The sequence below is a fragment of the Corvus kubaryi genome, unplaced genomic scaffold (genome assembly GCF_017639235.1).
Source record: "Corvus kubaryi isolate FWS band 111438036 unplaced genomic scaffold, C.kubaryi_AGA036_p1.0 37398, whole genome shotgun sequence".
Classification (NCBI taxonomy): Eukaryota; Metazoa; Chordata; class Aves; order Passeriformes; family Corvidae; genus Corvus; species Corvus kubaryi.
Genome location: NW_024581137.1, coordinates 26,403,670 through 26,669,019, shown reverse-complemented (window position 1 = coordinate 26,669,019; position 265,350 = coordinate 26,403,670). Strand labels below are relative to the sequence as shown.

The 265,350-nt window shown below is 40.1% G+C and overlaps 3 protein-coding genes and 2 long non-coding RNA genes across 13 annotated transcripts; 2 read left to right on the top strand and 3 right to left on the bottom strand.

Moving 5' to 3' along the window:
* The first annotated feature begins 45,797 nt into the window (after positions 1–45,797).
* LOC121671943 lies at positions 45,798–56,701 on the top strand. Its single transcript, XR_006018679.1, has 2 exons — positions 45,798–46,124; positions 55,654–56,701. It is a non-coding gene; the product is annotated as an uncharacterized LOC121671943 (long non-coding RNA).
* An 11,542-nt stretch (positions 56,702–68,243) lies between these two features.
* On the top strand, positions 68,244–127,112 carry PALS2 (protein associated with LIN7 2, MAGUK family member). 2 transcript variants are annotated; one of them, XM_042044378.1, is made up of 12 exons: positions 68,244–68,386; positions 95,998–96,116; positions 100,967–101,119; positions 108,607–108,759; positions 109,275–109,502; positions 110,654–110,785; positions 112,736–112,835; positions 113,372–113,440; positions 114,494–114,655; positions 117,225–117,427; positions 117,844–117,972; positions 120,275–127,112. In XM_042044378.1, the coding sequence occupies exons 2-12, from the start codon at positions 96,000–96,002 to the stop codon at positions 120,449–120,451; spliced, it is 1,623 nt and encodes a 540-aa protein (XP_041900312.1). In that variant the 5' UTR covers positions 68,244–68,386; positions 95,998–95,999; the 3' UTR covers positions 120,452–127,112. The 2 variants fall into 2 exon arrangements, with proteins under 2 accessions (XP_041900312.1, XP_041900313.1); XM_042044379.1 differs by having other exon boundaries at positions 95,995–96,116.
* Positions 111,715–112,739, bottom strand: LOC121671995. The gene is made up of 2 exons (XR_006018711.1): positions 112,634–112,739; positions 111,715–111,885 (listed from the first exon to the last, which is right to left on the bottom strand). It is a non-coding gene; the product is annotated as an uncharacterized LOC121671995 (long non-coding RNA).
* Positions 127,113–128,688: 1,576 nt separating the features above from the next.
* On the bottom strand, positions 128,689–154,716 carry GSDME (gasdermin E). 4 transcript variants are annotated; one of them, XM_042044382.1, is made up of 12 exons: positions 154,355–154,460; positions 152,688–152,796; positions 151,788–151,889; positions 150,252–150,482; positions 148,930–149,122; positions 141,146–141,317; positions 140,058–140,178; positions 135,073–135,261; positions 133,307–133,434; positions 133,004–133,190; positions 131,567–131,640; positions 128,689–130,350 (listed from the first exon to the last, which is right to left on the bottom strand). In XM_042044382.1, exons 4-12 carry the CDS (start codon positions 150,460–150,462, stop codon positions 130,120–130,122), a joined length of 1,506 nt encoding a protein of 501 aa, XP_041900316.1. In that variant the 5' UTR covers positions 150,463–150,482; positions 151,788–151,889; positions 152,688–152,796; positions 154,355–154,460; the 3' UTR covers positions 128,689–130,119. The 4 variants fall into 4 exon arrangements, with proteins under 4 accessions (XP_041900316.1, XP_041900315.1, XP_041900314.1 ...); XM_042044381.1 differs by lacking the exons at positions 151,788–151,889; positions 154,355–154,460 and adding an exon at positions 154,699–154,716; XM_042044380.1 differs by lacking the exon at positions 151,788–151,889.
* Positions 154,717–164,275: 9,559 nt separating this feature from the next.
* OSBPL3 (oxysterol binding protein like 3) lies at positions 164,276–250,195 on the bottom strand. Of its 5 annotated transcripts, none has more exons than XM_042043114.1 (24): positions 249,969–250,195; positions 231,252–231,371; positions 209,444–209,686; positions 203,177–203,296; positions 202,912–202,965; positions 202,582–202,695; positions 201,650–201,820; positions 198,170–198,296; positions 197,232–197,335; positions 196,995–197,087; positions 196,246–196,402; positions 193,724–193,854; positions 190,883–190,990; positions 187,952–188,086; positions 187,163–187,256; positions 183,941–184,191; positions 181,966–182,103; positions 179,174–179,237; positions 176,095–176,173; positions 173,864–174,008; positions 172,399–172,543; positions 171,585–171,711; positions 170,920–171,042; positions 164,276–169,725 (listed from the first exon to the last, which is right to left on the bottom strand). In XM_042043114.1, exons 3-24 carry the CDS (start codon positions 209,534–209,536, stop codon positions 169,629–169,631), a joined length of 2,670 nt encoding a protein of 889 aa, XP_041899048.1. In that variant the 5' UTR covers positions 209,537–209,686; positions 231,252–231,371; positions 249,969–250,195; the 3' UTR covers positions 164,276–169,628. The 5 variants fall into 5 exon arrangements, with proteins under 5 accessions (XP_041899048.1, XP_041899050.1, XP_041899049.1 ...); XM_042043116.1 differs by having other exon boundaries at positions 203,177–203,293; XM_042043115.1 differs by lacking the exon at positions 249,969–250,195 and adding an exon at positions 249,497–249,637.
* Between the last annotated feature and the right edge of the window lie 15,155 nt (positions 250,196–265,350).

Below are 265,350 nucleotides of genomic sequence, written 5' to 3'. Positions count from 1 at the left end.
CTCTGTTCTTAAAGATTTCCATAGAAAAAAGGGTTTTTTCCCCCCTATTTTCTTCTGCTACACTTCTGATTCTATTGTCAGTAGAATGTTCTTAGGATTCTTCAGCCTTCAAGGACACAATTTCTTTTGCAATGGCCTTTATGAAAGTAACTTCACAGCTCAGCCAGTTTTAAGGGTTAAATTCTTTTCAAGCAATGATGAACAGAATTTCTTTCAAGATGTCTTATAATAGCCAAATCACTTCAAAGAACTCATCATGGCACTACAGAAGTCAGAGTTACTGGATGTCTTTCAGTACATGCTATGGAAATGCTCATCCTCTGATGAAAGCCAGAACTAACTTTAAAGTCAGGACAGAAACCTAGAGCTATCCTTGATCCTGTAGTGCAGCCTGTTTTCTTCCCACAGCTGTGGGTAACAGTGGGAGATATGAAGTCTCTATGAAAGAGACCACAGTTATGTTTAGCCACCTGTGGTCTCTGTTCCTGGCAATTATAGCTATTAATCTGAGTATGACACCAAATATTTGGATGCCTCTAGGGAATGGATTTTTCTCTTCTTACAGTGCCACCAGATTTGTGCTAGGGTGTCTGAACACAATCAAGGCCACATTGATCAATCTTGTTCCCACTGACACTAGCAAGGACACAGCATGGGTAGGGTTCCCTTCCCAAACCTTCTACCAGATTTCCCTGCAGGCTCTGTTTCTGCTGCCAGGACCTTGAGCACCTCTGTTTCTCTGCAGGGACCTCTGTGTCAGGTTTCAATGGCTGGGATTGGTGGGGCAATCCTACTCAGGCCTGGAAGGATGGAAATGCACAAAACACCTGAATCTGAAGGCATTACTGGTTTTTTTGACATCTTCTTCCCAAGCACCAAGAGAAATTTAGAATCACACGTGTGTGTTGTGGTGAAGAGTCTAGAGGGTAAGTCAAGTAAAGAGCAGCTGAGGAAACTGTGGGTATTCAGCCTGGCGAAAAGGAGGCTCAGGGGTGACCTTATCCTCTCTACAACTGCCTGAAAGGAGGCTGTAGTGAGGTGGGGATCAGCCTGTTCTCCCAGGCAACCACTGACAGAATAAGAGGACATGGCCTCCAGGGGTGCCACGGGAGAGACAGGGTGGATATCAGGAAGAATTTCTTAATGGAAAGGGGTGTTAAACACTGGAATGGACTGCCCAAGGAGGTGGTGGAGTCACCATCCCTGGAAGTGTTCAAGAAATGACTTGGATGTGGCATTTATTGCCAAGTCTAGTTGAGAAGATCGCGATTGGTCAAAGGTTGGACTCGATGATCTTGGAGGCCCTTTCCAACCTGACTGATTCTGTGATTCTGTGAAATACTGTGAAATACTGTAGATACGTCCTCATTTTCAGTCTATGGAGTCAAACAGAGCAGCACGCAGGAGAGATACCACTTAAGGAAGACTTCTATCTCATCATCCTCATTTGCTGGCACCCCAAAGAGAAAAAGCAGAAACTATGAATTTTCTCCTTAATCTCACTCTCCTCCTACATGCATCCCCCTTGAGAGAAGTACATTCACTTCCATTCAGAAAGATGCTCCATCATTTCATAGAGCTGGATTTTAGTCCCCATTGCCAGAGGCTGGCTGAATTAGTCTTTCTGTCTTTCCTGCCCTGAAATCAATCTATCATCTGCTCTATTTAGTCTCAACAATTTCTCTCAGGTGAGCCTGGTTTGGCAGAAAGGGAACTCTGTGCAGGTCTTGACTACAATAAAACTCAGCTTCTTGCACCTCAGAGAAAAAGAGTGAAGTTTTATGACAGTGGTTATTTTTGATGTCAGAACAGAATGAAAGGTAGTAATGCCTAGTGGACTTAGAACCATGAATCTTTTTACTGGCTCAGCTCAGAATGGACATTATCTCTTTTTTCTTGACCATTCAGGGAAATTTTTATCTCTTGGCCTTCAAAATGCCTACTACCATTTACCTATCTAGATATCTTATCAGAAATAATCTTAATTTCAAAGTGGTCTATCAATTTTCTCTCTTTTGGACTCTGCTCTGACTCTTCTCAGAAGTGCACAGGGATAGGACAGGAGGACAGGGACACATGGTTGCAGCAAGAAATTCTTCCTTGGGATAATAGGAAGAAAATATTTTCTCATGAAGATAGGCAAACTCTGGAACAAGGTACCCAAAGAGACTGTGAAATCTCCACTCCTGGAGATATTGAGTGTGACTGGACAAGGTTTTGAGCAGCCTCATCTAAGATGTTCTTGCTTCAAGAGGAGGGTTAATCCAATGACCTATGGAAATCCCTTTCAAAAGAAATAATTTGTTTATGACTCATATCCTCCTTATCCGCTCCTGAGATCACTGAGAGAACATTGGTGCCTCCCTTCCATGAGCCAGGTATGCAGGTCTTTGTTGCATGTTGGCCTCTTAGCCAGCACTAAAACAAAGTCCTTTCTCTGTCTGTGAAAAACCAAAGTGAGCACCTATATGGCAACCCACTCCTGATGACCTTAAGTCTCGTTAACTGCTAAATTATCTGGAGGAGGCTATCAACAGCATTCTGCTAAATCGGTTACATCTTACCTAGTAGCTGATTAATTGGTGTAAAAAGTACATGGCAATTGCCTAAAAAATTAAGAAGTATTCATGGAAAGTCACATCGCTCTAAGGAGATGTACCTTCCCATTTGTGTCCACAAACATCTATACTGTCAATTGTCTGAAAAATGCCACCAGGAATGCCATGAAGGCTCTATTACAGAGAAATAGTATCAGTATCTGAACTTACAAAATATTGCTGATTCTTCCTCATCCACCTGAGGTGTTTCAAAGTGACAAATCTTTTCCCTCTTTGTCATTTAATCCCATATTTCAAGAAGTGATAACAAACCAATTGCATTCAGCAGTATTACTGTGTTCTTAAGCAAGTGGAGTATTTACCACTGCGTTAAATCTAAGGCAAAATTATCAATCTTTTCCAGTTACCCACCACCAAAACACCATGTACTGTATTGTTCAATTTCTTTCCAAAAGCTAGAATCACTACAGCCTTGAAAGCATATTAGAATTTTTCTTTGTGACAGAAATATGATCTGTACTCTGCTCTCTTTAAGTTCTTATTGGTACTTCCTTGGGAGATGGGATTTGAAACAAAATTAGATTGTGAGACACTGCAAGATTGTACAAAAGCACTTTTCTTAAAAAAAAAAAAAGATGATTTTAACTTTTCTCCGTGGACAGCTAAAAAACATAACAGCCTAGTTTTGTGGGTTTTATTGTGCTCCTCTATTTTTTTTCCGGTGGGTACATTGGAAAAAACCCACACCACATTTCCAAATCATTATTTTCAGAGTTGCATATTGCTAGCAATGAAACAGTCAGTGCTAACTCCGCCAGCGTCTTCCCGACAATAAATGCCAGTTTGAAATGATCATGTCAGCTAGAGAGGTTGGAATAGGTGCTTTGTTTCAGTTGCCTTTCTCCCTGAATGCTGTTTTATGCATATAGATAAAATGTGCTTAGACTTTGCCTGATATGGCACTTTCTCTACAGGGTGAAGCATAATCTTCCATCCCTTCCCAGGGTGTCAGATGGCACCAAGCAAGGTAAAATAAGAGCCCTACTTTTTGCTGTACCTTTTGGGGGGCAGAGGGCATTGTCAAAAGGAGTTGCAGGCTTCAAAATTAATTTGCTATTTCATCTCAACACCCAGGCAGCCCCAGTGCCCTTGTACCGTTGAAACTATGAAAACACTCAGTCTGGAATTTGAATGGCCACAAGGCAACAGGTAACAAAAGAAATTAGTTTTTCCTGAGTGAATATAGCCTACATTTTAATACGCGGCATCAAATCTTAAAGTATTCTGCTGAATCAGTCACGTGCTATGAGGCAATACCGCATAGAGAAGAAGAGGAAAATCCATTTAGAAAGCACATAATGAGGTAAGATTGCTGGTGGTGTACATTGCTGAGGAACAGAAAATTGTCGAGCCATAAAACATTCATGAGAAACACGAATGATAAGGTTCTTGTTCAAAACAATAAAATCAGTGTTTCTATCCTGAACTCTATTTTTGGAAGTTGTTCCTTATTCCTGAAAAATTGCTTTGTGCTGGAAGGTAGAAATAAAGATGGTAATCCTGGAGAAATGTTGTCTTACTCTTCTGGGTTTGGTTCCTATCGGAGAAAGGTAGGAATTTGTTAGTAGAAAATCCATCTGGCCAAATAATAAGTGCTCAATTTCTGATTATATTTTGCACACGACCCAATCATCTACCAGCAGGAGATTGTGTTTAGGAAGAAATACGTTTAAGAGTATCACCCATCATGATACAATGGTCAATGTCAGTCTCCATCATGGAATCACCGTCCCTGAAAGTGTTCAAAAAATGAGTAGTGGCACTTGGCAATATGGTTTAGTGAGCATGGTGGTGTTTGGCTGGAGGCTGGACTTGATTATCTTGGAGATCTTTTCCAACCTTAATGATTCTATGACTCTTCTCTGTGGCTCCAGCTTTAGAAACCAGAGGCTGTTGGGGCCCTCCCCCCCCGCTGTGGGGTCCTGGGAGAGGGGCCCTGGGGGGAAGACACAGGGTTTCCCTGCCCCTGGTCAGCCTCGTTCCCCATTGGTTGTTTTGTGTTCCCCTGCGCAGGCAAGGACCCTTGGGTCCCGTGATTGCCTCAGTTCCTCGGCAGACCTTCAGCCATGCGGCTGGGGAAATAAATATCTCTCTGAAACATCTATCAAGAATTGGTCCATATATATTTCTTTTCCATGGGCCTCCTTGTTTGATACGCATGTTACAGTATCCTCACTGTAACAAAATGGTAGAGAATGCGAGCAGAACAATCCCTGATCCCTAAGCGACTGATTTGTGAGTAAACTCTAGAAAATCTGGATTTCTCTTCTTGTTTTTGTTTTGCTATTCCATCTCTATACTATGGAGGAACCGTGGAAAGACTCCTGGCTCTCAGAGCCTCATATGGACATTTATCTTAAACTTGAAAAGATTCTTGAACAACCATTTGTAAATTTTAGCTTAATTCAAGCTCAAAAAGAACTGAAACACTTCTTGGCATGGTTGCTTAAGAACTTTTTCTATGTTTCTTGGGATCTGATTCTTACCAAAGACTTTTGGAAGACCGTTTGGACTCAGTTAATTTCTGAGTCAAAATATATGCCAATGGAAGAATACTTTCGTGAATATAATTTGATTACCGAGACTGTTGAGCAATGTCAGCTGTGTCTTGGTGAAGGAAAGCATGCCTCAGAGTCTGTGCGACTCAGACCATGTGGACTGAGCCCTCTCCGAGCAGCAGCGAGGCAGTTCCCACGCGTGGGCAGAGCGGCGCGAGCTGCAGTGTCGGTGGCAGAGCGAGGCACGGTGGGAGCGGGGTGGCGTGGTGGGAGCAGGGCGACCCGGCAGTGCCCGCCCGGCCCCGCGCAGCGCGTGGTGGAGAGAGCCCCGTGAACACCCGACCAAGAGGGCAGGCATGCGGACAGCGGCTGGCAACGGTGCCAGTGGAGCAGAGCCACGCCCAGCCAAAATGCGTGCTGGAGCAGGGCGTGGGGGGGCCACTGCTCAGGGGCCCAGCTGAGACATGGGTGCAGTGCCTGGCAGCGGCAGCGCAGCTGAGAGCAGAGGCAGCAGAGCACAGATAGCTGAGCGGCACGGCATGGCCCGGCCCAGCCCACGCGGCCCTGAATGTGACCCCAGGAAGAGCACGCAGGCACAAGCAGCTCCAACAATTCCAACACGGGAGCGTGCAAAAGGGAAAGAGAAAGCAAAAACAGTGAGACAGAAAACAGCAGCCACTCAAAAAAAGGAAAAGACCACCGTAGCTAAGGTTTTAGGAATAGTAAAATGGTATAATGTTAAACAAAATTATGGTTTAATAATGAGATGTGACAACCAGCAAGACATATTCGTTCATAGAACTGCTATTAAAAAGAATAACCCTGAAAAATGCATCCCAAGCTTGGGAGATGGAGAGGTGGTGGAATTCAAAATTGTGCAAGGTAGAAAAGGGTTGCAGGCAGCAGAGTTCACTGGGCCTGATGGTGTTTCTGTAAAAGGCAGTATATATGCTAAAAATCATAGCCATGTTACACAATATCTCCATTATAAGCCCCCCCTACAGTCTCCCTTTCCTAATCCCACTTTCCCCTTTTACCCTATACCCAATGTGAACCCTTTCCTAAGTTTACCCCATCCCCAGTTTATTCCTAATCCGTTTTTCACCCCATGGCTTCCCTATACAATTCCCTTTCCCTACAACTCCTCTCTGATGCCGAGGGGGGGATGAAAAGGGGGAGGGAAGAAATTAAACCCTCTCCTGCCTCAGTTTCCCCACAAAGCATGCCTGGAGAGTCCTGTCTCCCTTCTGTCAGCCTTAAGATGTTCTGGAGAATCTGTTTGGACATTTAAAGACTCAGGAGGGTGGCTTGTTTTGTTTTGAAACTGTTCTTGTTATGTTTATCCAGTTGTTTTCAATGTTAAGTTTTAAATCTCTTTTTGTAAAAAATAAACGGGTGAAATGTTGGGGCCCTCCCCCCTGCCATGTAGCCCTGGGAGAGGGGCCCTGGGGGGGAGACACAGGGTTTCCCAGCCCCTGGTCAGCCTTGTTCCCCATTGGTTGTTTTGTGTTCCCCTGCACAGGCAAGGACCCTCGGGTCCCGAGATTGCCTCAGTTCCTCGGCAGAGCTCCGTCCATGTGGCTGGGAAAAATAAAATCTCTCTGAAACATCTATCAAGAATCGATCCATATATATTTCTTTCCCACGGACCTCATTGTTTGATACGCGTGTTGCAGTGTCCTCACTGTAACAAGAGGCCATTTGAGTCTCAACAGCACCTGGCTTGATCCACCCTGCACCTGGGGTTTGGACATCAATGGCACTTCATGGCAATCACTAGCTGGGAGGATGTTGATGGCACTCTGTGGAGGGTGTTGGGGAAAGCCAGGTGGAAGGAGATGACTCTGCAGTCTGGTGGACAGAGTCTGCAGAGCCTCCATCAGTTCTGAAAATGAGGAAAAGCTACTCAAGGTCATTTAGGACCAGACTTTTCTCCTTAAATCATTTAGGCATCTTAATGTGGGAAATTAAGCTCAAACACCCTCATGATAAGCTCTCCAGATGCCTGTCTGCAACATTAGTTTGTGAAGCACCTGCAAAATCAGGCCCCTTGGCAGACCTGAACAAAGCCTAAGCAAGTTTCTGATTTAGGACATGAATGTTGTGACAGGAGCCAGGTGCATCTGGAGCACGTGCTCGTCTCTGAGACAGCACCTCCACTGGGATCAGAAAATATTTGGCCTTACTGAGAAGTGTGTGGCCTGGCCCCCAAAATTTCCTTCTACTTTTTGAATTGCAGAAAATTGTGTTGCTAACAAAAAGAAGCTTGAGAGCATGTGTCAGCCCCATCCTGATGGCAAGGAGCTGACAGAGCAGCCGTGAGAGAAAAAGGTGTTTCACAGAGTTGATGCAGCTGAAAATCTGAGGGTAAGTCTGATGCAGATGCCATTTCTGAGCCTGTCCCAGCGGCAGCATTGAAGAAATCTGTGTACATCCTTTACCTTGGCAGGTCACTTCCATTTATTCTCATAAAAGTCTATTGTGCAGATATTAATATCTGCAGCTCTCCTTAATTTCTGCTGTCATGATGCGCTTTTATTACATTAGAGTGACCTGAAACTGTGTCCTAGTCTCATAGATCCTATTTTCACAGCTTGCACTGTGGGTTTAATTTCACAGTTTTTAGTTTCCCAGCTTAAAAATATGAACAACTTATGGAGCAAAATTAACAGTTTATTAGAAATATCACTCACTGCAAAAGTCTTAAGGGCAATTCACAGCTCTATAAAAGGTCGTGGTATAAATAATTGCTTGATGAATATGGACCATGTCTCTTTGTCATTAAACACCAGCAGAGAGCTAATGCACTTTAATAGTCCTGCTAACTGCTATGACAGGCATAGAAATCACAACCAAATGCAACAATTATGCTGAACAATTGCTTCTTACTCTTTTTTATTTACACAAAAGGTAGAATAATGACATATGCTGTTGTCTTCACACATCAGTAGTGGTCACGACTTTTACTCCTATAAAACACAGTAACTAGTAGCTTAAATATTGCAATGCTGTTGCACTGTTTACCAAACAAAATTTCCCATTAATTCCACTCTTTTACATGTGGAAAGGCTGCACTCACAGTGCATAACAGTGAAAACTGTTACTCCCCATCTTGTTTGTAGAGAACATGTTCAAGGTCTCTGGTGTAATCACTGTATTAACTCGGCCCTTGTGATCCACACTCATCTGTGTAGTTCTCCATTTAGGACTGGAAGATACAGATTTAAGTCTCATTCAAAACAAAGAAGTTTTTAGTAAGGTTTCTCTAATAAATGCAATTACTTCTTAATTGCATTTATTAATTTTAATTTTAATTAAGGTCTTACTGTGTTCAGTTGTGACTGAACATAATTACAGCATACCTAGTCCTGCTAGTGAGGATGAGGCCACAGTCTATTGTGTTTGGGAATAGATGCAGAAAGATAAAGGACACTGATAGAGATGGATTCCCCCTACAGAAATGTCTGGCTCTGTTCCAGAAGAATTCTTGTTTTACTTGGTTAAAGAGGCTAGAAGATACTCCATTCCTCCTCATTTCCCTCAGAGCATCTGTCCCAAAGACCAGGGATAATTAATCTTCCTCCTCCCAGCTGCCCTTGGAGAGGCTTTTCTACACACCAGGGACTCCTTTAGGTATGCTCTAAGCACTCGTGAACGCCATCACCTTCTACCCTACCCATCCTGGAAGGCCCCTATGAAGTCCCATTCAGTACTCTCCACAAGAAGGTCCCTAGTAAATGATTCTGTTTTACTTGGTTGAGTTGCTTTATATTAAAAACTTCCCACAGATAAGCTGGGTATTTCAGCTGACCTGAATCACAAACTAATCTATTTGTGTAAGAAATTATTTAGGCCAAGAGAAATTAGGTGGTGCTGTGGCTCAGCCGACAGGAAATAGGATGTGGTCATTTCATCAGCCACAGTCAGCTCCTCAGACTACTTTTGGCACCTAAATGTGATGGTGAATTCAACCCCAAGGTATTAGGAGGACGCATGTGTATAAAATCCATTAGAAAAATTAAATTTTTATTCAGGTCAGGATCTGACGTGTGCCTGAAACCACATACTGATTGAGACAAATATAATTGCTTATTAATTGATCTCTGTCCATCCAGGGCGGTAAGTAGTCCAGCGCTACCATGAGCATGTGGCCTTGTAATTAAGTGCTGTGTCATGATGAGCATGCACAAGAGCATTTTGAAATGAAGTAACATAGGCAAACCCTTGGTTTTGGAATTTATTGAACTTTGCAATGTTGGTAGAGTTGGTCAATGCAGTTTCTTAGTTACTGTGAGGCAAATGTCTTATGTGAATATTTCAAAGTAAATCAATTTAATAAAGAAACTACTGATTAGAAATAGGAACAGTATTGTCAGGGAGTTGATCTTTGTTCTGATGAGATGGGATCACATTATGGATCTGAAATAACATCAGGTAGAACCTATTCTGTTTTCAGAGGAAAGGCAGCACCTATGGTGTTGTGATAAATAATTACACACGAGAAATTATGACTTGGTTGCAGCATCTGGTTGCCCCAGTTTTTTGTTCAAACAGGATGAGTGGTTTAAGGGAAAGAGACACTTATGCTTTTAATGAAAGGATTTGTTTGACATTTCTTTTCCCTGGACCTACCTGGGAAGTGACACTTGCACAGTGAGAAATGAGCAGCTTCCCAAGAGGAGAGGAAGGTTATGCTTCTCCAGCAGGTTTAGAAGTTCCTGCCATTCCAGTTACTTCCCTATTTCTCCTTGACAACAAAAGTTCACTGAGTTGACAGGATATTTAAAAAAAATACGCTACCTGCAGCTTACCCTTATGCTGTGGTCAGCAGGGACTTGCAAAAGGGCCATTGATAAACCCTGCACGAAGAGATTGCTTCCTGCAAACGTTTCATGTTTCTGATTTTAGTTTATTTATTGCTTTTTCCTATCAGCTCCCTGGAGTCTTGGACAGCTCAGAAATACCAGGCTGGCATTTCTAACCTTGACTATTCAGTCTTAACTGAAAGTTTACAAAAATCTAGTTGCTTACCTACACAAGCAGTGGAATTACACAGCTGCCAGGGATGGCATATGGGCATTGGACCACCCAAATATATTCCTTGACAAAAGATCCTTAAAATAGGAAAGTCTCCAGATGTTGCTGTCTTTGGTTGAGTGTAACAGAGAAAAGAAGAAACCCCAGGCTGTGCCAAAATCAGTCAAAAATATTAGGCCAAGTCATGGCAGAATTGCTAGTATAAACACAATATAAATACTAGGACAGACATACATTAAATTCTGATACGTGTTTGTCCCCAAATAGGTCTAGAAAGAACTTTTTACAAAATGCTATCTAAACTGTCCCAGGATGCTCAACAGAGGCAATTGAACAAGCATGTCTTAAACCAAAACTTGTCAAATGAAGAGCAAGTTTTTAATGTAGTATGGAGCAAAAGCATGGCTACACCATACTTTTGCTTCCCCATCCCTGGAAGTGTTCCAGGCCAGCTTGGACAGGGCTCTGAGCGACCTGGTCTAGTGAAAGGCATCCTTGTCCATGGCAGAGGTGTTGGAACAAGATGAACTTTAAGGTCTCTTCCAACCCAAAACTTCCTATGATTCTATGATATGGCACAACAGCAAGTGGCAGGGTAATGGGGAGACATGTAAGGAACACACTATTGCCAGGGCTGGAGGACTGTTCTCAACTTCCAGATATAATACTTTGGGATACTGGATCTTTTTTTTTTTTTTAAATATACTTGTAGTGATGTGAGCAGAACAATGTCTCTTACCTTGAACTTGTGAGGGATATGTTTTGTAGAAAGGTTGCAAAACACTTCTTACCTGTGCCAAACATTTTTCATTGAAAACTTTCATACCACCAGTCAAAAGTCTTAGAAAGCTGAGTTTATGACATTTCCTTAAGAGCAGGAGAACATTCCCTTGCCCCAGGCACTGTGACCTAGACTGTTTTTATTCTTAATAGATGAATGTCCAGATCCTCCTTCAAAACCTTTAACTACCGCCTACATCCTCATTAAGCAATCTGTTCCAGACTTTGCTTGCCTTACTGTTTTTGTTGGTATCTAGTCTAGATTCCTTTTATTTCAACTCATCATTGCTTGTCTTTCTCAGGATGGGCATGGAAAAAGTTTACCTACACTTTTTTTTTGTCTTTTATACAAGTGAGAGCTGGTGTCATTTCCTTTCACCTTTCCTTCTCTGGACTAAACAGCGCCATTTTCTTCAATCTCTTCTCACAGCATAGGTCCTGCCTTCTAGACTTCTTTTCATTCTCTCCATTATCCTTTGGCCTCTCCCTACTTGGCGAGTGTTTTTCACAGCTAGTGCTAACAAAAGCCAGACCCTTATTACTACCAAGTACAGACAGAAATTTCTTCTTCTGACTCAGAAACAGAAGCCTAGCTCAGGTACACCAGGTTTGCCTGGTTTGCAACTGTGTGATACTTTTGACTCATGATTAGTTTGTGATTCACTGTAAAGCTTGGTGTTTTTCTGCATTATGGCTGTGTAGCCAGACATTTTGCATCCTGAATTTGGAGAAATAAATGTAGAACTTTTTGTGTCCTTACTGAATCTTTGCCTATTACTTTCAGTTCCTAATTTATCAAGAATGTTTTAAATTCTGATTCTGTGCTCCTTCATGCTTGTAGCCTTTCCAGCACTGGTGTTGCTTGAAAATTTAATAAAGCATACTTGTTAATTTATCATCTAAGTCATTAATGAAAATATTGAATAATACTGGATGGGGGACAGATCTTTGGGGGATCTTTCTTGATACATCTTTCTGTGTTGATTGTGAACTATGGGTAGCTATTACCTAAGTATGGATTCCCCAGCCAGTTATATACCACTGATAACACCTCCAGCTAGTGTACATTTCCCTCACTTGTTTATGAGTGTGTTGTACAGGCCAGTGAAGAGAGGGTAGTGACAGTGAAGGTGTTAAAGCAATGGCAGGGAGTGCCTCTCTCCAGTTCACATGGCTTGTTTCCCTGTCATAGGAGGAAATAAACTTTTCTTGATTTATTGTTTTCAGAACCATGTTGGCTGTCATTTTTACCCTTTTTATGGTTACAAGTTGCTTGATTAGCCCCTCCAGATTTGAGAGAGGAAATCAAGAGAAGCTGACTAGTCAATAATATTTTTGGCCTTATATCTCCTCTTTTCAGCAGTAGGAATAGCATTAACCCTCCTCTTCTGTGAAATCTCTTGTTTTAACTAAGCTCTCTGAAGCTCTCTAACAGCTCTGAGGCTGCTCTGGCTGGCTCCTGAAAGTTTGCTTTGGAGAGTATCTTCCCAGCAGAGGTTGTGGCCACAGCCATTCGGTCCTGCCCCATTCCCACCCCTCTACTGGGCATGGCTGAGCAGGGAGCTGGACCCAGGACTATGATCAGGCCGAAAAGCAGCCTTTTCTTTCATGGCATCACAGCAGCAGGAGTGGATGGCTCCAATCTGGGGGAGGGGTTGGCAGGGCACCCTGAACACCTCACCTGGCTTGAGCAAATACCCCTCAACCAAACATGGGACTGGAGCCCAGTACCCTGTGGGGTCTTTCTGAACCACCAGGGCTGAGAAATGCTAACCTTCATGAACACTCTCCATCTACCCATTCCCTGCTGTAGCCTGATGTTTTATTTTCAGTTGCTGGTGTTAACTACATTAACTAAGTGATCCCAAGTGACCCTGGGTGACTACTGAGGATACTTTCCACAATGTAATCAGTAGATAATTTTTCTGCCCCATTACAAGTTTAGATGACTCTTACTTAAGTCATTTCAATATTAGGAAAGTATTTATACATCCTGTTTATTTGTGTCCCTGGGGAGCTGTATCTGCCTTAGATCCTAAGCTTTTATGGTTGTGTCCATGCACAATTATCCTTTCTGTCTATGCTTAATAGAATGAGGTTTCTGGGAGGTTTCTTCCCTTCTCTGAGGAGGCAGAAGAGCTTGTGCCTGGCCGTGTTGGTCTGTGACTGTGTCTCACGGCCTCCTCTGACAGGATGGAGTTCGCACTTCTGTCGTTCATGTAGCTTCTTCAAGGAGACGCCAGGTCTTGCAAGCTCATTTTCCTCTAAGGCTTCCAGTAGGATTTTACTTACCTGCAATAGGTTTTTACACCTGTGAAACCCATTCTCTTTACATTATCAGTTTGTCTCTTTCTTTTTGCAGGAGTTGTAAACCCCCTCACACTGCACATTGCCCTTTATCTTCCTATTTTCATCCCCCTCTTGACCCAATGCCTGAACACTTAACTGTGTGTTATTGATGGAGTTCGACAAGGTGCTAAACACAATGAAGTGTTTTCAAGGGAAAAAAGGAGACTAGTTGAGATACAGCCAGGGAGAGACATTTTTGTCTGTCCGAAATGCAATCAGAGACTATTTTAGCCCACCACTAGATAAGTGGACTAGCTTCCAGGAGAGTCAGATGAGGCCAGATGTACCAGAGAACTTCAACTGGAATTCTCCTAGGTCTCATCTGGATGCACTGAAACTCAGCCATTGCTTATGAATAAAAAGTGAAGGTAAGGCTAGTACTCCTTTTGTTCATTCCACCACGTATCACACTATTTCATATATATATAATTGTCTTCAAAACTAATGCTGCTTTTAGGTGGCTTCTTCCTGTTGAAGCCAGGACAACCACGTGCTGATAGGAAAATGCTTTGCTCATGGGTCTAAATGACAGATTTGTAGCTTACAGTAAAACTGCCTGCAGGTTTATTACTGTGCTGTCATGCATTTCAAAAACTACAGTAGAGTGAACCTGAGCAATGCTCCAACCACCATTTGCTGTATTTACCTGATGATAAATGTCAGGTCTCTGTTGAGCTTCAGCAAGAGAGCAGATAATGGCAAGTAAAAGAGCTTGGGTGTAACAACATCACCAACAATCTGACTCCCTGTGACCCATCAGATTTTTTTTATAACATGAAAAGATTATACATGACATCTACAACCACTCCTACGACAAAAGCTAAAGGAGAACATCCTTCTTCCATTCTTGCGTACCCATGATCTTCAGGAGAGTTACCAGGATGGCACCTGTTTGTATTCGCCTTAAATTTGAAGACTTTAAAGTCACAGCTTAAGCCTGTCTGCCAACAGTGGCTCCACAGACGTTCACAAGGATTTTGATAATGGTTTCAGAGCGGCTATATTTTCCTTAGTTTTTGTGCCAAGGAATGTTAACCCTTCCAGGCAAACAGGATGCTGTAAGGGCTGTCCTTTAAAAACAGTAACAAAAGCAAAATGTCTTAGTATCAGGACACCCACAGTAAAATCACAAAAGGTAACAGCACTGCAAATCCTGCCAACACCAACTCAAATGATCTGAATATTGACTGTCTCTTAAGTCTAGTTGTGGAGAGCTGCCCCAAGGTACCAGGTACCACCAAACTGAGAAAAAATTAAAGAGATCATTTTGCAGGACAGCTGCTATTGAAAGAAATAGTGCAAAGACTTTTCCAGTTTCTCAGCTTTTAAGAAATGACCCTTAACTTTTTTGTGTGTGTGTATTTATTTGTGTTGTTTGCATGCTTATCACATATGTAAAAATGCTGCATCCTTGGATCCGTTATTGTAAAGTCTTTTAGAGAGTCTCAAAGAGTTGTCAGTCTCCAACATGCAAAGTAGTTCAGTAGTATGATGTCAGTAATGAAGCATTAAATCAAGCATTCAAGATTTATATTGCTAAAGCACCCTCTAGTGGGGCTGGGACAGAACAGTTGTTTTTAGCCGAGATGGGATAATTGCTCCGGTGTTAGAGAATAGGCAAGTAAAAGGCTGGATACTGGAGGCATAGGCAAACCCATTGAATCTTTAGTTTGCAGAATCACAGAATCATTTAGGTTGGAAAAGACCTCCAAGATCATTGAGTCCAGTCTTTGACCAATCACCACCACGTCAACTAGACCAAGGCACTGAGTGCCACATCCAGTCATTTCTTCAATACCTCCAGGGATGGAGACTCCACCACCTCCCTGGGAAGTCTGTTCCAAAGCTTAACAACTCTTTCTATGAAGAAATTCTTCCGGATGTCCAACCTGTCTCTCCCCTGGTGCAGCTTGTGCCTATGTCCTCCTGCCCTGACAATGTTCAGTCAATGCTCCTGCTGTCCATGCAACAGGCAGAAGTCACAATAATATCTGAAAGGTGGCTATGTGATTTATTGCATATAATCACAGAATAATAGAATCATTTTATTCAGAGACCTTTGGAGGTCATCTCATCTAAACTCCTGCTCAAAGAAAGCTCAAAGGGATCAGGTGGTTTGTGACCATTTCCAGCTGAGTTTGGAATATCTCCAGAACACAAGTTGAACAATTGCTCTTCCCAACATATTCCAGTATTTGACCATCATCATGATGACAAAAAATTTCCTTGTATCTAAACAGAATTTCCCTTGTTGCAATTTCTCTTTATTGCCTCTCAGCCTACAGCTGTGCACCTCCAAGCATTTCCCATAATTCCTCAGGGTCTTTACGGTGCTGTGATCTTGAAATATTGGAAAAAATATTTGCAGTCACTGAAAGAGAGGAAACTTTTGGGACAAGGCCTGGCTGGAAGTGAGTTGAGGTTCATAATAAATAAATTACTCCTTGTTCATTTGTTCAGGGAAAGGACATTTTTAGGTGATTTGTAAAGAAACACAATAGCTTCTAAGATCACTCATTTTATTTCTCTTTTTAAAGGAAGGAACTGTGAGGTCCTGATGGAGAGTAATCACTTGGCTGGAGGTGGGCAGGAGTGGGGACCCCAGGGTGTTCACACAGCTTTGTGGGCAACAACTTCCCATCAGCAGTACAGTACCTGATGTCTTTAAATAATTAATTTTGTTCTGAGAGGAAGGAGATGGGTGTGATCAAAAGCAGAAAACAGCTGAGCCATGTGAGCTAGGCCTGGGGAACTAGAAGGTCACCAAAGAGGGTGGTGAGTCCCCAGCTGGTGGTGATCCCTGCTTGCTGCCTGGCCCTATGTGTTACCTGGCTGCAGCAAACAGGTGAAGAGGAGGCAGGATGATCTGACTCCTACATTAGGGGATGCACAGCATAGTCTTGGCTATATTTTTGATGAGAAGGTTGATCAGCCATGCCATGGCACAACTTTAAGGGCACAGCTTTGTATATTTCTAGGAAATCAGAAGCATTGAGGTCTCCTGTTTTCTTTTACTTCTCTAAGACCAGGCTTTGAAGCTGCTGATGTCTGGATACATGTGGATCCCAGGTGAGCACCTTCTCCAGACCAGCCTGGGGCCGTGGTCCATGCCTGTGGATGCAGCATCCACCCTGCCCCTCTGCAGCTTCACTGTCACACTGTGCATGCCTGCTGCCTCTCCTGCACTGCCCACACCCTGCCAGTCTCGGGCAGGATGTTTAGAGAAAAGATTAGGCAAAGAGTAATCATAGTTCTTTCAAACTGGATGGATAAAATTAGACCTGTATAATTAGTGGTTAGGTGGCTAAAGGAAAGGAGTTTTGTTTGTGAGTGGTCAGCACCTGCCAACATTCAAACTCACAGCCTCAGTATTTGTGTGTTTGCCCTTAGGCACCTCAGCATGAAAACACTCACCCCAGGCTGGACACAGCACTGAGCCTCCCCTGGACCTGGAATCCCTCCTGTGTTTTCCATTTTTACCTGCCACCACTCACCCTATCAAGCCGTGCATTTCTGGCAGGAAAACCAGAGCCTCTGCAGGTGGCCAGCTGCCAGGGACATTCATTTTTTCCAGTTAGTGGAAAACAGAGGGTGTTACCTCTACCCATGATTTAAAAACAGCACCAGAGCAGAAACCCATGGAGGACATCCAATATCCTGGTCAACATGCCACTTTTGGAAGCCAGCAGTGCTCTTCTCTGTGCAATAGAAGACACACCTTTCCCCAGGCCTTTTGGAAGAATTCTAGCAATGATGGTTTGAAAAAAGTGAGTGGGGGACCATGGAGCCCCTGAAATGTGACTGTCTTTGGCCCTCTCCAAGCAGAAGTAGGGATGCACCGAGCCCCTTGTGCAGCTGAAATGTTCAACCTGGTGCACTGACTGCCCCAAAAACTGCCCTGGGCTCTCCAACAGCCTAAAGATCCGTGTTCCTGTGCTCTCAGATTATGGTAAAAGATGATCTGGGAAAGCACATGAAATCATGATAGACCTCAAGGCACTCAGGAGACTCCCTTTTTCTTCTCTGATGGACTTCAGGAGTTCTTCCCTGCATTTTCCCCTGACTTTAGCTCTCCTGTTTGGCCCCTTTCTGTTACACAATTTGGCTTTTCAGATATTCCCTTTCAAAGCAGCAATTTGGAACTGGAATTAAAGAGGGTGGCAAAAAGCCTTGATCAGAGACCTGGCTTTATAAATAAGACAAGTACTTATTTTATTTCACTGTTTAATAACATATTTCTTTTCTGTAGCTGAAGTGCTGAGGAGGCAGAGCAGCAGCAGGTAGGACTGTTGTTAATTCTACATATCACTATAACTTATTAACCCTGAAATGTGTAGAAATGAAATTGCACCTTACTTTAGCATTTATAGCAACATTTGATCAAGCGTGGTTTAAGCCTATATACAATTTCTGACACTAGAGGGAGTACATAATTTATTTTATGAAAATAAAAAAACAAGCCTTGTTTTTTTAATAGAAAATATATCAACAGGGGAAAAGCAAAAATATTCAAGGAGAACTTTATTCTCTCACTTCATGCTATACCCAAAAAAAAAACCACGCTGAGAAGCTGCCTTATCTAGGGAGGTTATGCAACTGTGTCTGTGAAAGCCAGTGTGGGGCAGATAACCAGCCAGCCTGTGCTCAATTTGTGTGTTTGTGTCTATCGAGTCTGAACACATGGGGTGAGTAACTAACCCACGGGATAACACACACAGGCATCTCTGCCCACAGGTTTCTATCTCTGGTGCTGCTGTATTCCCACTGTTCCCCACAAGCACCGCAGTGCCTGAACAGCTATGATCTCTCTGATGTGTTTATCGTCTCAATATGCCTGGGAGGTAGGGAAGAAGTACTATCCTCTTGTATGGCTAGAAAGTCAGGTGCAGAGAGGGTGAAAGGTGCATTCACAGCCTGGTGGGAGGCTGTGGCAGAAATTAAGACCATGGCCTGTCTGTGCACCCTCGCTCAGGTTCCCAATTCGTCTCTGGGTACAGCAGGTTGTTAAGTTACAAGGTGCCTTTGCCTGGCTGTTTCTTCCTGACCACAGCTACAAAAGTTGCCCAGTGAATTCTGTATTGTGTCTTTTGTGTAACTGGATAGACATGTCACTGTGACCCTCTCTCCAGTCCTGGTTAGCAGGAGGTGAGTCAGGCTCAGGCTGACATGGAGACCATGCCCTTTGCAGGGTGCTGTGGGGAGAAAGCAGCTCCCTCACTCCTGTGGGGGTGAGAGGCCATGCAGCACAGCCCCCACTGCTGCTCTGACAGTGGCTCTCACACAGGCTGAAGCAGATCATTCTGTCCTCATACTAAAATAGTCACAAAATTGAGAGGAATATACAAATGCAGTAATTCAGGACAGCCTGGGTGGTTTTGCAGCCCAGGCATCTTGATTATCATGTGAGACCAGTCCCAGCATGTGGCAGTGTCTATATCCATTTACAATGTCAATATCTGATATAGAGATCTCTTAAAGGTCTCTTTATCCTGGGGAGGATTTCTTTTAAGTGGGAGAAACAAGGTCAATTCTGAAAATGCTATCACCTTGTTATCACTGTGCATGCCAACAACATCTGAGAATCCCTTCTGAAGTCTTCCACTGAGACCTCCTTCAGCCTGTCTAGCACTGCACTTGTTAAAGCAACAAGTAACTTCAGCAACTCATCCCATTAGGGCTTATTATGCAGTGAAATTGCACTGCTTTTAATAGAAGTTCTAATATCTTTAGCAAAGGGTTTGGATTGTTACGCAGTGGTTTGCAGACAGATATTCAAGTGTAAAATAGTGTAAGGTTTGTAGGTGGCTCTTATCTCCCACCAATCACAGACATCAAACACTAAAGCCATGGCAATGAAACATGGTCTATCACGCTTTGGCTCACCCACAAACACACATGTCCAGGCTAAGAGAGCTCAGTGAATAAAAGCACCAAAACAGATCTTCTTCCCCTCTCCACATTTTTCTTTCAGAGCAGTTAGTGCTTCCATCCTTGCTAATGTTTGGTTCCTCAGGCTCCAGGGCTTCCTGAGAAACAAAGCTCAGCAGCATTCCACTCCTGGGAAGAACCCTATTTATGCCTAAGATTTAAGGAGCTGAGTCTCACTCCCACAAATGTTTTCTAGAAGCCGGGTAATGATTTGTTACTGAGAAAATGCCCCTTGGGATCCTGAAGAATCCATATAATGCAGTGCAGCTGCATTTGAAGATTTCTTTTGTTTGCACGCACAAAACTTATGGAGAGCTTTGTATGCCTAAGAAAGGCAAGAGCTATGCATGGAGCACCTATCGTTAAGCATCAGGACCTTCCTGTCTCCTTCACTCAGTTATGAAATATTTCTCTTCCTTTCAACTGCTACCCATTGAAAAGAAAGGTTTTTACTCCCTCCTGTGTACATATTCAGAAAGAACAACAAAAAATCGTAAGTAGGTGATAAAACACAGTATTCAGTGTCTACCCAAACACCAGAGCACACAAAGTCTATGATCTCCTGACTTACGTCAAAATTTTATGTGGAATAGAAACCACTGCAACCCAGGAATTCCAATGAAGGAATTGAGGCAGTTAACTCCTCACTGAATTCAGCTTTTTCTGCATCTAAACATCCAAGCCTCATCTGTCAAATGGGGGTGCTCAGCCTGGAGAAGAGATGGCTCTGGGGAGACCTTATAGCACCTTCCAGTACCTAAAGGGGACCTACAAGAAAGCTGGAGAGAGACTTTTTACAAGGGCCTGTAATAAAAGGACAAGGGGGAATGGCTTTAAACTGAGAGTGGATATTAGGAGATTAGATTAGGAGATTAAGATATTAGATATTAGGAAGAAATTCTAGTGTGAGGGTGGTGAAACACTGGAACAGGTCGCCCAGAGAAGCTGTGGATGCCACATCCCTGGAAGTGTCCAAGGCCAGGTTGGATGGGGCTTAGAGCAGCCTGATCTGTGGAAGGTGTCACTGCCCATGGCCAGGGGTTTGAAACTAAGTGACCTTTAAGGTCCCTTCTGAACCAAACCATTCTATGATTCAAATAGGGGAAATATCTCTACATGTTGTGAGAATAGACTTATCAAAAGACTGGGAGACACTTGGGTCAAACAGTATAGAAAGGGTCACGGAAACAAAACCCCATTCTTATTAAGAAGAGGGGCAGAGGATAGAGGAAGGAATAAAAAGCTGCACAGAGGAATAGAAGGCCTAGACTAGTTTTAGAAAAAGATAGAGCAAATAAAAGCATGGGAAGAGCCAAAGCCTCAGGGAAAAAGTGGTAAGTTTTTTTGTAAAACTGCATGTACAGAATATCATAATGAAAAATACAGCAGCACTGCCAAGGGACACGGCTGCTTGGGAAGCAGAAGCTGAGCATCCTGCCAGTGAGGAAATAGGACCAGTGTTCCATGTTCCTTATTCAAAGGCAGATATGTTCAGTTTTTACGTGAGGTTAGTACCACATAAGCAGAATTTTGCATGGCTTGATGCATTTTCATATGTGATTAGAAATATGTACAAGTTTGGTGTTCTGAGGCTGTGGTACACCTTTGCTGTGCCCATGAAGGCACATTCATAGCCTCTGTCTAGAAATCTCATGTAAGACCACTGCATCTTCCAGCTTCCCCTTGTTGCAGCAGCTTCTCCCAGTGAAGGAGCCTACCTCCCACTTGTATACCTTGCACTGACATCTTCCCCTTAATTATGTTTAGCTATATGCAAATTCATGTGTCCATAGATGTCGTACCTATGTATATGTCTCTCATGGTTCCTGGTTTCGTTAATATCTTCTAAATTCTTATTATGTTCTGTGCTTAATTCTGCTGATGAAATTGGTATTTTTATTGGCTCATACTGCATTACATGTGTGCACTGACTTTTAAAAAAATCGATTAACTCAAATGGGGGAATTTCAGAATGTTCTAGTCTGTACCACAGCTCAAACAAAGCTGCCAGCCCTGCCAGCAGCTTTCAGTGTTAGAAGTTGAGTAAATGGAATATTTAACTTTTACATTTTCCCCTAGGTACTTGATAGGGAAAGGATATCAATGATCCAAAGATATTCAACAGAGACTGATTCCAGACAGCTGTGGCTCTGCTCACCATGAGAAGTGTAAACATTGAGTGCTTTTCAGACTTGTTGCTGAATTTAGTGCTCACAGGAGGGTTGAACAGTCAGAGCAGTATCGAGTCAGACCCACCGTGGGGAGCATGTAACACCAACTCCTTTCCTGGGTCACTGCTAAAGCACTGCTTCTTGGCTAAGGTGCAACTTGCCTGCTATCCTGGTTGGCACCCTTTCAGTAGAAGAGTACACATAAATTTTAGTGCTTGGAGCACTTAGCATTTAGATTGAAATAGGAGAAAGCAATTTACCTTTGCCTGCTATTGCCACATGGTAAAATTACACTGACCTTGACAGCATCTTTTGTTTGCCTGGAGCACTCTGAGTTCAGGGGGATGTTGGCTGCATGATGAACACAAATTAATCGCCATTGTGGTTAAAATGAAACACCTGAATGAAAGCTAAGAGAACATCTTTACCTCTAACTGGATTCCTCAGATCAGACTCACAAATCAAGCTCAGTATCTGAGAAAACCCTGGCTTTCAGATAAGACCATTTCAGATGAAAAAAACCCTCTTACTGGTCATGGGCTGGTCTTTATACAGCATCCAGAAGGACTCTTTTGCTCCAGAGGCAGAACAGCACAGATCTTTTCCTGATATAAATGCAAAATAAGCCAACATATCCAGTGATGTATGGAAATCTGTGTTGTAGAAAGCCAATTTCCAGATAAGAATTTCATTTCCTGTAGTCAGGAACTATTCAATAAGAAGTGGGGGTGAAAGAAATGGAAAGAATTAAAATAATTGCATTAAGCTACTTTATTCCTCTCCAGATACCCCATTATCTAATCTTTTGCATTTCTAATAAGCAGTGATCAGGCACCTAGTTTGTCCATGGCTGGTGTTCTATGGAAGAATTTCAACTAAAAAACCATGAAGTAAACCTTCTACCACAAATGCTTTCAAAATGCGATTCAATATGTGTGGCTGTAAAAGTCATTTGGTTTTTACAGAAAGGGATGATGAAAATGTGTGTATCATGCCTGAATTAACCCCCTTACAAATCAAAAATCAACCCACCCAAGTTCTTAGTCAAAGATTTTTGCCTGAAAGCTGATATTTCTAAGTTGTCCTTCTGGTAGAAGGAACAAAAGAAAGCCTGAAGTACCCAGCAGCCTCACCAAGGAAGAAAAGCACAAGCAGATGTTGTCGCCAATAGAATCATGAATGGCAGGAACACTCCTGGTTTCTGTCTTGGTTTGGCAGAACAGGGGTAAAAGCCTGAAGTATGAAGGAGCTTCACCAAGGAAAAAAGCAAGAGCAACTCTTGGAAGATCAGAGAATCATTAAAATTGGAAAAGAATTTTGGGATCATCAAGTCTAGCCATCAACCTAGCACCACCACCATGCTCATCATTAAATTATGTTCTCAGATGTAATATCTGCACGTTCTTTGAACGCTTCCAGGGATGGTGACTCCATCACTTCCCTGGATAGCCTGTTCTAATGATTTACAAACCTTTCCACAAAAATTTTTTTTCTAATATCCAATCTAAACCTCCCCTGACACAGCCTGAGGTAATTTCCTCTCATCCTGTCACTTGTTACCTGGAAAAGAGGCTGACCCCCACCTGGCTACAGCCTCCTTTCAGGTAGTTGTAGAGAGCGACAAGTTCTCCCTTGAGCCTTCTCCAGCCACTCCCCATAAGTCTTGTGCTCCAGACCCTTCCCCAGCTCCAGTGCCCTTCTCTGGACACGCTCCAGCCCCTCAATGTCTTTCTTGCAGTGAAAAGGCCCAGAACTGAGCACAGGATTCAAGGTGTGGCCTCACCAGTGCTGAGTACCAGGGGACAATCCCTGCCCTGGTCCTGCTGGCCACACTATTGTTGATACAGGCCAGGATAACACTGGCCTTCTTGGCTACATGGACACTGCTGGCTCTTGTTCAGCTGCTGTCAACCAGCACCCCCAGATCCATTTCCTCCAGGCAGCTTTCCGGCCACTCTGCCCCCAGCCTGTAGCACTGCTTGGGGCTGTTGTGACTCAAGTGCAGGACTTGGCACTTTGAGATACTGCTGTGTTTTTGCTGTTCAGGGAAAGAGAAGAATGCACACACTTTTCTCTCTGAAAGAACGATTTTCTTCTTTCCAGTCATTTAGAACTATGAATGCACTCCTAAGGAGGGGAAATGAAAGGAACATTAAATCTAAAGAGTGATTTAAGAAAAACATAACTTTCAGAAGGACAATTTTGGCATTACTAAGTTTATAACAGGCTTTTAAATGTAAGAATGGTTGATGAGAAGTTCTCCCTTCTCACTTTCTGAAGAGATGTAAAGGAGGTGTACTGTGAAAAGAAAAACCTCAGGAAGTTAGAGTCAGGTCAACATACAACCTGTTAAACTTGCATGAGCTTAAAGTTGTAGGTTTTCCCCATCATTTGAAGGAAAGGAGCAATTTTTAACTGAAACTCTGAACAGAGTTTGTATCTCATATGTTGTTTCATTTTTTTTTTATACGCAAAACCTTAACTTTTCAACCAAGTAAAAAATAAAAAGAAATAACTGTTTTGTGGGTTTGTACTCTCAGAGTTTAATGAAATGTTTCACATTTCCATTGTGAGCCTATATTCCCTCACAAAATAAATGCAACTTTTTAGTTAAAAAAAAATACTGTTAAAATACAGACCCTTTAACATCACCACCACTTCCAGCAGCATCCACTGCTCTCTCCTTGGCTAAGGAAACCCCCGTCTAGGAGACTGTCTTCAACCTTAAGAGCAAGAACTCTTCTGCCCCCTCTGTCAGGCTTCTAGGAAGAAGAAAGGTAAACAGCCACCTCTGATCCATGGGACACGAAGGGATAGAAGGCTGCTATGGGTTCACAGAAGTCAGTTCTGCTGTCACAAAGCCTCTTACTCAGCCCACTTGATTACTAACATGAAAAGAGAATGCTGCAACAGAAGAGAGTTCAAGAATACTTAGCTCAGGAGCCGGCTGCCATAATGGTTATTATTTAGCCTTTTGCAGGATGATTGCAGTTGATCACCTGCCCACAAATGTGAGGGAACGTAAATCTGGAATTTGTGAATTCATCTGTTGTGTTTTGACAGGAGAGACTCTTTTGGCAGACAGTTAGTGGAAATAAACTCTCTCTCCAGGGCTCAGAGCCATGTTGCAAGTGCTGGAGAGTATTTATGCCCTCTCATCCACTCTTTTCAGAGAGGCTGCAGTTCAACCAGCTGCAGGGCTCTGAATCAGAAGCATTGCTTAGCAAGAGGGAAAAGTCCATCCACCTGACAGACAGAACTGCCAAATGTTTTTTTGTTCTGAGAAATTTTGGGCATAGGCTCTTTGCAGGTACTTTAGGAGGGTGTAGAAACAAAACCTCAGTAATTGATGTTAGATCAATTCTAATCCTTGATGCCATCAGTTTTGTTTCTTTCATGGGAAGATTCCATCCTTTTGCAGAAAGAAAAACCAACATAAAAACTAAAGCACTTTCCAGTTTAATTAAATCTGTGATTACTGAGCTACTTCCTTAGTACCACAGAGCAGTATCACTGATGAGGGAACATCAAAAGCTTGCCAAGCTTAGGTCAATTAGATAAGTACCCCAAGCACAGCTGCTAATCTGAATCACTTCATAACTAGTTTTAACCACTTGAGACTGAAAATGAAGCTCAGTATTTCATACAAACAGGCATTCCCATGTGATTTACCATACTTTTTTCTTCCAGGAAGAAAGGAAATTCCCACTTCAGTATCTGTTTCCATTAAAATATGAATAATACCTTAAAAAATAAGAGAGAGAAAGGTTTGGTTCAATTTAAGTTTAAGTTTTAAATAAACTCTCTGTAGGGTGTGGAGCTCTGATATCCTCAGGAGTTGTTACAGTAAGATATAAGATAGTGCCAATAAAGAACTTCAAGTATTTGAACTGCACTCTCTATAAGCCCAAAGAGAAACAGAGTGGGAAGGTGGAGTGGATTCAAAAGGCTAAGACTGGGACTGGCCTAGCTGACCTTAAAACAAGATATCTAAAGAAAATTTCTAACGTTGGAGTTTGAGTAGTTGGTCTGGGCCCCTTAAAGGGGCTTAAGCCTGTATGCAAACATTATCTGTTACTGTTTTAAATCTTCTGATGGGATGAGCACACTGTGGATTGGTGTGTGACCAGTGGGCTGGCTTTCAAGGCTTAATGCTTGCCAGCAGCCTCTGGGTGAGGCCAGTTCAGCTTGCTGTAAGGAAAGGTTTCTTTACACTTGACAACAGTATGTTATTCCTGGATTTTATTACATGTTTATCTTCCAGGCTCAGTAACCCCCGAGTGGACTCGTTGTGTCCCTGGGTGAGAAGGACCACCCTGCACTCCTACACATGTTAACTGCTGGCAGAAGAGAGGGACGCCCAAGCCATCACCCACCTGGAGGAAGCTGCCAGCAGATCACAGCATCAGGCAGGGGGCTGGGGAAAGGAAAGACTGGGGAAGCGCATAGGCAGTGTTCTCCAGGCAGGCTTTGACATTTCAGCGACTCTACAGGGCAGCTGCCTCCTTCTTTTTGTTGTGCTTGCCCAACAGAGCTGCATCTCTCTCTCGTCTGGCTTAATACCCAGAACCATCCTTTCTGTGTGGCAGTGGGAGAGTCAGACAGGGATGGAGGTGCAGTTGTGTGAACCTGTGTGTATGGTGCAGGTTACAGTCCTGCTGGTGGGGGAGCTCACACAGGAACACCCAGCCTAGCCTGGGACTAAACACCCTGACTGCACTTGACAGCACAAAAGCACACAAATGATCACACCCACTCAAGAGCCAAAAACTGAGCTAGCTCTGGATCGTCTTTCTGTAGAATACCTAGTGAAGAGTAAGAGCAGGATGAACATACATGGCATTTCCTCCAGATACCCAAAGTTGTAATTCTTCAATTTCAAGCTATTTTCTGTTAGGGTCTTCCTGGGATAGATGTGTTTTTTGTATTCAGTAGCTTCCAAAGGCTTTCCCACCTGTGAGTGTCTCCAGTGTTCTCTGAACTTGTAAATGGCTCCTCATAGCTCTGCATTAAGATCACTCCCCCCACCCCTTGTACTGGAGAAGACAGACAGTGACTGGTTTCTGAGCATCCTCACCACACTCTTCGTACTGTAGACTGCTTTCACTGAATTGTGCCTCTTCCAGACTGGAACCTTCTGTCCTGGTAAAGGACAGAACTGCCTACACTGCCTATACTGAAGCTTTCTGTATCTAATCAGATATTGAAACTGATTGTACTTTTTACTTTCCCCTGAACCTTCTTTGGCTTTTGGGTCTTCTCATTTATGAGATGAGAAGACCCAAACTCCACAGACTAATCATAACATGGGTGAGTCATGAGTTTGCACACTAGCATAATGTTCTTCCTTCTTTTATTCTTTATTTCTATCCTACTATGCCCTAATACTTTATTCGAGGTTGGGTTTTTTGACCATTACTGAGTGCTGAGCTGGCATATTCATGGATCTGCACAATAGGTCCCAAGGTCTTGCTCCTGACTGCTGATGGTCATCTCACTGCATGCCATTTTGGCTGTGAAACTAGGATTGCTTTTTCTCCCCTATGTATCCCTTTATATTGATCTACTCTGCATCACATTTACCATGTTATTGTCTTGTCACTAACTCTCATTAAAGTACTACTAAAGCCTTACTCTTAAAATCAGCCCTTGTCCTTAACAGTATAAATATTTTGCTGTTGTTAACAAACTCTCCCCTCTGTTCACTACCTTTTTCAGGTTGCTTGTGAACACCCAGATAGCAAGGGCTGCAGTACACAGGACTGCATAATTATTCTGGTCCCCTCCTCTGCTTACTATCTTTTAAATATCTTTTTATTATGCCATGATTTTCTTTCTCGTGATAGGGAAGTCCTTGGACTCCCTTAAAAGCCTGTAGTGGAGAATCAAGGAACAAGTTTGCTGAAAGCATTTAGATATCCAAGTAGACCGTATCAACTGAATTGCTCTTATCTGTATGTGCATTGATCTCATCAAACAACTCCAATCTGCAAAAATGGAAAAGGTCATGCTGACTCTTTCCAAGTAAATCAAATTTATTGAAGTGTCAATGAATTTTGTTCTTCATTACATTTTCTACTAATTTGCTTAGTGCAGATTTCAGATTTCCAAGTCTGTTCTTTCTCACTTCTCCCCTGGAACCTTTGCTAAAAAAAGTTGGCCAGGCATTTGATATTTGATAACAACTCTTTGGATATCAAGGGAGTTTTAAGCATAGAGTTATAATCTGCTACTAGTCATTTAGTCATTTCATCCCTGAGGTGTGTTGAAACTCCTGGGTGACATCATCTGGGTTTTGGCAACCTGTTGCTCTTCATTTTGTTTCAGTGTTCCCAGACCTGGTTCCTGGGCACAGCTATTTCAGACACACTTGCTAATGGAGTCACCCCATTCCTAAAAAGTTTCTGATGTGAGAATCTACTCTTCTACAGTGAATAAGGTGATGCAAAGGATTCATTTAGTTTCTCTAATGGCTTTATTTTCTCCAAGTGCTTCCTTCAAACTCTGGTAATCAATCGACTCCACTGATTTTCTGGCAAGCTTCCTGATCCTGATGTTCAGGAAAAAGAGATTTATTGCTAGTTTTGATTCCTTTTGCTAGAAACTCATCAAACCCCTTTTTGGCTGTCAAATTGTCATTGTACATGTAATCTTCCAGAGTGTCTGTTACTTTCTAATTTATTCATTTGGATCCAACTTTAGCTGTTTGAAGGATTTGCAGTTATTCTTCTAAGAACCTCCTTTATCTCACTGTTTTCAGTTACCATGTACTGGCCATTTTCAAGCCTACTTGATGAATAATGTGCACTGGCCTTGTGCTTTCAGCACAGCATCCTTTAGCAGACTTCATGTCTTCAGGAAATAATTAATTTTCTTTGTTGTCCCATTTTGTTTCTTTTAAACAAAATTCCTCATTTACATAAGTTTCTCCTCCAAGCCAACTCCATAACTGCCTGTTTTCTGATCAATATCCTTAAGCAGTTCCTCCATGCAATAGTTATTGACTGTTCCATATTACATTCTTGCACAATATCTGGGCCATTTGCATATAAATTATTGAAGTCTGGTGTTTGTTACTGCCTTTCCTGCCTCTCCGGCATCTTGGAATCCCCCCGAATTCTGCAGCTGGTGTCAACATCCTGGTCACAGAGGCAGTATCATACACAATGTTCTTCCCCAGCTATAGTAACACCATATTAGGTTTGTAATTTCAATCCCCACAGATTTTGTGTTTCATACTGATGGGGTAATTTGTTAATTTTATTGATTCTAGCATGGCCTACTCCATATGCTGAATATTTGGTGTTACGATATCCCACTTACCATTCTCTTCCCACAAGTATTTCTGATGCCTGTTATGTTGATGCCTTCACTTAGACCACACATGCCTGTTCTTTAACCTTATTTCTTAACCAGGCATTAAATGTTCTGTCTTTCTGCCTCTCTTTCCCTGGCAGCACGTGGCTACCAGGAGCATTTCAGAGACAGCTATCACAGAAAACCTGATTGTCAGCACCTCAGAGCTTCAGCTTCACCTCTAGCACCTTTCATCACCTCTCTCCCACTCTCCCTTCTCCTTGCCCTTCCTTTCCTACAGTACTGCTATCCACATGGACCTCAACCATCTGGTGCTCTGCTGCACTTCTTAGGAGCTGGTCAAGGCTCCTCAAGTCCTCTCCTTTTCCACTGGATGCTAAGTCCACACAGATGCTGTGGTTCCCTAAACAGGTTTCCTTGTCTGGATGATCCGACTGACCTTCCCTGGCTTTGTCCAAGCACTGTGTTGCACATCCTGTGACCACAGGTTGCGGGTGCTCTTTGTACAGCATTCCAACAGCTGCAGAAATAAATGGAGCCAAGTGCATCCCAGGTCGGAAACTTAGCTGCACCTGGGGCACTTTCAGGAGCCTGCAGGTGCTTCAGTGTGGATCTGTCAGTGGAGAACCTTGCTAACAACACAACTGGGTAGCTCTGACCCCTGAGGGGCTATTTGGGTGTAGAAAATTAAGCAGCTGCACAGGAATTTGCAGGATTTGGGTCTGGACGTGTGAATTTAAGGCAAGGCTTTGCCTTTCTCTCTTCTGTTAATTAAGCAGAACAACTCCAGCAGCTCAAATAAACATGTGGGCTTTTAATAAAATGCACAATTACAGAGCTGATTATTGGGATGCTAGCAAATACCATGTAAATCTTTTCAAACATTTCTCTGACTCAGTATTTTTTCCCTCATTCAGTTTTCCCTGGCAGAGGGATGGGATGTCTAGGCAGGCTGATCATAACGGAAACATTACTAAGAGAGACTGAATGCTTTGTGTAAATTTTTGTATGCAAACTCTGTGTAGAAGGGGGAGAGAGACATAAGGAAGTAGTAGTCAGTTTTGTTAGCACCTTTGCTCTATCTTACATGGAGCTGCTCATACTGGTAACATGTGAAATCAGTTTTAAACACGAGCTACCTGGCGAGTTGTTGATCCTGAAAGCTGTCGTAATTTGTGTTCGTTTAATTAGCTCAGCGTTGGTGTTGTGCTGTGTACGCTGCTGACCAAGCCACGTAATCTCCTCCGTAGGTGTGCCGTAGCACTCCTAAGTCCTGTGATGAGATTGTGCAGAAAGCATTAACCTTCTTTGTCTGACCCTTTTATTTGCACTCCCCCCGGCCTTCATTCATCTCCACTGCTAGATCAATTAAAAAAGGAGGGAAAAAAGCATTTCCATTGGCTAGTCCGCTGGCACATGTGTCTGAAGTGAGAATAAATGCTTAGAAATGCACAAGAGCTCAAATACCCTGAGTTACGTTTTAAAGACAGTGTTCAGGGTTTAGCAGCCTGATTCCCACTGACATTAATGGAAGGCATGAGGCTAAATCATAGTGCGTTGCTTTCAGATCTGACCCCAGAAGACATTTCCTGATGGGAAGGGGCATACCCTGAGAAATAAAAGTTTACAAAACCAGAGAGCTGAAATAATTGGATAAAAACTAGGAGACAGAGGTGCGAAACTGAATGAATTACGATTCTGATAAGCTTGCGTGTAAGCAATAAATCCCTAAGACGAGAGAAGAAAAGAGGGAGTTTAATCACAGAGGCAACGTTTATGTATTTTTACTCAGTGGAAAATGTTATAGGTTTGACCTCATTTTCATTTACCAGATCCAAAGATGCTGATGTCCTCTGACAGCGAACACTGAGTGACAGCTCGCAGAGCCTACAAACTGCAGGGCACACAACTTCCCAGCAGGTGGCTTGGGCAGAGCAAACCAGGCTCGGGCTTTGGGGAAAAGGAACTTAAAATAGCTACAAAAGAGTATCAGACAGTTCATTCATGGCTTATTGATGCCACAGATCTTAGTTACGTTTCACGGTCTGAGGCATAAAGCGAAAGATCTTTCCCAACCCTGAGTCCTGACTCAATATTCCATGATGGTTCAGTTTAAAGTATTAGGACTTTTTGTCTTTTATGATTTTGAGTCAGCAGTGTGATGCCATTCTACATAGCTGGGCATATAGTCTGCAAGGTTTGGAAGATGAATTTGGCCTCCACTTGGGGATTGGTGAGCAGGAATGGATCCCACGAAGATAACAGGCAGCAGAGGCTGGATTTTTGTGGCATGCAGCTCAGCTAATGCTCAAGGCATTAGCACACACCCACTGTAGGAGATCTCATGAGCTGACACGAGGACAGTTCTTTGAGGCTGACAGTAGCATTTTCAAATTGCTGTTGGAAATTATTAGCTCAAGTTTCTCAAGTTCCTTAACTTCTGCTCCTGTGTCACTTGGGAAGTTTTTAAATAGAACGCCTTAGGTTTAGGGAGACAGCCTGATGGAAGAGTGAGACAGTCAAAGCAAGCAGGAGATTGGTTTTTCAAAACAAACACAACATCCTTTCTTCCCTCTCTTCTTCCCACACAGTTTTCTGAAATACTATATTGTTTTGATAATTTGTAATTTACAGCAAACCACAAGAAACATTGCCAGCATAAAGCAAGCGAAATCCTAGGATTCAAAATACGAGCAAGTCACTATAAAAGTGATGGAGCCAAGAAGAAAAATTGTATTTTGGAAAAGTAACAAAAGAATAATGAAGACCAGACCCAGACTGCTAACATTTGTGACACTGGCTTACAAAGAAAAAGTATCATCAACTGTATAAGTCAGGAAGCCAGCAAGAAGTATCCAGAGAAGGATGTACAGAAGATTCCTCGAAATGGTAGAGTTTCTCTCTTCCAGCCAGAATAACAAATATGACAATTTTCAGCAATCCTGAAATCCTGAAACACCCCAGCAATCCTGGGAAAGAGCAGTGCCTTGTATGAGCGCCGCATCAGAGCGAAGGCTGCATGACACGAAGTGGGCAAAATGCCTGCTAGATCATGAAACAACAGTTGTTGCAGAGTTGAATGGTATGAGCAGGAAAATGAAGCTGTTTGATGAGCTTCCTCTTCAGCAAGGACCCATGCCACCCTGTCCTTCTCTGGTTATGTGCTTAGGTGGGAACACAGACAGGGTTTATCCATGGTTTCACCTGACACAAGCACTGAGCCTCAAGGACAATGTTGCTCACACTTAAAGCAGAATGTCTCTCATCAACTGTGGGAATGTTTAGTAGAATATCCTTTTAAGCTTCAGCCACACAGGCTTGATCATTATAATTATAATGGAATGACTGTGGATCCTGCTCTATGTTTAGTAGTCAGAATAAGGGCATTAATGTTTTAGACAAAGATAGGATCTAATTTCTCTTCCCAGAGTGGCTCATCATTCCTCTCAACTGAGCAACCATAACATTCATATTCATATACTACATTTCTTCTCCAAAACACTGCCCTTGGTCTTGCTTATTTCTGTGTGAAAATTGCTTGCAGTCTCCTAACAGCACCCCAAAATTTCCTACCCTAATTGCAAGTGTGCTCTGGAAAGAAGCACTGCCACAGCAAATGTAAACAGGGTCAAGGCAGAGCTGAAAAGCAAAAGTAACATACCTAATCAAAAGGGAGACCTTTCTGGTCATAAGCTGTTTGTGGAAGCTCTGCCAAATCCAAGAGCAGTGTCTGATTTGACCTCTTATGTTAACAGCCTTAGCATTTCCAGCCTTTTTCTGACACTTGTCTCTGGTACATCTGCTGTAAGTGGTTATCTATTTAAATGAGCATTTTTTACTTGGAGTGGATTTGGTTTTGTTCTTATATAAAAAAAGTAGCTCTTTCAAAACAACCAGGAAAAAACTCAGGAAAAAACCTCTGTGTGGCAGGAGTCCCAAAATTCATCTCTGAAAACACACAGAGCTGCACTCTTTTGAAAGTGCCAGTTCTGTGAAATCCTTGGCAGTCCCTGCAGGGCACCAAGTGCCCTCAGTTCTCAGGATAGTACTTGCAATTTAAAGCTGCTCAGGAGGCTGCAGGATCAAGCTACTAGTGCTAAAAAATATGCCCCGCTTCTTGCCCATGCACATACCCAATATGTCAATGCTGCAGTCATTAAAGAATTACATGCTCTCACAGAAGGCATGATCTTATATCCTTGGGATTAAATCTGGTGCTTAGCCTTTTTTTTTCAAACAGAAAGATAAAACACATCCATAATAAAACAGATTAGCAGAGAAAATACGGAGTTTCTAAAATAAGTGACAACGTAAAGCAACAAGGGAGCAGTGCAGAGCTCACTGGTGGTTTCTCTGCTTCTACAGTGACACCAACCGAGAAATTGCATCTGGTGATGACATCTGTGTATGTTCAGTGGTTATTTATTCCACTGAAGAAAAATTAGCTGTGTAGTCACTCTGAAAACTCTTTCTTATAGAGCGGGAAGATGTTGCCTTGCTTTCTAGGGATGAAGAACTCAATATTGCAGGGGCTGAGTGACCGCCTTCCTCCATGAGTTTACCTGATGCCAGCCGAGGATGCTTAGCACATCACAGAAATGCATTTCGCTTCCAGGCAGTGAAATTCTGACTCTTTGGAAATTAATGGGAGTTCTGCCATCAATCTGGGTAAGATTTCTTCCTATGTCTGTAAAACAGATCTGTCTGCTGTCTGCATACGTATTCTTTGACACTCTGCTGGCCTTGGCCACTGTCACGGTGTGGATAAAACCACAGGTCATGTCTTGGACATTACTGTATTTTATAATGATAACAAAGAACTCTTCTTTTTCTAGGACGTCCTATAAAATATAAACATGCAACAAGCCCAAGCTCATCTTCCATTCACAACCCCCTCTGAAGTGTGGAAAAATGGGGAGGAGAATGTTTGTGATGATTTAGGCATCTGCCGGCCAGCTCTGATGTGCCTTGCAGAAGGATTGGCCCAGCTGTAGAAGGGATCACATCCATCTGAATATGTATAAACGTAAACAGTGCTCAGAAGCTACTGCCCAGTTTCATATCCTGCCGTCCCCCTTCCACATATTGAATTAGTGCATTTATAATGGCATTGCTGTTCATTTAATAAATTTAAATTTCAATTACAGACCACTAACAATTAGTCATACAGACTAGATATGACAGATGGGCCTCATCCATGGTTAATTACACTAAAAAATGTTATGTGAGTCTATTTTTAAAATACTATCATTCTAATAACCTTGCTGCATGCAAATAGCTGAGAAGTTCGTAATATATTAACGAGAAATTTGGCTTCCTGATAATATTGCAATTTGCACAGAGTATGAAGTTTATATTATAAAAGGGTTCATTATTGTTTCCTATTATCTGGGGTTCTTCAGGAAAAATCGTGGAAGTGTTTGTGTAAAGACATGTAGCACAGCGTGATAATTTGGTTAGTCTTATTTCTCTACATGGGCTTGATTTAAAACATCAAACCAGAAAATGTATCCAAGATAGACAAATACTTGCATGGAACATGGCAAGGGTGTGCCTGAATCATGTAAGGGGTTTTATGTTTGCCTTTGACTCCCTTGGATATCTGATATTTTAAAATTCAGCCTTGAATAGACAGACATTAAAAATATATCTGGTGATGAAAACAAAGGCTCCTCCCTCCCTTCCTCACAGCATGAAATGAGTATGTTGTATATGTTGTTCTCTTTGAAATGCTCATGTAGACTCATGTAAAGTACGTAAATGGAGGATTTTATATTCCTTCAAAAGGACTTCAACTAAGATTTAGATATTCAATAGTATTTGTATACTCTGTCTATATTTTTAAGCATCTGAGACTCCCATCTAGTCAAACAGAGTAGGGAAAGTATCACAAAAATGTTATATAGAGGAGCATGTTTGAATGGCATTAGACTTCTGATTTCTACTTTCATGTCCTTTCATCCCTATTCACAAGTGCTTCTTTTTGTAGCTGGCTAGCAAACTGAATTATAATGCCATGCTATGAGGAATGATCCTCACAGAAAGCAATCTATCTCTGAAAAAAGCACCTTTTCAAAAAAGAGATTTATTTGCTTTTCATTACACAACTTCAGGAAAAAAATCCTGTATTAGTGAAGACAAAAAGGAAGGAGAAAGTCTTTTTGAGGAACGCCAATGAGAAAATCAGGAAAGAGCATATCAGATAACACAAAACTACCTGAGAGAACCACTGACCTTGAAAGATTTAAGTTACAATCAGAAAAATTAAGGAGAAAGGCCAATTTTAATCTGAGATGTAAAAATAACCTAATTCAACTGGACCCTATGTTTCATATTTATGGCACAAATCTTTGTCCTTTTCATTTTTTTTTACCAGTCACTCTAAACCTTTAGTATCTGGAGAGCCAGTTTGTCACTGATAGTTTCTGATGGCTATGAAAGATGAAATATATGTGGAATACAAATATCAGACCAGAACTTCAGACTTACAATATATATAGCACTTCTGCAACTCCAGAGTAATAGCAAGGGCCATAAAGCAATTTAAATGATCTCCTGAGGAGCCTTTCCATCCCGGCAGGACCCTGGGTGACAGCTCCCGCCACAGAGCTGCTGGGTGAGGAGGAGGCAGCACGATGTAAATGTTACTCCAGGTCAGTGATCCCTTGCTGTCCAACAGCCCCCTTAGGTGTGACCACAGTTGAGGCTGTTCCTGGAGCCGCTATCTTGATGATATCCCTTGGGAATATCAAAAGAAAGGAATAAAGAGGCAGTGGAAAGTCCCTCTCTCTTTTCTCTCTCTTGCATCTGGTGCTGTGCCGAGTGCAGCTTAGCTGCAGGGGTGGTGACAAGCCAGCGTGTGTAACCCTATTCAGAAAAAATCATGGTTGGTAATTCTGTTAAATCACTTTATCCCTGAGTAAAGAAAACATCAGAGCAGATTTTTGTATTCTTATTTTTACAGTTTTCTTGCTTGGCTGACAAAATAAATAAAATTTATATGCCTGTCTGTCCATCGTAGTCTATGTGGGTTTTCATGTTTAAGCTGGCTGCATTCCCTAGAGTAAATGCCATGTTGCCATTAATCTCTATGTGATGATGTGCACTAAAAACAGTGTCTGTGTATGTGGCAAGAGAAGAGCTGCATACCACTCTGGAATTACATGCTGAATTCACTCATTTGCATGGCTTGCAAAAACCTCTGTTTCAGGACAGGGGAAAAAAAGCAGTGTATGAAGGGAGCTCCAGGAGTGTTTCCAGGGCAATGTTTAACCCATTATTTGCTCCAAATCCCTCAGAAGTTCTTCATTCTGCGTCAGCGGAAGAATCTGTGCTGTCACATTACTGATTGCAGATTTTAGCAAGTTTGAACTGGGTCTCCATGGTCGAAGGTTAATGTTGAGGCAGCTCAGGGCTGATCTGGGGCTGACACGCTCCAGTTAGCTGGAGATCCAGTGCTGTGCCGAGGTCTTGGTAAACAGCTGTCAGCCAGTTCACAGGGCAGAAATCATCGGTCTCACTGCAAAGGGCAGAAAACACCCAGCTAAGGGGTCAGCTGCTTCTGGTTCCTCGACACCTCTTGGCTAACCCAGGTTCTGAGAAGGGCTCCTTTTTGCCATCTGAAATCCTATATTCCATATCCAACCTTGAGAAATGCTTGCCTGCTTGCACTCTGTTTGATGACAGACACCATGGACCAGCTGTCCTTGCCTGGGAGGAGGCCCTCATGCCCAGGAAGCCAGTGAGGTTGGGATGCCCTGTGTGTTGGGGTCCCTGTCACCCTGTGGGTCACCTGGGGTTCTGTGATGCTGCATAGGTGATCTGAGGAAATCCCAGGGGCTCCACACTGCAATTGTTACTCTCATGTCTTGGTGCAGAGTTTGGAGCGATTTCACATTATTCTAAATGTTCAAGTTCCTGTTACCATTCTCCAGTGTACTGATTTGTGCATGATAAATTAGCCAATCCACGAAATACTGACTTGCACCTAAAAAGTAAGATGACAAAATGACTGAGGAGGAAATCATTGTAATGCTCTTGAGCAGTGCTAAATTGGTGATAACAGGTAAAATACTTGCTTCAACTTGCAATTATAAGAGAGACAGAAAGCAGTGCTACATACATGTTTGAAGTCTGAAAAAGTGGTGAAACACAAAGTTTATTTTCTAGTTTCAATCCAAATACACCAGCATGAAAGATGATACAGAACTCATGGTGCTTTTTGCTGCAGACCATTGTTATTCCTGTGGGCGAGATATGGGAGATATATGATATTTATATAATTTTAAACTATGGACTCTCCCTCAGCCTGTATCCTGTGGGGCTGCAAGATGGATCTTTTAAGGGATTCTTCTTTCACAATTCTCCTCTGTCTTTCTAGTCTTCCTCGCAGTACAACCCTGTGGGGAGCACACAACCCAACTCAGGGATTTTTTCTGTGGCAGCTCTGCAGAAGCAAAGAGGAGGCCCTGGGAGAGTTAATTCTGTGTCAAGCAGCATTAGCTGTAGCTCTGATTTCCAGTCGGAAATCCCTGGGGTTGGCTGAGGACAGTGCTACAGACAAGAGTTGGTCTCCTTATCCCTCTCCCGCCTCACTGATTACCCCAGGCCCACTGAAATACTTTGGGGCATCTTCTTTTTTATCCAGATGATGGAGGGACAGTGCTATGGAGGAATTGTGGTCCTGCAATTGCCCCTAGATTATGTCAGGCTTTCATCCCTCCCACTCAAAGTCAGAGGGAACAGCTTAATACTGAGACTCGTAGTACAGTACTTGTGGAAAAGAAATTACTTTTTTTTTCTTCCACATACTTTTTCTAGTTGTCATGGTTTAACCCAAGCTGGCAACTAAACATCACACAACGACTCACTCACTCCCCCTTCCCAGTGGGATGGGGCAAAGACTCAGAAGAGTTAATGTGAGGAAACCCTTGGGTGGAGATAAAGACAATTTAATGGGACAGACTGAAAGAGAATAATAATAATAATGATAATAATGGTGATAATGATGATCATCATAGTAATTATAATAATAATGATGGTGATGATGATGATTATGATGATGGCAACAATAACAACAACAACATCAGAATAGTTAGGTTATACGAAACAAGTGATGCACAGTGCTATTGCTCACCACCCACGGACTGATTCCCCGCTAGTTCCTGAGCAGAGGTCCCTGACCTACAGTTTGTATGCTAAGCATGTTGTCATACAGTATGGAATAACCCTTTGGCCAGTTTGGGTTGGATCTCCCAGCTGTGTCCCCTTCCAACCTCTTGTCTCCTCTCAGTGACAGAGTATGAGAAGCTGAAAAGTCCTTGACTTAGTATAAACACCACTTAGCAACAACTGAAACCATCAGTGTGTCATCAACATTATTTTCATACTAAATTCCAGACACTATACCAGCTACTAGGAAGAAACTTAACTCTATCCCAGCCAAAACCAGAACACTAATATTTCTTTGGGTTTTGTCAACATTATTAAATATATTGATATGTGCAACAATTGGAACACAAACGTTTCCCTGTATGAAGCTTTGTAGCTGGTACCACATGAATGGAATGTCCCTCCTTCCCCATGAAGCTGCACGGCTGCATTAAAGCTTTTCCTCCTGCAGCTCTCTTCTGTTAAAATAGGGACTCCTAAAGAACTATTCCAGCTGAAGAAACCCAAACAATATTTGCCACAGAAGCAGACAGGAATACAGCCATTTCTCTGCAGTCTGCACTGGGGAAGCTGCAGGGCTTTCCAAGCCCCTTCTCTGACCCAGCCTCCAAGAGTTTTGCCACTTTGAGAGCCTAAAGCTCTTGAAGCTCTCATTCACTGATGACAAAAGACATTTCACGGTCACCTGATAACCTTGTTTTTATATGTACATTGCTTTTAAAAGTGATTGACAGTTCAAGCTCAATCCAATGTTTCTAACAGCAGCCTCTTATGATTACTCTAACCACTCTGTTAAATCCCAGGCTTTTCTTAAATCCTGGGAATTGACAGCAATCTAAATACATGAATATTAACCTCGGGTCACTAGGGCTTAAGTTTTTGCAATGCACAAGTCTTGCATTAATGCATTGTTAATTTTACTGATAAATGGCAGCAAAACAATCTGATTCTGTTTCATTGTAGTTTTTATTCTTCTGGTTGGATATGGAACTTACACAGTACAAAAAATACCATTTATGACACTAGTTTTATTATTGCAAAGTGGAGCACCCCTATGTCCTAAAAATATGGTGTCTTGTGTGCGGTAGGAATTTCTCTACAGAAATTAATCTTTTCTTTCTGAGAAAAAATGGCCACATCCTCTGCTGGATTAACTCTGGTGGAGTCATATAGTGAGGAAACTGCTAACATTTTTCTTCTGAAGGTCATTATCCCCCCAGACCACAGAAATGCAATTTCAGACACTCATTCCTTCTGTTGTGCCAAGAATGGGCAATGGTTTTGAACCACAGTGATCAATGAGGTAAAATTTATGAGATATTCAAAACAGTCTCTGAAGCTCTGAAGTTCTCATATTATATATATCTGTTTAACAAGAAACATTTTCTATCTCTCACGACAGGAATACAAAATGATTGAAGTAAACATTGCAGTTTTGATTTTATTATCAAATTAATTGGGAAATTGCTATTTTTCATTCCTTCACAGTTATCTTGTTGTGTAGATAGGGAAGTTTTCAATGTGATATTTTATTTCCTCCTATAGTAAAGTCTGTTTCTGAGTTATCTCAGCAATATCCAATTCTATGGGAAAGATTTGTGATCTACATCGGTGGCACAAACAGAGCTCGGTAGTGTTTATTTCTTGCTATCTGCTAGAAACGGACAATTAAGTTGCCCTGACAATACCCAGGCGCATCTTTTCAGGAGCAGAAAATTGTGCTCTTCCCAGGAACTACTCAGTTTACCTTTCATCAAATGAGAAGGATTTTCACTTTCATTCTCTATTTTAAAATTCACACAGGATTTATCCTGCAAATGTCAGGTGCTTGATAACAAAAGCATATATTTACTCTGAAGCCAGAAGCAGCTCATATTTTACGTAAGACTTGGAATTTCAAGGAAACTGTGGTTGCTCTTTGACTGAGCTGTAAGTCAACCGGTTAGTAGTAGTGTTTATATTTGTAAACAGTTTGGTATTTCCAGGAATTAATTTTGATCCTGGCTGTGTGTACATGAGAAGTATCACTGACTAAAGTCAGAGATTATGTGTCATGTTTTTCAGATTTCTTTCGTCTGGGTGATGAGAGGAGCATACCTGGTTGTGCCCTCTTGAGTAGCACTTTAAGTTTTGTACCTTTCTGCACTGGCATCATGCCCTCCTAGCTGGTGATCAGGTCACTTGCTAATGTGCTCATTTGATTTGGCAGATGTAAAAAAAATCCTGAATAAACAGTTAAAGCAAATGTTGTCAAAAGCAGCCTCTGACCTTGGGGTATAGAGCAGGTGAGTGTGAGTTTGGGAACATGAGTATCTGGAGAAACTGCTCTTTAGGCACTGGAGCACAGGCAGTTGGAATCTCCCCCACAACTTCTTGCTATCTCCATAGGTGCAGCTTGAACTAAACAATCCCTCTGTCTACTACCAACTGTTGATAAAAATATATTAGTGAGAGTAGAATCAGGACCACAACACCATCCAGACTTGTTCAGCTGTGGATACAGATTCCAGAGTCTCAGTGTCAAGCTGACATTACTCATATGCACACTCTCACACACCTTCTTGTTAACAGAAGCTAGGAAGAAATATTCTATATGATTATATATTCAATTGCATATAAGATGCCATTCATCAGCTGGCTGACTCATTGTCTTTGTTTCAAAATCCTTGCTTGCACTCTGCTACTGCTATTGGGGTATTGTCAACAAACTCAATTAAAACTTCAGATTTGACATACACTCTCACTTCCTCATTAAAATACTTTCCTTGATAGGAATGTAAACTTAAATGAAATTTCAAAGAGATTTACAGAGTTCTTAAGGTTTTATTTAACAGCTTAAACTAATAACTTGTGTATGAATCTCCATTTCTCTTTAGATAATTACAATTGTTAGAATAAAAATAATAAATAGAGCATAAGTCTACTATCACCAAAATGAATTTCATTAACATGTTCAGTATTTACTGGAAATTTGGGTTTCATTAACATTAAATGATAAAAACTCTCTTGCTAGTTAGAGTTAGGTCCATGTTCTTTGAGGCGCTGATCACCTTTTTTGAAGTGCTGAGGGCTCTGACGTTCTGAAATTATTCAGCAGTAGAAGCACACCGCCCACAATGCACTTAGACTTTTAGTTAAAAAAAATGCTTTTAAATTAAATGTAGAGCCACCCTCAACTTTCTATTTAGAATTTGACTTGGGGCTCTTAGTGGGTTTGCACATTGCTGTGAATGTAGCCAAATGACTCTATTAATGAATTTAATTCTATTTATGATTCTTGTACATATAAACTGTAAATTAAATTATTTACATCTTCATACACTTTTCAGTATAGAACTGTTTTTTAAGGTCCCTGAACTATCACACCAGGAAATAAGACCAGTTCTACCAGCTACACAGCATGCAACACCAGTCTGATTCAACTGAGATCAGAGAAAGACATTTAGCAGCAAGCTGCGTTGTTCCTTTCTCTAGTGAATCGTGCAGTGAATTGGCGTGTTTCTAGGCATGCATTGAAAGAGGCATATTTTAAACATTGTAGCCTGGTGGTGAGAGTGCTAAGGAGTGTGATATTACTTAAATCTATCTGTGATTAGGAAAAAAAGTGAAATTTTGCTAGAGGTCTCCTGGGTACCTTTTGTTCTGGAAACTTAAATCATTGCATAAGAGTCCAGATCTGTGAGTTCTTCTGCTTCACTCAAATCCTGCACAGTGATTTTAACGGCCTTTATACAGATCATCAAACCCTTTCACAAAGACTAATGTGCTCAAAAAACAGACATGTTACAGATATTTGCATGTTATGCCCTCACTAGTAGAATAATTTTAAACATATTGTTTGTAATGATTAAACTGTTAAACTTAATGTTTGCATTGGGTTATCTGGTGAAAGTCAGTGATGTCCACAAATGGCAAATACATGCAAATATCCATGTTTGGTATGAGAAATGGGGGAATACTGCAGCAGTCAAATCAAAAGCAGATAACCTCCAGCTATATCACTGGTGAATCCTGATTCCACTGAAGTCAGTAGCAAAACTCCCATTGCTCTCACCAGAGACAGCACTTTAGTGACCCTGCTGTAATAGCAAATTCATGTAGCACAGGGATCAAGCATTTGAAAATAACATGGAGTGTCAGAGCAATCTTCTGAAACAGGCTGATTAAAATCAGGCAGATCGGTATATTCTCTGCCTCTTAAATCAGTCTGATTTTAATCAGCTGCTTTTGGGAGTTGTTCTGAGGATCTTTTTGTGCATGTGTAAATGCTTTGCAGACTTCAGCCCCTACACCAAAGACAGTGAAACACAATGAGTTTTATAGAGGCAGAAGAATAATACTACTCCTCTATTGACTTTGGGAGAAAGAGAAATGACAATTTATGGAAAAAAATGTAAGCATGTTTAATAGCCACATAGCATATCAGCTGAAAAATGTGATCCTGGCAGCACTGGATGCTTTTCAGCTTTATTTTACTTCTTATTTCAGTGTAAGAATTAAAACTAATTTAAGTCCATAAACTCAAGCAGCATAAAAATGTAATTTGAATAGAACAGTTTATACTAATAAGACTTCTTTGTTTGAACTAACAGAAGAGGTACAGGAGGTAGCACATTTTTAGAAGCTAAGCCAGCCACATTCCCCTTACAATAGAGTGGGCAGGAATCTCTCAAAGATCAGTGGTAGAGCAAGCACAAACAAACAAACAAATACTTGTAAAGGAAACAGACACAGCATCCAAAATAGAAAGAATGCTGTTGTTCTCTACAGGAGTGTTTTCACTCTTATCTGTACTACATAACCAACCTAAAACTATTCAGCTAGCAAATAGTCAGAGCTTTAGAGGGACTTGGATGGCTTAGGGGATTGCTTTTGGGATACAGAAGCTTTCATCTCTACGTCATTGCTTCTGGCTTTCATCCAAAGGGGGTAGTGATCAAAAGCTGCTGTATGATGAGCCCTTCAATACTCTGCATGAAAGAGGCGGAGGGCATCGTGTCTGCTAACCTGCAGCCCCAGTCCCCAGCTGAGACCCCTGTCAGCCCTTGCTTATGACACAGGCTTGGGGTCACCAGGGACCTGGGGTTCCTGTCCCCACCACCTCTCCACTAAGGATTTTTGCACCCCTGCTAAAGAGAGCTGCGTCCACAGGGTTCATGGCACAGGGGTACTGCAGGAGGGTGTGCACCACCACACTGCATCGCTGCCAGCCCCAGTCTGGTAAGGGCAGGAGGAAAAACATCCAGAAACATGTCCAGATGGATGGGGCTTCAGGCAGCAATGTGCAGGGCTTCAGGCAGCAGTGTGTGGAAGGCTGTCCTTCCTCTCACAAGTGCAAGCAATAGCATCAGTTTCACTTCTCATTAGGCAGAAATTGCAAAGAGGGAAGGGGAGGAGAGGGGACACAAACCATTCGGGTTAATACTAGTGCTAACTGCAGTTATGGCTGAACTCCTGGCAGCCCTCAGGAATGGGGTTCTTGGATGACATGGTAGGTTTCAGAGGCTACGCAATATTTTCTAAATCAGATATAATATTCTCAGCTTTTTTTTCTTGTGTCAGAAAAGAGATTTGAAAGAGCAGACCTACCTGCTAACTTCTTCAGGCTGTGTGGAAATAAAACTTTGCTTGGGAAGAGAATGCAAAAATTTGAAGGAACAGGCTGGGCTGGACAAGGAAATTGAGTTACTCTGATCAAAAGAGAAGTGAAACTCCTGGTGTGATCACCCAGAAAACTTACTGCTGGCAACTGTGAAATTGGTGCTATATCAATAGACATCAGAGACACAAATACACGGTTTTAAAAGGAGTTACTATTTTAAGTACCAGAAAGTCTTGGGGGGAAAAAAAAAAGGTGCAGGTTTTAGTCACATATCTTCAAAGCTGTAAATCATCATTGTTTACATGTGTTAAAAAAATAGTTCTCAGAATTATGATCTTATGAAATGACAGAAATGTTTGGTATTAATTACCTCATGAAGGAGATGTAATTTATGCTAATGAAATCTACCATGTATGCATGCATTTGTTACAGGCTGTCACCCACTAATACGGATGAACAAGAAGTGGAAGAGAAAAATCACCTGAATTACTGCCACTTAATAGGTACAAGAATTCCATGCAGGCCAATGGTTTTTAAGTCTCACATGGAATTCATATGACTGATGAAACTGATGTATGGGAAGAAGACAGTTCCTTCTTGACTAGAAAAGTGTGTGAGGACACACTGCCTCTGAGGATTATGAGACAGAAAAACAGAGCAGGAGTTAACTGTAAGAGCTGGAAGGGAGTCATGCAAAATAGCAACTTTCAGGTGGCAGATGCTTCCCTCTCCCAGTCAGAAAACACAGTGTTGAGGGATGTGCTTGTATCAGACATGGAACTAAAATTGTAGCATCCCCAGGGCGTCAGGCAGCTGCACAAACCCAGCTCCTTCATTTGTGCCCTTGCTCCTGCTGTATGTACCTCAGAGCCTCAGCAATGCGTTTGCAGTGTGCACCTGGCTTGCAAGACCACATCATCCACTACATTTTACCTGTCAAATAGGGCATGTTGCTTCTCTTCCCATGACATTTTAGCTCTTCTGGAAAGGGCAGAGTGGTGGCAAGAACTTGGCTCTTCACCTTTACAAGCTGGTGTGCGCACATAATCACTTGACTCAAGGAGCTGAGACTTTGGGAAAAGCACCAAATGTTTATGTGCCCTGAGATAAAACTGTGAGATTCAGCAATGCTGCTTGGAGTGCCAGGAGCTGGTGGGTTGGGCACAACTAGGTTTCTATTGACGTAGATTAGTGTAATTAAGATGACAAGTCTGATACAGCCCCAAATTTAAGCTTCTAACCCAGAACACCCTCAAACCCCTTGTGACATTATGCTGAGGAAAGGGGAGTATGGAGCCGCTGGGCCGGCTCCAAGAGGAGTTCTCCTGGGAGCCAGATTTGTGGCAGAGCCAATGTACACACAGCAATGTACAGGAGTGAAATCAGCCTCATGGTTTTGCTTGGATATCCTCCTGACAGGATGAAAGCGCATTGCTTTTCAGACACCAATGGCTTTTGGTGCTCCAGTTAAAAATTTTCTTATGAAAACAGCAGATGGAAATGAATGATTGTCATCAAGTGGCACAGTCATAGGTGGGAACTAGTCACAGGCCTTCAGAGTGGCTTTGGGAAGTGCCTCTGATCAGGACAAGGCTCTCTGCTGCAGGTCCTGTCCAGGGGGCTCAGGAACAGTTTAGCATCAAAGAGCTCTGCTTGGAGTAGAGCTGTATAGCTCTTGAATTATAAATGCATTAAAAATACCAAGCATTTTTCAGAGTCATATTTCAAAATTTTTCAATCTATCAGCAGAGTAGAAGAGGTGAAGAAAGATTTTGCAAGTTGTAGGGTAAAACAGAGCAGAGAGTAATAAAATACTACTTGTAAACGAGCCCAGTTGGAAAGAGAGGCTCTTTATGACAGTTTGCCGAGGCTGTAGTGTTTTGCAAAACTGTGTGATAAACTCCAAATAGCTTCTCCGCAAATCTCTGGAGGCAGAACTGAGCTAAGGCTGGCTGCTGTTGCTGCCACAGCTTTCAATGAATGAGCTCAAAATGGACCCTCTAGTGATAGCTGTGTCAAAGAATAACAATCAGATGCTCTCAACAACAAGAGCTTCAACATATATATTTTTGTAAGTATAAATGAACCTTAATGTGCTGGCTTCAAACAAAATGAAATGCTCAAAGTTTTTAAGATGTGTGGTTGGACTGTGAACAAAACAAAAACGTGCTGCATTTCCCCCTATGTTTAGACTGCAAAGCACGATTCTCACTAGAATTGTGATGAGAACAGAATACAAAAATAGTTGGTGTTGGTGGGGAAAAGACTAGAAAGGTAGCTCTGCCATCACCTTCAGAAGGAAAATGTCAGGGGACTCACCATCACCCAACAGTTCAGGTGCACTGACTCAGAAAGGGAGGGCCTGAATGATTTTGTAAGCTCATAGCTTTGGGAAGCAGAACAAAAATCATGTTATGGGGGACACCCTTTGGACTTCAAAAATTATTAGTCTAGAAATGGGTTTAATCTGAGCCAAATTAAGTCACATTATTACCTCATTATATTATCAACGTCTCTACAAATACCTGATTTCATAGCACCACTAAAATCTGCATTTGGAGATTGCACTGTGTCTTCTTTCCCAGCAGAATAAACTGGGAACATCTGCCTCTGAAAAGCACGAGGAGCTTTTCAACAATGGCATGTGGTGCAGGTAAGGGGAATCTTCACACCGAGTTATGTTGAGTAAAATAAGGGTTGTACTGCGAGTGACAGTCAGTTTTGCCTGTGTGACTGTCCAGAGGACTGCCCTGCCACCAAAGCACTGGGAGCGCTCTCACAGCCACTATGCAAGAGTTAACATCTCTGTGGTGGAGGCAAGGTGTCCTTTTTGGATTCTGCTCAGGTGTAGCTGCTTGTGCTGTCTCAAGGAGCTACTGCTATTGCCAAAGGAAAATTAAAACAAATCTGGCTTGGCTAATAAAAGGCTATGAGTATTAATGGCTTTTCCTCAAATTGCCAGGAAGTTTCAATCTCTGATGTGATAAAGATAGATTATGTACAGACTGGTCTTATCATGCTATTTTTAAATTTTGATATGCTAGAAATTGCAGTCATTTGCCCCAGTCTTTTGGCAGGGGGTGTAAGAGTCACAGTAAGAATGTGAAGAGAGGAAAGAACAATTCTTCGGCATTAAGGCTATTAGTTTGGACAGTAATAAAAACAACACCACTTTACAGACCCAGGTCTCAGAAGTGCTCAACATTCACGGATCAGTAAAATCAATAGCCTCTACTCAGGATTACTTAAATCTAGAGCTTACCAATATCCAGTGCAATTTAATACCGGTTAGCTATCAGCTTTTAATGATTGTATGTATTTTGACAAAACTGCTAAGATATGTTGTTACAAATAAGAAATTCCTAACTGTGCTACACAGTGAAAAATAATCCACCCATACAAGGAAAATTATATTAACAAATGCTGCTAAGAGCAAACATATTTACAAACCAAAGCTGAGCAACAAATACATATACCAGATGTTACTGAGATATAGATAGTCTGAATTGCTCAGCTAAAGTAGCTGAAATTCTGCAGAGGACTTTTTTTAGAGCATGTATTTCATGATGGATATCCTAGTTCTTGAGCAAGTTGTCATGGAAGTCGGAACACAGCAGTTTTGAAGTTGTCTGTAAGATTCAGTGGTAAATAAAACTTCAACAACTCCAGATAAATTTTCTCCTTCTTCTTCCATATTTGTAGGTAAGAAAGACTCTTCAGCCATACAGATAATAAAATGGAAATGTTGGAAGGCACTTCCACTGTCAAATAACCACTTTCATCAAGAGGCAGGATTTTCTGTGAAGTGACAGAGGAAAGCCCTTCTTCCCCATTTTTCAGTCCAAGACTAACTGGCTGTTTCCCTTACCCCCTTATCTTTTCTACAGATCCCATGTTTCACAGCAGTTGAGGTAGCTGGAAGGTGCAACCCACACAGTCATTTACATTTATTGTTGCTGCACTTTCACTCCCTGACATTCCCTGCTTACCTACAGTTGTCTGCAACTTTGTTTCATCCTCTGCCTCCAGCTTGGAGGAAGCATCCTGGTTTCCTGGCAGGAAAATCCAATCACCAAAGCAAGCCCAAGCTTTGCCCTCACAGTCCATCCAGTTCCACCAAGCTCAAGGCATTTGGCTCTGGAGGCTCAGCTCTGAAGTGGCACAGACATTTGCAGGGGTATTTTGTTGCCTGTATCAGGCAACTTCTATAAATCCTCCTTGGTCAGCTTTCCTTCTCATGGGCTGTTTCTGAGACTATCTCAATACTTCTTGTTGATGTTTCTTTCAATTCTTCGATAACCAAAATGAAAAATACCGCTTTTTATTAGAAACAGTCAAATCGGAGAAAGTGAGTCCCCAGACAATTCCTGCAGCATGGAAGGTGTTTTTTCTGAGACAGGAAGTGTTACTTCAGACCGGCATAAATGCTTTGCATGTGCTCAACAGCTGGGAGCCTGCTGATCTGTCCCTCGACATTGTACATTTCAGTGAACATGCACAACTCTTCCAGGCTTTTCACTTAACCAGAAAACAACTAAAATTGTAAATTTTTATAATGGTGTTCCACATGAGCTGGCAATGAGTCAGCATCAGTTTGTCTAGATCAGCAATACATCCAGACCCCTTGTTTTTTTGTCCTCTGATAGATTTTACCTTGCATCAAATGTTGTCTTGTTATATTTAAAAGTCCTATCAAAGCAAGTAGTGATATTTCTCACAGAAAAGACCTGGTTTTTACTTATGAGGGGAAGGTCTGTTATTAGGATAAGTTCACAACTATTTCTACTGTTCTCCTTTGGCAAATCAATGAAATTCAGTATATTTGCAGAATGCTCCTGGCATGAATCAAGCACCACTCCAGCAAGACAGGCATTCCTGGGGATGTCCCTTCCCTGCTCAGCAGAGATTGGCCGCAAAAAGTCACTGCCCCCTGATCACTGGGAGGCAGAGCATGGAGATAGGGAAGGTGGAAAGTGCAGCAGGTGCTGTGGAGCTGATACAAGTTAACCAGTGGAGTTATAATAACCCTTGAGAGTGGCTATGAAAAGCTGGATTGAAAAGAGGATCACTTGTAAAAACTGGGACAAGGCTGATATTGGCAGACACAGGAACGTGTTATTTAAGAACAGAGCTGTCAAGGAAGTCAGTTGGCAGCTTTCTTCTCTGACCCTCCTGCACAAATACAGAGGTGGTTTTGGATGACTTGCCAGCTAGGTAATAAAAGCTGTCACTATTAAAAATACACTAATATTCCTGCTGTATCTTATCATAAGATGTTTCTTCAAGGATTCAGCAGATTCTGCCAGAACAGAAATACACCAAAAGAGCAGAGGATCTCAGTGTTGGTAATTTGATACCCTTGAGCTGCAGAGGTGTGAGGGTGGAGAAGTGAGGTTGTACTGACATCATAACCAAATTCTGAAGGAGTTGGGTTGTTTCTTACCCAGCTCTCAGCACCACTGACTGCCAGCCTCAGTGGGGAGAGCAGCTCAGCAGGGAGTGACTCAGCCATGCTGCTTGGAGCAGCGAGCACAGAGGCTCAAGTTCACTGTGCCAATTGGCTTCATACAGTTGTGTCCACACTGCAGTGCCTTTGGGCTCAGCTTTCTTCAGGCCCACATCAAGTGTGCCGCTTCCCATGCCCCTTTGCACTACCACAAAGGTATTTGAGGTCATTTGTCTCCTGATTTATCTGCACCATACACTTCTAGTCAGCCTTCAGTATGCTCAAGTGAGTTTTCCGCATTGCATTCACTCTGCAAACACGTTGCATGTTACCGGTTGCCACTGCTGCTGACACGACATGTGATACTATGCCAGGACTCAGGATAGTTTTCTCTCTGCCTGACACTGCCACCAGCAGCTGTTAGAGTCCTGCAAGGAAAGGGGAGACTGTGGTGTGGAGTATGTCTCCATAGGTCAATGTTAGAGGGTACTGCATGCATACATTGTAGTCTCTACATTCTCAAGCATTGCTTTTTTCCAGATACCTCAACCATCTCTTGCCCCACCTGCTCCTAATTCCTCTTTCAGAGTCAACCATTCCCCTGAGACTGTATCACATGAAGTCTGCCTTCTTAAGCAGCTGTCCCACCTTCCATGCTCCCTTGCCCAGTATAATATATACTGGGCTTTACAGTCCTCCATATGTCCTGTCCTAAACCTTAAAAAAACATTTCCATGTCATGGAGAGCTACTGCAGTCTGGCAGTTTCCTTCTCCCTGTGCCCTACAGCTGGACAGGCTTTTCTTTCCACTCTGAGGTACCCCTGTAATGTAAGTGCAAGCTCCCAGGCGTGGACCCTGCATGTAGTCATCAGAAATCCAATAAAAGCAGATTGCACGACACCCCAGCTGGTGGCTGGGATAAATTATAAGAAAACCTTTAAGAATCCAGATAGCATTCAGCTTCAACAGGCTGAATATATTTATTCCTTTAGGACCATTATAAAAAGCTAGTCTTGGCTTCCAGTAAGAACACAAGTAATTAAGAAATCTAGTGCCCGTAGGTACATTACATGCCAGCAGAGAAAGCGGCAGCAGCAGCAAGATGTAACCAGTGGAGGCTAACTAGGCTCTCTCAGCAGTCCAGAGAATATAATGAATCACTGTGTGTTTGGAGCCAATATAGATCAGCCCCTGGAACTGATATAGATCAGCCCTTTCCACCCAGGCGTCCAGGAAACACATTTAATTTTTTGGCCAAATTTAGCACAAAATACATTCTGGTTTATAGCAGAACAACTTGATTAATAGAATGTAAGGAAGTGCTCTTCCTCCTCCTCCCCAACGCACCCATGCAGACAGCACTCCAAAATACATTCCTTGAGGTTTCTTATCTTCAAGTAGATGTCATTCTGAAGTGAACATGTCAGGCATTCTCATCCTCCTGAGCAAAGCAAGAGATGGCTGGCTGTCACATTTATATCTCCAGGAGTTCAGTTTACAATTCAAACACTCAAACAAACAGCCTCACTACATTACAGCAATGTTGTTAGTAAGACTGGGAGGACCTATAGCCCTGTCAAGCTGTACCTACCCTGGAATTGCTTCCCATATTTCCATGTGTGCTCTTCCATGCACTGCCTGCCTGAAGAAAAGCTGGGCAAAGGCAGATGGGGGGATGCTTTTGTGTCTTTGCACTTGCTGCTTTTACTCCTTAGGGAGGTAGCTGAGGCAGGAGAGCATCCAGCAGGTAAGTGCAGGAGACAGACAGGGGAATACAGTTGTCAGACTGTGGCTACGGGTGCTCCTGGGAGGCTTCTCTCCCAAATGCTAATCTGCCATCTCCATTCCCTGAGGTCTGATGAGCTCAAAACTCACAGCTGTATTCTCATTGCTGTTTTGTGCCTCAGGAAAGCAAGTTGTAATTCTCTGGAAGTATCAGTGGTAAATCTGCCCCATTACTTCCATTTACGCTGGTCTTCCTGATGCTTCTCAGCTGGTACAGCTCAGAAATGCCATCTCATCAGAGCTCTGCCAGCAGAAGCGGGGAGAGGGACTGTGAGCACAAGCACCAAGCCTGGCAAAGAGCACGCTCTGTAACAGATGACTATGGGTTCTTTTACTTTGATGATCATCATAATACATTTTATTTATATGGCACCTATTTGCATGGCAATAGGAGCAATATGTGTGTTTCAGTGAAATGAGACATGACAGCAAACAGATTAAAAACTACGATTCATCTTGAAATGAGGGAAAACAATCAAATGAATCACAGAGTCCAGCAATGGCAAATCATTCTTAAAAGAGCGTAATAGCAAAACAAATGAAAAAGACAGTGTACAATGCTTTTTTCCTTGTCTGATGGCAAATACTGAGTGACATTGCCAAGCCTATTCAGAAACAGAGCCCAGTTTACCATTAAATTTCATGGAAACCCCTAAAGAGGGAATTATGTAAGTAGAACTTCAGTTGTGCATTAGCTATGTGCTAACCCCAGTATACACATGGGTTTGGACCCTTGCAAAAACTATTACCTTCTAATCCTTGCATTGTTCATCACGTCGCAAGAATGAGGAAATGTGTTTTCCCAAACTTTAAGCCCCTTCAAATTGAATGGATTTAAAATTGAAAAATAATAGAACAGACCCTATTAATATTCAAACTCCATTTTCTCATATGGAATTCTTCAGCTTCCTCAGCCCTAATTAGTTTTTCTGAGGCTGTCAGTTGTAGGCAATATCAACTCTCTAGTCATCTCTTCTGCCTTCTCCTCCCATGTCCTCACCCATATTCATTATTCCTATTCTCCTCATGCCAGAGCATCAAGCCTTCTCCATGTGCATTTCTCCTAATGACTCATCTTCCTGTAAGGCACCAAAAAATGATACAGCAGTCTATGTACAAATGAAAGAATCTTAATACAGGACATGGAAGAATCTGATTTTTTTTCCAGTGGGAGGGTCATGCATCTAATGCCCCATAAGATGCTGGCTGGGTTGCAGAACCAGAGCAAGAGAAACTCTTCATTCATTCATTCATTCAAATTTCTAACAATTTGACTTCAGCTGCTCTGTGCTGATCACTTCAGAAGAAAACTAGGCTTTTCCCTAGAATCTGGATTTTAGACTTGTATGTTCCTACTTATTATGTTTGTCTACTGAGAAAGCTCTTCCCTACTTATTATGATACATAAATATTTCAATAAACAGTGGAGTATAGGACTAGATGTCCTCCTGGCAAGTGACTGGATCTGCCACACAGAAAAGAGCAGCAGACAGAGAAACATTTCTGTCAATTTAGAAAAGACATTTTACAACTCAAATTAGCAAGGCTGCCCTTTCCTGGGCTTGTAAATGTACACATCTGGATGTCATGAAAATGTATTAACACATGGCCAGCTTTTTACCCTGTTAGCAGCTGTCCAGCTATGGTTTAATCATGCTGCATTAAGCTGATGGAAAAACTCTCCTGACTTTGTGTGTCAAAATGTTTAGTTCTGATTTTAGTGTATATTCTCCAATTCCTTAGAGAGAAAATATCAGCATGATTCAGGATATTTTAGGAAAACAATGCAAGTGCCTTAAGCCCCTGGGTACCCTCTGTTCCTTCTCACTCCACTACTGTTAAATTAGGTTCTGACATAACAATCAATGGAAAGATGTGGGAGCCAATAAATAATGTGTGTAATTAAGCTGAGGCATTGAAATGTCTGTCTTTCCTGAACTTGGCCCAGAGAGTGGGAGGCTGTGCTCTGTGATAAGCACTGTGCTCTGTGATAAACACCTGAGCTCCTAAAGTCAGTGTGGGGGCAGAGATGGCTTGCTAGGAAAGGATTAGCAGCAGTAAACAGAGAGCAGGAAGGCACCTGATGGGAAATGCTCTGGCCACGCACAAGTCTTTCTCACCACGTACCTGCATCCCTTGCCCAGATGTCTCTGGCTGTTTTATGGTGACATGAGCAGCACTTGGTATCTCCCCTTAAAGCAAGAGAGAGGCACCAGGAGGAAAACAATTTGTGGAGAGGAAAGTCTCAGTTGAAAGAACCCAGCTAAAGAAGCTCACTGGAAACTGTTGTTGATGGAAGTTCTCAGGATGTAGGAATGGTCACTTTCAGCAAAACTGAATCAAAGCCCTGAGCTCAGGGGTGCAGTCATAGAGCTGTCAGCTGGTACCTACTCCCTCAGGGGCACAGAATGATGTATTGTTGTCTGCAGATGTTTGTAAGGACCAGGGACCTGCAAAATGTCAAATGCAAATAGATGTTTGCAGTGCTCCTGCACAAACATGACTGCAGTGCTTCTCCCTCTCCAGCCCTACGAGCACAGTGCTGCTGCCATCTTATCTGAGAAGAATACTCTGGTGCAATCACCTTTGTTCCAGCATTTTGCAAACCCAGTAGACCCATTTCCTGACAATGTTCAGCAGACCCCCAGTTTGGAAAATATTGTTGAAGAATCCTGTAAGAAATATGGTGTGACTAAGGTGGAATCTTAGTTTAAGCATTCTGTTTTGTGACTTTTTTCAAGCATTTTCCAGCATAAAAGCTCTCACCATCTGCCTGTAAGCTCCTGCTGAGCCTCAAAGGGCTGTGCTTTGAGGTGTCTTTCAGTAAGGAGCTGCCGGGTTAAAGCAAGGGTTAACCGTTTAAAAGATCAACTTAAGCAAGACACAATTCAAGCTAACCTAATGATCATGCCTGGGTCAACACCATCATATGTAGTAGGGCTGAAGATGCAAAAGGAAGAGCATAGTGTATGGAGATATTTATAACTCTTCTTTTTGACTGACATTAATTAACTTGCCAACTGGACTAGCTCACAATGAATCAACATCCTGCAGAATTGCAATGTTCCACCCAAAGTGGGAATATACTTTGCTACTGAGCTGTCAAACACATATTTATAAAACACCATGATGCTGGAAAGTGGTTCTGCAGTGTGAAGCAGTGCAGATATGAGCTATACATCTCAGCTGCAGTATCCTTTTTTTTTTTAGTAACTTGGTTATGTTTACATCGACCACTTTTTACCTTTGTATTTGTCCTTCAAAAAGTAGTAAGACACAAAAAACCCCACATATTAGAAAAAAATGTGAGGGTCATCTCGGTGCATGTGTTTGTCACAGTAATGCTATTTGGTGCTACTGAAATGTATAGAGGATAAGTAATGTTACTACACAAATTTGCATACTAGGGAATTAAAAGATAATGTTTTGACCACAAGAAGCATTCTATATTTTCCTATTAAAACAACAGAAACCTTTTGAAAAACTTTAATACGTAATTTGAAAATAAAATATAGGCATTGTTCATTCTGTACTTTGCCCATCTTCTATTACCTGCCAGAATCTACACACATACTTGTTTTATTGGAATGTCTGTCTTAATCATCAGTATTTTGATTCCTGAAAGAGAGCAGCCAATTGTATGTTATTAAGATTCAGATTATTTTGGAATGAGCAAGATAATTACAGGCCAATCCTGCCTTCAGTTTCCTATCATAATTAAAAAGTGCTAATTCTGATTTCCATCAATGCAAAGCAGTTTAAAAAATTCTGGAGTAAAGTACTTCTTAAATAGGAAAGATTTTTTCAGAGAAGATATATTTTACATATAATATTTCTGGTAGAAATTAATTTCCTGATCCTGAAAAATGGATGGAGTTTGAATCTCCTACCGAATTTAATGAAAGCTGATGGAAATTTTGTGACTGTGATTCTGTGAGTCTGTGGGTTAGGCCACTAGCAGAATTAGAAGGGGGACACAGGCTGTAGAAGCTTTTGGATGCTGTTCATTTCATCATCTACCTTGAATATTGCCAGTTTCCAAGACTTCATAACAGTTGTTGTAAAATCAGACGGATCAGAACCATGTTTTGGCTGCCAAAGTTATTGGTGAAATTTGATAAAAAAAATTTGAAACACAGTGAAAACTATTGCATATTATTAATAAAAAAAGGCAAGAAACAGATAATGTCCATGCGCCATGTTCTTCATGTCTCTAAAGCTGCTAAGTACTCTTCTCTCCCTCTTAGGGTAGCTTTAGCTCTCTAGAGTATAAATGAAGCATCCTCTTGCTGAGAACAGTGTACTATTTTGTCAGTTAATAACACCTGTAAACACCCACCTTTAATGACAACTGCAATTCATTTTCAGCTTCAAAACAGAATTTGTGATTTTCACTGTGAGAACAATGACAAGAATGTGAAGACGATGAAAAATGCAATCTATTTTGCCCATACATTTTTAATAAATGAAGCACATATTACAGTGAGCTATTTTTAAAGCTTTTTTGTCTGTGATGTTAAAGTGTGTAGGTACAAAATCCATCAAGATAATACATTAATGTTTAACAGTTAGCACATCAAACTCTGTTCTGAATAAACAGAGATGCTCTTTTACTAACTAGATTCTATTCTTTCCAACATTTCTTTAGACTGTCAGAGCTTATTTACTTCACTCTATTTTTGAAGCACTAATGTAATCTTTTTTTAATGCACTAGAAAACTCAAAAGCCTTGCCATACTTTTAAGTTATCACAGCATACAAGTTTGGGATAATTTATTTTTATATGCTCATTAAGATCTGATAAAGTACTAGACACAAATATAAACATGTAAAAGTTTATACACTAAACCAAAAAAATATGTGTTGAGACCAATAGAGTAATGGGCACATTTAGAACATTTCTAAATTAATCTGTTCTGGCTTAATAACTAGTTTTTCCCTTCTTTCCAGTGTCTGCAGCACTTAATTCTGAGCAGCGTAATTCTGATCTCTGGTAAGACTGACGGAATCATGACTGGATGAGGAAACCTCAACGTTTTGGGTTGAAACTGCTGCCATTGTTAGATATCCACAGAGAGGACACTTGAGATACTTGACAAGCTTTGTGAGGTGTTAATTGGCAATTGTCCTTAGTTCAGCCCCTTCTGAAGAAGAGCCAAAGAGCTCAGGGAGAAGGCCTTGCAGGAATTAGTCTTTGAAGCAGCAGAAGCTCTTGGTGAGAAATGCATCAGCTGGCTCAGCTGACTCAACTGCACCGAGAGCAACTCTGTTACTTATTTCCTACCATCTTGGAAGAACGAGAATACCTCAATGGCAAAGCTCCATGGAAAGTCTGGAGACAGCTTACCCATCCACCTGTCTATCCAAATGCCTCTCTATCCCTAGCTCATGGCTGAAGTATTTATGTGCTAGTCTAGCTGGTTTATTATGGGAGGTAGAGGTTGCAATGATAGTTGTTCAGATGCCAACAAGTAGGCATATGAAGTCCATCAGATGATATAAAGTATGTAAGACATCTGTGTAGAAATGACAGTGAAGATGAAGGAAGATCTAGAAGAGTCTGGCACCTTCTGGAGAGACAGCTGGACACCACGCAGGCTGCCTGCAGTCAAAAATGTCTTTTAGGCAACAGATTCCTACCTCGCATGACTCACAACTTTCCATGAAGTTCTGTGTCATCAGGGACAAATGCCACAATTTGCTGGTTCTCCCGACATGTATGGAACACAGTGTTCTCATCCACTTTTTAGGTCAAAAGCAGTCGATATGTTCTCAGTGAAATGCAGCTTGTTTCACTCCGTAATATACTGCAGAAAGACACAAGATGCCATGTTTTAATGACCTATTAAAATGCACCTACTGTGCTTTAAAAAGCTTCAGTTTGGGGAACTTTAGCTACCCAAAACTGTACTAATAGTCAAGTAATACATGCTTTACATTCCTATAGTAATTTGGTTCTGTAATATTTATCAATAAACATCCATTTTAATGAAATCTATTTCAATGAGTTCATACCCCTATTTATGGAAAAAATAGATTGCTATAGAAGGAGAGGGCTTCTAGTGCACTCTATAAAGATATTTTAAAGCTGTTATTTTAATATAGTACCCTGGAAATGTAAGTGATAATCACAAATCCTATTTGCTGGGCTAAGATTTCTGTTAAATAGAAATCAAACTCAAGTATTTAGTTTAGTTGATTGCAAATTTGCACTCGGTGATTAATACAGCACTAAAAAGGTAGGATTTTCTCAACATTCCTTTTCCCTTATAAAGAGGCAAAAAGGTCATGCCACAGAAGATAAATGTACAAAACCATATGCTCCCTTCTGCTTTTCTGAGTGGAAGAGAGCAGACAGCTGCATACTGTGGCAAGAGGATGGATCCCCAGTAGGGACTGACAGCTCTGTGTTGGCTTTTGGTTCAACACAGAAACACTTCTCTTACCCTGGAAGGGCTAATTTATGCCATATTCCCTATGATGATTTGACATCCCTTTCTTTCTAAGGTTGGTCTTACTCCTGAGACTGTTGTGAAGGGCACAGCAAAGGGCTGTGTTTGCTCTAAGTGGCAGAGGTCAGTCTTCACCATTGGGGAATGTGAACTTTGGGTGGATTCAAACTTCTAAAAATTTATTTCAATTTTTTCAAGAGCTGATACCTGCATTTGGGGTTTGGTATTGTAATTGTAACTGATTTTGACATTGACTGCTTTGCATTTAATAAAATGCAATTAATTTCCAGCTTGAGGAATGAGCATATTAGATGTCACACAACCTCCACTGCTGGCCTTACCAGTAGCAGTGTGTGTAAATATGAGCTCTTGCACAATGGCACTGGTGATTTGAGAGTGGATGCATCTGTAGAATGGTTGTACCTGGCCCTGCTGTAAGTCACTTTTGCCCTGCCTTTGAGCCCTGTCTTGCATTCTTCAGACACAGATAGGAATCTAGATAAGACATAAATTCAGAAACCTGAATCAACAATCAGATTGAGACTAGAAGAAATCACATGGTCTTGTGACCTGGCCAAATTCTGTGTACACCCCCTTCAAAAATTCAGCCTAGAGCTGAATACTTTCTTTACTTCTTGTCTTAATTTTTTTTTCTGAAACAGCTGTGCACTCTTCAATATCAATGGCATGTCCTCTTTCCTTCTCCCTTCCCCCCTCCAGATTCCAGTGTTTGACTAATAGACAAATAGACAGTGTCTGCTGAACATGTATGAGTTTATAAAGTAATTTGGTCCCTAGTAGGTTGAAGTCCAATACACTACTAGGTTGCAGGTAGCTACCACTACTATTTACCTTTGTTCTGAGTAATCTTATGCCCAGGAAACTACTGCTACCAGCTTCCAATTTTGATAGAAGACTTATTTAATTTTTGTTTGGTTTGGGGTTTTTTCTTTAATGAAAAGAAGCCAGATAGGAAAGAACTGCTGTTAAAAATCCCTAGCAGTCTGTTAACAGAAAGAAAAAGGATTTTTTACCCTTCTCTGATAGGACTAACTCAGCTGTGTATTCCAGGTATTGCTGCTTCTAAATTTTGCTTTAAAAAAGAGTCCTGAACGTCACATAATTTGATTTTTAGTAAAATAGTAAAGAAGTAGAGAAGCAGCCCTGTGATGTGTACACAGCTTTTGAAAGGCATAATAATGCTCCAGAACACCTAGGAGAGGGTCTGCTAAAATCTGAAGTCAAAACAAAAATGAGGACTCCATATGTAATGTTGCTAAAACCAAGAAATCATAATTTACTATTTTTGCTAGTTTTATTCATAGAAGTGCCTAGGGGCCAACAAGAAGTGGAATTTTAAAAGATTAGGCACTGTTCAGACACAGAATGGAGATAATCTTTCCTTTATGGATCTTAAAAGTAACTAGATGAGTCTGAAAAGAAGGAAAAGGGTATATAGTTGATAAATACTGTAAAAAGGATAGTACTTTTATATATTACAGCTTGTTTAAAATATATATTTATTTTGTATAGAAGAACATAGAAGATAGTTTAATTATCCAGTACAATGTAAAACACTGCACAAATACAATTTCCATTTGGTCTATAATTATTCTCTATAAATGACAGAAAACTAGGAATGCAAAGGACCAAACAGTCAAACAGTCCCTGTCCCTATTCTCAAGGCAAGATGAACCGTACCTTTGAGAGTCTGAAGGTTCTCAAAGACTGATGATGATGGAAATTCTGCTATATTTCCTAGGTAATGTGCAAAACCAATATCTTGCATGAGACAGTTTAGTCAACGAACAGAAATTCAGCCATGCCAACAGCCCTGTGTCCTGTGAGAAACATAAAGTAACTAGCCTGTACCTCCCCTTTAGCAGATGCTGCCCCAAATTAGTCAGCTTGCTCTCAGTTGCCTCCCCTGGCAGAAATTTGTCTGAGGCAAAGGAAATGAGAGTTTTGTCTGTAGCTCCCACAGACAGATTTGTATTGTATAACTCCATACATCTGTATTGTAACCATCCCCATTCACCAAAAGAAACCTCTTGCACAAAGAGGTTCAGGAGGCCATATTTTCCTTTGGCTTTTCAAAATGCACTCCACAGCAAAAATGGTGTTTTGACTGGACATAAAACTCTGAACAAAAGGATATCATTAGTCCTACAAGCCAACTTTTCTCAAATGATAAGCAATTTTGTGAAAGAAATTAACTGCAGGAACAAAAAGTACGAATTTGGGGTCTGTTCAGACTATGCAGAATAAGTAACTAGTCTTTAAATGGAGATATTTTGTTACATGTGCCTGCAGTAAATTATTTTTTTTTGAGCCTGGTTTGCTGTAGTGGCCATAATTAGATTTCTTTCAAATACTTTTAAGACTTTTGGGATGGGCTCAATTCTTAAAATTACATATTATAGTCTTACAAGTATTTGAAAATTAAAGAGGAAAAGGAAGTTATGTAAGATCAATACTGGCGGAATAATTCCTGAGCTACTCTTCCCATGGTATCATATTTGTTATAAGAATTTGATCCATAAATATGGTTGTTAGTAAAATGAGTCCTTTCTAAAAAGTAAAATACCTAATCAGCAGTTATTTTTCTCTTTGTTCTCCTTTCCAATCCATGTACCTTTTAAAACCACCTCATATTTTGTCTTCAGTACTTGGTCTTTATTTCCTCACTCAGACAGCAAAATGTCTTCTGATGCTCTGTCATCTTTGCCAGACTGACTTGTGGGTTTCTTTAAATGAATTTGCTATGGCAGATAGCAGGAAACAGGCAGCAGTGCTTCCTACTGACACTGTTTATCTTCTACTAGATTTTCACTGGGGATTCAATTTTTTTGCTGGCATTCCATTGAGCTGGAGACATGAATGGCAATGTATTTTGCCTTGAGAAGATTTACAGGCAAAGAGCTTGGGGAAGGAGCTGTCTTTTGTAGCCAGAGCTACAACAACAATTTAGGGAAGAGGACCTTGCAGTAGAAGCTGCTAATTTAAAGTTCATTTCTCTGTTGTAAGGGATGGTTCTTCCTGCCCTCAGCTGAGTATTAATTTGGCCTTGAAGCATGAGGATACACAGCCTCTCTGGCAACACTTTCTGAAAGGAGAACACTGCTAGGAAATGAGCTGAGCCTACTCATGTAGGCTGCTGAGCTGTGGCTTTTCTGATATGCTTAGGTTCACAAATGATTTGATTCCCTGGAGTTTATTTGAAGTTTTTAATTAAAATTCTCTCCATTGGTACTCTGATTTTATTGAATGTGACAAAGATTTCTTGGGACTTGATTTTTCTTTAAACTACAGTCCCTTTACAGTCATCACATAGTGTAAAAGAATTTTTAAGTGTGTGTAAATGACATCATTTTAGCAATGTAAAGGAAACCTTTGGGAAAACGAGAATGTCTGTATTCTGTTTTTCTGGAATTTCATCTTTGTGTGCCTGGACTGAAGACAAGACGGTGAAATAGGAGAATTTCTACATTTTCTTTCAAGAAATTACTTTCAGATATGAGTATCTTGTCAAGACATCTCATAAGCATTATTTTCACAATCTTGTAATTCTTCTCTTTCACTTTGAGGTCCCCCTTCTCTGGGAAGGAGGTTATGGAAAGGGTAAAAATTAGGACATCTTCTGGTAGCCAAAAAAGACTCTAAATATGCAAGCTTTCTTCCTAGAGCCGAGCAACCAAAAGTTCACAGCTGGTGAGGCCAGGAGGAGAGCAAACAATGGGGAGCATGGAACTACAGCCGGCTTGTTACTGCACAGCTGGGCAGTTGTGGCTTGGATTCTGGTCCACGCTCCCAGTATAATTTAAGGTTTATCATTGTATTGAATAAACCATACATATTAGAACTTTATTCCCTGTAGATACAGTTCCTGCGAACTCATTGAGTAACTGTGTAATTGAGTAATTCAGCTAAGAAGGGAACCCAGGGGGTCTCTAGTTCAAGATGGTCCTGATGGTCCAAGAAAGCATAACTGGGAGAGCATACCATGCTGCTCCAGGCTTTATCCATCTGAGTCTTGAAAACCTCCAAGTATGGAGAATGTATGACGTATTTTGGCAAACACTTCTACTGCTTCCTGTTATGAAACAGGTTTTCTTTATCTACAGACTGAATTTCTCTTGGTTTCATTTATATCTATTTTTTCTTATCCTTCAGTCACGCACCACTAAGGAGCCTGGCTCCATCGCCCCAGTAATCTCCTTGTAGGCACTGCCAGACTAGTGTTATGTCCCTCTCAAAGCCATTCCTTCTCCAGACTGAACAAGCCCAGTTCTCTCAACTTTTCCTCGCTGACCAAGTGCTCTAGCCTCCAACAATCTTGGTGGCCCTCTGCTGAACTCAGTTCACTTTATTCAGTGTATTTCCTGTAGTGGGGGACCCAAAACTGGGGGCAGTATTTATACGTAGTCTAACAAAAGTAATGGGGCACTAATATACTGACTTCCCTCTATAATAATAAAGCCTTGGTTTCTGTTGATCTTTTTTTTCTGCCAGAGGACACCCCTGGCTCATGTTCAGCTTGCTGTCTATCAACACCCCCTGGGCTTTTTCAGAACAGCTGCTGCCCAGCCACGCAGACACTCTTCCCCCCAGCCTGAATCAGTGCAAGGAATTGGTCTACCTCTGGTGCAGGACTCGGCATTTGTCCTTGCTGAATTTCATGAGGTTTGTGTTGGCCCATTCCTTCAGCATGCAAAGGTCTTCCTGGTGGGCAGCCCTCCCCACCAGCATTTTAACTGTATCCCAACCTGCTCTCATGTGTAAATCCATTGAGCAACCATCACTTTGTCATCTCCTCCAGGTCATTGCTAATGATGTAAAACAGGACATGTTCCAGGACAGACTCATGTGGTGCTCCACTCGTTACTCTTGCTACTGTCCTCATGGTCCATTGCCCTGACCATCCAATCCATCTGATTGTCTGGTCATCCAGACTGAAACCTCTGAACTTGGGTAAAAGGGCATAGTCAGACCCAGCATCAGAAACCTTGGTATAGTCTGTCAAGGGTCTTTTCTGCTTTGCTTAAGTCTTGACATCCACACATCCAGCCATAGAAATATTTTCAGGCTGGTTAGACATGATTTACTCTTTGTAAATCCATACTGACTGTTTTCAGTCACCTTCTCCATATGTTTAGAAATGTGTTCCAAGAGGACTTGCTCCAGGACTTTCCCAGGAACCTGAATGAGTCTGGCCCTTCTGTAGTTTCCCAAATCATCCTGTTGGCCTTTTCTGAAGATGGGTGCAAATTTGTCTTTCTTCTGTTGTCAAGGGCCTTCTTTGATCTCTATTACTTTACAAACATTGCCGAGAGCAGCCTTGTAAAGACACCAGCCAGCCCACTCAGCTCTTTCAGGTTTAAACCATCTGGGTTGCATGAGCTGAGTTCTTGCAAGTAATCCCTGTCATGATTTTCTGATCTACTGCTGGTACTTCTCTTCCTCCTTGCATGGAAACCTGGGAGACCTTGCTAGTGAAGAATGGAGGAAAAAAGGCATTGAGCACCTAAAACAGCTGTGTCTGTCGTCACTAAATCACCCCACCTCTTTAGCAACAGAATATTTTCATGGTTCAGCTCTATGGATTTTTTGTGCCTAACTGTATTCAGGAGGATACTGTAGACAGTAGATCCTTTAGTGAACTTGTTACTGAGACTCAAGGAGTAAACAAAAAATTTGTTTTTTATTCAATTCCATTTAGCTGAACCTTCTACAGCTCATGGCCACACAGTCTAGTGAAAGAAAGGGGTTGGATATGATTTATATAAGACAGATAAGCACTTTTGCACCTGTGAAGAAGTCTTGAAATGGTCTTTATGTAATCTCTTCTTACATTTTTAGATTTTCTTGTCATTTAGCCCAAATTTCAAGATGGGGATGAGGTTGTGTTTTGGTGGCTTTTTTCCCTGCTCTGAACAGTGTGTGGGCTGAGAGTTGAGGATGCATATAGGTTGTGCACAGGGAAAAAGTATAGGTCACCTGAAAATAATTAGCACTTTTAAAATAACTGTGTTTGAGGTACAGCTCATAAAAAGAGACTTGTTTTCACAATATGGGTTTTTAAAGAATGTTGTTCTGCTGTCATGTTTCCTCCATCTTGTAAGGAAAAACCCCACTAACTCATAAAGAGTATCACATTCACATAAAGAACATAAATTTTGCAGAAAAAATAGCTAAATATTTTCAATTGCATCAAATATAATTTCTCTGATGCACATATTGATGGAAAATAAAATACAAGTATACACACAGAACACCTACAACAATATGTTCAGGCAATTAAAGAATATGAATGGTACTTCCCAAACTAAATATTCCAAAAACATGTCATTTCAGATCCTAGCTAAGAGCTCATCATTTGGGACTCTCTTTTTGCCTCCACTGCTGCAAAGATGCAAATTCTGTAACATTACTGACCTAATGAGAGGGAAATGCGCACTTTCAACCTCCAACGGCTAATCAATGCAATTCCCATGTCCAGTCAGTGACAGCTATTTTTGAATTGGGCTAGCAGGCACAGGTGGAAGAGTTTTTGATGGATTTCAGACAGTAATGCACATAGGTAATCATGTTCTAGGTTTTTTGTTTTGTTTCGTTTTGTTTTGTTTTTTAAAAACCCAAGAATTGTAATTCTAAAATTCTGACAAGTATAGAGAAGCAGAAGTGGTACAAGAAAATAATGGTCTTTTCTCTGTTGGGCCAAGTATAGCCTCTGTTCTCAGATAATGGCAAAAGCTTGCTGCTTTAGAAGGCTGCACCTCTGCTCCCCAATAATAACCTTGCTAATTGTATAGTGTTGTATACAGTGGAAAGATTTTTCCTGATCCCGCAGGGAACAAGGGCTGTGAAGCATGAGATTTGATTAGCCTTATTATCTTAGCTTGCCCAGTTACCAATGTTGTAAGCTGCCATGAAATTATCCACCCCTTTTAAAAATAAAGCCATACTATTTGTCTTCATTATCTCCTTCTATGGAGTTGAATTCCACAGGCAAACAGACCTCAGTGATGAAAATAGCACAGGAATTACACATGTAGACTTTTAACTCTGTAGGTACTGTTCCCTTTTATTCTTTCATACTACCTTTCCATGTAAATCAACATTCTCGTAAATATTGTGGGTTTGATCACTCGGTCCTGAAGGAAAACTGGTTTTATTTTACCGTCTATATTTGTAATTATCTATGTTATCTCTTAATGAGTTGCTCTGGAGCAACTCATAGCTAGGAAAATGGCGTGATTTCTTAGAAATTTTGCTGTATTTGCTGGATCTTTTTTTAAAATGTTCAATGCTGTCTTTTGTACAGAAATGAAATCAAACTACACACCAAAAATAAATTAAAATAATAATAATGATAATTAAAAATCCCCTAGCTGATTTCTTTGGCACAAAGAACTTAGTAAAACATATCTTGGATGATATGTCAATGGATACATAAGTAAGTTATCATCATAAGATCTCCAAATAGTGATAAACACAGCAAGGATACTGACACTTCATTGTCATAATTTTTTCAGGCCATAAAGACAACATATTTTAGGGGTTATCAAATAAAGAAGTAGTCTAAAGTTCCATCTGACTTAAGACTGATCACGATAAATGATTATACAAATTAGACATGGGTTAACGAAAGTGCGTGGAACACTGGACTTGCTGAGTAGGCCAGCAATCAGCTTAAAACCTCCTTTAAAAAAAATACTCCATCCCAAAGTCCTTCACTCAACACAAGTTTGCCACAAGTATGGAAAGCAGAACTAACTCAAAGAAGTACCTCCTCTGGTACAACTGATCAGTGGGTACAACTGATCATTTTGTCATTAAAATAGCCATCAGAACAGTGACAGAGAATTCAGAATTCAGACCCAGAATTCTGCAGAGAATAAGATAAAGAAAATTTTGGCACAGTTCACACCAGCCAGTAGATAATTTCTCCACTATTGTGGCACTGCTGGTGGTAATTACAGGTTTTGTTTTCCATGTGTACACCCAGAACTGTAATGGGACTGAAAACCACATCCTCCTTTCCACATTCTGTATACTGGAATGTCTGCTACTCTAATTCCTCTAACATCAGGGTAGGAGTCCTAGCACAACCAGAAGACCCTGGAGAACGACCTCTACCTTGTTACTTGTAGCATTAGCATAGAACTGTCACAACGTCAGCCACCCTCGTCCCTGCAGTTTCAGAGAAAGGAGCAGAAGACTGTAGTGAAAGCACTCAAGTGAGATCTGTATCATCAAAGGCTGAGTTCAAAGCTCTGTGGAGTCATAAACTCCAGTTCTAGTGAATGTGAATCCATCAGCCCAAAAGTATGAGGGCTGGGGCTGCCCTACGTACAGTCCTTATGTTGCTTGAATCCTGTGGCTAGACAGAGACTGAGATAATCCCTGGCATAAAGCAAATCGGTTTTGGCACTCTTCTAACTTATGCGTGGCTGACCATGATCACTAGCCAGAAATTGCTGGGACATAAGTCAGCCCTGGCCAGGTCCTGTCTTCTCTGCCACAAACTGGGAACAGGGTGAGGCTTGGCTAAAGCACAGTAATTGCCCATTAAATGGATAAAAGAGATTTACAGTCGTTTTTTTGCACTGCGGGAATGGTTCAAAGCTCTCAGATAGAACGGCACCAGCAGGGTCCTAAGGACCATCCTTGGATGGGGGATTTCTGCTATGAGCGGCATGGGAACGTAAGTAGCAAAAAGCCCAAAGGATATGATAATTCCTGACAGAGGGTAAACATCAGTTTTTAAGTTCTTCTCTGATACAATACACCTCTATTTCTTCCTTGACCCTAATGGATCAAACTGATTAAATAGTGGGCAAAAAATGGTGTGTGAGCATTTGGGACACATTCTCTAGAGGGCTTTAATAGCCAAATAGCAGCTGCAGAGGCCAGAATGGAAGACATTCAAAAGACTGTGGAGCAGTCAAAGTACTTCGTGTTTAGATATTTCTGTTGCAGCCAAAAGTGGGCTCTTGTGTTTCACAGGTTTGGATTCAAGCTTTGAGCTGAACTGTAATAAGGAACCTCTAAGTTTTTCAGTGAAGCAATTTTCTTTCATTGGCCACGCAGGTAAAGTCAGGATATCATGAAAGATGTCAGCGTAAATTGCTACAACCCTTTGTCCTTAACAGAATAACGTTTAGTTTTCAGAAATGCAGAAACTGTAAGAGAAGAAGTCAACAAGATGTTGAAATACAGGATGAGAAGGCATTTACGCATTTTGCAGCTCTGGTTCAGAAGGTTTTCCATTAGAACATCACAAAAAATAAACAAAGGGCAAAGGAGAGAAAACGATCTAAAGTTATTTTTTGGGGAGTGAGGATTTTTTATGCCTGTCAGTTTTTCCATAGTAGCTGCAGGGGTTCAAACACCGAAAGGGTGGTATAGGTCATTATGTTGCTTAGAATCCCTCAAGCCATTTTAAGTTTCCTTTCAGTTTAACAAGAAAAAGATAACTGCTTGTGAAGCAATTTACCAAAAATATGTTCCATTTGGACTTTTTTACTGAGAAATTGCAGGAGGGCTGTAAACGCTTTGGACCTGTGGATGTATAATTCTGCATGCCTATGATGCTCTCAGCACAGGGTAGCTACTGTAATTTGAAGAGTAAGAAAAATAATTCCTAAAGGAATTTTACATGCTGTTTTTCTAAGATGAGGTGCACAGGATCTCATTTACTTGATGCAACTTTATTGGACAATCTGAGAGAGGTTTTTCACCTGCTGGCTGCCGTTCCACAGTTTATGTAATTATGCCCATCATAAATATCAGCTGCTTTTTCGGATATTTTTGGTGGCATAGAAATCAGTTTAGTTGTTATCTGGTAGGAAAGCAGAATCTGAACCCGTTAAAATGAAAATGGGTAACTAGTGGATTTTCTGTTAGAACTCTGCCCTCACATAACTCTGGCTTTCCCTCTTCCTCAATGGCTCCCAAAGAAAAAGCCAGTGTGAATTGCAGACAGCTTGTTGTGAAGGGTTACCTTACGTCACACGGGGCTACCAGGTATTCTTAAATCAGCATAATTATGCAGATTGCAGTTAAACTGTATGCTTGGATTCAAAAATTTCCAGGGAAGTCGGTATGAAGAGGGAAAAGTGAATGAAAACAAGCTGAGGAATGATGGATTGTTTTGGATATGAGCATTTCGTTTCTGGGGCAAATTTTGCCCTTAGGTGAAAACAAAAAAAATCCAGCTTTAGTTAGTGAGAATTCTGCATGCAGGACTGACCACGTGCAAACAAATTTCCCTCTTGGACAAAAGTCCAAGAGTATCCAAAGGTGAGAGCCTCCCCTGAAACAAAAAGCGAGAGCTGCTGTACCATCACTGTTCAAAACACATGGAATGTTTAAAGTGACCAGAAGTATGGGGAAATCGCTTTCCCAGTGTTATTTCGATTTAGGTGGTCTTGCAGGTTATTAGCATCAAGGGAAACTCCCCGCTTTTCCTCTCCCCTGTGAAATGTGTGACTTCTCTGCTAGCATTTCTCGCACTCGGCGACTGAGCAGGCAGCGCCACGTGTCCCCTCCGGACTCGGACCGGGGAGAGCCCGAACCCCGTCCGGGAGCACCGGTGAGGGCACGGCGACAGGACACGGGCACGCTCGGACACGGGCACGCTCGGACACGGGCACGCTCGCTCCCTCCTCACTCGCCAGCGCTCAGCGCACTCGGCGGCCCTCACACACGCGTGCTTTGACACGAACACACGCGTGTCCCCACACGGCCCCGCGCCTCCCCCGCCCGCCTCACAGCCACGCGCTCACACACGCGCACCCGCACCCTGTGACGCGCAGTCACACACGCGCACGCTGAGACACGCGCAGTCACGCGCTCTCCCGCGCGCTCGGTGTCTCACACTCCCGACCCCTCTCGCCCCCTCACCCTCACACGGGGGGAGAGGGGGGCGAGGCAAAGGCGCGCGCGCTCCCTCCGGCCGGGAGCCAGGGAGGCGCTCGCGCGCCACTGTCGCGGAGGCTGCGCGCGCGCGCGCGCTCGCCGGGGGTGGGCGGGGCAGAGGAGCGGCGGCGGGAGCGCGTGCCACAGCCACGCCGGCGGCGCGCGCCGAGGCGGGCGCAGAGCGGCGGCGGCACCTCCGGTTCGCGGCGTCCCTCCGGCAGCCCCGCGCGCCCGGGATCGTCCATGGGGCCGAGCGGCGCCCGCTAAGGGAGGAGGGGACGGGGAGCGGCGGGAGTCGGTGCCGGCCGGTGAGTTCCCGTACCGGCGGGGAGGTCGCGTGCTCGGGCGGGGAGGGAGGGAGGGAGGGTTCGCCCGCCCGGCTGCTCCCTTCTCCCGTCCCTCCGAGCCGGCGGGGAAATGGTGGTGGGAGGCGGGGTCCCTTAGCCATCCCGGCCGATCCCCTTGACCCGGCGGCGGGAGCGGAGGCGCCCCGTATGCGTGTGGCGTGAGGCGGGAAGAGACGTCCGCAGGTAGCGGGGCCGGGCGGGCCTGCAGGGGAGCGAACATGGCAGCGCCGGAGTCCGGGAAGAGGGATTTTTGCCCCCAGAGCGGGGGTTAACCCTCCTCCTCCCGCCTCCGGATGCGTCCCCGGGAGACTCGCGCTTCATCTGCCGCTCCGGATTATCCACCCGCCCACCCTTCTTCCCCCACCCCCTTTCCCGGTATTTTCTCTCCTCCTGGAGATTATCAGGTTTCCCGCCCCTCCCTCTCCGGGATCCTCCGCCTCCCCCCTCCGAGGGGATTATCTCCCCCCTTCTCTGCCGGATTATCCCCCCAGTTCGCTGTCCCTGTCCCTCCCTCCGCGTTTATGCTCCTCCGCAGCCTCGCCTCTCGGGGATTATCTCCTCTCCCTTTGGGGTGATTCCTCCTCTCTTGATCTTTGTCCCGGCCTTTCCCTGCCTATTTTCTACCCGAGGAAGTCAGCCCTCCCCTTCCGTCTGCCTCTGACTGGGGAAAGGGGTGAAAATGTGGTTGTGATCGGGTGGGCAGGAGTTTCCAGCAGTGCTGTCATCTCCTCGGCCGTTGTACGAGTACTACAGGCAAGTGGATGTACGTGGAGGAGAGGTACAACCAGGGATGGATGTGCGGAGCTTGTACCAGAGTTCATTCAGCCTGTGGCGTTGTGCTCCGCATGCGGGAAAATATCTGCACCCTTCCTGCGATGTTACATCTGATGGAGATGGAGGAGAGCCCACCTGGATCAGTGCTTTATAAAACGTGCATGGCTGGGTGGTAGAGACTGCATGGAAAAAAAGCCAGCGAGCCTTTGGGTTTCTTTGGGGAAGGTGCAATGTACAGTAGTAGCTTTAAGTGGGAAGGTGCTTGGATGACATTGCTGCTGTCCGAGGGTCAAAGCTGGCTTGGATAGCTTCTGTCTTGGCTTGCAAGGCAGCTGGCTTAGGCTGTTGATCAGTGTTGAGGAGGAAGCAGACAGGTATCTTTTGCTGAAGCTCTGATGCTGATGTGTCAGCCTCACACTGTCAACTTGCTGGCAGAGGAAAAATGTGTGTGTTCCTAAAACATAGAGGGAACGTTTATCCCATGTATTTGGCTCCTGTGTAGGTTTGACCAGTCTGTTCTCCTAACACCTGGTCTCCCTGCACATGGGTTTGCTGGAGGAGAGTTGCAGATCTTCTGGCCATCTTGCGGCACAAGGCTCAGGATTAAATCCATTAAACTTCTCTCACTTGGCTTTGAGAGGAGGAGAGGCTGCTAGAAATTGTACAGAGACTGAGCAGCTATAAATAGATGTCGGACTAGAGGAGGCTTTGAAATCTTAGCATGTTGCTTCTGAACAGATAGTGTCTGTTAAACTGGTGGGGTTGACACTAGCATCATAATGTTTCCTTTTATTTCTGCTGAGGTGGTTGGCTTTTAACACTTTGACATGTGGTTGGACCATACAGCATCTGCCAAAAAATTCTTTTTAAAAAGGACACAGAGAAAATTCTCATTTAAATAAAGTGCTGACAATTGGAGTCTAGTTTGAGCTCATTTAAATGTGATTTTTAAAGGACCCTTGAGAGAAATCTTTAGTTTTTTCTTCCCTCCCTTGAAATGTTTGGAACTGATGATCTTGTGTCCTTAATTTGTTCTCAAAGTATTGCACTAGATAGATTACCTGAGATCTATGTTGCTGTGAAAAATCTGCAGTTCTGAGGTATGGTATCACAATGCTGGTAGCATTGCTGGGTTTTTATTTTGTTCTTTAGGTTTTGGAGTTTTTGCTTGTTTGTTTGTTTTTTTAATGGAATCTTTGACATCTAACCAAAAGGATGTATATTCAGTTTCCTTGAATTCAGGGTGCTTGCATTTGTTTTAGATCTTATGGATCACTGCTCTTTCAGCTTGTCTTGTTGAGAACTAATTAATATGGAAATTATTGACAAATATACTGTACTAGCTCTGTGGAATGGTATCTGTTCTGCTGCTCTATTAGTGGGCTAACTGCATACTCTAAGTCTTTAAAATTATTGCAAAGCTGTTGCAACATACGTGCAGTTGGACCTTTTTTGAAATACCTCTTTTTTGTGCCTTTTTTTTTTCTTTAAAAAATAGTGGAAGCTGTTAAATCATGATGGTTGGTTTTTTTTTTTTAATAAAAGAAAAATAAGAAAGGGAGTAATGAAAATATGCCTGGATAATATGAAAGAGTTTTAACAAAGGCTAATAGAGAGGATGAATATCTGCAAGAACCCTGACTTTCAGGACATTTCTTATTTAGGTCATAAAATTTTAATCTGATCTTTTTTTTCCTTTTTCTGAATTTGTGTATATGTAAACCTCAGGGAGGTAGAAAGGAATGGAAATCTTGGCAGTATGACTTCCTAGTTGTGGCATTTTTAGTTGGTATTTAACCATAGTAAAAGCAGGGAAACCAAATAATCTATCAAATAATTTGGCTTCATTTTGAGCTGTTAAGGATGTGATCAGAGCATTATCCTCAACACTGGGTATCTTTGGTCAGCATCAAGCTCCAGTTTGCTATTAGGTCCATGTGTTGGGTATTTCTCTGTGCAGAGACAGAGGTCAGTGATCTGGAGAAAACTTCAGAGTACCAAAATGACAAGCAAAAGACTCTTTAGTATGAGTCTCTTTGTACAGTGACTCATTCTGAATCCTTGTGTTGTTCTAAATGTATTTGTTTGTAGAAATTGTAGTTTGAATGCCATTTTCTAAAAGTTCAGTGTCCTGCTTTAAACCCATACTTTCTGCCAAGTGATTTAAAGTTCTCATTGGGTGTGACTGTCTCAGGCTTGTGAGTGCCCTTTGATCCTCTGTGCAGATCACTGGTCAGTGAATCTTTTCTCATGCTGTAGAAAAAGTGGGAGGAATTTCTTTTTACTTAAGAGACAGGTATGCACCTGGGATTGTGACAGTCTCCATGCAGATGTGGAAGGAATAATAGTCTCAAGACATGAAAGGATGAAAAGCTTACATATATTAAAATAAAACGCCCTGTCGTATTCTGTGTTTAAGCTAAAAATGGGTAAAACCTGGATGAGTTGGCCTTGCACATGTGGTAAAAACCTGACTTTTTAGAAGCATCCTGCAACTGGAGGGGTACAGACACTATTGGACTTAATTGTGTGGAAATATGACACAGAATATGATGGCAGGGTTAAGAGCAAGTCGGTGAGAGGGAGAAGTGGTTTTACTGTCCCCCCCACAAGAGAGGAAGCTCATAAAGGGTGCTGGAGAAGAGAAAGTTTAGTTCAGTGTGACATGTGAGAGGCTGAAATACAGATGTGGTCACAAATACTGTTAGAGGGCTTTTATGATGCCATGGTCGTTATAAGCATCTGCAGTTGGATCTCAGGCTATACTACAGCAAAACTAGCACAACAAAGCATGGCGATGATAATGTACTATCCTGTGGCTTAAAATTGCTTTTTTTCAGAATAAAGCAGGCATGAATTATGTAGTTATGGCTGATGTCATTCTTAGAAGAATAATGGAGACCAAAAAAAAAGATAAAAAGAGAGATTAGGACAGGGGTTTTTCCATATATAAACATTTACTTCCCTATTTTGGGTTACTTAGAGCCTTTGAAGTTACAGTAATTTCACAACTCGTGTTAAATAATAACAATAAAAATTGAAAAATGGGATGTTATCTACTCTTACCATCATGTTTTAATTATTTTCAAGGTCTGTGGCTTAAAAGAAAAAAGTGTTTCATACTGCAAATGTTTCATATTAGCAACCATTCTTTGGGTTTTACACATCAGTTATTTAAAGAACTTATTCTAGTGTCCAGGTCTCATGAAACCATGGTGGAAATGAGAAAGATACTGAAATCAGGTGGCATTTCAGATTTACTAGCAACAAATGTTACTTAATAAATTATATATACATGTTTTTTAAGAGTATTGACTAGTTTTACATTCTGACAAGCAGCTGTTTGAGAGTAGGGACTCCGTGAAATCCATGCTTACTGCAGAGAATGAGAGTTTCTATAAACTTGTTTTTGGGGCAGGGGGACATGAAACATGATGACACATGAGACACACAAATTCTTTGTATCTTACACAAAAAGATGGCTCCTCATGCAGCTTCTCATTACCCAAATCCCAAAGGATCAAATTACTGGTTCAGTTAAATTCATTTTTCCAGTAGGTGGAGACACAACTGTTGATTTCAAATAAGCTTAAGCCTTTACATTTTGATTGCAAACATTTCGTCAAGACACTGTTGAAATAATGAAAATTAGGATGCTAGAAGGAGTTTAAATTTTTATTTTAAGGTAGATTACTTCAGCCTCTTTTATTGAAAGAGTTCTGGCATTCAAATATTGCTTCTGTAGTAAAGAGTGGCTACTCAAATAGTTCGGGTTTAATTTTCTAATTATCTCCACCGACTGGTCAAATATGCATTAATGAAAAGTTTAAGTGATACCTTTTAAAATATCCAAACACAGGATGGAGGAAAGTAGACTGAGGATAAGTAGACTGAGGGTAAAAAGACTGGATAAAGTTTTTTCTTAACACTAGTAATGCAAGGTAGGGGACCCCTCAAGTAAATCAGCAGGGGCATAAAAGAAAGAGGAATCAGCCATTTTGACTGTGTTATTCCATTCCTTGATAATTTTTTTTTAAAAATATTTTACTCCATGTTCATTCATTAGTTGTTCAGAGATCTGACTGCAGGTATCATGTCAGAGGTTTTGTATGTAAAACATGTCAGCAACTTTTTATGTGATGTTGATTTATTTTTTTAACAAGTCAGTGGGCCAGCTGGTAAGTCAGCCTTTACGTATCTTATTAAAATTCCACCCCATGCCTTTCCTGATCCTCTGTTGAAGTTTACAGAAGTTGTTTTGGCAAGATGAAACTGCTTGTGCAGCAGAAGTTCTCAAACTGGGAAGACAAACTGTATTCTAGTGAATTAAGTGAGAGAAAAGTTTGTTTCTCCTTTCCAAGCCATTCTGGCTTACTGTACTGTGAGCTGTTGTGCTGAAGCAAAGGACAGGGTTGCTGGACAGAAATTGCTTGAACATTATTAAGTTTGCTGTAGTCATACTGCTGCTTACAGCTTCTCATGCATTCTTCAGATCATTAGAAGGAGGTGTAATTAACAATTGAAAGTTCAGTTTACGCATTCTTTGGTAAAGAACATGCAGACAAGGGAGAAGTTGGTAAATGAAACTTAATGTTCATGGAGTGTGTGACAGTAGGGCATTCAGTCATCTGAATTCAAATCAGGCAGACAGTCCCTCTTCCCAGATCTGCTGGCATGTCTCTGCTGCTTACAGTAGATTTGGTACGGAACAGCAAAATGCAATGAGCAGTGCTTGATTCGATCACTTCTGACCAGTGAAGCTCCTTTATACGGATTAAATCTTTGTAGTATTTTAGCAACTTCTAGGAGCTTGTTGCTTGATGTAGTTGGCATTTGCCTTATGTGATCCTCCCTGAGGACAAACTCTGGGTGTACACTGCTATGTGTGGTATTTAAAGCAGTGTTCAACTGAGGCTTATTTATCAAGTGAAACACTGGTTTCAGCTCTGTGAATTTTGTTTCATTCTTTCATAGCTTTATGTGGAGTGGCCCACTTGCTGCTGGATAAAATTCAACCTTGGTGTGAGCCTGTTGTGTGAGAGAAGTTGTCCATCATTAGCTCTGCAATAATCTCACAGGTGTCTTGTCTCAAGAGGGATCAAATGGACACACTACCTTTGAGTCATTGTGCTTTGGGAAGCAAGATAAACTGGTAACCAGTGTTGCTGGGTTTTAATAAGCACTTCTGTAACATTACCTGGTCACAGAGATGTAATGACTGTGCTTGAATTGCTCTGACTGATGGTTGAGAACCCTCCCATCTGCTTTGAGTTCCCATTGCTGGGGGGGAGAAACGTTTGGGCAGTTTTGAGGACAGGCCATAAATACACGAAGAGAAAGAAGTATGAGAGCACTGAAGAGTTGGCACTTGAAATGTTTTTTGAGTTTGACACATAATTTGATAGGAAAAAAAATCCATCCATGCATCCGTCTGTCCTTGTGTCTGCCACGCTCACACCACTGGCTCCCAACGGGTAAGGCTTAGGGATCCAGACATTGTTAGAAATTGGGCTATTGGTATGGGAGATTAAGTGGGTGTGTACACTGGTGAGAAGGTAAGAGGCTTTGTATGTTGTTAAAAAGGTGCAGAAAAGCGATTTTTATTGAATGATTTCCAAGTTCGAGTGCGGAGTCCGAACGTGCCGGGTCTGCTCGGAAAGGTGGCTCAAGCGCGCTCTCCAGTGGCCACACCGGGACAGCGGCGCTGGGATGGGCTCGGGGCCGTCGGGGCCACGGCTCCGGGTGAGTGACAGAAGCCAGCTCCAGTCGTGCGGATGCCTGCTTGCTTAGCTGAGTACACTGATAAATAAGCTGGTGCTTCTTAACAAATAAGTAGCTAAATTTGTTAAAAAAAAAAAAATCCGCTGTTGCCAAAAATTGATTCAGTTAGAAATCTTGCTCTTGTAGTTGGATCAAAAAATGACTCTCCCATCCAGCAGTCTATTAGCTGGGGAGATTGGTGCAATCTCTGTTGGGACTGTTTGTACTGTCCCCTGGAAGCAGGCAGGTTTACTGCTGAACAGAATTTATTAGCTATGAATTGAAGCGTGCACATTTAACTGTGTCAAATCTTGGCAAATAGCTCTGCAAACAGCACAGACTAACTAAACAGCAGCAGAAAGAAATGTGTAGTTCTTACCAAGTTTACCACACAGTTCTCGGTCTTACATCAGATTCCATGCTGTTCAGGAAGCACTGGGGGCCTTTAGAAGGAAGAACTTTGTTGGTACTAATGAATAGGAAATGGAAAAGAGAAGGGCAGACTGTTCAGCAGGTGGATTCCTCATAAAGTGGAAGGTCTCAAGGCACATTGTTGTAATTTGGGATTTCTGAGATAACTGAATGCTTCATAGATTATTTCAAGTTTCTGGTATTGTTTTACTTTGTCTCTTTTTAACTGTTCAAACCTTGAGCTTCTGGCTTCTGGTAGAGTTCTCTTTTGTAGACAAGACCTAAGTTAGGCCTTGTTGACCACACACCTTGTTTCTCCAAAAACTACAACTGTTTTGAGAGTTTTGTATGACAGTGAGGCTGTCAGAATGGTACTGTTAGGTGTTGCTGTTAATTGGAGTTGTTGCACTAAGACACTTTAAGTATGAGCTTGTAAGAATATAGTGTTTGGTTGGTAATTTTATTAGTAAGGTACTAGCAAAAAACCTACATAGAGGAACATCCAGGGAAACCATTAAGAATTCTTTCTTTAGAATTTTAAGAATTAGTCTAATTACAAATTTGGCAAGAAATGCTTGTGTAATTAGTTTCAGAACAGTCTGCTACTTAGCTTCGAATGTATGGGCCCTATAGGGAAAAGTGCAACTGTATGTCCATTCATATGTGACATCTGGTGTGATACAGTTTTACTAGTTACACTTACCTGTTTACCACTTCTGATAAAGGCCATTACACAGAATATGTACTTTTGTGCACAAAGCTCTTTCCTCACTATGGATGTCATGATAAAGCTTTTACACATTTCAAATAATAATAAAAAAATAAAATCCCTTGGGCTTCTGTACCCTAGGCATAAATGATTTTACTTTACAAATATAATTACTTCACTTCCAGGAGGTAATCTCTCTGGACAGCCATAGATGAGTTTGAATTAGATTACTCTGTTTTTTCCTCCAGGGTGAGTTAATACATTGAGTTTTATTTTTCTGTAATTACTTCAAAATTTAGATCACTTTTAATGCTTACTATTCTTCCTTATAACTAGACTGGGAAAGCTAAGAATACTTGCATTTGAAAGGTTAACATGAACTTTTTTTCACCCATAACTTTATTTCTGTCAGGTAGGTATCTGTTCTGCTCCTCAACTTCATACATCTCATGCTGTATTCAGTTAGTCTCAGTTGTAGAGTTTCTTAATTTGGAAATACTGGAAATATTTCCTTAATAAGCAGAGAGTAGGCACACTAAATCTTCCGACTGTGACATTTAACCAAGTCTAGCTAGAGCAATGTTTTTGTTAAATCTGTATTTCCAGAATTCTGGGTTTGAAAGCTTTCTACTAGTTTGGCAGTAAGCTTCATGAATAAAGCAAGTTACTACTTTTACCGCTGTTACAAAATCCTTGGACAGAAAGCCAGTCAGTGTGAAATAAACAGAGGAGCAGAGTTAGTCAGGGGAGACAGTCAGGAAAATGTTTTTCCTGGTTTTTTTCATGAACTTCAGCAGGAAGGGCAAATCTGTGGATAGATGATTGTGAACCACGATGGGATGCATATGCATTTATATAAATGACCTGTTTGTATTTGGATTTCACTTACTTTAAGAAGCAGCAATGCGCTTAAGCACTAGATGAGAGAAGACTACAGAGATTAATTTGTAAATTAACTTTATAATAATACAGTTCTGTTTTGAAGTAGAAGGAAATCTTTGGTGTTTTGAGATCTCAGAATATGACTTCCTGTTTGTGTTGAGTACAGGATATCTGTAGAGGCAGTCACTTTAGTTCTGTAGTTGGCATCTGGTATCAAAGTGCAGGAGTATTATGTACTAATGCAAAATTAACTACAATGTTAAAGGGTAAAACTTGTTACTTGTGTTGCATATGAAGTCCTACAGCCTAGGTGTGTAACACGTAAGTCTGTTGCAAACCTGAAAGTACTTTGGTCCCCTTTAATATAGTAGGTTTTCAAATATTAAGAACTGTCATTGGGTCAGACTGAAGGTCCATCTAACTCCTTTTTCTAACGTGCAGTGCAGCTTCTGAAACCATGCCGAATCTATCAGGAGCTCCTGTTAATATTATCTCTGGGCAGATTTTCAAGAAGATAGAAGACATGGATGTCTCCTGATGAGAAGAAGCTGGGGCCAGAAAATTTCGTGTCTGGATAGCCTTAAATTCAGTTCCAGATAGGGAAAAAAAAGCATAATGTGGTCCCCAAGTGCCTAGATGTCATTATCCAAAAACTGGTGAAGAATTCATTGTGCTAATGTGCAACAGCGGCAGAATCCAAAATTTAATGCATTGTCCATGACTAAAATAACATCTTATGTAATTGCCCTGGGCCTGCAAATTAGCAGTTTCCAAAAAGATCTGATAGCTTTGCAGAGGGGATTGAAAAATAAGGCAGCAGAATGACTGATAATGCTAAAGACATAAGACTTGAAGGTCTCCAGGAAGTCCATCCCTTAGTAGAGAACAGATTATGCATTTGCCACTCTTCTTTCCCTGCTCTTCTGCAAGTCTTTAGGGAGCCAGTATAAATGCAAGAGGATGACCTGAAATACCAGGCAAGAAATGGTATTTCTTAGGTTAGCAGCTGTGGGTGTGGCTACCTGTAAGAAAAAGATTCCTACTTCCTAATATTGCACTGAAGAAAGACCCTGCATCAGGAACTTTCTCTTGTTTGATGTGGTCTTTATGTTAGGATATTACCCATTTGAACTGAACAGGGTTATTCCTGTAATTGTTCCAATCCAGTAATGGATTGGAAGTCACAATCTGTCTTTTAAACGCCCTTTAAAAATACGTATATTTCACTTTGTTTGTATGTGTGCACATGACTGCATACATATATGGAAACATACAGAAAAAGAAGGAATTTTTAATAAAGTGTAGTATTTTTTATGTATGTGTGTTAAGATGTGTGTGGGTATATATATACACATACATTTGTATCTTAAAAAAAAGAACGCTTGTCTGTAAACAGAAAGCCCAGCATCCATAAACTGTCTAGGAAAGCATAAAAACAAAGTAAGCATACATGACATTTTCCCTAGGTAATCTCACAGAATCTGGCTAATGTTTAAGCTGAAGATTTCTTGAATTAAATTAGGTTGTGGATTGTTTATGTAATTTGTGTTGGTTGCTTCCACTGTTCAGAATGCTTCCATTTCAAAACTGGTCTCAACTTCTTAATGGACCAGTATTCATATATAAATTGCTACTGTGCACTGGAGATCTGTTTGATTAAACATGAGAAACTCTTATCCTTGGATTGGATTACTGTTTAGTTTCTTTAAATAATTGATAATGGATTTTTGCTGAAGTGCTTGATAACTGAGGTGTGATATGTGCAGCATTGTAGCCTTCTGTGAAGATTGAGCCCAGTACTAGTTCTTGTTTTGGCAACAGAGCTGGTGGCGAGTTTGCAGCAGATTAATGATTACCCATATCTTAGTTTAGGAAGCATGTCAGACTGACCAGGATACCCACAGGTTGTTCTTTGGTGGGCCATTGCTCCGTTCTGCCTAATGATATGTCCAGGTGAAACAGCAGAAATAGATGTTTAGCCTCCAAACACTGGAGCTATGCCTGTTTATTTACCTGCTCTCCAGAAATCTGACTGCTGCTATGTGACATGTTCCTTCTGATCCTGTCTTCCACAGAGGCACACTGTATAAAGTGGACCCTGGCCTTGGCCAAGATCTTGGTGTGGCTTTAAAGGTTCTTCTGCCTTCAGTATGGGGTTTTGATAAACGCAGAAAGATAAAGTGTGTTGGGATTAAAGGAAGAACATTCTAATAGCTTGAATTTTGGGTTGTTGAGTCGTTTGAACTTACATGTCTGTGCTGGTAACAGGTGGTTGTCTGGAGCTAAAGGGAAGACTTCTTGACTAGCAATAGAAATGCTCTTTCAAGTTAGTCTGACAGTATGGTATCCTGTGCCTGAAAGCAAGTTCAACTATCTGTGGAAATGCACAGATAATAAGGAAACGTCACTGTCTCAATTGCTGTGATTAAAAAACATCCTTCCTAACATCCCTCACATTGTCCTGTATCTATACCCAGAATTGGGAACAACTGGCTCATCTTTCTCTCACTCACTTCAGTCATTCTACAGGTAGTTCTTTGTATTCTGTATCACTTGGAAAACACTTCCAATTTTACAGCAATAAGCAATGACTTTAAAACTTCTAGGTTCAGTCTTCTGATGTAAGGAAGAAGGATGGAGTCAGGAGTTCGAGATCAGCCTGTGTTAACAATGAACTGGAGACGTGTTTTCAAGTGAAATCATCTTGATACAAGATCTTAGAATCCCAGCAGTGATTTCCATACAGAATAAAGGCTTAGTGTTATAGAAATAGTTTCTACAACCTGTTGGAAATGTGGTGTCAGGGATTCAGAGAGATGGAAAGAGCTCTTCCCCTTTACTTTCCAGTCTATCATCTTCTCACTTGTTGATAGAAGTCACAGTTCTCATGTTTGATCCTTTCATCAGTCGGTTAAAGAGACAATGAAGAGGCAATGCCCCAATGCAGTTCTCTAAAAAGATTTTTAAAAAACACCTTTTTAAGGTGACTTTCCTTTTATCTTTTAATAGGAAGTGTAATCATTGACAAACCCCTAGTTGGCCTGAGTAGAATGTGGAAGCTCTGAGGCTTGACAGCAGCTGGGGAGTGTATAAAAAAATAAGAGCAGTTCCATTACCAAGAACTTGACCTATTTTATAGGTGCTCTTTCTTTTTGGGACAAGAGATTTCGATAGTGGTAGGTAAAACAAATAATTATGGGTTGGTTTTTTTTTAGGTATTTAGTTAAGAAATAATGCAACAGAAATGAAACAGAAATAACACAACATATGTGGAGTTCAGAAAAAATTGACTGACCTTTCTTATCCCAAGTTGCATCAAGAGGGCAGGTCTTCCCCTAATTATTGGTACATCTTGCTCAGAGAAGTGACAAAGGTTTATATAACTTCTAAATTTGATCGTCTCATCCCTTGAAAGTGGGGCTTGACCAGACTTGTGTTTCCTCTTGCTGAAGAAATAGATCCTTTGGGAAAAAAATTGAGAAAGTGCAGCATGAATATGCTTCTTGTATAGAAATAGGAGAAAAAAAGGGAGTAAAATTTACCAGCTGTACATTGGATATTGTCTTTCCAAGTGATGCCCAAAAATACTCTTGTACATCTGAAGATGTTGAATGCATCATAAATCTCAGCTAATATTATCTAGAATTGCTCTACTTAGTTATCTGTGACCAAAATTAGAATCCTTCTAAAGCTTCTGTTACGTAGCTTTTAGAGTTCATTGACAGCTTCTGAGTGAATTAAAAGGATGAAGAAAGGCAAAAGAAGTGAAGAGTCATAAGGACTTGAGATCTTGGCTATCCTATTTTAAATTGGAATTTGAGCATGAAAGATCTCTGAATGTCTATAGCACAGGTTGCTTTTATTCAAACTACTCATTGTTCTTTCGCAGCTAACCTGCCATTTTGGTTTTAGTCTCTACTCTGATTCTTAAGCATTTGGTTGTACTTAGGAAACAGGAGGAGTACTTTCTCGTGTGAACAGAAATAGGCAGTGAATAGAAAGATAGTGGAAAAAATCTTGAGTCTATATGAACCTAATGGATTAATCAAGAGTTATACTGTGTGACATTTCACAGTTTGTACTTAAGGAAATATATGCAAATACCTCTTGTCAGCCTGTTTTGAGGGGATCTGAACATGTAAACCTCTGAATGAGTCTTTCATTCAAGTAGGTCACTTCCTTCCTGTTCTTTTTTTTTTCTGACATAATTCCCAAACCAACTTTAACAGATGCATTAACTTTGAAATCCCTGGGAATGGTTACCTGCTTGCAGCTGAACTTACACTTAAATCCTTTTCAGTAATATTTTAGCAAATTCTACTTCTCTGGTACATTGTCTAACCAACTTTTTTAAACATAGCAGGCTGAAAGAGGAGCACAGTGAGAGACTCAGCGTTGGGAACCACCCTCTCTTTCCCATCAGTCAGGAAGCATAGTGTCATATTCCAGGCAGAAGTGCCAGTATGTGTACATGAAGAGAGGTGGAGCAGGTGACAGTTGCATTTAAACACTGCCCCTTCTAGCATGGTGTCAGCACTATGCGGTAGTGCTAGACTGTGTACAAAAATGACAGGAGGTGTGGTTTCCTGGGCCATCAGCTGGAATATGTAAGACATTTCACGTTTTTTCCTTTTTCCTACTGAGCTGCTCCTTTTGCTGTATCTAGGTTTTCTAAGTTCATCTTAATGTGTTGCCTACTTTCCAGCCTTTTTTTTTCCCCTTTTATTCAATAATTTTTCAAATAATTATTAAATAGGTGTTCAGGACTTTCAGCTCTTGAACAAAATTTTATATCTGTGTTGGAGAGATGCCCAACTTCTCTGTGTATGGTAGGGTATTTGGCTAAATGATTTGAACACTGATTTTGGGGTATGTGCGCAGGCCTGTGTTCTGATGACTGGTAAGATGACTGCAAAAAAACCCATGAGAGATAATCTGACACTAAGATCTTGAATTTGTGCATCTTGGTGGTGATTAAACTCACTGAAATATATTTACCCTCCCAAAATATAATCCAACAAAAGCCTTCAAAGGGTTAAAGTCAGTGAGTTTTTATAGAGGATTATTTGTACAAGGTGTTGGGAGGGCTGTGTCCGTGAATTTGTTTGGGATGCTGTTACGTTATATGTGTGTCTTTTATGGAATCTATTTTCCTTCCTCAGAAGCCATAGGACACTGTGTGTTGCATGGCTTTGGTCTGCTGTTAGCATAGTAGATTCAAGTAAAGATGTTTGGCAAAAGCAAGAATGTCTGGGATGCAGTTGCAGTGGTACTTCCATGCTTCAAATTTATGGTGGAGCCTTGCAGCTCTGCTGCACTAAGCAGATTTGTGCTGTGCTGTAAATGTCTCATTTCATCAGTCTTTGCATTGTTTTTCTGTATCTGTCATACAGAAAAATCTGTATCCACCTGTTCTTGGAAAGCCCTGTAACTGAAGAGCAAGGCTGGTAAAATTACTATATGATTTATTCATTTTACAAAGTCTTGAACTTAAGATTGTCTTCTTCCTAATTTAAAATGAGAGATCTGATGTGTGTACATACAGCACTGTGTAAGTATTTCTTTCTGTCAAAAGGGTACCCGAACCCATTCAGGGTATCTCTCTGGAACAAGAACTGCCTGCAGAGTGATGGACTTTAAAGAATTAGGAAAACTGATGAACAGTGTAAGTCTTTGGTAAAAATCCTTTACAGTATCCTGTTGTTATTCAGCATGGATGAGAATCTTTTTCTGTTCATGTTTTAAGTTTTTGGTTGGCGCATGAGACCAGGAAATTACAGGGCTTCTTGGTGTCCTCTTGTCAAACAGGTTTTAACTTGTTTGACATGCTAGCAATTCATTTATTAAGCACAGGAAGAGCACATGTGAAATTTATGTAACTGCATAGTGAGTTTCAAGTACTTAGGGTGTATATAAAAAAATTATCATGGGACTATTTAATTCTCTACCCTTCAGCCATAATTTAATCCTATGTTGAGCCAATGTAATGCATGCCTGATTGAATCTTTATCCTTCATAGCCCTTGATGTCCATTGTTCTGGACAGAGGCATGGTAATTAATTTGTGAAAAGAATTTTTCAATACAGAGACTTGGCTTCTCTTTTAAGTACTGGCAGGAGCTCATTCAAAGCAGTCTCTCCAGTATTAAAAAACAAGTGTTGATTCCTTCTGTGTGAAAGTTGGCTTGTCTGGGTCTGAAAACTTAAGCTGAGAAGTGATGTGGTATTTAAATCCTGACACTGTTTGGAAAAACAGAATCTCTGCCAGATTTTCTGCAGCTGAGAAAGCTTCTTTCATGTTTCAAATACTTCAGTCATTGAACACAAATTCCTTTTTACAGGATCAAATGTGATTGCTATAACCATGGCAAGTTACTGTAGAGGAATACTCGGTGCCATCTGTAAGCTTGATTTATGGAAAGGATATTAATGAAAATAAAAAGGTCCCTTTCCAAGCAATATGGTGTTAGTACAGCTGAGGTTTCTTCCAAACTGAGTATTCCAAAGGAAGTTTTGACACAAAGATCTGATGTTTCTAATGGATCTCTCAATGTGCAGACTAATGCCAGTAGGTTGGACCAGCAATCCAGCAAGTGCTTACCAGGCTGCTGGGCTTATGCGTTTTTTAGTGTGCCACTGGATCTGCCCAGGGACAGGTGTTCAGGAGTCTACCTGCATGTGGTTTACTTTATTAGAGCTGTTTCTTCAAGCTGTTTTCCCCTCCTGACTGGACCAAAAAGCAAGCTGAAGTCCAGCATGTGTCCTTGCAGTCCTGCAGTCCTTACAACTTTGCACGCATGTGTAGCTGACTCTTAGGATGGATGTAGCTGAAGTATCAGGATCTGTTGACTTAGGGAAGTGCAAGTCTGGGCTGCTTAAAAGTATCAGCTGCTCTTTGAGTAGAGACAGTCAACCAGGTTCTGTCCTGAGTCTAGGACTTTTTCTGTACCACATGACAAGTGGAATGTGTGCAGGTCTCCTGGGAGCCATATTAACAGGCAGGGTTTCTGAGAAGTTGAAACAGAATTAAGATTCCATTTGGGTGTTGAGCATGTCTTCAAGAAAAGTGTAGTGAAAAGTGAAAGAAATGGAGCTGATTGTTTGAAAAATAACGTAACAGGTTGATTTCCTTTCTGCAAACAGGAGTTTATACTTCTGAAAAGGCATTCTTAGACTATGTTTTGTTTCAAACCTTTCAAAATCCTGAGGAAGAATGGGACCATTTAACTTCAATGTCAAGTTTGTATGAGACAATGACTACTCACTTTATCTATTTCTTACTACCTTGTGTGCTCTCTAACCTGTCTGCTGAAATAGGACTTGTTTTTTTTTTTTAATGACATTCCTAAGTACTGGCAACAATGTGGTTTTGAGCTTGTAACGCCCAGGAAGTTATAGAAAAATACATCATTGCCCTTTCAAGTTTTCTTGGGAGCTTGAAGGTAATTTCATGTTAAATTATTCCACAATCTTAAAACTAGTTGTGTCTGAAGAACCAATTTATCCGTAGGAGGTTACACTGTTCTCTTTTATATTGTTCTCAGGCCCAATATTCTTCAGGGAAAGAGGAATTTAATGGGGAGTAAAATAAGCAGAAACAACCATGGATGGGACTGACTGCTCTGAGAACTCCTTTGGTATGATGAGACAGTCCTCTCAACTGCCATGCTGAAGGTGGTTGGCAAAGCAATTACTCTCTTCCAGGTCAGAACCTGGACTTCATAAAACCTTCTTGTGGAAAAGCTGAAACACGGAACTATTATTTATCTGTTGCGGTGAAATTCCAAGGCTGGGGACAGAGACTCATGGTCCCCAACCTACCGTTTCTCATTGTACATGGGAGGGCTTCAGTAGGCTATTTTGGGAATCCTCTCCAGATCTTTTCTGTGGATGGCATTAGAAGTGGTTCTGGCTACTGATAGCCAGGTAACTGGGCCTCAAAAATTGTGCAAATCTGAGAGGTTTTATAGTCAAAACCCAACAAGGTTCTTGCTTGCACTAGTATCTTTCTTCTCCCACCTTGTTTCTCTGAGACCCCTAAGCAGTGTGGGAAACAACAGAACAAAGGACTTGAGTGAAAACTAAGATGTGTATGAGGATGTGTATGAACTGCTTTTAAGAAACACCAATTGCAGTTTGAAGTCGAGAAAGACATTATCTTAGAACTTTATTTTTCCCCCCCTCTGTTGACTTTATCACGGCTCAGATGCAGTCAAAAAGCCAAGTTCCATCATGATCTTATTTTTATAAGAAAAGCCATTATAAAAGAGATGATGTCATATCAGTAAAAGTTGTAGTTTCAAACATCACTACTTTCATATTTAGAGCCATTTGCCTGTCTCAGAAAATGATGAAAAGCCTCAACAGACATTATTGTTCCCTGAGTTTTGCAGTGGTTTGAACTGTTCAACAAGAAAAGTTCAGCTGTCTTTGCATTTGCTAGTGCTTCTTTTGAAAAAAAAAAAAAACAAACCAAAAAACCCCCCAAAACCAAAACAAAAAACCCCCACAAAAAATCAACAACAAAAAAACCAAAACAAAAAAACCCACCCCAAACCCCTTGAATTGAAAAATGTGCAAAATTTACTTAAAAGTTCTTTGGTTTTGCTTTAGTTGGAGTGATGGGATACGTGACTGAGAATTCAGAAGTTCTTAGCAAAACTGAACGAAACCCAACTTGGTTTTCTGAGTAAATGGAGTAGAAAATTTCAAATATGTCGGGATGCATCACATACAGTTTTGAAGATACCCTTTGCTGTTTCACTGCCTGTGCCCACCTTACACAACACAGAACACTGTCATTCAGGGTTTACAGCAGTAACTTGGAAATGGACTTTAAAGTGAAAGTGGCAAACATTGAAAGAGTGCATTCAAAGCGGGAGTTTCCTTAAAAACATGAAGTTACTAATCCAAGCTGCCCCAAGACCACTAGAAATAAATTTTTCCTGATGTTACTGTGCCTAGATATTCTTAAATTGAAATTAGATTTCCCACTTTTCATTAAACGTTTGCAATCATAAATAAATCCTGATAACATAATGTGGGGAAGTAGTCCAGGAGGTAAAACACAACTAAGGGCAGTGTGACTTACTCCGTAAAGTTTTTCGGTTCCCTTCAAAATACAAGTGTCAAGCTGATCTTTTTATTCCTTTTCCAGGGTTCTTGGACATACCCTTCAAAGGACTAAAGGAACATATCTGTTGAGGGTAATGAATAGGCAATTGTGTAAATCTTGGCTGCATTGAACTGAAAGAAAGGTTTAGAATAGTCTCTTCACTAGGGAAGTGACAGAGGTGTATTTTGAGGATTCCTGAAGGTCAAGTAAGCTTTTAACATGCTGTGTTTTGCCATCTCTTTATTAGAGCACAAAGGTTTTATGTGGTATTTTTTGCTATTTAGAAACATAAGCAGTGTTATTTGGCAAACAAATTTGGAAAAGACATTTTCTATCCACTACATCACTTCTAACATTCCAACTGTGTTTTGGAAATTTTCTTTGTGGGTAAAGCTTTAGCTGTGTCCTTAAAATAAGTAAGAACTATATCATGTGACAAAGGTAGTGAAGTAAACATATTTTTATTTTCTTGTTGCAAGTCACCCTGAGCTAGAATATCATTAATTTAGTGAATTGCTTTTACTGCTTCCTAATAAGTTTGTTTGGGCAGAAATGAGGGGTGTGTGCATGAGAGAGATTAGTTTAGTAGAAGTAGGAGCATTAGAGTTTAGGGATGAACTTCTAGTGAAATTTTTGGAAAATGTACTAGGTGATCACGTAAAATTGAAAACTGAGGTCCTGGGACTGAGATAATTTCATTTAAATGTTATAAATTTTGCAGATTCACTCTTGTCCTAAATTTTTTGCCTTCAGGCTGGGATGCAGTAGAAAATTAAGTGAAATTAAGTAGACTCTGAATTAACTGAACACATCCCTATGGAAGCGTTTCGTGGTAGGTCTTTTCCTTTCTATAGAAAAATGGGCTAGATATAATAATAGTGTAATTGAATATATTTTTCCTTTTTTATTAAAGAATATGTTGACATAGTCTAAATACATTCTAAAATGCTTTAACTTACTTTGTGCTCCAAAAAGCTGTCTTACTTTTCTGTTTTCTGCATATAATTTTATTGAGCAATTTTCAAATGCTTGTGTAGCATCTATAGTGGAACCTCAAAATATTTTTAGGCCTGCATTGGTACAGCTCTAATTTAAATACTCAAGTGTTTTAGCTTGGAAGGGATAATTCAATAAATACTTCATGGTAGCAGAGGCCTGAAACAGTGCATGCATGAAATGTTAACATATGGGTGTGATTGTTTAAAGGGCAGAGGTGTAGTTTTTTAAGTGGCTGCATCATAATGGAGCAATCAGATTTTGAAAGTGCTGTGTTTGGATGCTTTCATTTGGAAACGCATTCTGCTGTTGTTATAAAATAACTCTGAGAATGTATTATGATACAGCCTTATTTCACTTGATATCAAAACTCTTCATCATAAAATTCTTAATTGTTAGAATTCCTCAGTGTCTCCTACACTTGAAGATGTAAAAGGAGGTAGTGTTAAAAGCGACAGTAGTATCTGGATGATATGTGGTTTCTGGTGGATTTCCTTGTCTAAGCATTTTCACTAAAGCAAAAGAGAACCAAAAACAAAGTGCCAAAAACTAATTTGAAACCTAGAGTAATAGCAGTGGATAAAATATGTAGTGTTTTCACTAAAGAAAGAGGACACTTTGTTCAGTTATAGATTTAAATTTTGGAGGAGGATGAGGTTTAAGTGATCCTTTGTACTGTTTTGTGACAGACCAGTAGACTGAGCTGACAGTATGACGTAACTGTAAGAAGGTCAAAATAGATCTCATTATCTCTCCATATCAGTGGAGAGGGAAGTATTAATGGTGTTGTGCAAGGCACTCACAAGACTCTCATCCGATTTATTTTCCACAGTTCTGTCTGTCTGTATTGAAAAAAGGTGCAGACTGGAAGAGATACATGGGAGTTATGCCAAGCTTGCTTCTTTCCCAGTCAATATAGGAGAGGAGAAGCCTTCTGAAGGGCAGAAAATTGCCCTCTTTATCTTAGAATAATGAAAACTGAGACATTGTTTGCTAGATGTAAAAAAATTGGGTTAAGAACGGGGACCAGAAAGAATTGGTTAAGCTAGATTTCCTGTCAACCAAGATTAAGGAAATGCCCAGGTATCTGAAGTGTGGATTGTTTTTAATGATATCCTCCTGATATTCTGTTGAGGGATCAGGTGCCTTCAGATAAGGGATGCAGACAGCCCTGAGATGCAAATTGCAGTGGAACCAACATCATCTCTGGTGATCAGATTCATCATGGGTCTCTGGAGGTGCAGTGTTGTTACTTTGCCACACAGTGGAATATCTAATTTTGTTTATTAAAAATACCTTGTCTTTTTTGCAGATGTGCACAAAGCATGCTACAGAACAGCTCTGTAACTATTGTTCTGAACCATGACATTTACACTGACAGTAGAGTATGTAACAATCCTTGTGAATTTTAGCTTTCTTCTTTGAGAAAATCCCTATCCAGTGTTCCTAGATGAAAGTGCAAATGGTTAAAAAAGATGTTGATGGCTGAGCTTGGACCAGTTGCTGCTGGGGTGCCTGGTCTCTGAAGTGGGGCACAACATGCAGCTTGCCTTATCCACTATGGCAGTGTTGATTTGAGCCCAGCAAGAGGATGCAAGCATGTAACACTTGGACTGGAAGTCTGCTTTCCCTTTGGAAGGGTGTTCATTATTTTCCCTTCAGGTCTATTCTTTTTACTTGTGTAAAGAAGGGATTTAATTGAGGAAGAAATCTTAATTGATTTCCAGCTGCCCTTAGGCTGAATTTGAGAATGGGATAAAACTATAGATGGTTCTGTGTGGCTTCCCCTCAAGTGTTTCACCAAGAAAAGTGGTACAGTAAACCAATTCTTGCATTTGTTTGGGTTTGTTTGTTTGTTACACATAACGTGTTCCTGTGGTATATAACTGTGATCTTTACTTATGTTAGCATTTTTTCAGTCCTGTTTTCTTCAGGTTCTGTTGTACTGCAACAGATAAATAATACTGAGTCCTGTGGCAGAAAAGCAGGTACAAAGCTTTGATTCATTTGGAAGAGTGCACATTAGAGAAAGCAATACTTCAAAAGGTGCACTTAGGTTGTTGCATCTCTTTTGCTGGCATTTTAGACTTCATAAAAACTGGCATTGCTTACCAGAGGTACTGCAGAGAACGCAAGTTTCATCCAGCTACTGTTTGCAAAATACCCGGGAGAATGATGGATGTGTGTAGTAAGCTCAGCCTATTGTATAAATTGAGTGCAGTGCAGGATATGTTCTGAAACTTTGTTGACTTTCTGCTGTAACTTTTGAGTTTAAAGTAGTATCTTAGACTGCCTATTCACTGAATGTTTTGTCTTAATTTTAAAATCTGTTTTAATATATTCTCCAGTACCTGAACTACTAAAATAGTTGAAGAAGTAAGGGTAGTACAGTCTTTCTTCACCAAAATTGAAATTTCTCCTGGGGCATGTCCTAGTATTCATTTAGAGTACAGTAGTCTTTACGTGACATTAGTATATACTTTCCTAACACCTGTAGCTGAAAGGTAAGAACACACACAAAAAAAAAATTAAAAATTCAGCCTTTTAAAAAACTTCTGGTTGACTTGCTTGTACATGCTCTGGTTTGTGCTGTATAGTGCTTGAAGAATTTTTTTCTGTGTACTTGTCTGGAGTGTGCATGTATGTCCTTCTTCAGTTAATCATTTCTGTGCCTGAAGCTTGCATCATTCTTCCTCTAATTAAAAAAGGTCAGAAAACTTGGTAATACCTAACACCTATATAGGCTTATCTTTAAAGCGTCAAGCTTAGTGAGCATCAAGTTTAAGTTAATGGCCTATTTTTCTTTGCAATCCTTTAAGAAAGAGAAGTATGCCTTAATACTAGATTTTAGTGTATCTGTTTTCAATATCTTACTGGTGGTCATGATATATGTTTTTAAATAAGATTTAACCTTTTAATTCTGCTGGTTTTGGAGTTTTGATGTTTTGTTCCCTTTTTATCTTTGCTGAGATAATTTTTAAATAGTGCTTTTTTTTCCAAAAGATGCAGCTGTGAGGTCCATCTGTTCAGAAAATTTGTGCTTCATCTTTTTTTAGACAAACTTCACAGCCTGAAAGAAGCATGTCTGCAGTGTTCGAGCTGGGAAAGAGTTGTTGGCTCTTCCCTATAGCTTTCATGACCTTCACAGTCATGAAAAATGAGCATGTAAGATATGGTTGAGCCAGGTTTGATAAGGCTAGGGACTGCTTGAGCTTCTATTTATAGGTATGCTAAAATAGCTCCATCTTGGCTTGCCAGTAGACTTACAGAAAATGAAGTAAAGAAAATTAATAAACTTTTCTAAGCATTTATGTTATTTCTTTTCAACATGCAGAAATTCAGTGGGCAGAATTTGGATATCCAGAGGAACATTCATTCTTATCAATTAGACTTTCCCATCTTCCTTTAAAAATTCATTGCCATAGGTGATTCTGCAGTCAGTAAAGTGTTCATGCTGCGGACAACACCTTTCTTCATTAAGTAATCTTACTGTCTTTTTAGAGGAGGTCTGCTGTGTTTACTGCTTGAGGAAGGGGTCGCGTTTAGAAAAGGTGCCTGAGTATGTTACAATGGAATGCTGCCCAGGAATGTCTGAGTTAAGGTGGCTGTCCAGGGCTGTAGCTGCACTGGCCCAGCACTCCCTGCTTGGCAGTGTCTGTCAAATAAGAGGTGCAAAGTGTTTGGGTTGTTGTTTAAAGGCCCAAGTGTCATTGCACCCTGCTACGGTCAGCAGCATGTGTGGAGTAGGTGACTGATTTGTAGAGGAGCAGGGGGCTGAACTGCAGAGCTCCATCATTCAGAGCTTGCTGCTCTGGAGCTGTGGCTGAGAGTGATCCTGCTCAGTGCCTGCAGCTGCTGGCTCTGAAAACACAAACATGATGTTGTATGTGCTCACTGCATAGTGCTATCCCAGAGACTTTCGTCTTGAAATATGGCTTCTGAAACTTACTCTACCAGTAGTAAGACAGCTTTGACAGCTTTGTCAGTCTTTCATATATTCTTGGTCAATAGCCTGTTTATGAATGAACTTGTGAAATATTCTCAGAATGTGAACTTGTTCCTAGGTACTCCTTTTCTCTGTTCTAGACTGCCAAAACTGCTATAATTTGTGACTGGGGAGAGAAGTGGCCAACACAAAATAACTTTTTTTTTTTCCTTTGCCTTATATTTAAGCGTAATGATCATTAATTAAAAACATGAACACAAATGGGAAAAAATTACAGAGTTGTCATTGGTTAAGGGCTGGCGAAGTTACAAATTAATCTTCTTTTGTCTGAGCTTACTGTGTGTCTTGTGAAAGCTTTCCATATGTCCCTCTTGAAAAGGTTTTAAATTACACAAAAAATTATTTCTGAAGTTTATGTATGTGACAAGATTTTAATCTAACTTTCTAGACTTTGTATGGAGCACCTGCCTCGCCAGTAGTCCTTGAGGTATTTATTATAACTTCCTATCCAGATGAGTAGGCCATGTGGAAATAAATATGCATGTTTATTTAAATATATTATACATAATTTTCTTTTCATTCCTGTTATTTTGTAAGCTTGGAGACTAATAAAATGAAACCAAGCTAAAAAAATCTGTGCGAGGTATTCACTCTGAAAAGGTTTAATTTTCCCCAGTGAGTGACACATTTGTCTTCTGTCTGCAAATCTGGAAAATTTATTTAAATGTATGCTTCCTCTTTCCTCTACATAGAATTAATGTAGACAAGAATTAGGCACTGAAAGAAAGAATAAAATCAAATTTGGTAGAAGAGTCACAGCTGAGAGCTTGGTGAAAACCTGTCTTTTTCTTAAAATTACAAGAAGAAAAGAGTTATTGGGGTATCTTTTACTTCTGTTTGGTCTGAATTTACTATTGTAAGGTACAGTGTGTAGATTAAACCTTTGAAGCATCCTTTGGTTGTCTGAAGAACTCTGTGGGAATTAGGAGGATTTAATTCTGGTTAGTAAATTGTGCATTAGGAAGTGGGATTTCTGTGTTCCCACACCTCAGGATGCGTGCTGTTTGCCACAGAGATCAATTAACATCTCTTTCCCCCTTTTCCCTTTTTGAAATGGGATTCAAATGGCGAACTAGTTTCCATGAATGTAGGGTCATATGTATAGTAGGATTAAATTGTTCAGTTCATGTACACAGCAGACCAGTGTGTTCCTGCTGAGTCTTGCTTCAGGCTTTAAACTTGGCTGCAGTTATGAAGATGTCCTTTGAAAATTGACTGTGGAAATTAATTCTGTGTGTATTCCCTGTCACGAAAGCTGGGGGCTGGAGTGAAGAGTGGCCTGTTGTAATCTCATTTTCTCTTAGGAGTCCCAGCTCAGACTCAGTTCTGTTGTCACTTTTTCCTAAGAATCCCTTTATTTTAACACTTTGCCTCAACTGAGAGTCTGTTTCTGTTGCCCAGTTCCTCCTGGTGTGTCTGAAGGCTGTTGTCTGTGTGTGTTTCTTGTAATATGTGCGTGTTCCTAGGTGGTTTTGTTAACCACTGTAGTCAGCCATGCCTATCTCATGGTGTCCTCACAAAAGCAAATCCTTATGTGTTGTAATGAGAGTTTAAAGTTTTTCCCAGATGGGTCTTTGAATATAGAAACAGGCTTGCCTTCAGAGAGAGAGAGGGAGGTGAATAGTAGAGCTCTCAAAGTCAGTATATTCTTATTATTTTCTTGTAAAAGATGGGACAAGATTGGGAAGAGAGACCCAATTAGTTTTCCACTGAAGGAAAAGCACGAATTTCCTTTTCATTGTACACCAAAGTACTCAACAATAAGGAGCACTTCTGACAACCTGGTTTATGCAGTTTATTCATGTAGTCCTTAGTTCTTCAGTATGCCTGACTTACATTTAAGTTCTACAGGGCTTTCTACCCCACAGTGAGTAACTTCTGTCAACATTTCAAGGGCAGATTCACCACAAAAGAGATGTGCGGCTCAAAAGGCAATTTTTGATGGGATATTTAGATGTGGTAGTGTTAAAACTCCTCAGTTCCATCTGTTTCTTGCTTGGTAGGACCTGATCTTTTAAGTAAAACTTTCCTGCATAAGTACTTTCATCTTCAGCTTTCATTCCCGCTGCTCAGGAACAAGGTAAGATACTTTTCTAAAAGTGCTAAGGTGGCTTTACCCCAGGAAAGGAAAAAGTGAAATTGTTTAAAAGAGTGCTACTTGAAGTTCCATGTGTATCTACATTATTCTGAAAGATCAGTGTAATTAAGCCTGGAAACAAAGTATCTCCTGTTGTTTGTTGTCTAATAGAATATTTCTTCCCTAGAAATGAATAAACAAAAGCCTGTTGAATAGATACAGAAGAAGAGGTTCTATAATACATTTCCCAAAGTGTCTTCCCCTCCTCCCACCTCTGCCTTTAAATAGTCTTTTGAGAAATCAAATTGCTTGAAAGTACATGTATGAATATCTAAGGCATATATAGTCAGTATATTGCTTACACTTTCAAAGCTATTTTCACATGTGAGCAAATATCAGCGTTTCACATTAAACAGGAGCTATATTTGAAAGTGGCCCATGACTTGTAAAACACACGTAAGACACTGAGATTAAAATGCTTTGTCTAGTCCATCAAAAACGTACCCATGTATTTGTGGTCTATTCTTTTTAAATAAACCAGCAGACATAGTTCCTGTTGGAAGATGCTCTTGATGATTTTTTGGCAAATAACATTTGATCATGTTCCGAATTTTTTGCCAGGTGGGTGTAAAGCAGTGAAACATGGTGAAGCATATAAATGTTCCTCTGACTACCATGTGCTGGGTAACAGGTGCAAAGACTGTTGAAGCTTGAACTTTCGCTCACGCTAAAATTTTTTTGCTTAACATTGTAACTGGTTAAAATAAAGGTACTTAAAGGTATTATTTTTTAAGTAGTTCTGATGCTAGATGTCTGTGAAACCTTTATTAAATAAAGTATTGATTTGAAAATTAATACTGTCTACTTGCACAAAGTTTGAAAGACATTCTTCTGAAGCTTAACACTGCCCTTAACAGTTTCTCACTGATGATAAAGTTTCTGTGTAGGGACTGTATTTTTTAATTTGATCTAAGGCAGAGTTCTGAAAGGCTTAAGTAAGAAACAGGATATTTTAATGGAGATAATATGAAGAATGTCTTTATTCTAGATGTTTTTGTCATCATCAAGTGCTGGAATTGTAGCTGTTAGTTGAGATGCATACTTTGACATGAAGGAAGCTTTACATTTTCTCCGATTATTTATAGGAGCAAAAGTGCTAACCTGAAATCCCTTAAAAAGAATTTACATAACTGTTAAAAATGTAAAGAAAGCTTATATTCTAACACTTGAGTTATTATGCAGCACCTATGATGTAAATTGGCCAGAAACATCTGTCCGCTTCTCCAGATATTGCAGCTTGCATGACTACATAAAAAGCCACGAGTCTGAAACTGGGAATTGAGTAAATGTGAAAGAAGGCAATTTCATCTGCAGCTGAACTAGTCAGGAGGCCCTGGAACTAGGACATACTTAGTCTGGGGCAGTTGTGGACTGTTTACACGGTGTAATTTCGTGACTTTACATAATTTGTGATTGCTGGCAGCACTTTGTCTGTTACAAAGTAGAAATAATACTGCTTCAAAATCTGAAAGCATAGAGTGTCATTTCCCTCCTACTCGTGGTTTCACAGAAAATTCACTTTTTTCAAAACAAAGAGTGTAGTTAAAACATTTAAAATAATGCAGGGCTTTTGACATGCACTGCTGTAGTTAAAATATGGCACATGAGTTGATTTGCTTGTTGAAAAGTCAGTTCCACTCAAAGAATAGCCAGAAATTTTTTTCTTGGGATGGAATTTTCTAGGAAGAATTGAAATCAGAAAGTAGGTGTTGAGAAATGCAGTTTGTTCTGTTACTGTGCAGTGTTTCATAATAGCTTTCATTATAAAGCAGTGAGGAAAGTTAAGGGTAAATTCCTGTGTGGGAGAAGGGGCATATAGGCTTTTCTAATTCTTTTGATATATACCACTCTGCAATATGCAGAGCCTTACAAAACACTGTGGTTATTCCAAGGCTTCTCAGCTTACTGGGGATCTCAAGAGGAGATTTTGTTAGTACACCTGGGCGTGTGTCTATTTAAGCATGCATATATAACTTGGCAGGAGTTAAAAGAATACAGTTAGGAACAGGAGCAAACTCTCTTCACTCACCTTGATGAGACCAGAGACCGGGATGGTGGCATTTTCTGACATTTTCTTGGGCAGCAGTGTTCACTCTCAGCCAAGAGCAGTTCTCTCAGCAAGTCTGAGGGTCCTGGGCAGGCATGATGCATTTCTCGTTGTAGGATGTAATTCCCACTGCAGTGTGTTATGGAACCGGGTTGGTCTTCGCATCTGCACCATGTGCACTTAGTCCCAGAGTGCAGTGGGTCAGGTCTGGCTGTAAAGGACTGCTGGGGATGTGAGTGTCCCCGTGCTAAGAGCTGCCTTGGAAGCAAATTTTTGGTTTAAAAAAATTGGTTTGGAACTATGTGTTCATTTTAAAAACAGTGAATCTGCCTCTACAAGCATTGTAAAACTTGTGGGTGTATGTAAAACTTGTATGTATGAGGGCTGGAAACTTCTGAAAAAGATGAAAAGAAAAGAGTACTGAATGAGTTGCTTTTATTGTGTTTGGAAGATTATGCATACCTTGTACATAAAAAACTTGTTTGTTTTTTCAATCCTTAGCAGCAAATCTTGATAGGAATGTGCTGGGCATGGTTTTAATTGCTTACAACCTTTATTCCATTTTTCAGGCACACACACAAAAATCTTCTTTTCTGTTCTGTCCTCTTGCTCTCAGTAGATGTATTTGACTGTGTAACATCTCTAAAGTTAACATTGAGGTGTTCCCCAAAGCTTTTGCTCCTTATGGAAGCCTGTTTTGGTCAGTACTTACTTTATGTTTTTGTTTTGTCAGCAGCCATGCAGCAGGTCTTAGACAACCTTACTGATCTGCCGACATCGACAGGCGCTGAAGAAATAGACCTGATTTTTCTTAAAGGAATTATGGAAAACCCTATCGTAAGATCACTTGCTAAGGTATTTAAATTTGCTGCTTTGAGTAGAATCGGGAAATGTTTTACATTATTGTGTGGACATTGAGTATGGATTGAGGTAATAACAGCATGTTATTGGTACATCTTATTAAAAGTCTTGAAAGCCAGCTCGAAGGTGAAGATTTAGTAGAGTGTAATTTCTGTGCACTCTGGTTAATTGTTACATAGAGGAATCTAGAGGAAGAATAAAATTCAGAGACTACAGAAATAATGTGGTTACATTATTTATGAAGAAAAGATTAAAATACTTGAAATTAGAAGCAGTTGATTTTAATGTAGTCTTGTAACCACTGTTGTGTGCAAAACCCATATGCCTTCTGACTTTCAGTGTTTTTGCCAGAGATGAAAAGTGAGAGCAGTAACCTTCATTACCCCATGGTATAAACAAGTTTTCTTTTCGTCTTTAGCTCAAAACTACTTTCTTATATGCCCAGGAAAATATTCTCTCCATGCTCTTTCCTGGATCTCAAGAGTAATGCCATTACCTTTGATTGTCAGCTCTCTAAAACATGGATTATCCTAAGTTTTTGTTCTTGGGTTACAAAAATCTTTTATGTATAGGTGGTAGCAATCAATTATAAATATGTAAGGTGATATTTGCAAAAAAATCTTTGGACTCTGTAAATAAAATGTTGCTGGTCTTACCAGTAGGAAATGCAGTCAAATATAGTACATCACTTATATTTGTTCTTAATCTTCTTCATAAAAATAAGCTGCTTTCATGAGGAAAACCCAGTTAAATACAGCTGTCTCTTTAATAGGAATAGACATCTGAAAGCAGTGCCCTTTGGGCAGGTGTGAAATCCTCTGTAAAGCTAAAGGATTGTTGTTCAGGGATTTTGTTCAGTATAAAAATCTGCAAAGGAAAACTTCTCATGAGAATTCATATGAGAATTTACTTCTGTTTAGCTGTTCAAAAAATTGGTTTTAAGTTGAAGACATGGCATAGTAATAAACTTAGAAGTAATGGAAATGTCTCATCTGCTGGTGAGATGACTGCAGAGGGAAGGACTTGTGTACTAGATTTACTAGAGTAAGTAAAAGCTTTTTTTTACTGATGATGGAAACAATGTTAAGTATCTGCTGCAAAGGCCATCTTTAATATTCATCATGAAGAAAATGTTCATGGCAAAGCCTTTTTTTCTTATCAAGAATTTGTGCTTTGATGGCCAATTACAATTAGGTGGAATTTATTGACTAGCAGATGTAAAAAAAAGTGCTGTAATGGAAACAGATTCTTAACTGTGTACCCATGCTTTCTCTAGAATGCTTAAAGGTTTTAATTGTGTTCACATGGCATGACTGCACTCATATTTCTTTGTAATTATTTTGGAAAAATCCTCAGTCTTAACCAGCAGTGCTAAATAAGGATAAGATAAAAACACATTTGGTGAAGTGTATGTAGTTCACATATATATCTTATTTGTCCCTAAAAATACATAAACTTGCTTTTCTATTAGAAGAGCTGGTTTTACCAGAATTAGCAGTTCTCTGAGATGGTTACATTATTTAAACAGAATCATTTCAAAGCAGGCCAGAAATGCAAAAACTTTTTCATTTTCCTTTATTCACCACTTACTAAGACTAATCATTATGTAAAGTATGCCAAAAAGAACAAAAAGAAACTTAGGGAAAGGTGCTGCAAGCCACACAAACTTATTTTCTCCTTTTGGTCCTTAAATAAATGAAGGCAAACAATAAGCATAGTAGTTAAATTATAGTATTTTACAGTGCAAAGTTTCGCTGATGTTTTAAAACTGGGTTACGTTAATTTCACACTTTTCCTGTATAGAGTAAAGGCAACAAGGTAGAAATTACAGATTTATTTGGGATAGGATTCTTTCACTGAACCTTTTCACTTTTCAGTAGGTGGTAGAGGAAGGGAGAACTAACTATTACCATTGTAAAATGTTTTTTCCTGTCACTGATGTTTATAGACTCATAGAGTAGTTTTGGTTGGAATGGACCTTTAAAGGTCACCTTGTCTAACCCCCTTGCAATGAGGAGGGACATCTTCAACTAGATCAGGTTGCTCAGGGCCCCATCCAGCCTGACTTCGATTGTTTCCAGGGGTGGAGTGTCTACAACCTTTCTGGGCAACCTATTTCAGTGTTTCACCACACCCATCCTAAAACCTTTCTTCCTTATATCTAGTCTCAATCTACTGTCTTTTAGTTTAAAATCATTATGCCCTGTCCTATCGCTAAAAGCCCTACTAAAAAGTTTGTTCCCATCTTTCTTGTAAGCCCCCTTTAAGTATTGAAAGATTGCTGTAAGGTCTTCCCAGAGTCTTCTCTCTTCCAGACTTAACACCCCCAATTCCATATCTTTCCTGTGCTGATGTTTGTGTTCAATCCTAACTAGTCCTCAGAATTATTATGCTTTTTGGAAAATAGTTGTTGAACTTGGAACATGCATGAATTCTCCTCAGTTTTGCTACTGAACTGTAGTATCAAAATTCTCTTCTTCTGGATTGTTAACTATTCTTTCAGACCTCAAAACTTTATCTTCTTTCTGCTGTCACACTACTGCTTTTAGCATTGTAGTACAGCCTACAGCAGACCAGGTGAATGCCCAACCCAGGCCAAGGAAACATCTTGGGAGTAATCTATGAGCGTTTAGTCCAGTATTTAAGATGTCAGATTGTTGGAGGTAAAAGCCTTATATTTGAACATTTGGCGAGTATGACACAATACTGAATGCACAGAGAGGCCCAATTCAGTATCAATGATTTATTGATATTTATTTATTTATTTATTTATTTCTGAAATGTTGACGTGAAATTAAAAAAAGAATTGCAATATCTAAATTAGGTATTCTTGTTTGTTTGTTTGTTTTTAACTTTATTCATACCATTCAATATCCTGCTACTCCTCAACATATTACAGGATCAGAGATTTTTCACTGATAAAACTTTCTGTTCCCCAGTATATACACGGCCTTGATTTTTGGAGTGAAGGGTAAGGATGTTTGTATTTAGATTATATCATTCAGTGTTAGTGGTGGTATTTTAAAAACAACAAATGAGAAAAAAGGTAACCCATATTCACTAATCTTACAAAGGTTTTGCAGTTGGATTATGTTTAAAATCTAAGGACTCTTAGATTTGTGTTTTTACTTGCTGTAAAAGAAGTAAACTTTAAAAGAAGGATATTGTTTACTGTATGCATTATGTACAAAATAGCATTCCCTTATTAAGGAAAATGTGTGTAGGTGCCGAGCTTCCTATAACTTTGTAATCACAGTTGTTTGGTTTGTGTGTGTTGGTGTTGGAGAATGTTTGAAATGCCTTTATGTTAAATTTGCCTTTCCAGAGTTTGGTCATCAGTCCTGCAGAAATAGCATTTTATAGTTATGAAGTACAATGTAATACTCAGATGATTTCAGGAAGCAAGGTTTTCTGCTTTTAGCAAAGTTTTGTTTTATTGTCTGTTTTAAAGCACTAATAAAGAGAGTAGAACCTTCAAATACCTTCACATACCTTCAAATTATATCTATGGGAAGCATATATAGATGACTCTGAATTTTACCTATTATGTATTTGTTTTTATATGCCAAAGAAATTGCTCTTTTGTAAATTTCTTGTTGCTACAGTGTTGAAAATAACTTCCAGTTGAGAATCTGAATTATTTTTGGCCTCCTCTTATTCCCTAATTGTATGATAGAGCACTGTCTGTAATAAACAAGTGACATCTTCAGAGATGCTTCTCTTTCTGCTCAAAGTATGTACCTTTCAATGAATTTCAGTATCTGCAGAGTTCAGGAAAGGATTATGTCTGCAGGAGTAGCTCTAGAAATAGATTAAATGTTATCAAAGAATCACGGGATGGTTGAGTCTGGAAGGGACCTGTGGAGGGCATCTAGTTCAACTCTCCCTGCTCAAGCTGGGCCACCTGGAGGTGGTTGCCAAGGACCACATCTAGATAGCTTTTGAGTATCTCCAAGGAGGGGGACTCCCATCTTCTCTGGGCGACCTGTGCCAGTGCTCAGTCACCCTCACACTGGAAGAAGTGTTTCGTGATGTTCAGACAGAGCTTCCTGTGTTTCATGTTATGCCCACTGCCTCCTGTCCTGTCACCAGCCAGGAAACCAGTCACCACTGGAAACAGGCCGTCTCTGTCCTCTTTGCATAGTACACTTTTTATACACATTGATGAGAATGCCGGGAGCCTTCTCTTTTCCAGGCAGAACAGTCCCAGGTCAATCAGCCTTTCCTCATATGTGAAGTGCTCCAGACCCTTCATCATGTTTGTGGCCCTCACTGGGCTCTTTCCAGTAGTGTTCCAGGTGTGGCCTCACTAGTGCTAAGTAACACTCACTCTTCTAGTAACACTTTTAATGCAGCCCAGGATACTGTTAGCTGCCTTTGACTCTGACTTTTCTTTAGCATTTCCTTCAGTTATGCAGATTTTTCTGTAGAACGTGGTGTTCAAAAGGTGTTTGAATGGGAGGAGTCTGAGGTAAATGTTTTTCTTGAAGACTCTGGAAAGATCCCATAGTTCCTTTTTTGCCCTTCTTCTAGAAAGTGTACTTGTCCAGGATTCTGAAGAAGGAAAGGTCCTGAGGTGCTGTACTGTTGATAGAGCAGTGTTTGATGTGTACAGCATAGAGGAGGTGCAGACTTAAAGCTTCTCTGGCATGTGTTGCTTATAAAGTTTTTTGGGTCATGTAGTTGAGCATGCAAAATCCTTCAGCAGTTAAATCAGATTATCCTATATACAATTTTTCTGGCTTTCCTGCTGAAGATTGCGCTGAAAAATTACTTTAAATGCTTATAAATTTGAACCACTTGAAACTTATTTACATTATAGTCTCATATATTTAATCTTACAGGCTCATGAACGACTGGAAGATTCTAAACTTGAGGCTGTCAGTGACAACAACCTGGAGCTGGTGAATGAAATTCTTGAAGACATCAGTCCCTTAGTAAATAAGGATGAAAATATTGCAGAATTGGTTGGAATACTCAAGGAGCCTCATTTTCAGGTACCACCTTTTTACTGTATGTTACCAGCTTACTGTATCAGTGTCCACGTACGGATCTAGGAATAATAATGAAACAAAACCTGAACTATAGCAAACTGTAATATGTGGGATTTTACTCCAAATGAAAGGTAAAGCAGAATGTGGGGTTACATACAAATAAGTATGATTTTATTCTTTGATATCATTTCAAAAATACCTTTACTCACTGTATTAAATTCTGCTGCAGTTTCTGTTATAAATCTTGGACAAGCTTTTACTTCCTATATGACTGGAGTTTCCACAACAATTCTCTGAAGGCAGCTTGATGAAGGCTTGCTTCATCCGTAACATTTCCAGATGAAATCAGTTCCTGATCAGGAGCATGGTGCATTTCAGTTCAGTTGTTGGAATTTGTACTTGTGTGCAAGACGTACAGTTTGCAGAGTGAATGAACGTGATTCTTTTGTGATCTGATCTGCACTGCAGCTGAAGCTGAGACTCTGCATCCCTCTCACTGCTGCTCTGCTTAAATGAAGTGTTGACATATGCTTGTCGAAAGCAGATGTTTTTCCATTTTGCTGTTTCTATGAGTAGCTTCTGTACTGAACCTCGAAGATCAAGGTTTGAAAATCCTTGGTAGATTCTGGCCTTTCTAGGCAGGGTTCAGTGGACTTCACTACTTAGCTGAAGGTATCCTGTAGAAGAACATAAACAACCTTTTGCCACAGTATAAGTGGGCTTCTTTTGGCAGATGGGTATGGAGTCATAGGCATTTCAGGGGTAGATGAATTTAAACACACTTTTTTCCCAAGTTTTCCATTACATGTTATACAAACGTAGCAGTGAGTTTAACATGGATAAACACTGGAAATGCTGTATTGTGGCCTGTTGGAAGAGGAATCACTTCAAGAACTCAGCTTTTGGGGCAGTAGCTCTTCTGAGTACTGACAGTTCCTCTGCCTCTCCTGTGTTGGCCTCCCTTACTTGTCCAGAAAGGCATCATAACTAAGTGATCAAAAACTATGATTCAGAGACTTAGTGATGCATAAACCTGCAAATCAATCTTTGATCCTGTAGAAGATACTGGGACTTTAAAAGGACCGGATGAGTTTGGAGGAATTGGTAGTTAAAATGCAAAAGGATTAGAAGTGGGGGCAGCTGGTGCCGTGACAGACCTGACAATGATCCACTGTGTTAGATAGAGAAAATAAAGCTGAAAGTCAGGACGATGAATCAAAAGATGAAAAGGACATAACAATTGAAGTGCTGCTCTTTGAAAGGCATGGTAGCAATCATCTCTGGAGGGAGACGGCAAAGGCCAGAGAGAAGCTTGGGCAAAGGATCTTTGGGGTGGAAACTGGAAATGGCCTGTAGGGGGCTAGATCAAGAATTTTATTTTGGGTGAATAGCCAGTACTAAGGCAAACCCACCATTTATTCCTGTTCAGTGGTCAGATCTACAGAGAGGCAGAATGCGTTGCTGGTGTCAGATACTTCATTAGTTCAGGCTTAAGCAACTTAAACATGTAATTTAAAAGTTCCAAAATAGATGGTAAACTAGAATGTCAGTATTTATGCTCTTTCTTTTACCTTTTTTGTTGCTTGATATATAAGGAGCAGACATGAAACTGCATATATGCTACCTTAACTTCACAGTTTTGCTCTGTGAATTAGTGCTTCCTAACTGCATATTAGGTAAATTTAGCAAACATCTCTTCTGTTTTCCTTCCCTGTCCCAGCAGTAGGCATCTAGGGAAGACTGTAAGTCTAGAACAAGCCAACAGTGATACCTTCCAAAACATGTTGTGAAGATTTAGTGATTTTTTGCTCAGACTTCTGAGTGAGAAGTAGTATCATCCACCTGTAGTTCTCTTCCATGAGCTTTTTCAGTTGTGTTTTGAACCTGTGTGAAAATCTATCATTCACAGCATCCCCCATCTGAGTGGAGACTCTGCTCTTTTGGTTTTGAGACTGTCTCCTGTCAATTTCACTTAATATCCCTGTCCTCTTATGTAGGAAGAAAGTGAACATTTTTTCTTAATCAGCTTTTCCATGTTACTTGTGGTAAGAGAGACCTCATTGTGTCTCTGTGTCAAGTAAATAAAATGAAGCAAAGCTGTATATAGCATGGATTTATGAAGTGGTGTCTTAATTTCTATTGCATTTCTTACTTATGGCCTAAGAGTTCCTAGTATTTGGTTTGCCTATTTAACAGCTGGTGAATAGAATAGAACAGAACAGTTCAGTTAGAAGGGACCTACAGGGATCACTCTCTCCAACTGCCTGACCAGTTCAGAGCTGACTGAAAATTAGAGCCTGTTATTAAGGATGTTGTCCAAACGCCTGTTAAACACTGACAGACGTGTTTAGGAGCCAATTCCAGTGTCTGACCACCCTTTCAGTAAAGAAGAGGTACCTCTAGGCTTAGTGAGTGTAGAGGTGGGTTGTTTGTTAGGCTCGGTTTGGTTTTGTATTATTTACATTTCCCAGATACCATTTCTGAGTCTCTCAGTTAGCATATTAAACTAGGATTATGTTTTCCCTTGCAGTCTGTGTTGAATTTCATTTGCCTTGTTCTCAGTCTGTTGCTCATGAGGTGCCTCTGAAGGTTACAGTCAGTTCTTTTAGTCCTTGAATAGTTCATCATCATCAGCAAACTCAGTAGTTTCACTTCTCATCCCTATTTCCTAGGTCATTTATCTGACATGTCAGTGTATTGACAGGTGTAGAACTGAGCCCAGATGCCTGTGGAAATCACCTGATAATGTGAATTCTGAAAACAAATAATACTGTATTCCTGGCACCAATTATCTGTCTTTTAACCAATATTTTCTTCTTCTTGAAAGCCTTACTGCTTATCCTGTTGTAGTTTTGTTTCTTTAAAAGACTTCTACCAAAGGCCTTATGGAAATTGATCTATATGAACAACTCTTAACTGCCTTGTTGCCACGCTTGGTGACCCTTCGAAGGAATCTGACTAGATTTGAGAAGCCTTACTTCCTTATTAAAGCATGTTGATGCTTTCCCGTGATCTGTTTTGTCCAGTCATTCTGGGTTTTGTGGAAACTTCTAATTTGTTTAGTATCAGCATCACACTTACTGTTTTGCAGTTTTTTGACTCTTCCTTGGAGCTCAGTTTAAAAATTCATGTCATGATTTTTGCAGGCTGCTTCTTTCCCCATAGTGTTGGGTGAGTCATGAGCGTGTAAGAAAAATACAGTGCAACTTTGCTGCAAAACCTGGATTGCACAAAAAGGACAAAATAGTGTGAAAGGAAGAGAATAGAGATGGTTAAGAGAGTTAAATGCTACCCTGGAGAATGAGCCTGTTCATCACTCTGTCAGAACTAGAATTCATTTTTAAAGAAAGTCTGAAGAAGCTTTAACTTGTATTTTTAAAATTTATTTTCTAAGTGCCTGTTGGAGGCATTCAGTCTCATTTGCAGAAACAATGAGAAGTTTTGGCTGCTGCATACAGGTAAAAGTGCCCATCTACTTGCTTCATTGAAGTGTATCTGTTGTGATTCAATTCTGAAGCCTAAAGTTAGGGAGAATTTTCAGCCCTTAATTTTGTGCTTCCATTACCCCTGTGGAGGCAAGCAACAAAATCATTGCTTCTGCTTTTTACCCTCTTTAGTTTTAACTTTTCAGAGGTCAAAGTGTGAAAGTTCTAATGAGTTTCACAGTATTGATGGCTGCCCAGTAGGTCAGTATGTGTTGGGAGAGCCAGCTGGCAGAGGCAGTGCATGGAAAAGCCTGTAGCAAATCTTACCAGACAGTAGCTGGAGAGCAGAGCACAGAAGTGGTAAGAGAGGTTGCCTTGAGGGAAGAAGAAACAGTTAAAAATTTTCACACTGTTGGAGTGGTTAAACATGCAGAAGAATCACTTCTGCTTCTTCTTCTTCAATGGAAGAGCTTGTTCTGTTACTTTCACCTGTCCAAGAATTAGCCAAAGCATTCATCCTAAATAGATTCTGCTGGCAATAAAATACTTAATCTGAAAAGCAGCCAGTATTGTCTTATAATAGTCAGGTTTGTAAGGGCTAATCATACCTTCAAAAGGTTTCATTTAGAAAAAGTGATCTTAAGTTCCATTCTAGACAGGTATTAATAAATAGGGTTATTTTCCCCACATACTCCTTTGTTCTTACCAGCCCTCCTGATTTTTCTGAGGTCATAAATGATTTCCTCACTTTTCCAGAAGAGCCTTTAAAATGTGTTCTTTTCACATGACCATTAGGAGCCTCTAGTCCATTTATTAAGTTCTAATATTTAAACAATGTTATCAGGAAAGACTAGCACACATTTAGTGCATAAAGAGGAAAGGAAAGGTCCAAAGTGTTAGGAAAGGAGTCCTGAATTCCAGATTATAAGTCATTCTGCTCTTCTGTATTCCCTCCCACGACAGCCCCCAGTTTGTAATATAATTGTTCCTTTGGATCAGAATTGGGGAAATAGTTATTACATTATTTAGGGCAATGCTTCATAACATGTGCTTAGAAGTTTTTTAGGAAAAACAAATGTTGAGTTTGATGGTGGCTTCAGCACTGTAGAGAGCCTTTAATGTTTCATGTTTCTCTGTTTACTGAATTTTTAATTACATTTTAAATTATTTTTTTACCTGTCAAATATATGCAGCCTCAGAAAACTACTGTAAAGACGTCAATATCTTCTAAGTTTATGGATTGTTTTTTGACAGTATCTTACATGAAGAGATCATACTGTCTGTCACAGGACTGTTTATCCATTGTATGTTATCTCTTGTGCTTTGTAGGAGTTCTTCAAAATGCCTTATATTGTGTCAATATTGTCATTTTTTCATGAGAACCTTTCTGCAGCTATCCAGTCTTGGATAGTCAGCTGATCCTGATTGGAGGAAATTACAGGAGGAAATTTTGTATGGAGGAAACTTTGAACCATTTTATGACTGTTGATCAGTCCATGTTGTTTTGCAGACTTTGGCGGTGGTTTTATAAGTGTTCCAGCACCAGTATGGAAAGGTCAGATTCCAGCGGAGCTCTGGAGTTGCAGGAGCACAGGATATCACTTTTTCCAATATCACAAGAAAGAAACAAGTTCATGCAACTGAATTTCTCAGCTCACTCAGCCATGTTCCCGAAATAAGAAGGAACTTAGTGACATAAAATGTTGGCGAGTAGTCCGGCAGTGGTACAGACACATGGCCCCCGTTGCCAGGTGCCTGTGCTTAAGTGTTCTTCAGAACTGTAGGTCATGACCTGGCTGGCTGGAAACAGGCTCATAAAACTGGAACATATTCTTGAGTTTCAGAAGTGAGAGTTAGGTGTGGGACAGGAATAAGTTAACTGCCTTAAGGAAACCAATGAACTACTTTTCTCAAAGAAACCACTTTATAGTTGTGGGCAGCAGTGTACAGTTCCTCATAGTCCTTCTGCGACTCAGGCATTGTGTAAATAGCAGGAAAAAGATCCTGTGATTGAGAGATGGTTAAGTAGTAGTTGTATGAATTCATGCTTGTCAATAAAACTGAGTGATTAAAAAGGATCAGAATGTGGAATGGGATCAGATTTAAGAACTGAAGAATTTTACAGAGCATGTTAATTTGAAAAGGATGACACAGACTCTTATCTTAGTAGGCTTTTTTGACTGTGGATCAGGTTATAATCTGTAAATTGCATTACTGTTAATGGGCAGGGAGATGTACAGGCAGCTGTGTGAGGCTCTGCCGCAAGGCTCCATGAGAAGTATAGTGGGTTGTGGTCAGAAACTTCAGAGACAATTTGTTCTAGTGTGTGACCAGAAGAAAACTGGAAGTTTCATACCGCTGTATCTACCTGACTTTATGAGTGTTAATCTGTTAAAATGTGTAGCTGATGCAAATTAGTTTCATTTTGGAAATGCAGAAAGATCCAAAAATATGTTGCTTGCAAACATTGGCAGAGAGATCTATTCTCCTGGTTTCTGGATTGGATGTGTCTTGGATAGAGAAGAATTAGAAATTGCTACCATCTGACAGCTGCTTGATTTAAATAAATGATTGTTTTTCCTATTTAATTTGATTTGGTTTGTGTCCACAGTATCAGAGCAGCCACAATAAGCAGCTGTCTTTACAGTCTTAATGGAAGGGGCAAAATCGGTGAATTAATACTTCCTTCTAACCTCAAGTTGAAATATCAGCAGGTTTGTTGTGTAATGGGCAGATGAAAATGACTGTTCAGGTGTGTGACACTTTGAGCTGAGCTTAGCATGCTGAGCTTAGCACTAACCCCTAATGTGGCTGCACAGCCTTTAGCTTAGAGGTGGCTTACAGAAGGATGGAGCAGACTGCATAGCAAATCATTGCTGTTACCTGCTCACCTGCTCTACTTTCTGGTAGTTTGCTGTCTTCTTCAGGCATTTGCATGTCAGTATCAGCGACAGTCCCCATGGTGTCTTCTCTTTTTAGCTACTTCCATGACACCGTCAGCAATCTGGTTTAAGACCATATCTGACCAGTCACGATTTGAAACAAAGCTGTGTAGTTGGAGGCCCAGTAGGTATCTCCTCTGCTTGCTACTTCTCCTCTCTGTATCTGTCAGTGTGACTCCTTGTGCTGTAGGATGCTTTATCTTGGACTATGATGGCTATAGGGTGTCCCTTTTCCTCTCATAGAATCACAGAATTGTTTGGGTTGGAAGGGACCTTAAAGATCATCTTGTTTCAGATCCCCCACCACAGGCAGGGACACCTTACACTAGAAGGTGGCAGAAAGACAGAAAGTCCCCACTGTTTTAATGCACAAGTTTGCTCTTGGTTTACCTGTATGTATTGTCTTATATCTTAAGAAAAATTTGTCTTTTATGAGAAAATCATGCCTAAATTGCATTGTCTTCCAAACATGATTATATTCGTTTGGATCTCCTCCTTCCACCTTGTATTTATGTCTCTGGACTGGTGAAAACAGCGCTAACTCTGAGGTCTGAGCTCTTGTCTTCCAGAAAGTAAATTCTGTCAGCTTGGATTCATTTGGTGCTAGAATTCTTCCTTGGCTTTGTGCAAGCAGGAAGCACTCATTCTGCAGATGGCTAGAAATCCTTGCATACCTGTCATTATCCAAATTACTGTGGAGGAAAATTTTATTGCATTAAACACAAGTATCTAATGATGAGTTGTCTTCATTTTTTGCAGTGGGTTGTTCGTTTACTGTAACCATTTGCTCAGATACTGTCTCATTAGGTGAAAGACTATTTTAGGTACTCCTTTTTCTGTCTTCTTCCCTTGTAACATCACACATTCCTCCGCAATTTAATTACATTTCTCCTGTATTTCCTTAAAAACCAGCATTTTTATTTACAAGACCGCATATTTGCTAAGGCAGTGGGCTTATCAGTTCATGTGAGCACTTGTATGTCTATTTTTGCTTTATTTCATGTGAAGTAAGAGTATTATGATGTGGTCCCAAAAGGACAGATTCAGTGTTTATTCAGCACTAAATCCTTTCACAAATGGTTATTTCATGATTTTAAAAAATACTTTTTCTGTTCCTTTGCAGTCACTCTTGGAAGCACATGATATTGTGGCTTCAAAATGTTACGATTCCCCTCCTTCTAGCCCTGAAGTCAATAACTCTTCAGTGAACAACCAGGTTGTTCCGGTAGATGCTATTCGTATCCTTGGAATTCACAAAAGAGCAGGAGAGCCACTGGTAAGTAATTGGGGATGAATGTGTCTTTACTATAAAGTGCTAGTGAAAATGTTTGCATGTACCCCATTTCTTGCATTATGTTTTATTTCCATTATGTTGTCTAATTTAATGGGTGATAAGCTCAGTTTGAGAGGTTGAAGTAAGAAGATACTTTCATGTACTCCATCCCACTCTCTCCAAGAAGTAATGGGACAGTGAATAGGCAGTCACTGGGCTAGCATAATTGATTAACACAACATCTGTTTGGGCCTGATATGAGATGACAGGATTGCATGCAATCAGGAACAACACAGTCATTTTTTAGTCATATGAAAACCTTGTCTGAAAGCACTGCTGTGTCACCTGATGCTTCTCTGTATGGGGAGCTCTTACACTGTAGTAGCTGTGACTGGCTGTTTTCTTTGGAGGAGGTATCATTTTGGAATATCCCACAGCTGTGTATTGGTGCTTGAGATAATGGTAAAACGAAACTGACATTCAAACAGTGGTAAACTGGGTGTCGTTACCTCTTTCAGGGTGTCACATTTAGAGTTGAGAACAACGATCTGGTAATAGCCCGAATTCTTCATGGAGGAATGATAGATCGGCAAGGTCTTCTGCATGTAGGTGACGTCATTAAAGAGGTGAACGGCCATGAGGTTGGAAACAATCCAAAAGAATTGCAGGAACTGCTGAAAAACATCAGTGGAAGTGTCACTTTGAAGATTCTCCCCAGCTACAGAGACACTGTCATTCCTCAACAGGTCAGTAGCACATTTCTGATCATTCTGTGATAAGAACTTCTGCGTAGTACTTCATTGTATATTCTGGATTAGACATATTTTGTTTATTTTGTGAATATAATGTTAGGATGAAAACTAAAATGTAGATACCTGTATTTTGCTTCAATTACATTTTAGAAATGGGTTTATTCACCTAATACGCCTGCCTAAGAAACTCGAATTAGTGTCTAAAATTGTTAAGCATTTGTATGCTACATACAAAGCACATTTCTTTGACCTCAAGTGACCTCTGATAACCTGACAACAATCACACTACATGCAGTGAACTGTGCATGTTTATGACATGGTTGGTGTCCAAATAATCTGTTTCATAGAATTCAGAAACATACTAAATTCAACAGATGAGCTTGAATTTACTGACTTCAGTGGGAACTTGGATGGTGGCTATTCCTATCCTTTTGTTGTTGCTGTAAGCTGTCAGTTTCTCCATGGCAGAAGTAACTTCTTGAGCTAAATCAGTGCCTTTGAAACACCGTGTAAGGTGCTCCTTCAGGTAGTGGGTCTTATACCTGTGACTATAACAGGCAGTGCTTCCAGTGAGTGGAGGCTGAGGGAATGTGCTCTATTGAGACAGGTGCAGTGCTTCTTCTGCTCCCCAGCCTGGTACAAAGAGAGTCAAAGATGTTTTCAGTTCAGTCATGCAACCTACTGTTTCTTCCCCTGTATGAAATTTGAGTCTTAAGCAGTTGCATATCCTGTTACTTTTAAAACATTGAGTTCATGGCAAAAATAGTTAAGATTCCACAGGCCTTAAACACAGTGCTCACATTCCAAGAATTTTTTGTGTTTTTAAGTAATTAAAAGTCAGAATTCTAATTGAGTTGTATACACTGAAATACAAAAATGAGCATTTTGTAATGCACTGTCCAAATGGAACAGATTTTTTTATTTTTATCATGAAGCTACTTCAGCCAGGGTTTACACTGTTGATTATTCTGTCCCAGGTGGTGTATAACTTCTTTCCCCCTAGATTGTATTTTACATGCCAAATGCAGCTTGGATCATGTCAAGCTTTTTATGCTGTAGGTAAAGACATTACTTCAGTTTGACAGACAGATTAGTCAGAATGTATTTTATAATGCTTAAGCTTTGTAAATTTTTACACATTTCAGGTTTTTGTGAAGTGTCATTTTGATTATAATCCATATAATGACAACCTCATCCCATGCAAAGAAGCAGGTTTGAAATTTTCTAAAGGAGAAATTCTTCAGATTGTAAACCGGGAAGATCCGAATTGGTGGCAGGTTGGTAAAAAGATTAAAATAAGTAAAATAAAAAACTGAAAAGCATCAGTAGTTGCCTTAATAATAAACTCTTTAAATTATGATCTACTATCATTTTACAGTAGATACATGAAAAATATATTTACACTGCAATCCAATTTCAAGCTAATAGAAAGATATGCAGTTGAAACACTAAAGGAAATGGAATGTTTTAAATTGTATACGTAACGCTCATTTTACTCTCAGTGCTGTTTATTTGTCTTTGTTCTTGTATCATAAGCCTGGACATTCCCAAATCAGTTTGAGGTGGACAATTTCTAGCAAAAAAGTCTTAAGTTGACTATAATTGTGGTAAGCCTTCCCTGACGGCAACTGTGGAAGAAGTGGACCCCTTCCTGAGTGCTCAAAGTTGAGGAGAGGGAAATTAACCTTGTGGATTTGAATAGAATAGCTCTTTGGAGAGGCTGTATGTTTTATTTCTACAGTGGTGGTCAGTGTCTGTGAGCTGTATCATGCATGCTCACAGTCACAGTGTTTGGCACTATTTCAAATATTAACAGTTCATCCTGGTTTAAGGTGGCATTTCTACATTCAGTCCTTCAGTAGAAATGTAATCCAGTGCTTATGCTATGTTTATTTTTTCCAAGACACTATACACAGAATTAAACATTATCAGTGCCTTTGAAAATGGGACAAGTGAACCTTTAAGACAGTTTTCTCAACCGAAATCCTCAAAACTGGTGAAGAGTTTGGCATTATTAATTTCCCTTTCTACCCCTGTGTTGCTCACCCTTTGCAAGGTAACAAGCAGAAGAGAGCCAGACACTGCCTGAGAACAAGATATATGACTTCTTTAAAAGCAACTAAAATATTCCAATATACATCAACAGCTGCTGAATTTTGTTGCTTCTCAGTGACAGTTATAACAGAAAGAAAGACAATAAAAAGTGTCGGGAAGGCTGAAAATTTATTGCTGCCAACTTAATTAGTTTCAGAAGTAGACACTCCAGAACTCCAGAGGAGTTTGATGTTTAGCTCCCATGCTGACTTCTGTATTGCTTTTCAAACTCTCCAGTTGTAACTTGTGGGAGTCCAGGAGAAATAAATCTTCAACACTCAATCTGGCAAAATTGAAATGTGTTAAATCAGTATAGTGTATTGCTATGCAGATCATGCCCCAGGAAAGAAAAGTTTAGTTCCTCATGCTTTCTAGAAATGCTAGACTGTTAATGAAAACTTCATACTGTAAAAAATCAGTTAGTCATAGATAAAAGTATAGAAGTTGAAAAGCAAACATCTCCTGTTAGCAAAAGAAGGATTTATTGCAAGCAAAAGATTTATGGAGAATTACACACTTCATAACTGTGTTTATGTGTGCTAAGCTTGCTGAAAATTGAGCTTGCCATTAAATTATTTTATAGAGAATTTTAGCCAAATTTTCATTACTAGGAATACTTCAGTTACTAAGATTTTAAATCTGTAGTTGCTTAGTGCAAAAAGCTTGAAGGCAGGATTAGGATGTGTTAACAGCATTCACTGGGAAATGACAGTTAATAAGCTGCACTGGAACCTGTTTGGAGCAGCTCAAGAATGTAAAATAAGTATACTGTATACTAGAAAACCTTGAGTTTTGTCACCTGAGCCTTCAATGTCTGGAGCCAGAGAATTCCACTTTGGAATTTTATGCCCAAGTTTTATGGCTATGGGACCTTACCAATGTAATGGCAACTAGTAATGAAACTTGGATTTATTTTATTTTTCTGAATTTTAATACTCAATGGCAAGACACTATTATTGTAAAGGAGAATTTTAATATTTACGTCTGACTTTGAATTTCTAAGTATCAGCAGTAAATGTATAAACACTCACCAGTGAGAAACTGGCAGTGAGGAAGTCAGTAACACCATGTTGATGAGAAAAATGCTTCTCACAGGTTAATTATAATCATTTGTATTGGTTTTTTTTCCCCAGGCTAGTCATGTCAAAGAAGGAGGAAGTGCAGGTCTAATTCCTAGCCAGTTCCTGGAAGAGAAGAGAAAGGCTTTTGTTAGGAGGGACTGGGACAACTCAGGTGAGATTGAGTGAATTTCAGGAGTAGATTTTGCTCTGACTCCATTTTTTTTTTGCTTTTCCTGCCTTCATAAATAATAGAAAAACTGCTGTGTGAGATTATACAGATTATTGTGAAAAGCTGAATATTATATTTTGGCTTTGGCTGAAGGACAAAGGGTGAAGTCTCTGTTTAGTGTTCAAAGATACATGAATCATTTTTGCCACCTGCTGATGAAAAGCTGAATGAGGTGGGACAGGCATTGTGCACTTTTTAAATTTTTTTTTTTCTATAGTATGGACTAAAAGTTAATAAGCTAAACATGAATTTTACTGCTGCCTTCTCCAAAGCTTTCTAGAAAAATACTTTTTTCTCTGTATGCAGTTCTTCCAGTACCATTTGATGGCCATGTAAATAGATGTAATATCTTGCCCTAGGATATATACAATTCTAGAGCAGTCCTTATAAATTTAATTAATCTAAAAATTCATATATTCATGTAAATAAGCTTTGGAATTTAACAGAAATTGTGAGTTCATTTAGTTTTTTATTTTTAGGGCCTTTCTGTGGAACAATAAGCAGCAAAAAAAAGAAAAAGATGATGTATCTCACTACAAGAAATGCAGGTATCTCTTAATATTACATGAAAGTCGAAGTTCTTTATGTTTCAAAACTCTCAGAGTCTAGTGTATCCAGAGGTAAAGATTTGCAGTAAAATATTTGATTATAAGTTTGATAGATCAGATAGTTTTTATCATTTAAAAGCAATAGTGACCAGTGTCAATAGTGACCAGTGTCAATAGTGACCATGTCGACCATGTCGGCATGGTTGTGCTGAGTACATCATTTGGTGTGTGGAAATCAGATTAAAACTGGGTGTTAAGAAAAATGAAATGTTTGTTGCTAGTGGGGTGAGGGGATGTGATTTTTCCCTTCTGTTCAGCATTGGTGAGGCCACATCTAAGTGTACTGGGCACCTCCCTAGTGCAAGAGAGATGTGGACATACAAAGGTGTTAAAGGGACTGGAGCATCTCACCCATGAGAAAAAGCTAAGACAGCTGGGAATGTTCAATCTGGAGAAGAGGAGGCTCAGGACAGGTCTCATCAATGTGTACAAATACCTGAAGGGAGAGTGCAAAGAGTTTGGAGCTGGGTGGGCTCTTTGGAGAGTAGCCCAGTGACAGGGCAAGAGCCGAGCAACACAGGAGGCTCTGTCTGAACACCAGAAAACGCCTTTTCCACTGTGAGGGCGACTGAGCACTGGCACGGGTTTTCCAGAGAGGCTGTGGAGTTGTCCTCCTTGGAGATACTCAACAATGTCTGGATGTGGTCCTGGGCATTGGGGTGGACCAGATGCCTTCCAGAGGTACCTTCCAACCTCAACCATCCCATGATTCTGTGAAAGCTCACTAATTGTTAGTCACAGTTTTCTCCTTCTGATCAAACACAGACTTTCTCCTTCAAAGTAAAAGTGAGAATCTGACCTTATGCTGTAATGGAGGGATAACTATTTTATTCCCAAACCAATTCAAAGCAAGAAGTCTTGTATCAGACTTACTGCCCTCTGAGTACTGTTTATATTCGCATGGGATCTGTTGATAAATAGCAGGACTACTTAATTTTTTTTCTTACAGCACTGAGTGTGTATTAAAGTTTTTATGTACATTTCTCAATGTAGAATTTGATCGCCATGAAATCCAGATATATGAGGAAGTAGCCAAAATGCCTCCTTTTCAGAGGAAAACACTGGTCTTGATTGGGGCCCAAGGAGTGGGGCGAAGGAGTTTGAAGAACAGGTTTATTGTACTGAATCCTACTAGGTTTGGAACTACAGTGCCATGTAAGTTGTCAGCATTCCTGTCATAATACCATACTTTGAGTCTGATTAACTGGAAAGTACCTGATGTTTATCCTAGTGATTTGGTGTAGGAGTGATTTCGTCAGAGCATAAAAATTATAGAGTGGGAAAACAAAAGGCTCTTCCTGTTTTCAGACAACTGAACTAACATATGACCATGAAAATATTTGTAACTAGCACTTAAATGATGCTGCAGAAAACAGTTTTTGTCTGCACAATATTTCAGTCTGTGTGTTTCTTCGTTGTCAGTCACCATCCATTACTGAGGGGATTCCGTAAGTTCCCAGTAGCCTTCTGTAATGAACAGCCAGTGGAGTTTCTCAGGTCTGCCTTGTAGTTTTCCACCTGTGGACTAGGCATTATAAATTGTTGTTTTTGTATTAAAAATGTAGGGAAAAGCAACAAACTTCCAGTAAAACTGAAGTAAGTGTTTGTGATCTCCAAGATTTGTATAACTGTCTGATGTTTTAATATATCTAGCCTTAAGCACATGGTCTTTCATATTTTCCCCTATAAACAGCAGAAAAAAGCTGCCTTTACCTAAGTATGTTTTCTTGCCTTTCTTTCTGATATTTTGCTCATTCACCTTTGTTTTTGTAACTCCTCCCTCCTGTTAGACTGCTGACCAGAGAAGCCCACTCTAGCTACGTTATTATTCTCCTGCCATGTGCTTTTCAGAATTTCAAAGCCAGCCTGTTCCCTTCTGTTTCCAGGGGGCAAGGAATAGATCTGATAGTAATGGGAGGAAGGACAGGTCTGAAAGATGAATTGTGCAAGATGAGAGAACCAGTCTCTTTCATTTGCTAAATCTCTAGCATCAAAACTGGCCAGGACAGTTAGAACTGGGTTGTGGACCTGATAATGAGGTTGACTTCTCAGTGTTACTTTTTTAAAGAAATCTTCTCCTGGCAATTTCATTATTTTATATTGGCAAAATAGTAAGAGACCTTTTATTTCTTCTAAAATTCTTATTCTATTTCAAAAAAACCTTCAGAATTACTTATTTCTCTAAAATGCTATATAGACGCTTGAATATATATATATAAGTAATGCAACACAGTGTTAAAATGCTTTTACTTGGAGTTCTTGCACATTCTTTAAAGGTATAAAAGTAAACTTTTCCCAATCTGATAGTCTAATCATGCACATGCAATACCCAGTTTACTGTATAAAGAATCTCTTCTCTAGTTCAGATTTTAAGTGGGATAATCAGTAAACTTAGTTGGTCTCAGTGTCTTTGATTAGAAGGGAGTTCTCCCAGTTATTCACAAACAAATTTGTGTAGGATGTGTTTTAGGAGGTGGGAAATGGGTAAAATAGATCCGCTGTGCTACGGGGAGAAGCATGTTCTTGGTGTTGAGTTCTAATCCACCACATTGCTGTGGTGCCATGGTTTTTCTTCAGAGTGGACAACTGAACTGTTAAATCATCTCCTACCTGTAAAATGTTAAAGCTCACTCTCCAAAATTCATTGCAAACTGATGTATGATTTTTAAAAATGTGTTGTATTAAGCAGTATAGTTTTAATCTTTCCGTAGAATCTTGACTAAAACTAGATGTTCTAGAAATATATTTATTCTTAACCACTTCAGATAATTGTTTTTCTTGGAACTTGTGTTTTCTATAATATTGAAGTGGATAGGAATTACTGGAAGGGGAAGATTGCTTTTCACTTGTATCACCAAGTTGCACCAAGCGATGACACAAGTATTACCAAAGGAATGCATTGACTGTTAGGTTTAATATGTTCTAGAGTTCAAATCTAATTAACTGTAAGTAGCAGGTAGTTAATATGGTGATAGGATAGCAGAGTCAATAATAATATGATATTGTATTTTATTTTATTCTTTTAAAATTTTATTTTTACTTTCTTGTTTATGTAATGTCTGCACTGCACAGTGTAGCCAACACCCAAGACAGCTGATAATGATTTACTTAAGTACTGGCTTTAATCTTTCTACAGGGAATTTACCCTGATTTAAAAGGGAAGTTGTCCTGGAAAGCAGCATTAGCTGGCCTCCACTAAGATTCTGCTACGGTGGCTGGGCTGCTTCTGATATTTAAGCTAACTTTCTTTATAGCTAGCTCAGGTAATTTTACCCTGAATAACAGGGCAAATACCGAGAGCAGAAGTTTTGGGGGTGGGATGGGGCTGATCTTGTTGTACTCAGCTATTTTCAGAAGTACATTTGGTATTTGAGAGTTAAACGTCCACTTGATTTCCAAGTCACTTAAATAAATATTTTATTAAGTAAATAATTAAAAAGATGACATAAATGAGTATTGTATATGGTGTGAAGGAGTAAGACAAAGGAAATAGGCAAATGGGTGGGTAAGCAACATACAGGAAGGAATATAAATAAAGGGAACAGGAGGGGCCATGCTCAGTTTCAAAATTTATCTGGAATAATGAATAAACCTGTACATGGAGCAATTACAGTTGTATAATGTGTATTATGGTCTCCCTAACTTAATAGGCAGTCCAGTCTCATATTTATATTCCAAATATAGAAAGCAGACATTCAATTTATATTTTACGTTTTTTGTTTAGTTACTTCACGAAAGCCAAGGGATGATGAAAAAGATGGGCAAGCATACAGATTTGTGTCACGAGGCGAAATGGAGACAGATATTAAAGCTGGCAGATACTTAGAGCATGGAGAGTATGAAGGAAACCTTTATGGCACCAAAATTGATTCCATCCTTGAAGTTGTTCAGACAGGAAGGACCTGCATCTTGGACGTAAATCCACAGGTATATGATTTATAATGTTACACTACAAGTGTGGGAGTATAGTGCTGAAGAGGTGAAGAGATATGCCTTCAAATTTGAAGGCTTCTTATCTGGTTTCAAGGTTACGGTTACCTACTAGATTCTTGTGTTTGTGGCACTTACTTGGAATGAGTTAGAAAGATGGAAAAAAACCAGCTTAAATTCTGCATGAAAGAGGAGTCTTGCAGAGTAGTAAATAATCTTTTTAGTCAAAGAAAGAATGATGCTGAGCATTTCAAAAGGCAATGTAGGAATTTCTAAAATAGAAATAAGAATCTTCACTTATGTGTTCCTGCCCATTTTATCAGGTGAGTTTTGTGGTGTCCCTTAAGTAATGGGGAGATGTGGTGAGTCATTCCCAAACTTTGGTGTTTTTTTTTCTTCTTCTCTGCTTCTAGGCCCTGAAAATACTGAGGACTTCAGAATTCATGCCCTATGTGGTGTTTATTGCTGCTCCAGAGTTGGAGACTTTGCGAGCTATGCACAAGGCTGTGGTAGATGCTGGAATTACAACCAAACTTCTCACTGTAAGCAGATCATTTCTTACTTAGTTTGCTTTGAACAAGATGTTCTTAGATTTTTAAAAAATTCTTTACCTTTCATTTTAGATGGAATTTGTTCTGAAATTAATGCCTCTAAGAAAAGTTAGGCAAGACTTCTGCTGATTACCTAACAGAAGTTAATCAAATACTATGTATAAGGAAGATTGCTTCTTTCTTAAAAATAGACCCTTACAGAGAAATGTTGATTACAAAAATGACTTGTAATGTGTACTTTGGGAAGTGTCACCTTTGATTATTTGCAGCAAATGGTAGATATTTCAGAATGGCAGAAATTGTTCTTTTATGCAGATGTCTTCCCTTGACTTTCCCATCTCCCTCCCCACCCAAATTTTTGTTCCAGTTTGTCTTGTAATACATGTGTGTTTTAAAATGGAATCTGTAATGCTTGGGAAAGATATTGCAGCTTGTGTCAAAAAAAAGAGAAGAAAACCCCCGCTAACCAACAAACCAACCAAAAAAACCCCCAAACCAAAAGACAAAACCAACCAAGAGTGCAGGTAGTCCTTGTTTTCACTGCTGCAGCAGCACATGCTGCACTGAGAATGGCTGAGAGCTGCCAGAATAGGAAGTGTTGAACAGCTTCCCCTGAAGTTCCTTGGATTTGTCATATAAAGTGAAGTGGCATGTTTTGTTCATTAGATCTTCCCTCCCTTTCTGAGACACAGTGTGTAGCAGAGGGAAATGAGACATTTCCTCCAATGCAGCAAATTATAAATATTCTGTATGGGCATGAACTTTCCCAGCTGCAGGAGCAAAGCAAAAAAAACCAGATTGAGCAGTTCAATTTCCCCAACGGAGAAAAGCCATGTTTTCCTGATGGCTCATAACAATAGCACTGCAGCTTAGTAGGAACATCTTGAAAAAATGCTGACAGGGCATTCAAAGCTATAAAATGGGTGGGTGGGTTAGTATTTCCACTAAATGAGTATGTGATTTTTAGTCATGGATTCTGGTTATTATGCATTCTAGTATATCTGTGGATGCTCAACCATTCCTCTTTCCTGCCCCAATGAACCCTGAATTTTGTGATGCATATACAAGAAGGCAAGGTTAAAACTGTCCAGACAAGTATAAAAATAATTTCCTGCACTTCCTAATATTTGATTCCCTAAGGGACATCCTTTCCTCTATATTACTTTTTATGAATAATAAAGAGCATCATTAAATTTCAAATATGCATTTATGCGTCTTTACGGATTCTGAATCGCATCCGTGCAGGTATAAAGAGTATGACTTGCTATTTCACATTCTTGTGCTTCCTGAACAAATGAAAAATAAATGTCATTTAAAGTATTATGGTTTGCTTGTTAGTGGATCTGGCTGTATTATTTCTAGCATCCTAACACATTCCATTACAAAAATTCTGGCTCTTGTGGTCATACATTTACTTGTCTCCTTCATTCACTGTGAAGAAAAGGCCATTGACAAACCTAGTTTTTCATTTTGTCTTTTATATTGACAGCTGTATCAGGACTTGAAAATATTGAAATAAATACTGTAAAGGGGGACAAATCTCATAACTGCTTACAAAAAAATTGCTGTTGTGCAAAAATGGAGAGGAATTTTAGAACAATGTAGGACTAGCAAAACACAAAAACGTGCTCAGACACACTTTATAAAGGTTTCATAATGTAGGAATATAAATTTCCTGCATATTTTTCAGCTCATGTCAGGACTACAATAATGCAGCAGTAGTTTACAAATGAGGGACTGGTGTCAGGTGAGCAAGGCTGAAATGTTGTCTCTAAGAGCCGTAAGGTATTCTAGAGCTGTATTCTGCTAGAAATAATCTTTCATTTCGTACTAATTTAAAATGTTGGATTTTTGGTGCCTTCTGTGGAAATAAAAGGGGCACAAATAAATTTACAAAACTGATTGACTCAGTCATTCCTCAGGTATTAATTTTGCTCTGATTGTATCATCAATTGCCCTACAGTGATTGACTGCTCATTGTGCACACCAGCCCAAGTTCACCTGCTTCTATTGATTCTCTTCAAAATTGCAAGATTTTCTTGCCATATTTAACATTATTGACACAGCTCCAAACTTTTTTAGCCCTTTCAACGTGTTTTAGCTAAATTTCTATGTGAATTTACTATAAATGAAAACCTTCCTTATTTTTAAAATATATTCAGTATCTAGCTTTAAACAGTCAGTTGCAGTACGTACCGAAGGGATCTTCTGCATCTATAAGGATTTGCCAAGTCTTATCTTCAGATCTTTAGTAACATTTAGATTCACTAATCCTTAAAAATCTCTTCCACAGGACACTGATCTGAAAAAAACAGTGGATGAGAGTGCCCGGATCCAGCGAGCCTACAACCACTACTTTGACCTGACCATTGTAAATGACAACCTGGACAAAGCCTTCGAGAAGCTGCAGACGGCCATCGAGAGACTGAGGCTGGAGCCGCAGTGGGTCCCCATCAGCTGGGTCTATTGAGGGGTTCCAGTGGGAGCTTAAGTAACAAATAAAGCCAATGGCAGCAAATGTGATGTGTAGATACTGATGATAACCTACAGCACCTGTGCATTTTTACTCTGTGTATATTCAAAAGTACACTGTTCTGAATTTTTATAAAAATGTTGAAGAGAAAGTGTACTTAAATATGTAATTTATTTTAATTTTTCTAACTTTTTACAGATAACCTTTCTATTCATATCACATGAAGGAAATGCGTTTAAGCATTTTTCTATGTTTTGATTTAGTACCTTTGCCTTTTTCATCTAAGAAACTTTCATTCACTTCAACATTTACATCTTGGTCTTACATTTTCACTGTGATTAAAAAAAGGATACTTGAAACAATTTTTGTAAAATTTGTTTAATGTCAGTGTTTGACTGATCAAAAGTCTATAGCTCTTACTAGGAAAGAACACTTAATTTCTTCGGTTTTTTTTCTTCTTTAAAAACTAATTTCATGGGAGCAGAATTTTAAATATTAAAAGCAGTAACAAAAACACAGGTCCGTTGCTCCAGCTTTCAGCTTCATGTTGGTGCATTCCTGATGTTTCACAAGTTCTTGATATCTCTTGATTTAGGTAACTTTTGTGTAGGTTCCCTTATATCTGTCTCCTAAAATAATACAGAGCAATACCTTGCAAGCTGCTTATTAGGCTTTCTTAGGAGCCAACCTGTTAGCCCATTACAGTTGAAGTACTGACATTAGAAAGTCATGCGCAAGGTAATTCAGTGCAATTTGAATAATGGTGAAGTAGCTTGAGAGAGAACCTGACAATGTGGAGCCTTGTAGGTGACACTTAATGCTTAGGACTATTTGTTCATGCTTGTGAAAACACATTGCTTTTAAAAAAAAAAAAAAAAGGCATTTTCTTTTCTTAGGACATTGTTGTGTATGTGTATAGTGATCTGTGGCTTCATTTCCTGTGACGTCTAGCTGGGTTCTAAATTATCTTTTAAATATTCGTGTGTGATCAACTGCTGTATTTTATGAGTGTTGTGTAATGGCATTTCTGTGCTTTTCCTTACATTGTTTTTAATTGCATTTTTCATTAGCTAGCTTGTGAATTAGAAGCTTACTGCTAAAAAGCAATGTTGTTTATAAGTTTTTTGGTTTGCAATGTATTTCCTTTTTAGTGACAATTTTCCCCTCAGTAGGCTCATTGATATAATTCGTATTAGGTTCAGGTTGATTGATCAAAACTTAAGCTGATGTAAATTTCTGCTTAATGAGAACAGAAGGAAAATACAGCTTGTTGCTCAGATGAGCTCTTTTTGTGACCATGTTTTATATGACACTGTCAGCTGTTGTATATAGTCACATTCCCCATCACATACTGGGTTAGGTGTCTAAACTGAAGTCATCTGTTTAATTCCTCTTCCATCTGGTGACAGGCACCTGGCTTCTGGATTCTTTTTCAACACCAAAGTGTGACATGGAATGCTATCAAAAGGCATCTTCCTCAGAACTGTTTCTGGAGGAAGACAGGCTTAGACACTGTAAAACAGCATTGCTTCCTGGGGCTCTCAAAAGACTTTCATGTGCACAAGGAAAAGAAAAAATGGAGTCGATGCAGTAGAGGAAACTGTGTTTAAAAAAAACCTCAAAACACCCATATACAACAGATGGTTTTTACACAGCCTGTAAAGTTGGGTGTTGTGGGGGAAGAGGGGCAGAGGAGACTTGAAATCCCAGTGTGCGTGGAAAATGTTAGTTCAACTTGTGTATAGCACAGGAGATCTTCGTGGCTCTTAATACTGAGATTTCAGTCTTTTAGAAGGAATATGAAATTCTCTAAGGAAAAGTTTTACCACTGCTTTTTTATTGCTATGCTTTCTAGGATGTGTTTTCTCTGGTTTTGTTTCAGTTTGGCAGAACTCTTAAATGTGGCGCCAGCATGGGACTTGCAGTTTTCTTCCCCAGGAGACACGTTCCGTGATCCTATTGCTCAGAGGCTGCTGTGAGAAGCGAATGGAGTGTTGTGTGTAGCAGCAAATGATAGTAGGGCTGTTGCTTGGCTATTTTAGTGGTTTGCTTTTGGCACTCTGTGCTGAACATGACTGAACTGTGTGTGTGTACTGTGTCATGGGAGACCTCCATATGCTGTAAATAAGATGTGCTGTCTGGACAGATAAGATGCCTTTTCATTATGAGTTAGAAATATACTCTTATTTGTGATGCCAAAAGTGGGCTGAGTTCACTCTTCCCCAGTGAAAGGAATGAGAAGACTCTTCAGTTTACACACCACAGTACTTCATATTGCAAACATCACTTATTTTCATCTTTTTTCCATAAATTTACTGGACCAAACACATGAAACACAGACATCAGGGTTTAGTCAGGAGAGCCTTTCTCATTCTGTTTCCATCCCAGGGAAAATACTGTCAAGAGAGTCTCCCTAATTAGCAATCTCCAGAATAGCCACGTATTTGCTAAAGACTAAAGCTTTAGTGTTTGCTATTGGTTCACACAGTGTGCTTAAATCAGGCTGTGGAGCGTCGTGGCTGACCTTTGGGTGGTGGTGGTGTAGATGGCAGTGAGCAATTCTGCAGTGCAGTTCTGAAGCAAGAAGAGAAGGTGGCTTGCTTGGGTTGGCACAAAGATTGTGTGGAAGTATCTGCAGGTTTGATCTGGATGTCTGTGTGTCAGGTTGTGGGGGGAAAACAACCTAAACCCAAACAGCACACCCCTTGCATCTGTTTGCTAAATCTTGAGGGTTCACATTGGTGTGTTTAATGGTGAGAGGGAGTGAGAGGTTGGTTTCTTTCTTTGTGTAGTTTTGGCAAAGTCAGATTTTCATCAGATACTCTGCTTAGTTTGTCCCTACCTGGTGAATGACCAGAATGAGAATAACAGTTACTATTTTTTAAGAAGAATGTTCTTGGAGGTTCTTGAAATGCTGGTGCCATTTCAGTCACATCCACAGCAGTGGCAGCCCCCACCTGCCAGGGTGTGCTACATCAGCTGTCAGACAGGGGCCTGTGCGTTGTGCAATTAGCGGAGAAAGACGCTATGAAAGGCTCATTTTGAGCAAGTGAAAATATTTCATAGAACACCTGTTCAGAGTGTTTTGGAGGAGTTAAAATAACTGGCATTTCATGTTATTTCATCCTGTACTAAACATTGATTTTCCAGATACTAACAGGAAAACTTTACATTGACTGTTAAGGATTACAATAGGTGTGTCTGAGCGAGGTGAAGATGCTGCTAAATGTTTAAGATATGTGGTGTGTATCACAAGATAAATATTTAAGTAGTTTAGAAAAGTAAATTATCAAATAGTTGTCTGTGTATATGTATGTATGTGGATGGTAAAACAAAAAAATGCTCATGTTGTTTATCACATTACTAAGATACCATGATTTAATCCAGAAATGTACCTGCATGTGAGACTTTAGAACTGGTACACTTCTCTACCTGGTTTATTGTGTTTACTAATGTATATTTTTCTAAATATACAGATATTTCAATCTAAAAAGAATCTATATTTATCTGTAATTTCTATCTGTTTTGGACAGTGCATGAGGTGCTGTAAAATTCTGTACATATAGAGACTTATAGAACACTGTAGTTGCCCTGTGAATGAAAAGTTATACATAGAAGTACAGTCAGTATGCTAAGATCTATAAGTTATTTCCCTGAATTCACCAAAAATTCACTTAAGTGCGCACCAATCTCAACTTTCCTGTAAATATTGTGGTGCATGTGTACCCAGGCGATTACCTTGCTCTCTCTAAATGTTAGCAGGTCTGCTTTAGGTTCTGCATCACATGCCAAGATGCAGTCCAAGTTTAGTGGGATAATTAAAATGGAATATGTCATCTTGCATAGATTTATAAAGGTCTTTCAAAATGTTCTGCAAATCTACAACGAAGGTAAACATGGAGCAGAATCAAAGATCTTTGTAGGCAAGGAAAAGGGAGTTCATAACCAATGCAGTATCCGTGACTTGTGCTGTGTTCTCAGGTCAGGGCAGCTCTGTGTACTTAGTTGTACAAAAGCTTTGTGGAGCAGGATGGCAGATCAGCTCATTGCTTTTGAATTTGTGTTTATATAAACTTGTCACATCTTGGCTAAGCTCAAATTGTGACATTTATTTCCTCATCCTCTGTACTCACTGCATCTTCTAAAATCATACCTAAGTGACTTGCTGTACAAATTGCCTGCAGCTCAGTGCTCAGGAAGTCATCTGGGTTTGGTTTTGTTTTTTGAAGAGGGTGATTCAGCTAAGAAATAGGGAACTTCTTTCTCTTTGAAACACAGAAAATCCCTGGCTAGGTACCCCCTTGAGCCCAGCTGGCCTCTGCTGAGCTCAAGGACCAGTGCAGAACGATCAAGCAGAGCATTGCAGAGATCAGGAACTGGGTTCTTACCTGTCCTTACGCATGAGCCAATATTGTGAACATAAACTCCCTTCACCTTTCCCGTGGTTTCCCATCCAGGCTTCCTGTAGCTTGCTTCTCCACTCACACTGAACCTTGAGGCCTTGTCCCAGTGCATGGACAGTGCCTCCTGCAGCAGCTGCTCCCTTGCCCATTGTGCCTGTGGGTGCAGCTCTCAGACAACCAGCAGCTGGAGCTCTGTCGCATGTCGTGCACATCTGTACAGGCTGTTTGCTTCATGTGAGGTTTCCTGCCTCATCCAAATTCCAAAGAGTTCAAGGACCACATGGTTATTGCCAAACTTCATGCTGCTACTTTTGCAAAAGTGGTGAGATCATTTTATTGGTGTCTGTGTAGTGGGTACTGGATCAAAGACTCATAGTCTGCTGGGCCTCTTGCCTTAAATACCCCTCAGCTCCCAGCGCCCTTCTCTCCCTGCAATAGAAACCTCTCCTGGGTCACTGAAAGGGTTTCTATCCTTCAAGGTACTTTAATTTACTTTCTCTGGTGGACTGTTGTGACTGACAGTGCTGAAGTGAAGTTCTGGCCCTTCTCTTTTTTTCCTGCATTTCTTTCTTTTTTGGCCTGTCCTTAGTTTTCACATGTTTAACAGGCTTACTAATGGGAATTGTCTGGGATTCCCAACTTGTGTCTTGTAGAGGAAATAGCAGTTAACATGAACGTCAGTATTTAGGACTGGTATAACTTACTGTTTTTATGCCCAAGATAGATCCTAAAAATAACAATTCAGAGAAAAGACTTGTAAATTAACCAGTTTTGGTTATTTTTACAGGCAGCTTTGCCTTCTAATCATACTAAAAATGTGCTCATGCACACACACATACACACATACATATACATAAATAAAACTTAGGGGCAAGTGCTGCAAGTAATTCAGGCACTGTCTACTAATTTACCTGAATTCTCTGCACTATTCCACAGTCGCATTTTCAACTGCTGAATTCTCAGTTCTTCTGCTGGTACTGCAGCTGGGATTTACTGGTACAGGCTTAAAAACAAACCCCAGGTTGGTGAGGGCCATTAGGCAGTTTCACCTACAAATGGAATTTATTCAGCAGGGGTTCAGTAATATTTATAGAATAAATGACACTTGAAGTAAATGAATTTTATTCTTGGTATTTGGAACTGTTCCTTATGCTCACTGGGTATGGAGTTCCTTTTGCTGCTAGGACAGTGGTCGGGTAACACAGTTAAAGTAGTCCTGAAAACACTTCTCCCATTTAGCCTTTTCCCTTTTATGTCAGTAGCTCCATGCTACTGCTTCTCCCTGCAATTTTGGTTGTTCCCATGGCTGAGCCAACTGTTGGTTACTCCACAAGCAGCCAACATTTACCTGAATACAGTAGAGCCTCTTCCAAAAACCCAACCTCTCCATTACCTGACCTCTCACATGATCCATAGCATAAAGCAAAATGAACAGCGTTGCTTTGTACAGGCAGAAAAGGTTTTGACTGATTTTTGTTGGTTTAGGTCTTGTACACAATTATGTATGGAGAGAACTGTTCAAATATATTTTTCCCCCTAGGAAAATGCATGTTAAGCATCCCTTCCCTACCCCCCATATGTTGTCCATGTGTAACATTTGTGCACTGTGGTGTAAGGAGGGGAACTGCTTCTGTGGGGTTTAAAACACCAGAAAGTTTGCTGCTCTCCGACCCCACACCAGGCTAAGAACTGTAGGATCGTGGTTGTGTTTGGGTTTAAATGTGTACTAGAACTCTGTCACCGTGCGTTTCCTTACCTTGCGTCTTCTCACAACTGGTTTTGCCAGTTGGAAGCTCTCATGGTTTTGTTTTCTTTTTTTTATTATTTCTACAGTATATTAAATTAACCTGGATTTGACATTTGTAAAACTTTCAAAACTGCTCTCCTGTAAAAAAAATAGTTTCTTTAGCTGAAAACTTCCTACAAGAAAAATCTTAACTATTAGATAAATTTTTTAATGTGAACCTGGAAATTATTTAGTACCTAATTGTTTGAATACAGTACTGTAGAGCAGGCCTAGGATATGGGACTTGTTAGCATTGTGACTTCATACTGATAAAGTCAGCTACTATGTGGGACATTTTTAAATTGTGACTTGTTTTCTAAGAATCCCCCCCTTTGTCTTTTTCACAGCTAATATTTTCACAATAAACACAGCCAGACATAAAAATGTTAATGTACAAATGATGAAATTCTGTTAATTCCCAACAAAATATTTTTGTATATAATAAAAATTTAATATTGAAAAAATGTAATTGGCTATTTTTCTGATTTTTTTTTTTGTTGTAGTCTGCATTTGAGCCACATAATGTATGAAGGACCAGTCTTTGCAGCTGCCTTTCATCTTTGGATCTTGGTGCTCCACCTACATAAAAGCAGCTTTTCAGTTGGTCTTGTTTATCTCGATGTTCATGAATGTGCCACGTGCACAGGGAGACCTTGGGGGCTCTTCAGCCACCCTGGGAATATCATTGCGGAATCTGGGCGCCTCATTTCCTGAGCACTGCAGCACCAAGGGAGTCGCTCTCCTGCGCCTGCACTGGAATGAGCCAGGGGACAAAGCCCAGGGGACTGGGATTGAGCAGCTGTAAGGAGGCAAGTGCTGGTACTGGCTGCAAGGCAGAGCCTGCTGGCCTCTAGAGGTAGCACATACTCCTTGAAAGGCTGCTGACCTCCTCCTGCATCGCGAACGTATGAATTCTCCAACTGTCCTCCCGGCGAATGCAAAGGGAAGCAGTATTTTGGGGAGGTTGTCAGGGTGTGAAATCACACCTTTTATGAGACAAGCTTCAGCCTCCTCTGAAGCACCCTACAGGTCTTTCACCACCTCCTTTCCTAGGGAAGACCACATCTAAGCTTGAAAATGGATTTTCCATGTGAGGCCAGCCCAGAGTCTCGTTCGTCTCAGGTAGTGGATGCACATTCAGCTCTTCCAGTGTGGATTCTAAATTAATCTGCATCAGCTAGGCTGGGTCCCTGAAGAGGCCAAGCTCTTAGCCTAGGGAAAGGCAGGATTAGAGAAATACTGCTTCTGCTGCTCCCTTGGATCTTCATATCCCCACTCTGAGCTAGTTTTAAAATTAATGTGCATAAGGATCCTGTTTTCAAGTGCATGAAAGAATCAGCTACAGTGAAAATTGTGTACATATAACCTGCTGTAGTGCTTCTGTCCAGCTGTGCTGCTCACTCAGTTCTCTGAAGGCCATTCTACCCTACCTGGTCTAGAGGTGCTTCTGTAGTCACGGGAGTGCTGCCAAATGGAGAAAAACTGGGAAACCCCTCCACAAAGAGCATCTACAATAAAGCCAAGACTGAAGTGCAACCAATGTCTTCTGCAGACACACTGACGAATCCTAAAAACAGGGCAGCAGATGAGGCGAGGAGCCAAGAAACCCCAGCAATCCTCATGAGCAGCGGGGAGCCTGGCGTCCCTGGGGCCTTGTGACTGCTCTGTGGTGCTTGTGTCTCTCCTGTTGCACAGGCCCAAGGCTGCCCATTCAGTGCACTGAGCTGAAGCTGAAGCAGCAGGAAACAAGCAAAACATTTCTTTCTTAAGGGTGTGTCCACAGAATACCCAGCATTTGGGAGGGTTTCTGCCTCTGTAAACAAGTTCCCTCTCCTACATCTGTGACACAACATGCACACCCTGAAAGCAGTGACACAGTGTAGTGCTCACAAGGCCACACCATAGCTCTGCAAGGAAGATCAGAGCATGTGGACAGTGGCCCCACATGGATGCCCACACAGCCATTTGCCATCCGTGTGCACCACTTTTCAAGGCAAAGGGCATTACAGGAATGCCCAAAAGAAAAACAATGGAAATTACATGCATAAGTTATTCTATTGTTTTGACATAGCATTTAATAGAAAGTTTTGGTAAGCTCATTACAGAGGCAACTTTTGAGTAGCGATGGGCAAAGAAGACTTTCCCACTTAAAAACACACACCCCTCCCAGAAGCAGAGTTATGTGCTTCCATCCTCCTGAAGGATCTCTCCTTCTACACCAGCACAAAGTTCAGGCAACACCATCAGCTTCACTTAACAGATATGAGATGCAGCAACGCCCACAGCCCAGCGTGCAGAGCTATCCTGAGCTCTCAGGGAATGAAAGGCACCGTGGGGCTTTCCTGCAAAGCCCATGTCCTCAGGGAATGCTGAACTGATGCGACTTTTTAAAGGCTTCTTAGACGATCTGCTCAAGGCTACGTGGGAATAGAGCAGGAAACTGAGCAGAACTCCTACCCACCAGCTACGCTGCAGGGCCTGGTTACTGATCACCCCCACACAGGTGCCTGCTTGCTTGTCTGTCAGCCATCTCACAACCTCATCTGCAAGCACTGATGATGTTCCACCTACCTGGAATTTCATCTTCCCAAGCCCACATTTACAGTGATCTCTGCTGCATTTCTGTTCAATCCACAATTACAAAAAAAATTATGATGAAAAAGCAGGCAAAATAGTTCAAGCACACAGTGCTTTACTAATACTTTGCTGTTAGTCAAAGAAACAAGCAAAATATCTACACTGAAAATGTCATATGGGGTAAAATTATCGTTTTTGTGGTGTGCAGCAGGGACCCTTCATGTGCACACATCAAAAGGCATTGCCATACCTCAAAGTTCAGAATGCAGTTTAAACAGCTGAAACTTGCAAAGGTGAGTAAAAACATACCAGAAAACAGAAATGCTGTACAGAGGTATAAATCCCAAAAGTGGTCTTGATTTTTGAAAAAGAGGCTTTGTTATTTCCCACAGTGTGCAGTTCACATCCGTAAAGCTAAACAATAATTAATAAGAGAATCTAATCAAGTACCTTTCTAAGAGCCCTCCATTGCACTTGCTCCAGAATGAAGGCATTCTGCACACTCAGTCTCAAAGGAGCAAAACAGTTGCTGCATTGCAGAACCCTGGGTTTCCAGGGCCTGGTTGTTTGCTTGCTTACAAAAAGCAGTTTGTACTTTGCTATTTTCTCCCGTGCATATTAATGCAAGCAATCCAGCTTCCACTGCCCTGCAGATCTGACACCTACCACAGCAGCTATATTCCATTTCTCTTCCATGGTTCTCTTTTAATTTCTCCCCTTTATCCCTTAAATAGGTATTTTCCACTGAAAGTGCAGAGTCCCCTGATGGCCCCAATTCCTGCCTGTGCTGCCTGAAGTACCAATGCAGCAGCTCTACTGCTGATCCCAAACACGCCAACACTACAGAGCTACAGAAGAAACAACGGGCTAGAGCAAAAACAGGATACTCAGTACAGCTCCTACACATTCCCACCTAAAGCATGAAATCCATACAGTGCAACATAAAGAACAAGTGGGAAGAATCTCGGTTCTTTCATAGTTACAGCTTTTACAGAAGACTCTGTCATTTCCAGGTTAATGTTTGATGAAGCAAACAGCCTTTGCACGACCTCAAATCTTCCTCTGTCAGCGAGAGTGGCCACCAAAGGACTGCTCAGTGCCACAGTGCCATCGGCTGAAGCGATGTTAGGCTGCATCCATGAGAGAGAGCAAAAGACAGAGACATTAAAACATTTTCCAAGCACTGCTGCTCCTGCCATCGCACAGCTCAGCTCTTTCATACAAAACTGCTGGAGAGCTTACAAGGCAGCAGCAAAAGGTCAAGATTCCCTTTACTATTAGCCCTGACAAGTATGATGTACTGATCCAGAACCAAAGCTCTATGGCACACTTTAAGGAGGAAAGTCTCTCCTACTGTACCATTCCCCGAGTTCAACTTCTCTCACTGCACGTCACACTTAACTATCACTCTGAGGAAACAGTAGAACTCCCCTTGCTCCTACATATTAAAAGGATTTTACTATTGTTTTTGTCAGTGACTTTAAAAAGCTAAAAGTAATCACAGAATCATAGAATGTTCTGGGTTGGAAGGGACCTTAAAGATCATTCAGTTCCAATCCCCCTGCCACAGGCAAGGACACTTTTCACTAGACCAGGTTATTCAAAGCCCCATCCAACCTGGCCTTGAACATTTCCAGGAATGGGGCATCCACAACTTCTCTGGGCAACCTGTTCCAGTGCCTCACCACTCTCATAGTAAAAAGTTTCTTCCTAGTATGTGATCTAAACCTACCCTCCTCCAGTTTGAATCCAGTCCTCCTTGTCCTGTCACTACATGCTCTTGTAAAAAGTCTCTCTCCATCTTTTTTGTAAGCTTCCTTCAGGTACTGGGAGGCTGCATTTAGGTTACCCTGAAGCCTTCTCTTCTCCAGGCTGAACAAACCCAATTCTCTTACCGTTTCCTCACAGGAGAGGTGCTCCATTACTCTAATGCCCTGCACCATTCCTTCAGCAGTTTCAATAAATGGCCTCAGAGTTTTGGGACCTCAGGGTTTGCCAAGGCTCAGGCACTGTTGCTATCAAAGCGAAATTTCTGTTTCCCAAGGAGAGGTGATTACTGAGATTTTAAAACAGTGGGACTATTAGAAAAATAAAACTGGAGCTTAAGTTACAATTTTCTTTTGCTCACAAGCCATGAAATCTCCCAAATACAGCGATGTTCAGAAGTTAGGTAGCACCTGCAGCTTCGTTTGCCATGTCAGACTCTGACCTTAGCTAAGCGCTGCCTACAGCTGAAATTCCCACTGCAGCTTGACATCTCCTCCTTTATTGGGGAGAAACGTGGCTGAGGACACGGCCACTGCTGCTGCTGTGCCCATGAGCCACGCTCCCATCTCCATTACTCACCAAACAGCACAACGCCGGAACAACCTGAAGATCACAGCAGGCACGCAGCAGGACCAGAGTGTCATCAGGCAGCTCTGTGAAGGAAACATTCCCAGGGAAAGATCATTTCCAGTGAACCCTGCACCAGGCTGGCTGCTGGAACAGGGGCTTTAACAGGGAGCTAACAGGTTCTCCTCAGCTGGTTGTGTGGAAGAGGTTCGATCCAGCCCCTTCCTGCCTGCAGAATAGAATGGGATGGGCAAAGGGTCTGACTATCTCTGTGCTTGAGAAAAGGCACTAGTAGAAAAGAGGGTTTCCTACCCATCATCCTTGCCTCCTCCCTAAGTATCTCCTCAGTGTTTCACTCCAAGTCTGCAGACTGGATGAATGACCTAGGCCTTGAATAAATCAAACTCTATGCTCCCAAACTCTATACGAGATGCTAACTTCAGCAAAGCACAGTTTGAGAGGAATGGCATAGCTGAGACTGCCTTGGGCTGGGAGATGGACTAACTGATCTCTGTGGTGCTCTTCAACTCTGTAACAAGGCTGTAATTCCTACCACAAGAAACAGGCATAAAACAGCTTTTGAATCTGGATCCAGGTACACTTATGCCTGGACTTCAGCAGTAGACATTATGTCCAAAGCCAGGTGATAATGCAACACACTCAATTAACTGCGCCCTGCTGTTAATGGCATCTGACAAGTGTTACCACATCAGCAGGTTTTTGTTTTCTATTTCTTTCTGTCTCCACAAATGAGTTGAGCTCTCCCACCTGGGGCCTGTGCATATATGGATGCACACTGACATTTTGCTGCACAGTGCCACAATTTACACCGGACTTCCCTTCATTATCTTAATGTCAGGGAATTCTTTAGATACAAGAAAGAAGAGAAAAATCCAGGCAAGTCTGTCTTGGACTTTGCAGGTAGCTTTTAATTAACACTGTGGTGCCAACTAGATTGTGAGGGTGGCATTTATTCGACATTTATGTTTCATCTCCTGTTTCAGCAGCTGCAAAACAACCCTCTAATTGCAGAGTCTCTATGTTAAACTCATTTTTGCTAAATTTAGTTTGCACTTGAACAATATACGCTTTTACACAGGAGACAACACCTAATTTGTAATTCTCAGCATTTAGGCGGGAAGGACTCTGGCATGTAATAAGTACAGAAATTAGCTTGCCAAACTGCAAATGCTCACACTCAGCAGAAGCAAAGTTGAGCAGTCTTGGGGGAATGTGTAATTTACACACAAAATCTGTCAGTGATTGAGGGCTGAATTTAACTCACAACCAGGAATGCTAAGCATAGTATACCAAACTCATAAAAAGGGAACAGAACAATTTATGTTCACTCAGCTCACCAACTGCTCAAAGAGAGCCATAAATGCTTTAACATGGAGGGAGCTTCTAAAAGGAAAACAAAATTTTTAAAAAGGGCTTTTCACAACATACCAGACATAGCACTGATAAGAAGGTGAGCAGCTGAGAAAAGTTCTTCATCCTGAGGCTGGTATTTCTGCAACAACAGCTCACTCTGTAAACTGCACCCTAAGAGCTGCAAGAAACGAAGGAGGTCTCCTTGTTGTTCAAGTTTTAACTCCTCCAGATCTGGCTTGTCTCCTGTGCAGATATCATCGAACTGAAAGGAAAAGAATAAGCAAAACTACTTGAAAAGAGAAAAATTCAAGCAAAAGAGAATGCTAGTACTATTCTGAAATTACTTTGAGGAAGCAAGCCAAAGGTTCTTCATCTTACCATGTCCCCCAGGGCAGTCACCATTTCTTCATGGAGCAGGAGCTCACAAAGGGTTTTATATAAAGCTCTTTGCTTGTCTTCCGGAAGCTTCACAAAGGGCTGAAACTGGGTCTTCAACCGTGACAGATCTTTCCCAAGAAAGCAAAGGAAAGCAAAACTAAGTATTTCTACAAAAATGCCAGTTAAAACCAGGTAACATTTTGCTATGTGTTTCATAAGCTCATTTATCATCACACCTTGACATCCTGATTTCCATCAGCACAAGTTAAAATGCAAGGCTGGAACAGATCTGATTTTATTTCCTAAGGAGCCACTGAAGTTTCAGTGCAAAAATTAAGAAAGAGGAACAGCTATCAAGAATCAACATTTTGGTGTACAGTATTTTTAATATTTTAGAAGTCAGCTCCTTAGTGTTAACCAACTAACTGCATCTTAAGTCTCTCGCTTCAAAGTTTATCTCCAGAGAATGTTCATTTATATGGCAGAATGAAGAGAACTCATTAAGTACAAGGGAGTGCTCTGCATTCACCTTCTCACAATTCAACTATGATACTGAAATTAGGTCTTTTGTCACATCGAATTACCACTTTGCTAAAAAAAATTGAAGCTTTCAAATCAATAATGCCAACTGGAAGGATGGAATGTTTTTTTTCCACATTCCAGAAACGTGGGCATGCAAGTGTTCTCAAATTTGTTTAAAAGAAATTTTCCTTCATGTCACTCCAGTCAAGAAACACGCTCTCTTTAAAGACATCCTTTATAACCAAAAAATTACTTCACTAGGGAAAAAAAAACATCCAGCCACAGGCAGATATTTTGTTTATCTGATGCAATCGTATGACTGTCTATACAAATAACAGAAAATGAAATGTACTTTCAAATTCTTTAGTAAAAACAATTTTTTTTAGCTTTTTTATTTTCCAAGAGACAGTGGAAGTTAAAACTAATTAAAGAAATCTCTGTGCTTTTTAAACAAGAAAAGCACAAAGGTATGTCAAGCTAAAACAAAAACCACAACAGTGGCATACCATTCTTCCACAAGTAAGTGTTTTTTATATATTGTTTACTGAACAACCATTAACCAAGGGTGAAACTTACAGACAAGAAGTGATATTCATCAGTAGAACCAGCTGTAAGAACTCTACCAAGAACTGATGAAAAGCACAGTGTGTTCTGAGTCCTTGACTGGTTTTCCATTTTTTCATTCCTCCAGTAACATTCCTGCCTCCTCTTTCCAAATTCCTACAATAAAAACTTGTACCTGGGCCATTATACCAATTTGCAAACTTCCATTTAAACCCCATTTTAGTTTTCTCAATTATAAAGCTCCTCAGAAAATAAAGAGGCTAAGTGAAGGCAAGGGAGATGTCTAATTCTGTTACTTAACCTGTAACTGAGGAGCTTTATTGAGAGTTTTTCAAATAATGAGAAAGTATTTTCAGTGACTCTTTCTCACTGAAAGCATGTATCATCACTAATCTTGCAGAGGTTATCTGGAATGCAACAGAGCTGTCATAAACACCTGACTGTATAAGATTATATTTATGACAGATTGATTCAGAATGTTGATAGGAAAGAGTCCACTGCACACACTTACTGCAAACTGATTTTTTATATTCCTTCAGTGCATTCCCCCAAGAGTTCCTGATAAGAGCTATTAAAATGAACTAACAAGATTTCTTACTTACTATTGTACCAGATTATTTCTGCCTATCAGGATGTTTAATTCACTGTAATAGAATCATGTCAAGCATTTTTGGTAATACCTTGTTTCAATATACTTATAGAAGCATCACTGGGAACGAGGTTTTTAGCCCCAGAGTACATCTCATTATCAACAGCATCTGGCTGATGGAGGAATGAAGCATCTCTGAATTGAACTGAATGGGGATAAGTTGAGCCTTCTGTGCTTTCTTTTTCAAAACCTCCCTGCTGTTCATCTAGCAGACAGAATTCTGTAATTAGAAATTCAATCAAAAACAATAATTAATAAAATACACAAGCAATTACTGAATGAGATGATAGCTTGTATTTTCTAGTGCTCTCGCATGTGATTTCTCCATGTGTCGTCTCTTCCAGATGGAAAGAATGCCAGCAGTTGCTGTGTGTGTGAATTATTGAGCATTCCTGCAGCCCTGATGTTTGGTACAGTGCGTACAGACAGAAGACCTGTGGTGCAGCTGCCTCCTACAGAATGTGACACCAGCTCCTGTGAACTAAATTAGTGTAGACAGGAAATAACATGAAAACTTCCCTCTGACACTGTAAACCAGAATGCTGCATACAGGAGATGCACGTAGGAATTCTCGATGTTTTCAGAGAGTAAGTTTGAGTTGGAAGGGGCTCTCAAGGATCATCACACTCAACTCCTGGCCCTGCACAGCACCATCCCCAGGAGTCACACCATGTGCCTGAGAGCATTGTCCAAACACTTCTTGAACTCTGTCAGGCTGGTGCTGGGACCACTTCCCTGGGGAGCCTGTTCCAGTGTCCAACCACCCTCCGGTGAAGAACCTTTTCCTGATACCTAAACCTAAACCTGCCCTGACACAACTTCAGGCCATTCCCTTGGGTCCTGTCATTGATCACCAAAGAGAAGAGATCAGTGCCTGCCCCTCCTCTTCTCCTCACAATGAAGTTGTTACTGCAATGAGGTCTCCCCTCAGTCTCCTCCAGGCTGAACAGACCAAATGACCTCAGCTGCTCCTCATATGGGTTCCCCTCAAGGCTCTTCACCTTCCCTCCTTTCCTAAGAGTTTTCTTACATTGTGGCACCCAGAACTGCAGACAGAACTTTAGGTGAGGCCGCCCCAGTGCAGAGCAGAGCGGTTCAATCCCCTCCCTTGCCTGGCTGGTGATGCTGTGCCTGATGCCCCCCAGGACATGCTTGGCCCTCCTGGCTGCCAGGGCACTGCTGACCATATTCAATTTGTCATCACCCAGGACCCCCAGGGCCCTTTCCATGGCACTGCTCTCCAGCTTCTCCTTCCCCAGTCTGTACGTTTTCCACCTACTAAGAGACGTGCTGTAATGCAGGCAACAGGATCCACTCATGAAGGAGACACATGAAAGTACTCTCTGAGATCTGTAACTACTCTTGAGAGTCCTTTACAGAGCTTCTGCTGGTCACGGCACTGACAGACTCCTCTTTCTCAGCGAAGCCACAGGTCCATCCTCACGTCCTCCAGGTAAGCAGAAAGCTGGAGGCTTCTGAGAGTCTCTAAAGGACATCACCCAGGGATGTTTCCTAAGAGAATCACTCTGCAATAACTGTCTCTCTTCAGTAACTTCATGGAGGAAATAACACACCCTGGCTGGATTACCCTTTCTGCCTCATCTTCGTGACAAGCACGGGCCAACCTCACCCAAACAGGACTGTCCTTGTCACCATCCCAGTACCCCCAGCCTGATGAAGTTAAGGGCCTCCTGGAAGGTACAGGGACCCTTTGTAAGAGTTATGCTGAGAAATCTGGCGTATCAAGTTCTGTGCTCGTGTCCAACACTGTGCCCTAACGATGCAGAATACACTCAAAGCCCTATGCATATTCTGATCATCTTTTATTGGGTCAAATGCAAGATTTGAATGTGTATCCATTGCACTCTGCAGCCTGTCTGAGGAGAGAGAACACAGGCAGGCTAGCAAGAGAAACTCAATTTTAAAGTAATACCTGACAGCAAAGGGAAAAAATGTAACTAATCAAGCACAGTGCTCACATGTACCAGGCACAAAACCCAAATATAACCTTTCTGCAGTTGTAAGAGTCTGTCTCACTAAATTAAGGACATTCAAAGCAGATGAGAAAGCATGGAGAGCACTCCATCAGCAAAAAGCCTTTTCAAAGGGAAAGCAGACAAAGAAATCCCTGCCATAGAGAAAGAAAGACGACAGACCTTTATGCTTGCATAACCCTTCATGGAGAAGAATGAGCTACAGAAGAGCAGAAAGTGATTAACATAAGCTAAGAACTTCCCAAAGCAACAAGACTCTGGACAGCAGCTGAGGCACCACAAGGCCAACTCACTCATGTTGCTGTCATTGCAAATAACAAGGCTTTCACATGAACCCTGAGGAGGAAGACTGTGCTAATAAAACTGCCTCCCCTCCTGAGGCAAAATGATGCTAATAAGGGAAATCAAACTTTTCAGATGATGTTGTTAAATCTTGTAATAGGACTTGATCCACAGGAAAACACAGGACTCAAAATTCCTTATTAATAGGACTGTTAATTAATTCTGTATTGAATTCTATTACATTCATCGATGACAAACCTCCAACAATGCAGTTAGAGCTTGTTAGTTACTCAGAAATGTTAACAAAAATGCAAGAAACACAGAGGTGATCAATGAAAACAATCAAAGAGACTCCTTTATGTAGAAAAGTAGATATATTGGGACTGTTTAATTTACAGACATTTAAGAAAAAGCACACCACACACATATAGCAATGAACAGAACAAAGCAAATCAGCTGGGTGCTGTTATATCCCCTGCTTTGTAAAGCAAGAACAAGAGGCATTTCAGCACAACTTTAGAGACACGAAACTGCAAAGCCTTTAGCAGAAACAGCTTTTACATGGAGTGGAAAATTAGCCTGTAGAAATCAAACAGAATGATTACAGGAAAGCACAATGGTAAATGGATCAGAAAAGGATTAGATCCTTTTTCTTTTTTCTAGTTTATTTTATTTATTTATAAAAATATCCAAGTATGTCCAGTCACATTAGTCAGAACATTTAAAAGAAAATTTATATACCATTCTTCCTAACAGAATAACTCAAGTACTGTCAGTGGCAAAGAAAAATAAACAATAAAAAGCTTACATGCATCTTACTCCGTAATTATTTGTGAAGAGAATCCCATTAGGTTACACCCGCTACTGGTCACTTTCAGTCTCATGAGAAAGGACTACATTAGTCCCTGGATTTAACTTCAAAGGCTATTTTGATTTCCATAAACAGACACTGATCCCTGCTGCTCAGACATTAACAAGTTCAAGTTTAGGCTCCACTATACTTATTCTTGCAGGCAAAGCCCTAATTTTGCTGTTAGTTCCTCCCCTTTACCTTCTCAATGACACTCAGGCAAAGGAAAATAGCACAAATTAAAAAAGAAAAGAGGCAAGACGTAAGTTGTTTAAGATAAAACATGAAACAAGCTGTGCTGGTTCTGAAGCTTCAAAGATCTTAATACGAAATGTGAAAAAAAAGCGGAAAAAGAAGCAGAAGTGGAAAAAGAGCCGAGAAATACAGATCATTAACAAGGCCCATGCGTTCTCAGCTAGCAGGACATCATAATTTCATGTAGTAATCACCTAAGTAGACAACCAGCTATATACTACCTATGTAGTCAGACGGCCTTAATTACACCTCATTACTTTGAATTACAGTTCTATTATAACCATGATGTCAACATCCTCTGCTATTATTGCTGTGTTCCGTCTACGTCAGAGCAATTCCACTTTTCAGAAACTTTTTACAGGTTAAATAATATTTACTTCTATTCCTGAGCCTACAGACTTCCTTCATACCAGAAGGACTATGATGGAGAGTTAATCTTCTGCATTTCTCATCCAAGTAAAGCGCATCCTGGATTCAAATCTCAGCTGTACTCCAAGTATTTCTTCAATGTATCTTCTGTTTCTCTCCACATCAGTCCTTCCCAACTTCCAGCTCTACTATCTGATTTTATTTCTCCTTGCAAAACATCCCCTGAAACCTCCTCTAGGTCAGTGAGTTTAAATGAGGATAGACAAGAAAGAAAAACCCAAGTGATTGTGCAGAGCAGAGATACGACTTCCCCCAAAGCCAATTTCAACATTTTTTTTAACCTGAGAAATATTCAACCTGACATAAGTAAAGCACGACCAGAAAACATGACAAGGGCATTTCTGCAACCACTCCGAGGGCAATCTTTAAATGAAAGTGTAGGCTAGAAAAGTTTAAATTCCAGTCCTGTACGAATGATTATTTTCCTAAGATGACTGTTGTCTAAACATTCCTGGTTGACAGCTGATTTACATTCAAGTCACTCTCTGCAACAGGTGAAGGGAATAGCCTGGGCCAAGGGCCAGCTGGCTGGAAGCAAAATTGCAGAAAAAGACCTGGGCAACAAATCCAAGAGGATCACCAGCAAGCCCTTGCAGTTATTGAAGTTTGCTGCATACTGGGCTGTACTGACAAGACTGTAGCTGGCAGATTGATGGAATGGAATTTTCAATTTGGGAAAGTGCATTCAGAGTGCTGGGTCCAGTTTTGGACTCCCAAGTACCAGCCCCACATTCACAGACTGGAGCAATTTAGCAAACAGCAGATATTAAGGAAAAAAAACTTCACCACCACGGTCGTCAAACATGGTAACAGGCTGCCCGGAGGAGTGATGGAATCTCCGTCTCTGGAGAGGAATCACAACTTCAGAATAGACAAGGATATGAGCAATCTGATCTAATGCCAAACTTAGATCAAAGTTCAAAAGTTGGCCCTGCCTTGAGCAGAGGCTCCAGCTACATGATCTCCTGTGGTTCCCTGAAACCTAAGTTATTCTGAGTTTACAGTGTATTCAAGCAAGTGAAAAAGCATTACTAAATCAGAGTTTTAAAATTACTAAATCAGCATTTCTAGCACAAATAACTATCAAGGCAAAGGAGACCATACAACATAATCACCTTCATGCACAGGGAAACATAAAAATCAGTCTGACAAACAGCTTTGTCCATAGTTGAACTGTGTGCCACAAAAAACAAGCTTTTCACTTACCAAACTGGCCATTGTGCCTTATAAACAGTTCAATTACACCGTAGGCAATAGCAGTTGCAGGAGGAATTTCAAGGATCACACTAGAATCCTTCATCAAACTTCCATTTTCACTTACTGAAACCTACAAGACAGATTTATTTACCATTTATCTGATTCAGCTACTATACAGCTTAAACACCTAACTAAGGTGAAAAATACAGAGGGAGAATGTGCTTTATTCTCCATGATGTCTCATCAAAGCACATGTTACATCTGACTTCTAGGAAAGGAACTAGATGAAGAGTGAGGTAGAAACACAATGCCAAGAGCAGCTCTCTCACTCTTAGCTACCCTGTCCTAGCACAAAGTTGAGCTCCAGGAGCAGCTTTTGCCACACATGAAGCACCATGTCAATAGGAAGTGGGCACCCACTTCAGTACTCTGCCTCGCCCAATTCTACTGTGACATTGGTTTTGCCCAGCTGGAAGGCTGGTACCAGGAACTCGCAACTCCCAGATTTCTTCAACTGGAGACACACTGTACACAGAAGTGATTCATCTCCAGCTTAAAAAAACCCAAACTTTCAATGAATGAGCATATTTTGACTTTGGTAATTCCTTCTCAATTCATAGGCAATTTTTCAGATAGCCTCATAATGCAGTTAATCTCTACTCCCACGATCAAAAACAAACAGCTTCCCAATAAATATGAAAACTCAGTAGGCACTACAACCATTTGTGATGAATGATTACTTGGCTGTTCAGATAAATTTGATTCAGCAATACATTTTGCTATTCAACTTGCAATGAATTGTTTTAAGTTTGCTTCATGTTCTGCTGCAGGCAGGAATCTACACAGAAATGGAAACACAATGTGATAATATTGATGGAAACTACATTCCAGGCTCATACAAAAAGACAGCATCTTTTCCCAGAAAGGAAGTGGAAAAAACATTTTACCATACAAAATTTTCACAACCAAGCAGTGCAGTTTGTTCAGCACATTAAGAAAGCACGAAAAATACGCTGAAGTCTATTTGGAGAAACTGTAATTTCTTCCCAGATAATGTGCAAATGTTCTATTCCTTGCAGATTTTTAGTAACTTTTACCTTTATTGTTTTTGCAGTGCATCCCATCGCACCCCTGACTTTTTCTTCTGTCTGGATATGTTCGGATATTGTACACTTCTGAGTTGTGATTATCTTTTCTCTCAAGATGCACAGCACTTCACGTTTTCTTTCTATTACTTGTTGCAGTAAACTACTGTTTAGATCTATTGTTCTGAAAAAGAAAATACACCATAGCAATACCAGAATTGTGGGAAAAAAACTAACCACATTTTCTTAACTGCTTGAAGAAGCTCTTATTGTAAAAATGACAATGGTTTCTGTATGAGCAGCCTCCTCAAAATTATGATGTCCTCTTTTGCTATTTGGCAGCAGTAAATACCTGCATTCCACAGGTATGCAGGTATTTACTCACATATTTACTCACATATTCCCTCACATATATATTGAATTCTTGATTCCCTACTCTGAGCAAAAATGGCAGTTTGTCCAGATACTTGCTAAGAAAAAAGAAAAAAAAAAAAAAAGAGAACTAATGGCAACTTTAAGCTTCCTGGGTAATACAAAACCAACAAGTCAGGCTCCTGGACACTGGACTAAATCCTCTCCTACTGTGAGCTCACACTGACATTTCCATGGCCATGGCAGTGGGTGCTGGCTGGGGGACACAAAGACAGCAATGACTCAGTGGCAACCCTCACTGCTTGCTATGGATCTGTTTCAGTGTTCACCTAAACCTGGAACAGGCAGAGTGGGATCAGCACTGACCAAGTACTTCAAAGGGCTGAATGAGAAAACATGGAAGATTTCACTGATTTTGAGACTGTACATTACTGAAAAAAATCCACCTGCTTCAAGGTCCTGTGTTATTCATTGGTATAGACTCAAAATTTAAAATTGGTGACAAGGACTATCACAGTCAAAAGAAAAACTAACTGTGGGAGGGAGCTCTAAACTCTAGCCCAGGCACCAACTTCATAAGCCATCCTTACTTCACAGCACAATTCAGCATCTGTTTAAATGCTGCTGAAAATAATTCTAACGTTAAGTTCTTCTGAGAATGACGAGAAGACTGAAAGTGAACTCCCAGAAACAACACAGAAGATTTATTATCTAAGAAAATATTACAAAATCCACTACCTTGTCTTTGGGGTGTTAACAGACTTTCTGGTAACAGTTAAAGCAACTTCCTAATTTTATTTAATTGATTAAAATGTGTCAACTATATTATACTTTTGCAAAATATTCACTGGAGGTGAATCAGAGGAGATGTTCTATTTTTTATGAACAGGTAATCTAGCAAAACTGTTGGAAGATTAAAGGATTGCTATCCCTGACTCAAATTATTCCGTCTTTTCTCCTCCCTCTCACTGTAAATGGCTATTCATGGAGCTAAATGGCAATATCCCAAAAATGTGACAGAAAGACATGTCTGACTCCAATTCATTTAAATCGAGATATCTCCACTTTTAATTTAAAAGTTTTAGATTTATTAGATTCTGGAGTTTTGAATTTATGCAGTCTATATAAGTCTGAACTCAGCTGGGGTTTTTATTGAATTAAAAATATCCTCAGGCAATTTTTGATCTTTGGAGAGTTACATGCCTATATGAAAGTTCAATCAGTTGGAATGAACTGTCTGAAAACCTTAAAGTTGATTGTTTAGACAAGGGAAAGAAAATACCTCTGAAGCAATGCAGCAGCCACCAGAAAAGCACCCCCAAACATTCCTGAGATTATTAGTATAACTTTTTTTCCTTTGGTGCAAAGTCATGCTTTATGCTTGGAATCCAATGAACCTTTGGATTAAGCAAAAACTGAAGAAATGTCAAGCAATCACAAACATCACCGCTCTCAGAAGTGTCTGCCAAACCAGAGCCATTAGTCACAGTCTATCAAGCCTATCATATACTTCACAATAATTATTTATGTTTCTAAAGTGGTGTGCTAAGCATCTTGAAAATACAAATTATTGCACTAAGAACTTGCAGTTTTAACATGTCACCTAGGGAGCCACAAGGGAAAAATACAATGAAGAAGCACAAAAGCAATTTGCAATTTGCTTTTATTTTCTGACTGTTTAAGAGGATGACAAGCTTGCTGAATGTCCCCAAAATTTAGCGGAAAAAATTCCCTCAAACAATCCAAGATAGAAAAATACACATTAAATAAAGATTTGCTGTTTCTGAATGAGTGCTAAATGAAGACGCATATAGAATATGACCTAAGCCTATGCAAATGAATTACCAAAATAATTCAAGAGACTTTTTCTTCCATCTGCTTCTACAGTATTCTGCCCAAGGCAGAACTGGCTCAGACCCTGTCACGCTCCTGGCTTTGAGGCCCAGATGCAGAAGTATCAGCAGAGTAGCAGAGCAGAAGAGTCAGAAGACATAGTTAACTTGCAAAGAGGGGCAGTGAACAAATCTTGGAGGCAGCACTGGAGGAGCTGCTGCAGCACTGGGGGCTACAGAGAGACACTGACACACAGGGACACGGAGCTACCTGCTGCAGCAGCACTCCCCAGGCAGCGCCCAGAGGCGACCTGGGATCTGCAGCACAGAGCGGAGTGCGTGCCAGACACAGCCGCTGCCACAGCCCCAAGGTTTGAGTGCCTTCAGTGGGATGTGTCCCGTTGTAAAGCCATCAGAAATGTTCTCCTCTGCCCAGTAAGTTTAGTGAGCACCAAATTCAGAGCTTTCACACACATACCCTTACTCACAGCTACAAAAACCTTTTCTTCCAGCACAGCACAGTTAAGTGCTCTCCAGTAGACTTCTGGCACCGAACTGTCTATCATAAAACAGAACTTTAGGGCTGCACGTGGGCACATCATGAGTTATTACTGGGGCACAGCCTGTTGAAGGTAAAACATTCTGCTCTCCTCAGCAACTCAAACAGGAGATGACACGAGGTAAGCAAGTACCCAGTTTATCTAAATTATGACTGAAAACAGTCATCAAGAGCAAAACACAACAGGGTTAAAGTTTGACAATCAGAGCAGGGCTTCAAGTATTGCAGGGCAATGGCCGCTGTGTCTATGACTATTTTTGCAAGAACTGAACTTACTTGCCAACACAGCATTGAATATAAGAAAATATCTGAAAAACACAAGATAGCCGAATTAAATCCCTGAGAATACATGCATGCAAGGCACACGAATTGCATTGCATTTTTTTTATTTTACAGGTCATGTTTCAGAGCTTTTACTTCTGTTCTACAACCATGGCTCTTACCATCTCTTTTACTCTGTACTGTACAAGAGCCACCACTAACCTTGTGCCATTTGCACTATATCACCATGACCCATCCCAGCCTGAGGAGCTGAGCTGAAGCCCTCAGAAACAACGCTATATAAAATATAATGAGATGTTGGTTTGCCAAGTCCCATTATCACCACACAGAGTATAAGCCTGGATAAACAAAAATTATTTAAAAGATACAAATTATGAGGTTTTGCTTGATTGATTGTTCTGCTTAAACAACCTTCCTGAGGTCAATGATTTACTATGCTGGGAGCCTTACAGGTCAAACATGTACATAAAATAATTTCTTTGAGTTTTGGTCTCACTCCACATTTAACTAGATTAAACACTTCTACTCTCCTATAACGCAGACTTCTTTCACCTTCATCCAGTATTTTTCTTCTTGCATTAGGAAAGCAGTAGACAACAGAGGCACAAAGGCAATTTGCTGCAGACTGGAGTCAGAAAAGAAGAGACAAAGGCAGAAACTAAATAAAGACAAGAAAAAACAGACAACACCTGGCAACAGATCAGGCTCTCACAGTTAAAACAGAGAGCAGGTGCCTGCTCTAAACCTCACTGCTGAGAACGAGGGTCTTTCCTTTAGGCACAGAATTTGACCAAATTGCCCACAAAGGAGACACCTTAGGACCATTTTTCCATCAAATCCTGCCTAACCTTCTCAGTAATCCACCCACAAATCCTCAAAGCAAGGTGCTTGTCAATTTCCTACAAATACCAAGAAGATGGGCATTGCTGTGAGTACTCTCCATACTCACATTGAAATCAGCACTGCTGCTTGTCTGCACAAATTTTCACTGCTCCAAACTACTCACAAGTGAAAAACCTTTTCAGTCCTGTGCTGGGCAATGCCACCTCAATACACCTCCTCTCCCAGCTGTAGATACACAAGCAGCCTGTGCTCATCGCCTCTTCTCCACTTCATTTATAATGTGCAATAGTCTGATGTCTTCTATACAAATACTGCTTGTTGCAAGTGAGAGCCTTCACCCAGCTTTGATCCTGCTCTAACAGAGACCTCTAGATGGGTGCCAAGGAGTAAAATCCACCAGACCTCACTCTGCCATTTTCCACCAACCACAGATGCATATTTCTTTTGTTAATCCATTTCAAATATAACCTCTCTGACCTACTTCTTACAGAACACAGCATCTGCAATCGTCAGCTTACTGACTGCATTTCACTATTTTCCCTACAGAATAACCTGACACGTACCTCATAGAACATCTTCGCTAAGAATACCAGAGACTTCTTAGACTGCGAGTGACAGGTAGTTTCTCTATTTGACATGCTCCTTATTTTTTAAATCAAAGGCACACACAATTGCTTTTATTCAATCCTGTCTCACAACACTTTGTGACTTCGTATTACCTCATGTAGCAGCTTAGGTAGAAAACTGAATGGTTTTCTCACCATACTCATAAATGCTCAAGGAATTTTAAACAATAAATCACAAAATGGTCTGAATTTCCACTGTACTCAGATTAAGAATAGGAATTTATTTTTGTCTCAGTATGGACAATAATATGCCCTTCCATTAGTTCACCTAAAGTGCAATATGCAATAATATAAAAGTATCTTTCAACCATGCCAGAGTATGCTGCTAAAAACACTTAAAACCTTTTTCCTAACATGCTAATCATAGAGTTAGGAATCATTCACGTGAAACGATGGAAGCATGACAGGCAATTTTTTCTGCAGCTGATGTGAACTCACTGACTGCTATCACTGTCCTCTCAGAACTTCTCTTCCAATCACCTTCCATGACTTTTAGTGAAATGGTGAAAACAAACAAGCAAATTGGTAACACATGAGAAGTACAGAGATTATAATCTCCTCATGATCTTTTTTACTGCAGGGAAGAAGACAGAATGGTTGAGGTTGGACAGTCATCTGCTTTAGCAGGGTCACCTAGAGCAGTCTGCCTAGGTTCATGCCTCCAAAGAAGGTAACTACACAGCCTCCCCAGGCAACCTGTGCCAGTGCTCAGTCACTGTCACAGTGGAAAAGAGTTTCCTGATGTTCAGACAGAGCCTCCTGTATCTCATACTGTGCCTATTGCTTTCTGCTCTGTCTCTGGGCACCACTGAAAAGTGGCTCATCCAACCCACACTTCATCAACTTCTCTGTGAGGACCTCATGGAAGACAGTACTGAAAACAGAAAATGGAATATACTCTTTAATCCATAGCAATCCAAGTGAGCTAAAGGCATCGGACTCTGCCCCAAATCTGTATGTTGCAGTGCTCTGTGAGCTAGCAAGCATTATGTAATGCAAAATCAAAAATAATGTAAAGTGAAATATACCAAGTTTGCATACCTAAAACTATTGTTTAACTTTATTTTAGTATTGTATATTATAAGTGTGTTCTGCATTTACAATGTCACTGCTTCTGCAAACTAGGAAGGATCTCCTCCCACATCCTTCAGCTGTCATCCTCTTTCAGAAAAAGGAGCCAGTGCAGCACCTGGAATCTAATTAAAAGATCAGTAGGATTCTCCTTCAGAAGGTTCACCTAAGAAGTGACAGGAAACCAATTTGCTGCCACGGAGCACTCTCAGCTTGCTGAACTCTGAAGACTCACATGACTTAGTTAAAAGGCATATCAGCTTTGACATTTTAGAGTTTTCTGCTACTAATCTGCAACTTCAACTTAATCAGCCTAATACAAGAACATTTTAAAAATGCAACTTAACTAGGTTATACATGTAGAAATAATAAATGAAGCAATGATTGATCAAACAAGCACAAGCACCACATGTCATTAAATGACATCAGGAACAGTTTGCTGCCTCTCATTTCACACGGCCTGACAGGTAAACATGCTCCTACAAGTACTGTAACGCTTTGCATCCAAAAATCACTAACCTGGAGGCATCAGCACTCCTGAATTCCACACAATACTCATGAATGAGTTGAAAGCTTGAAGCTTGGACACAATCAATCATAAATCATAAAATATTTATGAACAAGTAAGTAGAATTCCATCTATAAGGCACTGCCAACAATTTCCAGTGAGTCTTCACATTATGCTGGAGAAAAAAATAAAAATTCTGCTATCCTCATCATTTTCAGTGACCTGGCAGACGGCAGACCGACTCGATATCAATTATACACGGTGCATCATAAACTTTAATAAGCTATGAGCATCTTTTTTATGAACTAAGAACTAGTTCCTTGCATAAAGTGGCACACACATCAACTTCAGTCACAGTTGCACATACATCGGAGTAATGCTGCAGATTTTCAACACTCAAAAGAAGGTAACATATTTCTGAGTATTTAGTTACATAAAGGATTGTAACTCCAAGATGTGCTGATTTGCTGTGGGAGGATTATCTTTGCGAACAGAGTAGGCAACTTTAAGTAAAAGATTACTGACCTAAATCAAAGTTACTCTAGTTTGTTTCTCCATAGGACTCTGTCTAGTGCTAGAAACAAGATTCTAGATCTTGACTGACACTATTTCCTCATACTAGATGCACATTACTTTTACAGACTTGGTACACACATTTAGCCCAGTATTTTCTGCTTTAAATAAGGCATTTAGTACAAAGAGAGCAAGGTCCCTTATTAGAATAAATTTGTTGACTTGTGAATGCTCACAATAAAAAAAACAAAAGATTTGTTCCCATGAAAATGGAGAATTAATTATTTCTAGAACATCAGTGTATCTAAAGCAAATTTACGTTGCTTCTGACAACTTCTGCACTGATAGCAAAAACCTATCATCTTTATCTTCAGAGCATCAGCAAAGGCTATTAAAATTCATTACAGCCCCTGCTACAAATCTAGAGTACAATGCTGTCACAAACAAACCACCCTCATCTCCCATGAGTCATGACCTGCAATAGAGAGTAGACCCCTGACTTGTCAGCTGGTTGCCAAATAGGCTTTGGTCCACGACTCTCTTACAGCAACATTAAATAGATCCAATGTCAGAGTAGGACAGGAAGTGAGGAAGTGTTGCATATCTTGTAAAATAAAGAATATGGTTCCCCTCAGTTAATACAGTGTATAACAGGAAGTAACAGATCTATATTTTGTTCAGCTAGTAGAGCATGCCTTGACCATGCTTGCTCACCTTTGCTACTCCTTCAACTTCAAATAATCCAATTTTCTAGCATGGTCACTCACACACACGAAATTACAAAGCCTGCTTACAAGAACATTAGCATTTCTGAACTCAATTTCCATATTCAATGTCCCAGTAACATAGAGAACTAATTATTTTTTTTTTCCAGATTGTTACCTCAGTACAGTCCCCCAAAGAAGGGAGGATTTGGCTCTTGTCCCAGGTGGTAATTCATGCAAAAACGTAAAATGAAATTACAGACAGATGTTTTTAAAACTTGAAAGGGAGAAGTCTGACTAACAAGATTTCAAAATACACAAAATTTCATTTTTGTATACATGATTCATCATGGATATGAAAGCTTACAATGAAAATAATTTTCAAACTGTGGCAACACTACAAAATCAATTGCTCAGTGATCACAGCTGGCCCAAGCCTTTTCAACGGCTCAGTAATCTCTCCTGGCCACCACATTAGAAACATACCTGTCTTTGACATCTTTCATAAGCTGCTGCAAGTCAATCTCCTGCTTCCTCAGGTTTCCAAATGAGGACTGGTTTTCCACATAGCCCTTCCCTCCAGCTCCCAGGCTGATCTTCACAAACGATGTTTCAATACTTCCTTGAAGGAAATCTTCAAACTTCCCCATGTATTTTGCAAAGTCAGACTCCACAATCACTAGGAGAGCAATAAAACTAATTTCTATCTGTGAAGAAAAGTGCTGAAACGGTCCTTAAGTGATTGGAGGAACAGATACTTAGAGAAAATACGAAGAGTTAGTGAAGGCAATGAACAGTATGGAGAGGTAAATAATGAAATTTACAGCTCTACAACTCTTGCTTCTGCTCTTTTCATATTTTCATCATCTTTGCTCTACTATCTTTTGTATTTTGCCATTTTAGGAAAATGTAAGGTGACTGAAGTGCTGAACTCAGATGCTATAAAGTATTTATAAAGAATAATTGAAAGTTATTTCAGCTACAAAGAAAATTACAAAGCAGACCTGCTTGTACAATAGTGCTAGTATTTTAGCATTATTTTGACAAATCTCATCACAGGCTGTCCCAAAGCTCACTGAAAACCAATGGAAAAATCTAACTGGTTTAAAACAACTCTGAATTCTTTTACACCTAAAAACCAGAGAACTGACTCAGAATCAGCTACTTTTCCAAGACAGCTACAATTAACATCTTAGGTTAGGGACTTATCTATTTTCCTGTGTGGAATTGTGACATGTCCAGAAATATGCAATTCCATGTCATTTATCTGAAAACATGGGTGGGACTGCTATAGTTGGCTAAGTCCAAGCATCAACCTTTTTTAACACTCTGTGCAAGACAAACAGAATCAGGGGTAAAACTCGCTTGGCCTGGCCTGGACAAGCATTCCCTGGGCTACCAACACCAACAAGACAATGCTTATTCACTGCTTTTGACTTGGAGCACAGTACAGTTTCACACTACTATCACATACAACCCCCCCAAATATTCTAGGGATATTCCTGTGGCTGCAGACAGCGCTGTTATCAAACAGTAGGACTGTCCAGCCTGATAACCTTCAGCACTCTATTTAATACTCTACCCAGGCAAAACTTCTCTTTTTAACCAACATTTATTATTACCAGTTTTAGTTACATAAATGGTCAAGTGAGAAAAGATCCATTCATCTCATTCCCATGGATGGTGGATTCCTTCAGAGCATTCCTCTGAGAGGAGCCCTCTAGTAACACAATTGAGAATAAAAATGACAGATTAGGGTTTGTACCGTTTTTATCTGCAATAATACTGCTGCCCAACTATGGCTTTACCTGGTTTTATTGGTTTGTCTTCAGTAAGCACATCACTCAGGGTGACTGTCAAGAAATGATACTTGGGCTTCTGCCAGCACCAGAATTTCCTCCTCTTCGTAACTAAGCTCAAAAGCTGCAGCTTGTCTGAGGCATTCAGGTGGGAAACAGGGATCAAGTCACCTCCACTGTCAGTTTCTCTCACAAAATTCTTCGTTGCTTTTGCAAACATCGTGGGGAATCAATTAAAGCCTGAAAGAATACACCTGTTTTCAAACAACTACATTTGTAAAGTACAAACATTTACATTGTCATTTTAAGAAGTTCTTCCCAGAATTGGTATTAATGAAGGAACACATAGTGTTTTCATCCTATCTTCTCCACTCTGAGCTGGGAAGGAGTTCAAATCACATGCCCCAATATAAGTTTTCTCAGTAACTAATAAAAGAATTTTAGTTAAGAGGAACATTCACAGGTTATTAATCTGCCAGGGAGGAAAAACACAGCTTACCTGAAATTCTATGAAAAAGCATCTACTAAATGAACACTCTGCAGAGACCAGCTGGGATGAGGAGAGCACTGGGGCAATGGCAGAGGATTTCTGCCTCCCCACAGGATCCTTCTTTTATTACCTAACATAAAACTTACTCCATATAAGGCAATTAGGTATTACTCACCAAATTATATGGATCTTTTTAATAGGCAGTAAACACATGGAGAGATAATAACAACTGTTCTATAAAAAGCACCAAACACATGAGCTGGCATCTTTGTTACTAAGTTTTGTTTCTGAACTACACCCCTGGAAAGTTCCAACTAATTTTTTTATTTATGAACTCTTTTTTACCTTTACTGTTTTCCAATTTTCTGTTTTTCATTTGCATAACTACAGCTAAATTGAACATACATTATTTGCAACTGTTATTCACAACTGTTATTCATATCCCCTACACAACTACATACATTATCTTACTGTTGCTTTGCAATGATTTTAATTAAAAATTATCAGCATCTCTTGGGATGTGAGCTTTTCTTTATCCCCAGGAATGCATTTTGCTGTATTTACAAGGAACATCTTCCAGTAAGGGAAACTGGCTAAACTCACAGAAGAAATGGTAAAAATGACCATTCATGGGCGCTAAATGCACAATTCTAATAAATTAATATTTGATATTTCTAGTTTTTACAACTCTGTGTTATCTGAGCTAATGATATCTCCAGAATTAAATCAGTTTTTTTTAATCTGGCAGCATTTCTTTAAGTCCCCCAGCTGACGCTGACTGGAAAGTTCAACTAAGATCATAAGACGTCTCAGCTGGGTATCCACACTTTAATGATTAATTACCTGTCTTGCTCCACAGAGATCTTAGATTTGTCATTTGCAAACACAGGCCAGAGTAAAATAGAACAGACTTCAAACAAAAACTGATATTGCAGTGAGCACTCAGGATTATTGACAGAAAATGGAAACCTGAATACAGATATTAGTGCCTGGACTACAGGCTCCATATTTTAGTATTAGGGGGGAAAAAAGCATTTCTGCAGATGCAAACTTACCTCTCCATTAGTTTTTCCCAAATCCCATTTCAGACATTCCACACAGTATTTACCAATTCATCTTGAGGTATTTACCACCCCATGAATCCTCTATGGTCTAGTCTGTGTAACAAATAAAGGGTGTTTTCCAACAACACTTGCATCAAAAGGATTTGAGCAATGTCAAAGTCGCATAACATTTTATTGGAGAGTCTTCCAGGGCTTTCATTGTAACTGCAGCTGCAGCAAACCCTGCAGTACCACCTCAGCTGTGGGCTCTGATAACACTTCCACTGACTTTCTTGTTCTCTGATCTTTTCCTAAACTGAACTGAGACTGATTTTTTGCATCCTTTATTTCTCCTCCTTAATTCTCCTGGTTTTAATCTCAGTGAGAACACTTTAACAGAATAAAGCAATGCAGATCCGCTGCAGCAGAAAAGAAAAAACCCAAATCAAACTGAAACTAGTTTCCTTTATCCATAGGACTTCTTTTGCAGGAGTCTGTATTTTGCAAACAGCTGGACTGATTTGTAATGTAGGGGACCACCAAGAAAATTCTCATTGCTTGCATCAGCTGCCTTTGCCCAGCATAACCTTCTTCAAACATTTCTGTACTTTACATGACTGCTCACTCATCCTGATGCCCTTGCTGCACAGCCAGCTCACATGGGCTCACATAGTCTCTGAAAAAAAAGAAGGCCAGCAATTTCTGAGTTTATCATAAAACAAATTGCAAATCCAGGTCCTAATAATTGGCATTCTTACAAACTCACTAAATCTCACACGAGGAACCACTGTACCAGTCTGCAAACCTTCCAATTCAGTGTGTTTTGCCATCACTCTCCATCACCACGCTCCTGACTAAAAAGGAACATCCAGGGAAGAGGACAGAGTGCTTGTGAGGACTAACAAGACTCACCACACAGGAGAGATGGGGCAGTTTTCAGCCTCAAAATGTCAATATCTCCCACACTTTGCTGTGCTGGTAATGTCTTTGCAGGGAGCATATTTTGCTGGTGTAGGTGTACCTGCAAAGCAAGAATATTCTATCCAAACTCCTGCTTATTTCTCTTTGGATATAGCACCTTTAACACAAATTTGCCCAATACCTTGCTTCACTACTTCCCACAACGAAGACATAGAGCAATTATGCCCCTAGCCAGCATCAGGGGGTTAGTACAGCCATGAGGCTCAACAGCATCCTGACTGAATGGACATGGAGTGGTTACAGACCCAGCATTATGAAAACTCTGCTTTGGGAGCTTCTTCCTCTGGATATTTTAATAGAGCTGCGCATGGTTTGACAGAAATAAAAGGGAAGGTATCAAGCTTGTAGGAAACGCCTGTCAGAGTGAATTCACTCTTGCAAATTGATAGCTAAGCATGCATGCAGAAAAGGAAGGAGGAGTAGCTTCCTTGCCTACCGAAAAATCTAAAATTAGCCTGAACCTGGGCTACAGGAAGATTATTTAATGGCAAGGATGAGATCAAATTTAGATAATAGCACAAATTTCATTGTTTACTTAAACAAACAAATCTCATGCTGCTTCTTTGCTTTGTAGCTCCCTAACTCAGTATAGTGGGACATTAAATCCAAAACAACATTTTATGAGCAATCGGTGTTTGCCTCTGTCAGTACAAAAAGAAAAAACCAACAGTTGCCTAATATTTCTTACATTCTGTATCTTTCACATAAAATACAAAAATGCCTTTTTTTCTCCCCGTTTAACACAACATTACACAACACACTGGGCACAGTACACAGGAAATTTGGTAGCAGGGTGACAACTGGATTGCCAAATGCCAACACACCCCCTTCCTACAATCCAAGTTGTAAGGAAACACAACGCCTGAAGGCCAAAGAGGACCAGGCCTCAGTGTTGGAAGAGCTGTTAGGCACTAACCACTGTGTAGGAGTGGTAATGGCCTTGGAATCCTAAAGGACTGTGAGTCTGTATCGGAAGGGAACTGGAGCATGGAAGTGACAACACGCATGTTTTGTGTTTTATTAAAGAACATTATAGTTATTTTCACCTCCTTTCTGGATAATCTAAACGAAAAAAAGAGCATCCATAAAAGCTAATACACAAAGCCTAGGAAGGCTGTCCACACTATGCATTACAGTCTTTGAACGCATGTGGTCCCCAAAAACACATCCAAAGGCTTTTAGACTGGGTGAAGCCCTCTTTCTGCTCCTCGAACACTCTGCATCACGTGTCTCCGCAGAGCGGTGCCGCAGGCTCAGGCACCCGGAGAGATGCGGCGCCTTTCCCTGGCCGTGGGCGCCGTCCTGCGGGGTGCGAGGGCTGTGGGAAGCCCCGCGCTGCCCCGGCGCTGGGTGCGCAGTCCCGCCCGCCTTGCCGGGAGCGGCTCGGGCAGGCGAGCATCGCCCCGCCGTGCCACCGCTCAAAGCACCGCACGGGCACTGCGGCCATTCCGCTCCCCCCGCGGCGGGAACGCCAGCGGGGCGCGGCCCGGCGGCCGCAGCAGCTCCCCGTGCCCCCGGGAAGGGCGGAGTGGCGGCGGCTGGGGGGAGACGGGCACGGTCGGGCCGCACCGCCACCCCGGGCCCGCTCCCGTACTCACAGCATTCCCGGCGCTCCCCGCCGCCGCCACCAGGGATGCGGCGCGCTCCGCCCGCGGGGCGTGCCGAGCCGTGCCGCGCCCCAGGCGAGGGGCCGCGGGCGAAGCTCTGCGAGCAGCTGCCGTAGCAGCGGGGGCTCCGTGCCGGGAGCGGCGCGGCGGGGAGAGCGCAGGCCCCGCCCGGGTGCCCGGGCCGTGCGGGCGGGCGGCAGCGGCCCCCGGCACGCCTCCGCCATGTTGAGGCGCGGAGCCGCCGCCCAGCCCAGGGCAGCGGGCGGGGGCCGGGGCGCTGCCCGCGTCCCTGCGAACCCCCGGGGCGGTTCTGCGTCGCTCGCCATCCCGCCCACCTGCCCGAGCTGCCTCTGGGCCTGACTTTTCTGCCGTGAGGGTTGGAACCGAGGGCTGCAAGTGTCCGTGTGCGTGGGGCGGCGTCCCGGCACAGGCAGCCCGCGGCAGGTCGCGGGGTGGGGCAGCCCTGTGAGTGGGACGGTGGAGAATTCCCACTGGGATGGCCGCACCCGAGCAGATAACACTGGCAGCTGTCTTTCCCTCCAGGTATTTGCCTGACAGCGATGATCTATGACACGATTGATAAGGACGTCTTTGTGACAGCCTCTCAAGCTCGGCCCGGATCGCCCTTGGTCAGAAACGCACGGGGCCAGTGCGAAGTCTGAGGGAAGCAAGAGGCCTGCTACGATTTTGGCTGCGAGTTTGCAGCTCTGGGTTGGCACTGCGGGCCTTGCGAAGCCGCCGTGGACCGAACGGGAGCCCCCAAGCCAAGGTCCCCAGTCCAGGGACCTTGAACAGCTGTACTTGGAAAATGAGAAGTGTGGTCAATGGAGCCTGGGGGCAGGTTCATGAACCGCAGTGTGAAATGCTGAGCTCCGTCACAGTATCCCCTCTGAAAACACCACAAAAAAGAAAAAAAAAAAAAACCACTTGGTTGTTTATGATGCCAAAGGAGTGATCCAGTGAGAAACAGATGAATCTGCAGAAACCCAAAGAGCAGTTTTCTCACGATAATAAAAATGAAATAAATTTTTTTCAAGTGTATCATGCTAGAGGCTGGGTACTCCCCTTATGGTTTAAACAGAGCATTTGAGGCTGGGGGTAAAGTCACAAATGTCACATCAACAGATCTTAAGGGACTAACACCCAGTCTTTGGAACAAAGGGAAGGTAAAAGCTTAATGTCTTTAAATGGGCAGTCCTGGGTGAAAGGTATCAGTAAATGCATATAGCTAAAGTAGATCTGTTTCTTCCGTTGAGCTATGTGCAGTATCCAAACCTTCCAATGAACTTCAGCTGATTTTAATCTGTCACCCCTTTCTGATTTCACCAGGTGACATCCTTATTGATTCAATGATAAACCAGATTTCCCTTCTGTGGTTTCATCTGTTTACAGAAATTTGAACAGCCAGCCAGAATGGAACTAAGTACCTGTATTTGGGATGATTTAATTTTTATAAACTAATAAAAATTATAAAGCTCCATTCTTAGAGCCTCTGCCTGGGAAAAAGTACCCACACATCCTCGGGAGATCTCTTTTTAGGATCAGCACCGAGCTGCAGAATTACTAGCTCCAATAATAATCTGGCCAGTAATAGCACACGTTTCATAAGCTATCGTGTTTTTCCAGGGAGTGGCAATGTGTGATCCATTTCAAGTGCAAAAGTCTACTAAAGCATATTTTGAGAAATCGAGGCAGGAAGTTGCACTGAACCACATTGCCATGGAAATACTCACTGGGGAAGGAGGACTTAAATAAAACTAGTGAAACTTGCTGGTAATTTTAAGGACACTACCAGCAGTTGCATGGTACACCAAATAGAGGGTACCCACACCAGGAATATTTCCATGTTTTCAAGAAAAAGTCTTCAACAGAAATCTCCTATCCATCTGAATGGCACCAGCTAACACAGGATAATTTTCAGATGCTTCTCATTAACTAGAAGAGACAGAATCATAGGTTGTTAGCAAACAGTTTTGGGGCTATGCAGCAATTAATTTTGAGGTTTCAGTCTGTCACAGAAACTGGCTGCAAATAAGAAACATTTAGGACTGAACATGCTCCTTGAGCTTTCAGTCTTCGTGGAAATGCTCTTCAGGTGCACTGCACAGTCAAACGTCACAGCCTGTGATTACTCCACGACCAGCTGGGATGTCAGCAGGAACAATGTCTTATCAGAGAAATACAGAATCTCTGTGTGGTCTGTCAGCCACAGACTCCATCTCCTTAGCTGAAGCATGAAGTGCATCACTGCTGCGTTTGAAGATCCTTCTGCATTGCTCCTCCATGAGAAGATTGTCTTGCAGAAGGAGCAGAGCAAGAAAACGAGAAACTCTTGCCTCTGGGACAAATTGCTCTTGGTATAGGGCAAGTTTTGGCTGCCTTTTAAATAAGTGAAGTGAGGCAAGTGACTTCACAGCCACAACTTAAAAAATGAGTAATGCACATAATAAGTGAATAATAACACAGAAGACAGTAATCTGAAAGGGAAAAAAGACCCCAGCAAAATAGTTGTATGCTTTTTGAGTATGGGTGTGTGAAATTCCTCAGGTATGACATTGAAGAAACCACTGAGCATGCCACCACAAGATGTCAGCATTGCAGAATGGTTATTCCTACCAGAAACAGAAAAGGCTTTCGCATCCTATAAGCATTTGGTATTAGATTTTTTTTTTTTTTGTATGCTGGCATAATCTGGCCTTATTTTTTTCAGCCATTGACATTATGATGTCAGTACAAATTTAGTTGCAAGGGGGATTTCTTAAACAGCTTTTTTTTTTTTTAATCTCAAATCTTTTTAAATTGCTTTCACAGCATGAACAGCAGTACTAATGGCAAATAATACCTTGTAGCCATCAATATGTTTTTGCAATCCAACCTGGCTAGAAAGTGCTCACTAAAATTGTGCCTGTTTGTTGAGGTGTCCAGAGGTCATCCAAAGGTCTCTGCTGCTGCACACTAGGCTTTTTTAAAACCCTCACGCTGGCTGGAGAAGGCTCTGCTGCCCTCATTTCTGTGGAGGAAGTAGGAAGAAAGCGTGAAGCTATTTTGGGCTTCTATTTAGAAGAGAAGGATATTTGGGGTAGCAAATCTCTTTAAAGGTGTCCAGCAACATAAGCCAAATCACCAGCAAAAGAATTAATTTCTTTTTTTTCCTCCATTTTGAGCAGCAGTTTTTGTTTGTTCCTTTATTTCTTTCAGATCAACTAACCAGCCTCATTTTTCTTCCACATTAAAATTCATGTCCTGTTTTGCTGGGATGCTCTGTACTTTTCGCCTATACCATTCTGTCCTCTGAAACATTTCCTGTTGCACACAACAGCTTTCTCACTCTCCTGCTGTTACAGCTGTCATCAGCCCTGCCACCGTGCCAGCAGCGACAGGCTTAGCAAGGGACTGTGTCCTGAGAAGGGGAGATGAGTGGGAGGGTGCAGTGAGCCAGGAGGGGCTATGTGAGTTTGAAGCAACCAGAAAACCATTCTGCTGTGTTTCTCTACCTGTTCATGTGAGCTTCTGTCCATTCTGCTCTTGACGATGGAAAGGTGACATCTTTAGCCCTCTGAATATTTTGTTCTAAGATGAGTTTGGCCACTCTTTAGAGGCTATCTTGTTTTGCCAGGTTCAACTGTGCTACCTTTACGGACCAATATGAGGAAAACAGAGTTCACTTCTGGACCTTGTAGTCCCTTGGGAGGACCACTGGAGAGAGCCATGCTGAGATGCAGAGGGAGGCAGATGTGTTCAGTATAACCTGTTTGCTGTAACTCAGTCAGAGCTCTTTGCCGTGATCACTGATGCTGGCATGGGGGAAGCAGTGCTACGTCTGCCTTTCTGTAGTGTACATGTTGTGGCACAGGGCTCCCGTCTGTCATTCTCTCCAACCATGCCATGATTCTATGATGTGGCCCATCATATGGAGAACAGTTTGCAGGAATTTGCATGAACTTGGTGCTTCTAACTTTAAAATTTATTGTAGACTAGATGGAAGCCACAGAACTTTATTTCTTTTACAATATTGATATATGAAGACTTAGGAGAAGATAACATTTCTTGCATGTCTCAAAAGCCTTCCATAACAGTTTATTAGAAACCATCTGGTTTCATTAATGTTTTATCAAAAACCATCTGGCTGCTATATTGTTCAATCTATTTAGCAGTAAAACTTCCTCAATAATTAGCCAAAAGGAATGGCTCTCAAACTGTTGTGTAGGAGCCCTAAACAACTTTCATGTAGGTCCTGTATAAACAGTTATTTTTAAAGTATTTGACTACACTAAACCTTCAACATTAAACTTCCGAAGTCTAAAAAATGTATCAGTAATAAAATCTGAAATTTAGCTTACACCTCATGCTTCTTAATTTTTCTTCTTTTTTCTACATGTTCAATTCTTGGCCAGTTGGAACAGAAGCTACAAAGTCAAAATGACCAAATGTATTTAAATAAAAAATACTAGGATTTTGTTTTTCAATGAAACCTTGCAAACAGAGGATACCTGTCACTATGCCTCCTAAAAATGAAGCCCTTCATATTTGCATCTCTGCACATGTACAGTTTTCAGACTGTAAGCACTCTGGCAGGGTTTCTGGCACTGCTCTGAAATCTAACTGTACAGCCCATGGCACCACATAGAGTTGTACAGTGCCTACTATTATGGGCAGCTAGGTAACTGATTGTAAATGCTCACATAATATACATTGTTTTAATAAATCCTACTTCCATTCATAATTATTCTACTGTTACATCTTCAGATCAGTAAAAAATGTCACCCTAAAATTAGGGCAGTTCATCGTGATTTTGCTATTTATAGACAACCTTAAAGTTACAGTGAATGGAAGAACTAAGGAAACTATATCTAAAGAACACATACAAAATTTAGGACAAAATTGGCAAAGCAACAGGAGTTAAAAGATCCCTGGGAAAGAACCCAAGGCTGAAGCCACCTGTAGAGAGAAAAGCTGGGTGTAGTTTTCTTTCATCAGCTCTCCAGATTTGTTCTGTTCCATGCAATTCCTTTTGCAGCCTCTGAATGTGCATACACAAGCATCCTCAAAAAAACTCACTATCCACCTGTGGGAGCAAATGATCTGGGCAGAATTTTCTGAAGAATGGGCAGTATGTGACTGCAGTCCCCCACGGGGCAGCCAGCCGGGTGGTGTTTGTGTTGCGCTGCTGCAGAACTGGAGCATGGCCATAGTCAAACCTTACAAAGTGTTCAGAAGCTAACATTAATATTTCATTGAGTAACACCAGATGCATATTTTAATTTACTACATCTGTAGCAATAGCTTTATGATGATTTTAAACATATTTTCTCTCTCCCTTTTGGTTTTTGTGCCTCCTTTGTTTTCTTTTCTAGTTGTTTTGCCACTCCATAACCCCCCTTCTCATTACCTGTTAATTGCCAGCTCAGTCTCTTTTGTGGGAACAACAGCAGAAATTCCTGTTCCAGGGCAATCTGAAAGGGGTTTCTCCAGAACAAAAAAAGAATTGCAGTTTTAAGTGCCCACAAAGATAGAAATTGAGATTTTTGTTCAGCAATCTTTGAAGCAAGCCATGGCCCATAAAAGTAGCAGATGCATTGAGGAGAAGACCACAAACAGGAAAGAAGTCAGTGGCTACGGAGGGTCCTGAGGATCAGTGAGGCTGCATTGCTCCTACAAGTGAGTCAGGATTCCTGCAGCTTCCCAGGGGCTCTGCAGCAGGAACTGCCAGGAGCTGTTTACACCTTCTGCTGTAGGAGGACAAAAGTTAAAACCCCACCCCATTTCACACAGGGATGATAGTTCAGCCCCGTTGGGTACCAAGAGGAAGGCCGCGTGTTTCTTCTTAAAGCCACTTCATTTTTCAGCTTGCCATTGCTCCTCCTAATTTTAGCATGTGAAGTGTTTGCTTTTCAGTGTCCTACAGGCAGTGGGGTAAGAACATACCTGGAATTTTCCCCATGAAAGGGAACAGCATGTAAAAGAACACAGTTCTTTTTGAAACAAGGAGCAAGGGCTGGAAAGCAGACCTCATCAGTGTCTATCAGTATCTGACGGGAGGGAGCCAAGAGGATGGAGCCAGGCTGTTCTCACTGGTGCCAAGCAACAGGACAAGAGGCAATGGGCAGAAACTGCTGCACAGGAAATTCCACCTGAACACGAGGAAGAACTTCTTTACTGTGTGACTGACCCCACACTGGAACAGGTTGCCCAGTGTCCCTCACTGGAGACATTCAAGAACCATCTGGGTGCAATCCTGTGCCATGTGCTCTAGGATGACCCTGCTAGAACAGGGAGGTTGGACTAGATGATCCACTGTGGTCCCTTCCAACCCAACTGATTCTGTGAAAAGGCTGCAGCTGTCCTTCTGAACAGAGCAGGAACCACTACAGAGCAGTCATGTCCTGCAAATTTGTACTGGTGGTGGCTCAGGAGAGAGTCACACAACTCCAGGTTGTTGACACTATATGTTATATTGCAGTTACACATACAGACCAGCTCTTTGCTATGCTGGAAAACAACCTCATGTATGAAATAAAGTGCTGGCCTCTTCTCTAACAATTGAAAGTGTAATTTATTTGCTCCATCACAGGACTAAAACTGGTGTCCTTGCTGTTTGTACTGCCCTTGTTTGTCTGAATGGTGCACTGATTTGGGTGAATGGCATCTGTAACAGGTGATGCAAGTACCCTTGGGAGGATGGCTTTCTTATTGCCAAAGAGACAACGCTTTGAAACTGGGAGATGGGATCGTACTTCTCCTGCAACTTCTCCTGCAGAACCAGTTGCTGTCAGCTTGAGATGGGGCTTATTTGGTTCTCCCACAGTTACTGTCCAGCCTCACCAATGCCAACATACCACAGTGTGGGCAATACAGTTTCTAAAAGAGAAGGAAGACCAGCTGTGTCCTGAGAGGAAGCACTATCAGGAAAGGAAACAATGAGCAACCAGTACTGGGAAAGCATAAATTGCAGGTACTCCTTTTTCCTAGGACCTCATGACTGCTCGCTTCAATACTGAGAATCATATTTCAACATATACTCTTTCCTCTCATTCCTTTCTCCCATCATGTCAAACCACCAATTCATGTTGGTATCAAGACAAAGCACTCACATGAGCATCAGCTTTAGGAAGCTTTGCAGCTAGATAGAATTCAATGGAGCTCCAACTATGGCTCTTTTTTTTTTTTTTTTTTTTGTGATGTGGTACATCCTCTTTTTCAGTTCCTGGTATTCACTATTCACAAAAGGTGAGAATGTAATATCCCAGAGTTCTCTCTCCTGCATGAACTTTAACTGAAGCTTTACTCTGTCTCCGAAATGAAAGGGGATGTGTCAAGGAAGGGCTAAGCTCACCATCCTTTAGTAACTAGAGAACTCAGAAAAAGTCAAGCTTGCCCTAACTAACCTGTTTGCAGTGCTCTCTTAGGCAAAGTCCTTGGTAAAAGATTTTCCCCACCAAAGGACTTCATAATTTGGTGCACTATTTCTGAACCTCATAAGAAAAATTGATTTTTCCATCCAAAAAACCGATATAGCTCTTAGTTGCCTTCACAGGGTTTGGTTCATTGACTGAAGTACAAGTAGCAAACAATGAATACAAGTAGGATGATCTCTTGACTTCACTCCATCTTCAATCTGTCAACTGCCGAAATGATAACAAACCTAGCAGTAAACAAAACTGTAAATCTCTTTCAGCTATTAGACAGGTTCTCATCTATTGATAAGTCTACATAATTTTCCTTGCCTTAGGCAGCAATCTAGGCATTGCAGACATACCCTCATAAAAACCTAAGGAGGAGAGGATTTTTCAAGGCATGTACTGCAGTAATTCAAAGTTGACTTACTGCAACCTTTATTTCTTTCTTTTAACACAAGCTGAAAAGTAAGAAATTTTTAGTTTTGGAAATCAATTTTTATAAAGAAGTTTTAATAAAGACAAAACATGTTAACTAAGCAAAAACAATTGTACTTTTGAATTCTAACAGCTGGTTTTACTAGAATAGCAAGTGAAACATCAGCACATAAAATCCTCAAGGAGAAGTAGTGCCCTAATATTTAGAGGAAGACAATAATTCCTGGAGTCTGTGAAATTATGGTCAGAAACATCAGCAGATGTTCATACACAACATCTTGTGTTCCAAGAATTTATTACTGTTTCAAGAACCTGTAAAAACTTGCATCAACGAACCCACAAAGACAAATTTTCAGTTAACTTAAGCCTCGGTTATGCTCAGCTCAGTAGAGCAATATTGATTTATTTCAAATAAGAGTCTGCAAAAAGTAATTTCAAATATTTCCCTTGGGCAGAGTAAGCAAAGATACAAGTTCATAAGTATACATCAGAATTTGGTATCTGGCCAGCTTTTCACCCCATTTAAAAATAGAGAGTAACCCTACAAATTCTTATGCATACAACAGAGGTCTAAATTAAAAACCAATAAACCAAGCACAGAGAGCAACATTTGCAACATGAAAGGAATATAACAGAGGCATAAAAAACAACAACAAAAAAAACCAAGATGTGTTGGTTACTATGTAGAGCAAGCTTTGCTCAGCTGTCAGTGTTTTTCCTCACGCTATGAAGGTTTGAATCATTTTGCAGTAAGCAAAATTACTTTAAAATAGAGATTACTGTAAATGAACAGACAACTGAGCTTAAACACAAATTGGATGCAAGGTCTATACATGCCAAGTTTACCTTGCACTTCTGTAGGGGAGGACAGCCTGTTTTGTCTGGATAGCACTGACCACACTGTGGGCACTTGGCATGGTATTAGCTTGAAGGGGCAGTCATGAGAAATCCACTCCATATCCATTTCTTCCTAAGAGAGAACACCTGCTGCCCTAGGTGTTCATGAGGAGGGCACCAGTAATGAGCATCCATTGCAGTCTTCCTCTCCCTTTTATAATTATGAAAAAATATTATTGCTTCTATAAACCACAACTTCCCTAGCAACTTGAACTAAATGCTAGTTATTTCCAATTAAACCACATCAGATCTCTATGAAATAAATCAGCAATGAAATAATTCCCCCTGACATGATGAGAAAGTTCCAAAGTTCTTAACCCAACAGAACCAAAATGGCTGGATTTCAAAAAGCCAGGAGCTGATTCTTGCCCAGTATAAAGACTGTTTTTCTTTTGGCCTCTGTCCTAATTCTGCCATGTATAACAGCTGAGGATATTTTGCATGGTAACAAATTTATAGATCCAGTTTTCCCAGCTCTTCCTGAAAGCTCCATGTTCCCTCCCACCAAGTCTTTGTAGACACTGAGGCTGCAAGGTGCTGCAGAACTGCAGTCAGGAATTTCACGTTGGTCAGGAGTTACACTCACTGTACTCCCACATTTTTCAAGATCCTAGTCCATCCATATTGCATCTTATACACATGTGGTGGGACTGTGAGACATACTTGAGATCGGATTGGCAGAGCTGTCCTGAAACACCATCTCTAAGGGAAAAACCACCACATTGATATCCTTTCTTTCCAGTTATTTATTTTATCCAGTGAATACCATGTTTCCTTGTTTTTAAAAGTTGTTTTATGAAGAACATTTAGGTTGTGGTTTCTGCATTCATGCTAAAGCGTAATATTTATGCTGCATATCTGTCTGCTAAAAACTGCTTTTAAGAACAAGCTGACAGCTGTAAATGGATTCCATCAGCTTACCCCTTTTCCTGCCCCAGTGTCTGGCACAATAGCCATGCAGAAGAGCTGTAGAGAACAGTACAACTGGAACATTGCACAACTACCAGACAGATTGTAAGAGTGATAAATAAGGGTTCTAGCAGATGGAAGCTCTTTCCTACTTGCCATTTTGCAAAGTGTAAAAAAGCACAGATCACTGCAGCAGTGAGATTTGTTTCAGCTGCCACTAACAACCTTGGAAGAAAGATGCTTACAACCCCTGGGAAAAAGTCAGGGTGCTCTGTGACCTTTTGCAAGTATGATTTATTAACATCCAACTAAATTGGTTACAGAGATAAAAATAATAACTCAAGCTGTGCATCAAGGTACTCCAGCGTTATTACAAATTTTTAGAGTGAAGCAGAAAACAGGGATGGTCCTGACTACAGAGACTATTCTCAAATATCTGAAAGTCAGTGATAATTCTTATACATAAGATACCGTTCCTCATTCTGAAATCACTAATGCCCTATCAAAACAAACAACAAATTCAGCATTTAGCAGCTTTGCTTATGTAATACCTCATACATGTGGTATGTTTTTCCAGTACTGGAACTAGCAAAATACCTGTTAACACAAAGACTTTCAGACTGTCAGGGATGCCAACCATCTCCAAGGTGTGGAGCTGACAGAGGTCATCACCTCTTGTGGATCAACATCCCAAACAAACACTCTCATAAGCTTTAATACAGTTTTTTTTTTTTAACACATGAAAAACACCAAATCCACAATTTCTATTAAAAAAAGGAGCCATTTAAAATAATTCTTTAACATATGGCAACTACTTATGTGGAAAATTTCTCTTATTGCTTTCAAAAAGCTGCAGCAAGAATAGCATCTAAGAACTGAGCAGTACAGTAATACATTTGGTGGCAAGTTACAGCATTTACTAAGTTTCAAAAGATAAGCCAGATAATGTGCAATTTCTTATGAGCCCACAGCTGCTGGAGTAAGTTGCACCCATCAGTAGCTAGAAAATAGAAAGGATGGGCTAGTGAACACTGTAAATTTTATTTATTGTAGGCATAATTCCTGAATGAAAGCACGCTACACCAAAAAAACCTTTCATTTTAATGTAATTCCTTTGAATAGCACCATCTCATTCTAGCCCTTGCAAGATGTATTCAGTTATGTGGACGAGTTGGATGTCGTCCTTCTCTCTATTAAAATGCACCATGGGTGAAGTTTTGCACTCCTCTTCAGCTTGCCCCCTCTGTGTGAGTTGTACACAAAAAAGAAGCCATACTGAACGAAACAAGATATGCTCAAAGTTTCCTGCTCTGCCAAGCTGGTCATTTGGAGAGACAACATGAGATTTACACAAAAGCAGATGCAAGGACATTCGTAATTAGGATCTGCTCAGAAGATACAGCTGCATATTTCCATAGCACACTACCCTTACCAGGTCTGACTTCAGAGTGTAAAAGTCTTGCTCACTTTCAAGGAAAAGATACAGAAGGAGGCCATTATGCTTATGGGGAAAGAATAACTACAGCCTCTAGGCATGATTTATCATTTGTTAGAATGGACTGTTTTCCTATTCATCAGGTTTTTTTAATAAAAAGAAAAATGGGACACTGAATAAAAGAACACATAGAAAACCTGAACAGGACTGTAAACAGCTGAGGGCAAGTAGGGGGCATGGGAAGGGGTGAGGTCTTTGTTAGGTTGGGGTTTTTTGGGGGGAGTTGTTTGTTTTGAGACCAGCACTGGACCTTTGTGCAACATGAAAGCTGTCCCTGATTGGGCCCTAGTTCTGGTCCCATGAATTGCTGTACAGTGATCTGGATTCAACACTAAGCTGCCAGATAATAAGGTGTTTGCAACTATTACATCCTTCAGGTTTTAAAAGAAAGCATCAATTCCGTTTCCAGTCCTTCAGAGAAAACTGGTTGGTAGAAGAACAGATCTCCAGGACGTTTCCTTATCAAAATTTGGGCTGATTTTAATCTTCCTTCCAGGCATCTAACTTTCCAAGCTCTGCATAAAGAACCTAAGTACAGACTGCTGGGTCTGTATTTCAAAAAGCATCTAAAAGGAGTTGATCAGTGCTGACAAGCTATCACACCAAGCATATCTCAGAGAACAGAGATCCACAAAGGAATGCAGTAATTAATGATGGATTCTAGTTCCACTTGGTCTAAAGGGCACTTGATGCTATCCAGAGTCGCCTCCTGAACAAGTGATGCTGTACCAAAATCAGAAACTAAGCATCAAGCCTGCAAATCTGAAAGTAGAGCTGTGGGTTTCTGTTCCTAGGTAAAATATTTCCCTGGATTTTTTTTCTTTCTATGCTTTGCAACTTGAAAACTGAAGCAGGGTTTCAACACCCAAAGGCCTGAGCTGCTCCACCTTGACGGAAGTTTATACCAAGGGTTTTACTTTGTGAAGAGGCACAAAGAAAGGCAGAGCTGGATGAGTGCTTCTCTAAATGGCCTCCAAAATCATCTTAAGTGATGTTTATAAAGTCATTAAATAAGAGCGCTATAACAGCAGGCAAGGGTCATCAGGAAATTTTAAGACTGATCCACTGAGCTACACTCCTTGGGGGATCACAGCTGTGTATGAAAGGAAGCAGTTAAGTTGCTGATATTTTTTTTTACTATTCAGGGTAGAAATAGTGGGTAAAAAGTCCCTCAGTGTCAGTTATTAAAAATAACAGTTGTCTTAATTATACTGCAGAAAGCTAATATAAATTTTGCACCCATTAACACAGCTGAAGTTTTCGGGGAGAAAATTACCAAAATTTCATATTTTACCAAGAATAACTTTATAGAATATATTAAGATTTGTGAATGTTGAATATATTTACATGCAGAAATACACAGAACTAACATCAAGACAATTTTCTTCCACTTCTTAATATACAATTAACAGAAGTTTAACAACTAAACCCAATTGTTTCATACAAAAGTAAGCAAGGAAAACTATACTGCAGTTGGAAATGTGGGGTCAGAGGATAATTCACAACTGGTTACATTGCGTTTGGAGGCGTGTATTTCAGGTTTACACTTGTTCAATGATTTTGCTTCATGCATTTAAGAAATGCCCTGGATTATTCTCAGGCATTTTTATGGAGACAATACTAAAATTCTGGAGTTTACTTTCTTGATATGAAAATTTTGATGAAGAAATTTTTATATAAGGCACTGCTCAGCCCAATGCTTCTTGTCATTAATCCCATGTATTTCAGACAGTTTGGAGTTTTAGAGAAATGAGACTTGGCACTGCCAGTCTGATTTCTCAAAAATCATGACTCAAATACTCCATATGAGATTTGTTTTGTTTAATACCTGTATGGGGGAATCCCCTCCACACACAGACTATACAAACCCAGCAATCAGATCAGACAGTATCACAATAGCTGCCAAATATGACAATGAGCAAGCTTAATGCAACTTCCACAAATTTTGTTCCTTTTCTTAAAAGCTTTTATTTCCTCTACCCTCCTTTGTTTTTAAATGAACCTTATTTTTAGTATAAATTGTAATTACCAACAGCAAGGATAATTACAATTGTCAACTCATTCCTGTGCGGATTTTGACAGTTAATACAAGGATGCGAGACAGGAAGGGAACAAGTCATGAAGAGAACCTCATTTTCCTTGAAAAGCCAAACAGCCCCCGAAGGTTAAGATTTCCTTTGGAATCAAAGCCCAGATTTTGTCTTCATATAAATGTGAACCTTGTCTTGCTGGCGTGGTAGTCAAGTTTTTCAAAGACATATTAATTAGAAATAATTATGCTAACTTCTTTGGTAATAAATTACAGAAATGATGGTGAGGCAGAGATGCTGGGCAAAACAAAAAATGGTGAAAAAGCATTCACCTGCCTCTGAGACAATGAGGCTTCAAGGTAACAGAAAGCAAAATTCAAATATACATCTAATCTGACACCACAGATATTGCTTAAAATTGAAAGCCTTCATAGTATTTCCTTCATGTTACATATAATACATGGATCCATTTTTAATGGGATTTCTCTAGAACAATGCAGCACAATTGCAGTAAAGTGCAAGCTTTTCTAAGCTACTAGTCTGTCCTCCTAGGAGTCTACTTTGTCCATGCCATGTCCAGTTGTTCCAGTTATAAACCAATTTAACATGCTAGCATTTGGGTTTCTTTTGCGTCTTTACAGTGGCATGTACAGAAAAGAAAAGGGGGTGGTGACAGAATACAGCTCTATCACATGGAAAACTGCATTGCTGCCAGAGAGTTGCAGACACAGAGCAAATTTGAAGAATTGTGGATCAGGCTTGGGTTGCAGATAGGAATGCAAATTATTCTGTTAATGACTATGGCATTGTGATTTGATGGAAAAAACCAAAAATACTGCCCATCTCTAGAATCTTCATTCAAAAGTGAGGCGTCTGCTACATTTGTTTCCTGCTAAATTTCTGACCTATGGTTTAGTAGCTTCACAAATTGAGTCATATATATAAAATTACAGGAAAGGGATGCAATTGATGTAGTGCAAGACACTTAAATATTTATCTGAACATAACAAACAGAGGAAGATCAAAGACTCCGTACACTTCTCCATAAGGCAGATGGTAATTTTTTAAATATAAGATCTTAAATATGTTATTTATTTAAGAGGTAGAAAATATCAAAATACTAGGAAAAAATTTGTAGCTTAAAACAATCAGTTTACTTACTTTCTAAAAAGTCTTACTGTTGCGATTTTTAGGTTAATAAAAACAAATGAAGCTATGGAAGCACAGGATTTCGTGCTCTGTATAGGTATCACTTACTGGAAAAAGAGAGAGCTTCTTCATCTAGTCAGTGCTCAAGCAGTATATACAAATGATCTCCTCCTCTTGCCCTGTTGGGGGCTATAAATTTGAAGTGAAAGTTTTTCCCACTGGAAAATTTTGGCGATTCCTGACTTTCTAGCACTACATTTAACCGGGTACAGTTTATGTGTAAGGCAGTAGAACCACCGACGTAAGTTCAGAACTACCTCTTCCATAATGCTAAGAAGAAAGTTAATAGAAACAAAAGCTTACTTAAATCTCTCCTACAGACAGCAAAAGATCATACTCAGATTCCAGCACTAGCTGATAATCTGTTTTAGCAATTTATACCAGCCCAGAGACAGCTGAACTACTCATTGCACTGTGGAAGCCTACCTACAGTTTACCTACAGTTTGAGTAACTAAGGCTTGCACTCTGATTCCTCAGTACAGCTAGGAGATGCTGATGCTACTGTCTCCAATACAATTCAGTAAGGCATAATTCAACTCAGAACTGACATTATTACACATCGAAAAAGTAGTGTAAAAGCTCCTCTCTCTTCCATCTAGCTGTTAACATTCAGTACTATTTATTAAGTATTTTATAAAAAGAAGTTAGGATATTTATACATTCAAACAATCACTGCAGTAGTTGAGTAAAGGAAACGAATTATCAGATTCTAAATTAAGCATGATTCTGGAGATATGCACATTTGCACATATGCACACACGTACTCTGTATGTGTGTGTGTATATATACATGTGTATATATAGATATAGATATATATAGTTATATTTTATATGTATGTCTTTTAAATCAGATCCAAGAATACAGCACAGAATATCTTCACTTAGCTCCTCTTTCACCAAAGGACAGGATTGTCCAGTTTGGAAAAACCAGGTTCTTTTCTAAGGTCCATGTAGGTTCCATTGCTCACCCAGGAGTCATCACTGGATTTCCTATCAAAGATTAAACAAATGTAAGCTTATATTTTCCATCCATATGCTGTGTAATGCAGCGTAGCACCATGCACAGATACCAAATCCAGCCCATGAACCAGGAGCAGTGCAGCTCATTACAGCCTGCAAACAAGGCAGTGCAGCTTGGAGAGCTGAACGAGTGTGTCTGCACCGGGCCATGGAAAGGCATCTCAATAGCCTAATGTTCACCTGAGAACATCACTACTGAAAAGCCAAATGCATTACTTTGCATCTGCTCTAATGCTTTTGCTATATAGTAATTAAATTCTTTATTCTGTCATTTAAATCTACAGCATAAATCTCAGTTTTCAAATCCCCATTGTAAGGATTCGAATCCTCATTCACAATTCTCATTGTGAATACACAATCACAAAGTTTTAGACTTTGCCTCTATCCTGCTTCCCTTTAGTAGGTGTGATTGGCATGTGATGAGTTAGCTCACCCAGCTTGTCAGAGATGTAGTAGTCTAAGACATTCCCTTTTGCACCAATTTAAAACATTTCTGTGTTCCTCAGAAGTACAGGATATATGCATCCAGAAAAAATAGGATCCCAGATCTGCTAATGGGCCCATACAACATTCATCTTGGCTCCAGCTCTTTCAGTGCAGAAGAACAGAGAAGCTGGAGGGCAAAAGACCACATCCTTGCTAGCATTCCTTTTTGTCTTTCAATGGCTGAAGTCTCCCGTTTAATTGATTTACAACAGGAAGAGATAAAGTGCCCTCAGAATGATAATTCTCTCCTCATAAAATAGGGGAAACATGTTCAAAAATAGCCCTGGAAATGAAAGGCTCCAACTCTGCACATTTCCACAACAGGCAATCCCACTGAATTCAGCAGAAGTTCAGCAGAGGTAATTTAGCTAAATCCAGCTACTTCACCTTGCTTGAACCAAAGATGCTACATTCACTCATGCAAATTCAAATGTAGACTAAATATTAATTGCCATCAAGCCAAAAAAAAAAAAAAAAATCAGGGATGCACTACTGAAAAAGTAATACATTAATTCTGAGTGTTAACTAAATCTGGATTATTCTACATCACCAAAGTACAAAACCAAAATATATAGAGGAAACCTGGAAAATACTGGAGCCTGCCACATGGCAATTTAGAATCAGATCGATAATAATAATTTCAATAAATGATAGTATATGATAATTACTATCTAGTACCTGAAAAACCTGGGCTGATGCTCTAGATTGTTTTCTTCTAGCACCTTCCGTCGTTCTCTCTGTAGCTGCTCGATCCTCTGCTTTTGTATTTCAGCTCCTTCAATATTCCCTTCTTCTAGAAACCTGCAGCAGCAGTGATATGGGACAATTGGTCTCCTGCCTCCAGGAGAATCTAATCTTTCCAGCAGGTATTTCACAGTGTTTGAAAGGGAAACAGCTACCTCTGCAGACAACTGCACTATGAAAAAGCACTTAAGGAAGACTAACTCTTGTAACAAGCTCAGAGTCAGAGTTATATTAGATTCTTCTACTTGGAAATTTGCAGAAGTAAAAATTTCACGGCAGAAGGAAGTTTCAAGTGTCTCAGTTTTTGGTTATTCAAATACTGTATGCTCAACATCCAGTACCTGAAGTACTGAAGTTTTAACATCCTTGGAAAGGCAGTTATCTAGAAGCATCCAAGAGCCAATTTTAGGACACACTTCCATAATGACTAGAGCCTTTCTCCCTAAGTGATTACAATGTCTGTTTCAGATGCACATTAATGTAAAAATAGAAACACACTGCAGGTATCTACACAAAATAGTCTTGAGTCTAGGGTAAAGTGAGTGTACAGAAGATTAAGAACTATTTCAGGAAAATATTTCAGAATTTAAGCTTCTTACCTTTGGTCTGGCCTAAAGCGTGTATCAGTGGATGGGAGTAATGACCTGGTTTGCAGGTCCAGTTCATTTAACTCCAGTGCAAATTGAGTAAATCCATACCACTGTTCATAATCTTTAGGCATCGGATCTACAGAAGAAAGGAGTACATTCAGAATTCCAACTAAATACTATTATCTTGAGAAGGAAAAGTTCAAGCTCCCTCCAGTCATTTGTTTATCCCTGATCCACAGCGTCAATTCTGAGGGAACAAGAGGTTTTTAATAATGTGACAAAAGAGAACATCCCCCTTGATAATTGCACTGCAACAAGACAGATTTCTGTTCTCCCAGCTGAATCACAGCGCAACAGTGATGAAGGCCATGCTATTATCATAGTGGTTTTTCAAACCACAGCAGACAAAACCCCATGAGCTTGGGAGAAATTCAGCTATGGCTGTCATTACAGAACTGAGCTTTGTGGGCTATCCTCAGGTGTTTAACACATGAAATAAACAACACTTCTCTGCAGAAGCAGCAGAGGAGTTTGTTCCTTTTTCTTCCCCTTTTTTTTTTCCTTCCTGCTAGAGTCCTCAATACCCACTTCATGCCCAAATATGAAAATGAGGGAGAGTGGAGAAAATGCAGGAAGCCGTGGGATTAAGTTCTCGTATCATTTAAATGATACATTCTTCTGATCTAGCTTCTAAATGCTTGACAAAAATCTAATATTCTATGAAGAAATAACAAGAAATTGGGGCCTAATAAAGAGATGAAAACAGTAAGCTTATACTCAAGCAGATCTCAGTTTCTGTGCATGAGCCATTCTGATCACTAACTTGCTCTCCATATGCAGTTTGAAGATGAAGTTGTCCCACAGTATAAACTTTCATGCCACTTCCCAAAGAGTCGATGCACAACTTTCCCAGATTTGTCCATGACACTGCCTTCAATCTCATGTGCATTTGGATTCCAATACTTTGCCTAGAATTAAAAGGAACAAGGGAAATAAAGGTGCGTAAGAGCTCAAGTGCAGGCCATTTTGCCATGCCAGAGCACCAGGCTATAGAGCAGTTTTCTGAAATTAATATTCATTTAGGTGTGCATTACAATAGCATATGCAAACAATTGCTGTAAGTACCATTAAAATACTAACTTATTAGTATGTCAGCTTATCAAAATACTAACATTGAGAATTGTATTTATTTTGTTTGCCTTTTTTTAGGGGCAGTATGAGGTAAAGAGCACCTGACCTTGAATTTTGCCCAAAGACAGTTGACCCTGAGTCCTGACTTGGTTATCTACATCTCTCCCAAATTTGCAGAAGAGGAAGAGAAGGAAATCATACATTAATCTCCACTTTAAACAATTTACAATATCAAAGGTGTAAGATTTGCAGGCTCTCAGTCTTTAATATTTGAGCTTTAAACATCCATTGCAGCTCTGAAAATACATTAAAGTACCTTCAAGTATTTGGGAAGAAAAAAAGCACCCTAATGCTTCTTGGAAAGCACAAAGTATTCAGGGAAACAAAAAACTTGTGGGGGAACATGCCATGATGCTTAGGTACACTGAAGTACTTCCCTTGTACCTGTATGGTCTGTTGTATGTCAAGCAGAGCCTTTCTCCATCAATCAGATACAGAAAGTGCAAGTTAAGGTAAATCTCTTAGGATGATTTGCAAAACTATTTATCAGGTTAGAAATTCTAGCGTTGCTTTACATTTTCATTGATTTTCCTTTACTAAGAAATCATCTATTGCCAAAAACTAAATTTAATTTCAGCTATAAGGACAATTCCTGAAGAAGTCATATATATTGTACTTGTACTGAAGCAAAAACTTTGAGTAACACCACAACCTCTCACTTAAACTCCTCTGAGTACCTGCAAAGGGCTAGAAAAGAGCGTCAGGAGAAGCACCCTGCATAAGCACTGGTCCTACAGCTGCTAAATGAATTCAACCACAGCACTTGCCAGTGGGTTAGCAGGAGGCATGTGGTAAACCACTGTCGGTAGACTTGTGCCTACATCTCTCTTCAAACCCAGAGTACGTTTTCCATGATATATTCCTTTCCCCATAATTCCTCTATTTCCAGTGGAATCACTCAAGAAAGCTGTTGCTTCTCTTTTTTGTCTGGCTCTGCCTAGTGAGTGGTAGTTCCTTCAAAGCTAAAGTTTTCAATGAATCACAGGTAATTACAGCTTGTAAGCAGAAGTAGTGAGCTCCAGCAGAGAGCATCCTCCCACTGCTGTGCCTGTTAGAAAAGGCAGTGCCAACATTGCTGTGATTACTGCGGTGGTTACCTTTATGAAAGTCAGTTTGCAGTGGCAAGTGTCATCATTAAGATTTTTTATGATGATCTCTCCATAGTGTTCAATCCATCTTTGTCCACTTAAGATGTTATGGATGCAAGATGTCACCTTGTTCCATGCAAAATGGTCTTTAAAACTACAAGGAAAAATACACACAAGAAAAGTCTCATGCCATGGTCAAGTGAGCTCAAACTTGAGAAAAAAAATTTGCAGAGAACTTGATTAGAGAAACCAAATAAACTATCTTTTTTTTTACTAGAATGCTTCATCTTCTTGTTCCACACCTTCTCAAAAACAAACCCTATGACAATAATCCCACCTCCCAGAAAATCCTTTTCACTTCTGCTGTATACTTTGGTCTTGAATTCAGTTTTTTCTCAATTTACTTGTCCTTCTTTACCAATTTTAAGTTTCCAGAAGTAATCATTCTGGTATCTTCTACAGTCTGAGATACCCATTCCAAGCTTGTAACATAGGGACAATGGAAAACACAAGGACATGGGCCACCAGAGTGATCCGGACATGTACTGAGAGGAATGAGCTTGGTTCAAGCTCTCAAAGCTAAGCCTAATGTGTGTGCTTTAGGCAAGAGCAAGAGCTCTCACCAGGCAGTTCAAGATGCAGCTGCACACTGGAAAACAGCAGACAGGGAGAGATAAACAAATACCAATAGGGAATACAACATTTTACCTTTTATGAAAGAAGCAGATGCTCTTATAAAACAGCTTTATAAAGAATCAAGGAAAGGAAAAGTCTCATGAAGACATATATTCTGCAATTTGTTCTGGGTATGGATGGCCAACTCACTACTGGTAAGGTAAAATATAAACTTACAAAGCACCAGTTTCCCTGCAGCAAGTGCCTCACACACATCCTGTGAAGTTATTACAATCTTACCTTAACCTCCCCTTAACTTGCTTTCACTTGCTGCTTTGTAAGGGCACACACAAGGACAGTTTGTACAGACTAGCAGATATGCAACCAATTTATCCCACAGTAAATTGTTTTTCTGCCCTTACCTATGCAGGTCACATGCTTATCACAAATGCTAAAAAAACAATGGTTTTGTTTCAAAATGAACCTTAATACTAATGCTTAATTTTTCCCTATAGCCTTGGCACCTTTTTTTGTACCCAATTCTGTATCAAATCCACAGGGATACAAACCAGCACATGGAGATCACATATGAATCAGATTGCTTTCCAGTTCATCAGCCCATCACAGGCCCTATTATATCTTGGCTCTGAATGCTCATTCACATCCTAGAAACCTTTCATTCCAAAGCTTAGGGTAGGTGCTATGAACATAACATGGTTTATACATTACTTTTGAGATACTATCTTACTGTACTACAATTTTATCCACTCAAAAGGAAAAGGCATGCTTGGTTTGAGGAATGCTAGGTTCTTGAATCCTTTGGCTGTTTTTTTTTTTTTTCAGATGGTGGAATAATTAATTTTGTACTCTCTTATTGGAAAACAGATTTAATTGGAACAATACTCAACCTTTAGACCTCTGGTTCTGCAAACATGATGGATATAAGCCAGATTTTAAGGGATTTAAATTGCTCATCAATAATGGGCACTCTGACAAGCCAGCATCAGAACATTGTAGATTTTTATTTAAAAAAACCAAAAGAAAACAAAACAACGATTCTCAACTCTTCACTACAGTGGCTGCTTGCTTGGATAATAAACCCCAGATATGTAACTGGTTCTACTTAACACTTACAGTAATTACTTCTGCAGTGGTGATGGCTGTTGGCCTCGCCTACAGACCAGAACCCCGTGGTGTCGGGGTCCCTACATGTCCAGTTACAAAAGACAAACCCATATTCAAGCAAAAAAATTCATAGCTTCCTTTACCCTGCAGTTTTTCCCTGTGAGTTTTTCCCTGTGAGTTTAAAATGCATTAAGGTTGAAACTCAACTGAAGTATGAAAATACCAACTTCTCTTTTTTCAGTGGTGGGGTTTTTTTTCTTCACTGTTTGTTTTTCATAACCTTTGAAAGAGTTAGTGCTTCTGATTTATGCTTCTGGTTTTGGTTTGGTGGGGTCTTTCTTCCTCTGTTTTTCTCTTTAAATTAAATCATAGTCACCAATTCTTCCAAGGGTCTAACAGGGCAGAGCAGAGCTTGCTGTCCTCTGAATGAATGTGGCTCAAGTGTGTGCAAGCACATCTGTGCCTGTGCACGAGCAGCAGTGCCCGACTGCAGCACTTACGCGGGAAGAGTTACATGTGTTGTGCCAACTGGAACAATTTCCATTGACTTTCCCCAGAATTTGTTTTTCCATCTGACATCTAGAACAAGAAGGAAAAAAAGACAGGTTTAGTCATAGGTGGGTGAATCAGGCTGTTTCTGGGCTCTACTTTGTTTTCAAGAAATTCAAAATAACAAAGTGTAGCAGAAGTATTCAAAGAATGTTGTTGGACCTTCAAACACTGGTTGGTGGGTTTGTTGTTGTTGCTGTTTGTTTATTTTCATTGTATTATTGGTTATTTAAATAGCAAAGTAACAGATGTTTAACAGTCCTCTCAAAAAATTTTTCAAAAGAGAAATTTGAATAAGGTGTAGGCAGCATATACTTGTCTGCTATTCAGCTGCTAGTGAATGAATGCAGACATTTTCAAAATCAAAAGCAGAATTTCAAACAAAAATATAACAAGAACATCCACAGTCAAGAGGTTAAAGAGGGTTTCAAAGGGCACGAAATGGCAGAGGGATTTAGTCCAACTCCCTCTGTAAGTTTAACTGGTCTTTTGAAATCTTGTTTGAATCACAGAAAGAAGTGTCCAAGTCTCATGTCATTTCTTGATAAAGGTAAGAAAATTCAATGCAAGTTTAGCCAAATTTATTTAGCAAAAGCACCAGAAGAGAAAGAAACAAGCAGCATGGCAAAAGGGCTGTTGAGTTACACTGGGCTAGATATTCAAGCAGTAACATTCATAGTAACTTCAGAGCTCAGGGGAATAGCACCCTTCCTATACTAGACTCTAGGAACTCCATTCCCTGCCTGACATGAAAAAGAGGGGAAAATTCAACTCTATCTCAAAAAGATGCTAGTTCTAACACAAGGAAAATGAAACACTGTTTCCTGTACAATTCTCGGGGGAAACTCTTATGCTGGCTGAGAGATAGATGCCCAAACCACAATTAGGAGATTACTCAGGTATCTCCTGAGTATGTAAGTACAAGTGATGAGTGAGCCACACCAAGCTGCCTATCATTGCAAAGATAGAATGGGATATAGGAAGAATGCATGCAAGAAAGTAATTTTTCTTATCACATGAGAAAAGGACCTTTTGGGTTTTTTGGTTTTGAAGTCTGATGCTGGGTCAGCATCTTCAGTGACAATGATACTCGTTTGTGATTCCTATACTGCACAACAAGGGCTCCAAAGCTACTTCAAGTATGATGTTGTTGAGACAAATTCTGTCCTGGCTTTCTCCTCTTCTGCAGTGGGATGGAAGACAAAAGGCAAAGGTACACCCTACTGAGTTTAACAGTTAAAGTGCATTACCAGATTGTGCCAAATTCTATGTTCTCATAAATGGCAAAGCTGTCCCACAGAGATCAGCATGTGGGAAACATCTTGGGAGCCAGTGTGCAACTATCATGCAAGAATTTTAGGACAGAAGAGAAAAAGCAAAGTGTTATTTCAAAGCTATGCTCACACTAATTCAGGCACAGATGCTGTAAAAGCTGAAACTTCCTTCATTTCCACTGCTCATGTGTCGACACTCCTCTGCAGAAGCAGAGCCAGCTTCCTAAGTCATGGAAAGCTATTTCCAAACTATTGGTCCCTGTCAGAGCCCATTCTTCCAGTTCACTAGAAATGATCAGGAGATTTCTTGATGATGAAACACATGAACTAAGGTCAGTGTCTGGTGGGATGACAGTGACAGCACTACTCTGGCAATGTTGCCGTCTCCTTTTCAGCTGAGGTGACACAGTAAGTGAAAAGATCTTTGCATATGGAAAGAACTGAACTTACTGACAAGCTGCCTTTATGATTAAATTGGTGTTAATCTTTCCACATAAGTCAATATAGCCTCATTACAAGAGGTTGCAGCATTTAAAAATTGCTTTTACAATGGAAAAAAATCATAATCTAGCCCTCCTAATAAGCTCAGCTAGCCACATTTAAAAACAAAGCAAGCAAAAACCCCCAAGGCCTGCTGCACCCTGAATGTCCTGTGCTCATCGAGACCAATCTCAGAGTCTCACATTAATCAGATTCTCAGCTCTCATTATTACAGAAGAACTTCGTTCTCGAAACAGAAGTGTTAAAATATTTGAGTGACAACAGTTGTCAAGATCTGTTAATAAAAATAGATGAGACTGATTTGTGTAAGACAGGCTGCTATCTAGTCTTATTTATACAGTATTCAAGTTACTGAATAAATTTTTGGTCATCTTAGCTTCTGGGCTAAGAACAAAAGGATCCTTGTGTCCCTGTATTTGTTTACAAAGCAAAGAATTACATATAATAATAAAACCCAAACTAATGGTTCCAATTTCTGTTCAGTATGGCTCCATCTGTAATAACTATAATCAAGTCAGCAGAGTCAATCAGAAAAAAAACCCCAACAAAATGGCTACATTGGGATTTGACAAACTCCTGGGTGAAAGATTTTAAGTAAGTTAAAAGGCATGGTTATGTTTTGTGTACCCCTCAGAATTATCTAACCACAGGTACTGTTACTGGCTGACACCTTCACTAGCAGTACACAGCCAACAAAGCTCCAACACACACCTTTTGAAAAAAACATTAGTAGTCAAGCAGCACAAAATCTGTAATAATGCCAGCAGAGAAAGAGAAAGTAAAGGTATTTATCCTTGCTGTTATGCTCATTTTTGAAAATTGCTTTCAGAACAGGTTTACAAGATTTTCCAAGGTTCAGGATTTAACTTGTAGTTTTTTCATGCTGTTTTCAAGCTTGTTTGTTTTATAAATAGCTTGAGATACAATTCTTCTTTACTAAAGACCAACATCCCCCCAAAACCCCAAGCAAAGCTGATTTTAAAGAAGAGGAGATACTTGTACATGAAAATAATAATCAATTAATGTTATGTAAAAAAAAATCCAAACACAGCAAAGTATCTTGTGAATTTTTATAATAGGAGAAGATCCAAGTAAGAAGCATGCAAGTAAGTACAGGCTAGCATTTCATAAAACCATTCTGATACAAATTTAACCAAGGAATGTCAACTTTTCCTAATTTCTGGATATTTTGTGTTAGACATACAATGAAAATATTATGAATACTGTAAAAGTAAATGATAGACTGAAGAGTTACCTTGCCAAAAAGCAAAATTCACAGATTCAGCATGGCATGCAGAAATAGGTGGATGGTGACTGACCTAATAGCAAGACATGAAAAGAGAAGGGGGAAAAAAAGATTAACATATGAATACTTGAACAGTCATTTTGGTTTGGTTTCTTTCGTTTTTTTTCTCCTTCATTCCCACATGGTATTTACAATTTGAACATTTTCTTTCCCTTTGCAGTTGTGTCCTGAAGGGGGAGGCAGTGGGATTAATAAAGGTTCTGAGACCTAAGATGCCTTGAAAGAAATGGGGAACACTTATTTTAAAAGGCCTGAGATTGTATGTAGCTAGATTTTCACTCGCACAAACTTTGTACACTGTCTCTAAGGTGATAATTAAATTTACCCTTAGGACCTCTTGATAGATTAACAAAAACCACACGTGGAGCGTTCAGACAAGAATTTTTAAAAATTCTTGAAGGGCCAAAAGCTTATGTACAGTAAATAACCACAAAACCCTGAGTATGAGGGAGGAGATAGTGATCAGCATTTCTAAACGGGCCAGGCGCAAAGAAATCAAGCCACGAAATTCCATCCAGCAATCCCTACTACTGCAGCAGTGACACCCCAGGTGTTTCTAGTGTGAAACTCTAACCACATGCACTGCACTTCATCAGCTTTGGGCATTAGCATGTGCATGAATTAGGGCAACCACCAAACTAGCAAAGCAAGGACTGTGAGTAAATAAACAATTCAGAGTATTAAAATGCAACCGTAAATAAAAAAAGCACAAAAAGCAGCCACTCCTCCTCAACTTGAACTCTCCCTTCTGGGTGAACACGACTATCAACTGACCAGGACCAGCTCTTAGATGTGTAACGCCTGCTGTTCCTTGGGCAACTTTATTTTCAAGTGAAATCGCTATTTCTCACTATGAATTTAATTTCTTAACCATCTACATGGCTCAAATCAACTTTTACTTTTTTTTTCTTTTTTTGTTACTCATTTCACAAATCTCTTATTGAGCATCTTTTTCCACAGGCATCCAGTTATTTATTGAACATCCTCCACTTGGTTTAAAAAAAAAAAAGAAGATAAAAGTACTAATTGCTCTCAACTGTGGCCTAATCCAGCAAGAGCAACATTCTGTCTCTTACACACCGTACCCAGATTAACCCCAGATGTCACCATAATACATGGGTTAAACTTAGCTCTCACTTAAACTGTTATAATGCCAGGCTAAGATCATGGTGCTATAGCAGGAGTTATTCTAAACTCACTCTAGTGATAGAACAGAATCTTTGTTATTTTATACCTTTTGCCCCTCTATCCCATGGATTACATTCTGCCTGCACTAACAAGGTATCTGGAGTAAGCATCAAAATGCTTGTGCAAGCAATAAGCCACTGTTCCTGATGTAAAGAGAAATATATAATGCTTGTAAGCTGCATTAAATTTCTTTCCTCCTATATTGCCCTCCCTTCCTAGTATTTCTTCACCCCATATTCTTACCATAACTTTACCACTCTATAAACTCACGTCGCTTATTTCATATATTAGAACAACTGTTGTTAATAGAACAAGCCTGCTCATGTAGTAATATTCTTCTTTATAAAAACTAGCCTTTGTACTGGTTTACCCACTATTCAAGTGAAAATATCTTCCTTTAATTCAGTGTAACATCAAACCCTTTATTCACCACTTTGTTACTCAAATTTGATGCTGTGTGGGTACTTGCAGTGCTCTATACACATCATCTTAGTAGTGGAGTAGCACAGTGAAGAACCAGATACATTACTTGAACCTTAAATTTCATTCTTGCTTTGACTGTTTTACTTTTTGTTTGGTTTTTTTTTCTCTCCTTAGTTTTACTCTTGCCTGTGACATTTCCTGAGACTAAGGAAAGATCACATAATATTCCTTTTTGTCAGTTCTAAAACGTAATGTGCAAAATGCTGTACCTTCACAGGCACAAAAGCACTTTTCATTTCCTAAAGAAAGCCTCTTAGAAGTCCTTCTCTGATCAAGTTTCTAGCTTGCACACTTTTGCCCCCTGCACTTTTTGTATTTTTTCTGTTATGTCTAGACAGAATAAGACAGCTTTCAGTCATTCTTACTTTGCTAGGCACCAGGTATTTGAGTTTTATCTCTTTTTAACATATGCTTCAAGTTTAGTAATTTTGGTCGCTTGGCTGGTTTAAATTTAATATTTTTCACCCATACTTAATAATTATTCTCCTACTGGGGAATTATCTTCATGAACACCATGATGTGCTGTATACATCCTTCACCTACTCAGCTGTGGTAGCAGATTTGAAAGGCTTAGCCTACTAAATATTTGGACAGGAAGCAGAAATAGTCATGGTGCCATTGGAAATACTTGTGGTTGATTGACTCACACAACAGATACATTTGTTATAAAAGAAGACATTAAACAGCTGAAGATACTTCAGTATTTTTAATGATCACACACAAAAGAAAATGACAAGAATGTAAACTTTTGTTGCAGTTGTGATCAGATTTCAGCATGGGGAATTGCACTCTACTTAACCAAGTTATCTTGTTACTGGAGCAGGCAGCCTGCCAGCCTTTGCTCCTTGAGTGTCAGCTGCTGGTTGTGATGTTCCATGCCAGACTTAGCAGACTTTCCTCAAAAAACAATTCTTTTTGTTTATAATTCAGCAAGGTCCCTTGAGTTTTGCTGGGCTCAGGTAATGTAAAGCAATTTTGTATTTTGCCATTAATTCTAGAGGATTCCAGCCACACATTTAGAATTCTGCAGTGTATCGAGTAGCAATTCTAAGGGTTGCAGCATACAATACCTGTTCTGCAAAGAACTGGAAACCCTTATCTTCACGAATACATTCATAGGTTTCTCCAAGCACAGGATTAAATGGCTTACTTCCAGCTCTGTAGTAACTGGATGCATAGGCAGAGACTGCAAAGGCAGCTATGTACACCTGGGAAGTACATATTTGGGACTTAGATTAATTAATTTACAACAGACACGAAAAAATAAAAGCAAGCTTTATCCTGATTCTGTATTTCTCCCTTTATTTGCAAACTACAAATGTTCATACCTCCTATAAGCTAAGCCCTAGTTCACACATTAAAGAACTATTCAATTTTCAGAGTCATTCAATAAGTCAGGAATTATTAGGATCAGATACTGCAAATTTCATCAACTGAAAACAGCATTTCTGAAAAGTGTTTGAAACAGTTTAGCATTCTGCAACACAGTTCAAAGCAGTAACCCTAAAAATCACTGTTAGATTTCGTATAATAACTGGTTTTTATAGTTATATCTGTGACTCCGTAAATCTACCAACAATCCTTTCCATAAACATAGCACAGAAAGTACTGGATGAGTTTTCACCAACTTTGCTATTTCTAATGTTGTTTGACTTAAATTGTTTTGTCTCGACTGGGTGCTATTACCTAATCATGAAATTGTTGATCATGACTGACACACAGGCAGCCCTTCCAAATTTGTGCAGTCAACTCAAGCATAATATGAGGAATTAGAATTCAGGGCTGTTTGATTCAAGTCTCTTTTGTAACACATTTTTTCTCTTTTCACTCCCTTTTCCTCATCTTGTGAAAGTGTAGATACTCTCTTTTCACAGCTTCAGAAAACAAATCCACTGCAGATAGGGTCTTTTATGAACTATTGCAATTACTATGCAACAGCTAGCATTAAATTTTGCTTCAGGAATTTCTCAAAGGCAAAGAATACACCAGTCTGAGGTAATTTCCAGATGCCTGGGTGTGGGAAGGAGAGAAGGCTTCTTTTCACTCCCTTTTGAACAACTACTGCTCATTTCCTTTTCCTTTTAGCTTATGTTCTCAAGAGAACAAAAAAAGCTATGGACTGAAAACCCCAGTGAATGGCCACACCCTGGGAATAGGCCCTAAATTGTAACCCCTGAGTGTGTCAGAATGAGGAAAGAGACTTTTCAAACAGTATTTATAACACAACTACCTACTTCCATTTAATAACCTCATTTTAAGATAAGACATACTGAGTTGAAAAGGCTTAATTCAGTTTATGGGAAAATCTGTATCTTCCATTTACGAGAATTTAGGGAGCTTCTAATCCTTTATTTATGGGCTTGCATTTTAAGTAGCTCTTGTACACCTGGAAGCAGAACAACTGAAAAGCACTTCTCTCTTGTTCTTTTGCCAAATGCAGAATTCAGGGTTCTGCACTGGCAGAGGATGACTCCATTATTGTACCCAATATACATCATACTGCCCGGTTTTAAGATCCTGAACATTTTGGATTAACCCCAAAACTTCAGAAAACTAGCTGTTAAAAAATATGGAGCTCATAGTTAATATAGAGATATCACAGTCATGTAGGGCTGGAAGATCCAGCATCTCTATGTACAGATGTGTTACCAGATCAGAACACCCTTGAAAAAGATATATTGTAGCTTTCATCTTTGACAGGGAATTGTATAAATTTAATCCCCTCTTCCCTTTTTGCTGTAAATTTTTAATATTGCAGAGCAAGGGCTGCAAAACAGAACTAAGCTTCTTTTTTTGTTTAAACTTGCAGAACAGCAAGGTACTTGAGGAGAGGGAGACTTTTTGAAAAAGCAACAGAAATGGAGCAGAAGAGTCAAAAATAGTGGCTATGTGAGTATGTACAGACACATTTGGAGAGTTTGCCTCTCTCAGCTGAGAGAAACAAAACAATGGAACAGAACATCTTCATTTCTTCAGCATTGCTTTTATGTTTACTCTGTTCTAATTCTACTGAATGTTACTAAGTGTTTGGAATAAGGTATTTACCATGCGTTCAAAGGGGTTTGGTGTGTGCGCTGCTTTATCCAGGAGCTCACTGTACTCCAGCTCCTCGCAGAGACGCTGCAGGGTGTTCAGTGGCTCATTTAACTCAACTGGCATGGCCACTTTGGAGAGATCCTTTCCTATGTTATTCCTCAGGATATTCCATAGGCTGATGTTACTCGTGTTAGGGCATGGAGCTGGTAAACATGTTCTCCGTTTAGAATTGCATCCAATTCCGCTTTCAGAAATACAATCTGAAAAGAAGTGGCAGAGCAATTAAATTCACATTTTCTTAGTTTCATCCCCTTTGCAAACATACATTAAAATGCAACCATCTTGTCTTCTGTCAAAACTTCCTTCCACCCACGATTCATTTAAGTATTTCACTTGTGGTTTGAAGATAGCCTGTTATAAAAATGACAAAATTAAGAACAATATTTTACATATATTAACAGAAGTAAAATGCCAGGTACAAGAGATGCATAAAAATTACCTTCTTTTCCCTTAAAGTCTGCAAGAAAAGTCTGCTCAGACTTTCCACTGAAGTTGAAAGAGTAAATATTATAACTATTTTATTTGTAATAGAGATGGATTCATATCTGTTTAGGGGACATAAAACCTCCTTCCTTGACAGACCTTCAATTAAGTTGACACTTCTCAGAAGGCGAGATGTAACTTACAGATGTAAGGATAATAACTACTCCTACTGAGCTCTTCCTACTTTTTTGAATACTCCTACCAGGGAAATTTACTGCACCACAAATTTACATTCAGGCTTTTCCACGTTGCTCCCCGTGGCATTTAAACTTAGCGATGTTACTTTGAGATACGCCCATACATTGATGGAGAACTGACATGTTTTAAGGGTGGAAAAGGGAAAAGCTGAAGCAACTGTGCTTTGGGTTTGCTGAAGATAAAAAAAGAAAAAAAATGAAGACTCAAGTCAAGAGTCGTTGACACAAATATCTGAAGTCTGGTTGCTATATCAAAGCAATCAGAACAGGATAAATAGTTCTGAATGAAATGATTTGTAGCAAAATCCAAACAGAGCTACAAGCTTCTGCAACAGGCACTAGTCTGAAGTGATTACACTGCTTAGCTGTACATCACTTTTGTTTCAGAGAGGAATGTGTTTGCCACTGTAAGAACATATTTTATCTTTACACATCCTGAGGAGCACCTAGGAAGCTCCTGCCTTAGGATCAGTTACTATTTGGAAACATTTCGGCATAGCCTCAGTCTGTCAACCCCTGTCCTTTTCTGGCTTTCCTCACACAGCTCTGTCTTGAAGGAATTAAACCCAGCCTGGGCAGCACATCTCTTTCTGTGCTACACATGCCTGAAGACTCCCTGCCCTTAAATGCACTTAACCAGTACTTCCTCTGCTCTTCCACTGACATAAGCACAGTATCAGCAGTGCTTCCAGCAGTGACAGGTGACCACAAGGACGAACTTCTCCATCCCTGCCAGCCCATGCCTCATGTAGAGTTTTTAAAGGGTAACCAGTAGCCCCAGAGTTTTGAGGAAGGAGTTTCCATCTTTCCTGCCACTCAAACTAGAAGTCCTAATACCTCATATGACTGAGTTACTCTAGCGAGGTCAGGTGAACTGTCCCTTGCCTGTATCTTTCTTTTTGCTTAAAAATGGCATGGGCACTATTGAGTCAAAAAATCTACCTGTAACAATTATACTGTTGAGAGTTAAGGAGTTGACTCCCATACTTCCCTATTGGAAGAATTTATTTAAGATCAGAAGAGGCCAAAAAGAAGGATGCTGCCTTAGATACCTCAGGAATGAGGTAAATGCTAAAAACCTATCCTTGTTTAAAAGAGCTCCCAGAAATGGGATTTGGCTATGTCTTTTGACAGCTTCTGATTAAAAGAAGAATACCAATTGACTCATTTATGTATTCTGGACCAGTCCATTAATTGAGGTAAGCTGCTGAAAAAACAGAGTAGAGCAAGAACTCCAATACTCAGATACCAAATTTTCTAAACAGTGAAGTTTGCCCACTCTCTGTTACAGAAAAGCCCATGCAGTTCTGGTTTGTAAGAGCTGTGACAGACAGGATAAATGCCAAAGGAGATTTAGACATCTGATCTCCAGTTAGACTCAATGACTTTTGAGGCCAAACTGGATCATTATCAACATCTGATCTGACCTTCTACATTGCAGTGACCAGAGGATTTTATCATAATCCCACAATTTATGGTGCAGCTAAAGCCCTGTAGGAGAAAGACATCCAGTTTTCTATTAATGGCAGTGGCAGGCTGCCCAAAGCACTGAAATAGCAGGTACCAGAAGCATGCAGAGGTGCTGCTTATACTGAAGAGCTTCAGTGACAGTCTTTGTTACAAAAAGATGAACTGCCACAATAATACAGCTTTCTAAGGTCCAGATCATGAGATAAATCTATCTGTATTCTTTCCTATCTTAAAAGAAAAAATTAAAAAATCTTCATTTTGAACAGTTACAGAACACTTGTCAAACTACCTAAGTTCATAGGAATCCACTGGTCCTTGGAGATGATCAGGAAACAGCTGCTCGTAAGAAATCACTGTTCAGCATTTTTGAAGATAAAAATACATTGTTAGAGGGGGAAGAACATTGTGGTGGTTAGCTGAAATGAGTTGAAGGCAGGTTGTAATGACCAATTCTTCTCCTTTTTTTGAGTCTCCTTCTAATTAGAAGGACAAATTAGCATATGTACTAACAAGACTATAATGATTGAAACATGCAAGAAAGAAATTCTTATGGGCATGCACCAGACTTGCCAGTATGTAATTATTCTCATGTTCCTTTAAACAGTGAGTTCTGCTAAAACAACATGACTTCTGAATGCAGTTGCTAAATTGCAGACTGAAAAAACAGTGTGACAAGAAGAAAATTACTTTTTTAACAAAAGAAAGCAGTTAGGCCTTGCTACTCTGAAAATCCTGTGGCCATGTGAAACTGAGAGGGAGTGGGAGTTGCATCAAAGAAGCCAAGAAAAGATGTTTCCCTGATGATACAGAACCACCATCCTGCTTAATCAACAGTGCCCAGATAAGCAGATTATCCAGAATCTGCTGTTCCAAACCAATCTGAGTCTATACGAGAAAAAACACAGTCTGTTTACATCTCAAAACCCGTAACATCTAATTATCTAGTAAGAGAAGAAAAAAGTATCCCAAACAAACAGAAACAAAATTCTCAAAACATGGCATAAAAACCCACTGAACTTACCTAACGTTTGTCTTTCATTCTCCATGTCATTGCTTAGGTTATCTTCTGAGACATTATCACTGATATCACTTACATATGAGTCATCATCTGATACCTGAGTGTGGGGTGGGGAAAAAAGCAAGATACATCACTCATTAAAATAACCCCATATGTATGTGGAAAATGTTACTTTCAGCTGCAATTATTGTTTTAATATAATTGAACCGTTTAAGCGGTGTTTCAGTACTACAGAAAAGTACTACAAAGTCCTAAGAAGAGACAACTAAATTTGGGAGAGATCGCCATAATTGAAGAATCTAGCTTTAGTGGAGACATGCTTCATCTCCTTAGCCCCACAACTAGGAAGGCTTTCCTCATGTCAAAGCCAAGGTTTTTATGGAGCTCAAGAGAGGAAACAATGATCTAATAAATTTCAATATGCATGACATCAGCTTCAAGGTACCTACAGGAACCACAAGGACAGGTATGAACAAGTATTTTTGTGATGCAATTCCCAGGGCACCTGTATAATGACTGAAGGCAGCCAGTACAATGTCTGCAGTGTCTGCATACTAGCTACTTAATTGCCATCTGCCTTGCTGAGTATATAAGACTTCTTAATAATTGCTACCTTTTACAGTGAAGAGACAATGACAACAAATAAATATAAATGGCATATTAATTTCTAAATGTTTTGAAAATTTAAATTTTCTGGCAGTCTTCTGATGTACAGCTAGCACTCAGAAAGATTGCATGTCAATTAGCAGATAAGAAAATACATCTGAATGATGTCAATCTTCTTGCTCAGACCTCATTTTCTGAAGAACTAGCAGACAGCAGGACTTCCTGAGCATCAAAAAATTCCGTGAGAGAGTCAGCTATCGACAGTCTGCTTTCATTGGAGACCTGGTGAACCAGACCTCTGCCTTCTTCTCTTGAATTTTCCTGTTTAAAAGAAAAGAAGTTTTAAGCAGGGAAGTACCACCAACAACATTCGTGCATGCAATTCCACAGTCTCCTAACTTGAAGGGCTGTAAAACATTGGGAGAAGATTGCACATGCTCCTCTTCAACTTATGTAAAAGATAGCATGTGTTTCAAAGTGGGATTTAAAAACAAAGTAAAACAGAGCAAAGAGAAGGAAAAAGAAGGAAAATAAAGCAATGCATATTGAGTAAATCACTTAAAAGTGCTGCATATAAAAATGCTTTGCTATTTGAATTATTTAGCCAGATATATCCAAGTGTGTCAACAAAAAGCCCACAAAAGAACAGAACTCCCATCTCTTTATATTACATCCGAGATTCACATTCCTTCCTGATCTTAGCAAATTAATTAATCATTGCTTAATGCAAAGCCTGCTGTAGAGTAGTCTACAAAATTCTGAGGGGTAAAGTTGCTTTCTTTATACTAGTATGTTTTCCTAGCTCTTTTTCTTCACCGATTTTCTATGCTGTGCTTTGGAAAGCATTCCTTCATATCCACACCTGAGATGTCTCCACATTAACCAAAACCAACATACTATTTAAGCCATGGAACCGGAATTGCTTTTGCTGCTGAAGGCACATTTGACCGCCACAGAGATCTTGACAGCCCCTCCCATGGAAGCTCAAGAGATCATTGGTGTAAGCAGAGCTCCAACAGGTGGCCTGGCAAAGGTGGGGTGACCAGTGAGAATTCTCATTCTGTGATGGCAGTAAAAAAGCTGTCAAAGCTTGTGTGCTACTGTTTTCCCTGATAACTCCTCCAACACAAAGGAAATGAGCTATGCTGGCCCAAGGGAGTGTATTAGCTGCTCTGAAGATTTTCTGCATGAGGTGCTTTACTAACTTATAACCATGACTTCCCTATCAAAATTTTGCAGGAATTGTAGTATTTTATTTTCAGAACAACATAACGAACAGTCTGACAAGCCCATAATCAAGCTGACAAACCTTCTTTCAAAGTTTTTCTGTTGGTAGGTTTTGCTATTGTATGAAATGTTATTTGGTACACCCTGATAATGGTGACATGGAAACAAAACAAATGCTATACAAAAGACTTAAAAAACCCCTCCTTTTACAGCAGGGATAAAAGAGAACCTCAACATTGTCCCTCCTGTAGGAAGGCAGTTACACTAGCCTACAAGTAAAAAAAAAATACCTTACACATAAGCATTGCTACTGGGATTGTTTCCAATACTATTTTGAATCTGAGAAGGGAAGTGAGCAGGAAAGACTCATAAAAGAGCATCAGGTTTTTATATCTAACACATAAGCTTCAGGTTTTCTTGTTCCAAATTCCCACTTTGGCATGATGAAATACAATTAAATTACCCAATAGACAAACAAAACCTTTCCCTTATGCAAAGGCTTGAGATACTATTTTATACTGCTTCAATTTTCAAATTGGGTGTATCATACCACCCGATGTATCATTTAATGACAAATTTTGTGCAATGGTCCTGTCTTCCTCAAAGCAGCACTACTGTATCACAGTCCTCAGACAATCTTAAAATGAAGCTTCTCCAGTATAAGTGATTTCATCCTTAAGTTCCATCCCAAGCCACGCCAGAGGGAATTTGTGAATGCAACCTCCAAAAGACCTTCTAAAAGCTATTTCTGTCACATGTGCCTCTGTGTGTGTGTATAGCACATAGCACAAGTTTCAGAAATAATCCATCATCATTGCAAAGACCTCCACTAAGTAAGAAAATAAAGAACTCCTGCAACTAAGTAACAGTGCATTAATGCTTTCCTGGATAGCAGTTTAAGTGCTGTTCAAATTCTCATGGGTTTTAAAGCAAAAGGCATTAGAATGATCAACTACCTAAGGGAAAAAAACCCCAAAACTGAACAGCTAAATATGACCAAAACACAGCTCCACTAAAACAGAACTGAACCAGAAGCGAACAGATGGAATCTGTTCTGGAATGACTAAACTGTCTTTAAAAATACAAGGAAATAATTAGTTACATAAAAGCCCCAGCACTCAAGTTCTAATGAAAGACTTATACTACAAGCACAGCAGAGGTTTCTGCATGAGTTAACATTTAGGAAAATCTATGATAAATAACACAATTCTGGCTTCCCTCACTAACACCATTAACACCTACATCTTATGACCTATAATTACCCCATATTCACATGCATTCTGCAGCAAGCCAAAAAACTGTCTGAACATCAGTGGAATCTCAAACTAACTGGATATAGAAGATAACTGGCTAACTGGATATAGAAGACTCCCTGGCTTAACACAAAGAACACTAAATGGCTGAAAGAATTCTTGTATGTACCATTAACTTTGATCCTTTCATGGAAATGTCTGATAATTGTTCTAAACCTTACATGATCCACACTGGTAGCCAACATTCTGGGCTAACAGCACTTAAATGGACAACAAAAGATCTACAGAACTTAACAAGGGACTAAAAGGGCAAGAGAAACAGTGGCACAAGGGTGACAGGAGCTTTGTACATGCTGAATGAGAAGCAGGCAGGAGGCGAGGGAGAACACCAGGAACCAGTAGCAAAAAGCAATGGAAGATGTGCTCAAGAAACCTGCTCACAAGGAAAATCTTTGAAATCAAATACCAGACAAGGCATCATCAGAAATGACTCACAACCATGAAAGCAGACTGGCTTTGCTAACACACCACACCACAGGGAAGACACGGAGAACAGGACAAGGCGCAGCTATGCAGCACTGTCTAGATGTAGGGGCTGGAGGAATGGACATCACTGAAAGAGGAAATCCATACCCACCTTCACCAAATCTGGACTTGATTTTGCATTAGATGCTGAATCAATGATCTTAGATTCGGCATGTATTCTGCGTAACCGGTCTTTAAGATCTGTGTTTTGTGCTATTGCCTGGAATATTTAACAAAAATATTGGGGATATAAAGTTCTCTCAGCTAACTTGAATGTGGCTTTATTGTATAAAAGGGGGCAAAGACTATTTAAAGTGCAGTATAAAACACTACCACCACATCATTTTTTTACTGGTTCAGCAAATCATTTATTATAAATGCTTCAAACCTTACTCCTTATCTCTCAAATTAAAACTGTTTTTTTCCAGTTTGAGGAAACAGAGACATAAGTGCAGAAAAAAAGTCAAAGATGGCAGGGATGTTTTTCTTTTCAAGCTCCCTTCCTTCACTCCCATATCCAACATAGCCTCCCTCAACATCTGTTCTTGCCACATCCAAAACCATTTGATTTTCCCATACTGGCAGTTTCCTTTGCCTTCCAGTGACAGAGAAATAAGACACAAATTCACACAGGTAACAGGTATGATTTGTCTCCTATCAGATTATAACAGCAATGGTCAGAATAAAAAGCCTCTACTGCAAACTCATGTTTGTTACATGTTATTTACTTATTCTGGGTGCATCTGATAGATGTCAATTAGACTAGACATGTAGGAAGAGAGTGTAACCCTGCAATGAAACTACCTTTGAAACAAAATATCATGTTACTAATTTTGGAACAATATTGAAGACTTACATTCCATTTTAGTGATCTGAATCAATACCAGGATGTGGAGAACCCTGCTGTTTACACATCCACTTTATCCCAAAAATGCTTCTGCTTTTGGCAGTAATTTTTGTTGAAAATTCTCTTGGTGGCAGGAAAGACAGTAAGCTCAGTGTGATGATGGAGTAGAGAAAACTTATTTCTGGCTTTACCTATATGTGGTCTGAATTTGCCATAAAGGTATATATCCCTTGTATGTCAAGTGCTCAGCACTGTGTTAAATCCTCAACATCAGGTAAGCGCAAAACAGCTCTCCTGTAATAGCATCTTCCCATTTTCATTACTTGTTACAAAATATTTTCTTCCTGCTGTCTTCTTCCTCCCCCCAAATCAGAAATATTGTATCTTTTCCCGTTCTGTATTTCCTTTTCTTAGAATGTGTGTAGGTCAAGAATACTATCTTAATGAAGGAGAAGCAGAGGCAGATATGCTAATTTTGTGGTGGCTTATCCACTTTAAATCTGTTCATTTTTCTTCTACTGCCAGGCTGATGGGAGCAAAACAGACTTATGTTTGATAGCTTTCAACCCGTGAGTGATTTTTTTGTTCCTCCTGTAGAGAAAACAAACTAAAATGAACAACAACAAACACTAAGCCAAAGTCATTAACACAGGACTCTCTTGCAAGGAAGTCTTAAAAATATGTCAAGTTTATCATCTCCATGCTTCCAAACGTCTTCAAAGGAAGCTCATTCCATTCTCCTACAGGATCTCTGCTGTACAGGATAAGAAAATTTCTGCTGGCATCATGACATTACAGAACTGCGGATTAAGAAGAGCCCTCATAGGTGATTACCTTGCTGAATCAGCCAAAGTTCACAGATGACTTCTGGATGGGCTACAAAACTAATTAAGTATCACATAAGACCTAAAAGAATTATTTTTAAAGACATGTACAGGATGAAGATGGACAACCAAATTTCACTGCCCAGAAAACAAAGTGATTCATGCTAAGCTGAGTGTTCACTGAGTTCAGCAGTCTTAAAACTGATTTTCTGATATAAAATGGTAGACAAATAACATTGGAAAAATAAAAGTCACCTATTCAAATATCAGAAGTGGAACATCTGAAAGCCAAAACCAAAGAAATGCAAGTGAATGAGTACAGATATTATGCAACAGGCTTCAACTTTCTCTAAATACTGTGAAGACATCACAGCCTCTAAAGGTCTAAGCAAAGAGGCATGTCATACATTTAAAAACTATAATCACATGCAGATTTTGTAAAGCAAAGGGAAGCTTTCATACTGAAATAATTCTAGGATGATCTACATCACACTGATCAGTGCCAGAGAGTCTCCTCTGCCTCTGATGTGGTGTTTGCAATAAACACTGAAATTTTAAGGCCATGATAAAGACAGCCCTCATTGCTCTGAAATCAGATCAATTTGGTTGACATGTTCAAACATGACCCAGATGAAAAGTTCTGGTCTCAGCCAATTACATACAGCACACCAACCAACCCCCCACCTTTTTTAACGAGCACCATCTTTTGTCACTTAGAACTCTGCCCTAAGAACTCCATTGCTGCTTTTAGAGGACTGAGAGATAATTGAGGTTGGAAGTCAACATAAACCAGTTGTACTTGAATTTGCTTTGCAGTGTCTTGGTGCAGCATGGAGAAGCTCTGTAGTGCACTAGAAAGGACAGCTGAGAGCATTCAGCCACTCTCACCTTTATTTTATGCTAAGTCATACAGTGAATATTCAAGTGCTGTTGAGGTAAAGAAAAGGGAAAGGAAACCTGCAACCCATCAGAACTGAGTAGTAGCATGTTTAGAAAGAAAGCAGACTCACAGTAACAGAGCAGCCCTTTGATTCTTAACATCGAGTGATACAGATTACACTACATACCTAAATCAATCCATCTGTTAAACTCCAATGATTTGAAAATACCTTTAACATTTAGAAGAGTCGTTGAAAAACACAATCTATAATAACTTACTCCAATTAAATTCTGCAAATTTTAGCACAGAGCTGACACTAAGGAAACAAAAATTAACTACTCTGAAATTTACAAGAAGTATCTGATGACAATGAAGCTTGGTGAGCTTCAGCATGTCACTTACAGATGTTAAGGCATTCTTCAAGCCCACTATTTGTGCAGATGGAGATGAGGATGCATCATAGTCCAGCATCTGCTTCAGCTTTTCTCTCTCTGTAGATATGGTGCTGAAAGCTGACCTCAAGGTGAAGTAAACTAGAACCATTTTGTAAAAAGTGACAGTTAAAAACAGCTGCTACCAATTGTATACGCACCAATTACATAAAACTCAAAGCATCGTTTATGGTGACAGAAACAAGAATTTAGGTTGAGAGTTCCAGGGTGGGTTACTAAAAACAAGTAATATTCATCAAGGTTATAGGGTAGATTTTTAGTAGGAGACATGTTTATGGTGAAGGCTACTGTGTTGACTATATTAGCCACAGTCAAAATTACTCTGATTATTTGTGACAGATGGCAGCAAGGCTAACTAACCACATCTGCTCTTCACTTGCTTTTGTTTCCCAATTAGCTTGAATCTTCAGGTGGTCATGACTCTATTCCATACTCCTCTCTAAATTCCAGTGGGGGAGAAGAAGAGATGAAAGAAAAAAAATCAAATAGAAAAAAAAGTCATCAAAAAAAAAAAAAGGCAGCTATAACCCATATTGTGCCACAGCTTAGGGTTAGTAGTTTCCCCACAAGTAAGTCAACTGTGGTGTTGTGTTTTGTTATCTCTTTCTGTACTAGAGAAATTTCAGCTTGTTAGATGATTTAGTGACTCAGAGGGTCAGATCCTGAGTGATGTGCATGTTATGCTGCTACTTCTACTCCTTCCTGAGGCACTATCACCAGCCCAATACATTTAAATCAGACAACAGATCATGCAATTTTAAAATCACTAAAGGGGGTTTTATAGGGGAAATATGCTTTTGGAATTTTTTTACCATTAAGACATTTCATCTTCTCTTTAACCACAAGGAATAAAAATTTATTTGAGCAGTATTTGCTTACGTAGGTTTTCAACATTCATCTGACTGGAGTATTAGAGGATTTCTGAGGGCCTAATCAAGCCCTGTAATACAGTCATGAGACTTGACAATGCACAAATGAATCCAGTTACAGGGAAATGAAGATAGAAAATCTGAGCATGGATGCATGAAAAAGGGAAACAATAAGGAATTCCTAATACTTCTCTCTCCTAATCATCCACTCTGAGGTAACCTGAACCATCATTTCCCTGAGGTGTTATGTAACTTAATTTAGTCTTCTGAAAAATTATTCTTAAAGTATATTCCAACACTGCCAACCATTACCAAAGCTAATTCTCATACTATCCAAAGAAATCTTTAACAGTATCACAGGGTGGGGAGGGAGATATATCCACTGTGATCTATTCTGTTAGGCTTTCTGTTATATGTAGATAACATGACCAGAATTTTCAATGACCTTCAATGACATTTAATATGTTGTATACTAACTCTACTTTTCAAGAATTATTACCTACTAAACTAATAATGTTACATTTTATTCAATTTGTATCAAAAAGGTGACACAAAACTTTTCTCCACTACTCTTTCTTGGAAGGGGTGTGCTATTAAGTAACTTTAGAAAAATATTCTTTATCCTCTTAGTAAAATGATTCTGCAGTCAATAGAACCAAGTTAATTGTCCCTTCAAATCACTGTGGATCAATCTAAACAAAATTTCTGTCACAGACAATTCCAGTAAGATGATCTTGAGTAGGTGATTTCACTGCTCAGCTTAACAGCAACTTCTCCAACTGCGTCCCACCCTCACTTCCTTTCTTTCTTTGGAAAACATACGTCAGTTTTGACTATCATTGACTTTATGAAGTTTACTACTTAGATACATTCCTTACATAACAGAATCAAGATACATCAGCACTAAAGGGGAACAAGAAGCAAAGAATGCTTATTGATAACATCAACCATTATCGTGTGCCAAAGGGGACAAAGCCAATACTCCCAAAAGCCTTTCAGCTATAAATGCGTAAGTGCCTCCCTCACCAAGATCACTTAAACAATAAAAATGTTTCTGGTGCAAGGGTGATGGAACAAAGCATTGCTAATGAAAAATGATTTTGAGGGAAGAAATATTTCTAGTCAAGCTCCCCCTCTGGCTGCTTTGCATGATTTACTCTTCTGTATTCACTAAAAATAGGTTACTACCATAGCAACCCTTGCATCACCAACAAATGTTGACTCTGAACTACAGTGAAGCACACAGAATATAGAAACATAAATGTGCTCATATGCACGGATATGCATGCAAACAAGAGAGTACAGTCTGCTGTATTTCTAGCAACCAATTTTAGGTATTTTACCTTTTGGCAAAAAATAATTGAATCTAGGCTTTTAGCACATAAAACAAGTAGTTCTCTATTAAATAAAAACCCTAAAAAGTGGTGATTAAGCCCCCTTTTTCAAACGACTCAAGATCTCAACACTTGCAATTCCTCAAGGAAATTAAAAGAAGGGTGTTTTCTGCTTTTTCTAAACATTAAAGAGGAAGCATTCGCAGAAGTCATATCATTATCTAAACTGGGATGATATGAAGCCATTTATGAAAAACAATTTCATTTACCTTTATGTGCAATGTGAAACAAGTCTTCTTGCATTTTAGTAAACTCTGATGATGTTTCAGAGCCATCAGAGTAATTTTTCTCCTCTACAAAATCTATTGTAGATAAGTTTGGATTGGAAGCATGCAGTCTCATAGGGGCAGAAAATACTGAAGGCACCTGTAAGTAGACAGTAATTTGTGATGTTTTTATTAACTGTAAAGAAAATTTTGTTTTATTGTACCCACCTGGATTACATGTTGCAGACACCAAAAATGAAAAAAATTACTATCAATTATCAGTAAGATTCGAATGGATGACACCTGGCAAATGAAACCAGAGATATAACTTGGCCCAAGATCCCATAATGGGAGATTGCCAAAACTCAGAGAAGCAAGCCCATTGACAAAGGTAACATGCTATATTATTTTCCCCCACTTATAAATATCTAATCACATGGCCTCTGGATGCAAATGTGCACTAAACTAGCTAGGGAATTTGCAGTAATCTGTTCTGATTAAAAAAAAAAAAAATTAGAGACAGACTGAAAACAGGGGTAAAAAACATGGCCAGTGTCCTGAAGGTAACAGGACAGGTTCTATTGCAGATATCAATGACAACACATTTGTGTTTTGTCTGATATATTACCACTTAAAATGAGTAACACAGGACACTACTTAGAAAGGATTTGTATTTCCTTAACTGGTCATGCCAAGAAGTGATCAATAACTAAGGTTTGGAGGAAGATGGGCTCTGAAAGGACTGAAGTTACCTGTAACATTCCTTTAGCCTCTTTCCCAACAACCCTGGATCGCCACCTCCTATGTGCTCTCTTTTCCTTCTTTGGGCTTTCAAAAGGTCCAACCTTTTAACAACACACAGGACAAAAACAACAGAGACTGCCATAAACCTAACAGAGCTAAGAAATACCTCGATTCTTTAAGATTTGGGGTTATTTTTTGGAATTGTAAGGGAAAATGCTTTTTGGTTTTGTTTTTAAACAACAAACCTGCATAGCATTTATAGCAGGCGCTGAATATGTCCTGTGAAGAACATCCATGCTCTGTAACAGCTGGTTCATTTCCAGTAAATATGTGTGACAGTTGGAGAGGTCTGTTTGGAACAAGAGAATATTTTCAGTTGCCCTACAGTAACAGACACACTGACAGTTTTCTGTCTTTGTAGGTTAGTCCTATTTTGATTGCAGCTAGCTTAAGTTATTCATTGACTAAAAGCATTAGACTGGTAGATAAAGAGATTGTATCCTATATTCGAGTTCAAATTCAAAATACTGAAATGCACCTATATGGTGTGTATAATGATCATGATATCTTTTCCTAGTTGGCTGCAGAAATAATGAGAATAATGTGATAATTTCTGCAGTTTGAGATTTGTCAGAGCTCCTCCTGGTGAGGGTAACAATGCCACAGGCATCAACACTGAATTGCGCATTCAGACCTAGAGATGAGGCTCCTCTGTATTAGAGAAGAAGCTCACTGGTAGGTAGAAACTTAACAAATAAATATCACACAGACACTGCCAACATGAGAAAGATCTTCATGCTCTTAGGAAAGCATGAAAGCAGAAGGTGACTTTGAAGTACAAAGACTTAGTGCTTTTCAAATTACTAGGTTTTGGATGCTTCCCTTTTTCCAGCCTAAGGATGTTCAAATCTTACTACTGCATGTGATGTTCCTATATAAAAGAAAATGTACTGAAATGTACTGGTTCCTTGAAGAGCTGCCCACAATTGATACCCCCACATCCAAAATCACCAGTTCTTTTGCAAACAAGTCAGTAACCACTTAATCAACCACCACCTCTCTCCTTCCTCCAGTTTCAGAGAAAATTCTAACCATAATGACTACTTAGTGTATAATACTCTCATTGTTATGAAAAACTAGGGGAAATATTAGGCTACTTTCAGCTTTCTTCAAATATCATTACCTCTTGAGCATTTTTCCATGTCTTCAGAAGACTGTAGCCAAGATGAAATCCTGGACTCGTTACTCGAAAAAGAAAATGACAAATTACCTCCAGTTGACACTGAATTCTGTTTGGTCAAGCTGCCTGCCTGTTCCAAAGAAGAACAAATGAATTATTAACACACAATATTTTAATGTTGTATGCACAAATTCCAACAACCAACAGTTGAGGACCATGGTCATGGACAAGGACTGAAGGCATCAATTACATGCAGGGGAAACAAGGTGTATGATCTAGACTAGGTATATAGTCATTGAGCATAATGCCAGGATATCTAACATAACTGCTGTCCACAAGCAGTAGAAACACTCAAGGGACCATGAAAATTTGCTGAAAACTAAATTTTGAGGAAGGGCAACATTCTGCATAAATTAAGTCAACTTAAAACAATTAAAGTACCATATCTGAAGGGACCAAATTCGGACATTCTGTTCCTCCTCCACGCTCCCCCAAGAAGCCCCAAAAGTAACTTAGATGTAACACATACATTTGTTAAAGCTATTTTTCAGTGTAAAAGCAAGATATACTAGATGTCATTTAAAATTTTACACAAGGTTGAGTGACTTCAGCATGGATTTGGCTCAACAGGCCTTAATACAGGGATGACCATGCACCTCATCTGGGTAAAGACTACCCTTTGACAACACCTCAGTAAACATTTTCAAACTCAGCTCAATTTCAGCAGTGCCCATCATCAGATCCTTCAAGAGATGCTGGAAATTCTGCATAAGAGCTAATTGAGCAGTACAATTAAATAGCTTCCAGTGGGAAGAAATTTCTACCAGTACTGTTACCAGTTGATTGTAGCCTATAATGCTGTTTTCTTCTCTCATGTAACTACAAATAGTAGCCATTCAATACTATTATGTTAGTTATAGTTAGTTATTTTTACACCTTACTAAACCTTTCATTTTCAATAATACCCAGGTCGGGAAGATGCACAAATCACATGCGTTGTCAACATCTTGTTAAAAATCAGTTTTAAACTGTTTCATCTTAGTGCCATTACACAGTCATTTTACTGATTATGAGAAAAGGTGACAAAATTGTTTGGCTCTTCTCTGAAGCATACAATTTACAAACTTTGTTACCTCCTGCTCACCTTACATCAGAACTCCAGTAGTACTAATTTTAAATCTATTAATAAGAAATTTCATCTACATCTCAGTCACTTGCAGCTTTCTTAGTAGGCCTTTTTAAATTTACAACATGACCACCAACCTGAGCTTCAGAATAAAATGAAATGCACTATCCATGTGATGTCATTCAGTATTGTGTCAGTATGCAATAGCAGTAAGCATCAATGAGCACACTTGTTTTTAAATTAATCAACTCAGCTTAGCTGGCTTATTCCTACATAAAGCTGTACAAGCTTTAGTCATCTATTTAGACATATATATATACACACACACATATATATCCAGATAATAATCTCAGCATCTTTAAAAGCACAAGTAAACTGAATTTAACGATGGGCAATTGTATTGGCATTTTCTGAACCAATTCCATATTTATCTCTTCAGAAATCGGCCTCACGTAACCAACTTTTCCAGAACTCATATACAAGCGACATGAGCATGAGGAAAGAAGGAATTAGGGATTGCCAAGAATTGACAAGAGAGAGCTTGTGTAGCTCCAGTTTTCAGAGTTTTGCTTTGGATCAGTATGGCTAAGCTTTAGAATCCAAGGATTCCACATAAACATGTGCATATACAGACACCTGTCTCTCAACCACAATAAAAAAAGATGTGAAAACTGACCAGGTGTTGCTAAAAGCAAATAAAATGAAACCTGAAGTTCACTCAATATATATTTCTCAAAATAACCTAAGTGCTGGAGTGGTATCAACTAACACCAAGCTAAGGCTGGTGTAAATTGGCAGACTTCCATTTAGCTTGAGCACAGCTAAGGTGATTAACTGCAGCTTAAGAACTATCCCCTTCTATTTTTCACATGAAAATAAGTAGGGCTTCTTTGCAGTGCAAATCTGCACTAATAGTCTGAATTAAAGTCTTTCATGCCAAAGAAGAAATGGTTAGTTTCCTCACAGTAAGCATAGATTTTAAGATATGCTGGTCACATAGGTTTGTTCGGTTTGGGTCTTTCGGGGTTTTTTGAGGGCACCAGCATAAATATATCATGGACTTTGCAATGTTCCTCTTCTGCCCTTGATATCCTTCCCCACTTCTATCCCTGCTGTCTTTCAGGAGAAAATAATGAAATGGCCACAGGAGCTTTGCCATTCCCTTGCAGACAGTGCCTGAGGAGAGCAGGCTGTCAGAGCCACGGAGCTGCTGGCACAAGGAATGCGTGCAGACAACTCTCTGCAGAATGGCCTTGTTACCGCAGGGTGAGTTATTGTTCTTTCAGCTGCCCGCTCGCACACGTCTCCTCCCTCTTGACCACGAGCAAAAAGCTGTTTAGACACATCTGTGTGTGTGCTAAAACTCAGTTACAGGATAAAGTGATGAACTGCAGGTATTGGGGAACAAGCCTACTCAGATCATAAAGTAATTACACGAGGGAAAAGAAAGCCTTAGTTAGAAGGAGAACAAGGAGGGCAGAGCTGCTTAGGAGTCATTCTGGAGCTGACAGAAACAGTTACTACATTTCAACTGTAGTAACACAGAACATTTTTTTTTTGATTCTCAAAAGTGACCAGTGATTCTACATTGGAGCAGAAGACCTTCTTTGGGTGAAGGTCAGCCAGTCAATGTACAGACAGCTGAAGGCACAGAGGCTGTGTTCAGGCACAGAACCAACACCCTCGTCCATGAAACTGCAAAGAGGCCATTTATGGGGGTGGACTGAGCATTTGTCAGGTCATTTGTGAAACCAATTCACAGATTTTACCAAAAGAGAAGTACACTGCTGACTGGACCCATCTAGACCCCATATCCACCTACAGCACAGCCCTTGGACTGATATGAATAATGCTTTTGCCTCAGTTAAAAATATAAATAGTGGTCCCAGTTGATGGCTTCTTGTATAACTCCTATATACTCCTTAGTTAAGTAGTCAGCTTCATTCATGTAAAAGGGGAAAGGGTTTATTAGCTAAAGCATATACAACAAAATGCTAAAGGGAAAAAAAAATACCTAGCTGAGTACTCTTCTGTGACTAATATTCACCAGCACATATCAGAAAAATACTGATATATGTCCCAAAAATTTATGAGGATTCTAACTCAATATACAGTTTTGAAATTCACTGTGAAAATACAGTTTACTAGATTAAATAATGAAAAACTACTACATAAAATTAATAGCATCATAAAGGAAACTGCTTGGGTGTAAATCAATAAATAATTTTCCTCTTGACATTTTAGAACATAACTTAAGTGCCACCACAAACTTCCATTATGCTCTTTATTTAATGAACACAAATTAGACTAATTTAATTCTTTATGAAAGCTCATTATTTATAAATAAAAACTATTACCTTTCTACCTGGAGTAGAATCACAGAAACCAGGGACAGAGTCCGTAGTAGTAGACATAGGGAAGAAAATATTATTGGCGTCATGAGGAAACATGGAGATTTCATTCTGACGGTACATCCTGTGATGGCGAAGTTTTGCTACCCATTCATCAAACAGCTCCTGAGACTTCACCTACACAAAATTTCAGGGTTGATAACATTCACATTTGAAATAACTAACAAAGAATTTGTGGTATTTTGTGCTCATTAGACAGCTAGCCTGGCTGACCTTTACTGGCAAAGTATCAGGAAAGTTTTTCTAAGGATGCTCCTACCAAAATGCACACTGTAAGGGCTTAGGCATGACAGAAAATTAATCACAAGATAAAGTCAGGAAAAAGAGAAACTACAGTTAGTAGTTATGCCTTCCAATGCAGAACACAATACTAGAACAACTTATAGATTAAAAAACCCCCCTACAATTTGAATAAAGCCCCACACATATAATTTGTCATTTATTAATTGCCATTGGTAAAGCTAGGTCAGTGTTTAACTAATTACAAATAGAAATTTGATTTTGGTGATGTACTTTAAAACAATTTATTCCACAAGTATAAATCTCCATACTTGACCATGGAAAATACTTCCTATAGATAAGACAAGGACAAAGATACAACTACTGAAAATAAAAGCACTTGTGTAAGAAGTGAAAAAAGCGCAGCTAAACATGAGGCATCTTTGAGGTTTCTGTTTAGAACAGGGTTACTGATTCTGGGCCCTAAAACAGTACAATAAGACCTCTCAAGTTATTAAGTGTAAACTAATCTGCTGAAACTAAAAATTATTAGTGTAACTAACAAACCTCTTGCCATCAAAAAAAAAAAAAAAGGCTCCGCCCTACACAATTGATGTTATTAGTCTGGGAGCAAGGTTGTAACAACCTTGAAGGCCTACCTTCAGGTGGTATATCTGCTCTTCTGTATCCAAATCTATACATTTTGTTGATTTCTTTACAGACATGACAGAAAGTCCAACATCAATACAGCCATGAAGTTTTCCTCTCTCTATCTGCAAAAATGTAAAAAGTAAAAACACAATCACCCCAGACGAAAGCAAAAGGATAAATATTACCTTCTGAAATCAGCGTTTCTTCCCCTCTCAACCTACTGTTTAGAACTGCTGAAACTCTATTTCTCATTGCCAACAGTAGGGAATTATTGTTATTTTGGATAAAAGAGGGGTGTTACTATATAAAATGGCCTTAGAGGGTTTCTGATCACTTACATCAGCTCGGCACTTAGAATACTTCAAAATCCCTCTGTCCAAAAAGAAGTATCTCTGTAACCAGAAATGCAGAGAATTAAAAACAGACAAAACACACAAAAAAGGCCACAAACAGAAAAAAGGCAAAACCACATCCTCCCCACTTCCATTTCTTTCTTTCAGAGAACACTTTCTCTGCTTTTTTGTAACCCTTTTGTCACAAAACCACACCAAGTAAGTCCCACTCACGTGGCATAAAGCCTTCAGATACACATTCCTTTCCTACCTTGTGCCAGCCTTTCAGAGGCCATTTCCTCTTTTTCAGCAAGCAGCCCTCCTGCTTCTGTGGCTCCTGGGTACAATTCATTGCTCCGCGGAGTCCTTCTACAATTTCCCAGCTGTCCTGCTTAAACAGAAAATCCAAATGTAGATCTTATTTCTTCCAAAGAACTGAATTGTAAAGAGAGATTCAAGAAGAAGAAGGCTATAAGATAAAAAGACAAAACCCAATTGATGTTGAAATATAACCAAGGATCCATCTGTACACTTCGTTACATATCATCAGAGAGATATGGTTCTTTTTAATTTTGATAGAAACAACATCACTAAACAAAACACAATTTTTATGACAACATCCTTCATTGAATTTATGTGCTTGCCAGAATTTTATATGTATCTTCTCCTGCATGTACATACACACAGTGCATAACCACAGCAAACAGCCATAATTTAGCAGAAAACCTTCTGTCATCAGAGACAGAAACAGCCCATGTTAAAAGGATAGGTTTTGTAGGTTATGAAGCAAAAAATGAGACACTGAAAATGAAGACCTTTTTTTCTATAAAACTCTTTTGCCCATACTCAGTAACTCAAGGTTTTGTTTGGTACAAATTGCAGCCTCCCTAAAGTAAAAATAATAAAATAAATTAAATCAAACTAAACTGAAAACAAATCAAAAAGTGAGGGAAGTAACTCAAGTACTATGAGGAACATGACATGAATGGAAACTATAAGAAAAATAGAAGTCACCCTTCATCAGATACAACTCCAATTAAAAGAGAATCTTTTGCCACCAGTAACTCTTAAATGAAAGACCCTGCAGCAATATAACAGAGAAGAGACTAAATCTCACAGTATTTTTACAGTTTTTATTTATGGAACAACTACAAATGACAATGTCACATGTGTTTCAAGATTTCAGAGATCTCATGAATTATTTATTGCCAGGATTTGGCAGATGTAGAATTATAAATAACTGACAGGAAATGGTATGTGCTAGTACCATCCCTTTATATTTCAAAAAGATAAAGAATACTTTAATACATAGAGTATAATAACAAAAAGGACACGTGTGAAACACTTTAGGGAAAAGAGAACTATTCCAGGTAGGTAAGTACTCATGGTGCTCCCTGTAAGATACATAGGGAAGTATTCCCAAAAAGAACTTGACTGGCTAAAAAAAACCTTGAAAAGTGAAACAAAATTATACAAAAAAAATCAGCAAGTGTGCTAGCTGTCCTCATTTATCCATCTTCAGAATGCTTAAACGTCACCTCTATAAACCCAGAAAAAAATTACATCAGGTAATATGCTCATTACTTGTGTAGTAAGGCATTACAAGCAAACCATCTTGAAAAGGCATCTATTAATTCCACCACACTATTGGTGGCACTCCATTATATCTCTGTTATTTTCCTTGTGCTTCATTTAATATAAGAAACTGGAAAGCTGCTCTGCTTTCCTATTTTGAGTTTAGTCTCCCAACACTTACCACACAACAGGCTAGAAGCAGTAGAAATGTGGGGCTGAGCAGCTCCTGGCAATCAACACCTTACAGACCATCCAATAATGTTGTACTACCTCAACACAAGTCAAAAGTGCAGTTGTCCTAATCAAAATTTTTACAAGGGAACATATTTTGTTATAGAATTCTAATTAAGAACTAACAGGAACAGCTGCGAGATTATGAAAAATGTTGTGTTTATGGTCTTGTTTCTTTCTTCTTGAAACTAGCCAGAAGAACCTTGCAGAGAGACAAGCAGAAATTTGATCTCAATCAAGGAAGATTCACAGTATCATAGATTATCTCAGGTTGGAAGGGACCCTACAAGATCATCTAAGTTTCAACCCCTCTGCCACAGGCAGGGACACCTTCCACTAGACCAGGCTGCTTAGAGCCCCATCGAACCTGGCACTGAACACTTCCAGAGGTGGGGCATCCAAAAGTTCTCTGAGCAACCTGCTCCAGTTGTCTCACAACTTTCACAGTAAAAAATCTCCTAACAGCTAATCTAAATCTCCTTTCTTTCAGTTTATGACCATTCCCTCCTGTCCTATCACTGTGTAAATATTCATTCTCTTTTCTATATGCTCCTTTAAGTACTCAAAAAGGCTGCAGTGAGTCACCACGGAGCCTCATCTTTCTATAAGGATCAGCTTAGAAAGAAAGGGACTCCTGAAATGAGACAGACCCATGCTATTGGGTATATGAGGTGAAGAGAAAGGAATCAGCTGTGAAATAGCTCAACCATTACACCCATCTGGAATATAAAGACTGTTAATAGTTTTGATCAAACTTTTAAATACAGAATACAACCTTCCCTGCATTACAATTCCAGTTTTGCCTGGACCTCTCCTGCAGTCCAGACACAAGGTGTCTCTCACATTCCTGCAGGAAAGTCACATTTATCACAGTTCTTCAGGTCAGCAAGGTGGCCTACAATGTGCCTTCTCAAATAAAAAAGTGTGAAAATGGGAAGAAAAGGTGAAGTGGGAGCACTGCTTCCCCTCAAGCAGTCTTGACGGCCTGCCAAATCTCAGGTAGAAGGCAAGTCTGCTACATATCTCTCTACCCTGGGAACCTCACACTTCAATTGTCAGCTGTACATAAAGGTAGATTAGTTGAATTAGAAATGGATTGTCTTAAAAGCTCACAGAATTAACAGTTTGGGGGCCTGCTGGATACATGCAAGGTGCCATGATGCAATAACAGAAACTGGTCCTCTTCCATATACACCCTTCCAAAAGAATCCAACCTTCCCCACCTGAACAAACACATTTTTCAAAAACACTGACTGCTTTGGATCCATTGCTCAACCCAGACCCTACAGATCTTGATCAGGTTTTTCGTTTTGTGAGAGATTTGACACCTCACTGAATGAGGAAAAAGCGTCAGCTGGCTATTCCTGGGAGCAGCTGCAGAAGTGAAAGAAAACTGCTTACTCTCTAAAATGAAGGCAAATGAGTCAGGCTGGTCAATTATCTTCTCTACCCATTCCTCTGAAATAGCAGAGGAGCAAATTGGAGATACAGGACTTCCTGAAAGCATTCAGATTACACTCCCTTTTGCTGATTCTTATCCCACAATAGGGAACTGAAAGAGATAGCCCAAAACATGGCACTAACTTGAAAAAAAAAACCAATGACATCCCCCCCACCCCCCAAATGCCCAAAACTCCCAGATGAATGGCATTAACAATTCTAGCATACGTCTGATGTCTAAATTGGTTGTGTTTTAAGATTACAGTACTACAAAAGATTTTGCATCATTATGGGCCAAAATCTGCACAAAACGATCAACAGTGCATTTGCTGCCCAGGAAGAAATTTCACTCGAGGCTACGGGAGGAACAAAATCTTTACTTTTCTCAGGTCCAGAGGTGCTCATTTCAGATCAGCACTGAAAAATCCCCCTGTACACACTCCTTGGCCCATACCTGGTCTATGGCTGAGGAAAAAAACCCACAGACTTCAGTCTTCAGAGATAAGTAGATCATTAGGTAAATGTATTAATTTTCTTTGTTTGATAAAATAAAAGCCTCCTCATTTTCTGCAATACTCTGCACCATACAGCTCCTTAAGGCAAATTATTTCAGGGGAAAGTATGAAGTAACGATTCTGAATGGCTCTCAGACTGATGCTTGCAGTTGCAGCTCCCTGAACAAAACAGATGACAGTGCCAGACTTTCTTCCAGTGCAAAATGCAGGCAGTTGTACCAAATATTTTAAAGTGCCAAAAATAGAAACCTGCTTTGTGGAGGATAAGGGTTGGCATCAGCTGCAACTAAGTCATTTGCTACGGTTCATAAAATTGTCAGAAATGATTTAATTTTCTTTTATGGAACATGAGGTTTTTTAAAATGGTTCTCCTGTCACAAAGCTTTTCCCTAGTGGATCTACTTTAAAAGTTAGTTAACAGATTTAAAAATAACTAGCACAACATACCTTCTTTTGATCACAAATCAATTTAAATTTAAGGAAGATAACACTGGTTTTCTTTCCTCACAAAACTGAATTTGAGTTGTGTCTCTGTGGAAGAGATTCCTTTCCATAACTGAAGGAGAGGGGCAGAGAAAAGCAAAGAGGTGGGAAGTGGCAGTAGCCTCCAACTTTTCATACAGTTTCAAAGTGCAGGTGAACTTAGTGGAAGAGGATTAACTGTTAACCTGTTCAGTTCACGCAGCAAATGTATTACATCGGGCAGGAAACGGGCACCAAATGTAGCAAAGCAAGGAGTAGATCCCTCAAAGTCCTGCAGCCCTGCTTAAGTCAACTCCTTTCTAGCACAGTGGCTCATCTTCTGCATCACAGGAGTCATGCCCCACACAAACAGCACACCGACATGTAAGTAACTTTAGCAGACACAGCAGCCTGGCACTACTGTGCTTCCACATCTCAACCTCAGGTCACTTCTTTGGTGTGGCATACACCAGCAATAAGAGTCTGTGTCTAGGAAACCAAGAGAGACTCAAAATGCAGATCCTGCTATTTTTTGGGCAAGCTTCCCCCTGCTCCAACTCACCTTCCCCCTACAATTTTCAGAATTTCTTTCTACTTAATCAGATTCAAAGAAGTGCTGTGTCAGAGCAGCAGCACAGAGAAAAGCATCTGTCAGGCAGCTCTGTCGCTAACCCACAAGCCACAAGCGCGAGAGCTGCAAGTGTTTGAAGGAGGAATAAGAAGCCCTCCATGGAGCTGGAATATGAAGAGAAGAATACCAAAATCATAGCATGTCACTCCCAAACCTGCACAGTACCCAGCAACATAATTTAAACTTTCAGGATACTATTAATAAAAAAGTATCAGTAACAGCATTACATTTCACTATTCTACCAGGATTTTGAAACAAACACCCAAACAAATCCAAACAAAAAGCTCCTGAAGGTTATTGCACATGTGGTCCTTTTTTGATTAGGGGACTTTTAACAGTTTCATACAACTTTAGATTGTTGCTGTTTTGTTAATAGATCACCTAAAGTACTGTCATTTAAACTAACATACAGATGGAAAGGGCAAAAAAATGGCATAAGTACGGTTCCTTATATCGGCTGTGTTACACACCAGTGGATTTAGTCATACTCATGTAAATCTTATTATTTAAATACTACATGATAACACATTATAGACATGAACTGTTGAACAGACAACGCCTTTTAAAAAGTCTTTTAAATTACACTTTTCAAAGGTAATCTCATACGGAGGATATAAAAGATAATGTGTCAGGAAAACAAAAAAGACATCCTGAGAGCAAGGACTTCACTGTTCACTATACTGGAAATGCACAGCATTTCTCACAAGCACAGCACTTTAAAAGGCATAAATTGTTCAGACATTTGTCTGCCTTGCCAACTGTATGAACAGGGCCAGAAGTCCTAGAAGAGCAGGTGCTGTTTCAAAACACAGCTGAGGACTCCAAACCTTTTGGGGGATTGGGATGCTCAATTCCAATTAAATTCTCAGCCTGAGGCAGCTTCAAGAGCTCCACTAAGCCAGCACTTGTACAGATAAAAGTTTATGTTGAGCACTTTGCTCATGACTTTGCAAATATGGATTGAGCACATTTAAGTTTAATTCTCAGTGTAGCTGCAGGTGAGCATTTCTTGCCCACAAACAAAGCTGTCTTCAGCAGCCTCACCTGTCAGGTGCAAACACTTGTAGACACATCTTTTGAAACTGAGAGGTTTAAAGATGAGCATAATCTCTGCAGAAAACAAAGCAACCTTTACATTTGGCACCCAGATGCAGCATGTTACATGAATACTCATTTTCCTATCTACAGTTCTGCAGCAACAACCAGCACACATGGGCATTCAAAGAAGCCCTGTGTCAGGTTTATGAAAAATGAATTATCTTTCATACATGCATGCACACCTTTCCTTGGAAACTTGAAATAAACAGCGCAGTTACACAATATTCTACCACAAAAGTAGTGCCTAACAGAAAAGATTTGGGATTTCAGGATCAAACCACTGAGAACAAGATGCTACAGCAGCTCCATCTCACTATGAAGACACCATACACACAATAAGATGGAAATCAAAATGCACTGTTAGCATTCCAGTTTTACACATGCCTGCTATTCAGTAATGTGTGTAATGCATTTGACTCAAAACAAGATGCTGCTACCAACAAAAAAAAAAAAGTGAGGAAAGCAAAGAAGTGATGAAATAAAACAAGTAAGCAACAAGAAAACAGGATTTAAGAGATTTGCAGGTATTCAAGAAAAAAAGTAACCGCCAATCTCAGCAATCCTTTCAGTTTGGTGAAAGAAGTACCTGTCGACTTCCCTGCTTGGAGGAGCAGCTGCTAGTACTTCTTGAAGGAGACAACATTTTCTGGGATGCACCAAAGTTTTTTTCTTCACTCATGATCCAATACTATTTGTTTCACATAAGCTCACTTAGAACACCATTAAAAGGTAATTTGGAAAATGTGTTGGAAGACTCCTCAGAGAAACACTGAACTCATTCTTTACCCAAATGCAGTCCAGTGGCATGATCTGTATCCCAAGGACACTCCTAAAAGGGAAAAGAAAAACAAAAAGCCAAGTTATCAGATGCTGTCTCTTGTTGCCATGCTCTAGCATGAATCATAATAAAACCTTTGGTAACACAAGCTGAGCACATTACTGTATTTTATAAGAAATAAATTCAACAATCACTTTAAGATAAATTTGCAAGTCTCAAACAGGAAGGACATTAATTTTGGAGCCTAAAAACATTATAATTGTTGCTATTTATTCAGAGGACAAAGTACAGTATCAAGCATCTTTTTACAGATTTAAATTAATTTTAAAAATTAATAAAGACACACAAAGAAAACAATAACTATCTATATGAAACAGCCCAAAATAGACTGAAAGTGACAAGAAAATATCTAATAAAATGTCTCCAAAAATGATGATGTAATCAAAAATATGTCTCTTTTTCTCTGTTCCTTGATAATTTAAACAAGTAAGCATGCCTTCAGGTTATAAGGAAAAAGGAAACTGTACGTGAAAGAGTAATACCTAAAAGTAGTGAGCATGAAAAGTTAGCTGCATAGAGCTGTGCATGACCACTTTCACCTGGAATCAGAAAGCTCTAACAACAGTCACATCAGTTGTCTCAGTGAGTGACTGGAAGAATAATTAACAGTCTGTTTAATAACAGTGCTCCTTGCAGCACATGCAAATAAAAGCCATGCCAGGAACTCCCAGTAAGGGATTTCCAGCATGGGTAAAAGTTGTCACGGTAACCGCATACTTAAAAAAAACCCCAACAAAACAACACATAGAGGACATTAGAAAAGGGTGATGCTTTCCAAAACTTGAGGTGGCTGCATTGTGTATCACTTCAAATTTTATTGTCTCAGGCAAAGAATTCACAATTATGAAGAGTCCAAGAACAACCACTGAGGAAGGTAAGGAAGTTTCCACAGAGAGAAGAGAGATTTCATTGCCAGAACAGGGAGGCACTACTTCACAATGCCCTTGCTTGCACTGTGAATAGTCCTGAGCTGGGATCACTGATTATTGACGTTTGTCACTCATTCTTTCTTGAAGACGCTTAAATACTATTCTGAGAGAACCAGTAATTTCAGATCCCTAGTAAAACATTTTGTGCGTTTTAAGAATTCATTTTCCTTAAAAAAAAACCCAAACAACAACAACAAAAAAAAAAAAAAAAAAAAACCAAAAACAAACAAAAAAACCCCCAAAACAAACCCGAAAAACCCACATCAAAATCCACAGAGACAGAACACAAACTTAAAACCAGGTGCTATATTTAAGATGAAGACAACACTCTGCAGCAGAAAACCCCTCTCCCTGCTGCTGTAGTTTGAAGCATTCAGCTTTTGAACAGAGACCTTTTCCAATCTACAGTGCTTTCTGGCAATATAGTTTGCTGTAACATTTCAATCAACATGCCCTCTTTTCACCTGAAACACAATCTCTCTTTATGGCATTTACTTTACCTAGTCAAAAACACTCTGTTACCTCCAGAGCAAATCTGTGATACAGCCTCCACAAGTGAGGTGAGAAAGGAACTCTCCTGGGGTTCTTCCAGGAGTGAAGGTGAGTCAGCTTGGTAAATATTCCAAGAACCAGCAGAGAGCTACAAAGACAGTGAGCACAATGAAGGCCAAAAAACCCAGAACAGCAATGTGATAGCAAGGTCTGTGTGATTTGGGCCCAACAGATGGACCTTAAACTGAAATTATGACTGAGATTAGGAGTAGTGCATTTTGGAGAAGGTATGGTCACTTTCTGTCTGGAAGACAAATTTGTGTGGCATTTCATTAAGAACTAATACTCTAAGCAGACTTAGATTTTTTTTTTTTTTTAAAAGCAGGTTAGAAGCATCTCAGGTTTTTAACTATGGAGTAAATATAAAGGATTAACTTTCTTCCTTACTTGCAAGCTCCATTTAGCAAAGCAGTTTAATGGTAACATCTGTATTAACAAGCAGAGGTCAAACACTCTCAACAGGAACAGAAACACTCTTCCTGCAAACTCATTGTTCAAATACCACCTTGAAACCAGACAGCAAGTGCTTTACTTTGGGACACACTTTGCTCAGATAAAATCCTGTTACCTTCCCTGCTCTGTGTTCAGAATGAGCACCTTCAGCTTTCATTGGTGACTATCTGGCATTTTGGCAGTGATTGGCAGAGTTCATGGCAAGAAACAGGCTCTAATTTGCAGCAAAATGCACTGAAAATTACTGCCATCAGTACTTTGTGGGTATATCTCCTAGACACACTAGGTTTAAGATATACGATGCCCTTTGCCTGTTTGAACACACAGCACAATAGTTGTGATGTCCTGGAAATGTCAAGTAAGTCAAAAAAATCCTAGAGGTCTCTTGGACTTCAACACAGAGAGAAGCCATATCATTATAGGAATATTTCTATCATCACGTTTCTGGTGTGGAGTCTAAATGAACTAAAGGTTTGGCTACATTAATGTTTTAGGACAGAGCAGAGGGCTACTTCCTCTCCAGATCTCCTGTAATAACTAGGTTTGCACTGCAGGGCAGTCTTGGAACATGGGAACTGAATCCCTTTTGGATTAAATATACTCCAGGACTGCATCCAGCGCTCAAAGCATTGAGTCCATAACACCAGAATAATGCTAGTCCTGACTAGTCTTATCCAGGGGCTGATGTTAGGTCTTCACCTTTACCTGACTGACAACAAGAATCCACTTTTACTGCACTGCTCTACTTGCTAACATTGACGTCAGAGAGGCACAGACTTACACCACCTAAGAAAGTACTTAAGATCTCCTAGGGCAATGTCATTTGTCCTTCTGGAATCAAAAAGAGGGAGATGGGCACGTTTCCAGAATTCAAATGAGCTGAAGATGACTCACTACCTAACAAGAGGTCCTTGAACATGGAGCAGGAGACAGGTGAGGTAAATCTGGCAGAGTGCACCTGAAGTATTTTGTCAGTCTACTTCTAAAGTTGGGCTTTTAAATTTTCCTTTATTCCTTCAAATTAATTACTGCATGGGCTGAAGGAAAGGCTTTTCTTACCAGTCCTGAAGAATACACGAGTGAAAAATGTATTCTCTCTCCAAAGTGCTTTATTCTATTGGTGTTTCCCAGTAATTTAACTTCTTGAGACTTCCAGATTTGAACATGAAAAAGTGTATGTGAATAATGATCCCTCATCTCCTCTGTAAAAACTGCTGCATATTCCAGCAACAAGTCTGTGCTCCTTTTTAAAAATTCTCTTCAAGTTTAGAAAAGAAAAAAGAAAACTCAGGCTGCCCTTCAACAATAACTCACTTTTCTTTCAGGAAAGTGAGAAAACACTGATCCCGCATCCCAACTTGACTGGCTTTCAGCAGCAGTGACTGGGCCTCTCTCTAAGGTAAATGATATTTTACATTACCTGTGGAAATTAAGGCCACCAGGTATAAGAGCAATTACAACTTTAAAGAAAGCATAAAAAGTAGTGTTATGCTAGCAAAGGGAAGATTGCAACTACAATTGATTTTTAAAGTCTTCATGATCCAACTGCTTCAGATTCATTACAACTTGCTCTTTTCCATGCCACAGGATGGCCTCAGAATGCATTTACTCCCACATGTCTCTGGAGTACACAGTGCTACTTACTTCAGTCTACTCCAAAAAGACAACTCAAAGGTGTGAGGCTGAGGCAAATCCAAATAAATTTAGGACAGTAATTTTCACAAGTGCTAAGTATTGGCCTAATTCTTTTCTATAAAGTCAACAACTGCAAAAGTAGGCCAAGAGTATCTCTGCAAATGACCTCACCAGGTGCATTTTGAAGAATTAAGAATACATGAGTATCAAATATTATTACCTAGAGCTATTAAACCATAAGACAATAAACAGCACTTATCTCTACTTGTCATCTGCTACTAAGAGCCTTATCATTCTACATCAATTAAAGCTAATGTAAACACATGATAATATGTAAAACAGGAATACTTTTCTTTTCAAAAAGTACCATCCCAGGTTGTCCGCAAACCTTTAAATTGCACAGGTTCAAAGCAGCCTTGCAGTACCGTTTCATCTCTCACAACTCTAAAAACAATAAGCTTATAGCAAACTCAAAGATTTTTCACATCTCACCAAAAGAAGGGAAGTGAAATTCAGAAAAAAATTATGTATAACTTCAGTTTAAAAAAAAAAAATCAACATTATGCAATTATTTTTGCTACCGTTCTGGAAGAAAATAAAGCCTTAATAGCTGCTACAAAGCTGATTCAGCAGTGAAGGAACACTGTAGATACTCTGAGAAGCAAAACTGGAAGTGTACATCTCATTCTGTAGTCAATTAAGGTTTTTTGAATAGAAGAACAGAAACAACATAAAGCCTGATAACAGTCAGGTGGATACAGCAAGCATGGAACTGAGCAATCCAAATCAGAGTTGCAAGCAACACTGAGTGACTTTCACAGAATTTAAAAAGACTTTGTGCTGAAACCTTTGCTCTGCAGCTATTATTAAATTACATTCACTCACATCTGCCTGGATAAACAAAGCAATAGTCTTTTCCTAATATTGCTTTCATGTCTCTGTTATAGTTCAATTTGCCAGCTTTAATCTATCCCAGTGTCTCATCTGGCTCAAAATAGGAAAGAATTATTTATAGGCTACAGATACACCATGTACAACTATTGGAGATGTCTTTTCAAGGCAGGTATTCGCTGTTCCTCAATTACCATAAGATTCACACTATTGAAGGTCAAAGCACATAAATCCTGTTGTTACTAGCTAGTTCCTTTACTAAACAAAACTTGCAGAAACAAACAAAGTAGTTTAAAACAACTCTTACTGGTAGGCTATTAAACCTATCTTTGAAAGCAAAAGTTCAAACAGCTTAGGGAGACTAACAATAACAGGAAGCATTTCAGAACTGACTTCCATCAGATAGGTGCTCGCCCAAATCACCACCTCTCTCGAGCAGATGTTTTCATCAGCCATGAAAAACTACTACTCTGAAGTAGTCTGTGATGCAAAGAAACAATTCCATCTAGCCTGCTTGCTTAAGGAGGCCATTGTAGCAATTAAATCATGCTATGTCAGTGACCCAAAAGAGGAAAATTTAGTTCAAAGAAAACTCTCCTAATTGTCTAATCAAGAGAGGCAGACAGAGAGGGAAAGGGGAAAAGCTAGACAAACAACAACCATACTGCATTTAATAACAGATTGTTTATCATGTATAAAGTTCATCACTCGATGAAAGAAAATCCCCTATGTTCCAGCACACAGAAAGCAAAAGAAACCCAAACAAACTCACAAAACCAGAAAACAAACCACAAAACTAAACCCCAGAAACAATCCAGTGGAATACAACCCAAGAAAGACATCAAAGAACAAACATGCTTCGATGTCAAGTCTAACTAGACTCTCCTGAAGCAAAGCAAATGTTTGCTGTTTCACTAACCCCTGTGGCAGATAATTAATCCTTACATTAGAAAAATCTTATATAAATTTAGAAATAGGTCATTCAGCATCCTGAAATATGAGTACATATAAAAATACCACCTCTTCCTCACATCCACCACAGAAACTGACTATAATACTGCACACGACATGATTCATTTAAAATGCATACTCCTGACACTGTTTCCATCCCCCCAGGAGATCTGTGATAGATTGCACTTGTATAAAGAACCCAAAATTACTGGCTATATAAACTAGATAGATATGTTAAAAGTCTTGGTGACTAGTGACAGAGAAAATATACACAGTAATGACAGTATTTTTACAGTAATTAGTCAGCTCTCGTAGTATCTTTTCCACTCAACTTTCAATCACCACTGAGAATCATAACTAACAGGTCTAATCTAGCTCACAGTCAGGTCCTAAATAATTAATATTCTTCTTCTCTCCCTAGCCCTTTCAGAAAGAGTCTTGCCTAGGGCTTGCCTGGCAGCGCAGGGCTCACTAGCATGACTGAGAGGTGGCCCCACATGCCCCTTCCAGCTCTTGGCAGGACTGAACACTCGACTGATAAGCCAAAAGCTGGGGGACCACAAGAAACAGTGTGTGACCCAGTAACAGAGGGGTCCACAGTCTCTGTGCTGGGAGGGTGGAGCAGAAAACAACAGCTCCTGAGCTGTGATCAAACCCTAGGCCAGGAGCGGGTACACCGCATACAGCAGGGCCAGCGAGGTAGACAGTCCTCCCTCTGCTCCAAGAACAAAGCAGCAGCAGGCCTGTGTGCGCTGAAGTGCTGTTCAGCTAGAGAAAACCTTACAAAAGGTGATCAGGCAATAGAAGACAGAGAGACAAGCTTATTATCGTTTTCAGTAAGGAAAATTACAGGCACATGGTATCATTTTACAGTCTGTACTAAAAACCTTGGAGAGGCCCATCTCTTAGTGATAACATCCCTGAGTGGGAAACATTTGGCAGGAGCTTGGTTGTCTTTCATTTTTCTGCTCTTACTACTTAAAGCTTTGCTTTGTTCACTAAAACAAAGACACTTCCCTGTGCCCCAAGGCTTACTCCTTTTCAAAACTGCAGTCATTATTGCTAAAGTGTTACTGAAATACACACTGTTTGTTTTCGTGGATTCAGTTTTGATAGGCACAATGTTAGTTCTGGAAATATCTGTCAGTCTGCCAGCATGTAGTAATTCAAGATCTTAAGACAGAACTGCCTGCACATCAAGAAAAAGACATCAATTTTCTGTCAAATCACTGAAGGCATCGGTGTAACTTTAAATCAGACTGGCTCTCTGTGACCTGATGAACTGCAAAATGCTGTGAGATGCATAAATCTATCAAGGCTGACATAAAACAATATATGTTATTAAACCAGCTGACATAGTTGGTGTAACTATGGAGAAAGAAACCCAAACCCAGTCATCTCCGGTTTCTTGTAGAACAGCGAATAAAAATACTGGAATAGTTTTGGTGGCCCTGGAAGGCCCTCACCGAAGTCTGAAGAAAAATACCATGAGGGTGGTACGAACAGCAAACACAACACGGGTTCTTTATCTCATGCAAGAGAGTTAGACATGTTCATTAAAGAGTGGCAGGATCCAACAAACCTGCTTTGTCCTCTTTAATGTACTGTTTTACCTTTCACACTTTGGAATCATCTACTTCTTTAAAAAAAAAAGAAAAAAACAACAAACAAAAAACCCATCACCAAACCAAACAAACAAAAATTTTGATCCCTCTCACAGATATTTGTTTTTCCATGATACACTGGCATTGTCATTTGTCTTTTGTATGTCACTAATTTCTAAAAGAAAAAAAAATACAAAGGAAACAGTGCTTCCCTTTCAGAATGTTAATATTTGTCCGTTGTAAGCAGGCCTATTACCTCAAAATTTAAATCTTATTTAATAACTGTGGTAACAAGATTCAGTTCTTCCTAGGATGCATAGAAATTCATTTACACACTTTATAAAGTGCAATGACAATGAACTGTTAAAAGGTCATATTTCTTCTTGATCCACTTAATATATCTTTAGAGGCTTCTGTCTCCAAGTCCTCTCCAGGACACCTTTTCAGTGTGCTTTACAACATTAATATTTATATATGTAGAACTACAGCTTCCTTTTAAATATTATGCAGATTATTTCCTTACAGAAGTACTTTCATATTATTAGATCTTGAAACAACAAAAGAGGTGTGTGGTGTTCTGAACAAGGGCAGCTAGTTGTTAGCAGATCAGTGTTAACTCTAACACCACCTTAGGTGAGGGGCCACTAATTTCTTAACACTGTATTTCTAAACAAGCAATGTGCAAACATCAAAACTTTAGAAATGCATTGTAGAAAATAGTTACATATAAAGTATCCTTAGGACACTTAGTACTACAAGTGGTATTTTTATTATTAAAGCCAAAAGGTAGGAGTTTGCTAATTCCAGGTTTTCAAGAAAAATAAAAAAAAAAAAAACCCAAAAGCTAACATGAAGGAAATAAGTATACACAGAACCACAGAAACATCAAATGGCTTAGGCTTGAAGGGACCTTAAAGATCATCTAGTTCCAACCCCCCTGCCACGAACAGGGACATCTTCCACTAGACCAGGCTGCTCAGAGCTTCATCCAGCCTGGCCTTAAACATTTCCAGGCTTGGAACACACAGAGTTTCTCTGGGCAACTGTGCCAGTGCCTCACCACCTTCACAGTAAAGAATTTCTTCTTAATATCTAATCTAAAACTCTCACAGAAATGTGTTCATTTCAAATACAAATTAAAAATGTTAAAGCTTTAGCAGGAGCTCCTCCAGGACAGACACGATGAGGCCTGCAGCTGTCCTTTTGCCTGGAAACACACATCACCCACGTTCATGTATGCAGGTGACAGGAACCATGAGTCACAGATGCACACAGTGAACTACTCTTGGAAGATTCTGCTGGTCTTAAATCCATTCATATTTATGATCGTAATGAACACCTTGACAATGGGAACCAGGAAAGAGGTTCCATGGATCGAGTTTTCTGCAACGTTATCTTCACGGTACAGGATAAAGATGAACTGAAAGAGACCTAGAAGCAGAGAGATGGGAGATGTGGGAATCCAGATTGTAAATCTGAATGACTACATGCAATGTTTTGCCTAATTAACAAGAAATGGGAAAGTATCAATCACAATAGCTGGGTCAGACAAAAAAAAGATGCAGGCCAGAAGTGAGGGTCTCTGGTTAAAAGGGTAGCTCTTGAACAGGAAAGAACCATAAAAGGGACCCTCTCCCCACCTCAAATGATACAATCCCACCATCACGTCCTCAAGTTCTGAAATGCTGGAGGGGAAGACAAATCCAGCTAGGGTTACCACAGGAGCTCAACTTGGACAGAACTGGTAAAGGAACTTTTGCCCTTGAAAAGGGAAGAAACTAAACACAAAGCTGCAGAAGTAGCACCTATGTTTGGGGCGATCAGAAGGTCCATCTCAGAGTGAGTGACTTCATGTCAGATCTTGCCCTGCCTCTGCCTAGCTACAAGGGTACAAAATCTAAAAGCAAGTTCAGAGATTGGCCACAAAAAGAAAGCCGTGAATAACGTAACTCTACTACAGACAGCCCAGAACAAGGAAGACCTAAAGAGTTTTTAATGCAGTAAGTTTGCTTATACAAGTCTACTACAATATGACATCCCAATGTAGAAATATGGCCTGCATCCAGCAATAGAGCTCAGAGTTAATATAAAGCTGCTGAGAACCTTTATGGGTCTCAGTAGCAGCTCAGTTCCTCCACTGACAGGCTAGAACTCAAATTCATATTCATTTTCAAAGCTGCCAAAGTAATTGAAGAAATTCTTGCTCCCAAGCAATTTGTTACTGTCCTTTCCTGCAGATCAGTTCACCAGCCAAAAAATAAATACATTAAAAAAACAAAACAAAACAAAAAAACCAAAAAAAACCCCACCAAACACATGAGCCCTGCCTGATCCACTTCAGTGGAGCAGCATTTGTCACGGTGACTAGTTCACATACTTTGCTTTGGGATGGTCATCACTAGCTGGTGGTCAAAAAAGTGGAAGCAGTTTCAATTGATCCAGACAGTTCTGGAAAAGATACTCTGTCCCTAATCTTACATTTAGATTCAGGTTAGTGCAAGCTAGCAGCTATCTATCTGAATTTAATCAAAAACAAATGAAATGCCCCGTGATTAAAAAAAGCTTTAGCTACGCTCTCATTCTCAAGTACTTTTAGAGGTTTAAAAGATGGAAGGTTTTAATTAGGATGCCTCAGCAGTATGAGAGAATGAATAATTTACAAAGAACTTGATCAGACCTCAGTGAAAGGGCGGTACAATTAAACTATTCATATTTTTTATTTCTAATGAGTATATAATTTTTTAGTTCAGCTCCAGTCACTGCAAGCAGGCCACAGAGATGGCAGACAACAATGTGAAGAGTTTTATAGTGTGTACAATCCAACATCTCAGTTGCTTCATAGCATTCTTGAGGTTGGTTATACTTGAACAGCAACTAACAAGCTGGATTTTAACTATAGGCTATAAAACCAGCAATAAACAGAAGTTTTTAAAAGTGATGTAGGTTCCCCTTAAACAGCTTAGTATTAAAAGAGTTCCACCAGTCTTTGCCTTCTCTCTCTACTCTCCTTCCAATCCCTCATCAGTTTTGTGTTAGTTTTTAAACTGCTGGCATATGGCACTGGCTTTGCTAGACCATGAGGACTTCCAACACCAAAAAAAAAAAAAAAAAAAAAATCAAAGCTGTGGTTAATTACATACAGTGCATAAAATGAATTCTGAAAATACTTAAGTCTTATTTCATATAACTCTCTTGATGAATTTCTGAAAAGAAAAATAGAACAAAGCAATTTCTTGGAGGAAGACACAAAAAGGTTTGGGGTTTTTTATTTAAAAATGTCTAAAATGACTAAAGTAACATATGAAGTTGCAGGAAACATAATACTGAAAACTATTTTCTTAACAGATGGCACTCACGCCTACTTCACCCATGCTGACCTACATATTTTTTCCTTAACTTTTACTAATATTAATCTTTCACTGAATGTGTTTTTTACAATTTTGCTACCAAGTGATACTTTTAGCATTAAAGGTTTGAGAAACTTATTCAAGAATATATTTTTAACATTATGAAATATAGAATGCATAAAGGAGGAAAACACCTTTACAAAGTTCAGGACATAAAATTGCACTTTTGACAGAAAGTTGTCTTCTCACAGGCTGTTCAATATTGAAACTCTATGCACAAAGTTTTCATCCAGTCTTGACTGGAAAACATGACATTTGCAGACATTAAAGCATTGCCATAACTCATACTGTCTTCTAGAAAAAAATACACCTGTGCAATACAGGCAGTTAAAACAGAACCATTGGATTTCATTCTTTTGTTCTATGTGTTTAATTGTGAAAAGGTAGAAAAATTAAATGTATGTAGAAAATGAGGAGCTGGAGGAGAAATGTGGAAAAAAATTTACAGTGAATGGTGATTTAAGTAAAAAACCACTAAGATTTCCATATAAAAATGCACCCAATTATTTCTCCTAACATGTTATACTGTTTTTGAGATCACATCATACAATATGTCCAAAACACCAAAGATCTTTAGTGTTGTTACACCAAAATAACAAGGATTTACATGGAACATCACATTAAAAATAAATCTTGGAATGACCAATGGCAGTTGGAAGGATGACATTTGGAGAAGTTACATTATCAGTATTTGCAGTTTAACAGTCTTTTCTGTACTCAAAAAATAAGAGAATCAGTCCACTGTCTGTTCTAGCAGCAAACAAACAAGGTGGCTGTGGGAGCTGGCAGTGCCCCAGCTCCTATTTCAGACTCTTCTCAAACATGCTGACTCACCTGACTGCTCACCAGCCCCATGATATTCCTCATTATAATGATCTTCCAGAGTAGGACACTCACACTAACAGTGAGAATAATAAAAGAGGTGTTGTTGAAACTATTCCCATATGGTTCCCAGAGTAAACAGCAAAAAATTGTTCTCTAGAGTGATAGGGTGATCACTGCTTCAAGTCAGTACTGAACTATAAAATGCAGTGACAAAACGAGCAGGATCTCCTGCCACCCACCAGCATCATTTGCATCACAAGACATGATTTTGGGGATGGATTATCATGCTGAATGGGTATCACACTTTCGAAAGGTGAAAGAAAACACAGTACACAACATAAAACATTTCTTGAGGACCTGGTGCTGTATTCCACCTGGTCATTTTGGTCAATTGAATTAAAATGCTACTAGAGCCACATGCCAGTTAATTTATGAAGTGCACACATAAAAATGTAAATAATTTATATTTGTGTCAAATACAAAAAAGTTATTGAATTACTTGGAGAAAAAGACTCTGATCCCTCTCCTTATGTTTTTCTCCTTTTAGCACATTAGGTTTTTGAATAAGGATTTTGAAAATGGGACAAATGGTAGTCACATGCCAGGCTCTGAACAGCATCCAGTGAAAACTGATTGCATCTTCGTGCTTCCCAAAACACCCACCCTTAAAGTGAAGTTCATTTAGACCCAAAACTGCAGTAAAAGTTTTCATACCTCACATTTTTCTTTCACATAAATGATACCATTTCCAGACATACAAATTTTGACCTATTACCAATTGCCAATCTATTCAGAATTTCATTATTATTCCCAAAATTGGAATGTAAATTTGCTTCTACTCCCTATGGCATGCAGCAACTAATTTTGAAAAGTCTGTCATTTGTTCTTACAGATTGTCCATACAAATCCAGCATACAGTGCTTTAAAATAATTAAAGCTTCCAATAAATGCTGCTGCCTTGTGCAGAGGAATCTTCGTATTGATTTTGCCTGGGGACTTCACAAATTGCTCAAACAGAATTCACATCTCCTTTTACCAGTCTGAACAGCTCAGTTTCTCTCTGTCTTCCTCCCTGCCCCATTCCCCATGCCTGAGATACTTTTCTAGAGCTAGATGAGGACATGGAAAAAGCATGAGGCATTTAGAAGTTAAAACCAGCAGCTTAACCACTTTACACAGTAGATCTAAGAAGCTTAAACTCACCAACAAGTGCAGAAATTGTCAAGTTGGATGTTATGCATTAAGCATGAGAAACACATGTGACAAATGCATTACTTCCCATGTGAACACAATGATTCTCAGCTAATGTATCTAAATTAAGTCACACATTAGTTATGTCTGAACAGAACAGAGTGACAATTAACATTTTGTACATAAACAACCACTGGTTTTTTAGATTCAGAACCACTTCAGAGATGCTGCAGGCCTGACTTTTCTCCAGCTGAGCAAGCAGAAAGACATTATTTCAACAATATTAATGAGCCTTCATTTCCCCATGGACAGAAACTGGGTATTTCACAGGTAGCAAATCAAATAAATCAGGTGAAAGCAATCAGTCCAAACTGAGTTGCCACAATTTATCCAAAACCATTAAACAGTCTTCTATTTGATCTTCCCTGTAACATACTGAACCAGAACTTCTTTGCTACCGCTAACTTGCATAAATAAGTAGCAACAATGCTAGTTTTCACAATCCTTTCAGAGCACTCTGAAATTCAAACATATGCAGACATAGGAATATTTTTGCGATAGAAATAAAATATTCTTTATAAACACATCTTCCTTATGCTGCACTATCATGCTACCCCTTGTTCAGTGCAGTCTAATGAGAGGAATTTTACTAATTGTCATTTGTGGCAGTAGCAGCTTGATGCCACAAGGCCAAAAGGCAATTAAAGGTCACTGCCTATTAGATTACACCAGACTCATGGCAGCACATCTGGAAGCCAAGGCAGAAGCCCCTGAGCTCTGACTCACTGCAGAGACTCAGAGATCTGGACACTTCACTCGGCACCAGCATGGCTGGGCCTTCTGAGCTGGCCCCTGTACTCAGATCAAACAGTCTGCAACCTGCCTCAGGTGGCCTGCAGCTTTCCTCTCTACTGAATACACCTTCAGCAGCTCTATTCCATTCATCAGGCTAGGAACTTCTGCTGCACTTTCCATGGCAAACCCCATAATTCTTGCCGGTCATAAAACTTTCATTTCCAATATCCTTCATTTCCGAAGTATAGGCATATTGATATTCATGTTTTCTATATATTCATCTGAAGTGATACTAGCACCTTGTTCAAGTGTTAATGATCCCTTTTTAATCAAGTCTTAATATGCATATTTATTTTTTCTATAACAATGACTTTATGTTTTAAATGGACACATATCAAGCACATTACAGATTTCTGGGCTGTAAGTTAAATGAAATGTGATGCACGGTTATGCAACTGAAAAAACCATGGATTTATCTTCCCACAGGTGAGAACTGAATCACAGAATATTCTGAGTTGGAAGGGACCCACAAGGATCACTGAGTCCAACTCTTCAGTGAATAGCCTGTACAGCACAGCTGGAGCATCCCACACAGAGCCACACATCCAGGTAAAAGATGGTAGTAGTGGTTCCTTATTTCTCACAAGATACTATTAAAAGGGCCTCCAGCTTAAAGCCAAAATCCCACTTCAGAAGTATTCCTCAAACTCTGTGACCCCACAGGGGATGCACACTGGAGCAGTTCATGATAAACTACAGCCCATGCGAAGGACTCATGTTGGAGGAATTCATGGAGGAGTGTCTCACGTGAGAGGGACCCCACACTGGAGCAGGGCAAGAGAGTGAAGAGTCTTTCCCTGAGGAGAAAAGAGCAGCAGAGGCAATGTGTGATGATGTGACTATAGCCCTCATTCCCCAACCCCTGTTCCACTGGGAGGAAGGAAGCAGATTTGGAGATTGAGCCCAGAAAGAAGGGAGGGGTGAAGGGAAGGTGTTCTAAGACTTGGGTTTATTTCTCATTACCCTATATTTGACTGGTAATAAATTAAATTAATTTCCCTCAGTCAAGACTGTTTTGCCCATGACAGCAATTGCTGAGCGATCTCTCTGTGTCCTTATCTTGACCCATGAGTCTTTCATTATATTTTCTCTGCCCCATGCAGCTGAGGGGAGTGACTGAGTGGCTTAGGTGGGCACCCGGTGTCCAACCAGGGTCAACCAACCACAATATCCATTGTGGCAGTCCCTGCACCCTGCTTACCTGCACTTCTTCACCAGGGACTTCGCAAATACAGGACAGATTGAGATTTCACAACTCGCAGGGGAAGCTAGCTGCAGCAGGAGATGCTGAATCATGCCCTTAACAGCTGTTACTTAGCTATCACCACTTCTTAATTAGTGGTTTCTTTTAGATTTCCTCAATAGCTATATGGCACCAAAAAAACCCCACAAAACAACAAAAAAAAGGAAAAAAAGCCAACCCAACAAACAAAAACCCCAGACAATTCAAGTTCAAAACATAAACCATATGTAAAAAGGTTAAAGGTGAAGTACAAACTAAAATTTGACAAGATAGAACAAACAGCCAACTACGGGCACAGAAAATGTTTATTTTATACTATCCTCATGACAAATCAAAATCCATTGAAAAGCTCTAGATTCTGCAGCCTGTCTCACTCTACAGAGTGGAAAATCCAATTTCCTTTGGAGTCCCAAAGCTTGAGTTAAACAATGAATGATTTTTCTATTTCTCCTGAAGCAAAGGTTTTCCCTCAAAAGCTGCTGGCCAGATGCTGAATGGTATTAAGGGTGAAACTATAAACTATCTTTTCTTAGGGTACATTTTACTTTGCTAACCACTTGTTACTATCATTTTGTCCAGTTGTGGCAAAAATAAAAGCAGGCAGGGAGTGACACATGACTCATCACAATGTGTTAAAAACAACATTAATAGTTTAAATCCTTAGAAGCAAAGAGTTGTTGCCCAATAAAAGTTGTCACTAAAAAAAAAAAAAAATCACACACAAAGGAACAGGGCCATTCTCCGGTCCTCCTTGTCCTTCTCATCACCAACAACAAATTATATTGGTGTCCCTCAACCAGAAACCCACTGGTTTTTTTCACTGTCACCATGATGTCATGATGATTTTTTGTATTTTCTTTTATACCTGTTATACCTTTTTACAGCTTCTGTATTCTTAGAGTGCTTTTTACCTACATTCTTGGACTTGTTTGTTCAGCTACAAGACTAAATGTTTTAGAAGCTTCTTAGGTAGAGGATCAGTGTGCCCCAGACCCCAAGGTCCTCTCCAGAACACATTCTGTAAACTAAGATAGAACCATCTAGGGGAAGGTTCCTTGGGGAGGGGGGGCTCATTCAAGCCTCTTATTAGGGAATTTTTGATAGATTATGCTAATCAGTAAGACCTATAATGTTATACCAGATCTTTTGGGGGGGGCATTGTGGTGTGCATTTCGGTGCATTCAATCTGGACATGTGCACCTAAGGATCCTTAAAATAAATACCAAGGTAAAATCCCTTTTCCCCTTCTAACTGTGTCTGACTCTTGATTTTAAGACCAGGAAAAGGCATCAGCACAGTGAGTACTGCTGCCTCTGGACCATTAATGTAGCTGACAGTTTCTACCTTTTAGCTAATGCAAGAGCCCCCAAGAATTAAAATTACTTCTTTTTGTACCACTTGACAGCTTGTTAGAAGTTCCAAACAAATGCTGTGCTACAGAAAGACAATTTTCTAGTTTTGATTAATCCTTTATTATTAGACTTCTAAAGTAGAATAATAACTTGAGTTTCTTTGATTTTCCTGAAAGCATAATTTCTGCTGTTAAAAATAAAGTACTGCTTGAAGTACATTCAAACATCTGTGGACGGTCATCAAATTGTTCAGATATTTAAGGACTGGAAGTAAAAAAATCCAGGGTACAAACATATGTGGGCAAAACTTAAGGGGGAAAAATAAAGATAATTTTTGCTACTTTTCAAGGTAAAGCATCATACGAAATCTGGTCTTAGATCAGAAACTCTTCCTTTTCTTTAATAACTTGCCATCGTCCAAAAATACAGCAGCAGAGCCCAGGTCTCCTTCAGGAGATCTGGAGGCACAGAAGTCACCTGGACATAAGGGAAGAGCAGTGAAAGTTACAGTAAAACATGCTGCTGCACTGAAGGCTTCATAAAGCTTTTTCATCATTTTATTTTATCATTATCATTTTATCATCAATTTCTTTTCATCATTACTCTGATGCTCACTATTGTGTCTGCAAGTCACCAGACAGGATGTTTTACTCCCCATCAGGTAACATGGGGAGTAAACCATCTTTCCTGGTTTTCTGCAAGAATGTTAATGTTCTTGAAACGTAAGTTGATGTGCGAATGTACTTCGATTCTGAAAAGTTCTCGTTATGGTTTGGTCACTAAAAAGCATGTCTCCACAACAGACACTGTGTGTGTGAGACATACAAAGTTGGGAAAGTTTAAAAAACTCATTAAACAAATATTGCAAATGTTACGTTTTCATAACTACATCTCTGTTTATTCATCACTGTTGATAATTATGCTTCATCAGGTTTGACCATTTTTCATCCCTCATATATGCTTTGATAAGAAGTGCAACAAAAATCTATGACAGATTACATTCTTGGGCAAGCACACAAGGAAAAAACAAGATTAAAACACATTAATGTAACAGAAGCCCACTGACAAACTAAAGAAGCCACTGAACTTTATACACATAGCTCAGAAAAATTATACCGTTACCATTTTACTCAGTCTTTAAAGTAATCTTTATTTCTTTTTGAGAAGTAACTGCTTCAATAGTCATAATATTTTTTGCTTAGTAGGAAGCTTCTTCCAACCTAAAGAAACAATGTCATTTTCATTTTGTCTTCAAATACCTGCTGCTATGAGAACCTGCCTTATGAATTAAAACAAGAATATGACCTTTTCTCTGAAGCAAATGTGAGTCTACGGCATATAAACTAGGAATCAATGAATAAGCAACAGTCACTAGAGCCCAAAGCCATACCTCATTCACTATTACACATCGTAGGATTGGGGATTCAGTCTCATATCCTCATTACCACACTGAAGGAGCCCACTGACAACTGCAACCTTCTCTTCCACTCTCCTGCAATCTGTCTGCACACAAAACCTTTGCTGCGGCACAATTGGAAAGAGGGGCCCTGAAGCTATACAACTACACAGCTATACAGCTGTTGGTCTTAATTAATTTCTAAGGCCACCTTTGAAATGTAACAAATCTTCTGCCTTCTGATGTATCTGTGGCTTTATTTTTATTCTTCAGCTGGTGGACAAATAAAGAAATTACCAGAGTTTACATGAGCAAAGGCAGGAAAAATTTACTTCATCTTTTTTCAAAATGATAAGGCTGGCAGAAGCACGTGTTCAAACATATACTGAAAGACAGAGATGGTCTCTTCGACCTACCCCTAAAAGAAGAGAGGCAAGTTCTTTTAGTTTCTCCAAGGAAAAAAAAATTATGCACATCAAAGGACTGAGTTCATGAAAAGTGTACGCTTCTGCTCAGTGAGGGTGTGATGAAAACATTTTCACTAGTAAGAATATGGACTATCTGTATCACTCTCTGTAGGCAATATGCAGGCTTTCACTTCGTCATATCCTCACTGCAATGTTACTAAGAAAGCAACTTGTTCCCACTGCTAAAGTGGGAAGGGTGACCCAGCTGATTGTCTTTGTAACAACCAGACAGCAGTCACTACTTTTCTCTGCATTTAAGCATAAGGAATGTAAAGTTTCCATAACAGGAGACAAGACTCATGATCTTTTTTGGCTATGCTAATTAGGTATTTCAAGCACTTAAAGTTCATAGTCTCTGCCAAAGTAGGAAGCAGTAAATATTAAGAAGACCTGAATTTTCATGTGTGTGACATACTCTGAACCTAATCCAGGGAGAATGGTCTGTCACCTTGGCACCACAGGGCCGAGGAGTTCACAACCTCATCACACCACCTCAAGCCAAACATCAGCCTGACACGTTTGGCATTTACAAGCAACAACTTGTCCTAAAAGATGCACTTAAATAATATCATGCTGTATTAATAAAGCTGTGCCTGTATATTTGGTCCACTTTTTCATGATTTCACGAACATTTATTTTCTACTGAAACAAGTCCTAAAAATTACTTTATTCTGAAATCATAGTACATTAGCAGTCCACTTGTTTCAAACAGCTCCTCTAAGCATGTGTTTTCTGTTTTAGATCAAAGTATCTATGACAAACTAAAAAATACAAATTATGCTTCCATGAGGTAAGTAACTTGCTTATTCACCACCCCCACCCACAGATGCCATCCACGATACTCAGATGTAATAGTTTGTTTTGGTCTTAAACAATAACAAAACTAATTTGTTTCAATAGCAACTAGTAAGACAAGAAGCTAACAAACAGCCTTTTTCTTACCTTCTTCACTTTTTTTTTTGCAGGAGATTCACATATGCTACTATTCACTGTACAAGTTAGTACAGATATTCATAGCTAATTCCAAAAGAAACACATCTGAGAGAAGTAGCTTAAATTTATAGTCATGAGCTTGTACACAAAGAACAGCTAGGGTTGTACATTAGTTATTTTTGCATTTACAAGCATATGCATGCTAAGATTTGGCCTCTTTTTCCTTCAGACGAAGAACTAAATGGCATATTTTAACACGGAACTTTGTTCTGTGAAGAACAAAGTGGAGTTTTTCCTATAAGACTATTAGTAAAGAGCCAGCAGACAACAGTGAGCTACCAATATTCAGCTTAAAAAGTAAAAATCACCTTTCACAAGTGAGATAAAACCAAATAGCCAATGTGCATAATATTTGTACCAAAGAACTCAGCTTGGAATTTTAGGTTGGCAAAACTAAGAGAAAATACCAACAAAGACCAGAATACACAGGGGTTCCATGAAGTTTCTTTTAAAAAAATGTATCCGGACTGAGGAATGAGGATCACTGTATTTCCTACATTCAGGAGAGCAGTAAAGAATTCTTCTAAAGGCTCAGTAACATATGGAAGTTGCTTCTGTAACAGCCATAGATTCAATTTTCAAGCTTGCAAAAATGAATTTAAGACAGCCACTTAAAGGTGAATTCACTTTGAATTCACAGGTACTGCTTCTTTCCTTTTTCAAAAGACACCGAGCTATTCAGTGAAATTATACCACGTGTTAATGGGAGATTTAATGTATCTCAAAAAACAGGGTGTTACAAAGTATTAATGCATTCCAAGAACAGATACGAACAGGATTGTACTGTGTCAGTATGAAAATGGAAGTATTATTTTTAAGATAAATCCTAATTCTCATTTCAATGTTCTGCTACTGCTGTTAGAGGAGCAATGAAAAATTCCCTTTTTGTAACTGTTCAAATGCTGTCAGTTTTGTATCCCTGTAAATCTACCACCCTTCCTTTCAGCACCTATCAAAGTTGTCTTTCAATGGGGAACACTAGAAAGATTAGGATAAGCAGATAAGGTCTTCACCAGAGTTTTTCACACGTTTCCTGCACGACTGCATGGGAAGTCACAAACGTATCTGTTGCACAGGAACCCCCTCTGTAAATAAAATTGCCACGTGTTGCAAGCTGGGGTGGGCTGCTCTATGTTCATTTTTGCCATGTACAGAAATGTTTTGAAAGTCATCAGGCAATCACAAAACTTTGATTTGCTACTTAAACATAAAAATTCCCAACTTTATCAGCGAACTGTTTTGTAATAGTGTTGATAAACTCCACTATCTTCATAGGTAAAAGGATCCCATAGCAACTGGGCACCACCCATTGGAGCAGTATGGCAGTACCTACCAACTGAAATAACCAAGTGAAAGTATTCCCCACTCCTTGCTCTCCCCTCCAGTGACACCTTTTCAGCTTCTAGTTTAGAGAAGCTGAAAACATACATAGTTTTTAATGTGCTTTACAGCAGCCACATCTAGCAAAGATTCAATCCTTGCGCCTGCTACATACTTCAGTTCTCATGACTCATCTCCAGCTTTCCACAAGAAAGCAAGTTCCTACTGGGCATCCTGGAGCTAGTGATACCTTTTACATGCTCTCAAGAGGAATAAAAATTCAGGCTAAAAATTCTCCAAGCTTAAAGCAGTGATTAAGCCTATGCAAACACAGGTGCAAGTACAATAAGAAATTAGTGCAAACAGCAGTGCTATATTCTGGTTTACAAGTATAAGATCCACATCAGTCTATCAAGACAGATTTTTAAAACATCAGTTTATACACAGGACTGTAAGAACTGCACAGTTCAGAACATCCAGCCTTCCAAAACTGCAATCAAATATGTAAATTACATGCATGTAAAGCCTACAACATCCTAACCATCCTATGTGCTCTAAAATACTAATCTGGTCCCCACAGGTTAAAAAGGACAAGAATATATCTATTCATACACACACACAGATACAAACAAAACAGTTGAAATGCAGCACAAGCAGCCAGACAGGAAGTTCAAATACATTACCAATGTCCCTACACCAAAAGAGAAATTGTTAAGTATTCAGAATGCATTGTGACTATATTTACATACTATTAGAGAAGATAAAATGCCACAAATGCCATGACTGGAAATATGATTCAGGACAGTTTTCTCCTAATGCTAAATCTCACAATTAGTGAACACTCGGGCAAAAAAACCCACCAGCAGGACAAGAATTTTTTCAATGTCACCGATAACATAATCTCAACCTTGCCAAAGTCCTGTATTTGGCTGCAGTCTAGAGAGACCATTTCAGAATGAGACACAAACCTCAGAGTCCAATGGTGCAATGGGTGAGAGTCCCCCTTCCTAACTCAGTGGGTGATCAGTGGAAACCCCAAAGCCTTAGACTGAAGGGAACCCAAACAGTACAACCCAACAAATGGTGTTTTTTAACCCATTTCCCTCAAAAGTAACACAACTTTGAGGTATTTTTGAACAATTACCCTTGTGTCAGCAGAATAAAAGGCTACATTAGCACAACTTCAGGTTCACCTATTCTGTTTCCTTGCTACTTCCTTCAATTCTTCTAGACATCTAATTAAGCACGTCTTATCCCAAAAAGGGACCGAACTGCTGCCTCTTTGTGGCTATACTGTAGTCCTCTCCCATTCTCCACTGACTGAGTAGTACTTCATACCAAGAAGCTTCTTACACAGCTTCTTAGATCATGCTCTCTCTAGGCTGAAACAGGCTGAAACAGGCTCTAGGCTGAAACAGGCTCCACACCAATTTAACGTCTGCTTTCCTAGAAGGAGGGCAACACATCCATAATAGAAGGAAGACTGACTTACAGTGAGTGGGGTAGGATCACCGTCACTAGAAGAATCCAAATCTCTTCTTTTACAGAAGTGAAAGTATGAGCAATTCCATTAGGCAAGATGTGGCAAACTCATGTGAGTCTTCTGTTGGAGCTAAAAAACAAACCAAAAAAATCAAATGAGAAATAAAACTTCCTGCTGCATTGTCCTTTCATACCTGGGAAACATAAGGGAGGTAATGAGTAGAATGTATGAATTTCTGAAAAATTTCCCACCTTGTTTTTTGTGCATTCTCCCCTCCCAAAATATTTCTCTAAAATACAGCATCAGTAGCTGACATTTTTTTCTGAAAGATATGCATTAGAAATTCGGGCTAGCCACACTCTCCCATATAACTAAGCAACTTGAGTTTTAGTTTACTAATACACTAAGAGAGCAATGTATTGTGTAACAGAAACCCTTCTTGCTCCAAAGATTCAGAACTCTGCACATGTGTGTAACTCTACTGAGGCTGTGGGGATCTTGTCAGCACAAAACAAGAAAGAAGAATCCTGCACAGAAACAGATGCTGGAGTACTACTTTTTGACAAACTTGTATCATTATTCAGCCATTGCTTTGAAGCAATGGAGTTTTGACATTTAGTCAAATGCCCTTTTTCTGAAGACAATCCAATTTTACAGTTTTAGCAGCTTGTAGGACTTATCTGTACAACGCGAACAGTACAAAACAAATTGCTTATGACAAAGTTTAACGTGCTCCATTTGAGCTAAAAAGGAGCAATGGTTTAGTATGCCTTTATATTCACGGGCTACATGGTCCTTCATTCAAATTATTAGATTTGAACTTCTATTGCACCAAGTCAGTTCCCACATCAGCTTGACAATAAATTTCCCAAAAGTCTGCAATCAATTAGCCCCAGACAAAACAGTGTCTGAGTACCACATACTGTTTGTAAAAACTAGCACATTGTTAAGCTTTCTCCATTGCTCTAAGGCTTTCCTGATCTTTCTTCAAAATCAGTATGAGAAACAGAGAATTCCTCAAATTACTTGTGGTAAGTTTTGAATCTCGATTACTGTTACCATTTAACTTTATCTTAGCTATTATTTCTACATGCTGTCACAGACTACAGCTTTAATTCAGTAATGAAATTAAAATCTTCTGCATTTCTTGAATTGACATTACTGCCCTTATTTAGTATTATTCTTACAGTGTTAGCATATTTTCCAAGGAAAAAGGAAATTCTTTTCTGTTGCCAACTCAAGAGTTTTGAGCTATACTTTTGCCTTCTCCTATTAGCTGTCTACATTTAGTATCTCCTAATTTCACATTTACACTCAATTTCTTGCTTCTTCTATATCAATTTCTAAAAATGCCACTGTCCCCATCTGGTTTGTAGTTTAAACATCCATGATTTAATTTTAGGATAATTCAACACATGAACTTGTGCATTTTTAATCATCTAAGTATTAAGGGTGGAAGTTTTTTAAACTAGAGTAAGAAAGAACACTTGATGTGTTAACTTTGATATTTTTGATTAATCTAAGGTTCTTTCATTGTACTGCCTTTTAAGATTAGAGTCCTAAAATAGCTATTAATATAAGAGCCTATTGACATTTTTAGCCTGTAGGAACATAACAGTGGGCAGAGGCAGCTGAAATAACATATTTGAGCAATGAACCAGCTTTATGATTTTATTACTCAGACTTTCCCAAATCTATGGCTGGCATTTTTCCCAGTAACTCAAAAATTAAGCTGTTCTACATTTGAAACTTCCAACTAATCATATATTAGAAACTTCTCATGGTTAAGGCAACAGGATAACCTTACAAAAAGTCTTTGGAAAAAAAAAACCCAACAAGTTAGATCTGAAAAACTCATGCCTTTAATTCTCTGTGCTATCTGCACAAACAACATAAGAAAAACAGAGAAAAAAAAATCTGATACAGGTTACAAAGAATTATGTTAGTTACTAGGAGTATATTACATATCATATTGAAGTAACAGGGACCCTAGAAGGACCCTAAAGGAAAGTGACAGATATAAGGAGACACAACCTAAGCATCCTTCACTGGGCACCTTAGGCCAACAGCAGCTCAGGAAGCCAAGGCTTGTATCAACCACTTGTACAAAGCCAAGTGACACCTTTGTTGTTCCACAATCTCCCCACATTTTTGCATAGACATCAAGTTTTCCTCCTTCCAAAATGAAATTTCCCCCACAATTTGCTGGTCTGAAAAAGGTTCCATGTTCCCCCTTGATCCCCAAACCACTGAACTCAAGGGATCTCTTCTGACCAGTGAGCATAAAGAAGCACTCATATGATTTTGTTTCTGAGTATTTTGCAATACAGGTACACAACTGCTAAAATCATCTGGGAAATCCAGATCAGCTTAACTGCACTGTTGATTGATTTATAGCTTTTTTTTTTTTTTGTGTCTGTGTAATAAATAAAGTAACCCACAGTTGTACAGACATACTCACAAACATCAGAAAAATTCTAGAGCCTGATGCACTGGAATAGAAGGATAAACTGAGCAATAAACATATCTCACAGTGGATGACTATAGCTCATGTGAGCATCATAGAGGGATGTTCATTTAACGCAGAACAGAAAATTAATTATTTGGTACCCAAGGAAAAAAAAAAGAATGAACATGCAATAACTGACCTTTTAACAACTCTACAGCAATTAATTAAGCTGGTTTGTACTGTATTAGTCTTAAGGAAGCTACTAATTTCCAGAAGAGCCTACCAGGAGTGTAACAAAGACTCAGTCTGGCAATAGAGAGCAATTCGGTGTAAGTCGGCATCAAGCAGAACTGGGCCCTTGGGGAGGAACCAGCCAATTTTCTCCCTTCTCAAAGTTAGCTATTGATTCCCACAGCAAGTTCTACTAAAGCCGGTAGCAACAAGACTACAGAGTGAAATTAGAGTGGAAAATTAATCCAATTAATAACTAAACAGGAAAAAAGCCAAATTTTTAGCCACAGTGTTTGCAGAGTCATTTCACTGCACCAACATGCTGCAAGCATAAAGATGATGAAAAGAGCAAACCAGGCATCTGCTGACTGGGGGGTAGAGCAGAACCACCTCTTTCAAAAGCTACATGGGACTATGGGGGTTTACACGGAAAATGGACGTAGGAACAAAGTGGGAACAGTAAGAAAGCAAATAACTTCTCTAAAACAACCCACACCAGACATCTTCTAAAATGCAAAGTTTAATGAATGTAAGCAAAAGTTAACAGTAATGCCAAGTCTGACTGAAACCAAACATTAAAATCTTACAGTCTGCCTGATGGATAAGCTAGTCTCAAGTGTCATTATACAGTGCTAGCTTTAATTGCTCCCAGCTAAATATAGCTTTCAGAATTTAATAGCTCCCCCTCAGCTTTTCTGTCCTTCCAGGAGGGAAAAATCTTCTCGTTAGAAAAAGCACACCGGCATACACAGTGGCACGTTACCACAGTGAAGCAGGAAGCAAACCATTAAGATGATTACATTAGTCTCCAACACTCATTCGGAACTCCTGTTTTTCAAGAGACCAAATATTTCCCCGTTCCACCACTCTGGTTCCAGTTACAGCAGGTGATGGAAGCCCCTTTTCAAACTAAGCCATTTTGCTGCTTTATTAGCAGACTAAACCTTGCTTGCCCGGTGTTTCCAGTCAAAGATGTTGCCTTTGCCAGCAAGCTGCCGTGGTGCCCACACACTTCTTCCTGTGCCACCTCGCTGGGCACCATGGGGCAGGAAGAGGAGCAACGCTGCACACACATATGCAGCCTGCCCCTTCCCTGCGGCCACTGTATTGGCACAACTTACACGAGGGGGTCCCAAATCTGCTACAGCAGCTGAGACTGCAGCACTCTGATACAGGCATGAAAAAAATGCCCTCATCTGCCTTCTAATACCCAATAAAGATTTCAAAAATGTAACAAGAAGTTCCATATAGTAAGCTTCATTTTCCCCTCTCTGAGCTGATAACGGGTTTCACTCAGAAAATTTGGCTGACAGCTAGAAATATGTTCCACAAATTCAGCATTTTTGTTCACCTTCATTTTAGAGGTCATTATGTAATTAAAATGCTCACAGTGTTTTTACAGTCCATGGAGTTAAATTAAAAGTAACCACTGCTGCAATGACAAGTCTTTCCACTTTCCCTCAGGCCATAGCTCCAAACTTTGTTCTTTCCCCTCCAAACCACCATCTGACCATCTAACTATTTTCTCTCTGGATTCCTCCATCCTCTTCTTCTTTACTGAGTAGGGAAAAGAAGAATAATGCTACTTATGGAAAATAAAACATTTACCAGACCATATGAACCACCAAATGCCACATTACCTGGCCCTTCACTTCAGCTGTAAAATTCCAGAATTGCCTGTGTTAGAGCTGTGCAAGCACTGTAGAAACACCGCCTGGAGGACTGCCAAGAAGTACCTACTACACTGAACAAGACCAAAGGTAGTATAGTATGCCACAGATTTTCTGCCCTCTGAACTACCACTTCTGAGGTGCAGACCAGGCTGAATAAAACAGGTTAAAGGAACTATGTCTGTTCACTGCTTACGAGAGGTTTTAAAGTGAGCCTCCTGACATGCATTGTTCTGCATTGAGACATCTGTGCTCTACTGCTAGCTGAACTGCCCCAGAACAGAAAGGCTCCCTACTGTCAGTGCAGGTGCAGACTTCATTTACCAGCTTCTGATAAAGCACAAAATCATGACACTCATTCCCATTTGTTTCTGAAGTAACAAATCAAAGTGTGGATAAATAGCATCAAAAATAGGGGTGAGTACTGGAGAGGCACTTTGTATACTAGATCCGGTTACTCTTAACAGAACACGTTTTTATTTTAAAACACTGCCAACCACAACAGACTATTTAGAACAAATGAGCGTTAAAAAAACCTGCAAAATGTATGAAACATCATCCATGTATATGGATAAATATAGTCTTACAGCTGTGTGCTAGCTGTCATGAATCAGAGCTCAGTGCCCCAAAACTCCACGGGGCTCTTCCTTCCGAGCTGAGCTGTTCTGCTCTCAGGCAGCAGCAACCAGGCAGAGGCAGGGCAGGCAGCCTGTCAGCCAGGGCTGCACAAGTCCCGAACACCAAACAGCCTCTCACCCTCTCCCCACATCTGAAATCACCATGTAAGGTGCAGTGAGTAGAGACTCACCACATGCTGCCTTTTAAGAAATCAGCAGTAAAACCCACACAAGCGGAAGGAGGGAAGAACAGCGGGGATCCGCCAACGCAACCGCAGCATCGGACTGGAAAGGAAGCACGCAGCTACGGTGGACACATAGTGCTACTAAATCTGGATCTGGGGATTAGCAGGAGAGAAAAGACACCAGAAAAAGGTAATTTGTTTTCTTGTCATCTGTAATACTGAAGAGATTTTGCTCTCGTCTCCAAAATTAGAACATCTACAGTGTAACTCCTTCCCCTCTTAAGAGTCACATGTGAAGAAACCCACAAAAAAAAAAAAGCATTATCAGCCTCAGGTCAGGACAACTGTGGCCTAAATAGTCACAAAACTGTAATGGAAGCATTAATTCTAAAGCAATTCTGTTAAAACAACAAGATCCATCAGAGTAAATACATTAACGCCCACCAGAATAAATAAATACCATCCTGCAGAAGCTTCAACCTATTCACAGTAAGTTTATTCAAAGACATTTTCTTGGACAAAAAAACCCCAAATAGACGTGATCAGTCAAGATGTCTATAAATTCCAGAATCTATTTCTTTACCAGATGTTTTTCTCTACATATGATGACCTGCAAATATGCCTTAGCTGTAGCAATAGCTGTTGATAAACCTTGGCAACAGCAACTACTGTATTTGTGACTGAAAGAAAATGACATATAAATATTTTCAGTTAATTATGTCTATTCACATAAATGCAACTTGAAAGCTTTTTTATGTTTATAAAATATATAAGGTCACATTTAAGTGAACGGTTTCACATATATTGGCTTTCCCCTTCTCCCTTGCACTTTATGTATTTCCCTGCTGATTCAAAGCTGTATTCTATCTGGGTGTTCAAGGTTACTTGAGGAAGGGGGACAGACTCTGGAGTTTATTTATATGGCAGGACTTCAAACAATTGATCCAGTATATCTCAAGTGACTTGATAAAGAAGCATTAAAATAATGAGGAGAGAGAAAGATGGGTGAAACATTACAGCATTTCAGAGTCACTCAGCAGCACTCTCCTGCTCAAGGACTCTCAATTATGAGACAAGGACACTGACCATGAAGGACAAGGTGACACACCCAGGGAAGGATTTACAGATGAAAGTGAGAAGTGAGAGTTGTTGGGCACCCACAAAACCTCCAACCTCGATGCGCGAGTAAAGGAAAATGAGAATGTGACCAAGAAGGACTCTTATCTCTGATTGCTTGATAAAGGGCTGAAAGTCCTAACACAGATTAGAATAGTGTTCTGGCAGACAAGTAGTCTGCCCGGGTGAACAGGCATGACAAGATAAAACATTCTAAAGTATTTGTGTACTTACAAAAAGAAGCCTCCACTGCAAAACTAATGAATTTGAATTAAATACAAGATTAAATATCATGGGGACAACAGCATCTTAGTGGCTACAACACATAGTAAAATGCACATGCTATTCAAAAAAAGCCCATAAAGGTAGGGATGGTTCAAATATACACCACTTAGAATTGTGATACATTTTAAAAAAACCACCCCAAACACAGCACTGCAAAAGAACAGAATCTGATTGAGTCAAAAAAAAAAAAAAAAAAAAAAACCCAGACCAAAACCAACCACTTAAAAAGGACAGCCTTGTTCAGAGTCTGCAGTAGATTCAAAGAAAACCAGCCTTGCTACAGACTTTATTTTATTAGAATGAAAAAATATCCCAGTGAATTGGGCATTACATGAGATTAACTTCTGACTGATATGAAGTTTAAGTAGTCAGGTAGAGCGAGGAGTTCAGACTCTCTAAATTGAAAATGCTGAGTTCCTGCTTCATTAAGTGTGCATAAACAAATCTGGAAATGCCTCATGGGATGCAGCATGCAGTAGATAACTTGAAAGATGAAACAGGCCCAGCTAGATAAGCGCTTCACCACACCTCCCAAAAGGCAGAGAAGATGATTAAAGAAGCTGCATCTCAGATGTTAAAGTACAGGAATAATGTTATAGCTTTTAAAAAAATTTTATTTAAAAGATATTAAAAACAAAGTTCTTCAATAACTCATAGAAACTATGTGGAGTAGTAATGTGGAAGTGAAAATTTCTTAGTAAAGAAACAAAGATAGGATGTCTATTATGAAACAGAACTGGAAACTACCAAACCCAGCATGGAATTAAAAGTAACATCTTGAGCATGCGTGAAGAAAAACAGATGAAACCACTACAGAGCTCTGCAAAAAAAAAGGCAGATTAAATTGTACATAGAGTTGCAAATAAAGCTTTCATGTATTCTCAAGCTATTGTGTCAACTTCACCTCTAGCCAATAAAATAATTTAAAACCTATAATCTATATTTCTAAAGTAGACCAAAAAAACCCTGCTGGAGATACTCCATGATGGCAGAAGAGCAAACAGAACACCTGTCTTTAGAGTTGAAGCTGAGGGGAGAAAAGCAAAAAGAAATCAGCCCTACTACAATCAGTACCATGCAGTCAATAGTAACAGAGCAGCTTTTTACAAAAAATTAAAAATAGGAGAAATCTTAGATCTCATCTGGACCCAACAACAGCTGCATTAAAAAAAGTTGGTAACGATCTTATTTGGTAGAAGAATTGCAAAGTGACTAAGTGACTGGGCACAGACAATAAAAAATTATCAGGCTGGACACAGATCACCAGAAGAAGTTGCCAAGAATTATCTTGGGGTTAAGTTTTATCTACAGTCCTACTACTGGCAGCGGAATTGAGGTGTCTACTAAAAGTTGCTGCTGACAAATGTATAGAGGCACTTCTGATGCACTGAACAACTAGGACACCAGGGGAGAGGAACCACATGAAGAGAAGCAGTGAGAGGAAATGCAGTTCATCAGCCCTGGAGGCAAGGTCAGGATCCAAGGAGTAAGACATGCAGAAGTTCTGCTGTGACAGTGAGAAGTGACTGAGGAGAGGAAGGTACTCACATGCATGGAGTACGTCTGATCAACTCATCACCAAACTGCTGAAGGTATGAAAAGAGGAAAGACCTACCCATGACATAAATTAAGGCATTTCCTACAGAGCCAGATAGGGAAGCATAAAAAAAAAAAAAGGCACTGCCAGTATCTAATCTGGTCAGGAAAAAAAAAAATAGCACCTAAGACACAGGTGAGATATATATAAGTTTATGCAAGGAAGATTGACAGCATAATATTGTCCTGAAATGAAAACCATGAGCTTACCTAATCAGTCATATCACAAGATTCCCTGCATCTCTTCAAGTCTAAATTCAAGTCTCCTAAACTGACTGGAGGAAAGAGAGTCTCCCTTACATGAATAGAGAGAAAACCCCTTTACAAAGGGTGCAAATGCTCTTATAAATACTGAGAGAAAATACCAATTTTATCCAGCTGGGCATACAAACTGGTTGTAGGTACATTTAGCCAGAATCCTGGAATAAAGTTGTAGCCCAAACACTTAAGCTTTGAAGTAATTTGTTAATGAGACAAGCTTTGACTATTTTAAGATGATGCTTGGTAACTTTACAAAAGGGCATATACAAATGCATTGACTGCAACAAATACTGAGCATGAGAATCCAGGAACTTTCTTCCAGTCATGTTATGCGTCAGTACAGCCACCTTCAGCAAGGAAGTCTTTATATACCACTTGCCAATGTTATTATCGCTGATTTAATCTGGGCTGCAAACTGACCTTGCCTTAATACTCTTAGGTTTCCATTAATAAAAAGAAATTACTTAAGCTTTACTTGCTTACATGTATTTCCTCTGTGCAAAGTTTGTGTGTCTTTATGGGTTTTTTTAAGGACTATAATTTTTAAAAGGGGCAGATCAAAGAAATGGTACTTTTCAGCATTTAGTTTAGGCTACCAGTCATAGGTAACTTCAATTACATCAGTTTTGACAATGAAAGTTACACATATTTTCTTCTTGATTTGATGTCAACGCTTTGCATGTCCTTGCCTTTCCAAAGACAGCTACAGTCCCCAGAGCTCTGGAACTCAGACACAGAGAAACAAGCACTTCAGAAACTCAGTGCAAGGAGGAAGTAGGAGATCAGAACAATTCCCTTCTTCAAAGTCAATCCGAGCACAAATCTAACCCATCTATGCCTTGCAATTTTTGTTTGCACTCCTCCTACATTTCACAAAGCATTTTTGCATGCAAATGTGTCAGTGGCATTCACAGACTGGGCAAAACAGCTTCATAAGCTGACTTGGCTGTATTTACTCAAAACACCCTCATGATTTTCAAGGGCCAAGAAAACCCACAAGGAAGTAAAAAAACAGTTTGGTAAATCAGAATAAAAAGAGAAGAATTTAAGTTTTGTACATTAATAGATGAGAAAAAAATACAAAATCCTGTTTTCCAGCCCTTCATCCCTAGTTCCATTACCAAATATCACCCTTCCTCTCAGCTCTAAGTGCATTATGCTGGGCTAATAAAGAAGATACAATTTTATCAATAAATTAATGTACAACAAATGCACAGCCTATACCATCTCTCTTCTTAAGTAAGCCATCACAAGGTAGATCAAGTTGCAATGCACTTGCAGAATGCTGAGCAATGATATTTAGAAAGAAAATCCCTCAAGAATTCTAGTTCTGCAAGATGTGAGTGCTGGGACACAGGCCACAGTGAGATAGGCATTGCACCTTTCTACCAGTCAAGAGACAAACTTTTTTTTTTTTAACTTAGAACATAAAATTCACTTAACAGCAAGCAAAGATGATCCTTTTGTAGAAGGGCTCTGGAGACTGGACTACTATTTAAATTTGAGCAAGCCAGAAGCAAACAACTCTCATCCTGCCCTCAGCAGAAGGGCCTGTTTATGCTAACCATGCATTCTAGTCATATTAAAGTAAATAATGCGAACTCACTTGACAAGGAGTGCTTGGTGGTTCAATGAGAACTATCATGCCTGGAATGTCAACATCCACAGTTAGGAAAACACCAATGTTTTCAAATCCTGAGCTGTGCCCCAGAAACCAAGATTCCCCAAGCCTCTTCAACTAGGAAGCTGTTATGACCACAAACCTTTCCCAAAGTGAGAACAGTGACTTGATGTCACTGAAATACAGCCACTGTTCTACCACCTAATTACTACGAAATTAAGAAAACCACTTCTTTAAAAATAGAGATGGCTGACAATACAGCCAGAAAGAAATGGGAAGTTGCATTTTACTTGCTCAGCTTATTAAAGTAATCAACTAGGACTAAAAGCAGATTATTAAACTTTTCTGGTGAAAACAATTACTTGTATGCATTTAAAAATACTCAATGGTGTCCCATTACCTGAAATCTGATCTTTTAAAATGTAATATTACCTGCAAGGGATCTTCAGTACACCAACAACTGAATGCATATGACATAGCAGAAGAGAGTGATATTGAATACTTAAGTGTTCCAGCAATAAAGAAAAAAAAGAATTTATAAACCACACTTATCAAATATACCATTTTTGTCAAAGCCTACCATTAATTTTTTTTTCTTCTTTCAAAAACAAGCAAACAAACAGCAGGTGTCAGCAAAAGTGCTAGCCTGGCAATGGCTGTGCTGTTGATTTTCAAGTGCAAGTGTTGATCCTGCTGAACTTCTAGTAGTAAAGTACAATATAGTATTATACATAGGAAAATAAGCCATAAAATTGCGTCCATGTGTGTGGAAAGAAGACTTATGATTCAGCCATCCTGTGGAAAATTCTAACCTCTTATCTCTGAATCTGAAACGAAGTTCCCTATTTATTCAGTGAGTGAAAAAGCATTATTTCAGCTATGCATTTGTATTCTTATTCTAAGAAATAGGATGTTAAAAAAGCTTGTTTTAACAAAACAAACTGGGTATCAGCTAAAAGACAAGAACTGACTTTATGCACAGAAGCACTTCCCTACCTCGGCAAGTTCTCCTCCCTCACCAATTTTATATTATCTAAGCACTGGAAGATATTTAGTAAGTGAGCCTTATAAAACTAAGGTTTATAAAGTTCTAATTTTGAGTGCTTCTGGTCTTACAGTTGAAATTAGTGGGTTTGAAAGACAATAAGAAATCTGCGACTGAACTCACTGATACAACTTTTTTTTTTTAAACAACAGGAAAGAATGAATGTGTTTTATACTTCCTGAATTTCAGCAGCTGTGGCAGTAGTGTAAGAAATATGAATTGTTAACTTCCTAGTTAGGTCACTCAGTAAAACAATATCAGTACCATTCAGTTAAGGAAGACAAGAATCAGTCACAATACTTCAACTGGATATTTTCGGCACAGAAATTTTCCTGGAATCTAAACCAAGCTGGCTGCCTTCTCTGCCTAGGCAAACAGCTCCATGATACACCTTTGTTGTCCCTCATTCTATTCACTTAACAGTATTTGTTGGCACTAGTAAGACCACACCCACTGAATTCACATCTTAAAAACCAGTATCTTTCTTGCCAAGACATGACAGAGTCCTGTAGACCAACACCTAAACTCTTTTCCTTCCATTGTTTAACCTTAATCAGAAAGCAAACAAGAAATATTAACTTGTCTTTCCTAACATGGTTGTTACTAGAGTTCAATAACAGGACAAGATCTAGCCCAGATTCTCCTCTCTTCATATACATATTGCCATTATTCAACTTCAGTGTCAAGCAAATTAGAACACCCCAGTAGTTCTAGTCCTTTCCAAAACTCAAATTCTCTCAGACAGACACCATCAACCCTCCACAGGAAGCCTACTCCAACAAGGGTCGCACCCTGTTGGAAGAGAGAGGACCGGTATCCCAACCACAAGGTTACTTATTAACTTCATTGAGGCCCAGGCAAGACCAGAAATACCAAGACTCTGTCTGGCTTTTCAAAATTAATTTGCTCGTCTAAGATTTTGAAGAGCAGAACTGCACTACGCTACACTTAAAAATACCCTAGTAAAATTATCTCAGAATGGTTCAAGTTGGAAGGGACCCCCCCAGTTGGAGGGCATCGGGTTCAATCCGCCCACACAAGCAGAATCGCCTGGAACAGGTCACCCAGGACCACATCCAGACAGCTTTTGAGTATCTCCAAGGAGGGAGACCCCATCTTCTCTGGGCAACCTGTGCCAGTGCTCATTCACCCTCCCAGTGAAAGAAAAACTTTCTGATATTCAGATGGAACCTCCCCTGTTCCAGTGACCATTCTCTCTGGTCCTCTCACATCTTAACAAGTGACAAAACCATTATCAGAATGTTATCTTTCAAGGAAACTAAACATGGCTGTTCTGAGTGATTCAGCTAACCCTATTTAACAGTAACAGCAAGTAAAATGGAGTTCTGACAAGTTTCCAGGGAAGACCACAGAGTCCTATCAATTATTATTAGCAAAACAAAAAGTTAGGGAGAAGTCTTCTCTTCAGGCATAGTCTTAACACCTTCTCTTTTTTTTTTTTTGTTTCTTTATTCCAATATTGTTTATTTAAAAAGCAAACACCTTCAATCTTTTAGCAAAAATGTCAGCTCCAAATAGGAGCCCCAAATGCATTCAAGGTGGCCTACCTTCTTTTTGAGGTGGTGAAGTCATTGCTAAAAAGGTGGACCTGCTACCTAAATGGCTGCACAGTTCCCATGAAATGAGAGCTCACGTGTCTCTATGCTGCACAAGCACAGATACATCCAGCTGAGGGGGAAAATCCCACACAGCTACCAAATTGCAGAAAGGCATCTCTCAGCAAGTACCAGCCTGCCTTCCTTTGGCAAGCAGCAAGGTATGAGGGAGTGAACCTGAGAAAGCCACCACAAACTCCCAACCGCAGTCATCCTAAACTAGCAGAGAGTCAGTAGCCCACATCCTTTGGAGCTCGCTTCATCTGCTCCCAAATACACAGACAATAATCACTCGCCTGTCTTCAGGATCACTGTTGCTACTGATGATTTACACATTGTTATTCTAAATCAGTCAAGCACTACCACAGAAGATTAACAGACACTTGCTGTTTCTTTTTTTAAGGTATACGAGACTGTCAGGGACTGAATCACATTCATAGTGAAACTTCCTTCCTGCCATCATAAATTGCTCTTAAATTCAGATTTTATGCTGTCAGAGTTTTGTGTCGGAAATCTCAGCACCTGTATTTGTCACAAGCAAGAGGCACTGAAAAATAATAGAATCATTCACTCTCCTTCAGAATACAGTCCTCTATCAGACTATTAAACAAACTTCTTTTCTGGCAGCACAGTTACAGCAAATGTAGTCTCAGCTGCCAGTATGAGCAAGATGCATTCCACATCATATTCAGGGCAGATGCCACAGTTATGGCTCACAGCCTGAGGTAGCACCAGAACCTTTTTGACAGTAACACTTAGCAAGACTGGTCTCAAAATCATATGTTGTCACTGCAGACAGGACAGAAGTAGTTCTGTAAAAATAAGAAGTGTACATTTCACTTCAGCAACTATGAGCATGAAGTAACTCTATCCCTCCCCAAGGCTATTTTTCTAGGCACACTGACAAAGCAATTATCTTGGAGAAGAGGGAGACATTGCAACAAAATGTTTTTAACATGCGTGACCAGCAAGATGGAAGAAAGTAGTACCAGAGACCTACATCCTACTCTACTCACATGAAAACTTGAAGGGCAGGACTTAACCTTCTGTAACAAGCAGAATTAACAGTGACACAGATGGGCTTGTGCACCGAGAAGGATAAAGTGTCCCGCACACATGGTTCTTTTGCTGATTGCCAGGCTGTTCAGAAATTGTCTCTTCAGGGGTTTCAGCTACTCTCTGGGCAGAGTATACATGTGAAGCAAATGGAGTATATCCACACAGCTGCTCCTTATCAGAACCATTAACACCAGGAGCTTCATTCCTTTTCACCAACAACTATATGAAAGTGGAACAGACTAAAACTGGAACAGTAAAAAATGTGTACACTGTGACTAGGAAAAGCCTCCAGAATTATGAGAATAAGTAGCATCAGATAAGAGAGAAGTGACCTAAAAGTGACCTAAGTGACTGGCACAAGAGATAGGAGATTACAGTTGTGATAACACTCTTTGCAGTATCATCATGAGCCATAATAACAGAACTGGCTGGAATTAAGATGGGAGAAAAGTATGACTGCATTCAGTAAGGGAAATCTTTGCAATTTCTACCCTGAAAACATTCATCAGAATGGCCAGAAAGTCTCAAACTACTTTTTTTTCCTAATGATAATAAAAAAAATTCAAAATTATAAAAGAAATTCAAAAGATATCACTACAGTAAACACGGAATACTTAGAAACACTTACAAAAAAGGATGAGTTTCTCACCTTTACTACTCTGTATTGTTACTGCACAGCAATTACATAAAAGTGCTGCATGACAACTGTAGCACCACATATTACCATGGTCTTGCTGTGATTTTTTTTAAGGTTTAAGTACAACCAGCACACAGGAAAAATCTGAAGACGACTTAAAAAGTTGCTAACGTGTAAAGATGAGTCAAAAGAAAAATCTTAATTCTCAATCTATGCATTACATTGGAAAGCAGAGGAAAGGGAGACTTGTTTGCACACCCATGGTAACATAAGTGCCAAAGAAAACATGCAGAAGGAAATAATTAAGTGTTGACATGGCAGCAGCTGTGTTTGCCAACCTAAAATGAATCAGGCATCAAACCCCCACAACTTAAAGACTAGAGGGGAAATGTTCAGTTCAAGTACTTGTAGTTTAACAACTGAACTTGAAAGCAAGAAGTCAAAAACGACAGACATATACACACCTTATGGCTGGACAAGGAATGTAGAGCTAGCCTAGCATGCTTTTCAATGACTTCAAACGAAGAGTTTTCACATTCGGTCTAAACTGTTACAAATTTGGAAAACAACAGAGACACATAAAGCATCCTATCTGCAGCCTTCCTCCTGTGACTTACCAGATGCTATTAGGCAGCCACTATCTTTATGTCAGGATGTCTGTCTCACAGCCAGATATACAATTACTTAGTTTAGAGATATCTCTAAGAGCTAGATGCACATAGCAACTCTCAATGCACTACTTCAGCTTGGGGCTTAGAGGTCAGTGAAAGTCAGTTCTCTCTCCTATTTGCTCCTCCTGTTGCACATAACAGGGATTCCTGTCAAGTCTTGCTTATCAGTACATATTTTCTACAGAAAACTATTCAAGAGGTGTGTCTAGAATAGCCTGCATCCAAAGACTGAGAATCACTACCAAACAGACATTACAAAAACTGCTCGGCATCTGCCAGATTGAAAGCAGCTCAACTCTATTTCTTTACTTTCATGGTTAACATCATGGAGTGCCCAGACACTGAAATAGGATTAGGCTCTGCTGTGCTCAGTGGCACACACCAACACGTGACTTCTACCCTAAGGAGCTTGCACTGAGTCAGGCACACCAGACAGGCAGGACAGTGGAGGCTGAGCTGCAATGGCCAAGTACATTTCTCGGTTTCAGCTACCATTTCTAGAGTCCTCACTGCTTTTAGCTGAATTTGTATTTTAGAAAAAGCAAAACAAAAAGCCCCAAACAAACAAATCCAGCAGCCACAACAGCTCTGATCATTTAATAATTCTCAGTTGCAACAGCTGAATACAGAAAATCAGAAAGAATTTGTTCAAGATCTGTTTTCTTCCGCAGCTGAGGCTGTCCTCAACTTTATTTTCAAATGTTTAAAGTGACTTGCAACAATGTGCCTGAGCTTCATGCTGACAGAGCTCCAAAACCCCAACGCTGCTCATTCATGTCATAACTTCATATATAATAGAATCTATTTCTGAACATATACCATATGTGAAAGCCACAAGCATCTTCAAGAACTCCGCATGAGTAACAAGCTAAAACAGATAGAAAGGAGAAGAAGTTACAGATATCCTGCCTCCCAGGGTATAGACCCAGAGCTGTGCTTTTCTTAGCTATTATGCCTACAACTTTACCTAGGCTATCATAGTCATTAGCATTAACACCCACATCACTCAGCCTTGAAGGCAGACAGAAAACTTCTCTATAAGGTAATTAGACATTAACATGGAGGAGATATATTTTATGTTAGCAGAATAAAGTCAAGTATCCACAACAGGACAGAACTATAAAATACACAAAACCTCTGGGTCATTCAGATAAATGAGAAACTAAAGTAAAAAAATATGTATTTCAAGGCACAGTATTCAAGGATATAGCACAAGTGACAGCTGCAGGAACCTAAAAACAGTGTCTGCCCCCCAAAGTAAAATGTTTGAACATAATCACTAATGCAGAAGACAGACATGCAAATCCAGCATCTCAAAGAGCAGAGCAGGGTAAATTTGGTAGCATATTAGTCCCGGTCTAGAGACTTGTTTGTCAGATCTCAGTGTATCTGCATCCTGTTATCTGAAACTTAATACAGAAAAAAAAGCAGTTAGATTCTCCTAGAAGTTTCTTTGGTACCTTAGTAGTGGTGTATCATAGTATCTATACCCCAGCCTTTTACCAGCAAAGCTTTGCTACTTTGGTAAGTCAAATCTTAACTGAACCAAAGTAGATTAAATTTAGTAAGATTAAAATATGCTGATACAGATACTACACTGCTTCTGACATGTTAAAGTACTCCATGCACACTAACATACTCATTCTGCTGCCTTGTTCATCACTGCATGGCTTTGAAGTGCACTTTGCAGCAAATCCAATTTAAACCTAAAATATATTAGCACTTTAGATCGGAATTAACTTTTCTTTAGAGAGGGTTTTCTCATTTGGTAGCTAAGAGCACCATTTGTAGGAACTGAAAACTAAGTTTTACAATCAGAAACCATAAGGTCCAGGAAATGCCGCATTTGACTGTTTTCTCCTCAGTATGTAACAAGATGTAGAGAATGCAACAAATGCGGGAATTAAGCTGACTGAATTAAGCATCTGTTTATAATAGATGTGGTTTGAACAAGACCCAATTCTTTACAACAATGTACACACATCTACTTAAAAAAAACCAAATAAGGCTTTTGCATAAAATACAGCGTACACACATGTGCAACAGTGGATGACCTAGCCACACACAGAGTGTTGCAACAGGCAGACTACAGCTGAGTCTTACCATCATTTCCTGTCCTTGGTGAACACACTAATAATTTCAGCACAACCACAACTGTTCAGTGCACACACAGAGAACATCTCCAACACCTAAAAGTCCCCTCCCACCTTTCCTGCACACAAACCCAGATACTATATAAAATTACAAGAGAGAGGACATAAGTGGGCCTAATCCAATGTGTGGGAAAGGCAACATGAGAGTAAAGAGAAAGAGAATCAAGACTTGTGAATGCTGTTGTTTTGAAAACAGATAGGAGCCACAAAGGAAAACTAGTTAGCTTAATCTATTGGGAGTGCAGACTGGGGAGTATTATTTAAAGATATATTTTTAAAAAAATTTTAAACAACAAAAAACAAAGCTCATGGAAATTAAGACTCTTGCTACCCATGGCTTTACAGAAAATATCCATGAAAACACACGCTTTAAATACCCAAACCGGACTTACAAGCTCTGTTGAAATTAAGTGGAGTGAAACACTCTGAACTCTATGAGTTAAACACTCGGAACTCTATGATTAATCGATGAAAGTCAAGGGATGAAGCAACTGTTCCCTTTGTCCCTTCTCAAGAAAACAGAGAGAAGAACATTGTTACCATCATTAGCGGCCTAGGACAAAAACATAAGGCAGAAAATTACCTTACATTTATTAAATGCCCTTTTCTCTACCTAGTCCAGATATCCTCCTAGTAAAAATAAAACAGTATCAGTGAAGAGTACTTCACTGCCACTGAACTTTACACCAAACAGTTTTCAAATAGTAAGAGTATTTTAAAGCTCATATTGCCTAATTGGTCCTCAAATGGAAATTAAATCAACCTGGAAACAAGCTGGGTTTAATTAACCTATTTTCTTAAAGATAAAAGCAAGAAGTAAAAATAATAATAATGGTGACTTTTTTTTTCATCTTTATTTTACAAGAGCACAGAGAACCACAGATTCAGCAGAGATCAACGGCTTTGCAAACACGCCCAAGATTTCTGAAGTTTCATTTCACAGCCAGCCAGCTGCCGGGCGAATCCCCAGAGCCCGCAGCAGCGGCGAGAGCTGCTCCAGCCCCCGCCCGGGGCAGCGGCTGCCCGGTGTGTCACAGCTCACCTGGAATTCGCTCCGTCTCGGAGCCACATGGAGCGCACCGGGAGTCAAATAAACCCCTCAGCGGCACCCTCCCAGGGCAGGGAAGGTGTCTAAGTTGGCGGTCTCTCCGGAACAGCCCCGAGGGGCTGTGACAGCGCGGCCGGGGACCCCGAGGGCCGCAGGAGGAGGCTGGAGGGGACTCCGTGGGGCAGGCGGGATAAGGCGCTGCACCGGCAGCAGCCGCCCGCCCGCGCCCCGGGCGGCACCCGTGGGCGCCCTCGCTGCCAGTCGGGCGAGAAAGGCGCTTTCTGGGCGCCAAAACGCCACTTTTCTCGCGTGCCGAGTTCGCCGGCTGCCGCCCGCCGGCCCGGCCCGTCCCGCGGACCCCCGGCCCGTCGCCGCGCTCCAGCGAGGGCAGCGGCCACCGCCGCCAGCCCCGCCAGGCTGAGCCCCGCCAGCCCGCCCCGTCCCCATCCCTAGAGCGGACACCCACCTGAGCTCCACACCTACGGCCCGCCGGGCGCCCCCGCCATGGCTCCCGGGCAGCGGCGCCCTGCAGGCAGGAGCGAGGGAGGGAGGAAGGAGTCTGGCAGGAGCAACAGCCGCCAGCATAAAGGGCCGGTCCGGGCGGAGTGCTCGCTCGGGCTGCCGGGGAGCACCCACGAGCGGGACCGGCGGCGGGACCGCCGCGCTCGACTGACGGCCGCGCCGGCCAACGGGAGGAGCCTCCGCTGCCCCCGCCCCGCCGCCGCCCGGAGCCGCCGCTGCCGCCCGCCTCCCGGCCGCCGGGGCGGGGGAAGGGGTGTTTCCATGACGTCACGGGCAGCGCCCCGGACAGGTGGGGAGCGGTCTCCGAGGGGACGCGGGGACAGGAGCCCCGGGCTGAGCCGGAGCTGAGCCCCCGAGCCGGCCTTAAGCGGTTGGGGCAGGGCGGACTGCGGGCACGGCAGGGCAGGGCAGGTGCGGAGCTAATCCTGCAGCGGCCCTGAGGGAGCCTCGGGAGCGATGGCTCCCTGAGCCGCCTGGTCCCGAGGGCACGGCTTCCCGCGCCGCAGGGGCGAAGTGCGAGCGGGCGCCGGCGGAGAGGGTTTGTCGGGGGATCGCCGCATCCATAGCAGCCTGAGGGCATCACTTCCCGCTCACGAGGAGCGCTTCCCGCGCCCGTCCTCGCCATCCGCCTCGGGAAGAGCTCCTCCGTGGGAGTACCACCCCTCCCCGCCTCCCCCCCCTACCCCCACCCCGCACCGGCATCCTAAAATTATCGTGTTTCTCTGGACCTTATTTAAAAATAAACAATTTGAATGACAAGTTAGATCCAAGCCGTTAGAAGCACGCTAGACGGCTTCCATGAACCCTGAATGTGTGCGCTAAATCTTTCAGAAATTGTTACTGCTTGCGAGGAGGTAGACGGGATGTGACCTGGCACACGGTTCACACCGTGTTTACTTACAAAGCGCGATTTAATCCACATTTAGGAGAATCGGAGGGGAGCGGGAAGAACCAACCCGGTTTCTTTACTCAAACTCATATGCCCAAAACTGATCAGCTGCTTCTCAATTCCATTCAGAACTCGGTGTTTTTCTCGACGGGAGGGAAACAGAAACCCTTTTCTTCATGTATACCATTCATACAGCATTAAAAAAGAGCAGATGCATTTGGAAAAGCAAGCTTAAGTGACATCCCAAAAGTTAGGAATGGTATTCACGGTTTGGAGCTCGAGGTAGCATAACCCAGGAGCACAGTAGTACACTGCACTTTGAACGAAACCTTGTAAGGGCACAAGAGAGGCCACAGAATATCACGGTTAGTAAGAACACTATTCCATTGTAGGCTTTGCAAACCATCAGCAGCAGAGTGACTCAAACACCCTGAAAGCTACTTTCAGAGCTGGCCTATGTGATGCTACAGCAGGGAGGACTTCTGATGCCTCTGCTGTTGGTTGTAGCTATACAGCCTGATGATATCTTGAGGAGATGCTGCCTACACAATGAAAACTCAAGCAATGACTTTTTAGTCAGCATCAAGCATCAAAGTCAATGAAAAGCAACAGAAGTAGTTTTAGTTATCATTATATTGTTTAATGTAGCTCCAAGTCACTGCTGTATGGGAATTCAGGCATTGCCAGAGGGTATATATCAGTTTGCAAACAAGTGGAGTTTAACAATAGCATATAACAATTCCTTGGCTTTCAGATTCTATAAAAGTTTGATTTTATAAATCCAGGTTTTAGGACAAAATTAGCAGCCCCTGTCATTTTAAAGAGCACAATTTTTGACCTAAAGGCACCAAACAGCCTGCAGCAGCAAATCAGTTAAGGAAAAATTAGACAACTGGAATATGTCAATGGTAGACCTTTCTGGTGTTCACATGAGGTAATAGCACATTGTTAGGTAACAGCATGTTTCCTATGCACATGTGGCCTGTTCCAACTTCCACTGAAACCAAACGCAGACCACCTCTTAATTTAGAAAGTGACTATGTGTCTCCCTGAAGATGTACAATCTCCAGGCCCGGCAATAAAAAAGACACAAACACTGCAAAAATAAAATTCTCTTCCAGACCAAAATCTCCATCTTGAGCCCTGCTGTATAGACATTGCCCTATTTGAGATTCCTGAAATATTTAGGACTTCTACTGTTCCTGTGTAAAAAACATGGTCTAGGCACATCCATGGGCTATATTACATTATTTCACCCGAGTTACATGAGGAAGGAGTTTGATCTTCTTACAGATTTAGGGCTTTGATTCCTTTCCTTTTGTTCTTCCCTTCTGTCAAACAGAAACAATGAAGAAATATTGGAGTAGTCTCTTTTCCTGTGCTAAAGAAAAGTTTAGAAATAAATTAATAACCAGCCTTTTGAGAGTAAGATCATTCTTTCTGTTAGAAAAGCAACACACAGAGAAATAGTGACAGTTCATTAACTGAGATGGCAAAATACAAGGTGGTTGTAGACATTGGGGGAAATGTATGGGCAGAAAGCCTCTGTGTGAATATAGATTGCTGGTTTTTATTCTTAATAGATCATCAAGACAAACTCATCCGGTTTATAATCATAAAAGGAAGGTGGTTGGGGTGTTCCTCAGCAACATGCACTTAACCTTCAGTTCATCCTTGCTCTTTGGCTTTTCTGTTCTGATTGATGGAGCCTCATGACACAGTAATCTTTTCAGAGCTATTAAGAAGAGGAACTTCATTCTGCATAATCCAACAGGTATTTTTTTTTTAATTCAGTTTCCCTTTGATCTGTTATAATTCAGAATTAAATTACATGGTCTGAATTAAAACTCTACTAAAATGTGTGTCCTTTTAGCTTGCTCTTTCCTGTGGTTTTGTAAAGACAGTTCATAATAATGTTTCCAGTGGTGCAATGAAAGGGATTGTCTTTTGATTTCCAGCTTGATTTTTTTTCCTTTAATTATTAGGTAAAAATAATTATTGCCTCCCTATTGAACTCAAAGACATGCAATGATGTTTCATGTTTAAGCAATCTTAGTCTGGTGAGTGAGCCAGCTTCCATTCCATGTATGTTTTTCTCCACAAAGAGAAAGGCTCATTATGAGACACAGGTTTTGTCCTGTGGTTTGAGCTGAACTGACAAAGAAGTTTTGTGAAGAGCTTCTACATTTACAGCAGATGGATATATTTATCAGTATTCGTGTGGCTGAGGTGTGAGCAGCAGAAGAGTTGGGCACATGGCAAAGTTATTGGATTCATCTGTCTAAGTCTTCTGATGACTATGCACATATATCTTCAGTCCTGGGCAGGAGTTATCTATCTTGAAATTCAGAAACATCTTTCCTCATGCACAAAAATAAATCTGTCCTTGAGAGCTTTCTTCTTTCCACCAGCCCTCCCCATGATGTAATTTCTGTCCTTATGCCAGTACCTTCTATGTTATTCTTGATCACCACTGAGGAGCCTCTATCCCATTGACAGTGCTTTGGCAAACGTTGCTGTTGTTCTGTAGCACTTCCAGGCTGGTATTATGGAAGCTATTGGCACTTTCTTGCTCGTACTTCTAAAAGCTTGCCTATCTCCCTAGGCTGCCCAGGCCTCTTTTCACATGACCATAGTTTCTGGGTCTTCTTCTATGACTTGCCTGGCTTCCCAGCTAGAATTAGTCTTTTTAAATTCCCTTTGGAGCCCTTCTGGATACCTCTGAGGTAAACGCATATCGTATCTGTTGCAAAATTCATCAATTTTTGCAATTCTTTTAGCAATCTTGTTTGTGCCTTACCATTTGTATGGTGATCAGAGCTCTACACCTGCGGGGGAAAGCAGACCTGCTGTCACAGCACCCTTTACTCTTTTTCTTCTTACAAACTGCTTCATTGATTGTTGCTTACTTATTCAGATGAGGGCAGAGAAAGAGCAGGAAGGCTTATAGTCTTTCTATGTTGGCAAGGCAGGTGTGTGGCCAGAAGTAAGTCAAAATGGGAAGGTGAAAAACTGAAAAGGAATGAATATCCACTAGCTGGGCACTCAGGAATAGAGTTCCTATGCTGAATGGTCAAAAGAAGTTTGACCTGGTCTAAAATTTACAAAGCTGGACAGGATGAACCAGGCAGCAAACATCAAAAGGATGCGCAGATTTACTGTGGCTGCCATGACCATGCATAGTGTATACCTGCCAACATGACATAATATACACAACGTGATATGACATACATAACGTGACATGATAACATAACATGGCTTCACAGCCTCTTTTCACTACACTGCTGATATGTCCTAGAAGGCACCACTGCACATCAAAGAAATAGAGAAGGCATGAAACATATGTTGCTTTAAAAAGACCCAGAAGCCAAATATGCAGACCCCCAAGAACCCTGTCTTTTGTGAGTGTGTGTGTTTGTGCATTACCTGCCACAGTAGGGTCTGTGGACTTGACAATCACTAAATTCCAAATAGCAACGTTCATCATGAGTACTAAGAGTACTTTTCTTGCTGTTGATTTGAGTTTTATTTCTCTATTTTACTTTGCTCCAGGGAAACTGTGAGGGCCCAGTTGCCCAGTTGCATTTGGTCTGGCTCCCAGGCTTACTGCCTTTGAGGGCCAACTTCGAATGTCAATTGGTCTCTGTGTGGTGGATGAGTAAACCTAACATTGAGACCTCTAGAGAAACAGGGAATTAATCACTGAGTTTCTTCTTTACACAGATGAGGACATTTTTCAAGCAGTAGCTTAATACTGCCTTGGAAATGAGAGGCAACTTCAAGGTTTTCAAGAGGAAGTTATTCTGATTTTTTTTTTTATTGTAGCATTTTCCCTTAAGAAGAGAAGTTAAACAAACTGGCAATTGAAGATTCTGGATTTCTCAGTCTTGTGCTGGTTTCATACATACCAGATGCTGTTTTATAACATTTATCCTCCTCCCCCTCATTGGTGACTATTACTCATTCAGCCAGGAGTTCTGGGATTTTAGTATTTATCTAAAAGGCAGTCAGATGGAAAAAAAAAATTAGTCCTATTTTTTTTCATATTACTTAAGTCAGAAAACATCAGAGTACATGGAAGTCTGCTGTACTCAGAAAGCATGTTTACAGAGATGTGATACAGCTCTCTGCAGAATCTGGCAACCAGACGCTGTTCAGCTGCGTTCAGAGGGCAGTACAGCTATTAAGTAACAGTGTAATTCAGTGCTCTGTGGGCCAGATTATCCTCCCTACTGATGCAGGCCTGGTCATTCAGATTGCTAGTGAGGGGCTCTACCTGGAGTAGGAGAGACAGAAACGTCCTGTGGAGCACAAGGGATTAGCAGAGATACTCCACACCACCAGGTCCTTCTGCTTTCCAGAGTCTCACCTAGATGCAGATGGAAGACTTAACACATTGTCCATTGCAGCCAAAGTTTCTACTTACTTCACTGGGCTCTGGGTGAGGCCCAGGCATACCTCTTGTGTTATTCTTTCTCCTTAAGTATTGCACACAGCATGGAGCACTTCAAATCCAGAGGTTAGGTCCCTGCTCTTCTTTTCTCAGAGGATCTGCACACAGATTCTTTAATCTTTGATGACTGTCACACTTTCTGCTGTGAGAGTAGGATCCCAGTTTCTCTTATTAGTTCTTTTCCTTTGAATACACACAACAGGAAAAAATGTGAAAACACTAATGCACAAAAACTGCTAATGCCAAGTAATTTAATTCTTTTGGGACCATGAGCACAGAAGGTAAGGTAAGACACTGAATTATTATCTGAAAGACCATAAGAAAGATACATTTGCATTTCACTTCAAAGGAAAATAAATTATATTGTTCAAACCTTGTAAATTGGACCTACAAGGTACATTTCCTGCCAGCATGAACAAAGTTTTCCATTGTGTGAACTCCTTGAAATTGCTAGTACTTCATTTGAGTGCATGTGATACTCAGCAAGTGTCAATAATGGCAGTAACAAGATCCCAACAGTGTGTGCAAGTCCAGCTACAAACATTAAACTGGCGTCAGAATGGAAGAACAGAGAACCAACTCTCCTCATACTCACTTGAAAGTTAGACTTCTGGCTTCCAAGCAAAGAGCTGTTCCAAATCCTTCCTGCTCCAGTGATCAGACAGTCTCCTAGTTCTCAGACTGGGCATAGTTACATCCAGTTTGTGCCTATTGATACTTTGCACCCTGTCATGGTTTAACCCCAGCCAGCAGCCAAGCCCCACGCAGTCACTTTCTCACTCCCCCACCAGTGAGATCAGGAAGAGAATCAGAATGATAAAAGCCAGAAAACTCTTGGGTTGAGATATAGACAGTTTAATAGGCAAGGCAAAAGCTGCACAGACAAGCAGAGCAAAACAAGGAATAAATTCACTGCTTCACAAGGGCAGGCAGGTGTTCAGCCATCCCCAGGAGAGCAGAGCCCCATCATGCGTAATGATTACTTGGGAAGACAAACTCCAAATGTCCCCCTCTTCTTTCTTCTTCCTTCTTCCCCCCACTTTATATACTGAGCATGATGCCACATGGTCTGGAGTATCCCTTTGGTCAGTTGGGGTCACCTGTCCTGGCTGTGTCTCCTCCCAGCCTCTCATGCACCCCCTGTCCCCTCAGCAGTGTTACAGTATGAAAAGCAGAAAAGGCTTTGGCTCTGTGCAAGCTCTGCTCAGCAATAACAAAAACACCTCTCTACTATCATCACTGTGTTCAGCACAAATTCAAAGGCAGCCCAAGTCTAGCTACTGTGAAGAAAATTAACGCTACCCCAGCTAAAACAAGCACAAACCCCCAGACCTGCACCTCAGTAACACTTAATGTAGATAAACTATCCACTGTCACAGCAGTTAGACACATGTACATGTACATAGGTAAGGATTTCACCAGATGACTGTAGGAAGTATGCCTGTTGCTGCTGTGAATTAACTACTCATTTTGCATCAGGAGATTTCCATCAGGAAAACTGTTCAGTCTGACTGCCAAATTACTGTTATCTGGGGGAAAAACTAAGCTAGGTGGGATAAGTTCTGCTGGGGTACAGTGGTAGCCTCTCCTCTTTCTGTACTGCAGCCATTAGTGTAATGGCCTGAGTTTTAAAACAGTTCAGATGCATACTACTAAGATTACTTCCCATTTTTACTGCTGCTAGTAGACCTTATTTGACAGAAAAATATGTCTTCCCAGACATCATAACCCTGGCTCCACACAAAACAAGTCAGTAAGTCCAGGCAGACTTTATTTTTTTATTTGCCAGAGGCCAGCAATGGTTCCAGGCAGAAGGAACACCCAAGAAATGAAATCTTCTGCTTTATTTGAAGTAACATTACTGTTCCAGGCAGCAGCATCAGACCACATCTAGAGTTGTTGAAATCAGTGGAAAAATCATCCTTTAAGTTCAACAAGTTTTGTGTCAGATGCCTCACCTAATGGATGAGTGGCTGCGATTTGCCTTTGCATCTCAAGATATTGATGAGAATCCAGGCAGCTGTGGGAAGACAAGTACTCCCCCCCACTACTGCCTCATGATACTTGAGGCAAGACGGGCCACACGAACTATTGGTCAATGCATCCTTTTATTCATGCTGTTTTTCTAAGGGTTTACTGCTGAGGAATGGGTCTCCGTGGTAAAGAAAGTTTTGACAATGATAAAGCAATGAGAGCCTTTAATTGAAGTCAAAGGTGATTGCTGAGAAAGAGAAGAACAAGAGTATTTATGGCATTAGTGCCACACTTTGACACAACTGGCTGACAAAGTAAAATAGAGGAAAAGCAAACCTCCCACACAGCCTGCCTTGGGCAAACACAAATATAGAGGTCACAGGCAAAAGGTATGAAAGGTTTACTCACCTGCAGCCCAGGTATAGCCAGTTCTTCAGTCATCTCAATCCACTCAGTTGCTGATCAGTCACTTAGCACAAGTTCAATTAACAGTGCCCTCAGCCATGACAGAGATGTACAGCTGCCTTTCCACTTTTATGCCTCCAGAAGAGGTGTCGGAAAGAGATACCAGTATAAGGTTTTAAAGTCAGCCACTTTTAAAATCTCCTTTTGAATACAAATAGATAGAGATTTACCAGCTGTTAAGATTTTTATTTTAATAAGCTGTTATTTTTAAATAGAATTAAAAAAACCACAAACAAACAAATCAAAACCCAATAAAAACAAAACAAACCTGTTGAAAAGTTCAGCAAATATTATACCAGAAATGTTGAGGTCTGTACACATTTGAAGGAACCAAGGGTGAGCAAGTGTATTTTATAATCTTTTAAAAAAGCAAGTCGTACATTCATAACTGAAGAAGGAAAATATTTGGCAGAGACGTGGATCTGTTTATGCACACTCATTATCCCCCAGGATTCAGTATTGGGGCCAGTACTGTTCAATGTCTTCATCAATGACCTGGGCGAGGAGATTGACTGTCCCTCAGTCAGTTTGCAAACAACACCAGATTGAGCAGGAGTGTTGATCTGCAGGAGGGTAGGAAGGCTCTGCAGGGGGGTCTGGACAAGCTGGATTGATGGGCCAAGACCAAGGGTATGGTATGTAACAGGGTGAAGTGCCAAGTCTTGCACTTGGGTCACAACAACCCCAGGCAGCGCTACAGGCTGGGGGAAGGGTGGCTGGAACGTTGCCCAGGGTAAAAAGACCTGGAAGTGCTGGTTGACAGCAGCTGAACATGAGCCAGCATCTGCCCAGTGGCCAAGAAGGCCAATGGCAGCCTGGCCTGTATCCGTAATAGTGTGGCCAGCAGGATTAGGGCAGCGATTGTCCCTCTGTACTGGGCACTGGTGAGGCCACACCTCAAATCCTGTGTCCAGTTTTGGGCCCTTCACTACAAGAAAGACCTTGAGGTGCTGGAGTGTGTCCAGAGATGGGCACCAGGGCTGGGGAAGGGTCTGGAGCAAAAGTCCTATGAGGAATGTCTAAGGGAGCTGGGGGAGTTTAATCTGGAGAAAAGGAGGCTCAAGGGGGACCTTATCACTCTCCACAACTGCCTGAAAGGAGGTTGTAGCCAGGTAGGGGTCAGCCTCTTCTCCCAAGTAACAAACTACAGAATGAGAAGAAACACCCTCAAGCTGTGCAAGGGAAGGTTTAGATTGGATATTAGAAAAAATTTCTTCACCAAAAGGATTGTGAGGCATTGGAACAGGCTGCCCAGGGAGGTGGTGGAATCACCATTCCTGGAGTTACTTAAAACACATGGCGATGTGGCACTTTGGGACATGGTTTAGAGGTGAACCTGGTAGCGCTGGGTCTTCTCCAGCCTAAAGATTCTATGATTATCACAGTAATTAGTATAATTGAATGGCAGGAAATAACTACCTGTGGGGAATTCAGGGTTATCTTGGTTTTTACAAGTAATAAAGGCAAAAGACCCCTGAAGACATCTTTGAAAAGGTGATACAAGAATGTCTAGTAAAAACTAAAATAAGAAGCAGCTGAATTCAAAAAATTCATCCCACAAAATGAAAAATGGCCTTTGAATTAAATGGTCTGTTTAAGTGACCTCAAAGAGCTAAGGCAATGTGTTATGACAAACATTTACTTTGCAAGGAGAAAATGAAAAAACATAATATTTGCTCTTTAAAGTGGAACTTATATTGATTTTAGGAATCTCACAGGTTATAGAGTTTTACTCAATGTTGAGGTAAAGAATTAAAGGTGTATTTCTGAGGCAGCTGGGGGACTATTATAAATGGGAAGCAAACAGTCATAACAATAGGGGGAGAAAAACTAGCAAATATGCCTCCCATGCACTGGTTTTGATAAACCAAAATGAAGTCACTTAATAATGGTGAGAAGAGCATTTATTTTCTAAGATGTAAACATTATTTCAGTATTAAAATACTGGCTAGTGAAGGATGAAGAGATGAAATAGTTTGAGAGCCTTGAAACACAGTCAATAAAGTCTTTTTCAAAGAGGCTGTAAAGGAACTTGAGAATCAGACGTGAAAGGTAAACTCAGATCATGAGTTAAAAACTATCTGAGAGAGAGACTATGAAGAGCTAGAATAAATTACTGCCTCTTAAAATGGAAAAAGGTTAGTAGCAGGATGCCCCAAGGACCCTGGCCGGAGCCACTGTTCTGTATATTATTCAGAGTCTGGAAGGATGAATGGTCTGGTAGTAAAATTTGCTTGTGATACAGATTATTTGGGTTTGGCACACTTTGGAAGGATTATGAAGAATACCAGATGGATCTAATAAAGCTACTGTAAACGTTTGGAAGCAATATAATTGTAAATGAAATACCAACTGTCATGGTTTAACCCTAGCAGCAACTAAGTACCACGCTGCTGCTCACACACTCCCCCACCTCAGTGGGACAGGGAGGAGAACTGGGAAAGGGTAAAACTTTCATAATTGAAATAATTTCATAATTGAAATAAAGTCAAGTATAATACTAATACTACTACTAATAATAGTAATGAAAAGGAAGGTAACAGAGAGAGAGAGAGAGAGGAATAAAACTCAAGGGAAAAAAACCCCAGTGATACATAATACAGCCACTCACCACCCACTGAATGATGCCCAGCCCATCCCTGAGCAGCAACTGCCCCTCCCAGCCAACTCCCCCCAGTTTATATACTGAGCATGATGCTCTGTGGTGTGGAATATCCCCAGCAACTGCCCCTCCCAGCCAACTCCCCCCAGTTTATATACTGAGCATGATGCTCTGTGGTGTGGAATATCCCTTTGGTCAGTTCGTACGAGCTGCCCTGGCTGTGCTGCTCCCTCTTGGCTTGTTTGTGCCTCCTCACTGCAGAGCATGGAAAACTGAAAAGTTTGGTTTAGAGAAAGCACTACTTAGCAACAACTAAACACCAGTGTGGTGTCAACATTATTCTCATACTTAACCCAAAACACAGCATTGCACCAGCTACTAGGAAGAAAATTAACCCTGTCCTAGCCAAAATCAGGACACCAACAAAGAAAATTCAAGATAAGGCTTGTTGGAAGGAATGTAGGTTTCAGCACACTTGTGTGCAGTGGGGTCTGGTTGAACTGCAGCCTCCAAGGACAGCTCTATGCACAACTGGCAAGAAGACCATTAAAAAAGCACCAGTAAAACTGCTAGTGTGGTTGCTGTCATCTCGAGACTGTTTGCAAATATGAACTGACTAGCCAAATAGCTGCAGCAAGAAAAGACCCAAAAAATGTCAAGGGCAGATTCAAAAATTGAAGTAGCAACTGGAGCACTTGGAAAAGATTCATGAGAACCAGTACCCCCTCCTTCCTGTAAGAGAAGTCCATATGTCACGGGGGAATGCCACAGGGCACAAGCTGTGCCAAAGGGTGCAGATTGAATTGTTTCATTTACTTGGAGAAAAAATGGGAAAAGAATGAATCCCTGACTTTGGTAGTGATTAAACTATTTCCAAGAAGATGCAGTGCTTTATTGTCTTTACCAATCCAGTGTGTTTCTTTAGTTGTATCCCCCCACAAAAAGCTTGATTCCTGTCAGGAAATGCTTGATTCCCAGAAAATGCTTTAGACAGGAGGTTAGGACTGCCACTTCATGCTTACTCACTGAAGAAGCAGGAACAGTAAGGTTGGAGGGTCAGACTATATTTTCTTGTACTTTTCCTGTAAGCAAAGTATTTCTCTGAGGCTGAATGGAATATTTGTTTTAAATCAACTATGTTTTCCAGCGTTTATTTTGACAAGAAGATAGACTGTAGTCTTGATTGTAACCAATTTTTGTTTAAATTGTCCAGTTTAGCTGTCAAATCAATTTGTGATGCTCAGGATGCAAATGCATGCTGTCAGTTCATCCAATACATCTGCTGAGTGTTCAGCACTTGTCAAAAAGTGAGTGAAGTATTAACATTTTTAAGAAGAAAATGAAAGGTAATAAACAAAACAATATGATACCATGCAGCCTTCTTTTGGTCTTCACTTTGTCAGTTAACAACAGGCTGCATCAGAGCCCTTGAAAAGTAAAGGCGTTTTTCAAAGACATTCCACGTTGCTTTTTTGTGTGGCTTTTCACATTTCCACTCCCTCATTTCATCACTCTCTTTTCTCTTTTGTTCCCTCACCAGACCCACTTGTACCTTAAGTGCAGACCCAAACAATGCCTCTACTATTTTTCCTTTTTTCTTCCCCCCTCTCACCTCCTCAGGTGGCCATCCTACCACTCCTGTATTTGAGATTGAGAATAACTTGAATTTGAAAAGCACCTTTTTGCTAAAAATCTCTATGCTTTCAACTCTTGAAATCTCCCACCTAAAAGAAAATTATCCAGACATAACCAGCATGACAAATCATAAGTGTCATCATAAAAGGTCCCCAGTGTCAATGTGAGTTGGATATTCAATATCCACTCCCAGTGTGCTGCTCGAGTTTCTGTGAGCCCGAGCAGCTCAGGGAGGAGGTGCCCAGAAAGGTGGCTGTCTTTTTATTCAGTGAATGTAGGCTCAGTGGCAATGACAGATATCTTCAAACTGCCAGCTGAAAGGATCCGAATCATTCAGGTGAGATTTCTGAATATAAATGGAAGAAAAAAATTCAGAGTAAGAAACTTCAGAGGGAAAGAGAAGACAGTATGACATGGGCAGCAGAACTAATGAAGTTTGCTCTCCTACAGATTTGTTTCTCTACATGTTTCTCACAAAGCTCAACTCAATAACCATGGATTTCCCTTCATCTGGCAAAGCTTACCTACATGTCCCTCAGCTCTCCTACAATTGTTTCACTTCACTCCAGGTCCTTTAATAACCAGGCAGGGAAGAGGCCAGATGTGCTGTAGCTGAATTCAAGCTCAGCACCTAGTCAATCAGTAACAAGATGAACAGGTCAGCCTGCTCTCACCCAAAAGAACAGTGCCTGAGTGCCTCCTTTTCCTGCATCATCAAGGAAATAATGGGCTTTTTCTACCTAACCACAGGGTTTTGATACAGTTTGCAGGAATTTTGCAAATCTGCCTGAAATCAGTCTGAGGTTCATAGTTATTAGAGCTCAATTGATAGATGGGTGAACAACTTGGCTGAGCAGGCATTGCTTCCTTAAGAAAACAGACTAAAAATAGTTTTTTGTTGCGAATGCCTGACACTCTGGGGCCTCTTTTCACAATGAACGGACTTAAATAATTTTCAGCCATTTTAAATTAAGTGAAGCTTAGCTATCTGATCCAGCTGAAATAACTTCGCAAATGGAAATTAGCTTCTAGAAATACAGAAAAAGAAAAGGCAGAAGAGTCTCTAATAAAATCTGCATCGAAGTACTGCAAATATGGAGCAGATTTCCAGTAAAATAATATCAACCTAGCCAACAGATTCATTCTTGTCTTTTTTAGCTTGTATGAAATAGAGGCAAGTAGGTTTTAATTTATATTAACCCATCCAAACCCAAAATAATGACAGCCTCCTCCTAGTCAGCTGGTGGAGAATTAACTAGGTGGCATGGTAACTCTGCTCACAGTGTGGCGACATCCCCATGGGCTCCATGTGAGCCAGGTTGAATTTGGGAGCAATATAGCCATGCTCTCATGAGGATGCACTCTAGGACTTACTGCTTTGAGCTTATGCTAGTTTGAAGAGCCCTGTAAAGCAGCGTTGCCTAATCTTTGCGTGTGTTGATGTCAAGTTTTACCAGTGTTTTTATTAACTCTGGTATTGTCTAGTCTAGCTTATGCTAACGCCTCCCTCATGACTTAATTTGCAGGATTGTGCTGACTAATTTTGCAGGATTGTGCTGCTGAATCTGGCTCCGCAACCTGAGGGTGGCCTTCATGGACTACCAGGGAAGATAGAAATGTACAAGTTATTCCCAACGTCTCTTTCTTTCAGTAGAACCCAGGTAGGATTCAGCAGTGTTTCTCCAGCCAGAATACACTTCAGTATCTATTTGTCCTCAAGCATTCACCCCAAGAACTTTAATCCTAGTCCAAGCTAACACTGGGTGAGGAAGGTGAAAAGTTTCTACCCTGTCTGCCCTCAGTGAAAAAATGACTTAAATTGTGAAAGCTACAGGGGACAGATATTTGGGTGTATGTGTATGGGAGATAATACCTAAAGCTGAACTTCTGGACCATTAAGCTCAGTTTAGAAGCCAGCTACTAACTGCAGCTGGTACAGGCTGGTAGCAAATTTTGGTAAGACCTGAACTAAACAGAAGTAGTGCATCCTGAATCCTGCAATTAATGAAGAGACATGAGACAGCCACCAATTACATGGCTGATCATATGAATTGTGCTTCAGACTATTGAGACCAGGGAAAATGGGGTCCTTGCATTCTGTAAAGAAGAGCTGGTGATAAAATGATGGGTTCCCAAAAAGAAGTGGTCTCAATAAAAAGAAGGTGGCCTGCAAAAAGGAAGGCGGAGATCTTGGCTAGAGGAAAGGTCCTGGACGTGGAGGAAGATCCTAGAGACCTGGGGGCTGTGTGGAGGTGAATGCCAGGGGATGGCCTTGCTGGACGAATAGTGATGCTCCTGCTGGGAAGTGAAGTTGAGACTTAGAGGACATAACACCAGGGTGACAGTAGGACTGAGTATGTGAAATAATTAAGAAGGGTAAAAATTCTAATTTTCTTGGTTTTTAAGTAACGCTCAGTTCCCAGATCAATGGTGGGTTGTCATTTGCTCTGTCTCATCCATGACATTGTCTTATTTAAAGCAGTCTGGATTTCCAGGGCTAGTGATGATGTCAGATCTTGTGACTTCTGTGCATTTCTTTGCTATTGTAATACAAAAGACAAAAAAAGAACATTGTCATATAATAACTGTTTTCCTCCAAAGATTTCTCAGCTGGTACAAAAGCACTCCAAAGCACACCTCTCAGTGGGAAAGGAACACTGACACTTTTAACCTTGAAAGTAGGCACCTGAACCAAAGTAATGCAGCATGAAAAGTAGACACTGGTCTGATTCAAAAAAATGCCGGTATTTTAAATACGTGTGCACGGGAAGGGCCTTTTTTGGATGCAATGAAAAAACTCTCATATGGAAACTCATCAATATTAAGAAGTCTGTAAACTGTTAAAATGTGTGCAAGTAAAATCAATTTATCAGGAATATAACTGATTTACAATGCAATAGAATAGACTGGTGTATAGCTGAGTCATAGTAGTATTTGTTTTCCAAATAAATTGCCCACATCTAACAGTGAAAATTCTTGAGTGACTAAGTCCTTTTTGTGGTGTGAAGTGAAGCACTGGAGATTTGCAATGACATCCTACATCTTACTGTGCTTTAAGCTCATCTAGATAATAAGCACCAGCCTTGTGTTAGCAATCTGCTTCTCTGTCTCCACAAAAAATTTTTGATAACTCTTTCTGAGGGTCAGATATTTGCTTCATGGGAATGTTAAGTGTACATGTGGATGTAGCATTTTTTTCACTCTTTTCAACCAAGTCTTGTAAGCAGAGCTGAGAAAAGTCAGAGATCTCTAGTTCCTTGATAACAAAGAGCCACCTTCTCTAGCAGCTCAGTACCTTGCTCAGGGCA

What these genes read in the sequence shown, in the direction of transcription:
- OSBPL3 (XM_042043114.1), bottom strand. Translation starts at nt 209,536, where the DNA reads ATGAGTGAAGAAAAAAACTTTGGTGCATCCCAGAAAATGTTGTCTCCT. An exon ending in CAAGTCCAGATTTGGTGAAG is followed by an intron (nt 188,087 to 190,882) that starts GTGGGTATGGAT and finishes TCTTTTAAACAG; the next exon opens with GAAAATTCAAGAGAAGAAGG. An exon ending in TCCAGTTCTTTGCAGAACAG is followed by an intron (nt 179,238 to 181,965) that starts GTATTGTATGCT and finishes TCTTGCTATTAG; the next exon opens with GTCAGTCACCATCCACCTAT.
- GSDME (XM_042044381.1), bottom strand. Translation starts at nt 150,462, where the DNA reads ATGTTTGCAAAAGCAACGAAGAATTTTGTGAGAGAAACTGACAGTGGA. An exon ending in AGACAAACCAATAAAACCAG is followed by an intron (nt 149,123 to 150,251) that starts GTAAAGCCATAG and finishes TTGCTCTCCTAG; the next exon opens with TGATTGTGGAGTCTGACTTT. An exon ending in TCTTATCAGTGCTATGTCTG is followed by an intron (nt 131,641 to 133,003) that starts GTATGTTGTGAA and finishes TTTCCTTCACAG; the next exon opens with AGCTGCCTGATGACACTCTG.
- PALS2 (XM_042044378.1), top strand. Translation starts at nt 96,000, where the DNA reads ATGCAGCAGGTCTTAGACAACCTTACTGATCTGCCGACATCGACAGGC. An exon ending in TCAAGGAGCCTCATTTTCAG is followed by an intron (nt 101,120 to 108,606) that starts GTACCACCTTTT and finishes GTTCCTTTGCAG; the next exon opens with TCACTCTTGGAAGCACATGA. An exon ending in AAGATCCGAATTGGTGGCAG is followed by an intron (nt 110,786 to 112,735) that starts GTTGGTAAAAAG and finishes TTTTTTCCCCAG; the next exon opens with GCTAGTCATGTCAAAGAAGG.